The 288358-nt window shown below is 42.1% G+C and overlaps 5 protein-coding genes across 23 annotated transcripts; 4 read left to right on the top strand and 1 right to left on the bottom strand.

Moving 5' to 3' along the window:
* The first annotated feature begins 59833 nt into the window (after positions 1-59833).
* On the top strand, positions 59834-107200 carry fam210b (family with sequence similarity 210 member B). 3 transcript variants are annotated; one of them, XM_033041597.1, is made up of 4 exons: positions 59844-59922; positions 59969-60307; positions 96162-96343; positions 104464-105028. In XM_033041597.1, exons 2-4 carry the CDS (start codon positions 60113-60115, stop codon positions 104678-104680), a joined length of 594 nt encoding a protein of 197 aa, XP_032897488.1. In that variant the 5' UTR covers positions 59844-59922; positions 59969-60112; the 3' UTR covers positions 104681-105028. The 3 variants fall into 3 exon arrangements, with proteins under 3 accessions (XP_032897487.1, XP_032897488.1, XP_032897489.1); XM_033041598.1 differs by having other exon boundaries at positions 59861-59971; positions 60007-60307; XM_033041596.1 differs by having other exon boundaries at positions 59834-60307; positions 104464-107200.
* A 1289-nt stretch (positions 107201-108489) lies between these two features.
* On the bottom strand, positions 108490-128621 carry aurka (aurora kinase A). Of its 13 annotated transcripts, none has more exons than XM_033041592.1 (10): positions 128515-128605; positions 122364-122416; positions 121162-121405; positions 120802-121090; positions 117791-117845; positions 115617-115808; positions 113733-113871; positions 111805-111953; positions 111466-111640; positions 108934-109519 (listed from the first exon to the last, which is right to left on the bottom strand). In XM_033041592.1, the coding sequence occupies exons 4-10, from the start codon at positions 121079-121081 to the stop codon at positions 109331-109333; spliced, it is 1179 nt and encodes a 392-aa protein (XP_032897483.1). In that variant the 5' UTR covers positions 121082-121090; positions 121162-121405; positions 122364-122416; positions 128515-128605; the 3' UTR covers positions 108934-109330. The 13 variants fall into 13 exon arrangements, with proteins under 13 accessions (XP_032897472.1, XP_032897483.1, XP_032897484.1 ...); XM_033041593.1 differs by having other exon boundaries at positions 121162-121435; positions 128515-128604; XM_033041591.1 differs by having other exon boundaries at positions 121162-121435; positions 128547-128603.
* A 7241-nt stretch (positions 128622-135862) lies between these two features.
* On the top strand, positions 135863-177381 carry znfx1 (zinc finger NFX1-type containing 1). Of its 4 annotated transcripts, none has more exons than XM_033041599.1 (15): positions 135863-136188; positions 145248-145368; positions 145485-145514; positions 149638-151527; positions 153118-153249; positions 155591-155739; positions 156436-156576; positions 157428-157548; positions 162364-162605; positions 163671-163810; positions 166551-166705; positions 168352-168497; positions 168924-169034; positions 172108-172203; positions 173088-177381. In XM_033041599.1, the coding sequence occupies exons 2-15, from the start codon at positions 145263-145265 to the stop codon at positions 175521-175523; spliced, it is 5895 nt and encodes a 1964-aa protein (XP_032897490.1). In that variant the 5' UTR covers positions 135863-136188; positions 145248-145262; the 3' UTR covers positions 175524-177381. The 4 variants fall into 4 exon arrangements, with proteins under 4 accessions (XP_032897490.1, XP_032897492.1, XP_032897491.1 ...); XM_033041600.1 differs by lacking the exon at positions 135863-136188 and adding an exon at positions 136219-136785; XM_033041601.1 differs by lacking the exon at positions 145485-145514 and having other exon boundaries at positions 135865-136188.
* A 7718-nt stretch (positions 177382-185099) lies between these two features.
* On the top strand, positions 185100-211667 carry ccndbp1 (cyclin D1 binding protein 1). Its single transcript, XM_033041603.1, has 11 exons — positions 185100-185252; positions 191113-191169; positions 192053-192132; positions 192221-192302; positions 198689-198785; positions 199907-199980; positions 200686-200762; positions 205510-205766; positions 207978-208038; positions 208866-208912; positions 210516-211667. The coding sequence occupies exons 1-11, from the start codon at positions 185147-185149 to the stop codon at positions 210619-210621; spliced, it is 1044 nt and encodes a 347-aa protein (XP_032897494.1). The 5' UTR covers positions 185100-185146; the 3' UTR covers positions 210622-211667.
* A 15509-nt stretch (positions 211668-227176) lies between these two features.
* LOC116986248 (protein-glutamine gamma-glutamyltransferase 2-like) lies at positions 227177-263032 on the top strand. 2 transcript variants are annotated; one of them, XM_033041606.1, is made up of 13 exons: positions 227177-227327; positions 235350-235544; positions 236185-236427; positions 238344-238462; positions 242049-242177; positions 243875-244052; positions 246081-246216; positions 252578-252681; positions 255040-255282; positions 259386-259655; positions 260333-260493; positions 261686-261819; positions 262180-263032. In XM_033041606.1, exons 1-13 carry the CDS (start codon positions 227321-227323, stop codon positions 262325-262327), a joined length of 2067 nt encoding a protein of 688 aa, XP_032897497.1. In that variant the 5' UTR covers positions 227177-227320; the 3' UTR covers positions 262328-263032. The 2 variants fall into 2 exon arrangements, with proteins under 2 accessions (XP_032897497.1, XP_032897496.1); XM_033041605.1 differs by lacking the exon at positions 227177-227327 and adding an exon at positions 232104-232205.
* The last annotated feature ends 25326 nt before the right edge of the window (positions 263033-288358 follow it).

Genomic DNA, 288358 nt, shown 5'->3' on the forward strand with positions numbered 1-288358 from the left:
GGGGATGAGAAAAGATTGTGGAGGTGGGGGGGGGGGGGTTGGAGGGGAGTTAGTCTACCCACCGACTGAAGGGGGATGAGCTGTAAAGTTGTCTGACTCTATGATCTTCTGACTCTATACCTCTGTAACTCCTGGTATTCTTGCTTCCTCCCATATCCTAAAAAAGGTACAAGTTGGTAGATTAAATGGCCAGTGTAAATAGCCACTGATATGTCGAGTGACAGAATCTGGGAAGAATGAATGGGGAATATGTAATAAGGGATTTCTCAAATGGGCACTTGATGTTCAGTGGAGACTTGGTGGATCAAGGGGCCTATTTCCATACTGCGTGAATCTAGAAACATAGAAACATAGAAAATAGGTGCAGGAGGAGGCCAAACGGCCCTTCGAGCCAGCACCGCCATTCATTGTGATTGTGGCTGATCGTCCCCTATCAATAACCCGTGCCTGCCTTCTCCCCATATCCCTTGACTCCACTAGCCCCTAGAGCTCTATCTAACTCTCTCTTAAATCCATCCAGTGACTTGTCCTTCACTGCCCTCTGTGGCAGGGAGGCCAAGTCACTGACCCTTCTGTCGAGACCCTTCTGTCGAGAATGACCTTCCTCAGAAGGTCTATGACTATGAAATTAAAAATGATTTCTCTAATGGTTACGGTTATCTAGTATTACTGATAATTTATTGTATTATTGATTATTGTATATTTATTTGTTGTGCGATTGTGTTGATGTGCCTGTTAGGCTGCAGCAAATAAGAATTACATTGTTCTGCTGCCAAAGCATATGACAACTAATCACTTGCTTTTGACTCATTAACAGGATCCTTAATAATAAAAATAATTGCATTTGCTGGTTTAGCTTATCAGGAGCATTGTGACGAGATGTAAGGGAAAGACAGGTAATTGGAGACCAGAAATGTGGCTGCTGGTGATGGTATTTTTCATTGGTTCACTTGTCAATTTCATTGCAAAACCAGGTTCCATCTATTTCCCATCTATATTTTCAAGGCCTCGTTTATTGCAGAAATACATAAAATGATTCACAGCAGTCAACGCAATTACCGAATGAGGAACTGAACAGTTGGACAAGAGGAATCAGTTATCAGACACAGTTTGTAGTGGTTTTCTCAATGATATGATTATACTGTCACCTGCTCATTGGGTTGAAGAATGGTGGTTTAAAAAAATGAGCATTCAGCAGTATTCATATCTGACCGTCATATCTCAGGTAGGATAGAAAATAAAATATTATTCTTTTTCTTTTTTTTTAATTGCGTTTCTAGTTGAAGTGATGAGATTTATAACAGCAGCAAACTTACCATACTGATTTGATTTCAAATTTACTTTGTTCGTTTGCACATAACATAAAAGCGACCAGGATCACATCAAATACTCATTATTCCTGAGTAAGTCAAATTTAGGTGTCATCTCAAACATACTTCTTCAACTGGTCAGGCAGCTGTGGAGGATTAAAGAGTTAATGTTTCAAATCTATAAACCTATCATTGGAAGGTTAATGACTTGAAACGTTAATTCTCCCTCTTTCTCCATAGGTGCTACCTGACCACTGAATAGTTTCAGCATTTTATATTATTGGTTCAGGTTTCTATCGTCCACAATGTGATACTATCAGTGAGACCAAGCGCAGGCTTGGCGATCATTTCACTGAACACATCTGCTCAGTCCGCCTATACCTACCTGGTCTCCCGGTTGCTAAACACTGTAACTTCCCCTCCCATTCCCACACTGACCTTTCTGCCCTGGGCCTCCTCCATTGTCAGAGTGAGGCCCATCACAAATTGGAGGAACAACACCTCATATTTAGTTTGGGCAGTTTACACCCCAGTGGTATGAATATTGACTTCTCTAACTTCAAGTAACCCTTGCCTTCCCTCTCTCTCCATCCCTCCCCTTTCCAAGTTCTCAAACTAGTCCGATTGTCCTCATTTACATTTTATCTCTGTTTGCTTTTTTGTTACCTTCTCCTAGCTAACAATGATCTATTCTACATTTTCCTTGATCTCCATCCTCGGTCTTGTTTTCACGCCTTTCACTTCCTTATCTCTGTATCTCCCTCTCCCTTGAAATAGTCTGAGGAAGGGTCTCGACCCGAAATGTCACCCATTCCTCCTTTCCAGAGATACTGCCCGTCCCGCTGAGTTACTCCAGCATTTAGTGTCGATCTTCGGTTTAAACCAGCATCTACAGTTCCTTCCTCCAACAATGATACTTCTTAGTCCTGGCTGTTTCTTCGTTTGTAAGTTTTACATCCTTCTATTTGAAATAAAGTTTACAATCAAGAAAAGTACCTCGCATTCCAAACATTATAGCCATCTCCATTATGTGATGATGGTGAGGAAGATTCTTCTCAGAGAATTGTAACATTTGGAATTCTCTACCTGAAAGTTCTCCAAAGATACATTAATTGGAAATGTTCGCGGTGTAGGTTCATAGATACTATCAACAAGCGACAAGGGAGTCAAGGATTTTGGGGAATGAACAGGAAAGCATATTAAGGAACAGCCATGATCTTAATCAATAGTTGAGCATCCTCAATGGGCCAATTTGCCGACTCCTGTTCCTGTTTTCTATGGTTCTTAAGTTCCTCCTTAGTTGGAAACGTCACCGCATTTCATATGTTTTTTCTTAGTATCAAAATTAACAGAAGCTTCTTCACACATATTAAAATGGGAATATTTCCATAGGCCTTCAATCGCACTGATATGACTCACAACTAATGACTCACAAAGACCCAAAGAAAACAACTCAGTTAAATCCCACTTTAATTATACATGATTCAAAGGTTTCCCTCAGTTTTCTCAGAAATGAAACTTGCAGTGGAGCGGAACAAATAATTGTGCAAACATAATAATAGGCATTGATGTCATCCTCTCTCAGTAGCTCAAAATGAACACGGAAGTAGAGCTGTGGATTGTGCTCCACTTTCAAGAATAGATTTAATTGAAGTCAATGAAACTGAATTTCAAAACCAGATGGTGTGTTATTATTTCGCCTGTTTAGCTCTTGTGAACAAAGTTGAAGTCTTCAAGAAATAAGTGTTTTTGTATTAATGGAAGCCACCGGAAACACAATAAAAGATTCTCAGAATTGTACATTTTAAATAGCAACTCAGATGTACAATACAGTATATCACTGGTTTCCTACTGATGGCAAGAAATGTTAAGAATGTGTACATACATAGCTCATCACCTTGCTGGTTTTAATGATTTTGTGATTTGTCTTTCAATCACCAATTTTTAATATTTCCCCAATCACTTCACTTTGGACAACAATACACTTCCATTTGAATACTTTGCAGGGGAAATGAAAAAAAAAATTGTAAGAGTCTTTAGACGTTAATTAATATTTCATCAAATGGAAAGTTTAAATAACTTGAAGAGATTGAATATTTGAAGTGTACACCCTGACAAGAGTGATTGGCCATAGAATATTCGTCAGGCCATGCTGCTAATATAACGCATAATTTGGTGATGTTTAGTTATCTTAGAATCAGCTTCTTCAAAAGAGTACTGTGAGTCAAATTAATGGCCATACTCTGACAGTTAAGTACCGGACATGTTAAATTTCTATACATAACTGTAAGAGCATTTCAAAATTATGGTCACCACACTGTTATGGATTTTTATTGTAAGTGTACCATTTTGTTCTGTAAATTTAATTTGCAGGTTTTGTTTCAAGTTAGTGAGTTTTTTGCCTTAAACACACTTCACGTTTTGCCTTTTGCTGCACTGCAATTCCTTACTGCGGCACTCTATGAAACTGCACCACACATTGTAAATGATAAGAGTAAAGTCAAACATTTGCAAAGTAAGCGTATCTTATCTATCATTGCGTGGGTTGATTAAAGCAAGCCCACAACGCAAGTGAATAGTTTTGCCATCAGCGCAAATATTGGAAGGTAATCCATGGACATTTCTGGACAAAATGTTAAAAACAATAACATGAAGTGTGTTGCCAGAATAAAGTAAAGAATTATTTACTTTAAGATTATTTAAATATTAACCCGGGTGAAAGGAAGTCAGCCACCACACAACAGCATTGCATTTGTCATTGCTTCCTGACTGACATTCTTTAATAGCTCGTTCTCATATGATTTCTACTGCTCATGAGTGGACTCAGACAATTCTTTCCACATAAACTCTTGCTTCTTGTTGTCATTGTGGGTGGCACTGTGGCATAGCTGTACAGTTGCTGCCCTGCACAGTGGCACAGCTGTAGAGTTGCTGCCAGAGATCCTGGTTCGATCCTGACTACGGGTGCTGTCTGTACAGAGTTTGTACGTTCTCCCCATGACCTGTGTGGGTTTTCTCCGGGAGCTCAGATTAGATAGATTAGATATAATTTATTGCCACACAGCCAGGCTGGTGGAAATTTGGGTTGTCTGCAGCGATACAATAATAAAGAACACACAACCACAATAAAACTGTAACACAAACATCCACCACAGCATTTATCACTGTGGTGGAAGGCAAAAAATTTGGCCAGTCCTCCTCCATTTCCCCCCCCCGTGGTCAGGACCAGAGTCCAGTCAGTCCAGGATCGGCTCTTCCTCACCGGAGACCGCGGCTTTAGATTGTTGTAGGGCGCAGGCCGGCGGTCAAGATTTAAAGTCCCCGCCGCAGCCAGAAGCACCGTAGACTGCAGGGCCGGTGGTCGAAGCTCCCCTCCAGGGGTGATGGTAAGTCCATGCCGGCCCCGCGGTAGAAGTTGGCCGCGGGCCGTCAGTGATGGCTTCTTCTTCCCCCGGGTCCCCGACGTGAGATCCCGGGCTGTAGACGCCGCACCAGCTGGAACTCTGCAGACCGCGACTTCAGGCCATGACTTCAGGCTGCCGGCTGCCCCGGGCCAGCGAAACGGAGCGCTCCCCTCCAGCGAGGGCTCACCCGCTCCACGCCGAGAGTCCACGCTGCGCCCGCCGCTGAAGCCCCGGGCGCGTTTCCGGGAAAGGCCGCGTCGATCCTTGATGTTAGGCTACGGGGGAGGCGACCTGCAAAAACTCGCCTCTCCGCGGAGGAGGCGACCGAAGCGGTTTCCCCCTTACCCCCCCACACCACCCCCCACATAAAACACACGAAGAAACATTAAATACAGACTTTAAAACATACAAAAAAAATTTTAAAAGGTTGAAAAACTGACGAGCTGCATGACATGGCTGCTGCCAGAGCAGCGCCCCCTACATGATTCCTCCACACTCCAAATACGTACATATTTGTAGGTTAATTGGCTTGATGTAAAAATTGTTCTGTGTGTGTGTGTGTGTGTGTGTGTGTGTGTGTGTGTGTGTGTGTGTGTGTGTGTGTGTGTGTGTGTGTGTGTGTGTGTGTGTGTGTGTGTGTGTGTTTGTGTGCGGGGATTGCTGGTCGGCACGGACTTCGTGGCCAAAGGATCTGTTTCCGCACTGTATCTCTAAACTAGACCAGTGTAAACATCCATTGTGTTAGATGACTCGACCAACACCTCCACCCACTCCAACGCCTCCAGATATCCAATGATTCAACTGATGACCTTTACACCAGCTAAAATAATGGAAACAGTACAAATGTATAATTTCGTCGCAGTCTGTTACCACGAATATAAGCATTGCAACCTACAATGAGAGCATTATTTAGTGACTTGTCAAGTGAGCAGCATAACCCGACGAACAACTGGACAACATAAGCTATTTGCTGACAAGCAGTTGGAGGTGCAAATAGCCCATTAAAATTCTTACTGGAGTAATAAAATATTTCAGCTGATCATGATGCAGCCCAGGTCACAGAACGAGATTGCTCACTGGTATTGACAGAAATTAATTTGCATAATAATTATGCCCCTCAGACAAATAGTTCAAACTCCCATCAAAACATTTTCCAGCAACATGTATTCCATAAGTGAAACCATTACTCAAGTTTTTTGACCAGTTTCATAACTACTTAAACAACTTGAGGGTCAATCTGATTCAGCATCTCGATCCAAAATGTCAACTATCCCTTTGCCCTTGTAGTTATTTAGTTTAATTTAGGAAGGAACTGCAAATGGAGGAGGTCCAGCACTTAGCAGCATGGTGCGCTGACAACAACCTGGCCCTTAACTCCAAGAAGACCAAGGAGCTCATTGTAGACTTCAGGAAGTCCAGGGGCGGCACGCACACCCCCATCCACATTAACGGACGGAGGTGGAACGTGTTTCTAGCTTCAGGTTCCTGGGAGTCAACATCTCCGATGACCTCTCTTGGACCCACAATACCTCAACTCTGATCAAGAAGGCTCACCAGCGTCTCTTCTTCCTGAGGAGACTGAAGAAGGTCCATCTGTCTCCTCAGATCCTGGTGAACTTCTACCGCTGCACCATCGAGAGCATCCTTACCAACTGCATCACAGTATGGTATGGCAACTGCTCTGTCTCCGACTGGAAGGCATTGCAGAGGGTAGTGAAAGTTGCCCAACGCATCACCGGTTCCTCGCTCCCCTCCATTGAGTCTGTCCAAAGCAAGCGTTGTCTGCGGAGGGCGCTCAGCATCACCAAGGACTGCTCTCACCCCAACCATGGACTGTTTACCCTCCTACCATCCGGAAGGCGCTACAGGTCTCTCCGTTGCCGAACCAGCAGATCCAGGAACAGCTTCTTCCCGGCGGCTGTCACTCTACTCAACAACGTACCTCGGTGACTGCCAATCACCCCCCACCCCCCGGACACTTATTATCACTTATTATTATTTATTCAAATCATTTGCTATGTCGCTCTTCCAGGGAGATGCTAAATGCATTTCGTTGTCTCTGTACTGTACACTGACAATGACAATTAAAATTGAATCTGAATCTGAATCTGAATCTGAGATGCTGATTTAAACCAAAGATAGACATAAAAAGCTGCAGTAACTCAACGGGACAGGCAGTATCTCTGGAGAGAAGGAATGGGTGATGTTTCGGGTTGAGATTCTTCTTCAGTCTCGACAATATGACAGACATCACCAACATCAAATCAAGTTGTTTCATAGAAGCCATCGTATTAATATTGAAATGAGCAGCTGGTTGGATTTGAATAACCCGAAGATAAGCCCAAACTATATTCATCGGCCACGAATTAAAGGAAGATAATCAAGTGAAAGATAAACAAAAGTGATAGAAATCTATCCATGGAATATCATGTATCATGTGCAGAACCCATCCATTCATTTGCCAAGAATGACACTTATGCCCCTGTCCCACTTAGGAAACCTGAACGGAAACCTCTGGAGACTTTGTGCCCCACCCAAGATTTACGTGCGATTCCCGGAGGTTCCCGGAGGTTTTTGTCAGTCTCCCTACCTGCTTCCACTACCTGCAACCTCCGGCAACCACCTGCAACCTCCGGGAACCACACGGACACCTTGGGTGGGGCGTAAAGTCTCCAGAGGTTTCCGTTCAGGTTTCCTACTGTAAGTGGGACAGGGGCATTAGTTTCCAGTTGCCTATCACTGGCACCCTCACATCTCTATCTTTGTTATCTTTCACTATGCCAAGGAAGCCCAGTGTAGGGATCACATTTTTTGTCTTGAGACACTGGAATCCTGGCGACTCAACAATTTCAGATAAACTTTGCAGCCTTTGTTGAAGTTGGTGAGTTCTAGAGTAAGAGAAGGAAAATCTGGGGGTGTTCTGTGGGCTGAGCTGCTTCTGTGGGGAGGAAGTACAATTGATATTCTGAGCTGACAATCTTTAGTGATGGAGGTCATCGACCTGGAGTTGTGGCTTTATATTTTTCACTACAGATACCACCTGACCTGCTGTGGGCTCCCAGCAGTTTCTGTCTTTGTTTCAGATTTTACATTATCTGCAGTGTTTTGTTTTTTCAAAACATGACAGGTCCAATGTAATCCAATTTGATGCACACCACTGACGGGCTTTCCAGGTGTTCTCATTTATTTCAGATTTCTTGTCTCTAATTCCCGGGATGGCGGGACTGACATATGATGAAAGAATGGATCGACTGGGCTTATATTCACTGGAATTTAGGAGGAAGAGAGGGCATCTTATAGAAACATATACAATTCTTAAGGGATTGGACAAACTAAATGCAGGAAAATTGTTCCCGATGTTGGGGGAGTCCAGAACCAGGGGTCACAGTTTAAGAATAGGCCATTTAAGACTGAGATGAGGAAAACATTTTTCACCCAGAGAGTTGTGAATCGGTGGAATTCTTTGCCACAGAAGGCAGTGGAGGCCAATTCACTGGATGCTTTCTAGAGAGAGTTATAAATTGCTCTTATAGCTAACGGAATCAAGGGATATGGGGAGAAAGCAGGAATGGGGTACTGATTTTGGATGATCAGCCATGATCATATTGAATGGGGGTGCTGCTAGCTCAAAGTGTGGAATGGCCTATTCCTGCACCTATTTTCTATGCTTCTTTGTTTAGTATCTATCAGTTCCATTTTCCTGTTTCCTTTCTCCTCCATTCTCTGCCAATTCCCGCCTCTTCCAGACTGATTAGTTGCCAGGAACAAACCGTCCTCACCCCTTTGCATTTGACACTGATCAGTGTCATCCATCTTCTTTTGGTCTTAGCCTATTTCCTTTGTTCTACCCAGCCTGCTCACCATCCCCCAACCCCACCTCAATTGTTTTTTTTTTAAACTTTCCCAGCTCTAACATTTTAGCAACTGTTTCTCCGGTTATGTTGCCTGACTTGCCAAACAGTCCAGCGCTTTCTGTTTTTATTTCAGTCCCATTAACTTCAAACAAACCAAATTTTTGAACCAAGCATTGAACCAATTATTTAAGCAGATGATCAAAGACAAATTCTATCTGGTGGTTTCCATAGTATGGAACACGTTATGCTCTAAGTCCTTTTAAATTTTCAATGAAAATTGTATCCAAGTTGAAAGATGAAATCCAGTTAATATTTGTTCCCCAGCAAAGCATTGCAGTATGCTAAACCTTTGAATTTGCTGAAAAATCCAACTGCTAAAACTATATATTGGATGAGATGTTCCATACCAGATGTCCTCATTCTTTAGGAAACGGGGTTGCCCTCTTCCATTAGAGATGAGGCTCTCACTAGTGTCTCCTCGATATCCCGCAGCTCCGCTCTCGCTCCCCCTCCCCCCATTCGTAAAAGCCTCACCTTCCATCCCATCAGCCATCGCATACAGCATACAATCCTCCAACATTTTTGCCACCTCCAACAGGATCCCACTACTGACAACATCTTCCCATATCCACCCATTTGTGCTTTCCGCAGAGACCGTTCCCTCCGAAATTCCATGGTCAACTCGTCCCTTCCCACCCAAACCACCCACTCCCCAGGTACTTTCCCTTGCAACCGCAGGAGATGCAACACCTGTCCCTTTACCTTCCCTCTACTCCATCCAAGGACCCAAACACTCTTACCAGGTGAGGCAGAGGTTCACTTGCTCCTCCTCCAACCTCATCTACTGTATCCGCTGTTCCAGGTGTCAACTTCTCTACATCGGTGAGACCAAACGCAGGCCCGGCGATCGTTTTGTTGAACAACTCCGCTCAGTCCGTCTTAACCTACCTGATCTCCTGGTGGCTCAGCACTTCAACTCCCCCTCCCATTCCCAATCTGACATTTCTGTCCTGTGCCTCCTCCATTGTCAGAGTGAGGCCCAGCGCTAATTGGAGGAACAGCACCTCATATTTCGCTTGGGTAGACCCCAGCGGTATGAACATTGACTTCTCTAACTTCAGAGAGCCCTTGCTTCCCCTCTCCATCCCCCCCCCCCTCCCCTTCCCAGTTCTCCCACTAGTCTTACTGTCTCCAACTACATTCTATCTTTGACATCAGTCTGAAGAAGGGTCTCATCCCAAAACATCACCCATTCCTTCTCTCCAGAGATGCTGCCTGGCCCATTGAGTTACTCCAGCATTTGTGTCTATCTTCGATTTAATCATTAAAGCATCTGCAGTTCTTTCCTACACATATAAATTTTTTCAATTTTGTTTTGAGGTACCCGCGGAAATAAGCCCTTCAGCCCACCGAGTACGCACCAACCAGTGATCCCCGCACATTAACACTATTCTACACACACACACTAGGGACAATTTACAATTTTCACTTACACCAGCCAATTAACCGACAAACTTGTACGTCTTTGGAGTGTGAGAGGAAACCGGAGCCCCCGGAGAAAACCCACATGGTCACGGAGAGAACGTACAAATTCGGTACAGACAGCACCCATAGTCAGAATCAAATCAGGGTCTCGGGCGTTGTAAACGTTGTAAGGCGGCAACTCTACCTCTGCGCCACCGTACTGCCGAGTGTAAGTATTGTAATGAGCCTTCATGGATTTTTGTTTAAGATTCTGTATGCAACTGACATGTACTTGCAGAGACGCCATTGGCATCAGACACTGTCATTAACACTAGGCTGAGAAAGTAAACAAAAATATTGTTGCATTGCTGATCTACACCATTTAGTAAAGGCTCCAGCTTGCAATAGATTGAAGTCAATGCATGTTTACATGTGCACAAAGACCTCTCTACTGCAGGATAAACCATTGGAAGTTGCTCAGAGAGGAAATCCCATTGCGTGGAAAGAGAGGATAGGGATTGTGGATGGGGAAGGGATGATCAGCCTGGGGTGGAGGAGGTTGAGAATGAAATCAGGCACGGAGACGATAGTAGCACATGCGTGGTGGCCATCATTGGAATAATCCAGGAAGGAAGCGTTAGGAAAAAGTAACAGAGTCCAATCCCACAGAGTATGAACTGTAGGATTGCACGTCTCATGGGTCTGGACATGGCAGTCTGGACAATGATGAGCCCCACTCAGTCTATGCCGCTTGCGAACTCCAAGACTCTGCCGATGATCCAGACAATGACAGGAGCAGGAAATGTCATCAGCCGGAGGAGATGGAGCTTGAAAACTGATGACATTACTGCGACCAATCCACCAGACTACGTTTTTCAGTGAAAGCACATATCGGAATTGAGTCACTATGCTTTCAAGAGCCCATCTGTCTGTTATAATTATAGCTCGTTTTATTTTCCTTTGGTATTGCCAAACCTGTTGGGCCTGCTATATCACCTTGCTACTGACAAACCAGAGAAATAATGTTTAAGAAGGAACTGCAGATGCTGGAAAATTGAAGGTAGACAAAAATGCTGGAGAAACTCAGCGGGTGAGGCAGCATCTATGGAGCAAAGGAAATAGGCAACGTTTCTCCAGCATTTTTGTCAACCAGAGAAAGAATGTGTTTTTCAGAGTCACTTAATTGCCCCCATTGATCTATTTGGTCTCACTAAAGAAACATTTCCTTTGGTCTACCCACCCATCCCTACATTCTGTGCCACCATAACTAACTGGTTTCTCCCTCTCTCTCTGTCTTAGTTCTGACAAAGGGCCCCAGACCTGAAACCTTAACAGTTTCTCTTTCCACAGATGAGTCTTTCCAGCATTTTCTAATTTTACTTCAGATTTCAAGCAGTTTATTTGATTCTTGGGCCCCAGTGTTTTCTTCTTTTACATTCTTGTCCTTAATGTACTTATTAAGTACTTTGGGATTTTCTTTCATCTCATCTTCCGGTGATAATTCATGCCACTCTTTGCCCTTCTAATTTATTTATTAAGTACCTCCTTACAATTTCTGTACCCCTTAAAGGGCTTCCCTATGTTCAGTTCTCCGCAACTGCCACAGGCTTCTATGTATTTTTAATCCAGCCCTTGATATCCATTCCCTTTAACTTTTATAAGGACAAGTTAGTCCTGAACACTTATTATCTCATTTTTAATGACTTACACGTAAAATGTATAACTAAGACTTTGCCTCCATCACAGTGAGGATGTGCTTGTTGAACTTACTGTGGTGGATGTTTAATTTGTGTTTATTGTATGTTTTGTTTTTATTGGTTCTGTGTATGACTGCAGGCAACATAATTTTGTTCAGATCGAAAGGTCTGAATGACAATAAAGGGATCTAAAACTTGCCCACAAATTAGCCGTTCCAAGTCTACTTTTCAAGATCCTGTTCATGATATTCAAATTGGCCCAAGCAGAACAACTTTTAGGCAATCCTCATCCTTTTTAATAACTACCTTGTAATTATAGTGTTATGGTCACTATCTCCAAAATTCTCTATATTTGATGCTTCAACATTTCCATTCCCAAAGATTAGATCCATTACTCTCACTTTTCCAGTACAATTAACTACACACTGTTTCAAATTGGCTTCGGTAAGAATTGTAAATTGTACCTCGTGTGTAGGATAGTGCTAGTGTACGGGATGATCACTGGTCAGCACGGACTCGATGGGCCTAAGTGCCTGTTTCTGCACAGTATCTCTAAATTAAAATAGCTCTTGGATGGCATTCAAGAACATCTTGTCTAATAAAGCGCAGAATACACTCCCTGCAATAGTAGTGAAAGCAGATTCACCAGTTGGTGTGGAAGGGGGATTGGAGAACAAATGAACGGCAATAAAGAGCAGGGGAGTAGGCTGTTAACACAGGTCTCCTGAAGAGTTGGAACAAATTCAAATCCTATACCTTGCTTGGCTTAGCGGTAAGGCTACTGTCGATCCTGTCTAAGGGTGCTTGTCTGTATGGAGTTTGTGCGTTCTCTCCGTGATCAGCATGGGTTTTCTTCAGTTTCCTCCCTCACTCCAAAGATGTAGAGGTTTGTAGGTTAATTGACTTGGTATAAAATGTAAAATTGTCCCTAGCATGTGTAGGGTTGCGTTAATGTGCAGGGAACACTGGTCGGTGCGGACTCAGAGGGCCCATTTCCATACTCTAAACTAAACTAAAGTAAACCTTGCCTTAAACCCATGCTCTCTGGTTATAGACACCTCTACAGAAGAAGTTCCACCCCATCTGAGCCACTCATAATTCAGATACCAAAAAAATCCTTGCTCTTTTCTAACTTCATGGCATTTCCTCGCAAAATTAATGCTCCACAATTATATAATTGTTACAGTATTGTATCTGTTTTAAGAACATTATGTATTTTCCTTCTAAGCACATTTTATATATGTTGTGAGCTTGCGCAATAGCAAAGATAATGTCTCAATTTTACTGATCATTGATATTTAATCATTATACCATGAACAAGCATTTCTTTTGAACGTTATTTTCTCTTGAGGAATGCAAATCTGCCGTTGCACTTTAAGATGTAGAGGTCGGTTGTACAGGAAGGTTGCACAACCAGTAAACGCCAATATACAATAGATTATGTGCTTTCAGTAAAGGTGTCAACACACAATCTCTGACCAATTAGCTCTTTGACAAGAACACTGCCCTCTCTATGGTTTTGCATGGAAAATGCCATTGTTTAGTTTAGAGATGCAGTGCTGAAACAGGCCCTTCGGCCCACCGAGTCCGCACCGAGTCCGCGCCGAGCAGCGATCCCCGTACACTAGCACAATTGTACACGCTAGGGACAATTTACAGTCTTTACCAAAGCCAATTAACCTACAAACCTGTACGTCTTTGGAATGTGGGGGGAAACCGGAGCACCCAGAGAAAACCCACGCGGTCACGGAGAGAATGTACAAAGTCCATACTGACAGTACCTGTAGTCAGGATCGAACCGGCGCTCTGGCACTTCAAGCGCTGTGAGGCAGCAACTCTACCGCTGCTCCACTGTGGCGCACAACGGGAAATGCACAGTCTTTTACCCAGAGTAGGGGAATCAAGAAACAGAGGACATAGGTTTAAGGTGAGGGGGGAGAGATGTAATAGGAACCTGAGGGGCAACTTCTTTTTACACACGGGGTGGTAGGTATATGGAACAAGCTGCCGGGTGAGGTAGTTAACGCAGGTACTATCACAATGTTTAAGAAATATTTAGACAGGTACATGGATAGGTTAGGTTTAGAGGGATAGTGGCCAAACGCAGGCAGGTAGGATGAGTGTCTATAGGGCATGTTAGTTGGCGTGGGAAAGTTAGGCCAAAGGGCCTTTCCACACTGTATGGCTCAATGACTCTCTGACAAAATTATAAACTAGCAATAATAAAGAAAAACATGCATATTGATGTTTATACTAAAATAAGATGAGATTCCAAACAGACTAGAATAAACTGCAAAGTTAGACAGAAGAAAACATTTAAACTAACAAATTATTATTTAGATTAACCCCATTTATTGCAACCATGTAAAAATTATAGCAAAGGACATTTGTTTGGGGGTCTTTATTACAGTTGAAATACTGGTCCTTGGTAATATTTTCCGTTGAACTGAGGACTTTTACCTGAAAGATTCAGTGGTCTATATTTGCCAAAGATGCTGACAGACTGTTTCCAGAACCTTTTGTTTCTGCATTCCAACTGATTGTTTTCAGTGGAAGAGGAGGTGGGTTATACTGTGGGTGTCTGGGAATTATGCGCATGATAATTGACTGTAGGAAATTGTTGTAAAGTCATCATATCCTTGTTGGTACTGTGACCAAGAAACAATGTTATTGGTGTGAAAGGAAGATAAAAAAAAGTACTATAATGTGTCATTCAACAAACTTAAATCATCAATATCAAACTAAAAAATACCCTCTTCGTTAACTTTCTGTTAGTTGGTTCTCTTATAATTGAACTTTCTCCAGTTTAGAACAAAATATAACATTAGATGGAGGCCTATGATTTTAAAGTGTGAAACATTTATGTCATAAATTACACCGAGCAAAAAAATAAGAAATAATTTACGTAGCAGGATATTTTCATGTTGAAGGGAGTCGTTTTTAGTTTTGAAAACTGCTGCATATAAAGGAGTATGTTTGGGTGGGTAATAACGATGAGCTTGATTATCACAACATTCAGCTTAGCAAAATGCCAGACAATGCTGGATGATAAAAATGTATCATGTGTCATACGAAGATAATCCACCCCTTGATTCCACTGGGTCAGCGTTGCCAAGAAAGTGACACATTACCCAGTCCCAGCAGGCTGCTTGAGTACAGACTGCTGAATGTTTAAAGTAACTTTCTGGTTCTGTGGAATGAAATCTACACTTAGAATGAACCTTAGCGAATAAAGAATGGTTACAATGTTGTTTTGTAAGGCAGTATTGATGTTTCCTCATTGCTTATCCACTCCATCAAATAAAGTCTATTGGGTCTTAACTCAAGTGAGAAAGACGTAATGTCAAAAACTTCATTATGTAACCCCAAAATAACTGGCTACAAACAATAAAGTCTGAACTTTCACTCCCAAAATCAGATGATTAAGTTTGTTGGTATTGTTTTCTTTTATTGTCAGGTGTACCAAGACATACCAAGACAGTTTTGTGTGCTATCATGCAAATCAAACTCTATATGGTTGTAACAATTAGTACCAATGAGAAAATAAACAGTGTGCGCAATATACTGTTACAGCTTCAGATCCAATGAGTCCCTTGGGCAATATAAAGAGTGTAGGAGAGAATTTAACAAATAAATCATGAGGGAAAAATGTCATAAACTATCCTTGGCAGAAAGGATTAAGGAGAATCCATAGTCCTTTTTAAAAATATTTTTTTAATTTTATTAGGAGCAAAATTATAGCTAGGGAAGTAAAGGGGGGGGGGGGTAGGGTCTGAGGGACACAAAAGGGAATCTATGTGCAGAGCCAAATTATTATTTTTTTCATCTGTATTCACTAAGGAGAAGAATTTGGGGAGTTCAGGGAGGGATACTGGAGCATGTCAGTATTTGGAACCTGGAAGATATAAGAGTGGGTAGCTCCCCCAGAACCGGATAAGATCTATCCAAGAATGCAATGGAAAGTGATGAAGGAGATTGCCTGAGCCCTGATGGAGGTCTTTTCTTCTTCATTAGCCATAAGAACAGTACCAGAAGATTGGAGAATAACTAAAGTTGTTCCTTTAATTAAGAAGGGCAGTGTAGATAAACCAGAGACCTACAACTGGAGAGCCCAATGCCAATGGTGGGGGGAAATTGAAGAAAATTCTAAAGAACAGTTTGTACAAAGGTTATGGGAGAGTCTAGGACCAGAAGGCACAGCCTTAGAATAAAAGGGTATTTTGTTTAGTTTAGTTTAGTTTATTGTCACATGTACCGAGGTACAGTGAAAAGCTTTTGTTGCATGCTAACCAGTCAGTGGAAAGGCAATATATGATTGCAATCGAGCTGTCCACAGTGTACAGATATAAGATAAAGGGAATAATGTTATTTTTATGGACGTACCTTTAGAATGAGGATGAGGAGGACTTTTTTTAGCCATAGTGTGGTAGATCTGTGGAATTCATTGCCACTTTTTTCAGCTAGAGGGTGATCAGTCATTGAATATTTTAAAAGTGGATATTGATACGTTTTTGATTAGTGAAGGTGTCAAAGATTACAGAGAGAAGGCTGGAGAATGGTAAGGAAAGGGAAAAACAGATCAGCCATGATGCAGACTTGACGGGCCGAGTGCCTAATTCTGTCCCAATATCTTATGATCTTGTAATCTTACACTTGGAAGGGAAGAGCCTGATTATGGATAGTCAGTACATTTCTTTGCAGGGAATATCCACTCTCACTAACTTGAAATCTTTTGAGGAAATAATAAAGGTAATTAATAAAAACTGAGCAGTAGATATATAATAAATGGACTTTATTGAGGCATTAAAAAGGTTACAGTGGGATATCCATCAGCAAGAAGCATTGGCAGATGGAATTTAATCTCGACAAGTGCTGTCAAATACGAGTAGAAGATATACCATAAAAGGTAAGGCACTAAGAATGTTAATAAATGGAGAGCTCCAGGGAACCAGGTCTACAGTTCCCTGAAAGTAGCAATCCAGCTTGATAAGGTGATGGAGAAGCATATGGCATCCTAGTTTTCCTAAGTCAGGACGTTTAGTTTAGTTTTGAGATACAACAGGCCCTTTGTTATTGGGATGTTATGTTGCAATTTAGTTAAAAACACTGGTTAGTATTGTGTGGAGTTCTGGTTGCCACACTGTGGAAAGGTTGTGATTGTGCTGGATAACGTGCAGAATAGATTCAGCATGATGTCGCCTGGAGTGGTGGACTTTACATAAATGGGGAGAGATTGGAGAGGCTGGGCTTGTTTTGAGACTGAGCCTGTACCAAAGGAGGCTGAAGGGTGACCTGATAGAAGAATGCATGTTGTCCTCAGGTAACAAATGGATCCCGTTTTTACAGATGTCTAGAACTTGTTTTGTCCACACGCCACTCGATTTGGAACTGTGCCTCCAAAAGGACAAACTGTTAGAATGGAGGTGAAGGATGGAGATAAAGGATGATACAGCTAATTTGAAAAAACAATTACTAAAAATGGATAGAAAGAGGAACCAGCTCTGGCCTTTGTAGGAATGAACGTATGTACGTTGGACCTTTGAATTTAATAACATAGTGTAAGTTCGCTCAAATATAAATTGTGTTTGTAACCTGCGAATAGTCTGTATAATGTTATGAGAGGTGTAGACAGGTCAGGTAGGCAAAATCTATTTCTCACAGTACATGTATCAAAAGAAAGACAGCATCAGTTCAGGGTGACAGCAAGGAATTTGAAAGGTGATCTGAGAGGTATGTTTTTTTTATACAGGGAGTGGTTGATTACTGGAAGACGGTGCCAGATAAGGTAGTGAGCTCAGATACAATTACTATTTTTAAGAGGCACTAGACCAAGTGGGACCAGTTGGTTCCCTGTCACATGGGGGGCCTTGTCCCCCAACGCAACCCGTTTCCCAACGCAATATTCCACCACTCACACATAGCCCCCATGGGAGGCCTGGTCCCCAAAGCAACCCATTCCCCAACGCAATATTACACCACTCAACCATAGCCGACAACTGCGCAGGTGCTGCTCATTTTGCCTTATGCACCCTCCCTCATTTTTAAACTTTTAATAAAATGCATTTGCACTTGCAAGCTAGCAGAACTCAGTGTACTGTGACTTTAAAACAAATACATTTGCACTTTCAAGAAATGGCAGAAATCAGTGTACTTGGACAGCAACAATGTTGCGAGCAGGACTACAATCCCATTGTGATGTCACAGCTGTAAGCACAGGGAAAAAGCAGTTATTTTTTCCCAAGTTTCTGCACATTTGTGAACATTTTGATAAATAATTACGCAAGAAATAAAGCAGAACATTTTCACACACACACACACACACACACACACACACACACACACACACACACACACACACACACACACACACACACACACACACACACACACACACACACACACACAATTAGGTGAGCCACAAAACATTTATTAAAACCTAATGGTTGATCTACGCCAGACCAGGGACAGAACAGCCAGCTACAACTTGCATGCAGAATAAGGGAAACCCGGTTTGTTCATCTGTTTATACAACTACTTCAATAAACACCCACTGGAAATAATGACTGGAAGATCTGTTCTATTAGGTCTGCATAAGATCATTCCTACTTACCTGTGTAGTAATGGCAACTGAAAAAGAGGACACTGGAAAAGTTGGAAATTTCCATTACATGTAGATTGGCAAAAAGGTCACCATGGACATGTTGGGCCTGTGTTGTACAATGCTATAACTCTAACTCTCCCAGATTCTACCACTCATCTACAAACCAATGCCAAGTCACAGTGGCCAATTTAACTATCCATACATTTTTGGAATGAAGGAGGAAAACGGCGCACACATAGCAAATCCACACGGTCACAGAAGGAATGTGCAAACTCCACACAGACAGTGCCAGAGGTCAGGATTGAACTCTGGTCACTAGAGCTAAGAAGCGGCTGTTCTGTAGCAATGTTACTTCACCACCCATCTAAACAACAATGAGCAATTCATGACACATGTCACCGTTGAATCTGATCGAGTGCATCTCTCACTAGAGTCTCCAAACTTGTCCAGAATAAGTCCAAAATGACCTTATTTGCCAACGGCACCGGGATGACACTGGTCCTCTGAAAGAATTTGGGAACCTTGGAATGGAGTAGTGAAAGGTTAAAGACGTCAATGAGTACTTCTGCCAACTGGTCAGCGCAGGTTCTGAGAACACGGATGGGGACTCCATCCAGTGATTGCCTTCCACTGGTTCACTCCGAGGAAGGCCAATCTAACATCTTTGACAGGGACGTGCAGGAAGGAACTGCAAATGCTGGTTTAAGCCGAAGATAGACACAAAAAGCTGGAGTAACTCAATGGACAAGGCAGCATCTCTGAAGAGAAGGAATGAGTGATATTTCAAGTTGAGACCCTTCCTCAGACTGGTGAAGAAAGGTCTCAAACCGAAAAAAGTCACGGTATGTCGTTGTCACTTGCGGGCGGAGCACCAAGGCAAATTCCTTGTATGTGAATACTTGGCCAATAAACTTATTAATTCATGCTGATGTTCCATTTGATCCTGTTTCTATCTGCCTTGCATTCTGTTTTACAAGCTGCCCTTTCTTCTGACATTAGCACTTAAACTCTTTAAAAGAACAGTTGTTGAGCGAATGACTGCTGGTAACTATAACAGTGACTTGTGCCATTGTCGTCCCATAATACTGTCATTGTTTCGGGGAGTTATCCTCTGATTACAAACAACTGTTATATTTATGGCTGGAAAAGCACAGAATACCCGGGCATTCTTGACTGCAATCTCTATGGAAATAACAACCTTACTTACTAACTTTTTGCCTGCCAACTTCTACTGAACCCATTTATCTCCCAGAGTATCACACATCTGTCTCCAAGTACACAGTCTAAAGGTCCTCACAGTGACACTATTAGCAAAGTCATTGAGTATGACATTGTAGTCACTCATGGTTTAGCTTTACAGGCTGAACATGCATCTTTCTGCTATCTCAAATGGCATTGAGTTGAAATATTCTCTCAACAACTGAATTACATACAGAGGTAAGAGGGATTTAGCTTTTTTATGGACTTTCACTACTAGGTCTGTGAGTTTGAGTCACACTTTGGGCCCGATTCCATAAGTAATGTGGCACTCTTACCTTCCCTCCTTTCAGCATTAATACTTGTATATTCTCAGCATGGCCATTCAGATCAGAAATATGATTAGCTATTAAACACGCTTCCTACACGAGCTCTTCAGCGCGTTGTCCACAGAGCGCAGAGGATTATTGGGACACAGCTACCAGCCTTGGAGGGCATCTACCACACACAGTGCCTCAGTAAGGCCGTCAGCATCCATAAAGACTCCTCACACCCTTGTAATGGACTGTTCGAACTACTTCCCTCCGGCAGACGTTACAAGGCCTTCTACGCCCGAACCTCCAGACTCAGAAACAGCTTCATTCCCAGAGCTATGGCGGCTCTGAACCGGCCCTGCTGAGTGCCCCCATCCCACCTGGACTATCTCCCTCAGATGGTCACGTCGCACATTTTATTTTTATTTTATTTTTTTGACATCAGTTGGAAGGTGCATACCAAATCTCGTTGCACTGATGTGCAATGACAATAAAAGATATTATTATTATTATTATTATTATTATTATTATTATTATTATTATTATTATTATTATTATTATTATTATTATTATTATTATTATTATTATTATTATTATCCCATTGAGAGACGTGAGTGACTCACATCTCTTGGTATAACTTCTAGGCTACCTACAAAGCCAGCTTGTATTTGGGTCATGTTTTTATTCTACATATTCACAAAATAAACTTTACTCATTATAAAAAATATACACAAACAAATTCTGTACAAAACTCTTCTAGTTGGCACAGCGATAGAGTTGCTGTCTTACAGCGCCAGAGACCCGGGTTCGATTCTGCCTACCGGTGCTGTCTATACGGAGTTTGTACTCTCTCCTCAAGACCTGCATGGGTTTTCTCCAGGATCTCCAGTTTCCTCCCACACTCCAAGGAAGTACAGGTTTGTAGGCTAATTGGATTGGTAAAATTACAAATTGTCCTTTGTGTGTCAGATAGTGTTTGTGTGTGGGGATTGCTGGTCGGCATGGACTCGATGGGCCAAAGGGCCTGGTTCCGCGCTGTATCGGTAAACTAAACTAAACTAAACTAGCCTACATTCTCAGTGTAAGGGGCACGATTTGCATCCTTTTCCTCCCCAAGTAGTCCTACGCTGATCAAGCCTCCTGTGGTTATACTTTTATTCTCAATTTTCTCCATCAATTTTAGGTTTACATCAACTTCCTTGACTTGATTTGACTTCAAACCTCAGTAAGTCCAGCTTTAAGTGTGACTGCTGGTATTCCAAAGTGACATCACTTCTTCCTTTGATCACACAATTTATTAACATGCAAAAATGATCCACAATCACCTCTTGCCAAATTCGTTGCATCACTGTCCACAAAGTGCCCAGCATGCTATTGAGATCAAACTGCCTCACATGAATCTTCACTTTACACATCGTTGTCACCGACACCATTTCCTGTCTCCACAGGCTTTGCAGCATAATCATACTTTTGTGTTAAACTGCTTGAATCCATGGAGCCTTACCTTATGACGTGAATGTGTTCTTCAATAACACTTAGTTAGTTATCGAGGTACAGTGAAAAGCTTTTTGTTGTGAGCTATGCAATCAGTGGAAAGACTATATGATTATAATTAAGCCGCCCACAGTATACAGATACAGGATAATGGGAATAAAGTTTAGTCCAGTAAAGTCCGATTAAAGGTAGTCAATCAATCAATCAATCAATATCAGTTTTATTCGTCACTTGCACATAAAGTGAATCAGTCCGTGTGTCTCCAATGAGGTAGATAGTGGCTCCGGACCTTTCTCTAGTTGTTGATAGGATGGTTCAGTTGCTGATAACAACTTAACATGCCTTACATGGATTACACGAAATGGAACGTAGTATAATGAAGCCCTAATTATCTGACTTTATCGACCACAAGAGGATTTGGGGGGAAACATTCATTCTGATGAAACATGTTAACTGCATTAAAATAGTAAGATTAAACGAGAACTTACCAGTTTGAAGTTTGATCTTTATTTTATGAGGAGTAACGTTGAGGGAATACGTGAAGAACCCCGCTAGGACGCATGCGTGTCATTCTTCAAAGCAGCGGTGTGAAATCACAGATAACTGTAATGACTAAACATAGTAAGATTAGAGAAGAGATACCAGTTGAGTATATGATCAAGGGTGGGAGCGGAGGGCACGTATTCCCTCAACGTTACTCCTCATAAAATAAAGATCAAACTTCAAACTGGTAAGTTCTCGTTTAATCTTACTATTTTACTTCGGAGTCACGTGAGTGACTACGTGAAGATTTTAAAGCTCTGTGATTTCATGCCGTGGAAACGAGTCCATGCATCACATCTGCCTTGATTATGGGGAGAATAGTGTTAACATCATTAGATATCAATATGATATTAAAATAACAAAATTTTATTAACACCAAATCATAGCCCCTATTTATGGGGTAAAATCATATTACAGAACTTAAAAGTGTTTCTGCAAATGTTCCAGGTTCAATAACTGGTTTATTATAAAATCGTTGGAACGTTTTTTCCATTGACCATCCTGCAGTCTTGAAGATTTGGTCCATAGGAACATCCAACTGTATTGCTGCTGATGTAGCTGCAGCCCTGGTGGAGTGAGATTTAAAAATGTTAGTATCTACTCCCGCCTTTTTTAGGACCTGTTTTAGCCATCTTTAGATGGTCTGGACTGTCACTTTTTTGTGTGGCTGTTTGTGGCTGATTAACAGTGCCATTTCTTTGCCTCTGATGATTCTTGTATGTTCCATATATAATAGTAAGTGAGTTACTATGCAGAGACGATCATCCGTCGGGTAGGCCCGGAACTCTATTTTTTTCCCTGCTGATCCCTGTCTGTTCTGTTTAATTAATTCATGGATATGAAAAGTCAAATTCCCAGATGAAATAATCAAGTTGTCCAGCCTTAGTTTTTGTAGTGACTGGACCCTTTGTGCCGTGACCAAAGCCATCAGCATGACCGTTTTCATCGTTAGTGTCTGTAGGGACAGAGCTGTAGGTGGAAGCCGGTTCCTCAACATGGTCAATTCAATGCTCACATCCCAAATTTGGGTGTACCTGGTTCTTGGGGGATTAGTATTGAAAATGCCCCTCATGAGTTTGGTTACCAGGGGGTGTGTCCCTACAGAATGCCGCTCTGTTCCTTGCCACAGGTAGTTTGACAGAGCACTTCTGGCGCAGTTGATGGCACTATAGCTGAGGCCCTCATCATAGTGGAGGCTTGCCAGAAATTCCAGAACAGACGGAATGTTGTTTGATCTGTGGTTGAGGTTATTGTCGTGACAGTACTTCTCCCATTTCTTGATGTGCACCAAGTACTGTTTTTTGGTGGACTGTCTGTGGGCCGATGCAATCATATCCATTGTTCGGTCCGTCAGTCCCAGGTGTTGTAGTGGCGCTTTCAAATTCTACAAATTAATAGGTTTGTATGTTTATGACAGGGGTGACTTTCCTGTGTTACCGGATGGACCAGTAAACTTGGTCTATGATGGATGGTGATGCATGGTTCTAATACCATGTCTAGTATCACCGGGAACCATGGTTGAGTAGGCCAATCGGGTACTATCAAAATACCAGACGCAGAGTCTTGTTGTATTTTCCTTAATACCCGACTGATGAGGCAGAAAGGAGGGAATGCATAAATAAACAATTTCCCCCAATGCAGCGAAAATGCATCTGTTGCTGCTGCCCCAGGGTCTGGTTCCCATGAAACATAATTTGATAACTGGTGATTGAGCCTGGATGCGAAAAGATCAATATCTGGTGTTCCATACCGTGCTGTAATTTCAGCAAATACATTTTTATCCAACATCCATTCCGTGTTTTCATTGAATTTGTGTGACCTGGTGTCTGCCACTAAATTTAGTTTACCTGGTAAGTAGGTAGCTGATATCCAAATATTTATCTGGATACACCATTGCCAAATTGTGTTGGCCAGATTGTCACATGATGTCGATTTATTTCCACCCATATGGTTGATATATGCTACCACGGTGGTGTTGTCAATTTGTAGTCTAACATGCTGGTGATTTAACCCAGAACAATATGACTTAAGGCCATGGAATGCACTTAACATTTCCAGGTAGTTTATGCCCAGTGTTTTTAATAATGATGCCCCCTGTGCATTCCATCTCCCTCCACAGCTGGAGATGGAATTGGTAGCTCCCCAACCAAGTGCACTGGCATCAGTTTGTAGTACGATAGACGGGTTGCTGATAATTAGTGGATTGGAACAATACTTGATGTTGTGTTCCCACCATTTTAGTTCCATTATGGCCTCTGTTGGTAGCTTCATTGGTCTGTCAAAATGGCCACCATTAATTTTGAGTGCTCTTATTTTTGCTCTCTGTAAATTTCGATAGTGTAAAGGTCCAAATTGTGTGGCTGGAAATGCAGCCACTATTTTCCCAATTATTCTAGCTACCAGTCTAATGGATGGTTTGGTGATGTCAATGATTTCGCTGCAAGCCTCTTTTAAGGCTGTTACCTTTTCTTTCGGCAAAGTCACTGACATGAGAACTGAGTTAATGGTGAACCCCAGATAATCCATTTTTGTTGAAGGCGTTAATTTAGACTTAACTGGATGGATGATAAAGCCCAGTTCTTCAAACAATTGTTTTGTGGCTGTTACTGCTTGTTCAGTCAATTAGGTAGTGCCCTGTATTGCCAGTGCTGACCCATCCAGTTGAATTTTAAATAACATCTGTGGTCACCTCTTATGGGTACTGTATAGTAAGCATCTTTTAGATCGATGCTTGCCATGTAGTAGCCTTCGGAAATCAATTGCTTAGCAGTAACAAAGGTTTCCATCTTGAAATGAATATATTGTACAAAGGTATTTAAAGTAGTCAAATTGATGATGATGCGGCAACCACCATCTTTCTTGTTTTTTATAAAGATATTGGACACGAATTCCTGTGATTCGTGTTGGGTGTGTTCAATTACTCCTTTTTTATATAGCCACTGTAGTTCAGCATGTGCTTTAGATTTTTCTATACCTGTGAGCACGAACATTCGGTTCGGTACATGCTGTACTGGAGGGTTATGTTTTTGTATAAATTCTATGGTATAACCCTGGATACTGCTTAGAATGTAAGTGTCGGTAGTTATCTTATTCCATGCATCCAAATAATATCGTAATCTCCCACCAACTTTCATGCTCCCTTTAATTCTTAAGGAACCAGACCCACCTACCTCCATAGTTACCAGTGGTAGGTGTGTTATTTCTTCGGCATCCTCCGTGGACGTTGAGGCGCCGTTGTCTGGGTCTGTTGTTGGGTTTGTATTGAAGGTTTGCGCATTTTCCAGGACGGTCGGTCTGGGCCATGGCCTGAAAAATGCCGATGTTGGGTGTTTCTTGTTTTTGCGCTAGCTCCGGTTTGTATTGGCCGACTGGGGGGTCCGTAGGGGTGATATTTTTGGCCGTAGTAGCTTTTGGTTGCTGGTTTTATGAGCCCCAGTGTTTTTGCCTCTTCATCAAGTTCTTTGACTTGTTTTGGTAAATCCCCTCCAAATAGTAGTATTGGCGGTTTGGAGGTTCCAGGTTTACAGAGGCCGGCAAATTTGGGGTCTAAAGCTGGTTGGATAGCACTTTTCCTGATGTTGTTCAACTCATATTGTGAGTTGCAGAGTAAAGCTAGTGCATCTTGGTGGTCTTGGATCATGTTTTGCTCCTTCAATGTGTGGGCAAAAGCTGTAATTCCTGCCGTTAGGACTTTTAGGACTTTCTGAATTTTCAAGTCCCTGGTTCTAATTGATGTCCCCACATGTTTCCAGATGCACTGGTTTACACTGGGAACATTTAGCGACTTGCAGTTCCCTGGAGGTAAATGTCGTGCCATGGTGTCTGATAGTGCCTGTGCCTGCAGTTCGTTAAATGCAATATAGACAATGCTTGCCGCTATTTTCGGCTCCAGGTCTTGGCCAGTTCGGTCTGGTTGGATAAACTGGGACACCATGTCCAGCATGTTTTCTGTCACCCCAGGCAAACTGGGGGTATGTGCACTGCCCTCTTCAGGGTCAGCCCAGAATGGATCCTCCGTGTTCTCCTCTGATAAGGGAGAGACACTGTGCAGCCCCACAAGGGGTACTGCTGTGGGGCTTACTAATTGCCCACTGTGGCTAGCCTCCATCTCCCGGAGCATGCCACTTTGGAGTATTTCCTCCATCAGACGCTCCAACTGGCTCTTATGCTCACGGGCATAGGGCATTCGCGGCTGCTCCTGATCCTGCAGCCGCTCCAACTGGCTCCAATGCTCACGGGCACGGGCCGCTCGCGGCTGCTCCCCATCCTGCAGCCGCTCCAACCGGCCCCGGTGCTCACGGGCACTGGCCGCTCGCGGCTGCTCGTCATCCTGCAGCCGCTCCAACCGGCTCCAATGCTCACGGGCACTGGCCGCTCGCGGCTGCTCATCATCCTGCAGCCGCTCCAACCGGCCCCGGTGCTCACAGGCACTGGCCGCTCGCGGCTGCTCGTCATCCTGCAGCCGCTCCAACCGGCTCCAATGCTCACGGGCACTGGCCGCTCGCGGCTGCTCGTCATCCTGCAGCCGCTCCAACCAGCCCCAGTGCTCACGGGCACTGGCCGCTCGCGGCTGCTCAAAGTCAGACTCATCGGAGTCTGGCATTCGGTCCGTTTTTTGCTTCGCTTTCCCGCCCGGCTTCGCCGGTGCGGGAGCGAAGTCTGGCACAGCTGTTCCCATTTCGGGAGATTGGCGTGCCGTCGGCTGCTGCTGTTGCTGCTGGCTGTCCGCAACTCCGCGGTTCTCCCCCGCCAGCTTTTTCGCAGCCTTCTGTCTCGTGGATCTGTTCATCTTTCCACCTGCAAGGTAAGTGGGAAAATGCAGAGTCTCCTTACCTGCTGTTCCCGGCTTTTAAATTCTGCCGCTAAAGGGGAACGTCCTTCCCCCTGCTGTGACTCGTTGCAATGCGTGTAGCGATATATGTCACGCATGCGTCCTAGCGGGATTCTTCACGTAGTCACTCACTGATGAGGCAGAAAGGAGGGAATGCATAAATAAACCATTTCCCCCCCCCCCACCCAATGCAGCGAAAATGCATCTGTCGCCGCTGCCCCATGGTCTGGTTCCCACGAAACATAGCTTGATAACTGGTGATTAAGCCTGGGTGCGAATAGATCGATATCTGGTGTTCCATATCATGCTGTAATATCAGCAAATACTTTTTATTCAACATCCATTCGGTGTTTTCATTAAATTTGCGTGACCTGGTGTCTGCCACTAAATTTAGTTTATCTGGTAGGTAAGTAGCTGACATCCAAATATCTCTCTGGATACACCACTGCCAAATTGTATTAGCCAGATTGTCACATGATGTCGATTTGTTTCCACCCATGTGGTTGATATATGCTACCACGGTGGTATTGTCAATCTGTAGTCTAACATGCTGGTGATATGACCCAGTACAATATGACTTTAGGCCATAGAATGCACCCAACATTTCCAGGTAGTTTATGCCCAGTGTTAGTAATAATGATGCCTCCTGAGCAGTCCATCTACCGCCACAGCTGGAGATGGAATTGGTGGCACCCCAACCAAGTGCACTGGCATCAGTTTGTAGCACCATAGAAGGGTTGCTGATAATGATTGGATTGAAACAAAGCCAAATGTTATCTATCCACCATTTTAGTTCCATTATAGCTTTGATTGGTAGCTTCATTGGTCTGTCAAAATGACCAGCATTGATTTTGAGTGCTTGTATTTTTGCTCTCTGTAAATTTTGGTAATGTAAAGGTCCAAATTGTGTGGCTGGAAAAGCAGCCACCATTTTGCCAATTACTTTTGCTACCAATCTGATGGACGGTTAATGATGTCAATGAGGTTATTGCAAGCCTCTATTAAGTCTATAGCCTTTCCCTTTGGCAAAGTCTCCGACATGTGAACTGAGTCAATGGTGAACCCCAAATAGTCCATAGAAGTGGAAGGCGTTAATTTAGATTTAACTGGATGGATAATAAACCCCAGTTTTTCAAATAACTGTTTTGTGGCTGTTAGTTTGTTTGGCCAATTTCAAAGTTTTGCCCACAATAAGTATGTCATCTAGATATGCCATGACCATGTGTTTTCGTTTCCGTAGAAACGCTAGGGCTGGTTTCAAAATTTTAGTGAACAGCCTGGGGGCTGATGTTAAACCATTTGGCAGCGCTCTATACTGCCACAGCTGTCCCATCCAGTTGAATTTTAAGTAACATCTGTGGTCACCTCGTATAGGCACTGAATAGTAAGCATTTTTTAATCGATGCTAGCCATGAAGTAACCTTTGGAAATCAATTGTTTAGCAGTAACAAAGGTTTCCATTTTAAAATGAATATATTGTACAAATGTATTCAATTTGGTCAGATCTATGATGATGCGACAACCACCATCTTTTTTGTTTTTGGTAAAGATATTGGACACGAATTCTAGCGGTTCGTATTGGGATTTTTCAATTACCCCTTTTGCGTAAGGCCGCTCCAGTTCAGCATGCGCTTCTGATTTTTCTTTACCGGAAAGTACGAACATTCGGTTCGGTATATGTTGAACTGGAGGGCTGTACTTGTGTATAATTCTATTGTATATCCCTGGATACTGCTTAAAATATAAGTATCGGTAGTTAACATACTCCATGCATCCAGAAAGGAGAGTAATCTCCCCCCAACCTCCATGCTCCCTGCAATTTGTAGGGAACCAGACCCACCTACCTCCATAGTTACCAGTGGCAGGTTTACTTCTTTTTGTAAACCCTTCGTTGATGTTGAGGCGTCGGTGTCTGGGTTTGTGGTTTGATTGATGTTGGAGGTTTGCGTATCTTCCAAGAAGGGCGGTCTGGGCCATGGCCTAAGAAAGACTCATGTTTGGTGTACCGGACCTTCGAGCTTTCACCAGTCGGTCTTGTTCTACTGGTGGGTGCGTAAGGGTGCTGTCTATGGCCGTGTGTTGCAAAGCAGTGCCAGTGCATCCTGTTGGTCCTGCGACATGTCCTTCTCATCCACTGTGCGGGTGAAAGCTGTTATCCCCGCTGTTTAGGAGTTTCCATATACAATTATTTACTACAGGAACATTCAGGGATATACCAGGTGTCAGGTGTCCTCCAGGTTTTGGCCAGTCTGGTCTGGCTGTATGAAGTTGGACACCATGTCCAGTAGATTTTCACGTTCCTGCACCCCCTGCACACTTGATTTCTGTTCTGCAAACCCCTCTTCAGGAACAGCCCAGAACTGACCCCCAGTACTCCCCTCTGACGAGGGAGAAGCACTGTGCAGCCCTACAAGAGGTGCTGCTGTGGGTTTTACATAGAGCCCACAGTGACTCTACTCCATCTCCCGGAGCCTGTCACGTTGGAGCAAATGCTCCACACACCGCTCCATCTGGCTCCAGCGCTCACGGTCGCTGGCCGCCCGCGGCTGCTCAAAGTCGGACTCATCTGAGTCCACGACTTTAATGGTTTTTTGTCTTGCCTTACCGCCCGGCCGCGGAGTGGATCTGGCCGGTGCGGAGGCGACATCGGGCACAGCTGATCCCATTATAGGTGATTCAAGTGCCGCTGGCCGCTGCTAGCCCACCAGCTTTGTCGCAGCCCGTTGGTTTCTCCACCTGTAATCAGCATGGGAAAACACAAAAAGACCGCAGCTCTTACCTGCAGATCCTGGTTTAAATTGTCGCTACGGGGGAACGTCGTTCCACCCCGCCTCCTGCCGTTTAGGACTTGTCAAAAGTCGACGGCCCCATCTGAATAGTCTCCCGCCCGGCCGTGGTGTTCTGGCCGGCGCGGGACCAAACATCGGCACAGCTGATCCCTTACGGGGCTTGTGCCTTCAGCTGCTGCTGGCTCCCTCAACTTCGTGGTCCTCCCCAGCCAGCTTTACTCGCAGCACTTGTGGACACTATTTTGTCCAGTTTCCCCCCCTGTGTAAAAACAGCGCGGGGACAAAAACTACCGCAGAGTAAATCACTTACCTGCAGGTCGCGGTTTCAAACTTACCGCTGCGGGGGAACGCTCCACCCCGCCTGTCGTTTCGCAAGCGTGAAAGCGATATGTCACGCATGCGTCCTGGCGGGGTTCTTCACGTAGTCACTCACGTGACTCCGAAGTAAAATTGAGGTTGTCTCTCATTTCTACTTAGGGCATGGCATTCAGTTGCAAATAACAGCTTAAATCCTTAGTGTGTGATTTAAGCCTCATTTCAATGGAAGTCCTTATAGTCTGCTGCTTTTCATTAATGGCTCTATTCTCCTTTGGACATAATCCACGGAATAATTAGCCTTTAGTGAGATCTGACATATACATAAAAGGTGGCTCAATGAAAAAGATTGTTTCCAGTCCCATTGCCTTTGACTAAGACCCAGGACATATGGAAGAACAACTCATCATCCTGTTCAATAAATAGTTAATTATGCATCAGCAGCTTCTGAATTTAAACATTTTGCAAATAATTTTTCAGTATTGTGGTCTCACTCCTCCTTTCGTTACATCTTAGTACATGGAGGAATACAAGTTCTCAAATCTTTATAAAAGAATGTCTCTGGGAAATAAAGGAATGTAATTCTGGTACATTTTTCTTAAGATTAAGAACACTGGGAATAGTGATTCTATTCAGGAAATAGTAAATATTCAGAAATAACAAATATCAGCTCACGTTTATTTCAAGAGGGGTAGAATTCTAAAACAGGGAAGTAATGCTGAGGCGCTGGTCAGGCCGCATTTGGAGTATTGTGGGCAATTTTGGGCACCATATCTGTGGAAGGATATCTGTGCTGGCCCAGGAGAGGTTTACAAGAATGATCCTAGAAATGAATGGGTTAACATATGATGAACGTTTGACAGCACTGGGCCTGTACTCGCTGGAGTTTAGAAGAATAAGAGGGGACCTCATTGAAACGTGCCGAATAGTTAAAGGCTTGGATAGAGTGGACCGCCTTCCTCACTGTGATGGAAGGCAAAAAAAAGTTTAAATCTTTTCCCTTAGCTGGGGGCCTCAAGCCGGGATCATCTTGACTCTCGTAGCCGGTGGCGTTTAGGCCCTCCACATTGAGGCGATCAGCTCCTGCATTGGAGGGATGTCAGCTCCCCTGCGCCGGCCTCCGTGTCATTGGAGCTTCCTGACTCGCCTCTCCGAGACTGCGAGCTCTTGATAGTAAGTCTGCATGCGCGGTTTGAGCAATCCCAGGCAAGGGATCTGCTCCGATGTAAGTCCACGCCCTGCGATGAGGCCCAAAGTCAGTCCGAGGAGGCCTCCAGCTCCATGGATGTTTGGCTGCAGAGCAACCGGAGATGCAATCTGAAAATTAATCGCAGCTCCGGCAAGGTAAGAAACTGAAACAATGAAACATTTCCCCCGACCCCTCCCCTTCCCCGCACATAAAACAAACCGGAGAACATTTACACAGACTTTTAACACACATTAAAACATTTAAAAAGACAAAAAAACACACAGACTATTGGCGGGGCTGCCAATCGTGCCAAAATGTTGCCAAAAATAAAGGTATCACTTATTTATCCAATGCTTTAAGTGACTCTGTGGTACCAGTATCACCCTGAATGTCTCTGGGATGAAAATGTATCCTCTATAATAGGCACATGTGGTGCAGTTGCACAATGCACAGTGAATCCCACTTCTGCCATTTGAATTTAAGAAGGAGAGGACAGAGCACAGAGCATGTTTTACACATACACCAAGTCAGGACCCTTCCTCAGCCTGATTGTGGTGGTGGGAGTGGAGAAAGCTGGAAGTGGAGGGACAAATGATTTTGCCAATTTTCTGTGGCAATTATTTCATTATAAATGGTGCTACCCTCTGGCAAATTACTATGCTGGATGGTGTGGAGCTGAGGCACATAGATAAATAAAATACATCTTAGTCTAAATTATCTTGTTTTATCCCAGTTGCTGAAAATTATCTAAAGGTCCAACAAATAAGACTATATGTCCATAAGACATTGGAGCAGCATTAGGCTATTCAGAGTCTCCTCTGCCATTAGAACATGGTTGATCTATTTTTCCCTCTCAAGCCCATTCTCCGGCCTTCTCCCCGTAACCTTTAACGCCCCATACAGCCCATCTTGTCTTTGCCCGCCTCACAAACATTTCCATATATCCTCTTCTCCCCACATTCCCATCAACCTACCACCTTCCCCCCCATCCTTTCACTCACCTGCACACCGCCTATGGGCAATTTACAGTAGCCAATTAACTTACCAACATGCACCTCTTTGGGAAGGAAACCCATCCACTTGCGAGAAACCCACAATGTCACAGAGAGAACGCGCAAACTCCACACTAGAGGTCAGGATTGAACCTGGGTCATGGGAGGTAGGAGTTGTCTGGCTGTATCAATGTACCATTACAATATAGAGGAGTGATAAATTATTCAGAGCTCCTATTCCAATGATTATGATGCCTCAGTTGTTCACCAAGTACCAAAGATTCCCAGTTCCTATCTATTCCCAGACTAAATTCTAGAGACTCACAGAAACTGATCCTCTAAATTAGAAACATGGAGAAAGAGAAGTATTTTCATAAAAGCAGTTCATTACTCCCATTGCTTCAATAACCAGCAAGGATAATTATAGGCTGCATCATAAGGCTGGAGTGGTGCCTATGTTTCCATAGCTCGAAGTTTGGATATGGTATATTTAGAATGTTATGTAAAGAACAATTGAAATGGCATAATAAGTAAGTGTGTGACAGAGTCTTGAAGGGCTCTGCAGTTTAAATCAATCAACTCTGACTTTTCAACAATCATGTCTCCCTTAATATAGAACACGATCAGAAAGAAAGCATACATGAATTCTCGCTAAAAGGGGAACAACCACTACATTTTAGTGTAGGAAGGAACTGCAGATGCTGGTTTAAACCGAAAATAAACACAAAATGCTGGAGTAACTCAACGGGTCAGGCAGCATCTCTGCCATTGAAGGGTCTCGACCCGAAACGTCACCCATTCCTACACTCCAGTATGCTTGGTACCGCCGAGGAAAACATCGTGGAGCCGCGGTTCTGCGGAGCGGCCAGCTGCGACGTTGAACTTACATCTCGCCGAGATCACCAGTGTGCGGAGCTCCGTCTGGCGTGGTCTGTTGGCTTGGAAGCCGCAGGCTCCGGTGGGAAGACGGCCGTTCCTGGCACCCCAAGCTGCTGGGGGTTCTCCCGATGCCGGAGTACCATCACCCGGCGAGAACATCGGGCGCCGTGGCGGCGACTGTGGAGGCCTCAATAGGCCCGACTATGGGTGGACAAGAGGATGGGGACTGGACTTTGTGCCTTCACCCACAGTGGGAATCACTGTGGGGGGATGTTTTGGTGTTGAATTTCTTTATGAATACTGTGTTGTATTTTTATTAGTGTGCTGCAAGGACATCAGAATTTCCCCTGAATAAGGGGATTAATAAAGTATTTATCTATCTATCTATCTAATGCAATTTTCAAGCAGGTAAACAGCATGGAACAACTCATGAGAAAAACACAATTGAAACTGCACAGTTCAAGGCACAAGAGAAAGTTTGTGCAGCAGTGTAACCTTTGTACCACAAATATGCATTCTTACTTGATGTAATAAAAAATAAGGTTCAAATCATTTGATGCACAAATATAGATCAATATTCTAATCTGTTGACAGATACAAATACTTGGTAAAATTGTTTGAACATCAGGTTTTATGAACATTTCTAAAATTCCCAAATGGGATAAATTATTAAAATAGATCACTGTGAGTATCAGTGGAGGTTTAAACATCTTGAATAAAGTTTGTTATATGACCCAATGGGAACTGATGTCTAGTCATTTTAACCATGAAAGGGGAACACACCAGACCAAAACACTGTAAGTTTCACATTAGCTCTCTGTCATCTGTTCCACGGTCTATTATTCTTTTAGCATTAAAGAAATACAGACATGAGAAGTGGAGATCAAGACTAATGGAAAACAAGCACAAGACAAATGAGAAGATTGCTGCAGAGGTCATTGCATTGTTGTTCATCAGAATGCTGATGGTTGTGGCCGAAACTCAAACAGTTTCAACACACCAGGCTCTCAGTAAAATAACATCATAAAGGAGTGATATGTATTTTGCTTGAGCAGCTTACAACACAGTGGTATGAATATTGATTTCAAGTAACCCTTGTATCCTCTCTCTCTCCGTCCCTCCCCGACTCTAGTTGTCGAAAGAAAACTGGAGCACTTGGCGGAAACATGGTCACAGGGAGAACATGCAAACTTCACATAGACAGCACCCGAGGTCAGGATTGAACCTGGGTCTCTGGCACGGTATGGCAGCAGCTCCACCAGCTTTGTTAAACAACATAATATTATCCGAAAAAGAATAAAAATATGTTTGTGTATCACAAGGATTAACATCAAATCAACTGGAAAAATCTGTTGATTCTGCATCACCAACGTCCCATGCACGCCAGATTATGGGAGCGTTACTTTACCTGGCACAGATCAGTGGAGGTGATGGGTTGGGATAGGGTGGACTACTGCAGCTGGTGATTTTAGTCAGTGGACCAGATCCAGGATGAGCTAGCCCAATATAGCCTAAACTAATGCAAAATAGGCATTAAAGAAACAAATATAGTGTTACAGCATCTGTCTGAGGTCTAAAAGAAAACTAATTGCTGGAAGAACACTTCAGCCAAGAAGGGAAATTGGCAGACAACCTTTCGGACAGGGACTCTCCTTCAGTCTGAAGGAAAGTCCCAACCCGAAATCTCATCAGTCCATTTTGTTCCACAGATGCTGCCTCCAGTAATTTTGTTCCACTGAGTTCCTCCAGTAATTTGGATTTTGCTCTAGATTCCAGCATCTACAATCTCTTAGAACAACTCACCTCTGTTGAGTTTGAGCATGTTTCCTTTCATATAACTAACAGCCATATTTTAAAAGTATCAATTAAATTATCCCTGAGGTCATGAAATATGGCATATTAATGCTGATTCTTAATTTCATTCTTTCTGCTTGCACCTGCCTCTCTCCAGTATCTTGGCTGAACAGCTATCCATCATCTGTGAGCCTGGATTCTAAGTATTAGTAGTCTATTTAACCGTAGGCACCAAGGTCATGTCTGTGTACACTGGTTGATAACGAGGAGTATAAATCCTGTCATCTTTTTTCTTCTCTATCACTTGCTTGGGGCCATAGGGAAAAATTAAAATCTCTATTCACCTTCCCATCCCCCAATCCACAGCCGCCAGAGCTAAGAACAAGTAACAGTGCAAATCATATTCCAAGACTGGAGGTTTTATGATGTACTTTGTATTATTCCATTTATCGTAAATGTTGATGATCGCAGTTATCATGAGAGCCAACATATTTCATTGTAATAATGTTCAATAAGGTATAATGTAATATTCTAATCACATTTCAATAAAATGAAAGTAATTACAAGGAACAGTGAAGGTTATTTATAAGGGTGTGTTCACTTACGACTTAGTTTAGTTTAGAGATGCAGTGTGGAAACAGGCCCTTAAACCGACCAAGAACCCGCTGACCAACGATCACCCCTGTCTAACCTACACATTAATAACAATTTGCATAAGCCTATTAACCTACAAATCTGCACGTATTTGGAATGTGGGAGGAAACCAGAGCACCTGGAGAAAACTCACGTGGTCGCGAGAGAATGGGCAAACTCCATACAGACAGCACCCGCGGTCAGGATTGAACCCAGGTCTCTAGCGCTATAAGGCAGCGACTCTACCGCAGTGCCAATGACCCGCACCTGGGAGTGATTTTGCCTCATTGCAGATCTATACTGATTGATAGTAAAGTCATTTTCCCAATGCAGCCTTTCTTAATGCCTCTGTAGAATGAGGGAAATGCTGCTCAGTTAAGTTGAGGGTACATAAAAATTAGGTTCCACTTTCACTTTGTACCCACACCAACAGCACACACTGGATCTACAGCAAATAAACCACAAACTGCTGACGAAGCCATCCCAAATCATTTTAAAATTAATAATTAGTTTACAATGAGTGTTCAATGTGGCTTACACTATCTGGTTCCAGTTCCTGCAATCAAAAGTCAAACCTTGCCTATTTATCCAGACTGTTAAAGATTTTGTCTGCATTCTTCCTGCTGTACTATGCTAGCTTATTTTAGATGTGATTTTGCATAGTGTTTGTTGGGTCTCCTCGAACCATTTCTAGATGGAATTCAGAAGATGATTATACTCCTAGAAAGACACAAAATGCTGGAGTAACTCAGCAGGACAGGCAGCATCTCTGGATAGAAAGAATGGGTGGCGTTTTGGGTTGAAACCCTTCATCAGACTTCAGGCTGCCTGTCCCGCTGAGTTACTCCAGCATTTTGTGTTTACTGTATCTTTGGTTTAAACCAGTATCTGCAGTTCCTTCCTACACATGATTATTTCCCTGTATGATCCAGCCTGTGTCAATGTTGGCCTGCCCAACTGGAGTCACAAAGCAAGGTTTCAAGTGCCTCTTACACAGATTTGTTTTTGTTGACTTTTTAAGCATTTGCCTCCCAGTACAAACTTCTTCACAGTAGCATAAACTAAATTTGAGAACTGGTAAATGCCTGCTTTATTTTGCAGCGTGATCACTTGTTATTTAATAAGTTCATAAGCAGAATGAAACAAGGGCCGTCCAACCCATAGTGTCAACTCCACCATTCGATCTACATGCATTTTTCCCCATTCTCCTCCCTTCTCTCCATAACCTTTGACACCCTTACTCAATAACTATTCTGCTACAATGCAGCAATATGGCATCATCTATAATCAGATCAATGATATCACTGGAAAGTGATTGAGTACCTTGGCTTGACTATCCTATTGAAAGGTCATTCCTTCTAATGGGAAATACAAGAGGTCACAAGTATAAGATACTTGCTAATAAATTCAAAAAGGAATTTGAAGGGATGTTTACAAATTGCATAGAAGGTGGAACTCACTACCACATGGACTAGATGGGGTGACTTGCTCTGATTGTTTTTTCACTTAATGAAACTATTGAGCTTTTGATCTCGATGTTTCAATGGTACTTTATAGTTCCATGCACTAAGGTACAGTGAAATTCCATTTTTGCATACAGTTCAGTAAAAGTATTACTATATATAAGAACAATCTTAGTTAAGTATGTGTATAGGAATAGCATGCTGAGACAGTGTACTAAGAATCGCCATGAGAATCGGTGGTGTCACTTTTCATGAATCAAGTCTGAAAGTTGTTATAATTGTAGAGATCTTGACTTGGCCATAAAGACCCATTGTCCTGGCGGCGCTGCAGAGTCAGATTGGTCAAGCAAAGTTGTTGGTGTTCTCCACCGCTGCTCCACTGCTCCGTGCCACTGCAGGCTGCGTTTGGTCCACATACTCGGCCTCTTGGAGTGGCACCTGATCCAAATGAGCCCCAGGCTGCTGCAGGGCGTCCAGCGACCCACTATCTTTCCCCATTCTCCTCGCCTTCTCCCCATAACCTTTGATACCCTTACTAATCAGGAACATTAATTTCCTTTTAACTCTTTAATTATTTTGTTACAATGCAGAATTATGTGGCACCATCTATAATCAGATCAATGATATCACCGGAAAGTGGTTACCATGGGTTGACTATCCAATTGAAAGGTAATTCTCTCTAATGGGAAATGCTAGAGATCACAGGTATGAGATACTTGCTAATAAACCCAAAATGGAATTTGAAGGGAAGTTTACAAAGTGCGTAGAAGGTGGCACATCCAGGTCTGAATCTACGTTGACCTCTGATTGGGATTCAACAAGGGCTTGCTGTATAAACCAGATACAACCCACGACATGCTCAGCCTGGTGGTGAGGAGGAATGTGAAATGCATTGATCTATTGTATTCAATCTGCCATTATGGAATTCAATTTTGTTGCCCTTCAAGTTTTTCTCATCTGTTACATATTTTCTGAAATTCTCCACTCCATTTCTCCATTCTGATTTTGTGCTCTATTTTTTAAAAGCACTTTTATTTATCAATGTCTTTCTGGGAAAGGAACATCAATCATTAGCATTCACTGGCAAAGCTTGTGTGCTGCATTCATGCGTATGCTATCATTACACACGCAAAAACGCTCTTGAAAAGGTCAGTACTTCATTCAACAAGACATTGAAAGATAGAAGACAAATGATATGTGTTCCTGGTCAAATGTCCCTAATTAGAATATTCTTCTGAATCTGAATTCCATGCGGCTGCGTAAATAAAAATAAACACAAGGAAGGAATAGCGTGGAAAGAAAAGGTATTGTTAGTGGAACAAAGCTAATGTGAAAGAGAGAAAGCCACAATGGGAATACTTTGAAAAATACTTTGGAAGAATGATCCAGACTTTACATGAAAACATTTAAACAAGCATCTGGGCCCTAAAAACAATGACATTTTGTAATAATGTTGGTAGGAACCTACACAACAAATGGCCATTTTTCTCTTGAAAGTTTAGTTTAGTTTAGCTTAGTTTAGCTTAGAGATACAGAACCCTTCAGGCCCTTCGGCCCACCGAGTCTGCACCAACCTGCAATCCCCGACAATTTACACTTCCAAGCCAGTTAACCTACAAACCTGTACGTTTTTGGAGTATGGGAGGAAACCGAAGATCTCGGAGCAAACCCAAACGGTCACAGGGAGAACGTACAAACTCCGCATAGACAGCACCTGTAGTCAGGAATTAACCCGGGTCTCCGGCACTGCAAGCATTATAAGGCAGCAACTGTACCGTTGAACCACCTTGCCTCCTTCCAACTAACATAGGTACTTTCTGCACCGACTTTAACTCCTGCTGTCGAAACCCCCACCCATGCACTTATAACCTCCCAGATACAACAATTCCAATGCTTTCTCAGCTGGCATCCCACCTGCTAAACTTGAGTTCATGCAAACAAAAACCCAGTGACCCCTTCTGTCTATCTTGGCTCTCTGTGTAGAGATTAATGGTGGAGAACCCCAACCACTTTACAAAAACCTCATGAATAGAACAGTTCTACATTTGCAGGCATTTTGACCGAGATTAAAATATACGCCAATTGGAAATTCCTGTCTCTTTGCTGAATGCTTTAAGAAATTACAAGTTTGTTCCTTTACACAATATGTACAGCTTTGCAATTATTCTTTAAATTAGGGATCTTTTACATTTTCCTTTGTGGGATAAAAAGCTGCCTATTTATTCTGGAACTGACTTTCACACACAAGATGGGTCACAGGCATTCATCAGTGCTATACATTTACGGTTCTTACAGTGCATTCTTTCTGAGCTGGGATTTATACTGGGCAATCGCTCTAGGCATTTAATGATTTTAGTTAAAAGTAATTTACAGTATTGCATGTGCAACTAATATATTGAACAAAGACATAATTTTATCCAGACACAAAGCAATGTTTCCATTGCAATGTTTTTCATTTTACAGTAATTCAGCACAATCCATCTCAGTATTGTTCATTGTTGTCTAACCTCATCCCTCATTCAGTTAATGTGTCTCACATGCTAATAACCTACAGGCCCAGATGCATGCTCATTAATACAAAGCGTCCTCCATGAAATCAAAAGGGAAATCACGGGAGGAGTAGGACTAACCCTTTGGCAGATGGTTTAAAGGCAGTCAGAAAGAGAGAGCTTGATTTTATAATAAACTTCTTCATTTTCTATCCATGATGGCCACGTCAGATTAGGAGGAAATTATTTGCATGGCAATTGCCTCCAGAATGAATATTATCCATACAAATGCATTGCATGTTTACATACTTGGCTAATAAATTAATTGCAAATTACAATATCTCCTATTTAAAAAGGATAAGAATAATTGTTGGTTATGGATAATAATATAGGAATTGATCTTTACAGCTTCCTCCAAGGCAAAATGAGACGAGCTTTCTTCAATGACATTAGATGAATAATAGATTGTAGGAAGGAACTGCAGATGCTGGCTTACACCAAAGATAGACACAAAATGCTGGAGTAACTCAAAGGGTCAGGCAGCATCTCTGGAGAAAGGGAATAGGTGACGTTTCGAGTCGGGATACTTCTTCAGACTGAGAGTCAGGGAAGAGGGAAACTAGAGGCATGAAAGGTACAGAACAAATCAGAGCTGGCATACAGTGCATGAATAATACCTGGATATTACATCATCAAGGCTGTATGAAATAACAAAAAAAATGGCCACAAATTCCACTCTTAAGCAATACCTTTTGGTCTCTTTCACATAGGATCGTGCAACCCACAAGGAGGAAGGCTATTTAGCCTGTACTGGGTCTTTTAAAGCATTATCCATTCAGTTCCATTCCCCAATCATGCACTGTGGCTCTGCAAATATATTCTTCATGGGTCTATGTCCAATTTTCTTTTTAAGTTAACTACGCAGTTTTATTTAAAGCTATACTATCAGAGAGTGTATTAGAGATAATAAAAACTTGAGGCCTGAAAGTTAGTGTGGATGCCTTTACGAATGCCTTCCGATCCTTACATTCCAATTCTCTAGCATTTGGTGCCTTCCTCTAATAAATAAACAGACTGATTATTTATGTTACTAAGGATGGCTGGCAACAGAGTTTCCTAGATCAATAAATTCAATTGGATTTTTTTTTTGTTTCATTCATTCACAGATCATGTTTCGTTCAAATAAACAGTGTTTACTGTGCAGTCATAGTGGCGTTTGCAAAAGCATTGGTGAGTAGCCCTAAAGTCTGCAGACTGTGTAGTGAAGGTGCTCCCATGGAGCAGATAGACAGAGATTGCCAGAATGCGAACACCAAACAGTCAAAGAGAAAAAGGAAGCCTACACTAAGGAAGAAACAATCTTCCAGATGTACTATTGGACAAAAATTGATCTAGGGAGACAGAGGAACTGAAAGAAATTTGCATTAGGCGAGAAATAGAATTGGGTAGACTGATGGGACTGAAGGCTGATAAATTCCCAGGGCCTAATGTTCTGCATCCCAGGGTACTCAAGGAGGTGGCTCTAGAAATCATGGATGCATTGGTGATCATTTTCCAATGTTCTATAGATTCAGGATCAGTTCCTGTGCTTTGAAAGGTAGCTAATGTTATCTCACTTTTCGAGAGAGAAAACGGGGAATTATAGACCAGTTAGCCTGACATCGGTGGTGGGGAAGATGTTGGAGTCAATTATTAAAGAAGTAATAACGGCACAGTTGGATAGCAGTAAAATGATTGGTCCAAGCAGCATGGATTTATGAAGGGGAAATCCTGCTTGACTAATCTCTGGAATTTTTTAAGGATGTGACAAGTAAAATGGATGAAGGAGAGCCAGTGGATGAAGTGTATCTAGACTTTCAGAAAGCCTTTGGTAAGGTCCCACACAGGAGATTAGTGGGCAAAATTAGAGCACATGGTATTGGGGGTAGGGTATTAACATGGATAAAAAATTGGTTGGCAGACAGGAAACAAATAGTAGGAATAAACGGGTCCCTGTCACATTGGCAGGCAGTGGCGAGTGGAGTGCTGCAAGGCTCAGTGCTGGGGCCGCAACTATTTACAATATATATTAATGATTTAGATGATTGAATTAAAAGTAATATTAGCAAATTTGCAGATGCCACAAAGTTGGGTGGCAGTGTGAACTGCGAAGAGGATGCTAGGAGGTTGCAGAGTGACTTGGACAGGTTGAGTGAGTGGGCAGATGCAGTATAATGTAGATAAATGTGAGGTTATCCACTTTGCTGGCAAGAACAAGGAGGTAGGTTATTATCTCAATTGTGTCCGATTAGGGAAAAGGAAAGTGCAACGAGACCTGGGTGTCCTTGTACACCAGTCACTGAAAATAAGTCTGCAGGTATAGCAGCAGTGAAGAAAGCTAATGGCATGTTGGCCTTCATAACAAGAGGATTTGAGTATAGGAGTAAAGAGGTTCTTCTGCAGTTGTACAGTGCCCTGGTAAAACCAAATCTGGAGTATTGCATGCAGTTTTGGTCTCCTAATTTGAGGAAGGACATCCTTGCTATTGAGGCAGTGCAGTGTAGGTTCGCAAGGTTAATCCTCAGGATGGTGGGACTGTTATATGAGGAAAGATGGGAAAGACTGGGCTTGTATTCACTGGAATTTAGAAGGTTGCGAGGGGATCTTATAGAAATATATAAAAATTATAAAAGGACTGGACAAGCTAGATGCAGAATTTTTTTTCCCCAATGTCGGGGGTCCAGAACCGACGGCCACAGCTTAAGAATAAAGGGGAGGCCATTTAAAACTGAGATGAGAAAACCTTTTTCACCCAAAGAATTGTGAATTTGTGTATTTCTCTGCCACAGAAGCCAATTCACTGGATTAATTTAAAAGAGAGTTAAATATAACTCTGGGGGCTGGCAGAATCAAGGGATATGGGGAGAAAGCAGGCACGGGTTACTGATTGTGGATGATCAGCCATGATCACAATCAATGGCGGTGTTGGCACGTAGGGCCAAATGTCCTCCTCCTGCACCTATTTTCTATGTTTCTATGTTTAGGAAGATTAAATCAGTCAGGGTCTGAGAGGAATATAAGGCGAACAGGAAAGAACTCATGCAGGCAATTAGAAGGGTCTATATTTGCCATGAAATGTCTTTGGCAAGTTGAATTTTAATAAAATAGGCTTTTTATAAAAAACATTACAAAACTAGTGGGTAACAAGGCAGAAGGTAGGACCACTCAAGGATAAAATAGGGGATTTATGCTTGGAGTCAAAGGATGTGGACAAGGTCTGAAACAGATACTTAGAATCTGTGTAGGAAAGAACATCTAATGCTGGTTCAATCTGAAGAAGGATATCAAAGGATGTGGACAAGGTCTGAAACAGATACTTAGAATCTGTGTAGGAAAGAACATCTAATGCTGGTTCAATCTGAAGAAGGATATCAACCCGAAACGTCACCCATTCCTTCAGAGATGCTGCCTGGCTGCCTGAGTTACTTGAGCATTTTGTGTCTAACTTAGAATCTGTATTCACCAAGGAGAATGTCATGGAGCAGAGTGAGATCAATGCAGGGTATGCTAATATGCCAGGACAGTTTGAGATCAAGAAGGAGGTGGTGTTTGAAGGCATTAAGGTGAATTGACACATGGATATGAAAGGAATTGAGGTATATGTATCACATGCTGCACTGCTCTATGTTCTGTGTTCCTCCAAGGTGCATATCAGTCTGATTTGAGCATCTATCACTACACTAACGGATCCCTTATGCATCTTAGAGGGATAATGGAAAACAGCTACTGGTTGTCACTGATCAATTTTCTCTAAGAAATAGGGCAAGAAGAATGGGCCAAAGGGCTTCCTTCTGTTAGAATGACATTATTAGTATTACACTGCAGCAACTTGCCCTTTATTGTCAAGAACATATAGATATGGAGAATTGGGCTTGATTCTTTCAGGTTCTTCATTTGCTTTAATTTAAGATGTTTTCCCATTGACTGTATTCAGCTCACTTTCACTATCTGAAGAAGGGTCTCGATCCATAACATCACCCATTCCTTCTTTCCAGAGATGCTGCCTGTCCCACTGAGTTACTCCAGCTTTTTTATGTCTATCTTCACTTTCAAGTAATATCTGTTCTTTAACGAAATACTTCTGTCAAAAAGCGCATCAATTTGCAGTCTCCATATAGCATAACTACATTGAAACTGGGAATAATACCAACACTTGCACGTTGAAACTTGCATAAGCCTTAAATGTATTTGCATCCACGAGCCACCAATGTTATACTATTGACCAGAGCAATCCATAAACAGATCTGATTGCTTAGTTGTCTACATACCCCTATTCTAACGATGTGATCATAAGTTAATTAGCTGCTGTTCACTACCCTCAGTGCAGTTAAGTTGCAAAATATATTTTTTTAAATTATAGAAATGTTTCTACATAAATGTAAATTGATGGGCATATGAAAGGAAATAAGTGTCAGGGCTACACAGAAGTAAGGAGTAGTAATGGGAAATGGGATTGCTCTGTTCAGAGGGGTCACGGACATGGCCCCTTTCTGTGTTGTAATATGTAACTTCGTAAGTAATTCACATGTGGCACAAAAGGACACAAAATGCAGGAGTAACTTGGCGGGTCGGGCAGCATCCCTGGAGAACATGGATAGGTGATGTTTTGGGTCGAGCCTCTTTCAGAATGAAGAATAAATTTACATGTAGCATCTTAAACAAAAGTGTTAAGTCTGCAAGGTTGCCATTCATTATCATCTCTGAGTTGTAGCCATGAATAAAATTGTATTTTTTTCAGTAGGCCTCTGTGAATGTTTTATTTTAAAGACAAAAACTTCAACCGTACGAATATATGAAAAATTTGGGAAGGTTGGATCTTGAGCACTACCTTGAGTTCAAGTTCAAGTTCAAGTTTATTCAAATTTATTAGTCACATTTAAGAAAAGCACTAGATGACCTCACTCCTCCTCGTCTCGGTATCAAGTTCAGTTCCAAGAATTGCATTCCTCTCATGTTGACTTCTTGGCATCTGATTTACTTTGACCTTCCATTGAAGGTCATTCCATCAGCTGCCCAGGTCCTATCCTCTGCAAATCTTCCTAAACCTTCCTGTCTCAATCCCTTCTTTTGATATTTCTTATAACAACCTATCTCTTTGATCAAACTTTTGATTACAATGGTTCAATAGAACTGTATCGTCAGATGTAGCGAGGGTACAGTGAAATTCCTTTTTGTCATACAGTTTAGTAAAAGTACTATTATACATAAGCACAATCTTAGTTAAGTACAAGTGTATAAGAATAGTACACTGAGCTGCATTCAAGAGTCGACATGTTGAGGCACCATTTTTCAGGATTTAAGTCTGAAGTTATAAATGTAGAGTTCTTGACTTGGCCATAAGTTGTTCCGGTAGTGTTGCAGAGTCAGCCTGGCCAAGTGAAGTTGTTGGGTGTCTTCCACCGTTGCTCAACCTCTCCATACGTCCGATCCACGTGCTCAGCCTCTTGAAGCGGCGTCTGATCCAATCGGGGCTCAAGCACCTCCAGCAACCCACTCCACAATCTCCTTGATCCGGATATATCAACCCGCAAACCGTCATACCTTACTTCACTCGTCACCATTCAGCCTTCGTGTCCCAGGGTTGCCTCCTGCAGCCAACCTCCTAGGTAAGACCCCAATCCGTTTACCGGCACCTTTGTTTCCCCGCATCCGCCATCTTGAATCTCAACATTCAATAGACAATAGGTGCAGGAGTAGGCCGTTCGGCCCTTCGGGCAAGCACCGCCATTCAATCATCCACAATCAGTACCCCGTTCCTGTCTTCTCTCCATATCCCTTAACTCCGCTATCCCTAAGAGCTCTATCTAACTCTCTTGAAAGCATCCAGAGAACCAGCCTCCACCGCCCTCTGAGGCAGAGAATTCCACAAGCTCACAACTCTCTGTGCGAAAAAGTTTTTCTTCATCTCCGTTCTAAATGGCTTACCACTTATTCTTAAACTATGGCCCCGGGTTCTGGACCCCCCCAACATTGGGAACATATTTCCTACGTTGTACAACATTCGTAGTTGACCAGTTCTGGAAATCGGCACTGACCGCCCTCCTCTATTCACCCTCCTCTCTGGCCCTCGGGTACAGACAGGATGTGGCGGCTTCTTCTTGCGGGCACCACCGACTGTTTTGTGGCACACGATCTCCTGACCAATGAAAATTTGTTTGACTAATTCCTCGGAAGTTGGCCTACCACATGAAAATAAATTGCTGTTGTTAATCATTGTTAGATCAAAAATAAAAGTAATAATAATGATGGGTTGATATGAACAACTGGTGTGTGTAGGTTCGTAGGTTACAGGGCAGGTTGAAAATGCCCTCACCTTGTACTGAACAGTAACCAAGGCCAATATTTGTCGGGCTGTGGAGGCCTACCTACTGTTGCCAAGGAATGGTAACATGTGTGTTTACACCCATCATCACCTACGTATTTCAAGCCAGAGGAGGACAGGTCACAGCCCTATCATTGTCTCATAGTCAGCATGGGGTGTTAATGTAAAATTAAATCTGCTTGCGCCTCTGCACAGCACAGAAACTGGTTTGACAGGGAATTATAAATAACAGGAAGAGGAAGTTGGTTATTCTCAGCTGATTCAATGGGATCATCTGATTGATGTGAATTTAAAGATGTTGCCCAACCTCTTGTTTCTGCACAACCTCGCCAATATTGCTAATGTGAACTTCTCAGTTATTAACCCATAGCTTTATTTATTTGTGGAACATGGAAGTAGTTGGCTAAGTCAGATTTTTTTTTTTTTATATGTCGAAACAAGGAACTCCAGATGCTGGTTTACTATGGTGCTATGGTGATTAGGTCCAAATGCAGATGACCCACCAGTGTCTCCTCATGAGCAGCTCGGGTATAAAGAATATAGAAAGACCCAAAATGCTGGAGTAACTCAACGAGTCAGGCAGCATCCCTGGAGAACATGGATAAATTATATTTTGGTTCACCTATCTATGTTGTTCAGGGATGCTGCCTGATCCGCTAAGTTACTCCATTATTTTGCGTCTTTCTATATTCTTTATACCCTAGCTGGTCACACAGAAACACTGGTGGGTCACCTACATTTGAACTTAATCATCGTAGCACCGCAATTGGGTTCCCTCTGTTTTCACCTTCCAATCTACACAGTCAATATATCACCCACATGATTTCTGACCCTGCCACACACTTTATCCCCACTTTATTCTGCATTCCAAAAGGACAGTTCCCTCTACAATGCTCTGGTTCATTGTCCAAATAATAGCAACACAGCTTTTTCTTCCAAAGTCAGACTCCTGAGTCCACGTTGATCACATTAGTTCAATGCCATCCCACTTTCACATGCACTCTTTACATGCCAGGCCAATTTACAGAGGCCAATTAACCCGCACGTCTTTGGGCTAAGGGAGGAAATCAGAGTATCATATGGTCACAGGGAGGATGTCTAAACTCCACACAGAGAGCATCTGAGGTTAGGATCGAACAGCTCTACATGCTGCGCTACAGTGCCATTTCTTTGAGGTGTTGAGCATTTCCAGTTTTCTATTTTTAAAGCAATTTCCGAATGCATGATGATAGAAAGATTAAAATGGTTGAGATTACTATAACTATTGCTGAATTGAGATGAAGTCTCTGAGACCCACGGCCTCCTTTCTCAGCTCTATACGATTCCAGTCAGTGAGGTGATTTCTTCCTGAATTCCATTAACTTCCATAATATTAGATTCTTCAAAACCATGTTTGATCGAATGCTAGTTTGATGAAACCTGACCAAATTCTAACCAAAAAACAATGTGCTGGAGGAACTCAGCTGGTCAGGCAGCATTCGTGGAGGGAAATGGACAGCCAACTCCCTCTTACCTCTGAATTTCAAGAATGGATTAAGATCCTAAATGGTCTGAAGTTAAGTGCTCAGAGTCAAACCAAAACTTCTCATGGAGTGATTATCAGTAACTGATTACTTATTGTCAGTTTACATGCTTGAGAGTAGGTGGATAGGTTAAAACCTGAGCCAACTGGATTCCTCCTCTGGTGGTACATGGATATGTTACATGGGTGAAATATCTCTGGGTAATTTTCTACATTTGTTGGGTTACTGGTAGTGTTATAGATCTATAGGAATAGAAGCACACACTTGGCTAGAAGCACACACTTATTTTAACACTACACCAGTCTATTTTAGGGACCTTTAGCCTTTGGCTAAACTACTGAGCTCATCGATTTCTTCATATCATGTAATGTGAATTGAACTGGCTGAAGACTGGCTTGTGTTAGGAGAAGACTGAGAACAATCTCTCCCTAACTCTCCCAATATTGTACAATGTAGAAATTAAGGTGCTTATTGTTGCTAGTCTTCATGACCTGGACATAACTTCTCTGAGCCCTGCGAAGCCAATGTTATATGATAATATGAACCCTCTGTTTCGCGTGTTTCATACAACTACCTCGTCCTTCACTCTATTCATTGAAGCTTACAGCATTAACTAACAAACAATCTGACCCAAATCCAACACACTATTTGATCCAATCTGAAATACAAATTGAACCAAACTAAATGCACAAATCAACCCAATTCCAATTCCAATTCCAATTTGGCATGTTCCAATCTTTACATTTGCTACCTTAAAGGTGCAATAAAAATGTAGACTTAAATATTAAAAGCAGTTTCAGTTACTTTAATTTAAAGTCATCCAAGTTCTCTGAAATCTTGTTGCTACAGTCGTGCAGTCTACATTTATAACAACATAATAGACGGAAGAAGGTTCTCGACCGGAAACGTCACCTATTCCTTTTCTCCAGAGATACCGCCCAACCCGCTGTTACGCCAGATTTATTGTGTCTATCTTTGTTTTACACCAGCATCTGCAGTTCCTTCCTGCACTTTACAACAGCACAAGATGGTTTAAGAATTTAAGCCTAATTACAACAATAAGCGTCATGTAGCTAAAATATTCTCTATCAGGGTTTCATTTAGTTTGGTATAAATCAAATGTTGAAAACTAAATATTCTTTGTGAATGGGAAGAATGATACTTGTATTTAATATAAAATGGTTCTGCATTACAAATATACATTCACTATTTTGAAATCACAACTTTAGCACTAAAATAGGATTGGAATTCAGGAAACAAGTTCAGTTAGTTAAACAAAGAAATTATAATTGATTTACACGTCACATAAAATTGGCATTACTCCCAGTTATATGCTTTCTCTCTGGTTATTCATGCCAAGATTCATAAGTAAAGTTCACAGCAGTTAGAAATTAATTCATTGTGATGTATGGTATGGAAATAACGCTTCGAAAATAATTGCACTTCACATGAAATCAAAGCCATGCATTGTAAGGGTGAGATGTAAAGGGAGCACACTTTAAAAATAATTAACATGCTAATATATTCATTGAAACATATCAGGTTCATGAGCAATCATGGGAGGAGTGATATCCTCATTGTAAAATTATTTAACACAAAAAATAAAATGCAGTCCTCTTTGGTATGGATGAGGGAATGAATTACAGTTATCTCCAACTAGCATCTATCAAAGTAATGTTTAATTATGTAATTCAATTGCCTGCACAAGCAGAAATTATCCAAATCTGGAGGCCAAAGTCCATCATACAAGGAAATAAGGTCTGCTTGGTCAGCAATAACATCATAATGTGGCATAAAGGCCTCTTTGTACAGTCACAAACTGGAATTTCAAGTGTAATCAATATGTGTACCATTGTGAGAGAATTGACAAAGTTAAAATAAAACCTTATACATTTGGCTGAGTATTCTGTCAATGTTGGCATAGGATTTAAAGAGATTGGGTTCATCAAATCACTCAGTGTTCAATATATGAAGAAACTTTGTTAACTACTAAATGAATTAAAATTAAGACTCTCTTATTCCAATTATACTAAATCAAGTAAAAACAGTATCAGCTACTTGGGCAATTCATGGATTCCAATTTATAACATTAACAATCCTTCTGAAATGTCCTCCTTTCTTTGGTACCTTAACAAATCGTTGATCATGAAAACACTTTACAGCTTTGCAATTTATCTAAAGGGCTGCTTTGCACTTCCATCCCTGACAATTGATATTTTGTGATAAAGAACATGATAAAACAATCAGTTCGATCCTACTTTCCTGTACATAGCCCTTAAAAGTTGGGCAGACTTGGAATACAAATGTATTAACTTAACCAGCTATTATCTAATCACAATTTATATTTAGCTGGACATAGCAAAACCTCCAAGAGTTTAAATCATTATCTAACAAGACTTGACATTGAACTACATGTGAATTTATTAAGGCCAGTAACTAATACTTTGGTTGACAAAATAGTTTTTTTAATGTAATGTCTTAAAAAGAAAGGACATGTAAAGAAGCAATGGCCTTTATGGAAGAAATTCCAGAGATTGAAATGGGTGAGGTGATTAAATTTATGGATGACCAAGAGGCCAGAATTTGTAGAACCTGGATTCATATCCTGTAAGCTTGTGGGGGGTTAAAGATTACATATATTTGGGATACGGGTGTGCAAGGCCATGGGGTGAGTTAAAAATGAGAATGAGAAATGTTAAATGTAAACTTTGCTTCATCAGGAGCGATCACAAAGTGTGGTGAGTAAATGGGCCTTTACACAAGTTATCAGTAGGGTTCTGATAGCCTCTCATTTATAGCAATGCATCAAAGTGTACTGAAAAAGGCAAGACTTGAAGGAAACAGATTCATGGTTCATTATTTCACATCAGGTGATCAGACTCAGAGTTAGATTTGGACAACATTTCAGGGGTCTTAATGAAGGCATGAATATGAGATCCAAACAACAGCTTTGGATCAAATAAGATACCCAATTATGATGGTTCTGTTCAGGTTTAGTCCCCTAGACGTCCCCTTCCTTATTATTCTTGGCAAATTTGGAATCAAAGTATTTGAAATAGTAATGGGAACTATCAGGAATTACATGGAAAGTGAAACTAGGTTTTTGGATGATGACTCTGAACGAAAGCAAGTAGATGAGAAGTAGGAAAGATCAGGAGTAGATCCTTTGGCAACACCAGAGGTGTGGCACCTTAACAATAAGAAGAGGTATTCCAGGGCTACATAGACTGCAACTAACAATGAAACCCAGCTACAGTGGTCCCACCCAGTAGCAGGATGGTAGAAAGGCATTGGAGGGTAATGGTACAGTTAGTAGCAGTCAAAGCAACAGATGAGAAAGACGGGGAGGGACAAACGACTTTTCCAAAGTCATATATTGTTTTAATTGTAATTTGGGTTTATTGTTTTATTATTGTAGCAGGAACCTGAATGGAGAAAATGAAACAGATTCTCTGGGGAAAAAGAATACAAATTTGAGGAGGTGGTGCACATCAATACTTGGTGTCAGGAAAATTGGAGATGAAGTGTCAGTTTTTAGAGACAGATGGGTTTGTCATGGAAGAGTTAATAACAACAGATTGTGTGGGATAGAGAACATTACCTAAAGAGAGAGAAAATGTAACAATATTAAGGGGGATATTGGGACAATTTAGTGGGCTCTGTGTAACGTGAACTACTCTTTTAAGTTCAGTAAATTGCATTTCACAGATACAGGAGATACACGGTAACTTGTTGCACTGCTGCACATCAGGGCACCTTACAATAATGGCTCACAACAAAATATTATACATGGACCACTTTAGATGGCATGGGAGCCACTTCTCAGTAAAAACACAACATTAATGAAGAAGTACGTCACCACGCCCAGTGCACCAGCACAGTCTTCAGACATTGAATAAAAATCCCTAATCCCAGCATAAAACATAGTCTACCATGTGGAAGTGATTCTCGCCCTGCTGTATACCCCAGAGATTTTAACTATCTACAGCAAGCATCTCATGCAAGCAATGGAAATTACCATCAATCATGTCTCTGCAAAAGACTCCAAGTTTATGAAAAACAGGCTACTGTCAGGCCACCATCCCTAGCATTCAGGTTATCAGCTACTCAGCCAGCTCCAACAGAGAGGCTATAATAAGCAAAGCTAGAACCATGTGTGCAGGAAGGAACTGCAGATGCTGGTTTATACCGAAGATAGAGACAAAATGTTGGAGCAACTCAGCAGGTGAGGCATCATATCTGGAGAAGAGGTATTGGTGAAGTTTCGGTGGGAACACTTTGGTTTGGAAGCAGGTAAGGAGTTGGGAGGATGCAGATATGTAAATATAGAACAGTTGTTGAACCATTTACTGTAAGTGGGCTGTTAAAAAAGCATTATAGATTCCCTGGCATTGTAAATTAAGGCACTGAGTACAAAACTAAATAGATATGCTAACCATTGTAAAACCACTGTTTAGACCACAGTTCCTGATTAGTGCCAAAGCTGAACACTGGGCAAAAGTACATGTATGTCAAGGTCATAGAGGAAGTAGTGGCAAGATTTCTGAAAGAGTGGTACTGTACATTATAAAGAGAAACTGAAATGGTTGTTCTTAGCCTGGGGATTATAATTTGTTGCCTGTTCATGATCCTGAGACTTTTGACAGATTAAAAAAGAAGCTACCTACAGTGACGGAGAGCTAGAGATCACAAGGGATGTGCAATTTTACATGAGTTTCAATGATCTGGGATGCATTGCCTGAAGGGATTCAATTCAATTCAATTCAATTCAACTTTAATGTCACAACTTTAATGATACAAACCGATTCAGTACCATCTTTCAAAAGAAAATTGGATGCATACATGAAAGGGGGATTTTTAGAGTTGTGAGGAAAGAGCTAATGAAGATATGATGGACGGAATGCCCTCAATTTGTTCTGCATCATTCTATAATTGTATTATCTGGCTTTCCAGTATGAACAAAGGAATTTCTAAGTCTATTCAGGCACCAAATTTATTCTTTAGAAAACATTTTGCTCTCTGTTTTAAGAAAGCATCGGATGCTACAAAAGGTGAGGGGATCTTGCCAAAAGACACAAAGAAATTCAACTTTGAATGGAGTACAAAAATCTTGTAGATAAGAATGAAGTACAAATATAGTTTTAGGCCAATTCTGGAGAGAATGGCATCTTCCTCATAAAACACATCTGTAATTCATCCCCTGGCCATCTGCTGTCTGTATCGTCAGGGATTCAATGTTTTGCACTCATATGAAACCAGTCACCAAAATGAACACTGCAGCAAAAATGGCATCACTGATGAATAATAACATTGGTATGTGGCAAAATAATTCAATAAGAAAGGCTTTATAAAATAATTCAATATGCAAAGGCTCTAAGACTAAACAAGTTTTAGATGCCTGAATGCAAACTTTATCTTCCCACGCCAATGAAAATGTCCATAATAATTAAATGCATTTCCCTGTACCGATTTATATTCCTGTCAAACCAGATATGTTTTTCCTGTTCATTTTACCTCATCCAGAACAAAGAAGCTTAATTTTAACCCTTGACCTGTGCTTTAGATGTATATTTTCACAGTGAATGTACATCAGGGGTATATTCCATGCACTTCATGAGCCACATTCCTCTCACAGCTCTGCTACTGATCTCCGATACAAGTTAGTGACATTAATTAAATAACATTTAATTTTGTGTACAATTGGTGTACAATTTTGGTCGCCCAATTATAGGAAGGATGTCAACAAAATAGAGAGAGTACAGAGGAGATTTACCAGAATGTTGCCTGGGTTTCAGCAACTAAGTTACAGAGAAAGGTTGAACAAGTTAGGTCTTTATTCTTTGGAGCGCAGAAGGTTAAGGGGGGACTTGATAGAGGTCTTTAAAATGATGAGAGGCATAGACAGAGTTGACGTGGATAAGCTTTTCCCATTGAGAGTAGGGAAGATTCAAACAAGAGGACATGACTTCAGAATTAAGGGTCAGACGTTTAGGGGTAACATGAGGGGGAACTTCTTTACTCAGAGAGTGGTAGCTGTGTGGAATGAGCTTCCAGTGGAAGTGGTGGAGGCAGGTTGGATTTTATCATTTAAAAATAAATTGGATAGATATATGGATGGGAAAGGAATGAAGGGTTATGGTCTGAGTGCAGGTAGATGAGACTAGGGGGAAATAAGTGTTCGGCACGGACTTGTAGGGCCGAGATGGCTTGTTTCCGTGCTGTAATTGTTATATGGTTATAACGTTATATTTCAAATCTAGAATACAAAATTGCCAGAATAAGGAGTAGGCCATTCAGGACTGAGACGAGGAAAAATGTTTTCACCCAGAGAGTTGTGAATTCTCTGCCACAGAAGGAAATGGAGGCCAATTGACTGGATGTTTGCCAAAGAGTATTAGATATACTGTAGCTCTTTGGAATCAAGGGATATGGGGAGAAAGCAGGAACAGGGTACTGATTTTGGATGATCAGCCATGATCATATTGAATGGCGGTGCTGACTCAAAGAGCCGAATGGCCTACTCCTGCACCTATTTTCTAAGTTTCTATGTTTTGAAGTATTGGTGCAACCAGTATTTTGAAACAAATCACTAAAGTTTCAATTTTACACTCCCCTAATCATCCTAGAAAAAATGATTAATTTGCACAAATGTAATCCACATTTCTAAAATGATTTCATTTGTAAGTAAATGGAAGAGATAATCAATGAACAAAAGGCTGATACAATGATGGAGTAAACCACAAAATGAACTTTATTCTTTTGAGATGAATAGGAATGTTCCTTTGATTGCGGAGGGAAAGTTGTATGGCTTATCAATTAAGCTAAAACACACAATGAAATTGATTCAATCTGGACCCATGTTATCCTACAATGCCTAACAGCTTTGATTGCAAGTTTCAACTTCAATAACAGAAGTTTTCAGGCTCAGAAGGAAGCAAACTATTCAAGAGAACATATCTTCTTGGTCATGATGTCAAGGACAGATGCTGAGTTGAGGAAAGATCTGGCGTGCTCCCCTATAATGAAAGGGTTCAGAAAAGTTTGGTAATTTAAAAATATTTCCTACTGTGAAATTATATGATACACTTTATTTCACTGATATTTGTTATGGTCCATTCTCTGCTGAATTTGCCAAGACGTATAAACAGCTCACAATATGGAATGCCTTGTAGTTGAGAATACACATAGGTCATGACTTCAGACTTTGGTGGCATTAAAAGCAGCTATTCTGCTGACTTAATAAAGGTTTATACTTTTTAATTAACAAGCATTATTTGTTATAATTAATATATCAGATTTAGACACTTGTGGGTTTTTATTGAATATATCCAGGACCAATGATCTGTAGGATTTCTGACAATCTGGTTAAGATTTTTAGTTTAATGTATAAAGAATCCAATGTCATAGGTAACATTTTAAAGTAAATCAGAAGACTGCTGAAAATTATGATTCCTGAACTGTGAATAAAAACAGAAAATGCTAGAAATGCTCAGCAGGTCAGACAGCATCTGTAGATGGACAAACAGAATCAATGTTTCTGGTTGAAGGCCCTTCAATGGAACTGGTAAAGGAAGAAAACAGATTAGTTTTAAATTGCAGGGAGAGTGGCGAATATCCTTGATGTGGTGCGACCAGGGTAACCATCATGTTTTATCGGTAGACGTTAGGAAAATAGAGATGCAGTGAAACCTGAATGCCCTTGTGCACCAATTGATGAAAGTACGCATGCAGGCAAATGGCACATTTGACTGCATAGTCAGAGGAATTGAATGCAGGAGGAGGAATGGAGACAAAAGAGTTTGCAAATGCTGAAATCTGGAATAACTGGAGGAACTCAGTAGATTAAGCAGCATCTGTGGTGGCAAAATAATTTTTACATTTTGGATCAAAACCCTGATTTACGATTAGGAGTGGAGAGAGAAGATGGCTGGAAAAAAGGGGAGGAGGAGGATTGGTGGGACAGGGGCAAGGGGGTGACGGTGGGCCAAAAAGGGGTGAAGGAACATAGGTAGATCAAGCCAGGTAAGGAAGAGGGCAGGCTGGAGTTGAGAAACAGAAGCAGGTGGATGATAGATGGAGGTAGACAAACAAAAAGCAGATCGTGTCCGGTAGAGAGAGGGAAGGGGAAAGGTGGAGACAGCTAGATGAGTGATAAACAGCAATACAAAGGTTACTAGGAAAGACCACAACTTGCAAGCTGTGTGCAGTTTTGATCTCCTATCTTGCTCTGGAGGGAAGGTTCACGAGACTGATTCATGCAGGATTGGCATGTGAAGGGAGGATGTGACAAAAGGAATGATATTTGTTAAATTACCAGATGTAGAAGGGACCTCACTGTTACATATAACATCCAGATGTAACTAGACTGACTAAAACAAATATCTCAGATAGTGTGGAAGTCCAGAACCATGATACTGGGTAGGTCACTTAGGACTGATATCAGGAGGAATTTCTTCACCTTCATCTAAAAATTGGATGAAGAATGAAATTCTGTACCATAGGATACCAATTTTTTAAGTATATTGAAGATGGAGTTATATATAGTTCTTATTGGCCACACGTAGATACTGTGCATAGTTTTGGAAGCATGCCAAAAGAGAGTCACAAAGGCACCTGCTAGGATGAGTGAGTTGTCCTCTCAAGAGTGGGTAAAGAAAGTACATCTCAATTCCCTGGAGTTCAGTAACATCTGGAGTGATTTTATATACGATCCTTAGAGAGTACGATGGGTAGATGCTTCCATCAGTGGGATGACCTGAAATGAGGGATGAAGTTATAAGCTCACTCACTTAAAACTGGGTTGGTAACCTGTGAAATTTTCTATCCTGGCAATTTTGTATTCTAGATTTGAGGATTTTTGAAGGAAATTAATACACTTGTGAAACATAAGGAAATTGGAGAACTGGCGAAGAAGAAGAGAAGGGACCTGAAGAAGATTAGCTATGGCAGAGCAGGGTAGAGGGGCTGAATGGCCTATTTCTGCTCCGATTTGCTACACTCATGTTCTGATAGACAAAGAGGTCAAGTAATATGCAGAGAAAGCAGTAACGGTGCTGACTTTGCATGATGATATGAATGATGGAGCAGGTTTTATGGGTTAACCTGCTCTTAATTCCTATGGTTATTTGTTTCTATGATTAGTTGAATAGCTGTGAATGAAGCGATGTGGCCGATATTTTAATGCGGCAATCACAAGGGAGAGAGAGAGGGAGAGAGAATGCAGACAAAGGAACATGAAAAAATTGTGAAACGTACAGGCCAAAATCAGGCTATACCGGTGAAGAGTAAAAAACAGAAACATATTACAGTTTAGATAAACCAGAGAAAATAACGTACTTCTATTTGGTGAATTGAAATAGAAATTAATGAATGCAATATTGATTCCAATCTATGCAGAAGATGAGGTTTGGTTCCACAAGTATACATTTGGACTTGCAGTAACAATGTAGGAGCCACGGACAAAGAGATTAGAGTGGGAGAGGGTTGGGGGATTAAAGTGACAAGCAACGGGAAGCTCAGGATTGCCACTGTGTACTCAATGCAGGTGCTTGGCAAAGCGGTCACCCTATCTGTGCAATTTCCAATTGGAGGAGACCATATCATGAGCAATAAATGCAGTACACAAGACTGGAAGAAATACATAAGAACCAATTGTCAATGTTGAAATAATTGAACATACAGTATATCAGCAAGAAACTCCACTGATGTGTAGGCACAACCTTCATGTTGCTTTAATGTCACTTGTGGCACAGAGGCCTGAACATTGGGATGTGAGCCAGTTGAGAAAGCAGAACATTACAAAGTGAGAGTTGACATCAAGTGAATTCAGGCACGCACCAGTCCTTGTGGCTCAGTACCATCCTGTACACTACAATACACATCTCAAATTGTATAACCAAGTTGTTTAGTTAAAAAACGAATGCCCAGCATTTGTCCCCACAGATTGATTTAATCGTGCCAACATAACATGGGCCTAGAAATGGCAAGTCTTTACTGGGTGGACAACCAAACATGCTTCCTCATTATGTTTTCTTTAAAAAAACTCAACCCCCATTTGGATGACAATAAGATGGATCTGTTTTAGATTTTTAAAGTCATGTTTATTATGTATTTTATCTTCATCTTTGTGGTAGAGGATTCTGAGACGACAACAAGTCCTGTGAAGTATCCGCAATTGTTGCCTTCTATCGGGATGTAGTACAGTCTGCGCTGTGATTGTGGTGCACATAGTGTCACACAGCATGGAAACAGGCCCTTCAGTTCAACGTGCCCATGATGACCAAGATGCACTAGTCCCAGCAGCCCGCATTTGGCCCATTTGGCCCATATTCCTCTAAACCTTTCCAATCCATGTACCTGTCCAAATGTGTTTAAATGTTGATATAGTGCTTGTCTCATCTACCTCCTCTGGTACCTCATCATATACGCACCACCCTCTGCGAAAAAACTTTTGGTCATTGTGCTGAGAGCCAACACGTGCTCTATTTAGGGAGACTACAAATGTTTTGCACATTCCCAGGTTTCACTAGCAATTTGAATGGTGTCAGGCCTAAGTTCTTGTCATGTCTAAGAAGGATAAAACATTTGTTTCAATGACGCTTTGAGGACACTATTGTAGTGTCTCATTTATCCTACTGGAAATCTCTTGCTGTGATGCAGTTTGGCAGTGGGTATTCATTTCAGGAGATAGGTATATAGATGTGTGTTCATGGTCCCATTGAAGTTGGTGAGCTTCAGACCAAGAAGCTCCTTCCATAAGCTAGGGTACTGTTCCATTCACCCCAGCCCAATTGCAGACATTGGATTTTGTCTCTGGAACTGGTGTGTTACAATGCTGAGAACTACATTCTGCACTTTGTATCTTTCCCTTCACTCTACCTATTATAGGAGTTTGGCTTGATTATATTTATGTGTAGTATTATCTGATTTGATTGGATAGCACGCAAAACAAATCTTTTCACTCTACCTCAGTACACGTGACAATAATTAACCTAACCTGTTGATATGAGGGAGGACATCCTCACAGAATGTCCAATCTGCCAATATATTTGAAGAGAAGGGTCTCAACCCGAAACGTCACCTATTCCTTCTCTCCAGAGATGCTGCCTGTCCCACTGAGTTACTCCAGCAGTTTGTGTCTACATTCGATTTAAACTGGCATCTGCAGTTCTTTCCTACACAATATATTTGAAGGGTTTTATGGAGGCAGTAATGGTGATACTTACAATCTGCTTTGAGGTACCTACATAAAGTTATTCATTTGTATGAGTCATACGTTGTGAGCAGGATCATTGTTGATCTGTTGACCCTCAGCACAGTGGCGCAGCTGGTAGAGCCGCTGCCTCACAGCACCTGAGAACTGGGTTTGAACCTAACCCTGGGTGCTGTCTGCGTGGAGTTTGCACGTTCTCCCTGTGACCGCTTGGGTTTTCTCCAGGTACTCTGGTTTCCTCCCACATGCCAAGGATGTGCGGATTTGTGGGTTAATTGACCTCTGTAAAATTGCCCTAGAGTGCAGGGAGTGGTTGAGGAAGTGGGATAACATAGAACTAGTGTAAATCGATGGTAGACGTGAACTGGGTAGGCTGAAGGGTCTGTTTTCATGCTGTATTTCTAAACTAAACTAAACTAAGAAAATACACAAAGCGCTGGAGTAACTCAGGCAGCATCTTTGGATAACATGAATAGCTGACGTTTCGGGTCAGGACCCTTCTTCAGACACCTAAATTTAAGACAAGCTAAACCTATAAGATCTTTGAGCTAAACTAAGGAAGAAGGGTTTCGGCCCGAAACGTCGCCTATTTCCTTCGCTCCATAGATGCTGCTGCACCCGCTGAGTTTCCCCAGCAATTTTGTGTACCTAAGAATCCCACTATGCTTTTCCCCAGTCACCTGCTTTGGTGCACTAGAAACAGTAATGTATATGTCCCATGAGCCGGATTAACTATGCAACCCGAACAGGTGACCTATTGGACGGTGTTAATACCCTTCCTATTCACACGTAAAAAAGTAGCGACAAAGAGGGCGAGGCGGGAAAAAATGTGACAAGATTTCATTCCTGATGACCATTATATATTCCGTGCAAGAGGTCCCTGACCTGTGATGCAGTGTTCTGCAAGAGAACTTTTGTTGCACTTTGCTTTAATCTGGGCCGCGACGGGACCAATTGTCCTTTATTTCCGAGGTAAATATCGCGCTGTTGTATAAACACTGTGTTAATTGCAGCTTTGGCCTCCCTCGCTTCACCTAAAAAGTCGGTCTGGGTAGTAAATAAGCATTTAAAGTGGATCGGATGCACAGAATGTAAATGCAACGGCTGCCTTGTACTTTTGTTACCGACTGTCGGTGCCTTGGTGCGAGGTTTGCAATGAAACATGCCCACGTCAATCAGGAGAGAGGGCAGCCAATGGTGCAGCTGGCTGCGGGCTTCCCTCTTCCCTGTGGGTGGACGGGAGGAGGAGAGAGAGGGAGGGAAGGATGAAGAGGAGGAGGAGGGAAAGAGGGGATGAAGGGACGGGAGGAGAGGGAGGGTGGAAGGGGAGAGAAGAGAGGAAGGGGAGAGAAGAGAGGAGGGTAGAGGGGAGGGTTGGGATAGAGGAGTGAGGTGGAGAGAGAGGGGTGGGGATGGTGGAGAGAGGTGGGAGGGGATGGTGGAGAGAGGGAGGAGAGAAGGGGAGAGAGGGAGGAGAGAGAAGGGAGAGGCGGGACTGGTGTGAAACTGACAACAGCTGAATCACGCGGAGCGGTGGCATTGCACAGAGAGCGCAACAGTGAGCGGCGGCGGCGGTGCACAGATACACACAGACACAGACACACACACACACACACACAGACAGACAGACAGACAACAGTGAGCGGCGAGAGCCCGGTGTCCCGATCACTGGCCGGGACCGGCACTGTTACCGTGTTTGAGCTGAGAACAGAAAGGAACAACTTGTGCGCCTGTCTACAGAGAGGGGGGGAGCGGCGGGCAGCAATGCTCCCACACTTTCTCCTGCAGACCAGGCAGAGCCTGATGTTGCTTAAGTGTTTGGGGAGAGGAGTTCGCGTCCCCTGGATCGACGCAGCTGTCAGGACGGGAGCGTGTCCCACCAGCCGGCGAGCCCACATCCAGCCACCGGGCGCTGCAACACTGCCCGCCCGCATCGGTGCATGCAGAGGACTGTACACGGTGAGAAAAGCGGTGTCGGCTTTGTAATCTTCCCATCATAATCCTTGCAAAGCTCTCGCTAGAATAACTCCGCCGCCTGCCTTTTAGGCAGGGGTCCGCTGGCCACCAGGAATTGATTTTTTTTTTTTTAAAGGTCTTAAACTCTTTGCTGTTTGTTCACCATGTGAACCTCGGGATGGAAAGTTGTTTTGTTTTTTTTGTACAAGCGGCCGGATCGATCTTTGAGCAGAAAGTCAGACATGTGCTTCCAACAATTTCCATATTGCTTCCAGCTCCTCGCCTTCGGGCTGAATTTGGAAATAATGTTAAAGCGACAGAAGGCAAAAGAAAAGGAAAACATATGAATGCGCGGCTGAGTACTCGGGGTGGTATTTATTAGTTGTCAAATGTTGCGCATTAGCTGATCCAAGGTCAATAGGGAGACGGTTGGATTTGTGTTAGCGGGTTGCAAGAAGCGCACAGATAAATCTGAGGACATCTCCCTAATCCCTTCACAGTCCGTCAGTTCAGTAGCCTGAAATATAAAGGGAATGGGAGGTGTGGCTGCTCAGACTTGGCATATTAAGGCGTGGTTTAGTTCACTGTTTTAAAATAGAACCAAACTGTTTACACAGGAGAATAATCCAACAAATCCTCCAAACAATTACAAAAGTAATAGAATATTTTGGAAAACATTTTTTGTATTATATTTTGCATCTTGGATTTCGGATTTTTTAAACTTAAGATCTTCTGAAATCAATATCAGCTGTCGACGACTAAAGGGTATGTAGTGCGACGGCTCATGAAAATCATATTCTTCGGATTAATTCTTTGCAGCAGAAAAATGAAGGGTATTTCCTTGTAAACTACTGATCATGGAAACTTTCCCAGTAGAGTGCTGTGCTATTTAAAAAAAAATTTGAGCAAGTAGTGAAGTATGCTGCTTTGGCATAGAGGTTATCTGAAACATTTAAAATTCCAAAATTTACGGATGATGTAATGGGGAAAGAAAAACGCACCGGATTAAATGGTAATGACCTTAATTACTGAAGAATGGCAGATCAGACATGTGCAAACCAATAAACCTTACTTTTTCCTGTGTAAAAGCTGCAGGGCGAAAACCATGAAGATTATTGAGATTAAAGTATATTACAATTTAGTTTTGTGGAGATAATATGATTCACATTTGAATCACATGAGAATTTATGCTTTTTATTCATTTGATATGATGAGCAATTTGTAGAACTTTTTTTCTTGAGAGAATAATCCATTAATTTAGATGTTAATATTATTCGTTCATCATGTGCTATCAAGTAATATGCAAATTATTGAAATGAAATAGGCTTTCTGTTTTCATAGATGTAATAACAACCATAATATCATAAGTTCATATGTAATTTAAACAGTATCTTGAAAGAGTAATCTAATGCAGTTATAATTCCACATAATATAGTGCACAAGGGACTTCACAATCTGTCATGTTATTACTTAAAGGAAATTCTGAGCTCCACTGATAAGTAATGTAATGAGTTCTTCCTATCTTTCATCCAAGGATGGCTTATTGCTCCTATTTACATTACTTACTCGCTCATTCATCTTGCTGTCCCAGTTTTTCAGTATTTTTTTCCATTGAGAATTAGGAATGAAATAATTTAACCAATGACAGGGAATTCCATATGAAACTTGTGGCCCATGAAATTGACCTCCCTTGTCACATGACAATTATGGTCAGGGACCGAGTTTAAACAGAAACAATTAGTCAGCTGTGGCATGCTGTATCACGGTGACCCAGGTTTTGTAGGATAAAGCAGAGCGGAGTATTCTGGGTCAAATCCTTCTGGAGCTTGGGATGAATTAGGTTCTTTAAAGCCTAATGCCTGCAGGGCTCTGGAGGCTAAATACAGCATGTGCACATTAGCAAAGTGGAAGCTTGGATTACCCCTGCAGACCGCACCACATTGTATTGTGGGAGTGCTGCAGTTGGTGCCATTGTCTTGTAGGGCTGGGGCAGAGTGAAAATTCAAAGCTGGTCCTGTTTTCAGGTCACCATTTGGTCGTGGCCCCCAGCGAGTCATATAACACGGAAACACTAATCCTACAACAATCTTGTTTTATTCTCCCCGCATTGCCATCAACTACCCTGAGATTTTACCGTTTGCCTACACAATAGGGGCAGTTTTCAGAGGCCGATTAGCCTGCCAGGCCACCTGTCTGGAACACCAGGAGGAAGCCCACACAGGAAGAACATGGAAACTCCGCACAGGCAGCACTGGACGACAGGGTGGCACAGTGGCGCCGCAGTAGCGTTGCTGCCTTATAGCGCCAGAGACCCGGTTCAATCCTGACTATGAACTACAATCCTGGTCTATACAGAGTTTGTACGTTCTCCCTGTGACTGCATGGGCTTTCTCTGGTTGCTCCGGTTTCCTCCCAGCCTCCAAAGATGTACAGGTTTGTAGATTAATTGTCTTCTGTAAATGATCCCTCGTGTGTCGGATGGTGCTAGTGTACGGGGTGATTGCTCGTTGGCACAAGCGCGGGGTTGGGGAGGGTGGGGGTGGTGCTGGAGAAGGTGTTTGGAAGCAAGGCCCCAATCATGTGCAGAAGCAGAAACCATAAGTTGCTTGGCTGAATTTGTTTGTTTACAGTTTTATTAAAGGCTGCTGATCCCCACGGCATTACACACTGTAAGGGTAGGAAAACACGTTTTTATAAACAGCGCTGACAGCTGTATAGCGTTTCCTGAAAGGGCCTGCTGAGAAAAGTTGTGTTTTGTTGACTTCAGCTTTTGTAGAAATCAGAGCTGTTAAGTAAATACCTTAATGAGAGGACTCAAAGATAAAACTTTGGAAAATATTTTACAATGTTTAGAATTACTTTGTGAAATTTGCTGTTTAAAAATAATACATTCTTACATCAGAGCTATGTTGATGTCCTGGCTAAGGGGAAAGACCTATTTTCCTCAAATTATAGTTGGAATAATATTCTTGAATCACATTCATTTTTGTTTCTATATATCCAGCTGCCCCTCTTTATGGAGTTGCATTGAAGTGTAAAGTGGATCAGAAGTCCTCGTTCTTATGTGTTCACCCCTCCTTCCCTGTAGTGGAAAAGTGCATTTGTATGTTCCCTTACTATAGCGGGAATGGAACACTGGCTCTAAGCTTGATGTTGGAGCTGTATCTTAAGCTGTGTTCGCCATAACTCAACTGTAGCATTTTGTCAGATTCAGAGGTGATGTGGGTCAGCTCAGAACACTAACCTGAGCTGGTACTCAAGTACTAGGGTGGCACAGTGCTAGAGTTGCTGCCTTACAACACCAGAGACCAGGGTTCACTCCTGACTACGGGTGCTGTCTGTACGGAGTTTGTACGGGTGACCTGCCTGGGTTTTCTCTGGGTGCTCCGGTTTCCTACCACACTCCTAAGACCTACAGGTTTGTAGGCTAATTGGCTTGGTAAAGTTGTAAATTGCCCCGTCAGTGTGTAGGATATGGGTAGTGTATGATGGTCGGTGTGGACTCAGTGAGTCGAAGGGCCTGTTTCTGTGCTGTATCTCTAAACTAAATTATTTTCTTCCAGCCAAGACTTTAAAATCAGTGCCTCATCTGACATTTGGGTAGACCCCACGGCACAGCTCAAAGAAAGGGGAAATTCTCCAAGATTTAATCGGCCTTTCAAATATCGCCAGGAGAGTACACTGGGTTAGCATAATATTGTTTTTTGTCAAAGCTTGTTAGAGGCAAGTTGGCTGTCTGGCTACATTACAGCTGTAACTTTCCATGGTGGGTGGAGTGGGTGGAGGCTTTATTGGCTATAAAGTGCTCTGGGATATCCTGTGAAGTGAACTATATGAATGGAAGTGTTTTACTGTCAGGAAGAAACGTGTGCAGACACCACCGTGAGGATTAAATTGCACTGAAAATCTGTTTCTTGCATAATATAGCTAGAGCAGTTACAACGTTGAGCTGTGTAATAGTACGGCAATTAGCTTTGAGTAAATATGGCAAGGTACACTTGAATTTTATAAAGGTCCACAGCGAGGGGGGATGGCTGGTCCGATTAATTTTTAACTGCATATGAAGTGAATGGACAAAAGCTCGCTTTATGATCTCTGCAGCAATTCTCGTTATTTCTTCACAACCAACCTGCTGGCGAGATCGCAAATCAAATCTGCCTCCTCAGCTGAGTGCAAGAAGCCCTGCAGCATCTTTCTAAAGAGCAGGGTCCTGGCCAGTTTTCATCTCTCAACCAACTTAATTTAAAACCAAATTACAGATTAACTGGCTGTTGTCACGTGGGTCAAGGGATTTTGCTTTTCCGATTACAAAGTAATTGCATTTCAAAAAGATCTAGTGAAGATTGTGAGTGAAAATTCACCAGACACGTTCCCAAAATGGTACATTTGGGGGGGAATTGAGCCAGTCTGACCTCCTATTTTGTAATGTGCAGGTGACTTTGTTGAAAGGTGGAGAATTCTCACTGGAGTTAACAGGGTAGATACAAGAAGGATGTTTCCCCTGGCTGGGGAATCTCAAACTAAGGGATTCGGATTCAAAAGAAGCGGACTATTTAAGAATGAACTGATTTCTGGATATTAAAAGACTCAAGTGATATGGGTTTAAGACAAGAAAATGGCATTGTGCTAGAAGATTAGCAGAGAAGGCTTGAGGGGCTGATTGGCCTTCACCTGCTCTTCATTCTTATGAATGTGTTTGGAAGCCTGAGGACATGAGAGGTGGAGATGCAGGGAACTGTGAAGGCTGGAACTCATAAAGTGCTGGAGGAACTCAGCATATCAGGCAACATCGGTGGAGGAATGGGCAGATGACATTTTTGGTTGGGACCCTTCTTCAGACTGATTGAAGGGGTGGGGGGAGCGAAACCTGGAAAAGAGGTGGGACGGTGCTGAATAAATGCATGCCATTTTTTTCCCTTAAATGTGCATCTTGGACTGGAATATCAGAAAAATGAACTTTCTGCTTGGGATGGGCAAAGTCTGTGGTCTCATGGGAAGTAATCACATTAGTAGAAATGTTTTTTTTTTTTCTGCAAACGGGTCCATTCCAGAGTTGTTGCATGATAACTTTCATCACCACGATTGTTCTTAAAATAATGGAATGATGACGAGTCCATGGGAATGCAGTAAAAAATGTCTAAACTTGGCAATCAAGAAAAAATTACCACTTTTCACGACTGATGAACAAAAAAACTTTGGCTGGGTGGTGAAGATGAAAAGACACACAAGAAGAGGATTTATGCATTCAGCAAGCTCAGCTCCTCACTGTTGTGTGTGTGACCTGATTCATACCACTGGGATCATCTGAAAAGGTCAAGGAATAAGTTTGCGAATGAGCCTGCTTTGGATTTAGACAGAGAGCTGCTTGTTCAGGCCCAGTATTTGGATGAATTGATCTGATGACAGGATTAAGGGTGTTAGAAAACTTGGGCTGGGGTATAGTTTGCAATATGTTGCTACAACTTACATTTCATGACCGTGTCAGTAGTGTTTAATGCATTGGCATGACCAAGCCTTGTCTGCCATTTTTAACAAATGTGTAAATCCATTTTATGATAAATTTCTGCATTAAAGTGAAGGATCATTCTAATTTTTCCCAACAAGGATATAATACCTTAAGAGATTGTGTAGTATCTGCAGTACAAATAAATTATCTGTAAAGGAGATAAATGCTTTTGATCCTGAGACTGCCCTCTGCCATAGATTAAAGACGTACAAAATCATGAGAATAATCGATCGGGTAGATGCACAAAGTCTCTTGACCAGAGTAGGGGATTCGAGAACTGGAGGACATTGGTTTAAGGTGAGGGGGAAAAGATTTAATAGGAACATGAGAGGTAACTTTTTCACACAAAGGGTGGTGGGTGTAATGAACAGGCCGCCGGAGAAGGTAGTTGAGGCAGGTACTATGGCAACATTTAAGAACATTTAGACATGTACAAGGATAGGACAGGTTTAGAGGGATATTGGCCAAATGCAGGCAGGTGGGACATGTTGGTCGGTGTGGACAAGTTGGGCCATAGGGCCTGTTTACATGCTGTATGGCTCTATGACTAAATTATTTGAATAGGAAACTAGGGCTGTATAGGAAAACAAAAGGAGCATTGTCTAGCACTTTGTTTAAGAAGGAACTGCAGATGCTGGAAAATCGAAGGTAGACAAAAATGCTGGAGAAACTCAGTGGGTGAGGCAGCATCTACGGGTGAGACCCGAAACATCGCCCATTTCCTTCGCTCCATGGATGGTGCCTCGCCCCTGAATTTCTCCAGCATTTTTGTCTATCTTTGTCCAGCACTTTCATCCCATTGGCCTAAGGCCGATCATGGTCATTGGTGATGGTACCTTCAGGGCTTTGCTTTTCTCATCATGTATTTTTGTTGCTTGATGTCTCCCTTCCCTTGCTTCTTGCAGCTGTGTCCACAGGGGTCAAGCACGCTGCTTAAACTTGTTTCCAGTTGAGCAACTTCTTCAGATGACTGCACCATTTGATTTTTGGCACATGTAGGAAGCATCGCTGTTTGTCCAGCTAACATTACGTTGTCACGTTCCCACCAGGAGAGGTCTCCACGTTTTTATTTCACTGGATTTTGACGTGTTTGGTGTAAAAGGAGACTATTACATTTGCTATCCACATCTGCTGCTTAAATGTTTTGACCTGTTGGATCACAATATGGAGTCAAACATAGACATCAATGGCATAAATGCATCTATACTAAACTGGTGCTTTGCCCACATATTTCACCAGTCATCTATACTAGGAACAATTTACAGTTAGCCAGCCAACCAACCCACGTGTCTTTGGGATGTGAGTGGAAACTGGAGCACCCAGGAGAAACCTATATAGTCACAGAGAGAACAGGTAAACTGCACTGTAGCTGCACTGGAGATCAGATTGAACTCTGGTCATTGGAGCTACCAGCAAGCAGGTCTGCCAACTGCACCAATGTGCTGCCATTATTATTGCACCTGATGGAAGTCCTCTGCAGTCAACATTTCTGAATGGTATAAGGATACCCTCACACATATCCTGCACACTGCACATCAATCCATCATGGCAAGTTACAGCCACGTATGACTATGGTTCAAGAAGAAATTTTAAAATTCAGATTATAAATTTCCTTCATGCATTTAATACCATTAGTAATTGTTAAGGGAACTGGGGTTTGAGATTTGATACTCCGTTTCATCTCCTAGCCGATTGAACAGTTTAATGTACGCTTAATGATAGCAACACGGGATGTTTGGAAGTGGTGATGGCATAAAGGAACAATGTCAGCAGTTCACAGTACGGTCTGATCATGAGTTCACCGTGAGCATTCTATTTATGGTCCACTTTTTAAAATGATATCTCTGTACAACAATCAATCAGTCAAGGATGACTTGAGAGATACAAAGTTCAAAGCTTTGTTGGACTAGGAGATCGGGCAAACTGATGGCTGGCCTCTTAACATTTGATTGCCAAAATAATAGAATTACCCATTTGCTAAGTAGGCAATGTAAGAAGGACCTCTCTTCACTGTGATTTGATCAGAGGCCCAGAAACATCCAGAGGGAATACAAAATGGATTATTTAATATTAACATCTATTTAAATCATGGATGATGTCAGTAACTGAAGAAACTATTTATGTTGAAGATAGACACAAACCTGGAGTAACTCAGCGGGACAGGCAGCGTCTCTGGAGAGAAGGAATGGTTGATGTTTCGGGTCAAGACTCTTCTTCAGACTGGTTAGGGATAAGGGTGGAAACTATTCATGTTTATTGCTTTAGAGCTATATATACTTAACCAAAGATGAAATTGCACCAGCTAAGGCCATAAAATTGTTGGTCAATGCAGAGTTTTTAAAGAAGGTTGTTCAGGAACTGTATAGGATTGAAAAGCAAAATTAAAATCTGTGCCAACAAGGAATGTTTCTTGTGAACATTGAGACTTAAACATGTAGCATCGCATTTGTCAATGTAAAACTGGGTGTGCATACATTATGAACGTTGTCATAAACCTGCATTTCAAGGAAGCTTTGTGGTAAAATTACTAAAATCTGTTTTGTGAGACTGATCATAATTGGGACTAAACAAACTGCCTGCAGAAGCATTGAAGGTTAGAGCTCTTATGGCAATAAATCATATCAGAGACACTAATCTACAAGGGTTTAAAAAATGCCATGTCACGATTACTGTAGTGATTCAGTATTTGCAAACAACTTACATAGGATAAAGCTACATTGATGAACAAGGTCAGAAATGTACAACTTGGTCTTGTTTTACAATATAAATCACTTTGTTCTGTAATATCCTTGTAACATCTTTCCTCTTTTCGCACCCTCCAACCCATGTTAATTTAATTATCCCAGGAACGTGTGTCGTAAATTTGTATCCAGTGCTTGAACAGAGATTGAGTATACTTATTCCATACCAGAAAACAAATGGCAAAGATGTTTTACAAATTAAGTTCTAACAAAGAGGACCAGGAATTCTTGGGGTGATTGATGTGGGCGGGCTTTTCCCCAGAGAATTTGGTAAACCGCTCACTGATTAGTCTGCGAGGTCGCTTTCCAAAGTGTGTTAGCCTGAAAGTAAGTTCTGCATAGCGACAAGGCCGTCACCACTTGGAGTGGAACCAATCATCATTCTACTGTAAATCAAACTTGGCAACACACCATTAAGTGTTTGCACTTTGTTAATAGTTTGCAACTGTTCCTTGCTCTGCATTTCTGTGGAGAATTTTACCCTGTTAATGCTTGACAAGTGTTTGGTATGCAGGGTGGTGTTTAGCATGAGATTAATGCACTTTCTTATCCCATTCAATGTCAGGATTGGTGGGTCTTGTGTATAAAGAAAGAAATGACAACCTTTCATAGAACACAAAATGCCAGAGTAACTCGGCAGGACAGGCAGCATATTTGAGTCTGAAAAAGACTGATTGTGAAATCTGAAATGTTGCCTATCCATGTCCTCTAGAGATACTGCCTGACCAGCTGAGTTTCTCCAGCACTTTGTGCTCTAAGCATGATTCCAGTGAATGCAATTCCTAATGTCTACCAACCTTTCACACAATCAAGGTATTTAAGCACAACAGACATATTTTTAGTTTATGACCATATTAGACTTTACTTTAGACTTAATATGATTTTGATGAATAAATATTGACCAAAACCCCTGTTTTTATTATTTCAGTAGTAGCATTATATAAATTCCGATTAATTCCACACTTGCAGAATTGTGTGTAGTTTTCGTCCTCTTCCCATAGATAGGATATACTTTCAGCAACAAAGGTTTAGCAGATTGATACCCGAGATGACAAGATTGTATTATGAGGGGAGATTGGGTAGATTATGCTGCTGTTCATGGATTTAGAACATAGAACATAGAAGAGTACAGCACAGGAACGGGCCCTTCGGCCCACAATGTTTGTGTCGAACATGATGCCCAGCTAAACTGATCTCATCTGCCTGCACAGGATCCATATCCCTCTGTCCCCTGCACTTCCACGTGCCTATGAAAACCCTCTTAAAAACAACTTTGGTATCTGGCTCCACCGCCACCCCTGGCAATGCTTTCTAGGCTCCATCAACCTCTGTGTAAAAAACAAAACGCAACGCACATTATATTAAACTTTCCCCCTTTCACCTTATAACTGTGCCTCTAGTGTTGGACATTTCCACCCTGGGAAAAAGGTTCCGACTGTCTACCTTATCTATGCCTCTCATAATTTTATATTGTATCAAGTCTCCCCATAAACTCTGACGTTTGAGGGAAAACAATCCAAGTCTATCCAACCTCTCCCTGTAGCTGAAACCCTCTAATCCAGGCAGCATTCAGGTTAACCTCCTCAACACCCTCTCTAACACCATCATTCCGGTAACGGGGCGACCAGAATTGTGCGCAATACTCCAAATGCGGCCTAACCAAAGTCCTATAGAGCTGTATCAAGACTTCCTGACTTTTATAGTCAATGCCTGTAGCAATGAAGGCAAGTATATCACCTGCCTTCTGTGCCACCCTATCGCCTTTAGTGAGCTATGAACCTTCTGTACCACCCTATCACCTTTAGTGAGCTATGGACTTGGACTGCAAGATCCCTCTGCATATCAATGCTGTCAAGGGTCTAGTGGGTAGATCTCATTGCAATGCACACTCCTTGCACAGCTTGACAGGCTGGATGCAAGGAGATTTTTTTTTGCAGACTTGGGGGTCGGTACCAAAGATTGCGATCTTAGAAAATGGGGTAAAGTAGTTAGGGCCAAATGTAGGTATTGAGATATGGGATCAGCCATGATTGTATTGAATGGGCTGAAAGGGCCCAATGGCCCAGCTACTATTTTTCTGTCTTCTATGTTACAACGGGCTGTTTTTACACCTTACTGAGAGACTGGCTCGGCTTTAGTTTAATGCCTTATCTGAAAGATCTTGCCTGTGACAGTGCAGAATTCCCCGTGGAAAAATTTGCCGAGTTTGTAAGCTTGAATTTCTGAAATGGAATTAAGGCACTCCCCTTTGAGAAATAGACGTTTAGCTCAAAGCTATCAAACTGCTATATAGAAACTAAATGTCTAATGTGGAAAATAAACATTTAGTACTGACTGATCATGGGTTTTTTTTAATTTCAAAGTCAATTTGTAATGAATGAAATGATTCTGAGTTGCTTCTGCCCAGTAAAGAAGTGCACTTGGATTATTTACTCCTGGGTAAAGCAAAGGAATGGCACTGTACTTTCCTGAATGCAGAGGTCAATTTGTGAGTCACTCTGGAGACTAATAGAGGCTGTTAATTGAATAAGCTTGAATGTAGCTACATTACAACACCTAAAAATTTAGTGGATCTATTTGCAGAGATTGGTACGACATACCCTGGAGACTGACTCGTCTTGCATTTAAACGAGAAGCTTTAGATTCCGAACGCAATCTGAATGCAATGACTATAACCGCTTGCCTCATGGCTGTCGTTAGTGCAGGTTCAATGTTTTATGCTGTAGGAATCTCTATGGGTTCCAAACGGAAGAGTGTATGATGGTGCAATCAATAATACCCTGTCACAGCTTAAATATAATGAACAAATAATTTCCAGGAGTTAATGCTTTATCTGATTTTTAAAACTGTTCAATGCAGTGTGTACTATTTTAATAACTGAATAATTCTGCCTTCATAGAACATTTCTAGAATTTAAGACATCTTCCATTGAAAAGTGTTTTTATTTAGTCTGAAGTCTTCATCGTTTACCTTTAATTAAAAGACTAATTAGACTGCCTTTGTGATTCATCTGTTCCATGAGTAATAATCGAATGGAACAGATGAAATCTATGTGTACAATTCACTGTTTGTACCCTTGTTAAATATCTCAGAAACTGCTGAAAGATTGCTTAGTTGATGAAGAAACATCAAGACCAAAAGCAAAATTTGCAACAGGAGTGTCAGTGTCCAGGAATGTCTTGCTCCTCCTTAGAAAATGAGGACTTCATTGAAGTTTCCAAAGTCTTGTACATAGATGGTTGAGAGAAGTGTCTGCTGTACTAAAGGGATGATTGTTTTGAGCATGTACTGAAACTCTGTAAGTTTCAAATCGAGAACAGATTGCAATCTACAGCATAAAACAGGACCTTCAACTCACTGAGTCCACACTGACCATCGATCACCCATTCACACTAGTTCCAAGTTATCGCATCCATTCCTTACATACTGGGTGTAATTTACAGAGTCCAATTAAGGCCTACAAACCCGTACATCTTTAGGATATGGGAAGGTACTGGAGCACCCAGAGGAAACCCACAAGATCACTGAGAATGTGCAAATTCCACACAGACGGCATCCAAGGTGAGGATCGAACCGGGGTCTCAGGCGCTGTGAGGCTGCATGCAGCTCTTCCAGTTGTGCCACTGTGCCGTCCCAAAGATCAGGTTTTCACCTTAAAAGGAATCCTGTTATGGGCCTTTTTTTGCCAAGGAAGGTCACTAAAGGTGACGGTATAAATTGATTCAGAAGACAACATCACTGAATTACTGGAGAAAAGAGGGTTCGCTGAACCTGTTGTTAAACCAATTTAAAATATGCACATCTATAAACTCAGTGAATCACGTTTAGAATTTGTTGTGTTGCTGAGATGAATTGAAATCCCTATTTAATTCCCAAGGAGGTCTGGTGAGTACAGGACAGTATGAGATCTGTTTCGGGTGCCTCGGTTGTATTTAAACGTAGTGCAGCAGCTGATAGATCACCACATTGCAGGTTCCGTCTAGAGTTCCTGTGAGATGAGAACTGCCGAGCCTGCTAACAGATGAGCTGGAGGTGAATGGGTGCCATCTGACTTCAGCGCTCATCTGTGTGGGCGGATGCTTGTTTTAATGTCAGGGGAGCATTTTGCCCTTCTCTTCGGAAGATGGGGTGGGAATGATGTGGGGAATGTGCGTGGGCATTGGAAATGTATGGTAAGTTTCCGCGGTGGTGTGGCAGTGTAAGGCAGGTGTGCGTGTTTCGGGGGCGTGAACGGGGGGGGCGGGGGGGGGGGGAGAGTGTGGCGTGGGGAAGGTGTGACACAACAGATCAGTTCGTCCATCCTGCATTATAACGGAGGTTGCTGGTCAGTCACTGGTAACAATGATGTTGAATGATGGGAGCTGTAAAGCTACTTGGATAAATTATATGCTGGAGTAGGAAACTTATGAACAGTTTTAAAGACACAAATTAAAAACCGTTTGCTCCAGCTGCATTTCTGTGGTGAACGGACTGCACAGCTGTATTTTACCAAAGTCTTTGATGTTGCTTCAGCTTGTGGTTATTGCTAAAACTGCCTGCCTGTCTTTTGGGATTGAGATTGTGATAATGTAACAAAGTGCTTCCTCTCTGACGTATGTGAGTGTTAATCTGTGAAAGTCTTAGTGCTGATTATCTCTGCTTGTTGGTACTATTTTTTTCCAGTTGGTTTAAGAAAGCCCGTACGAGTAAAAAGTAACAATTTTTTTCATCACAAGTATTTTTTTACTCGTGGACATTTTTCACAGTTGAAAAAACGTCACGAGTTACCGGATTTCCCGAGTACCTACCGTTAGCATTACGAGCCACTACGAGACATTCACGAACTCTTACGGACCCTCTACGGACATTCTCCGAGTTCGAATCGGGAAAACTCGGGAATTACCTCGTACAATGGGACAGGCCCTTAGCCGTCAAGCAAACAGTAACTGGAATTCAAGAAGCTACATTACAGTATGTGTAAGGAAAAATAAGACACAGTGTCTTTTTTTGCACACTCAGTCTGAAGAAGGGACCCAATCCAAAATGTTGCCTGTCCCTGTCTCCAGAGGTGCTACCTGACCTGCTGAGTTACTCCAGCACTTTGTCTTTTGTGGTGCACCAGTATCTGTAGTTCCTTGTATTACAGTATATGTGCAAGCAATTTGTTTTTCACTTGATTGCTCATGGGATTCAATGCTGGGACCTTCTGTTATTTGCCATGTATATAAATGACTTGAATTAGAATGACTGTAATCTGATAAGTTGCTGACCACACCAAGATTGGTGGGTTATAGATTGTGAGGGTGGCTGTGTAATGATACACAGGGCCATAGATCCGCTGAAAAGCTGGACGAAACCGTGCAGATAAAACTTAATCCAAACAAGTGTGAGATAATGCATTCTGCGTTGTCTACTACTGACCAGACACATACAGTATCTAGACTTTAGAAACAACAATGGATCGTGTCTGATGAATCTTGTGTTCTTCAAGGATGTTGAAATGGGTTGATGAGGGCAGAGCTGCAGACGTTGACTACCTGGATTTGAAGCAAGGCATTTGAAAGGGTTCTGCTTAGTAGGCTGCTCTAGACAGTCAGATTGCATGGGATCTAGGGAGAGCCAGCCGATAGGATAGAAAATTGGCTTCATGGAAGGATGCAGAAGGTGATGATGTTTATTGGACTGGAATTCTGTGACAACTGGTGTGACCCTGGGAGTGGTGTTGGGCTCAGTGGTGTTTGTGGTTTATATCAACAATTTGGATGAAAGTGTACAAGGCATGATCAGTATGTTTACAGATGACACTAAAGTGGGTAGTATTGTAGATAGTGAAGATGGCCATCAACAATTATAGCAGGATCTTGTTCAGTTGGGCAAGTGGTCTGAGGAATGGTTATTACGATACGATACAATAAAACTTTATTCATCCCCGGAGGCAAATTGGTCTGCCAACAGTCACAACACACAACAAGGTACACAAAAAAGTTGAAATTAAAATCAAATTTAAAGTGAAAAAAAAGAAAACGACAAGTGGCTGTTGGCTGGCCGCCGTGTGCACAGCGCCTTAACCCGAACAAACAAACGAGTGCAGGCTTATCTCCTGGACAGAGGATACTAAAACTAGAGTGCCCCACCCCCCTCCCACACACCGTGTCCCCCTTCTCCCACCGTTCCTCATGGCGGCCCCCCCCACGCCGAGTCCTCCATTGGGTAGATAAGTGTGAGGTGTTGTATTTTGGGAAGTCAAACCAGGCCAGGACCTTCACAGTGAATGAAAGGGCTCAGGGGAGTGTTCTAGGAGTGCAGGCACATCGTTATTTGAAAGCCTTTTTTATCTTCAATTTCTTAGTAGCTGTAACGTTGTATTCTGCACTCCATTTATTGCCTTCTTGCACCATCCATACTAGTAATTTTTGGTATGATTTGCCTGGATAGCACGCAAATCAAAGATGTTTAGTTTATTGTCATGTGTACCAAGTTAGAGTGAAAAGCTTTTGTTGCGTGCTTTTCACTGAACTTTGGCACAAATGACAATATTAAACCAATACCAATTATTCTTTGCATATTCCCATCAACCGATACTATTACCTATACCCAGAAGGTAAATTACAAAGGCCAATTAATCCACCTACCTGCATGTTTAGTTTAGAGATACAATGCTGAATCAGGCCCTTCGGCCTACAGAGTCTGCACCAACCAATGATTCCAGTACACTAGTACTATCCTACACACAAGGGACAAATTACAATTCACCAGTCTCTACGTCTATGGAGTGTGGGAGGAAACCGGGAACACCCAGAGAAAACCCACGTGGTCACGGGGAGAACGTACAAACTCCATACAGACAACACCCATAGTCAGGATCAAAACCGTGTCTCTGGTGCTATAAGGCAGCAAATCTATCGCTGCACCACCATGTGCACATCTTTGGGATGAGGGAGGAAATTAAATATCCATGCAGTCAAAGGAAGAATATGCAAATGCCACATGCATAACAGCATTGGAGGTGAGGATTGAATCCAGATCTCTGGAACTGTGCCACCTTGCTGATATTTCCCACCCCGCGGCATGCAGGAGAAAAGCTCACATAATAATTCTGAAGCTTCAAAGGAACTTTCATGTTGCTGCCACCCTCTCCTTCCTTCCTAATCTGCCTTGCTCAAAATTTGTAAGTTTGGATCAAAGCTAGAATTGCATTAAACAGTCAAACTTAAAAGTTTTAAGCACCAGGCAAGCTGTGTTTAGTTCTACAGTGGGGCTGAGACCAGACTTTGGACTGATGCTGACCAGATCTCAGTTTGTTCTGATAACAGGCTCAGTACCTCCTTGCACTATCAGTTCTGGAGTCTTTGAAAATGCTAATTGGTTCAAGCATGTACTGTTCGGAAGGTAACAAATAGGGTGTGGAGACAAATGCAAGGAGCTGGGCTATGGAGGGGGATGTTTACAGGAGCTGTGCGATATGAGAGTGGTGTGTGGTCGGGTTCACAGCTGCAGTGGAATGGATACAGAGCTCGTGAACGCCCTTGTTTTCTCTTCCTCACCAATATTACATTCCAATGTGATTGCTAAAACATATGTAAATCCTTCAAGGACAGGGTTGTTTTAATCATGTTACAGCAAACTAGTGTTTATTTTAAGAATTGCATATTTTTAAAGATTGTCCATCAAGTAACAATAACAACTTCCACTATACGTAAATAAACGTTCTTAATCTATGGCTCTACCTATGTCATTGATTTTCCAGGCCTGTCTTTCCAGTGGTCACTTTACCGAAATTCTGGAGGCTTCTTAATCGTGCATTTTGCAGCCCTGATCATCCAGAACAGTTCCCAAACTAGATGTGATAGGATAGGATGCTCTACGGTGCATCTATAGAAGTTAGTAAGAGTCGTTTGAGACATGCCGAACTTCCTTAGTCTTTGGAATTGGTGTGATTCCTTAGCAGCAACTTCAGTACGAATGGCCCTGGATAAATTGGTGTTTAAATTTTTGCCTAGGAACTGATGCTCTTGGCCATCTCCAACTTGGCACCATTGATGCTACCTGAGGTCAACAACTGGCTCCCTGTCTTGCTGCCATTGAGGGAGAGATTGTTGTCTTCCACCATGTTACTAAGCTCTCTGTGTCCTCTCTGTACTCCTTGTTTGAGATTCAACCCACTACAGTGTAAACCTCTAAATGGAGTTAATGTTGAATGTTCCCATGTAGTCATGAGTATATAGGGTGTATAATAAGTTGCCGAGAATGCATCCTTGTGGGACCTTAGCACACTAGTGTTGAGAATTATTGTGCAGGGAATTGGTCTATGGGTCAGGAAGTCAACGTTCTAGTGGCTAACTATGCAGGTGTGTGAAGAAGCGTTTGGTTGGGATTAGGGTGGTGAGGGGGGAATCTATTGTTAATAACATAGGTATGGCGTAGGTGTCCTTGTTATGTAGCTCTTCCAGGGATGAGTACAGGACCAGGGAGATGACGTCTGCCGTGGACTTTTTCCAATGATAGTCAAATTGCAGTGGATCAAGACTGTCTGGGAGGATGTAGTTAATGTGAGCCATGACCAGCCTCTTGATACAATTCAAGATGCTGAATATCCTGGCCATTGGGCGGTAGTCATTAAGGCATGCTGTGTTACTTGTCTTTGGCACTGGTTTGACAGTGGCCTTCTAAGAACTGGCGGGAATCTTAGAATGGAGTAGGGAGAGTTTACAGATGACTGTGAGTACTCTTGCCAGATGGCCTTTGCAGGTCCTTGGGATGTGATCCATCCAGGCCAGTTGTTTTCTGCCTGTTCACTCTTAGGAAGGCTGATCTGACATCTGCGATGGTTACCATAGGTACATGAACACCCGAGGCTGACAAGGTGGATGATGTAATTCGACCAATCTTCGGTTCAAAGTGAATATAGGATACTCGTCAAGGATGTGGTGTTGCCAGTGATACTGCCTGACTTTGTAGCCCATTTTAGCGTGCAAGCTTTGCCACAATTGCTGGGTGTGCAGTTGATTATTCCGTGATTCTAGCCTGGTCCAGAATTCCCTCTTGGCATCCTTGATGGCTTTGTGAAACTTGCAAATAGATTTAATGTACTGCTCAGGGTTATTTGTCTTGAACCCTCCATACCAGGACCACCTGGGGAATGGGCCTAACGATGCATCTGTGGCTTCAGGTTGAGGAAAACGTATATTGTCTTCTTTGACATCCATTCCTCTACACACTTACTAATGAAGTCTGTGACGGCAGTGGCATATTTATTTAGGTTGAAGATGCTCCTTTAAAATCTAACAAGGACACTTATTAAACATTGGGTAAGTGTACTTGTGTCTGTTTTTGACACATTTTTTCTTAACATTTGTGTGAAGCACTTAGAAGTTTTTATCATGTAGTTAGCCATCAACATGACAACCACTGCTCCCTCTGGGTATCTTAGTATTCCTGTTTAGAGGTTGATTGTGAACACATTGTACTAGCAAAGTTCACTTCAGATGTCAACACGCTTCCTTGCAGAGTATTAGCCAGCACAATACTTTTGTATAAACCTACCGCTCCCATAATCATGAGTTATGCTTCCAAAGGAGTGGTCAGCCTAATCGTAAAAGATTTGCTTAAGGTGATTTACAACCTACTGTTATTTGTATGATTGCTGTGGGTGTGACCAGTATTTAACCAGTTCTCTAGCATCTATGGTGTTTGGTTCCTGCTTTTCAGTTATGTACTGCACCAATGGACTTATTCACACAGTAATTTGGCTGAATAATCCATTTTTTGACAACATGACATAATATGTGGGGGTGGGGTGTGGGATAACAAAAGGAGGAGCTGGGTGCTTTGTAACTTTGCCTGCGCCGTAGGTGGCTGCTATTTGTATATACATTTGGTATGCAAGCAAAGAATTTCACTGTGCCTAGTCATATGTGACAATAAAGTATTCCATTCCATTATATTTTAAAGCACCAAATGATGATTATAAAAGAAGCTGACAAATAAAACCTTTTAAGCTTTCTCTGTCGTTCAGAACAATCACAGCTGATGCCGTATTCCCACTCTATACCCACATCCTTTCATGCCGAGATAACTACCTATATTTTAAATATTCAGTGACATGAGCTCTACCCTGTTCAGTGGTACAGAATTCCATAATTTCGCCACCCTCAGTGAATTTTTATTTAACGAATGCAAAGTCCTTTAGCCAAGCAGTTGCCTCTTGATCTGCTGTATGAAGGGTGACAAGTCCTCCTTTGAGTCTTTGTTGAGGGCATGCTTCAATGATGTGTTGCATTGTTTGCTGCTCTCCACAAGCACACCGTGGGGTTGGGCTGCTGCCCCATTTGTGAAGGCTGGCCAAGCAGGGGCCATGTCCAGTCCTGAATCTATTCAGCGTCGTCCACTGCTTCCTTGGGAGATTGGTGCCAGGGACCGGTAGGGTGGGGTCTGACACCAGATGTTTATTTGGGACGTCCTTGGACTCCCATTCCCTTTTCCAAGCTGATTGGATGGTGAATAAAGTCCTCACTTTATTCACCCTCAGTGAATAAAGTCCGCCTATAACTGGCCTAAATGCCTCTCCCTGTCTCAGTAGCAATCCGAAACCCAAAGTGCATTTTACATTTATACTCCTAAGATTAAAGAAAATAGCAGATTATTTAATACAATTCCAATACCTACAATGAGTTTTGTTTTTTCTCCCTCCACCCTGTTCCTTTCCCCATCTCCATGTCATCTTTAATCCCAGAGTCCCACATTTCTCTACTATTCCCCCTTCTTTCCCCTCCCTCCTTTCCTCTTCCATCCATATCCCTCCCTGCAGTGTTACATTTAATTTCTACTGTTGTGTTTGACTGACACTGTTTTTGCCACCTTTTCTCCATTAACCGTTGTCACTAGGTTAGCTGTCTTCATGTTTTTTGGTAATCTTGCAAACTTCAATGATACTTTATTGTCACATGTGCCGAGGTACAATTAAATTCCTTTTTTGCTTACAATTCAGTAAATAATCTTACAACACATAGGCACAATCATACAAGTACAATATACAAAATCAATTACACTGACGCAGTACCATGTTCAAACTTAATGTTCACTCCCTTTCTTCTGTGATTGCTTGATTATTTCCCCCCATATCTGTTTTACGTCCAGTGAATGGCCCTGTGATCGCTTCTGTAGTTCCCATGTAGCAACTGAGGTTCGATGTTGTGTGAGTTTGATCTTCCCACTTTTCAGCCCTCATTACTGCCATACCACCTGCTGCAACCTCCCATCTGACCCTTCCTCCCAGTGTGTGCCATCAGCTCCCTGGCACATGTGTTGAAATCACAGTGCAAACCGCGTGTCGTCATTGTCGTGCCTGCAGCGTAGTCTCTAAAGCTTCAGACTTCCACCGCAGCTGCTTGTCATGTACCACCAATCATTACTCTGCCTGTTGCCAGGCTCTCTCACATGATCAGCTTATTGTCCAACCATGGCCATTTCGTGCAAGAGATTATTAACCTCCTGGTCAATATTAACACAAATGTACAAAGTTCCTTATTTATTTAGTGATTGTGCCAGCCATTTGCATCATGCCTCCTGAGAGCTTCTTTAGCAGCTAATATACAACAGTTGCATTTTCATCCGTGGTATCCTGACACCACAGACATTATGGGGAGAAGGCAGGAGAATGGGGTTAGGAGGGAGAGATAGATCCGCCATGATTAAATGGTGGAGTAGACTTGATGGGCCGAATGGCCTAATTCCACTCCTATTCCTTATGACGTAATGACACTGCCGTTAGCAGTTTCTCACTAACACTCAAATAAACCTATGAATCTTTTCAATAAATGATCACAAAGTCAAGGAAGCAGCCTCCTCTATGGACGATCCTGCCTCTAGATTTGTCCTAACTCGTGCTTTGAAAGTTAATAGGTTGCAAATGTTCTGCACCATCACTTTAACACACAAATCTCTTGTCGATCGACCATCAGGGATCCAGTTCAGGCAGCATTAAGTCTGTGGATCCCCTTCAATCCAGCACCACCTTTGCCTCTCTGCGTACCCGAAATGTCTGACTGCGAATAGAACGCACTCTCAAAGTTCCATTCAAATGTCAACATTTATTTGAGTGCAGAATGATTATGCACAAATTTGCTCATGCTGCTCAAGCATTTCTGAGCCTTGCCCCTGTACAGGTGACCAACCCACCAGCAGTTCCTTAGCACGATGTATCAAATGCAGTTCACAACCTGCTATTGTATTCCATATTCTCTCCCTCTATGTCTAGACATTGTGCTGTTGTGTGGCAACAAGTATCTGGTTTGTTTACTTGGAACTAGCTCTGGCATCTGTGGTATCTGGTTTTTCTTCTTTGAATAAAGTGCTCTGTCTTCAAACATGCATTTTGCCAGCAATTATATTCACAAAGTCAGTTTTGTTTTGTTTGGTAATGTGACACTACTGTCTTGATGTAATCAGCACAACTTCAGCACATTGAAAGAAGTGTACTGATGTATGTTGTTGCTTCATAGTCTGTTCCTTCTCCTCCCCCAAATCCCGTACCCTGCCTTTCCAGCTTGTTTCCAATACTGCCATCATCAGCTTTGTTTCTTGCCCTGTTTGCCGTTCACAAAAATGCAGGGTCAGGCTCGGGTAAAATTTGTTGAATCCTGTAGCACAGACAGTAGCCATTATGCCGTTGTGACTGTTCAACAAGAGCTTTCTCCTGTGGGGAGATGCCACCTTAATGCCACCATGAAATCACAATTTTATTCTGCCAGTCTCGATTTGTTATAATTGCAGACAATGACAATGAGCACATTTAGAACAGGCCAAAGCTTGCGTGCACAGTGGCGCAGCGGTAGAGGTTCTGCCTTACAGCACTAGAGACCCGGGTTCGATCCTGACTGCAGGTGCTCTCTGTATGGCGTTTGTACGTTCTCCCTGTAACCGTGTGGGTTTTCTCCCGGTGCTCCAGTCTCCTCCCACGCTGCAAAGTTTGCAGGTTAATTGGCTTCGGTAAAAATTGTAAATTGTCCGTAGTGTGTAGGATAGAACTAGTGTACGGTGTGATTGCTGGTTGGCGTGGACTAGGTGAACTGAAGGGCCTGTTTCCACGCTGTATCTCTTGAGGTCTAGGTGAAATCTAAAAACAACTAATTTTCATATATGCTAATCTTTTCTGAAATTGTGACAAGATATGTCCAGCATTGTTTCCCACCAAACTGGGGTGCTGTAACATTGGTGAGCTCAGCAAATGAAGGAGTCATTGCTTGGCTCTAGAGAGGCATGAGCACATTTCTGCAAGTGTAGGTAGCCAGTATGCATGCAAACTTGGTAAACCTAACTTGATAACATGGAGGAGTCTTATTGATCTCCAGCTGAGAGTCTTCATGGTGCGGCCAATTTTGAAAGGCAAGTGCATGTCGAAGAATTTACCTCCATGAGTTTTCAATTTGAGTTTGCCAAAATAGTTTAGCTGTTTTTTTCCGTTACATTTTGATGATTCTGTGTTACCAGTATATCTGTTCCATGTGGTTTGTTTGAAGGCGGTGAGAGTAGATAAGGATAGTTGCTGCTTTCCAGTGCAAGAGTGCAACAAGATAAGAGAACAAGCAGCTGATAATGTTAACTCTAAATCAATATGGTATCTTGTTGCTTCAACACGGCCTCTGAGAGTGATGTGAGCGAGCATAATTGACGAGGAAGGCTAGAAGTTGCATTAAACTAATTTCAAGGAAACTGCATGAAATTGTACTTCGACCCGATGGCATCACATAAAGTAATACATTACAAAATTTTTGGAAGAGATTAATCTTATTCATTGCTATTTTCCTACTACAGAATTATAATGCATGTCTGCTGAAGATATGAACATTCTAGCTTTTTAAAATTCAGCGTTTGTAAGATAAAACCTATGGGGGGGAAATAAAATGCTTCCGTGTGAGGTCATATTTGACCTCTGACCCTAAACACACATTGTCAGCATTACAAAAATGTCACTTGATAAACTTTAAAAATATATGAATCCTATATACAGTACAAAACAATATGCCTGTAATGCTTTCAGAATTAGAAGAGATGTATTGCACAATTTTTCTTTTTTGGGGGTCACACGTGACTAAGAATGGGCCTGAAGAGACTGTGCACTTCCAACATTCTGTCTCCATACCCTGAAAATTGTTCATTTATAATTGGTGTCAAAGATCCCAACTCGAAGCGTCGCCTATCTATATCTTCCAGCCATGGTGCCCACTGAATTACTCCAGCACATTGTTTGACCAACATCTGCAATTCCTTGTGTCTACATTTTACTGCTCCACTGCGAAATCTTCTTGAGGTATTATGACTTTGAAGACGTTCTCTTCCTTTATCTACCTATCAGTTGCCAGACCGTGTCCTGTTCCACCTCTTTTCCATCTTCTCCCCACTAAAGCTAGTCTGAAGAAGGGTCCCGACTCATAACAACACCTATCCAGAGATGCCGCCTGATCCGCTGAGTCATTCTAGTACTTTTGATAAACAGCGTCAGCAGTTCCTTGTGTCGACTTTAAAGATTCTGGAAGTCTGCTTAGTTTGGAGACTGGGGAAAAGAGTGAGACAAATTTCCATGTGTGCCTAGCTAATGGGAAACAAAATCCAGGACATTTTGGGATTCTAGATAATCTGTGAGGTTTTTTTTTCATGAGATGTTTGGGTAATGAGAAACCAAACTCTTAAAATATGAAGGCTATCAAAGTCCAACATATGAAGAGCCGAAAGCTGTGAATAAGTTAATTATTATTTATTTTACTTGCTGTAAATCTGTGCAACACAAGCAGCAGTTAGTGCTGTTTTCTCAATTACTGCGACTTGGATTAAAACTGTTGTCCTTGTGCAGTTTGCTAGTTCTCCCTGTGACCATGTGAGGTTCCACCAACTGGCATGGTTTACTCCCACACTCTGATCTGATAGTAAATTAACAGTTTTATACCAAAATCCCCGTTTAGAGTAAGTAAATGGCTGATGAACTGATGGGAAAAAGAAAAGTCTGATGAGATTGTTCCGCTGGAAGTTAGCATAAACCTGATAAGATGATTAGCCTTCTCCTGCGCTTTTTGCAATAAAATAATCTTTAAAAGTTATTTATTAATAATTTGGTATTGAACACCTATCTATTCCAGTTCGCTTCCTCAAGAATTCTTAAAATATTAAATCTTTAATGATTTTTTTGACTAGCAAATGCAATAAATCGCTTTTCTTTAAATGTACATATTTAGAGCCATGGTGGGTCAAACGGCCTCCTGGCAGAGTTACTCCATGATTCTGTGATATCGAGGATCTGGTCAAGAAATCGCCATCTGCAATTTCTATTGCCTGTGCCTGTCCTGGTGCAGAGGATGGTGTTCAGTTTGAATAACGTGCCTGTTCATTTGATTATGAATACCTTTTCAAGGTAGATTATATACCAGCTTTACGGCGGCGAACAGTGCTTGCTGCCTTTTGTGGAGGTGAGACTCGGATGCCATGCCAATTCTCGGATTACATGGAGGTAATGAAACCCTTTGTTTAATCCTGCTCTATCCCATCAGCAGGCGGATTGCTGTGTCCACCTGCTTCTGGCAGGTGGAGGCCTGAGGGGTGACTTTGGCCTAGTAGCTATTGTCATGGTAACCTATCTGGATATTGAGTGGAAGACACATGGGCAGCTGAAGCACCTGCTGTCCATTGCTAATGGTGCTGGCACCACTTCTTAACCCCAGTGTAAATTGGCAAGAGAGGCAAAACACATTCTTTAGCAATAATAGTTACCAGTCATCTTTTAAATCCCACGCTTTAGATGTTAGTATAGTTTAGAGATACAGCGCGGAAACAGCCCCTTCGGCCCACCGGGTCCGTGCCGACCAGCGATCCCCGCACATTAACATTATCCTACACATACTAGGGACAATATTTTTACACATAAGCCAAGCCAATTAATCTACGAACCTCTGTGTCTTTGGAAGAAATGTTGTCATTTCCATCATTGGTAATCTGCGTCATTCTTGGTGCTACTAAATATTTTTGTTAGCATTAACAATATAGTAAAGATATATTTAAGGTGGTGACAATTATTTGAAAGTTCAAGGAATTGACACAAGGAGTCTGAGACTTGGTTGTTGAATGGTGTGGCAGACCTGAGGAGCCTGGTGGTCTATTAATGCTTCTATTTTCTTGTGGTAACGGGTTCTTGTGTGGGGGCACGTAGTATAAGGCATCCACATCTCAGACTTCGTATGTGTGTGACGGGCCAGTTTGCATTCTGTACTGTGAACTTTAGCTACCCCTCCAATGATTATTTTTATGCATGAATCAAGTTACTGATTGCTCACCAATCTTTACTGACTCCCATTCCACCAAAGACTTCAACAATAAAGGAGTGGGATGAGGCACCCTGGCCTCCAAAGCCTGCTCCAACTTTCAATATCACCATGGCTGGTCTACCCTAGACTTGAGTTTGACATTTGTGTTCAAATCTTACCGTGGCCTCTTCTTCCTCCCCCTTTAACTTCTGCTAACCCTACCACATTCTGTTCTTGCAACCTTTAACCTTTTGAGCATTGCTTTCCCTGCCTCTGCTGTTGGTCGGGTGTGTTTTCAGACATGCCAAGATCCTAGTTTAAAAATACTCTGCATTTTCTTTCAAACTGTTGACTATGTTCCCTTATTGACCATGTCTTTGATTATCTCCGCTCAAGATATCCTCTAGTTTTGGTATTACTTTGAATTGATATTTTCTCTTGTGAAGAACCTATTGGGTCATGAAAATTGTTCACATTGAACATACTTTTATAAATGCACATTGTGCTTTGTAAGGTCAGTCGGACACAAGTGTTGATTTGTGCCAGCTCTTTTTGATTTGTTATTCACTGTCGATGAATAATTAAGCTTAATGCACATAGGAAATCTATATTTTGGCCCAATGCATGAAACCGATACTCTGGAAAGTTGATGATGAGAGCTGGCTCCAATTACTTGGATGTGCAAAATGGATAATTAACTCCTTGCACCAAGCACCCTGATCTAGCAATTCAATAAGGAAATGCATCTTTAACACAGTGTGCAACTTAATTAAAGTTAAACATGGATCTATGAAATGATCAATGTTTGCCAGCATGGACTACAGATCATGGTAGGATGAATCGCAAGGGCCTGTCAGATTTAATGCGGCTGCACATGGAGTTCACTGGACTCAACAGCAATGGTGTTAGTCACTGTGCAACATGTATTTGAACTCATGCCACAACATTGGAGGATGGGTTCACTGCAGTTAGGAAACTGGATGATGGAAGGAAGAAGTTCTGCTCCAGCTTTTCTTGCAGATTTAAATTGTTGGGAAATATCCCACAGAGGTTAACAATGGATTGTGCTCCATGAGATTAATTCCCCAGCAGTTTCTGCATGACGATCCTTACTTTGAGAGGGCCCTGACCATATGAATCTTGCTTTTCGGGTCTTGAATTTTCGTCGCTTTTCGCGGCCTGAATTTTCGTCCCTTTTCTCGTCCTGAATTTGTGTCGTTTTTGCATCCTGAAATTTCGTCGCTTTTTGCGTCCTGAATTTTAGTCCCTTTTAGACCCTGCTTCCCAACCAGCTGCTCCCATTCCTGGTGGTGGAGAAACAGGCCCCCGGCGACTATGTTCTTGCTGTTGTGATCCAAATGCACCTGACTACTGTGAGGAACATTGTTTAAAATGCCACATGTCAGCATCCTGTATTCTGAATTAAGCAATGCTGCTCAATCCGGAGAGTTTTGACTGGAGATATTCTAGTGTATTTGCTTAGTAGATGCTCACACACACACCAATGTAAACTTGTTTCAATGGTTGAAAAGCAAAAAAAACTGCAGATGCTGGAAATCCCAAATAAAAACTATTTCCAGCACTTTTTGTGGATTGGGCGGCATCTGTGGAGAGAAACAGACAATGGTTTCAAGCCAATGATCTATCTGTATAACCTGATAACAGAATATCAACCTGAAACATGAATTCTGTCTGCTGCTGGGACAGATCTCCTGAGTGTTAACAATAATTTTGTGTTTTTTATTTTATTTTAAGTTTTGGTTGAGGAATTAAAATCGATTTAGAAATCGGCAAGACCTTTCTATTTAGATTATTTCTATTGCTGGTGCTACACACATTATATAATAGTAACAGCCTCCGCTTCTCTACCAAAATTCAGTCCCTTGTGACTTAATAGAGTCTAACAGCATGGAAACTGGCCCTTCGGCCCAAGTTGCCCACACCGACCAACATGTCCCATCCACACTAGTCCCTCCTACCCCTAATTCTCCAAAGCTATCCTATCCATGCATCTGTCTGAATATTTCTTAAATGTCACGATAGCACCTGCCTCAACTACCTGGTCCGGCAACTCGTTCCACACACCCACTACCATTTTTCTAAATAAAATGTTACTCCCTCGGGTTCCTATTAAATTTTCCCTGCCAACTTTAAACCTATATCCTCTGGTTCTCGATTCACGTACTCTTGATTTAGAGACTATGCGTTTACCCGATCTATTACACTCATGATTTGTACACCTCTATAAGATCACCCTTCATCCTCCTGCGCTCCAAGGAGTAGATCCTTGTCTGCTCAACCTCTCCCTATAGCTCAGACCCTTGAGTCCTGACTGATTTGGATGTGGTGTACAATGTGCAGCCACTATTGTTAGTTCTACTGACTAGTATTTTTTTTGGTTTATTACTGTCAAATGCACTGTGTAACAAAACTTTGTTTTGGATACTATCCAGGCAAATCATACCATGCACGATGAGTACAATCAAACCATAAGTACAATAGGTAGTGCAAAAGGGAAATCGGAGTGTGGAATGCAGTGCACATACAGATGCATTACGAAGCACTCAGCTCTTTGAATAATGACAATCTATCTTTCAACATTACCTATGGGGAAGACAGAATTTGGTTGATACCTCATCTGAAAGAGGGCACCTCCAATTGGGCAGCATTCCCTCGGGACTGAATTCAAAACCGTTTGGCTGTCCTTCATAGCCAAATAGAGAACAAAATCTTCTAGTGGACCAAGTTCAGTTTGGCCATTCTTCTTCATCAAAATCTGGTCAAGGCAGTTGTTAACATAGTACGGGGCATTTTCCGAAATCTGATTTTTGTCCTAATGGAGGAAATCCAAATGCGCATGACATCCCAGCAAGAACAGAGGTCTCTTGTTTGTTAATGATTCAGCTTGTTCTGCTCTACTGCTCCACAGACTGGCTGCAGGGTCGCTACTGCAGGCAGCTAATAACTCTGCTCTCAGACATAGAGTTACATCAGCTCTAAGAGAGTATTTGTCAATCTCGCTGGGGCTACTTCTGGCCATCGGAGTATTCCCTTGTTGAACAGATTGTGAGGTGCTTGCACGAAGTAAAATAAAGGGGAATAACTATAAGGGTGCATGGATTTTATTGTCTTCCCATCCTGGGTATTATGACATCCTCCGGGACATGGAAGTTGGGCGTCAAATGTAACAGGGATTCCTGAAGCTATAATGTTAAGATAATAGAGATATATGGTTCAAAAACAAAAAGTTACAGTTAACTTTAAAAATGGATACTCTGCATAATACTTGGTGTAGTTTAGAGATACAGTGTGGAAACAGGCCCTTCGGCCCACTGAAGGCCCTTCGGCCCAGACCAGTGATCCCTGCACACTATCTCACACAGACACACTACAGACAATTTTACAATTTAAACTTATACCAGCCAATTAACCTACACACCTGTACGTCTTTGGAGTGTGGGAGGAAATCGAAAATCTCGGAGAAAACCGACCCGGTCACGGGGAGAACGTACAAATTCCGTTCAGACAGCACCCGTAGTCGGGATCGAACCTGGGTCTCGGGCGCTTTAAGGCAGCAATTCTCCCGCTGCGCCACCGTGCCGCCCTTGTTCCAGTTCTAGACCTTCTGTCCCCAGATATCCCGAGATAGTCTCTACACTATATGTACACTCCGAGACATCTTTGGATGTTTGTGGGAGGGGGCATATTTTGGCATGGGTGAGCAAGTATGGCTTTCATTCACATTTTTTCTGCTGGTGTTATGAATACAGGAAATGTGGGAAATATTAAGTAAATGAGGTGAGACTTGTGGAGGGAGAAACGTTTTGTCAAAGAACTTTCAATAATATTTCCTTATGTTTGCTGCAAATTTCCAAATTCCTGTGTCGTATTTTTTTCATTTTGTGAATTGGTTTTGGCTCTGCGATAGGGAATGCAAGACCACATTATGGATCACCCATATTTGAATTTACATTCTAATTGGGTGGGTCGTTTTGTGGGACCTGTGGAGTATTACCAACTCATTGCCTCATTTATTCTGTCTGTCGACACTCTCACCAGAAGTTGAAGCACACTGCTACTGTGTGGAAGTTAAAGCAATCCTAACCGTTACCAGTCTCCTGTGGTTTAAAGCCTTGCCAACACCTGGTGAATGAGTACAGTGAAATTTGTTGATTACATTGCTTTATTACAAATATAATTTACATCCACGCAATTAAAATCTCAGAACGATGTTCTTATAGATGATGGGTTTTGTAATATACCTTTGGTCTGTTAACGAGGCAGTCGCCCCCTCTCAAACCTCCAAGCCTACGGTATTGATTGAATTAATACAGTACAGAGAAACCATTAATGCAAAGCAGTCTGAGTTGCCTAGAACAAAAAGCAGAACATTGGACAAATTCAGCAGGTCAGGCAGCAGCAGTGGTGACAAAACGTGGGTCGAAGTTTCAGGTCAACATGTTGCATCACTCCTTCTGAACTCTTCCAGTGTTTTATTTTGTTTTTGTTCTGGATTCCAGCATCTGTGGAAGATAGACACAATATGCTAGAGTAACTCAGCGGGACAGGCACCATCTCTGAAGAAAAGGAATGGGTGACGAGGTCCTTCTTTAGACTTATTTTTGGCTGTTGAGTCTATTTTGGTTGTTGAGTTTTTGAGTTGTCTTGAGTTGAAATGTAAGCTTTTGCAGCAACGGGGATCCTTCAGGCTGTGCTTTGGTAAGTCTGTACAACGTTGTACTGCAGAGCGTGAAGGATGGATCTAAATCAAATGTGTCCGCTTTGACCTGGCTGGCTGTTCACAGGAAAGGATATCCTGGATAAGATGCAGTCTTGCTGTACATTCATGGTGGGACCAGCAATAGATGTTGCCGCATGCAGGGCCAAACTTCATGTGAAGTCCAACATAGCATCTTGAGCCTGCACATACAATCAGATCAGCCAGAATCTCATTGAATACAACAATTCCTCCCGATTCAGAGACAGTTTCTTTCCAGCTGCTATCAGGTAACTGAATCATCCTACCAACAGCTGGAAAGCAGTCCCAAACTACTATCTACCTCATTAGAGACCCTTGAACTATCTTTAATCAGACTTTACTGGCTTTATCTTGCACTAAACATTATTCGCGTTATTCCCTTTATCATGTATCCACACTGTGGATGGCTCGATTGTAATCTTGTATTGTCTTTCCGATGACTGGTTAGCACGCAACAAAAGCTTTTTACTGTACCTCGGTACACGTGACAATAAACTAATTTCAAACTTAATTGTACATTCCCTTCTACCCCAGATAACCTCCCGCTCCATTGCTTATCAAGAATCTATTTCTACCTTCAAAATAAGTGACTCCGCTTCTACTGCTCTTCGATGAAGAGATTTCTAAAACTTCTCGACCCTCTGAAACGATAACAAACATCACTCAGCCCTGTCTTAAACAGGCAATCCCTTGTATATAAATAGTAACTCCACATCCTGGATTCTCCCACAAGAGTAAACATCCTTTCTATATCCACCCTATTAAAACACCACAGGATCCAGTATATGGTGTTCATTGTGCTGGAGTTATGTTGGTGTTTCACTCTGCAGCCCTCCTGAACTGGAGATGAGAAAAAGGTTCAGGGTATTTTTATAAACGCTATAATTGAATCTCTTATAATAGGCTGTTAAATGCTTAATTTAAATACAAATATTTAAAACATTTGCAACGGTTATTACATGATACCCTGGGAAGTGAAGCTCTGCTCTCAGCCTTGCCTTTCTTGATAGAGTATGAGAGTGTACTGGGGCAGGACCCCAGCAATGTGCCTTCTGCAGACTTGCTGTGTTTTGCCAAGTTCGAGTTTGGCCCAGGATGATCAGACCTCCCCCTGTATCTGGTCCGTACAAGAAGTGGTGGAAGTGATGAAGCCATGTCCAATCAAACCCACCAATTGTCCATACTTTTGAGGTTCATTCCCGGTCAGCAAGTTTATATAATAATGGTTCTGCATTGTGTGTTGCCTCTGTGGTCAGTTCCATTCACTTTGTGGAATTTTGGAAGCTGGGTACTTTGTGCAGTTGCTATTATTTAGCACCAGTGACCAAGCACGAATTTCCACATAAATTTGCCTTGCATTTTTAACTGTACCCATATCATTTTTTCCCCTATAATTTAAAAGTGTGCCTGTACAATCCTTAAAGCAGTGGTCCAGGAATCAGCTACGTTGACAATGCAGCGGAATTGCACCGAGGGCTGTTTAGTTCTTTACATTAAGCACTGCATTAGTCTGGACTATAATTTCAATGGAACTGAAGGATCTTTTCAAATACAAGCTGCCTCATCACTTAAAGTTGAAAAGCAAAGCAGGATCTGTGGTGTGACAAGTAAGCAGCGGACATCTCACCCAGAAGCTTTGCAATTAAGTAGATTGTTGGAAATCAAGGAGCAAGCAGACTAATCAATGATCTAACAGTTAATTCAATTAAACAGTAATATTCCTCAGTCTGGCATTGGAGGAAAAGCCTAGATTTTGTACGACTGGTTCTTTTAAGGGACTCTGCTCATTGCGCATATTATATCCAACATTAGGAAGACCGTGCAGTGGCAGAATTGTAGTCCTTTTTATCAATGGCATTTCAAACACAATTATATTCTGAATTTCCACCTTCAAGTGTTTATAACTTCAGAATTTCAAAATTAATTCTGCTTCAAGCTCTGCAATAGAAAGTGTCCCAAGCTGCACCTCCATGATCAATGTATCCTTCTTTGCATTTGGCAGAACATGTGGGAGTAGAAAGCAAACAGCTTTTCAGTTAGAAAATTGACACTGCTTTGAAGAGAGTAAATATCAGGATTAGCAAAATCCTCAATTCTCCTGTTTCCTTATGACACATGGGAGGCCATTCAGCCCATCCTGGATCCAACATTTCTAGGAGTGCACACATTCACTGTAATTCTCGCACATCCATCGCCTTTTCACTGTTTCTTCAGTCGCCCATCAAGCTAAAAATTTGCAGTGGTCAATTAACCTCAATCAGTGGTCAATTCCAGCGTGTCTTTGGGATGTGAAAGGGAACTGAAGCACCCAGGGAAACGCGTGTACACCACTCCTATCTGCCTGTTTGTGTACACCACTCCTATCTGCCTGTTTGTGTACACCACTCCTATCTGCCTGTTTGTGTACACCACTCCTATCTGCGTACTAAAGCAGTTTTCACATAGTCTCATAAATTCATTCAGTAATTTCTCAAGAGTTGAATGAAAGTTTGCTGCAACCATTCCTGCTGGCAAAATTGCAGTGACTCTTTAATCTCCTGTACAAATTAACCCAACTGATGTAAGAGTTAAAGCTGCAACTCTTAAAGTACTATAAAAAACATCAGCATCTATTGCACCAGCGCATGCAACAAAATGCATTATGTGAAGGAAGGAACTGGAGGTGCTGGTTTCCCTGCTAGTTGGCCTCTCTGAAGGAGAGAATGAGCGCCCACTGAACCTCTGTGATAAAGAATCTTCACAATCATACATTTTTGTTCTGAAATTATCACTGTAAATTGCAGAAATGTTGTGTTTGCAGGGGCTCTGCCAGCACTGGACATCTTCCCCTACTAGCCAAAGTCAACGTGTTAATCCTACTCATTTAAAGACTGTCTTCCAGTCTTTCGGTAATTGTTTTGGGGCAGTGGATGCCAAGCTCTTGTGGATTTGAAAAGTTAAATTGGTGTAACTCTCTGGGTCATTCACACAGGCAATTTTACACCATGGAGATGTTAGAACCCCGCGTGATGATTCCTTTCCCCTGCCCTCTTCCAGTAATGGAGTTGCTATCACCCACTGCTTTTTCTGAAAGGCAGCTAACTTCTCGGGCTATTTGTAGTGTATGCTTTACTACTTTCATTTGATCATCATTTGAGTGTGGAATCAATCTACGTGCTCATTCAATACCCGAGGCTGGTGAGTTCAGATTGAATCAGTATTGTGCATTCACTGTATTAACCCAGTCTAATAGAAATTGTTCAGCATATTGTGTATCACCCTAGGTTTGCACGTGACCTGATTTCATTACTCTCACAAATCTAAGTTCTACTTTACATTTGTGGTGTTCATTTTCTTTATCGGCCGTTAAATCACTTGCTTTCTCTGTGTTTGTTTATTGCCAGTGCAGGAGAAGATACATGCTCCAAATAGTCTCCTTATTTGTACAAGATTCCATGCACACTGTTTATTTTCAATAGCTGCTTTATCGTGAGCCTTGACAGTGATTGATGTGTGGCGTACCTACTTGTGACCTGTTGTGGCATTACTAGTTAGGAACAGCTTTGTATAGTTTGGTTAGAACTTCCCTGCTGTCAATTGTACATTTCCTACGTAAAAACATGTACTGATGGTGTGAGCCTAGTTTTTTGAATCTGCCAGTGGTCTGACACTTCTGCTGTTCATTGCCCATGTTTAATTCTGGAATGAATTGGGACATTTGATACATTGAAAGTACAATGCTATGTAAGTTGGTTAAAGTCCTGGTTTCTGATTTTTTAAATGATTCACAAACACCACATTTAAAAGCAAATGTAGTGGGCTTGCAAAATTACTGCAGGTGGTTGCTTAGTTGTATTATAAGGACCTGCTTTTCAAGCTGAAAAATAAAAGTTGCCTGCCTTTAAAAACACAATTTCTTTGATTCTAACGCTAGGGAAAATATTTAAATATATGTAATTTTTCTTCAGCAGCAGTTTTGTCTCTGAAGCGTTTAAGATCTTCTGACAGATCTACAATTACAAAGTACTCGGGAGACTGCCGTTGAAGGAAGGGGAACAGTGAGACATTTCAAATATTAGAAAAAGCAGGCCAACTTATTCAGAGGGTAGGTCGGGGAACATCCCTCAAGGAACAGACACCTTCCTGGCTGACCGCCAGTTATTCCCATTTGTCAGCTCACTGCCTGTCTAGTTTACTATCAGGAACTGGTCCGTGAAAGTTTCAAATTGTGCAACTGATCAGTTAGCGCCTACAAAACAGAATTACACTTATTAAATGGGTCTTGCTGGTTACGTTCTCAAAACTTGCGCAGGACAACTGGCCGGAATCTTTGTGGACATCTGCAACCTTACATTACTGAGGTTTGAGGTTCTCGATTGCTTTAAAAGGGCACAAATAATACTGGCACCCAAGAAAAGTAAGGTGATATTCCTCAATGACTACTGACTGATGGCACTAATGTTCATGGTGATGAAGTGCTTTGAGAGTTTGATTATGGCGTATATCAACTCTTACCTCAGCAAGAACCTGGACCGCCTACAATTCCACGATTGCTTACCACCTCAATAGATCAATGGGGATGCGATCTCTCTGGCTCTCCACTCTACACGACCACTCTGACAATAAAAGCACATACTATACATCAGGTTGGTGTTCATAGACTACAGCTCGGTGTTCAACACCATTATCCCCTCCAAATGTGTCGACAAGCTCAGGGAACTGGGTCTTTGCGCATCCCTTTGCATTTGGATCCTCAACTTCCTCATCAACAGAACACAACGGTATGAATTGGCAACAGCCCTTACTGCTCGATAACCATCAGCAGGGGCACCTCAAGACTGCGTGCTCAGTCACCTTCTCTGCTCACTCTGTACCCATGACTGTGTAGCTGAACACAGTTCCACCTCCATCCTTAAATTCCTTGAAGACCCCTCTGTTAAATGAATTACAGATAACAATGAGTCAGAGTACAGAAGGGAGATCGATCGTCTGATTGAATGGTGCCAAAACAACAACCTTGCTTTCAACCTCAGTAAAACCAAGGAACTGATTGTTGAGGAAGACCGAGGATTCACAAACCTGTCTTCTTTGATGGGACGGTGGTGGAGAGAGTTCAAGTTCCTGGATGTGTATATATCTGCCGATCTGTTCTAGACTCAGCACATCGACGCAATCATAAAGAAAGCTCATCAATGACCCTGCTTGCTTCGAAGATTTGAAATGTTGATGAATATTGTCTTGAACGTCTAAAAATATACAGTAGAGAGCATATTGATTGGTTACATCACAGCCTGGTTTGACAGCTCAAACGCCCCGGAACAAAGAAGATTACTAAAAGTGATGAACACAGCCCAGTCCATCATGGGTGCAGACCTCGCCACCATCAAAGAGGTGCACAGGAGGCGCTGCAGACTGGTGAAGGGTCTTGACCTGAAACTCCATTCCTTCTCTCCAGAGATGCTACCTGTCCTGCTGAGTTACTCCAGCTTTTTGTGCCTTTCTTCAGTTTAAACCAGCATCTGCAGTTCCTTCCTATACTCTTGAGATTGAGGTTGACTTCTGTTTTGAGGATTCTGAGGTGGTGATGAAATCTCGGTGTGAACCACAGACTGCGCTGTAGATGGGGTGAGTGGGTGGGTAGTTTGTGTGGTGGTGCACTCCTACAGCGGGCCTCTGTGCTGCTTATGAGTGTCCTCAAGATTCTCAAAAGCATCCCCGATATTCATTTCACTCCAAGGGGCAAGATGTGGTACTGCGGTTTGAGTTGGTGTACAGGCAAATTAGGAAGACAAGACCAAAAGAAAGTTGTGTATGAAGTGACTCGTTCCCAAACCTTTGACTGTCTGATCAGCTCTTCAAACAGATCCACTCACTTGTCAGTACATGTAAACCCAAGTATACCAGTATTAATACCAGTATTGAGATGTGTGGCCAGCCAGCCTATGTCCATACATGGAAGAGGCAAGTCACCAGGTTTGCAGCAGGTTCTTTCTCAGGACCAGCTCAAAATGGTTCCTTCAATGGGGATAAATTACCCTCCTAGGTGCTACCATCTCTTTCTACTTCCCATGTGTTGTAACAATACAGAAGGAGGCCATTCAGCCCAGATCAGCCCCACAGGAGTGCAATCCCATTTGTCATAATTGAGCCCGAGCTCCAGGAGCAGTGAAGCAGCAGCAGCATTATCTGTGGCACTTCTCTGCCACTCATTACGCGTCATATTTCCCCCTATCTTCCTTATAAATTTTTCTCTCGCCTTTTTGACCAATTACTAAAACCGCACCAACGGAGCAGACCCCTAGCTAGTATCCTCAGGACCACTGAGATAGAGGCTTTTGACCAATTGAATTATTATTTTCACATGGACAGTATCTGCATAAGGTTTATTTCTGTTTCTGTACAGACATTAATAATGTGTGAACCATTTGGAAATCAGTATCTGATTCCACATGTTTTTCTTGCCCACACAAGATGTCAACATACTTTATGCTTATGTAACCACTGCTTAAATTATCTCAAGGAATCTAATTTAATTCATTCAGAGATGTTTCTTTCTCATTCTGTTCCTACAATAATCTTCTTCCTCACTCTGTCCCTCCCCCAGACAGCTAGCAAAAATGGGCCGACAGAGAACGAAGCCAGGAGATCGGAGGATGGTGAGGATAAAAAGCTCAACAAATCCCAGCAGCTGAAACAAGTCTTCAAAGAATACGGAGCTGTGGGAGTGGTGTTTCACACTGGGATATCACTGACTTCACTTGGAATCTTCTATCTGGCTGTTTCAAGGTGAGTCTGGCAAAAGACCCTCATATTCTGAAAGAGTTAAAATTATATACATGGAATTCCTTCCTGTGGCCCAATTCAGTGTTGGCATCAAGCGCCCAACTACACTAACCCTACACTGATCTCATTTTATTTTCCACCCCTCTCCCCATTTCCCATTTATTTCCTCCACCCCGCTACACTATCAACAAGTTACATCGGCCAACACGTCTTTGGGACGTAGGAATACAGAAGAACCGGGGGGAACTCACTCAGTCACAGAGAGAACACCCAAGCTCCATACTAACAGCACCAGATGTCAGGATTGGACCTAGATCATTGGACCTATGAGGCTGGAGCTCCACCAGCTACACCACTGTGCTGCCCTTAATAGTATGTGTCAGATGGGTGGTCCTGTTGTCCACCACAGTTAACATATCAGAACTGTGTGAGGATATGGGGGGTTTTCTTCTCTGCGCACTACATGTTGGTTTACTATATAAAACAAATTAAAATCTCTTCTGTCCTGATGTGCTTAATGACTCTGGTTAAAAGCTTCAGTTTAAAGTTTAGCTTATAAATTGCCACTTTGTGCTTAAGCCGTACAGCAATTAAGGGAACTGGGATTTGGGGAGTTGATATCAGATGCATGTGATGTCCTATTTAATATATCACTCTAATATCCACATTATAGCAACAGAAGATGTATATGAGTTGTGGTGGCGCAATGGAATAGTCTATTGTGAGCTTCATGGAACTGTGAGGTAGCGACTATCTGCTGCACCACTATGGAATAAATTTTGGAAATGCCCAGTGTGATAACTTTCCAAATATTCCCCTTTGCTGCCGTCTCCTAATGAGCACTGATTCAGTCGGGCATTTTTATGCCAAATGGCTTGGGTAATCATATAGAAACTCTAGCCTGTTAAATGCCGTGTGTGTTGGAACTGAAACTGAGCCTCCCCTCATCCTCATGTTGAAATGGCAGGAGACATTAGCCAGTTATCCCCAGCTGTGTTTAGCTAACGTAGCCTAGGTGAGTGTCTTGTTTCAGCAAGTATTGTATTGTATCACAAGTTGCTGACAGCATCAGCATACTTAAAACGCACACGTAAGGAAAAGCCGGCAGCTGGTTCAGGTTTGTTGCAGAGACTGGAACTGTTATTTGGAGGGGTGGGATGTGGAGTGATGAGTAGATACTTGGGGCAGGGTGGGGTGAGATTCAGTCGGTGAGTAGGGGTTTGCACAGTCGGAGAAGCTGTTGGGGTGAGGTTCAGAGAGATAACCCAGTGAGAATAAGAATTTGTTGGAGAGGCAATGTAGAGTTTGTGGTCCAGGATCTGTCAGATGTGACAGAGAGATGAAGTAATTTGCGTCAATGAGGTATATGGGGGAGAGGGAATGCCACATTATTTCCAAATGTCAACAGGGGCTTGAGACAGAGTGGCGATGAAAATGCAAGGGTTTGGACATGGTGGGATGAAGGAAAAGAGAAAATATACATAAACATACTATTAAGAGCAGCACAGTGATCCAGCTGGTAGCATCCTGGGTTCAATCCAGACCTTTGGTGTTGTCAGTGTGGTGTTTGCATTCTCCCTGACAGCGTGGGTTTCCTCACGATCCTTGTTTCCCCAGGAAGACTACGCATATCTCTGACTCCTTGCAGCAGATCTAGTTAGGTTGGGTCCTTTATTGCCAAAGCATGCATGATCAGTTTAATGAAGGGCTGCCTCATCGGCCAAGGCTTTGTGTCAGCCATGTATGTACAACAATTGTACACAAGTGACTTCAAAGTTTGTATCTTGATCCATTGACGTCACTGCGCATTCTTGATGATCATCGTTTGTGCTTGCCATACTCAAGGAGACTGAACACAAAAAATCTGGAAGTGAGTTACTGACAGAGCAAAAACGCAAAGGCTTCCAGTGATCACTCTTTGACTAAATTTGATTGTGTAGCACATAGAAACATTGCATCAAATGGTAGTTTTATTTTAGCCCAAATATTTATCTTCATGTCTTGACCAGTGTTCTATTAATTGAATCTATGACTCTATAATTAACGTTATAAAATCAGTGGATAGCAGGATATTCATTTAATTAAGTTGCATGGTAGCCTGTGAACGAAGTTAGCTGCCATGTTCGACTACAGAATATAATTGTGATTTCAAAACTAGTGCATCGTTCGTAACCATTTGTGGAATAAATGTTCTTGAAGATAACACAAAGCTGGAGTAACTCAGCGGGACAGGCAGCATCTCTAGAGAGAAGGAATGGTTGACATTTCAGGTCGAGACCCTTCTTCAGATGAGCAGGGTTTAAAATATTTTTATTTGTATTTAAAATACTAGTACTTTCTTCCTCTAATAAAATCTTATAAATGTACTAAATGGATTAACACAGTGCAGATGTAAAACTAGCTTTAAACAGTTTTTAAATGCAGTACTAGTTTTAAAACACAGATGTAAAAATCTATGTATAGACAATATGTGCAGGAGTAGGCCATTCGAGCCAGCACCGCCATTCAATGTGACCATGGCTGATCATCCCCAATCAGTACCCCGTTCCTGCCTTCTCATCATATCCCCTGACTCCGCTATTTTTAAGAGCCCTATCTAGCTCTCTCTTGAAAGCATCCAGAGAACCTGCCTCCACCTGAGGCTGAGAATTCCACACACTCACCACTCTCTGTGAGGGTCTAATGATGGGAGGGTTGTTGAATAGGTGAAAATATTAGTTGCTATTCAAAGGAATCCGAGGAATACAAATCTATTTTCCATCCCAATTCTATCAGCACAATTTTGCTGAGCTGATTTCCAGGAATTTAGTAGCCATTTGGTGGCCATTTTCAGAAGGGTTAGATAATAATACTGCATATTTTAATTCTAATTCAATGTTGTAACAGGATAGAATTCGTTTCCTTCATTAATCGTACGTTATGTCTTGCAGCATAATTTATTCAGAGCAGTTAGTTCATCAATTCAGAATTTCACTATTTTTTGCATTTTAGACTTGTCAAGACAGTTTTAACTTTGATATGATAATATCTTCCTTGGAATGCCTTGGTTGTTTTGCTACATTCTATTCACTCCTGCTAAATCAAATGTCTGTCTGTTCTGGTAGGAAGGCATGTGGACTGCATCACAAGATATGTGAAACTCTACACATATTGCTAGTTTGGAAGAAGCCTGATTTTAATCATGATGGGAGGATCTATATTGCTCTAGGCAATAGTGGTGATAACTGCACAAGAAACTAAAACTTCGGCACATTTTATCTGGTATTTTTTACAGACTTTAGCTCTCAATATATTAAAGATAATTTAATTGGGACACTGGTTGCTTATATTCAGCTTCTTTCTGCTTGAAGACATTTCTGTCAATTCTCTGCTTTGTTCTCAATCTGTTCCCAGCCACCAAAGGGGTGGTGCTTGGGAATCTTTGCCAACTGCTATGGAAAGAATAACAAAGATTGCTTCCCCTTCATTTCCAACCCAATTCACACTGGTTTGAGTGGGTTAAAGATTATAAGCTAAATAATCATAAGGTCGAGTCATTGCGACTCATAGCCTGGGGCTTCTGAACCTCATGCTACCCTAAGTCCATGATTTCTTTTTAAGCTCTTTAACAGTGACTGCATCTCATCAGAGCTGGAATAAAAGATGCTTGTGACAATGTTGCTGAAAAAATGAGCATTTTCCAGCAGTTATTCTACCAGATTGTTAGACTATTGAGCTGTGATTTAATTTATTGAATCCATTCTCTTCTTTTCTCCCATTCTATCCAAAAATTAAACAAACTTACACTTCCTTGAACAGGTGTTTCAGAGCACAGGGCGGCAGGGGTGGAGTTGTTGCCTTACAAAGCCAGGGACCCGAATTCAATCCTGACTACAGGTTCTGTCTGTACGGAGTTTGTACGTTCTCCCTGTGACCCGCCTGGGTTTTCTCCGGGTGCACTGATTTCCTCCCACACTCCAAAGATGTACAGGTTTGTGGGCTAATTGGCTTGGTAAAATTGTAAATTGTCCCTAGTGTGTAGGATAGTGCTGGTGTACAGGGATCACTGGTCGGCGCGAAGTTTAGGAGAATCCTCTTTGACATGCCGAATCTCCGTAATCTTCTCAGGAATTTGAGTCGCTGATGTGCCTTCTTTACAATTGCATCGATGTGCTGGGTCCAGGAATGATCTTCTGATATATGCATGTTCAGGAATTTGAAGTTATTGACCCTTTCCAGCATCGTCCCGTTGATATAAACAGGATTGTGGGTCCTCATCCTTCCCCTACCAAAGTCCACAATCAGTTCCTTGGTCTTACTGATGTTGAGAGCCAGGTTGTTGTACTGGCACCATTTGGTCAGTCGGTCGATCTCACTTCTATACTCTGACTCGTCCCCATCTGTGATTCGTCCAACCACAGTGGTGTTATGGAGGTAATGGCATTCCAGCCCTGCCATAGTTGCTAAACATCCGTCTTATCCTCCAGCTTAGAGCAGAAGTCCCTTTTGGCCTTTTTGACGGCCTTACCAAGGTCGTATCTGGACTTCTTATAGACCTCTCCATCGCCAGACCTGAATCCCCGGGATCTGGTCTTCAGAAGAATGCGGATCTCATGGTTCATCCAAGGCTCTATATTCTGCTCAAAATGTCAGGAATAATATAAAATATCACTATAATGGATATTATAATTAACATCAGTGAGAACCATTTGAATTGAAAGTGTCTTTGATCATGACTGTATACTTTTAATTGTATTCATGTTACTGCCTACATCCATATCAAAGCATGCAGTGTGTGCCCCTTAAGTCTAAAGTGCCAACTCTAAATAAGCTATTAATTTAAGAGCAACCAAGTCACCAATAGGTAATTCTGCTTGTTTCCATACCACAGATTGGATATAACGCAATTCTGATCGGCTACCAGAAAACTACTGTCAAGCTACTTTTGAAATTGATCAGCAGAAAAAAAGCTGTCTTGCTGAAACAAAAAGTTAAAGGGAGAAAATGTTTCAGTTTAACCTCCCCATAGTATTCGGACACCATTATCTCTTAGAGCACAACTGCTACTTTACAATACAATACAATTTATTTGTCATTTGGACCCCGTTGAGGTCCAAACGAAATGTCGTATCTGCAGCCATAAATTACAAAACGAAAAAGACCCGAGACACAGTTTACACAAACATCCATCACAGCGCTGTGATGGAAGGCAAAAAAACTTATCTCTCCACTGCACCCCCCCCCCCCCCCCCCCCCCCCCCCCGATGTCAGAGTCAAAGTCAAAGTCAAAGCCCCCGGCGGGCGATGGTGATTGTCCCACGGCCATTAAAGCCACGCCGGGTGATGCAAGGCCGCACACCGGGTCTAGTTGTTGGAGCCCCGGCGGGCGCTCGCAAAGTCCCGCGGCCATTCCAAGCCGCGCGGGGCGGTGATGTAAGGCCCCGCTCCAGGTGCTCTTCAACCCCGCAACTCGGGCGGGAGAAGTCGCCGTTACGGAAGCCCCGAAAAGCGGTCTCCCAGCAGGGACCCGCGCTCCCGGTGTTGCCGTCCGCCAGACCCGCAGTTGCAGCCTCCGAATCTCTGGGGGTCGGGCCGCAGCAGCGCTCCACCACAGCTCCACCCGCTCCGGACTCGGCCAGCTCCGCGACGGTGAGTAGTCCGCAGCTCCGCAACTGGAGCCCCAGGTCATTCCTGTTGGAGGCCGCTCCACGTTGCAGCCCCAACGACAACAGAGTCCCGACAAAGAAAAGGTCGGGTCTCCCGTGCAGGGGAAAGATTTTAAAGTTCCCCCCCCCCCCCCCCCCCCCCCCCCCACCCATACCCCGACAAAAAACATTTAATAAAAACTACATAGAAACGAGACAAAAATAATAAAAAGACAGACGGACTGCAGAGGCCGCTGCTGACGAAAATCGCGCCGCCCACACGCATGAAACTGACGAGCAATCTACACTGGCAATTACACTTGTGCAATGATACTCGATAAACAATGTAACACACAGCCTTTAGTACTTTTTGCTTCCAGTAACAAAAATACACATAGCTATTAAAAATACTTTTTATTCGTGAAAACCCAGTGGGGTTATAAACTGTCATTACGAGTCTGAAATGCTCTTGCCCACTAATCCCCATTTGCCATTGACACAATTGTTTTCCAGCATGATTTTCTATAACACAAAGTTCCTTAAGAACACAACTATCGCATTGTAGCAGAACTCCCTGTGCTACAATCACAGTACAAATTATATCATGTGTTTTATAACATATTGTGTTTGAATATTGTGGCAAGTAAATCTGAGCTGGTTTCGTTAACTTGGGAGCACTGTTCTTTCTCATGTTTATTTCAATCTAACTTCCTTTCCTGGGACTTCATCGGCAGAATCTTTTCACATTAATTAACTTAGCTTTCATTGTTCCATTCCCACTCTAGCTTGGTCAACAAATTAAAACTGTCTTTTAGTTGCAAATCATCCTTTATGTGAATAAAAGCAGCTGACACAAAGTTCCCTGAGTCGGAAAGACCATAGAACCAACTGCGTAGTAAATTTAACTGAGGAAGAGAAAAATAGCAGGCTCTGGTTAAAGTTTTGTTGTGCATTTTAACAGGGCAGTGTCTGATCTGGAGTCGTGCGTTGACACAGAGTGGTTGAAATGAGAAATGTTCTATTACTACTTGAATACAAAACTGATAAACATAAAATAAGTGAGTTAGGTATATAATAAGCACTATAACTTAGAAATGTTATATTTGGTAGAGGGAGATTGTGCAACAGGGATCTACTGCAAATCGGTAGTGAAACGTGACATTGTACTTATAGTCTAAGCATTTAGATGAAAGAAATCCGAGACATTTTATCGCTTATCAATATAAAGTGATAAGTTTAGATTGGTTTAATCCTTGTTTTGAGTTACATATTTGAAGGAATCCAAATTCACCCATTTACATCTATAATGTAATTGCCTACATTGCCTTACTGAGGAAATAAAGCCCAATTTGTATTTGAGGTTTTGAGGAGGGTAAAATGTAAAAAGTACCAAATCATAGAAATGAGGACTGAAACACTGCACTAGTCAAGTATCTTCACTTTTTGCAAATAGGGAGGTCTGCCAGTAACATTTAACATTTTAAGTGCTTACAAGTACTGCATTAATTACTGTCATGGAACAATCTGTAATTTTATTAGCTTTTAAATTTTCCTGTTACATTCCAATTATTAAGGCCTAAGAAAAGGTTCACAAATCTGGATAATAAATATGTATATAAAAGATCAGTACATCAAAATAGATTGTGTGCAGCAGCACATCTTTCTTTCTATTCCCCTGCCCATCAACCAGTTCCTTTCCCATGTTCCATCTACTCGTTTCCTTCCCTTTCAATTCCAAATCCCCCCCCCCTCCCCCTTACAACACTATCCCTCCCAATGGTTCTACATTTCACGCTCCATCTTCCTCATCTGCACTTTCGTCTCCCCTTCACCTCCAGACTTGTGTTACAATCTCCACCCACTTGCCAATGACCCCATCTCATCTGCAATCAACTATCACGTGCAAGCTCTAACATTGCCCTTTCCTCTCCTTGCTTTTTCCAGCTTTCTCCCCTCCACTATATCAGCCTGATGGAAGGTCCTGACCCAAAACGTAATCTGTCTTGAGCAGCATTTTGTGATCAAAATTAATTAAATTAGCTCCAAGTTTAATAAAAGCATGTGCCTTTTACAATGGAGATGAGGAGGAATTTATTTAGCCAGAGGGTGGTGAATCTGTGGAGTTCATCGCTCCAAACAAGACATTGAGCATATTTAAAGCTGAGATTGATAAGTTCTTGATTAGTAGGTTCATATAAGGTTATGGGGAGAGGGCAGAAGAATAGGAAGGGGGGGAAAATAGGTCAGCCATGATTGAATGGCAGAGGAGACTTGATGGGCTGAATGGCCTAATTCTGCTCTTATGGTCTGTCAGAATCCTTTAAAGATTTCTAATCATAAGACAAGACACTGGAAATGTTGCAAGTGTCAGAGACACCGTCTCTCCACAGATGCTGTCTGCCTTTCTGTGTAATAAGCAGTTTTTATTCTATATCATTTAATTATCCTGCTGCGTTACATAATGTATTGTTATTTGATAAATGTTTTTTTTTTCCCCAGTGGTGTGGATGTAACTACAATCCTTTACAAAATGGGATTTAATGAAACAGTGGTGCAGTCCAGGATGGCAGCTGGAACCAGTACCTTTGTAATAGCCTACGCCGTCCACAAGGTCTTTGCCCCAGTACGAATGAGCATTACCTTGGTTTCGGTGCCACTATTAGTGAGGTACTTTCGCAAGATGGGACTTTTTAAAACTTCTCCTTCCAAACCATGAAGAACTACCGAGGAATCCCGTTTAAGACACAAGGATAGATGTGAAGTATGAGTATAGTACAGTGGAAACCTATCCTGTGGTCACCCTCCCAGCCTCAGGCATGTTCACTGCTTGAAATTTATTGGCATTAAATGCTGAAATTGTCTTAACTTGAGCACCATGCAGGGAACAGCAGCTGCTGGGTAAAATTAATCCTGGTGACAAATTCCATGTGGCTAACCTGCAATTTATGGTGCTTGTGACTATATTTACAAGTTACACAAGGTACCATAACGATGTCAAAAGGACAATCTGAATGGAGGGAACAGAATTGCTTGCTTTACCATGATTCTTGAAGACTAAAAGGAAACTGCAACAAGTTTAATTCTTCGCCAATGCCAGGTAGTATCCAGCAATGTGATAATACAGTTGGGCTGCAGGTTACATCACTGATTAAATCTTGAAGTACTTAAAGTGAAGCACCACTTCAAAGGATACACATGTACCCTTCAAAGCCATTAAAATTGAATTCCTTGATCTATGGATTCCTGACAGATGATGCTTTTGCTGCAATTTCTCAGAGGACAGAAGGTTAACTTGAGTTATTGTTTAAGTCCAGTGATCTCAAGTAGTCATGTAATTGTGTTAACATGTAATATTACATGTGTTGACCTATCGTGCAGAAATGTGAGATAATTACTTTGATCACAAATTGTCAACTTATTAGTTTGGAAAAGTTAGTACATGCAAGTTTTTGACCCACATGGTCAAATGTCTTTATTGTGCATGTTTTTAAATCCACTTACTGCATTGGTTTTTTCATAAACATTTCCATTGATATAGGAAAGTGACTGATATGACACCAAAGTTCTTTTAATATTAGCATATCAAAAAGATAAAACAAACAAATCTGCAAGCCTTATTGAGCCATTTCTGATAAGTAAGAAGTATGGTTAAATTACTGGATGATCAGCCAATGATCTGGACATCATACCAGAAGCATGAACCAAAATCAGACAGGGAATTTAGAGTAAATCTGGAATTTAAAATAATTGTTAAAGCTCAATCTTGTTCACCAATGCTCAAGGAAAACACCATCCTTACCTGATCTGGCCTAAATGCAACTCCAAAACCACCCATGTGGTTGATTTGTTAAACTGCCTCAATTTAGTGGCAATTAGGGATGGACAATAAATGCAACATCCAGATCCCATGACAAAAACATTAGTAATATTAAACACCAATTCCTATTCTTGCAGTCTCCAGTCCTTCAACCAAAGTACATTGACCTTTTTGGAAAATAGACTACCAAGCAAAACTTGAGTCAGCCTTCACATTTAACTGCTGCCGACACTAATCCAGAGGGCAGCACAGTTGCTGCCTCAATGCCAGAGGCCTGTGCTCAATTCTGACCTCAGGTGCTGTCTGTATGGAGTTTGCATGTTCTCCCTGTAAATGCACAAATTTCCTCCCACATCCCAAAGACATGCTGGCTTGTAAGTTAATTTGCCTTAAATTATCCTTAATGTGTAGTGAATGGATGAGAAGGTGGGTTAACAGAACTAGTGTAAATGGCGATTGATGATCAGTGGACTCTGGGCTGAAGGGCTGCACCACTAAACATTAAAACAGAATTAGCAAAAAATAACCATTTCATCCATCAGATTCACCAACTTGGGTGATGGCTAACTGTCAATTCCAAACTACTTTACCTGGCTATTTTAAACAACCAACACAAATCCTCAAGTTGCGAATGGTCATACCGGAAGTGTTCTGGCTTCAAGCTTTAGTGGGAGCTAATAAAGGCACATTAAATGGCTGAAGTATCATGGAAACTATAACACTTAAGAGTACAGTGGGCAGTTTAAGATTTCTTTGCATCTCAAAAAATAGAATAGTCAACCATAAACCTGCCTTCATTTCAAATATATATATTTTCCCTTCCTGTCTTCTCCAGGATCAGAACTGATGGTCCATTCGTTCAGATTTCTTTTATCATTGCCACTGACAAAGAATAATTTTCAGACAGCACCATAACTAAAACAACCATGGCATTTGTATTAAGGGATTATAAGTCAAGCACATTAATAATTGCGAGTCTGAAACAGCATGTTGTACGAGCAATAATCTCAGAGTAATTAAATAATGGCATAACAGCACCTAAAGAGCTCGTGAAACACTCTAGGATTTCACTATGCCTTTTAAATAAATCTGGTGTTTGGACTTTAAAATTAAAGTAGCTGACCTTGACAGTTCAATAATATTGGCAAGGCAAATACTTAAGCAATGGTCAAATCAAGTTTGTTGTACAATGTTTTTATTTATATCCACTTTGGTGAATTGGCATCCTATCAAACTTTGCTGTTTGTATTGTTTACACAAAATCAAAAGCAAAAAGAAATCATTTGTTACTAAAGCTTTATTTTCAAAAGTTGACTGGTTTGAAATACAAATGAAACTACCTGTACAGTAAATTTATATTGTGAACGGTATAAATTTGAAAGTGTGGTATCTGTAAATAAAAGTTCTCTTTTATTGAAATAGTGTTTGGCTATAATTTTGATATTGATTTCCTTCATGTTGAACAAAGATTTTGCTGTAGATTAAATGCAAAAGGCAGGTTTTAGACCAATTTATAGACCACAGACCCTCATTTACATTTTTAGTGCAATGTCAATATTGCTTTAAGATTCAATTTATGATTCATGTACCTTTTCATGAAATTAGGAAATGGATTACATTTCACCAAGTGAAAGCCAATGAGTTTTAATTTGACAATAGATTTATGTTTACTAGACCAAGTGCAGACCCACTGGGTCTGTTCCCCCAACGTGTGGTTGCAGGGGGATGGCATGCGGCGTCACACACTAACTACCCCCCCCGCACACACACTAACTTCCCCCTTTGGCGCCTCGAGACAGAAAGGGGGGGAGAGACAGAAAGGGGGGGAGAGACAGAAAGGGGGGGAGAGACAGAAAGGGGGGGAGAGACAGAAAGGGGGGGAGAGACAGAAAGGGGGGGAGAGACAGAAAGAGACAGAAAGGGGGGGAGAGACAGAAAGGGGGGGAGAGACAGAAAGGGGGGGAGAGACAGAAAGGGGGGGAGAGACAGAAAGGGGGGGAGAGACAGAAAGGGGGGGAGAGACAGAAAGGGGGGGGAGAGACAGAAAGGGGGGGGAGAGACAGAAAGGGGGGGAGAGACAGAAAGGGGGGGGAGAGACAGAAAGGGGGGGGAGAGACAGAAAGGGGGGGAGAGACAGAAAGGGGGGGGAGAGACAGAAAGGGGGGGGAGAGACAGAAAGGGGGGGGAGAGACAGAAAGGGGGGGAGAGACAGAAAGGGGGGGAGAGACAGAAAGGGGGGGAGAGACAGAAAGGGGGGGAGAGACAGAAAGGGGGGGAGAGACAGAAAGGGGGGGAGAGACAGAAAGGGGGGGAGAGACAGAAAGGGGGGTGGAGGAGAGTGGGTGAGTGAGAGGAGAGGGGGGGGGGGGGAAGGGAAGGACACATACATACACACAAGCGTATATAGATTAAGTACCCAGCCTGGATGTGCAAAGATAGACACATGCTGGAGTAACTCATTTTCACAGGCAGCATCTCACTCGAAGGAATAGGTGAGATTTTTACCCTTCTTCACACTCTAGCCGAAACCAGCTCCTGTCTACAGTTTGTTCCATTTTATTTAACATTGTTCACAATGTTTGGATGCCAGTTAAACTGCATATCTCACATATTCCAGGTTTTCCCATTTAAGGCACACATACAAAACAAGTCAGTAAAGGCATCCAAACAGGAACGGAGTCTTAAATATGCATATGGGAGAAATGAAAAAAGGTAAAGAAAGTATTTCAAAAAGTCAAATCTTTATTTTACAGCTATGATAATATCTAGACGTTCATTGTACACATTACTAAAATAAGCTTCTACTTGGATCAAGAAATCACAGGAAAATTAAAATTAGTCATGCATTCTTGAAACTGCAATCTGTTGATAGATCAAATGTTGCCATTTACATAGTTCAACGTGCAATTGTTTCACTATGCACAAGGTGTTCAGCTTAAAAGAATCCATGTTTAACAAATCCAAATAAGATCATCGTTTTTGAGCATGGTATTTGTGCAACCCAAGAAATTAACATAAACTAAACAATCCATAAAAACTGACTTCAGGCTACAAGCAAAATAAATTAGTGGGCAAAGGGAGACTGAAACATACAAACTCAACATACATCAGTACAGATTTCCCCCATTTTAACCACCAGTCTTAAGTCAGAATTCAACCCTGCAATCATTTTATTAAACTCAACAGGCTTAACAAACCAGAACTGATGCAATCATACACACCTTTTGAACAGCAATGTCGTTTTGGAGATTCAAGATCACAATTTGGAGTTATTACAGTCACGTGTACAGATATTTACAGTAAACAGAATGCCATATAAAGCATCACAGTAGGGTTGAAAGGAATTCTACTTAATCCCACATTTCCTTTTTACATTATAACGGGCAAATTAAGAAATTCACCAATTCTTTTCAAGCCCGAGTTTGTCTGTGGAAATAGTAACGGTAATTTCCAAGTTTCCCAAACCAGACTAAATAGTGGCTGCAGCAGTACGAAAAAGTAATTGCACTGCAAAGTCTCATTCAGTGTCTTTACCATTACCTTTCTGGTTTAAGGATTGGGATTAGATGAAGACAAAGAGGTTTTTTTCTGGGTGCTTGGTTTAGTGGAATTTTGAACCACCCATGAATGTTCAAGTACACCTTTCAGTGGCAGCCGTTGATTGGGGTTGTGCTTAAGCAATCTACTAATGAGATCCTTTGCACCCTCTGATATGACGGATGAAAATTTAAGGTCGACCTGAAAAATTAATGTTAACCACAATTAGCAATCATTGAAAACCAAAAACAAAATTACTGTAGCATTGAGGAATTTCAAATGCTGCCCAGTAAAAACATTTAACCAAAAATTCGTCCTTTAACACCTTCCAGTTAAAAATTGTTATTTCCATCTGCCATTGAGGCTTGGATATGGAAAGACATCGCAAATAGCATTGGAGTACAGGCACACCTATTTATGTAATAGGTGATAATGTACAGTTAAGTGGGTCTGAAGGTGCCACAGTGACGAGGGCTCTGCCTGGGCCAGCTTTGGGGTTATGGCTGTGCCTTGAAAAAAGAACAAGCAATGTTCACTGGCACCATGGAGGAGTTCTGGGACGTGGGGGGTTGATTGTATCCTAGATCAGGATAATACAGCAATTAGATATTTGATAGTCACCTTGGACTCTGGGAGGTGGCAGTTGAGCAGCAGAGTGGGCAAACCAATGGGAGGAGGCGGAGGACGAAATGATTGCCGACAGGAAGTAACAGCGGCTGGTGAGGGAACCCCATTGTGAACGAGTGCATCTGTAGGTGGCAGTGGCCTGAAAGTGCTATCAGCCAGGGGCTACAACATGAGCTGCAACAGCCAAGATAGCTAGACAGCACAGCAGCGGGTGAAGGGTTTGCTGGCGCAGACCAACACTGTCAGCACCTAGTTTTAAAATGATTCTGACTTGCACTAGGGTGTGCTAGAGTGTCTACTACCCAAACGTAATTCCAGATAGCAAATAAAGTCAATTTTCCTAGTTCAGAAATATACAAACATTTACCAATTACAGAGCTGCCAGGTTTTGCCAGAGCATTTCAGTATTCCAGTACCTGAAAATCAGTATTGTTAGGCGGTGCCATTTTTCTGAAAAAAATGTTTTTTTATGTGCCGTCATACCCATGTAAGAGTACAATGCATAACTTTTCTACCAATTGATATGTCTTCTACACACCTTACTTGACAGTGCATTCATTGCTGTATCTTTGTATACTGCTGTTTTAACGGCTGCTTCCTGCTTTTAGCACCAGATGATGATGTAGAAGTCATTTTGGAAGCCTCAGTCTCCCTCCCCTGCTCCCTCTATCTCTCCCTCCCCCACATTTCTTTTTTTTCTCCCTCTTATTCCCTTCCTCCCTCTCCATCCTCTCTCCCTTGAGCCCACCCACCTTTCTGTAAAATCAAGGCCAAACCCAATGTAACTGCAATCCCACTGGTAACCTTTCACCACTAGGCTTATCCAGAATTCTACCACTGCCTGAAAAATAATCAAAGGCTCAACTTCCACTGAGAAAGAGAATTCCAAAGACTCATTGTTATACGAGAATTTTCCTGAACAGTCCGTGACCCATAGCGCAATGTGTAAAGCCCATAGCGCTCCAGCTGGTAGCCATAGCCCTGTAGCAAACAGCTCTTTGTTTAAATTCCCATGCGTTAAACTGACAACGCTGTTTAAACCTGGAAAGGGACAGGCAGCTACTCTGGAAAGCAGGAATGGGTGACGTTTCTGGTCGAGGCCCTTCTTCAGACTGAACTGAACTCCGTATTTAAAATCCGTATAACACAAAATCATACATCCGTATTCTAATCGCATTTCTGTACAAAATACGGAAAATCCGTACTACTTGGCAGCTCTGCAATTAGCTAGAGCTCAAAGTTTCAGATTCAATACTTGAACTGGAAAGGAGCGCACAACCACATTGAAGTAATGGTGAATATTAGGATATGGATCAAGTGAACTGCAACACTTAAGTGAAATCAAGGAACAATATGGTAGGTAAACTGAAATTCCATAATTAAGAATCATAATCTTTAATTGGAAATTAAGCCACTTATGCTACTCAGATCACAAAATTCCCATCTGAAAACTGAACAGGAACTTTAAGCAATTAGAGGACAAACTGGTCCCTGCAAAAGAGTTTGCCCCATTTACTTACTTTAGATATTCTCTTAAAGGTATCTTGGCGATCAGCTGCTTCAAATGGAGGACGGCCTACTAAAAATTCATAACACAGAACACCAAGGCTCCAAAGGTCAACATTCTCATCGTGCATTTTTCCCTCGATCATCTCTGGTGGCAGGTAGTCCAACGTGCCACATAGTGTTGCTCTCCTAAAAGTAGCATATGTATATTTTAATATATTTCATGCATCAATAATTTTCAGGCAGTTTTTCATACCACAGGTTTCAAAGTATGTAACTAATTATGGCAAAAACAAGATAAGCAAATGTAATATCCCTCATTTGCATCATATGATTATGAAAAAATATAGCACCTGGATGCAGGAGCATGCACAGACCATCCAAAATCAGCAATCTTTAATTCTCCATTTGCCCCAAGCAGTAGATTTTCCGGCTTAATATCTCTGTGAATCACTTTCTTTGAGTGGCAATATACAAGTGCATCAGCCAGCTCAGACATATACTGCAAAGAAAATCAGTGTTATTTTCAGAAAAACAAGTTAGTAACTCAGCAATACAGAAATAACCACAAACATTTATGTGGTAATTTGAAAAAAAATCAAGAACAAGGAAAAAGTCATTTGGTTAACTACGACTAAAGTTTAATCTTTTGGTGCAAGTTGGTGAGGCCAATTTAAAACCAAACTCTGCTGGACAGATAAATCCAAAACAGGTGGTAAAGAGACAGCACATGGAGTGTAAACAATAAGCAGGGCATCTAATGCATGATTTTGGCTAAAAAAGCTCTACTTTCCTTCAATGGAAACAACCAGCATTTCCTTTATTGGAGTTCCCCCAAAGGAGACGATTCCCAGCTTCAACAATCTACCTATAACTTTCTCAATCCTAGAATCATTTCAATAAATCCTGTTACCTCAAAAGCTTTCATATCCTTGAAGAATGCCAACCAGATATGGACAAACCAGATTACAGGCAAGTTTCTAATTTCCTCAATTTTGCATTCTAAACCCTACACCGGATTTTGTGTCAAGGGGATTTATGACTGTCCATGCACCTTTTGATATCAGCGTCCTTTGTACCACATTATTCTTCCTACCGAAATGTATCCCTTTGCATTAGTGCTCATTAAGCCTGCCATTTAAAAACCATCCCACGAGCTAATGCCCTTTCGGTCTATCATTATACTCTAGTTCTCATTTGTATACTGTAAACTGTCCATTGTGCACCTAAAGCTATTAATGTACACAACCAGAAAAAGCAAGTTCAATGGTGATTTTGAGAATCATCCACCTTCCTCCACTCAAACTAAACATTGGTCATAATTGTGTAAATGTTGAAAGATTGAAAGTGTCCAAAGGAGTGTGGAAGTCCCCATCCAAAGATCACCAAACGTTAACATACAGATATGCAAATGGTATATTGGCCTCTACTACAAGTGGATTTTATTGCAAGATTAAAGATGCCGTACAATTATACAAGGCCCTGTGACATCGCACTGGATGCATAAGCAAGTAAGCTCACCATTGTACACAATGAAGATTTGCTACAGATGGATTGCTGTGACAATTTATACAATCTGTGGGATAGCAGTCTGTTATAAGAGATCAAGTTGTCTTGGCCTTTGGAACATTGATAACTTCATTCAAAATTCAATGGGTCCTTGAAAGATACCAGAAGGATATTTACATTGGCAGACTCTAGAAGTTAGGGCCATTCTGAAAAATGGATAGGACATACAAGAAAGAAATAGGGTGAAAGGGGTCGACAAATCTTTATAATTCTCACTCAGGGGAACAAATCTTAAGAGATTAAATGATTGTTCGAAACACTCATCTCTGACTAACGAAAATAAAGGATATGGGATATCTGAAAGCTGTGGATATTGAAGCACAACATATCAGGACAGTGAAGCAAACACTACCATTAACTGGTGACTATGTGTATTACAGCAAGTTTCAATTTGTGCCATGACTGTTGCAGTTAAAAGCACAAAAAAAGACATGTGCCACAGAACTAACATTTACTGAACAAAAGAACAAACCATCAAAATGCAGGTCAGCCAGTCAGTGCCAACCACAAACCAGCTATGCAAAAGGTCAGGGACTATGATATTCCTAAGTGGATGCTATTTTAGCCAACGTGTAGAATAATCAAGTCAAAAACATTGGATACTGGAAAAATGCAAAACACGAAAACACAACCAGGCTTGGGTATATTTTGAAAGCAAGCACCAAAGCATTCATCCCAAAATACAGAATAAGGACAAATAGTCATCTCATACTGTAGCACTTCGCCCATCATCAAACTTCCCACATTTCTGCAGCTCTTTGTAAAGTTCACCACGAGGAGCATACTCCAATATCAAATAAACCCTGGAGGCATCATGGAAGTACCCAAATAGCCTCAAGATATTGGTATGTCTGTGGAAAGAAAAGAAAAGGTTATCCATTCAAAGAGATAGATACAATAGCAATGTTTAAGAGCTACTTAAACAGATATGAACAGGCAGGGCTAGAGGGATACAGGCCATGTGCAGATCAATGAGATCAGTTAGATTGGCATCATCATTAGCACAGCCATTCACATACTGTCCAGTTCTGAGGAAAAACATGCCCAGCTTCCAAAGTATATTAGTATTTGCACAGCAATTCTTAACACTTTTTGAATGGGTAATTTAGTTTAGAAATATAGTATTGTGAAACATTGCTACCAAATTGCAGGTACCCATTAAACAAATAGATGAACCTGGGTATCATGAGAACTGACATTCGCTAAAATAATAATTGTGTTACATTTCATGGATTTCCCCATAACATAATTCTACCAATGTATGCAGAGACTAATTTTCTCTCAACTCTAAGGAATTGATCAAAAGTTTGTAGTTATTGCTGATCAATCTGTAGATGCGATCAGTACAATTGCTTTAAACCATCAATCTCCCAGGTATACCAATACCTATAGCAGTGATCATGGCATTCTAAAGCAAATACTAACCAGTATTACCGATAATGCCCCAAAGCTTCAAGACAGAATCTGATACATCTAAACCAAGACAATAGCATGTAATCAAGCAGACTGTTTAACATTAGAACATGTTGGTTGCGCTGCATTTTCTTTACTTCCCACTGCTTATTGTGAACACATTTAAAAAGAGGCAAAACTCTAGCAATTAATAGTTTAGCCAAATGAAGAAACAACTTTAAAGAGGGACACACTAGTCTTACCAACTGACTCTTACTGTATGCTGGATTTCATTATCGAATTGCAAACCAATGAAACATGAACATCCAGGTAATTCAAGGGTATCTTCGTCCTTCACCAATTAACTGCTAACGGTCTGATCTCTAGCAATTAATATTGGGCCTCCATATCTGAGGAATGATGTGCTGGGGTTGGAGAGGGTCCAGAGGTTTACAAGAATGATCCTAAGGATGATTGCATTAACACAGTGTTTGTTGGGTTTGGGCTTATACTTGCTGGAGTTTAGAAAAATGAGGGTGATCGTAATGAAATCTACCTTTTAATGAAAGGCCAAGATCGCATGAATGTGATGGGGATGTTTCCAGTAGTGGGAGTGTCTAGGACCACACGGTCCAACTTCAGAATAAAAAGTCCCACCTTCAGAATGGAGATGGAGGAATTTCTTAAGCCAGAGGGAGGTGAATCCATTGCTACAGATGACAATGCAGGCCAAGTCATTGTTTATTTTTTAAAGCAGAGTTTGATAGGTTCTTGATTAGTAAGGACATCAATAGTAATGGAGAGAAAGCAGGAGAATGGGATTGAGGCAAAATAGATCAGCCATGATCAAATGGCAGACCAGACTTAATAGGCTGAATGAGACAGACTCATTAACAGGAGCTGTTTGAGTATTAGGAAGTTAAATTAGAACCAATATGATTATTAACAGTGACAAAGAGGAAGAAATTCACGTGCTTCAAGTATTTTTACCTGATTACTGTTTAATTCCTCTCTCTCCCCCCCCCCCACAAAACATTCAGGAGAACCCGGGATCAAATTTGAAAACAATCAAAATACAAATTGAATATTTTTCATCCAATTGTAGAGGCATGTCACCAATCTTTCTACAAGGGCAAGAAGTTCATAAATAGGTTTGTCAGTTCACTTTTATATTTTTTTAAATCGTGCATCTTCGGAACTGTACCTGAGATGTGACTGAATTTCAACTTCCCTTCTGAGTTGGTGTTCCACTCCAGCTTTCTCAAGTTGAGATTTGAATAGTACTTTTAATGCCAAGATAAATCTGGTCTGTCGTTCACGGGCCAAGTACACATTTCCAAATTTACCTTTTCCCAATGGACGGCCAATTTCGAAATCATCCAAACACCACTGTTTTCTGAAAACAACAATTTGATCATGCATTAGAATGATGCAACATTGTTTCAAATTATTTTACTGAACACTAGTTTTATTATTTTAGCAAATGGACGCCCAATCCATTGAGTATCCACATTCCAGGGGGTTTCCAAGTATTAAAAGAAAAACCCATGGGATAATTCAATAAAAGCATCCACATCCTCATTAACAGGATTATGCTTTTGTAGAATTTTCTAACTTGTATGAATAGTCCATTTTAAACACCCGTTCAAAGGCTGAAGAATTATTAAATCATGTGCAACATCGGAACATGGATTTCACTGATTTGTACAGTTCACCGATAACTTAATCCAAGGACACCAAATATTTATTCTCCTTTTAACGTAGTTAAAAATCGATTGGTCAAAACAAACGTTATTCCATTAGGTTATAAAAATTTACTGCAGCTTTCAATTTTAAGAAAGTAACATTAAGCCTCAGTTTTAAAGACAATTTCAACAAGATCAAGAATCTTTCCTCAAATACTTTGATGCCTAACTGTACACAAGCTTTTTATCATTTGAAAATCACAACCAAAATTAATACAACTGCAAATTACTTTCAAATGAATGCATGGGATTTGGTGTACCTTTAAAGACAATTCATTCACAGAAGCTTTGAAGTTTGACAAAAATAAAATCACCAACCAAAGCCTGCTTAACAATCTATCACTCACTGGTTTCAAGTCAGTGAACACATTGCCATATGTCAAAAAGTTCCAATCTTGGGGGGGAGGAAATGGCCTGTCATTGTCAAACAGTGGTTGGGGAAAAAAGCGGGCAAAATGATTGCCCACTTCCCCCCCAACCCGTTTGACAATAGAGTTGCAGCCTGACAGCACCAGAGACTCGGGTTTGATCTGGATTACATTTTGGACTAAAAGCATCAACCATTTATTTAGATGCTGCACTAGTTGCTGAGTTTTTCCTGCATTTTCTGGGGGTTTTTTAATGTACTAGATAATAAGAGTAAATCAAAACAGTGCCAAACATTTGCTTGGCCACTGGAATATTGTCCAGCATTGGAATATCTGGAATATCGTTCAATCCTACACTTTGGGAAAGATAAGTAGCTGAAGAGGGTTGCTAAATTATTCCAAGGAGAGACCTTTAGTTATGCAAATAGACTGGAGTCACAGTTCTCCTTTCAATGAGAGATGCCTGGTATGACAGGTCATTAAAATCAAATGTATAAACAGGAGAGAACACATGATCCTATTATTGAGGGTGGTCAGGAACAAAAGACCAGAAAGGGTGAGGAAATTATACTCAATAAAGGGCTTGGATCTACATGCATGTCCAGAGGAGAAGGCAGATGGAACTGGAGGAAAGAGCTGGATAAGTGTTTGCAGGAGTTGCATTGGCAAAGAGAAAGATGACCCAAAAATAATTAGTTTAGACTGGATGATTCTGCAATAGCAAATGGTTTTGGCAAAGGTGAATCAAACATAAGGCAGTTGATCCAGATCCAGCACACAAAGGCTGAACTATTTACTTACCACAAACATTCAAGTCTACACCCCTGAGAAACAAAGTGGAAAGGAGGATCATTACTATAGTAAAACCTACGGCAAGAATGATTTTTGGAAACGGAAAAGCATTAATGGCATCTAAGGCAATAATAATTTTTAATGCCTTGGCCTTGCAAAAATTATGTTGTGGCTGTGACTCAGTTTTGGCTATAAAATGTTGTGGAGTACCAAGGCTAAAATGGTAAGAACCCAAGTGCATATGTAAAATGACATTGGCAGAGAAGGAATTGAAGGATGGAGCAGGTAACATTCTTTCACCATCCCTGGTTATTCAGGAAATATGACATGACACGATTTTACCAGGTGGGGAGACAAATAGAGTGAAATCACTTGACAAAGCCAGTAGCCATGAATGAAAGTAGAAGAGTTTATTTGCAGAAAAACAATCAATAGAGGGCATAGACTATTGAAACATTACATTTATAACTCACTTTTTCTTTTCATGAGTGCTCTGGTCATCCACTGTTTTATTTTCTGCTGTTTTTCCTAATTAAAGAGAAAATATGCCAATGAGAGTTTGTTGTTCATACAAGTAACTCACAAATGTCCCAAGGGACAGAGCGTTTAGATTCTTTGCTCTCATAACTGCTTATCAAAATTGTCAAGCATTTTTGGTCTCCCACTTTGAGGGAGGCCATTATTGTTATTGAGGGAGTGCAGAATAGGTTTACCAGGTTAATACCCAGAATGGCAAGACTGACGTATGATGAAAGGAGGAGTCAACTGGGCTTCTATTTGCTGGAATTAGAAGGATGAAACGGGATCTTATAGAAACATACACTTCTTAGAGGATTGGATAGGGTAGATGCAGGAAAAATGTTCCTGATGTTGGGAGAGTGCAGAACCAGGGGTCACAGTTTAAGAATAAGGGGTAGGCCATTTAGGACTGAGACGAGGAAAAACATTTTCACCCAGAGTGATGAATCTGTGGAATTCTGCCACTTTAGGCAGTGGAGGCCAATTCATTGGATGTTTAAGAGTTAGATTCAGCTCTTAGGGATGAGGGAATCAAGGGATATGGGGGGGGGGGGGGGGGGGGGGGGGGGGGAAGCCAGATCAGGGTACTGATTTTGGATGACCAGCCATGATCATATTGAAAGGCAGTGCTGGCTCGCAGGACTACTCCTGCACCTATTTTCTGTGTTTCAATGATCAATCAGGAGTTCTAACATTGTGGCTACAGCAAGCATTAATTCAAACAAGAATGAGTCTTCAGAGTACATTTACTAAAGCATATTGGAAGCAGTAATCAAATTTAAAAATACAGCTTTGTAAACAAAAGTTGCCATCTACCAACATGATCATGAGACGTTTCCGTATGCATCAGCCGAACACAAGACAATGGATTATGTTAATTGGCCTATATCAAACCAGAAATCTTCATCATAAGTTATTTCATACCATTGAGAGAGATGAAAGAAATGTCCAGACCAGACTAACTTTGGTACTTGGCACATCAAATGTCAAGCAAAATATGAGGTGCTGTTCCTCCAATTTGCAGTGGGCCTTATTCTGGCCATGGAGGTGGCCCAGGACAGAAAGGTCAGATTTGGAATGGGAGGGGGAGTTGAACTGCTGAGCCACCGGGCGATCAGGTTGATTATTGCGAACCGAGTGGAGGTGTTGTGCAAAGCGATCGCCAAGCCTGCGTTTGGTCTCACCAAGGTTGATCAAATGCTGAATAATCCAACCACATTTTTGTTTGCAAGTGGAAAGAAATAATAGAAATTGCATCATGTAAAAAGAGTTGAGATACTGTATTGTAATTTTGCTGCATGTCATTGTGGTATATATCATGTCTTGATTGGTGAATATGTTTAGTTTGTGACTTTATTTGAAGCAGAAATATGTGATTTCTTCATTGAGCATAATTCTGACTGGTAACTATGCACTTCGTCTGAGCACATTATCGAACGCGTAAAAGCAAGCAATCTTAAATGACCACCTAAACTGTTATCTGGTAACCAAAAATGCTGCCTAGGTTGCCCGGCTAGCATCAGAGAAAAAAAGTGAGAGCCCTGGACGCTGGTTGGTAATGGGATGAAACTCCCTTGGAGACAGCGGCTGATTGGAGAAATATAGGCCAAAGCGGATTTTAAGGGACGCTGGTTGGTGATTGGACGCAACCCCCTTAGAGACAGCAGCTGATTGACCACCAAATAATCAGGCACAAAAAATTGAATAGGAAGAAAAAAAATTGGAATTCAGATTTAAAACTGAAGAATATCATGCCTGGGGACAACTGATTTTTACTATCTGTAGTACTAAATTTTCCAGCAGATTCTCTAATACAGCTGACTTGGCAAAGCAGGTATGAGACAGGAAAAAAATGAAAAAAGAAGAAGAGAGATGGGGTCCAGGGGGCATTGCCCCTGGCGGAATTTATGCAGATTTTTTTTGATAATTATACCTCGAAATGACTGTTTTCTTGCCCGTTTACCCTTAATTTCTTGCAGGGTCTTCCCCACTCACGCAAAACCCCTCACTGCTCACACTCGGAGAACCCCCCCCCCCTTACCTTACTCACAGGGACCCCCTCACTGCTCACTCACAGGAAACCCGTCACCATTGCTCACTCACAGGGAACTCCCTCACCTTTGCTCACTCACAGGGAAGGCCCCTTACCTTTACTCACACTCACAGGGGCCCCCCTCCTCTCACCAGGGTTCACACTCCCTCTTCTGGTTTTAAAACACTTATTGACACTATCAAGGGCCCGGCCTTTCCCCGTCCAGTGCCCTCTCCCGCTCCACCAGACCTCGGCTTGTCGCGCCTCTGGACGTCTCCCTCCTCCAATTACCGAACTCTATCCTCAGTCTCCCCCCCCACCCACCTCCTCTGACCGACGCCTCCCTCCAATCATCGTGCTCAATCATGCCCCCCACCCCCTAACTGCCTGCTGACCGATGTTTCCCTCGTCCAATCGGTGCTCTCGATCATCGGTCCCACGGTCTCGCAGAAAGTAATGTATAGATTTCAGAGATTTAAACTTATTTTCTTTTTAACGAACTTCAAATCTGCAGAGAAATCTCATGCCTGTAAAGACATGGCAGCAAAACTGGCCAAGCACAAAGGAGACCATTCTGTCCCATCTACTAATTGCACAATTCTTTGTATCTTTTGTCCACCAGTTAAAGATCAGCAAGACTTGAACCACAGACTTTAAAAAGAATACAGGTTTTCTATTGCTAGATCAACTGAAAATGCATTCATTTCACTCAAATAATTGGACAAATTTGCTACATGCACATGCTAAAAAATGGTCACATACATCAATTTGAGAGAACACAGAACAGAATGAAGAACATTTTAGAGCACAGATAATTATTTAGCTGTAAAGATTATAAAATGCTCAGCTTCATTAATATCCAAAGATTCATTTATAATTAAACATTGAGCATCTTATGCTACTTTTAACCGAATTTTGCACAAGAATACTTACCATCATTTGGCACTTCAGCAGGCTGTGGTGTGGTTGGATTTCTAGCAGGTTCGCCAATTTGCTGAACATCTTTTTTGCAAGCCTGCTTCGAAAGTGGAGGCACTGGCATTGCCTGTTTTACTTGACCAGAAGGCACTTGACTCTTAGTCGGAACCAAATTATCAGACAGAACCCGCAATTGGAGAGGCTGACGTTGTTGGCCTACATTGCAAGTAGTTGCCATGCTTCTTGGACGAGGTGGATTCTGCGAAATTCGCTGAGGTTTCATAACACGATCCATGGCTGCCACCTTTCAAAATAATCATTTTCAGACAACAGAAGTAATTTTTTGCACAAGTAAATGCAACAAGCCTTACTCACCAAATATAATTCCCTCTGTTTAAATGCACTGGCCAAAAATAAATTACGCTGCAAATGCTGGCTACCAATAAAGCCCCTGTCTCACTGTACGAGGTAATTCACGAGTTCTCCCGAGTTTTCCCCTGATTCGAACTCAGAGAAGGTCCGTAGCGGGTCCGCAGGAGTTCATGGATGTCTCTTAGCGGCTCGTAATGCTAACGGTAGGTACTCGGGACATCCGGTAACCCGTGACGTTTTTTCATCCCTGTAAAAAATGTCCACGAGTACAAAAATACTCGTGATGAAAAAAATGTTACTTTTTACTCGTAGTTAGACCATGACAAGCCGCTACGAGACATCCACGAACACCTACAGACATTCTCGGAGTTCGAATCGGGGGGAAAACTCCGGAGAACTGGTGAAATACCTCGTACAGTGGGACAGGGGCTTAAGACAAATTGTGGAGTAATTCAGCAGTATCTCTGGAGAACATGGAGAGGTGACATTTTAGGTCAAGATCATACTTCAGAATCAGATTCAGAGTAAGGGTCATGACCCAAAACATCATCTGTCCATGTTCTCCAGAAACGCCACTAGACCTGCCAAGTTACTCCAGCAATGTGTCCTCATTTATGTCATGTTCTGGAAATCCCCCAAAATTAGATTCTCCACATATCTGCTTTTACTCAACTATTATTTGAATCAAAGACATCAAATTTCAGTCCAAATTTTCAAGTGTACAAAATTGGCATTCAGCATCCCACATTGCAGATGTCAGCCAACACCAGGGAGATGCCCAAAAATGACCATTACTGCACCCCAAAAGGCAAATTGGAAAATTCTTGAGAAGAGACTCATTAACAGATCATATGTTAAGGTTATAAAGAGAACTGTTGCCTGATCTGCTAGAGGAACTCAAGAGGTCAAGCAGCATCTCTGGAGGGAAATGGGCAGCCAACATCTCAGGTTGAAGGGCCTCGACCTGAAACGTCACCCATTCCTTCTTTCAAGAGATGTTGCCTGTCCTGCTGAGTTTCTCCAGATTTTTGTGTCTATCTCAGGTTGAAAATCTTCAATTGGACCTCACCAGATATGCTCCAGATTCCAGCATTTAAAATCTTGTGTCTTTAAATCATCAAGTTAACCTTTCAACTGAAGTGTCAGGGCACTTGGATACAAGAATATTGTCCTGTACCGATTTATAAATATGGTGCCCAAAATACCTTTCCAGCTGCAATGTGGCCTGTTGGTTTCTTCTCCATTTCTAACCAAAATCCTGCAAAAAGAAAGAAACAAATATGCAGCTTTCCCCAACACATACATCTGTTTCTATTGGTATAACCAATTGCAAGCCCAAGACACAGATTTAGTTCCCCAAATATGCCAAGTTCTCAGCAATAGAAACACTGAAATATGGAATTTGCAAAAACAATTGGAAAGAGTCAAAACAAGAATACACTTACAATAGGTGCAGGAGTAGGTCATTTGGCCCTTCGAGCCAGCACCGCCATTCAATGTGATCATGGCTGATCATCCCCAATAAGTACCCTGTTCCTGCCTTCTCCCCATATCCTCGGACTCCACTATTTTTAAGAGCCCTATCTAGCTCTCTTGAAAGCATCCAGAGAACCTGTCTCCACCACCCTCTGAGGTTTGTGGAACTAGTAAATTGAAGTATGTTCTACTAAACTCATCCAACAACATGCATATATTCATACACCTGGAACACAATAATAATGCAAATCACTTTCAGTTTAAAAAAAGAACTTTGTCAACCTCTTAAAAGCAGGAACCAGCAAGAACAAGGAGTGTTCACACAGCAATATGAAACACAGATTGCAATGCAGGCCATCTAGTCACCAAATCATTTTCCAATGTGCAGTGCATTTTGCTCGCTAATCTGATTAAAGCATTTAAAGATCATAAAATAAATAAAAATGCAATTTCCATTGGATGTGCAAATCTGTAGATTTACAACAGGTCAAAATAAATGACAGACCATAAGCCATAGAAGCAGAATTAGGCCATTCAGCCTGTCGAATCTGCTTCACCATTCAATCATGACTGATCTGTTTTGCCCCTCAACCCCATTCTCGTCTTCTCCCCATAACTATTGATGTCCTAACTAATCAAGAACCTAGCCACCTCTGCTTTAAAAATACACTGTGCGTGCCTCCTTTGTAATCTATAGCAGTGGTTCCCAACCGTTTTTAGTTCATGGCCCCCTTGGGCTCTTTAATTTTTCTGAACCCCCCCCGGACATTATTAGCGGAAAAAAGTGCCCCCCCCTTCATTGAACCTGTGGCCCCCTAAATCCCCAAATTTTTCTGTGGCCCCCTAAATGCCCAAATTTTTCTGTGGCCCCCCCTGAAATTTGCCATATGGCCCCAGGTTGGGAATCACTGATCTATAGCAATGAATTGCACATATTCACCACCCTCTGTCTAAAGAAAATTCCTCCTCATTTCCTGTCTAAAGGTATGTCTCTTTTTTCTGAGACTGTGCCGTCTGGTCCGGGACTCTTCCACTGCTGTAGACATCTTCTTAACATCCAATCTGTCTAGTCCTTTCATTATTCAGTAGGTTTCAATTAAATCCACCTTATCCTTCTAAACTCCAGCAAGTACAGGTCCAGTGCCGTAAAAGACTCAACAAACATTAACCAAAATCATCCCTGGGATCATTCTAGTGAACCTCCTCAAGACCCTGTTGAATGCCAGCACAAGTGACCACAATATGGTCGAATTCCATATTCAAATAGAAGGGGAGCAGGTTGAAACTCAGGCTAGGGTGCTTAGTCTAAATAAGGGGGATTATGAAGGTATGAGGACTGAGCTGATCAAAGTTGACTGGGATAGCAGACTCAAGGATAAGACGGTACATGAGCAGTGGTGTACGTTTAAGGATCTACTGTATAACCTTCAAGAAAAATTTATTCCTATGAAGAAAAAAAGGGGTAAGGGTAAGAACAGTCAGCCATGGCTCAGTAAAACTATAAAGGATAGTATTCGGCTGAAGGCAAGGGCATATAAGGTAGCCAGAGATAGTGGGAGGGTAGAGGATTGGGAAGCATTTAAAGGTCAGCAAAAAGTAACTAAGAGATTAATTAAGACGGGAAAATAGACTATGAAAGGAATTTAGCGAACAACATAAAAACTAATAGTAAGAGTTTTTATAGCTATATAAAAAGAAAAAGGGTGGCTAAGGTGAACGTTGGTCCATTGGAGGGTGAGACTGGAGAGTTGTTGGTGGGGAACATGGAAATGGCAAAGGCATTAAACGAGTATTTTGTATCAGTCTTCACCATAGAAGACACAAAAAATATTCCAACGCTGGATAAACAGGAGGCGGTAGGAATGGAGGAGCTAAATACTATTAAGATCACCAAGGAGGTGGTATTAGGGAAATTAATGAGACTGAAGGAGGATAAATCCCCTGGGCCTGATGGATTACATCCAAGGGTCTTGAGGGAGATAGCAGTGGGGATTGTGGATGCATTGGTGATAATTTTCCAAAACTCCCTGGAGGCAGGAACGGTCCCAGTGGATTGGAAAATGGCCAATGTAACACCTATATTTAAAAAAGGAAGTAAACAGAAGGCGGGTAACTATAGACCGGTTAGTCTAACATCGGTGGTGGGTAAAATGTTAGAGACAATTATTATATAAACACTAACGGGGCACTTGGATAAACATGACTTCATCAGACAGAACCAGCATGGTTTTGTGAAGGGGAAATTGTGTTTAACGAATCTGCTCGAATTCTTTGAGGAAGTAACAACCCGGGTGGATAAAGGGGAACCAGTGGATGTGGTATACTTGGACTTCCAAAAGGCTTTTGACAAGGTGCCACATAAGAGACTATTGCTAAAAATAAAAAATTATGGGATTGGGGGTAATATATTAGCATGGGTAGAGGATTGGCTAACAAATAGGAAGCAGAGAGTGGGGATAAATGGTTCATACTCGGGATGGCAACCGGTAACTAGCGGGGTTCCGCAAGGGTCGGTGCTGGGACCCCAGTTGTTCACAATTTATATAAATGATTTGGAGGAGGGAACCAAGTGTAATATATCAAAATTTGCGGACGATACGAAAGTGGGAGGGAAAGTAGGGGATGAGGAGGATAGGAAGAGTCTGCAAAAGGATATAGATAAGCTAGGTGAGTGGGCAACAACTTGGCAGATGAAATTTAATACTAATAAATGTGAAGTCATTCACTTTGGGGAAAAAAATGATAGGGCAAGTTATTTTCTAAATGAGGAGGAGCTGCGTTGTAATGCAACGCAAAGGGATCTAGGGGTATTAGTACATGAATCACTAAGAGTCAGTATGCAGGTGCAGCAAGCAATCAGGAAGGCCAATGGAGTTTTGGCCTTTATTGCTAGGGGGATTGAGTATAAAAACACGGAGGTCTTGCTGCAGCTGTACACGGTATTAGTGAGACCACATTTGGAATACTGTGTACAGTTCTGGGGTCCATACTTAAGAAAGGATGTACTAGCCCTGGAGGCAGTGCAGCGAAGGTTTACAAGATTAATTCCTGCAATGAGGGGATTGACATATGAGGAAAGGTTAAGTAAGCTGGGACTCTACTCTTTGGAGTTTAGAAGAATGAGAGGCGATCTCATTGAAACGTATAAGATCGTGAGGGGCCTTGATCGGGTGGATGCACCGAGGATGTTCCCAATGATCGGGGAGGCTAGAACTAGGGGACATAGTTGCAGAGTGAGGGGGGGCTCTTTTAAAACTGAGATGAGGAAGAACTTCTTCACCCAGAGGGTGGTTAGTTTGTGGAATTCACTGCCCCAGGGAGCAGTGGAAGCAGAAACGTTAAATATATTTAAGTCAAAAATAGATGTTTTTTTAGCTGCCAAGGGGATAAGGGGCTACGGGGAGAAGGCAGGGATATGGACCTAGGTATGGTTAGTATAGTAAGACCTGAGTGATCTCCTGGACAAGTGTCGATCGCCTGGATTGGGGTCGGAGAGGAATTTCCCGGATTTTTTTCCCGAATTGGACCTGGGTTTTTATCCGGTTTTTTGCCTCCCCCAGGAGATCACGCGGTTCTTGGGGTGGAGAGGGGTGATAGCGGTATAAAGGGGAGGGTAGTGTCTTGTGTTCTGTGTCTTGTGTCTACTGTTTGTGGGTAAGTGTGTCTGTTTAGTGTTCAGCCATGAGTGAATGGCGGTGCGGGCTCGACGGACCTGGTGGTCTACTCTCGCACCTACTTTCTATGATTCTATAAGCCTCCAGAGAACCTGCCTCCACCGCCTTCTGAATCCTGCAGTAGCACTCTCGAGTCCTTTGATTTCTGAATTCCCTCCCTATTTCCAGAACAGTCTATGCCTTTATTCCTTCTTCTAAATTGCAAGCCAGTGAGAAAAGGCCCCCTTTATTCCCACTCACAGCTTCTGCCAGTTCACCAATTTTCTGCCCATGATAGTACCTTGCCTCTAATATCATGAGCTCCTATCTTGTTTAACAGCCTCGCATGTGGCACCTTAAAGGCCTCCTGAAAATCCAAGTAAACAACATCCACTAACTCCCTTGTCTATCCTGTTTGCTTCTTCCTCAAAAGATACCAACATATTTGACAAACAAAATGTCCCCTTAAAACCATTCTGACTTCAGCCTATTTTATCATGTGCTTCCAAGTACCTTGAAATCTTATCCTTAATAATGAGCTGTAAAATCTTACTAACCACTGACGTCAGACAAATCAGCCTATAATTTCCTTTCTTTTGCCTCGCTCCTTTTGAGACTGTAGTTACATTCAATTTTTCAATCCTCTGGAGCAGTGATTCCCAACCTGGGGCCATAATGGCAAATTTCAGGGGGGCTACAGAAACATTTTGGTATTTAGGGGGCCACCAGCTCAATGAAGGGGCCACAGAGCTACCACCCTGTTGCCTCCTAAATTTCAGTTCTAATAAATTTAAATCTATGCAGTTGAAATATATTTTTAATGTATGATTATAAATGGGTGTTTTATTGAATCCACAAAATATTTTTGATGGTTGCGGAATATAATAAAAGAGAATATATGTGCAATTAATAGACCCTGATATTTTTATGGAAGATATTATAATATTGAAGTACTTTTTTTCCGCTAATAATGTCAGGGGGGGGGGGGGGGGGGCACAGAAAAATTAAAAGATCCCAAGGGAGCCATGAGCTAAAAAAGTTGGGAACCACTGCTCTGGAGCATTCCTGACTAGTGATTATTGAAGGATCACTGCTAGTGCCTCCACAACCTCTACAACTACCTTTCAGAATTCTGGGATGTAGCCCACCTGGTCCAGGTGACTTATCCACCTTCAGACCTTTCAGCTTCCCAAGCATCTTCTCCTCAGTAATATTGACTGTACTCTCTTCTGCCCCTCAACTCTTGAATTTTTGCAATGTCGCTGTCATAATGTCGCAATGTCTTCCATAATAAACACCAAACAAAACAGGTATTCAGTTCACCCGCTAGTTTTTGCACAATCCGAAGGCATTGTCACTTTCTTGGAACTGGTTTTAACAGAATTGAAGAGGCAATTACTTTTACATTAATCTTTTAAAGATTTAAACTACTATATCATAACTCAGTGTTGATTAATGTGCCTAAATAACCGATCACACATTGGTGACATGTCATGGAAACTGAGGTCAAAATTTGTCAACCACTGGACCAGTGACATGTACGTTTAAATTAAAACGCGCCAAGGAATACGGGGCAATTAAAATGCACCTAACTTCTTCAGCGGGACCCTGAAATCCAGCTTCACTGAAGCACTAGGAGTGCTGCCACTAGCTTAACATATTACACTTCCGCAGTTATAAATGTCGATAGACTGAAGCAGCACAAACGAACGCCAAGGAAAATCGCAAACAAACATGGGTGGGGATATTGACAGAATCCAGAACTTGCATCCAAGAGATAGTCACCACTTAACTTGAAGGGTTCAGCCCATTGAGTATCGAATTAACGAGATCGAGTTAGACTGCGACTCGGCGTCTATAGCCGCCCTGTGGGGCCTATGGGACTAGAGGCCATCGCTGTGGCCTACAAACTAGAGGCCGGGTCCCGGAGACGCCGGCGGGACCAGGCCGCAGGGGAAACACCTGGTAGAGGGAGAGCCGGACTCCCTGCCACCCTGCCCGGGCAGCCAAACTCACCGACCGAGGCTGTGGTGGTGGGGGGCGGGGGGGGGGGAGAGAATAGAGGCCTTGGCCCAATTCACCGGCACCTTCCTCCGGGGAAATAGCAGTGGCGGCCCCCGGGACCAAACTAGACACCCGCAGGCGCAGCACACACCGTGTGTAGGGAGAGCCGAAAGCCCTCGCACTGGGGCAGCCGACAGCCCAACTCACCGACGGCCCAACTCACCGACGGCCCAACTCACCGACGGCCCAACTCACCGACGGCCCAACTCACCGACGGCCACACCCGACCCGACTGTGCGCTTCCGCTCCGACTGTCGTTTAAATTCAAATCCGCCGCTCTTTAACCCGCCTCGCGCTCCCATTGGACGGTGCAGCCGCCAAGCCCGACCGCTATTGGCTGAGCTGCAAAGAGCGGACATACGCATGCACGCACCGCCGTATGTAAATGAGGGTGCTACCCCACGTGACGCGTGTAGGTCTCTCACTGCAACAAGGCCAGTAATTACTCTAGTATCTTGGTTCTTGGTTTCTTGGTCCTCCAAAATATTCCAAATGGAATTTAAACTGGAGGTGGTTGAGGGAGGACTCAAGCCAGAAAGGGTTATTGGGAAGAAAGAGCTACTTTAAATTTAGTTGCATCTGTTTGGGTAACTAGTAGGGTGGAGATTATTCCATGCTTTAATTGTGCGGGGGAAGAACGAATTGCTGTATACATCTGTGTTCAAAAGGGAACTGCAGATGCTGGAATATCGAAGGTACACAAAATTGCTGGGGAAACTCAGCGGGTGCAGCAGCATCTATGGAGCGAAGGAAATAGGCGACGTTTCGGGCCGAAACCCTTCTTCAGACTGATGGGGGGTGGGGAAAGAAAGAAGGAAAAAGGGCTCCTCCTCCTCCTCCCTTTTTCCTTCTTTCTTTCCCCACTCCCCATCAGTCTGAAGAAGGGTTTCGGCCCGAAACGTCGCCTATTTCCTTCGCTCCATAGATGCTGCTGCACCCGCTGAGTTTCCCCAGCAATTTTGTGTACCTTCTGCTGTATACATCTGTCTTTGTAGCTGGGATCACAAATTGGATTGAATGCCCTCGTCTGCTCCTAAATGGTATATTTGGTAATTACATTAGAAAATAGGTGTAGGAGATTATCCATTCAGTTTGATCATAGCTAATCATCCAGAATCAGTACTCTGTTCCTGCTCCCCCCCCCCCCCCCCATATCCCTTGATTTCATTCGCCCTAAGAGCTGTATCTAACTCTTGAAAACATCCAGTGAATTGACTTCCACCGCCTTCTGTGGCAGAGAATTCCACAGATTCACAACTCACTGGGTGAAAATGTTTTTCCTCATCTCAGTCCTAAATGGCCCACCCCTTATTCTTAAACTGTGACCCCCTGGTTCTGGACTCCCCCAATATCGGGAACATTTTTCCCGCATTTAGCCTTTCCAATTCCTTAAGAATGTTATATGTTTCTATAAGATTCCCTCACATCCTTCTAAATTCCAGTGTCTATAAATCCAGTTGATCCATTCTGCCATCATATATCAGTCCCGCCAACCTGGGAATTAACCTGGTGAACCTACGCTGCACTCCCTCAAATTAGGAGTTCAAAACTACACAATACTCCAGGTGCGGTCTCACCAGGGCCTTGTACAACTAAAGAAGGTCGCGACCCGAAACGTCACCCATTCCTTCTCTCCAGAGATGCTGCCTGTCCCACTGAACTCCAGCTTATTGTGCCTATTTGCAGTAGAACCTCCTTGCTCCTATCCTATTACTCAAATCCTCTCGCTATGAAGGCTTTCTTCACTGCCTGCGGAGAGGCCATTAGGACTGTAAACTCCTATCTCTCCAGGGACTAACTTTACTGTACCATTTTACTGTTGTGTGGTGTCTTTTTTAAATTGCTGTTTTTTTCCTTTTTCTTCCCACCCTCCCACAAATATGTAATATGTGATTCTGTTCCATTCTGGTTGTAGTTTGTTTGTTTTTTGCACGATTTGCGAGCATTGCCACTTTTCATTTCACTGCACATCTCGTATGTGTATGTGACGAATAAACTTGACTTGACTTGCTGTACATTCATGCTTACTTTCAATAACTGATGTACAAGGACATTCAGGTCTTGTTGCACCTCCCCTTTTCCTAATCTGACATTTCAATATAATAATCTGCCTTCTTGTTCTTGCCACCAAAGTGGATAACGTCACATGTATCCACATTATACTGCATCTGCCATGCATCTGTCCGCTCGCCCAACCTATCCAAGTCACTCTGCAGCCTCATAGCATCCTCCTCGCAGCTTACACTGCTAGCCCCAGTTTTGTGTCATCTGCAAATGGAGACATTGGAGTCGTAGGTAGACACAAAATGCTGGAATAACCCAGCAGGTCAGGAGAGAAATAATAGGTGACATTTCGGGCCGTGACCTTTCTTCAGACTGAGAGTCAGGGAAAAGGGAAACAAGAGATATAGAGATATCTCATATAGAGAGAGATGCAGAATAAATGGATGAAAGATATGGAAAAAAAGTAACGATGATAGAGGAAACAGGCAATTGTTGGCTGTGGGTAGGATAAAAAAATGAGTTACAGCCAATTAAACTCACCAGGACGACAGTGAAACTCGTACAATGACTAGGTTGGGGAGGGACAGAGAGTGAGAGAGATAGAGAGAGATAGAGGATACAAAAGTTACTTGACGTAGAGAAATTAATATTCATCTCCAGGGGTGCTGTCTGTCCAGCTGAGTTATCCCAGCTTTTTGTGTCTATTTTCCGTGTAAACCTGCGTCTGCCTTTCCTTCTTGCACCAGTGTAGCAATAGAAAATAACAAAAATGTAAAATAAAAGCGATAAATGAAAATAAATAAACAGAATAGAAAACAGCAAAATATTGTTATTTTGTTTCCTGCACCAAAAAAAATGGAGCATGTATATTATGCCAGCCAAGATGGCAATAGGTTTTAAAGCTGCTCCACGAGTTTTCCTGTTAGTGCATTGCCCGAGTTTCAAACAATGGCCACTTTTCACACAGAAAAGAAACGAAACTGCAGGCAGGAAGTACAGACAGTTGAAGCAAGGAGGCTGTAAATCAACTCTCGTTAAAGGCCAACCTACCTCTGCTTCAGTTTGAATGAGCTGTACTCTTAGTCACAGGATATGAGAAATGCTGGTAACTCACAGCATTTCATGACCTTAAATGTTAGTTGATTCTCTTTCGGCTGATGCTGCCCAAATTGCTGGAGGTTTTCAGCATTTTTTGTTTGTGTGTCCATTTAATGAACTGCTACCTGTCCCGCTGAGTTACTCCAGCATTGTGGGTCTATCTTTAGTGTTATCGCGCTTTCCTCAATCGTTAAATGTTTATCTTTTCCTCTTTTAATACAATAATGGATTTTGATGCATTTATTTTTGTCTGGAAGGACAGCTAATCTACCCATTCCTTTCTCCAAAATGCCTCCCTTCAGAAAATTCTCCAATAGAAACTTTCTTAGCAAGATTTAGCCCGGGCTTTGGTTTTAAAGTCTTAAAGGAAGATAACAGCATACACACGTTCCAAAAAAAACTTTGATAACAGCAGGAGCTAATTCAAACAAATGCTTGTGAGGCAAGGGACACCTTTTGTACAAAATACAAAATTCATTCTATTTATGTATCTTTGAGGTCCCAGAGGAAATTCTTGAAATATTTGACCATACTCCCACAGAATGTATCGTTGTGCTGACACTGCAACGTGGATATAGATGCGGCAACACGAGAGCTAGAGCGTGGATTGCAGTTATGACAACAGAGATGTCTAAATCTACCAGAGATATCAAGGCATAAAAGTGTGTTCAGTTCCTGAAAGTTGCCATGGAGATGGGCATTCTCTGTCTAAAAATGTGCGATAGGGCCAAGAACTTTGGCCTTCCCGATATTTAGTTAGAGGAATTTTAGCCTTAATCCTGAGCAAAATTTTCAAAAGTATAAACATTTAAAGACAGGACAGGGGTAAGATTAACTGGATGCCAAGCTTGTACATATGGAAAGTGATATTGTATTTAAGGATGATGTTTACTAAGACATAGCATGTTTATGAGAAATAGGATGACATGTCCTTGGGCAACATTATGTTGGATCCATCAGGTAAGTCTTTGCTGATAATTCCCTCGCTGAGAAAGTAAGAATTAAAGGGTGCTCTTTTGAAAAGGAGGCGAGGAGGAACTTCTTTAGTCAGAGGGTAGTTCGTCTGTGGTACTCATTGCCACAGAGGGCTGTGGAGGCCAAGGCAGTGGATATTTTTAAGGCAGCGATAGACAAATTCTTGATTAGAACGGGTGTCAAGGGTTATGGGGAGAAGGCAGGAAAATGGGATTAAGTGGCAGAGATCAGGCATGATTAAATGGCGGAGTAGACTCGATGGGCTGAATGGCCTAATTCTACTCCTAGAACATTGGAACTTGTAATTATTAAATCAGCCAAATGCAAATCCCTTCCCCATTTCCTCCACCACAACGGGATGACAGAAATGGAATTTAATACTGTGAAATATTAGGTATCGCATTTTAGGAAGTAACATAGGAAAGTCCTACACAGAGAATGATAGGGCTCTAGGGAGTGTTGTAGAGCAGAGGGATCCATGATTGCAGTTGCATGGTTCCTTGACGGGTCGAATGGCAGGTAGATAGGGTGGTCAAAAATGTGCTTTTGGCACATTGGCCTTCATCAGAATATTGAGTATAGAAGTTGGGAGGTCATGTTGCAGTTAGATAAGAGATTGGTGAGGTTGCATTTAGAGTATTTTATTCATTTCTGGGCACCCTGTTATAGGAAAGATGTCAAGCTGGAAGTGGTAGAGAGAAGAACTAAGAGGATGTTGCCAGGACTAGAGGGTATGAGGTACAGGGAGAGGTTGAGTTGGCTGGGACTCTATTCCTTGGAGTAGTATCTTTGCTTGGAGCCCTGCACACAGACTGCGTATCCAGCCCCCCGGTGTAACACTCACAGACTCTGCTACTAGAAGGCAGACTATTAAATCAATCCGGAGTTTAACACTGTCACTACACAGACTGCTAACCAGAAGACAAGTTATTGAGTCAGGGTGGAGTTTCAGTACATGGAACTCTGTTACCGGAATCCCACTGTAGGGATACCAGCAGAGAGGGGTAAACAAACACACGAGGAATCATCTCACTGGGGAGCGTGAGGTAACTCACAGAGCATCTATGATCTTTGTCACAGAGAGCGGAGAGAGAATGGGAGGGAGGAAGGAAGAGGGAGCAGGGAGAGAAGGAGGGCGAGAGAGAGAGAGAGAGAGGGAAGGGGAGAGAGAGGAGCAAGCCGACAGGAGGAGAGGGAGAGAGAGGAAGGAGAGGGCGGGGAGAAAGGGGGAGAGAGGGAGGGAAGATGAGAGAGAGGAGGGAGAGAGGAAGGGGGAGAAAGGGCGGAAAGGAGAGAGGGCGACAGAGATGGGGAAAGAGAGAGGTGTGAGAAGGGGAGGTAGACAGGAGATGGAGGGAAGAACGGACAATAGGAAGAGGCGAATGTGGACACTGCGAGTCAGAGGGGAGTGGAGTGAGGTCATGGAAGGAAAGAGTGGGGAGGAGAAGGGTGGAAGAGCGAGGGAAAGGACGGGGTCAGAACGAGAGATAGCAACAGAGAGGGCAGAGGGAGAGATCGGGGAAGGAGAGAAAGAGAACTGCGGGGACAAGCGGGTCAGAACACGAGGCCGTGAGAGGAGAGAGGGGGCGGGTGGGTCGGGGAGAGGTGGGCAGACAGAGAGACTGAAATGAAACAGGGAGAGATAAAGTAGCGAGCGAGCGAGAAAGAGAGAGGGGACAATGTGGGGTTATACACTAGAGCGAGAGGAGAGACCAAAAAAATAACGATTTGTGTGTTATTTGGTAAAATAATAGCAATATGAAGACGCCATGACCAAAGCAAAGATACTAGAGCGGAGACGGAAGCCGGTTACGGAAATGGCGCTAAAGATTACCCATGACATACTACGGCTTCGTCGAGAGGCCTATCTTGCTCCGCTCTATGATCTTTGGATGTAAGTGACAAAAGCCAGCAATGAATTGGAGAAAGAAAAGGTGCAAGATAAGCAAAGAAAAGGAAGAGTAAAATGTAAAACGAGGGATATGGGTGGAAAGGAACAGGTTGATGGGAGAGAGGGGGGATAAAGGGGAAATGTGGAACCCTGAGATGAGAGATGAAATATTCCAGTTGCCTTCTTAAATGGTTGTTTCACCTGCATATTTGCTTTCAGAGAATGATGCACAGGGGCACCGAGATCCTTTTGTGCATCAACAATTCCAAACCCATTATCATTCAAATAATACTCTGATTTGCTTAATAAGCAGATAACTTCAGATTTAACCACATTATACTGCATCTGCCAGGTATTTAACAATTTACTCAAACCATCCAATTCAGTTCAAAGCCTCTCTGCATCCTTCCCACAACTGCCAAACACATCTAGTTTTGTTCAGTTTCGAGATACAATATGGAAATAGGCCCTTCAGCCCACTGAGTCCACTTTGAGCCTTTCACACTGGTTCTATGTTATATCACTTTCCTACCAATTGCTACACTCTAGAGGCAATTTACAGAGGCCAATTAACTTACAGACCTGGGATGTGGTAGGAAACAGGAGCACCTGTAGGAAAGCCACGTGTCATAGAGAGAATCTGCAAAATTCCACGCAGATATAACCCAAGGTCAACATCGAACCCGTGTCTCTAGTGAGGAGGGCAGCAACTCTACCAGCTGTGCTACTCTGCACTTTGTGTTTCAAACTTACAAACACTGCAATTGCTTCCCTCACCCAAATTATTGACCTATATTGTGAATAGTGGGGACACGAGCCCTGGTTCCTGTAGTAGCCCACATCACTGCCTGTCTCTCGAAGAAAGTTCCATTTATATCTACTCTTTCCTGGCTATCCAATTTTCAATCCATGCAAGTATACCATCCCCAGTCCCATGGTTTGATTTTGCATTGTAATCTCTAAGTGTAGTACTATATCAAAACATTCTGATAATTCGTATACACCATATCCATTGATTCTCCTTTATCTCGTCTCCTGGTTACATCCTCGGAAAAGGTCCTGCAGGTTTGAGAAGCACCGTTTCCCTTCTTAAAGCCAATATATTCATTTCCTGGGCCTGGTTGCTGGTCATTAAATCATTACTGTTTATGTTTCCAATTATGGGAAAACGACTGCTGCATTTCCTACAGCATAACGGGAATGTAACTTCAAAAACAATTTAAGGTAGACAAAAATGCTGGAGCAACTCAGCGGGTGAGGCAGCATCTATGGAGCAAAGGAAGTCGGGTCGAGACCTGCATATTTTGTAATCATAGATGCCATGCAATGTCAATGCAGATCTTGTACTGATGTTACAAAAACATACACAAGGTATATCCAAGGATTTACATGCTTATTTGCAATTAAAATATTTATTTCTAAATAGGCTGACGACACTCTTCGTTGACTTTAATTGGCAGCTACTCTTTTAAGGCGATCCTGCATTTTCCTTTACCAAGATGAAGCTTACGGCTGCCGTCAGCCTCTGCAGAGAGGGGATCCGCCTTTAGCAAGACGGCCGCCCTGTGATTTCAGCCGATCACGCGATTGTTTTTAAACCTCATCACGACCCTGTTTCTTCGAGCCAGGAACCAAATCGAGGAATGAAAACCGAAAGTGACGAGGGTAGAGGTGGGGGGTGGTGTTGGTGAACGAGTGTCGCTTTATAAAGGAGGGCGAGCCTGCAGATGATCAGACGCAACCCGGCGCACAGGCAGGCGGTAGACGGAGAGATCTGTTTTGTCTTCACTGACATTTTGATTGTTTTGGTTTATTGCTGTCGCCATCGCCAGGCGGGGGAAGGAGTGAGGAGGGCAGTAACAACGCAAGGTGAGACCTACAACAGCACAGTAACCATCAGACCGGTGGAGACTGTAGCACGGAGGGGCACGGCTGGAATGTTGGTGAACATAACGTTAGTAACAATGTAGCGACTGCAGGAGGAATAGATACATTCCTCCTTCCATCGGCCGCCGCCAGATCTCGAGTCCAGACACAGATTATTCATCTCAGCCCCGTCTACTGTGAACAAAGTCCCTGCAGGAAGTAAACTGCGCAAACACAATCAGGAAGTATTTTTTTGTTGTTTAAGTGCAGTGAAAGGCTGTTTAACACCAGGCAAATTTCTGCAAAGATCCCCCCACCCCCCCCACACCTCTTCCACAAAGGAGGTGGCCGCTTTGTGTTATAATCTGTTATACGTGATGGCCTGATTCAGGAGTCGGCCCGGCTTGTTATGTGCCTTCTGTGGATAGTTCATGTCCGCTGAAGCTGATGTCATAAAGTGGGTGGAGATTGGTGACCCATTTCTATTTCCCAAATGCTGACCTATTATCAAGTGCTTCGGTATTTTAATCTAATTTTCCGAAATGCTGTCTTGAGCAAAAACGAACATTGTGTTGACTTGATTCAGCAAACGGGAAGGAGGTATGTATAGCTGGAGACCGGGGGAATGTACGACAATTCTTCTCGTCATCAAATATTTTTAAATTAAAGAGGCCTGAGAAAAAATAACATTACCCATATATTTGTTACAGTTTTAAACAAGGGGAGCATCTTCACATAATCATCTGTCATTTAGCGCCTCCCTGTTGATATTCAATGTTGGTCTTTGTCCTAACTTTCTGAATAAATTGGCTGTAAACCGCCTGAACCGATGCCGCCCTTACGTGAGTCCGGAAATGTAAGCCTGCTTACTGTACCGGGGGTGTGAATTTACCGGTAATTCCGCGTTTGCTTTCGAAACTCGACTGGTTTAAACAACCATTTCCCAGCATTTATGACTCAGTGATTTTGCTTTGATGACAATATAACTTGAAACAAGCGACCAGTTGAAAGTCATGCAGTTTGTTTACTGTCATTGCTGCATGATGGGTGGAGACCAATCTTAAAGCTGCAGCGATGCATTGGCTGGTATATTTTCTTTGACTTCAGTTGGAGGTAGTTTACCTGTTGGGAATAGGTGGATAATGTTGTTCTATGCAGCTAATCCATAACCGCCGTTGTCACTTTGGTCAAATCAAATATTTTGGCCCAGGTCTGCATTGAGACCGATGTGACAATTATGTCATTGCATCGAGCCTATCACGTTACCTTGGAAGTTTTGTTTTCTCGCTCGGCCATATAATATCCCAGTGGGATACAGCTTCCTATCAAAACTATGAATATGTGATATGAGAGCTAGCGCCATTTTCTGAAGCCTTGTAAAGCAATAACCCGGAGATGTATCCGAGTCGATTGTTGTGACCTTTATATTTGTCTTTATCTTTTGTTCCCACTGTCAAGGTCGAATCGTCCCTGTCGACATTACGTGTTAGGAATTCTGTTTCATAGTTGAAGTGGACTGACCACCTTCCAGGGAACTCAGTAAATCCAATGTTTAAATCCATTTTAATTTAAGCTTAACAGTGCAGTGATGCAAAAGTTTTCAGTTTGTCGGTACATTGGTTTGACCCCGCCTTTCTGCTGGGCTCGCAAATTTTATTGTGCAGCTGAAGGGAAGTGCTGAAAATAGGACTGATATTTCACTGGCGCTTCAGAGCACAACCTGGTACCGACCATCAGCAGATCTAACGAGCTGCAAGAAAGCTGGCTATACCGCCCTCTGGTGCTGCTGCTGACCCCGACTGGTAATAGAGTGGTGGGGAAATTATAGTACACTCCATAATGTTTGGGACATTTGCCCCATTACCGGGAACTTCCGTACGCGCCCGAGTAGTGTTATTTGTAACATAGTTGTTTGTAATTTAATGTCTGAATAGTATGGTGGGTGTGTCACCACGGTTTTTTTTTGGTTTTTGTATCGTGCTGGTATTTAAATAAATAAATAAATCATTGATAAATTTAAAAAAATAATGTTTGGGACAGACCCATCATTTATTTATTTGCCTCTGTACTCCACAATTTGAGATTTGTAATAGAAAGAAAAATCACATGTGGTTAAAATGCACATTGTCGGATTTTATTAAAGGCCATTTTTCTACATTTTGGTTTCACCATGTAGAAATTACAGTAGTGTTTATACATGGTCCCCCAATTTCAGGGCACCACAATGTTTGGGACACAGCATGTTTAGTATTTTGGCGCATATCCTTTGCGTGCAATGACTGCTTGAAGTCTTCGATTCATGGACATCACCAGTTGCTGGGTGTCTTCTCTGGTGATGCTCTGCCAGGCCTGTATTACAGCCATCTTTAGCTTATGCTTGTTATGGGGGCTAGTCTCCTTCAGTTTTCTCTTCAGCATATAAAAGGCATGCTCAATTTGGGTTCAGATCGGGTGATTGACTTGGCCACTCAAGAATTGACCATTTTTTAGCTTTGAAAATTCCTTTGTTGCTTTAGCAGTATGTTTGTGATCATTGTCGCTGTAGAATGAACAGGCGGCCAATGAGTTTTGAGGCATTTATTTGAACTTGAGCAGATGGGATGTGTCTATACACTTCAGAAGTCATTATGCTACTACCATCAGCAGTTTTATCATCAATGAAGATAAGTGAGCCAGTACCTTCAGCAGCCTTATGCCCAGGCCATAACACTCCCCACCACTGTGTTTCACAAATGAGATGGTATGCTTTGGATCTTGGGCAGTTCCTTCACTCCTCCATACTTTGCTCTTGCTGTCACTCTGATATGTTAATCTTCATCTCATCTGTCCACAAGATCTTTTTTCCAGAACTGTGGTTACTCTTTTAAGTACTTCTTCGCAAACTGTAACCTGGCCATCCTATTTTTGCAGCTAACCAGTGGTTTGCATCTTGCAGTGTAGCCTCTGTATTTCTGTTCATGAAGTCTTCCCGGACAGTGGTCATTGACAAATCCACACCCGAATCCTGAAGAGTTTTTCTGATCTGTTGGACAGGTGTTTGGGGGTTTTTCTTTATTACAGAGAGAATTCTTCTGTCATCAGCTGTGGAGGTCTTCCTTGGCCTGTCAGTTCCTTTGCAATTAGTAAGCTCACCCGTGCTCTCTTTCTTCTTAATGATGTTCCAAACAGTTGATATTTGTAAGCCTAAGGTTTGGCTGATGTCTCTCTAACAGTTTTATTCTTGTTTCTCAATCTCATAATGGTTTCTTTAACTTTCATTAGCACAACTTTGGATCTCGTTGATAAACAGCAATAAAGGATTCCAAAGGTGATGGAAAGACTGGAGGAAAGACTAGGTGCTGAGAGCTCTCTTATACCTGCATTAAGGAGGCAATTAAACACACATGAGCAATTACACACACCTGTGAAGCCATGTGTCCCAAACATTATGGTGCCCTGAAATGGGGGAACTATGTATAAACACAGCTGTAATTGCTGCCTGGTGAAACCAAAAGTATCAAAATACCCTTTAATGAAATCTGACAATGTGCACTTTAACCACATATGATTTCTTGTATTACAAATCTCAAACTGTGGAGTACACAGGCAAATAAATAAAGGATGGGTCTTTGTCCCAAACATTATGGAGGGCACTGTATATTACTTAATTTCACCAGTTATCTCCATGGCTTAGAATTCCTTTGGTTCCAACAACACACCAAAGACTCACAAGAGTCGAATTACTGTGAGTTTCGTGATATGGAGGATAAACAATGATGAATTTTGCATAAACAATCAGGTTTCATATTTCTTAGTGCTTGAGAGGAGGCCTATCAATTTCAGGAATGAACGTAAAATTTAATTAGATTCTTCCGGGGTGCCAAATTCATCACTTGAACCACATTGCATTGAATTTAAAGGAAGCTAAATATAAATCTGCCGGTTTGTGGCCCATCCCAAGTTCCTCAAGCACTTTTGCATTTTTTTAGAGCAGTTCTCAATGTTTGGGACAGCTTGTAAAATTATCTGTTATCTAAATACCTCAATCTGTTATCAAAATTATCTTGCCAGTTAAATACTTTATTGATTTATATAAATTATCTGTCATCTAAATATCCGGATCTGTTATCTGAATTATCTTGCCAGTTAACAACAAAGTATAGGTAGACACAGAGTACTGGAGTAACTCAGCGGGATTGACAGCATCTCTGGGGCGAAGGAATGGGTGATATTTTGGGTCGTGACCCTTGAAACGTTACCCTTTCCTTCTCTCCAGAGATGTTGCCTGTCCCACTGAGTTAGTCCAGCATTTTATGTCTACCTTCGATTTAAACCAACACCTGCAATTCTTTCCTAAACGACAAAGTATAGATCTGCCATCAATAAGCTTGCTATTAAAGAGACAAACTACCCTTCCACTTTTAATATTGAGCTCAACAACTAGATTGTATGAATATTTATTAACCAATGAAAGAAGATAAATATGAAGTCATAGTGTTGATACAGTGTGGAAACAGGCCCTTCGGCCCAACTTGCCCACACCGGCTAACATGTTCCAGCTACACTAGTCCCATCTGCCTGTGCTTGGTCCATATCCCTCCAAACCTGTCCTATCTATGTACCTGTCTAACTGTTTCTTAAACGTTGGGATAGTCCCAGCCTCAAAGACCTCGTCTGGCAGCTTGTTCCATACACCCACCACCCTTTGTGTGAAAAAGTTACCCCTCAGATTCATATTAAATCTTTTCCCCCTCACCTTGGTCCTCTGGTCCTCGATTCCCCTACTCTGGACAAGAGACTCTGCATCTACCCAATCTATTCCTCACATGATTTTGTATATTCCTCTCATGATTTTGTAACACGCCAAAAATGTGAATAAATTGTGCAGTAGGTATGTTGCAATTTTTATTTTGAAATTTTATTTTTTATTGTGGTGAGCTCTCTTGTCTAGTTTTGTATCACATGACAAAAATACAACATGTTTTTTTAAATCAATTATGATGTTATGCAAGAGGTATAGGAGCTCAGACATAAGACAGAGAAGATTTATGTTCTGTTTAACAAAGGTATCCAACATATTTGAGGATGGATTTGGGTGTTACAGTGAAATGTGCTTATTTGCAATTGGAATCATATTTTTCCTTTTTAAAGATCTTAGTTTGGTATAATGGAAAATTTTTAACAAATATTTCTTGCCTTGTCAGGATTCATTTCCACAGCAACATCACGACACTTTCACTGACACAGTTAATTTGAGATTTTTATTTATTGACATTTAATGCTTTGGTAATTTTAGTTTTTACAAATTCATAGGAAAACTTGATAACGGAATTAAAACTGAATAAGTTGCATCATTTTAAATCCACCATGTACAATATGAGCATGTCATCTGTTAAGATTTTAAGCAGGCCAATGTATTTGTGAAACATATCAAGTAGACCGACAGATTCAGATTTGAGATCTCTGTATTTAGTTAGCTATTCCCATTCAGGACAAAATTACAGCTGTTGCAAAAGCACATTATTGCAAATGATGGAAGTCTGAAGGAAAAATAAAAAAATGCTGGAAACACTTAACAGGTCAGTCAGCAACCTTGTAGACAGAAACAGACTTACTATTTAAATATAACCTAAATTATATAGATTGTTACTGATGTACTACTTGCCCACAGAAGGCATTATGTGGAAAGAAAAATTCCCATTTGTGTGACAAGTCAAGATACAATTTTGTTTGAGAATAATCTTTTGCACCTAAGTAACCACCAACTCTTGGCCATGTTTGATATACCAGATGACTGCTATGGGACAGAACCTGTAGTGTAAAAGATTGGGGTGGGGGGAAGAAAATATTAACTGCATCAATTGTGCAAACGATTATCATTAAAAAAACCCAATGAAAATGAACAATGAAGCATATTATTTTCCCATTATAATCTGTAACAAGGCTGGGACATTTGGCTTGTTAAACTGCCTGAGACGCACTGTTACAGCACAGCAAGAAGCCAAAGTTGTCCTTTGTTATTCTGTGTGTCTTTGAAATTGTCCTGTAAATGTGTCAACATATAGTATTTGTGTACACCTTTCTGTCCTGTTAGATATAGAAATTGAATGGTAATTAATGTTCAGTGGCTTATATAGTGCTCTGTGTACACTTTAGGGCTAATGCTTTGTTGAAAGTGAAACTGCGTTAACTTAGAAAAATTTAATTTTGTCTGTAATGTAAGAATTAAGTAAAAACTGAAAGTTTGATGCTCTTGTGTTGTATTAACTCGATCTGCACAAAAGAGTTGTATGATATGTTCAGTATTACTGATGTGATTAGAGAAGAGTGCTCTTTGAAGGAATTTTGTTTGAATTGTTTAACACAACACTCACACCATTTCTAGCTTGCAGGAAATAAAACCGTTTTTAAAAATAATATTTTGATTTTTTAATATTCTTCTTCTTCTTTTGAATCCATCTTGTTACAAATGTTGACCTCGCTGTCATCATTCGTCCTGAAAAGGACACAAGCTTCCAGCGACAATCAGTGGGAGCCATCACTTGTCGCAATAGATGATGGTGGTAGCAGAATTAGCTCAGATGCTTCCAGATTCCAGCCCCGCTTCTGCTATGGGGCCATTTTTTTAATGTTCATTATGGAGATTAGGGCAAGAATGTGGTGGACAAATCCATCATTACTCTTATCTATCAAATCCTCTCGTGTATCATAAAATTATTTTTTTTAAATCTCAATCTGCTCAAATGGGAGCTGGGCATACACTGGCAAATATAAAGTATCCAGGGAAGGCCAGCCAGATGCATTGTACAGCTGCTATGATGAGACACTAAAGTAAGTTTGGAAGGCTACTTTGCAATCCTTGAAAGGCCATCCCTTCATGAATGGGAAAACGTTGGGCTTTCTATATTTTTGCATTTAATCTTAACAGCTCTGCGAGTTCCATACATATCCAAGTGACACTGTCAGATTCTAACTTTCCTTAAACTTAAGTAAAAGCTATTAGCTAATAATTTATTACTGAAACTTGCTGTCCATCCATCAGAGAATACTTTTGCACTTTTTCAGTGAGGCTTGTGCATATGATACGATTCAATATGATATGATGGAACTTTATTTATCCCAGGAGGGAAATTGATCTGCCAACAATCATAAAACACAATATATGAAATTAAAGTGATAAATACCATGCAGGTATATTTGTCTTTTACATTCTGAAGGGTTTTCTGTATGATGTGCGTGAATGACCATTTTATATTTTTGTTATTGCAAACTGACATATTGATAATATGGATGTGAAATAACACACTTTTGTTAACTGGTATCACATTATCTTATTTGAACAACTGCCTGATGTTCTAGGAAATGTTCCCATTAATGTGAAAGTAACTTGATCCTTAATGAGGAAATAATTCTCGTAGGTCTAATTGTATTGTGCACACACAGTATTTCTCTGAGGCAGAGGGATTGTATGCTGCCAACAGAATTATGAGGAATTTATTTTTTAAACTGAATCATATGTAAGAGTATATTAAAGAACCATACTTGGATTCATGACAACATACCAATCTTTTCTAAATTAAATATTTGTAAATACTGTTGGAAAAAGGAAGGACATTCTTGCCATAGAGGGAGTACAGAGAAGGTTCACCAGACTGATTCCTGGGATATCAGGACTTTCATATGAAGAAAGACTGGATAGACTCGGCTTGCACTCGCTAGAATTTAGAAGATTGAGGGGGATCTTATAGAAACTTACAAAATTCTTAAGGGGTTGGACAGGCTAGATGCAGGAAGATTGTTCCTGATGTTGGGGAAGTCCAGAACAAGGGGTCACAGTTTAAGGATAAAGGGGAAATCTTTTAGGACCGAGATGAGAATAACATTTTTTACACAGAGAGTGGTGAATCTCTGGAATTCTCTGCCACAGAATGTAGATGAGGCCAGTTCATTGGCTGTATTTAAGAGGGAGTTAGATGTGGCTAAAGAGATCAGGGGGTATGGAGAGAAGGCAGGTACAGGATACTGAGTTGGATGATCAGCCATGATCATATGGAATGGCGGTGCAGGCTTGAAGGGCCGAATGGCCTACTCCTGCACCTATTTTCTATGTTTCTATACCCCCAGCAATGAGAGATTCTCAAATCTCAATTTAAAAAAAAAACCCTGATTAAACCTAAAGACTTGGAACCAATCATTGAAATATCACATTGCTAGGTATTTTCTAAGAAATTATGAATTTTATTATTCAACAAAAACTGTCCTCATGTGGTCCCCACTGTTTTCACTGTTAGGATGGTTAACATATGAAGTAACAGACCATATAATGTGGGAATGCCCAAGAAACAGTTCCTGGGGAATGCAGTCAGAGGGCATTGTTAGACTGTGAGGCTTGGATTGAGAGGAACTGTTGGGTAGGACATAAAGTGCTGGAGTAACTCAGCAGGTCAGGCAACATCTCTGGAGTACATGGATAGGTGACGTTTCGTGTCGAGAATCTCAGCCTACTCGAGCACTTTGTGTCCTTTTGTGTATTAACCAGCATCTGCAATTCTTTGTTTCAACATTAGGGTAGGATTCCAGTTATCCAGTAACATCCTTTGATATCCGTTGGAACCTGGGGCATGCAATTTGGAGAGGGATCTAACTTTGCATTTGGCTTAGTTTAGTTTAGAGATACAGCATGGAAACAGGCCCTTTGGCCCACCGAGTCCGCGCCGACCAGCGATCCCCAGATACTGCACTATTCTATTCACTTGGGACAATTTACAATTTTGCCAAAACCAAATTAATCTACAAACCTGTACATTTTTGGAATGTGAGAGGAAACCGGAGCAGGCGGGGAAAATTCATACGGTTACGGGGATAACATGCAAACTCCATACAGACAGCCCCCACAGTCAGGATAGAACCCGGAACTCTAGCGCCGTAAGGCAGCAACTCAACTGCTGCTCCATTGTGCCGCCCATTCTGGTGCTCTTTTACCAATTGCAACTTGTAATCTGTCTTTTCCGAAACGCAAGTTCTTACATCAGGTCTTAAAAATTTCCATTTGTTTTTGCTTAAGTTAAATTATGCCTTTTCAGACCAAGCTATTTCAAATGGATTTTGGACTCAGGTGGAACGACCGTGATGTTGAAAAGGACAAACCATTCAGGGAAGCAGCCGCAGCAGAACACCCAAGACGAAACCCTAGGAGGGGGGATGGTGAGAGATATTTTTTTGAAGATTGTAGAAATATCTAGAAATCTATATCTTGGATTTAGTTTTCTTTATCTTTACAATATCATTTTCTTCCTCCTCTCCTTCATGTCTTTCTGAAGTATTCACGATTTACCAAAGTAGGAAGGCAGGTAAGTGAACTGTGTCCAAGCTGTGATGATTGCTGCTTGAAGTTGGATTGGTACAGAGACGGGGAATGGGAGAATTATCTTGGGAATGGTAGAAGACTTCAAGGAAAGAGCAGGACAGTGGGATTAGATTGGGGATATAGGCCAGTGAAATCAGGTAAGGCAGTGATCCTGCTGCCATGGTTGAAGAGGAATTAACCAAGGGCACAGTGATCACATCTGCTCTATTCCACGGTTTGGAGTGCAGTCACATGAGGAGTGATTGAGCCTGGATCTAAGCCGAAAGAAAAGTGTGCTTGAGAGGGTCACTAATGAGGGACTGTTTCCATTGCATGGAGGGTTAGGAGCTACAGTGAGAGCATGCAGGTTTAGTATTAGCTGAGTTGAAGAGTAATTTCTTCACTGAGAAGAAAGTCTCCAGAATTCTCCATGCTGAATGGTCAAGAATGCTTTGCATGCTATATTCATGACTTAGATGTGGGACATGAAGGAAATTAAGGATTATTTCAATTGAACATAAGAAAGTGGACTAGATACAGAATCTGCCAGGATCGCATGGAGTGGAGGAACAGGTATGGGATGCTGACTGGTCTATACTTGGAACTAGTTCAGGTGAAGCTGCTTCTGAATTATGTGGTGCAACTTATCCTCTGATTCATAAGATCATAAGACACAGGAGCAGAATTAGCCCACTCGGCCCATCGAGTCTGCTATGCCATTTGATCATGGCTGAACAATTTTTCCATCTCAACCCCATTCTCTGGTCTTTCCCTTGTAATCTTTGACATCCTTACTAATCACAAGCCTATCAATCTCTGCTTTAAAAATACACAATGACTCAGCCATCACCACTATCTATGGCAATGAATTCCACAGAGTCATCACCCTCTGGTTAAAGTAATGCCTCCTCATATCCATTCATAATTTACCTATTTTTATTCTGAGGCTGTGGCCTCTGGTCCTAGATGCTCCTACTACTGGAAATATCCTCTCCACATTCACTCTATCAGGGCCTTTCATTATTCAGTAGGTTTCACTGATGTTCCTCCCTTCATCCTTGTAAACTCTAGCGAGTACAGGACCAGTCATCAAATGCACCTTATACAGTGCCCTACATGATGTTTGGGACAAAGACCCATCATTTATTTATTTGCCTCTGTAATCCACAATTTGAGATTTGTAATAGAAAAAAAATCACATGTGGTTAAAGTGCACATTGTCAGATTTTAATATTCCAAACTGTTCCAAACAGTTGATTTTGGTAAGCCTAAGGTTTGGCTGATGTCTCTAACAATTTTATTCTTGTTTTGATAGTCTCATAATGGCTTCTTTGATTTTCATTGGCACAACTTTTGGCCTCATGTTGATAAACAGCAATAAAAGTTTATAAAGGTGATGGAAAGACTGGAGGAAAGACTAGGTGCTGAGCAATTAAACACACCTGAGCAATTACAAATGCCTGTGAAGCCATATGTCCCAAACTATGTATAAACACTGCTGTAATTTCTATATGGTGAAACCAAAATGTATAAAAATGGCCTTTAATAAAATATGACAATGTGCACTTTAACCACATGTGATATTTTTTTTTTCTAATACAAATCTCAAATTCTGTAGTACAGATGCAAATAAAGAAACAATGTTTTTTTGTCCCAAACATTATGGAGGGCACTGTACATTAACCCTGGGATCATTCTCGTACACCTCCTCTGGACCCTCTAAAATGCCAGTACATCCTGGAGCAAGTAAACAAAAACCTTAGACATAATGCCCCTTCTGGTAGCACCAGGAACTAGCTCTATCAGAATACTGCAGCACAATGTTAACTTGCAAACTACATTTCAAAAGCACAGGTTTCAGTTAAATACTGTTGTGCTACATTTCTTGAATTTGGCACAAATTGACTTTCTGTCAAAAATAACCAGTGAGTCAGTTATTGACCGTTTCTTTATTCATATGAGGAAGGTTTTATATTTATTCCTCTTACAGCCAATCAGTCTTAACCTGTTTATAGCTTAAAATAACTTTTTAATAATTTCTCTTTTTTTTGCATTATCCTCTCATGCTTGTGCTTCTCATTCTTTCACTGTTGACTTTTCTTTCCTAAAGTTTGAATTAGATTGGTGTGTTTGATTCAGAATGCAGCATAAGTTTGAGCTTGGATTTGTGAAACTATCCATTAAAATGTCTTTCTTGTTACATTATCACAATATGATTGATAGCAATTGGACAGCGATAGCCCAAGTAAAGAGGAAAACCTAGTCGAGAAGTCCCAGAAGGCTCAAGGTTACTAATGTAATGGATCTAATGGAAAGCAGAAGATTGAATTTCGTTCCTATATCACATGATCTTTGGAAACTTTAAAATTTCAGATGGCTTTAACAGATCATTTCTGATCTAGACAGTTGCCTTGACACTTATTTGCAAATTTCCTCCCTCTAGATTCACGTCTAGTAGCAGCGTTAGGTGCTCAGGCAGACAATGTAGACTTGAACAATATTCTAGGATTGGACCATGGAATTGAGTCGAGCCAGTAATGGAGTGGCTGTTTGGTGGTTTAGTTTAGAGATATGGTGTGTAAACAGGCTCTTCGGCCCACGGAGACCACACTGACCATCAAGCACCCGTACACTAGTTCTGAGTTCCATGTTCTCCCACTTTTCCATCCTGCACACTAGGGGCAATTTACAGAAGCCAACACACAAAACCGCGCGTTTTTGGAATGTGGGAGGAAACTGGAGCACCCGGACAAAACCCAGAGGGAGAAGATGCAAACTCCATACAAACAGCCCTCGTAGTCAGGATCGAACCTAGGTCTAACGCTGTACCAGTGTGCAGTCTGCAGCTCTGGGAGCAAAGAAGTTCTCATTGTTTCTTGATCAACTTGCACCAAAACAAATTCACTTGCCATTTCTAACAAAAGCAAAAAATGCTGAAAGATCTCAGCAGATCAGGCAGCATCTGGAAAGAACAACAGTCAACACTGAGGGTCTGTTGCCCTTTGCCCAAACAGTTTGTTTTTATTTCCAATTTGCAGCATCTGCTTTAAAAAAAAAAAAAATCATTCTTATTTCATTCATTACTTTTTGTAGGACCATGTTTTGCACAGAAAGGTTCCTGTGCATGCTGACTCAATAACACTCAGCCTACTTTCAAAGGAGCTCATTGGCTGTGAAACATTCCCAACAAAGTGAAAGATCAAACACAAATGTTTACATTTTACTTGGTCACTCAGCGATTTTGTCTCTCAATGCCATTATCTAATAGTGGCATTACTCTAGAAGGGGCATACAGTTGTTAAATGTACAGTCAATAAACAAAAAAAGCTGTAGATTCGGAAACTGCAGTGTAATCAGTTGGGTAATTTGACCCGTTTTAATTGAGGAATGTAAAATTTGTTTGAAACTACCAACTATCCTGCAATTAATAATGCATATACTCTCAGAGCCCAGTTCTAATTTGGTGCTTGAATATTATCTTTCTTGGATTCTTTGGATGTGATTTGAATCCAAGAAAGATGATATTCTTCAGTACCAAATAAAGTTCTTCAGAATTAAAGGACATTCTTTTAGGAAGGAGATGAGGAGAAATTTCTTGTCAGAGGGTGGTGAATGTGTGGAATTCTTTGCCACAGAAGGCTGTGGAGGATAGTCAGTGGATATTTTTAAGGCAGAGATAGATAGATTCTCGATTAGTGCAGGTGTCAGAGGTTATGAGGAGAAGGCAGGAGAATGGGATTAGGAGGGAGAGATAGATCAGTCATGGTTGAATGGCGGAGTAGACTTGATGGGCTGAATGGCTTAATTCTACTCCTATCCCTCATGACCTTGATCTAACATTGAGATACAAATTTAGAAGTGGGCTCTGATAGTATATGCATTCATAGTTGCAGTTTCAAATAAATTTTATTTTCCCCAGTTACAAATATTTTTCAAAATTTGCATTATGCGCTGGCCTTCTCAAACTGTCTGGAGTTAGTCCTGAGTAACAAATAATTACACAATGAATTTGGGAACATTCTTTAAATTTTCAGTAAATAAGAAAGATAAGAGCCTTTAGAAAAGCAGATAGCAATACACAATTTGACCATGAAATTAAAGAATATTTTTCTTGTCCATATCTTTAGCCTCTGCAGAACGTGCTTTACCACAAGGACAGCACTATAATAGGAACCAGAGAAATGCTACAGGAGCACCAGACCGGAGAGGTGGATCACATCCAAGGAGAGCACTTTCAACTCCAAGGCCAGGGGAACTGCTACCGACCAGAGAGTTTGAAGGAAGGTACCAAGAAAGTAACTTTAATCCCAATCCGAGGCATACTAGCAAGAGGCAAAATGCTGGCAGAGCGAATCAAAGCGCAATTGATAGAGTCCCCGGAGCTCAGGGCAATCGCCCAGGTCCGCAGCAGGGTAAAAGGGATCAGCATCATGAACGTAGACAAGAACCATGGAGAAGGAACGACCTCCCCGAAGGAGGAAGAGGAAGGCAGGCAGAAATGCAAGATAATCCACGCTTTCAGAGAAGATCTCATGATGAGCACATGAAGGACAAGGAACACTATGTGAGAAAGATGGGTTATAAAACATTGGAGAATCTTTTGGATAAAGAGTCATCTGAAATTGTTATAACATTAGCTTGCAGCCCTGGCATGATCGACCTATTAAACCAACAATTAAATATAGGTTTCATCCAACTTATTTGTAAAGTTTTGTGCAAGGCTTGCAAGTCTAAGACTGACCGTCAAAGCATTCAGCATCTTCTCGGTGTGGTAAAGGACTCTCAGTTTCTGAAGGTTCACTTGCCTCACTATGTGGTTCAGATGAGTATAGATTCAGTGCCTTCCCGGAGGGGGCAGTACCCTGAATATATTGAAAAAATTCTATTCTTGCTTCAGGAGTTAATAAGCATCTTCCCTGCCAGTTCAGTTCAAGAGGTGTCTATGGTAATCTTGGTACTGGAGCCCACAGTGAATAATCTAAGGGCTGCTGGTGTTTCCATTAGTGAAGAGATTGAAAATAACATGGAAAAGATCAAAAATATAATTCAACACCTGCAGAAGAGAAAGCGAGAAGGAACACTCAAAACTGACACCCTCATGATGCTAGACAATAAAGAAATGAACCCTGAAGACAACTACAGAACAATGACAATATACCCTACGTACAATGAGGTGCATCTTGACGAGAGGCCATTTCTGCGACCTAATCTTATTACTGAAAAGTATGCGAATGCTGAGGTGTACCTTGACACCCATTTCCGTCTTCTAAGAGAAGACTTTGTGAGACCTTTGCGAGAAGGCATCTTAGATTTGCTTCATAATTATGATGTCAAGGGCCTCAGGAGGAAGAAATTTGATGACATCAGGGTATATTTGAACACACGCATCTTGGTTCCCCTCTGCTCGGCTAGCGGTGTTGGATATAAAGTTCAGTTTGACACGCAGCCCTTGAAGTGTATCCGGTGGGAGAACTCAAAGCGTCTGCTCTACGGCTCACTTGTGTGTTTGTCCAAAGACAACTTTGAGACCTTGCTCTTTGCAACGGTGTCAGATAGAGATCCGAAGAAACTCAAGGAAGGCATCGTTTATCTGTCCTTTAATGCACGAAGCCGACCATTGCTTGCTGAGGTAGAACCCTCAGATTGTTTCTTGATGGTGGAAACAACAGCCTATTTTGAAGCTTACCGTCATGTTCTCGAAGGACTGCAGGAGATACAAGCAGAAGATGTTCCCTTCCAGAAATATATTGTCAATTGTGACACGGATATCCAGGCCCCGAAATACTTGAATTTCCATAGTCGCTATGATCTTGAGCCACTAATGAAGGAAAAATCCAAACGCTCTGAAACGACTGGAGACCTCTTTGAATTTTTGCACAAAAAGACCAAAATCAATGTACTTGATAATGCATCATGGCCTTCAAAGGAAGAGCTCAACTTGGATGAATCACAGATGCAAGCAATGGAGATGGCACTGACTAAGGAACTGGCCATCATACAAGGCCCGCCTGGAACAGGTATGCTCTGCAAGCCACATTTTATTTCTGAATTTAGTGTGTTGCATGCTGTAAAATATATATTTGTTCATGTTCTTTCTTTCCCTTCCAAACTTCCCACCCACCTCCTGTTTTGTGTTCTGTGCCTGAACCTTCCTGTGAGTTTAATCTGAGCCATGGGCTTGTGTTGTGTACATAGCTCTTGCAAAATACTAGTTCATAGATGGTTACAGGAGATGAGCACAGTTCTGCTGAATGCCCATTGTACTGTCTCTTCTGAGCTTCCCATTGTGCAAAAGGAAAATGATTGTCCAGAGTTAAGTAGAGAGGAGGAAGAGTAGCCTGATGGCTACAACTGTGGGCCTGCGATCTGGTTTAGTTTAGTTTGGAGATACTGAGCGGAAACAGGGCCTTTGGCCCACCGAGTCCGCGCCGACCAGCGATCTCTGCACACTAATACTATCCCACACACGCTAGGGACAATTTACAATTATACCATGCCAATTAACCTCCAGACCTGTACTACTTTGGAGTGTGGGAGGAAACCTGAGATCCTGGAGAAAAACCCACGCAGGTCAAAGGGAGAAAGTACAAACTCCATACAGATAAGCACCCGTAGTCACGATCGAAACCGAGTCTGTCGCTGTAAGGCAGCAACTCTACCACTACACCACCATGCCACCCTGATCAATGAGTTCAAACTATTCCCTCTTTTAGTTCAATATATTGTTCATTTAAAATGTCTTCTTATTGGCCAGTTCCTCAGAATCAAGAAGCCTCGGGACACTTTGCACAGATCACTAGGTTTCTAGGGAGCATTATTTGGGTATCGTTAGTTAAGTGATGACTTCAATTCTCAAAGCAAATCTTGTTGCTTGATTCAGATTGCACAACATCTTCTGGCTGACCACAGGTTTTCCCATCCTTTGAACACCCGACCGATGTTCAACCCATACGCACAGATGAGTGTTTGGGAGACTGGCGGGATCGATTTGCCCGCTGCTACAAGGCACTGGCATCCTCTGCCGTGTGGGAACTTAGTTTGCCACTGCATTTCCAACTGCTGTTGTTGTTATGATCGGTTCACGGAAACTGAACTCTGCCGTAACCCAGGGAGGATCAGTGCTGAGTGCACCTGCAGTGGAATAAAGCACAATCATTAGTTTCCAAGTACTGTTTTAATTGGAAAACTGACTGAAGGAATCAGATATCCCAGATCTAACCAAGGTTTCCTTTACATTACAAAAATAAACTTATATTCAGTCTTGTAATGCATGCTTATGCCCCTGTCCCACTTAGGAAACCGGAACGGAAACCTCTGGAGACTTTGCGTCCCACCCAAGGTTTCCGTGCGATTCCAGGAGGTTGCAGGTGGTTGCCGGAGGTTGCAGGCAGTGGAAGCAGACTGACAAAAACCTCCGGGAACCGCATGGATACCTTGGGTGGGGTGCAAAGTCTCCAGAGGTTTCCGTTCAGGTTTCCTAAGTGGGACAGGGACATTATTGTTTTACAATATGGAAAATGCTTCTGGAAGATTTATGGTAAATAGAAGTCATTCATCAGTTAGTAGTTTTCTTAAAACTTTGAGTAATACCAATTCATCCTTTACAGGAAAAACCTATGTAGGGTTAAAAATTGTGCAAGCTCTCCTGCACAATGAGGAAACGTGGCAAGCATATTCACAGAAGTCTCCAGTCTTGGTGGTATGCTACACCAACCATGCACTTGACCAGTTTCTTGAAGGTAAGATTCTGGTGTTTGTCAGCTTGAAATACGTTTTCAAATTATACTGCTTCTGAATATGGTATAAAGTTGTCTCTGTACTGTACTAGCTGTAAATCTTGTGACCTGGCTGCCATTGCAGAATTGAATGGCTGCTGCCAGTGACATAGAAAATTGAGTTGTGAGGTTACAGCCCATTTGTCAAATCACAGTTGTATAGGACTCTGAATTAAGGGCAGAACCTAACAGCTTCGGCCCAAGTGACTACTTCAGTTGACATGTCATACCCATTACATGAACCACTGCCACAGTAATTTTGTCTAATAATGCAAATCACATACTCACAATACCAATTCACTGTTCTGTAACATTATTTGAAATGTCCAAATGATACAAACTGTGTTCAGAGATTTTTACCCCAACCATCCAGTAATCACACAAACTTTCTGTTCTGTTTTCTTTTCCCATCTCTGAAAATCTTTGCTTGGGAATACTGCCATACGATGCAATATTTTTATGTACAACAGGATAGAATTTTTAAGAAAACCCCAATTACTAAATCTAATTGGATACTTCCAGATATTTGATCTGGGTCCACTGTGATTTAAAAAAAAAAACCCTGCTGATTCAGGTCTTTCTGGAGGGTGACTTAGCAGCAGGATCCACAATGTCAAAGGCTGCAGGCAAGCCTGGAAAGTGAGGATGAATAATTAACAATGTTTCATAAACATTCACAGAAGTGCTATCTCAGTAGTGTTTATATTGATGTACAATTTTAAGTTGAAGTGAGTTCACAATAGATCAATTAATTGGCAACTCTATTACCCAATTCCTGCAGATGCAAGGAATTAATGGCCAACTGTCAGATGTGCAGAAGGCCCAGTAGAGACAACAAAAAAACCCCAGATTTGACAGCAGGTGATAAAATCTGGTGAGAATGATCAATAAGGGCCTAAGTCAGTTTACCTTGACAATGGACTGAACACGAACTAAGCTCTGGACCACTGTGATAGCTGGCCAACTTGTGTACATTTCTACTCCCTGTACCGTAGCAAGGAGATAGTTATCAGAAAACCAGTGCAGTGTAGGTTAACTGTATTGATTTCTGGCATCAGGCAGTTGAGGAGAGATTGAATAAGATTAGTGTTTACTTGCTCAAGATCAGAAGAATGAGAGTTGACTTCATTGAGCCAAATAAGGTGTTGAAGGCAATGGACAGAATGTAGGATCATGGAGTTGTGGTAAAGTGCAGAAGGGAGTCAATGGCCCAGTCTGCATCTTCTGTTTTGTGGAGCAGTCCAATTAGATCCATCCCCTAACTCTCTCCCATTTCCCGTAGTTATTTTTTTCTTTCAAGTTCTTTTTTGAAAACTATTGTTGACTCTGGTTGCATCGCCATAGCAACCATTATGATATCTCCCAAAGATGTGGAAGAATAATGCTGGGAAAAAAAGGAAAATAGTGGAAATACTCAACAGCATCTGTCAAAGGCAACAATTATTATGAAGTTGATGCCAATTAAACATTAGCTGCATATCTCCATGTCTATGTAAACAAGGGCACTTTTCAAATTACATCAACTCTGACATTAACCTCTCCTACCACCAGAAGAGTTATGTTTGGAGTATCATAAGATTCTCTCTCTTTCTATTTGTAACTAAATGATTTGTTTCTGAGAGGGAATCTGTGAGAATGAATCACCACATACTTGTACGTGGTTCTTTCTGACCTCCATGGTTCATAGGTAAAATTGGCAGGACCACATGATAGACCTCCACTGTCACCATTTTCACCTCTTGGTTTTTCAGGTACAACTGTCACCTTACCTCTGATCTCTGTGATGGGCCTATGCATGCCTTTGAACACATACATAGCACTTGGACCAAATAAACCAAAGAAAATAAATCCCCATCATGTACTCAATCCACCTCAATTGCATCACCAATCAGTTAAACTTAATCGCGGTGTTTAAAGTCTGGATTTCAAACCTTTTCTCAAACATTAGCACTTCGAGTGCAACATCAATATTCCACTCACTCCAAAGTGAATATATCCTTCCTGAAATGGGATATTCAGAATGGAATGCAATTCATTTATAAAGAGTAACATAATTCCCTCTCTCTCGGGTTTGTTTATTTTGCATGGTATTTCCAAGGCTAATCCAACAGAATTACGCTAATAACAACACTAACAGCACTAATAAAGTACTGGATGCCACAGAATGTGAACCCAGAATGTTAGAAAGTTCTTCCAGAGAATGTGGGATGATTGTACATGGGTAGTAGACAAAGACCCCACCATTGTCCTCTCGGGCTGAAAGAGGAGAACCTTGGCCAAATAAACTTGCTTTTGTTTTGTTCAGGTATCTATGGATTTCTGCATACTGGTCTGGTCAGGGTGGGTGGAAGGAGTAACAGCGAACTACTGAAAAGATTCACCCTGAAGGAACTGAGGAATACCAGGGATTTCAGAAAAAAACTTCCTCAGCACCTGCGAGGGGCATATTTTGAAGTAAGATTGCAATATGTATTTGGGTTCTTAGTTAGTCGCTGGTAACTGATATTGATTGTTAATTAGTGTGTGCTACTGGGAAAATCAAAATTTAGAGGTTTTTCACTAACTTCCCTGAGATTTTCAATTGATATGCCCCCCTGTCTCTACATTAATCTTCATCTTCAACACACTGTCCCAGTAATCAAAGCATTGGTATTTGGTCTGTAACTTGCCTTATGTTCTTCTTCTTGTTGCGTACGGCGTGCACAGCCTAAAGTTGTAGGACAACTTGTTCTATTTGATCTTATTTGATTGTGCACACCAGGTTGATTGCATTCGTCGAAACAGTGAAGGTTGCAATCTCCCACCCCCATCAATAGGATACATGGAGCATGTAGGAGGAGAGAAAGAGAGAGAGAGAGTTTAGGGGTGGAGTAACTAAAATGAGATTGTCGGAGAGAGTTTCACTTTTCTTTCTTCACTCTCTTGCACTGTCTTTCTCCCTTCTCTATCTTTTGTTTTTCCTTCCCTTTGCTCTAACCCCTTTTCCATTTCTCTCTTGTCCATTCCATCTTCCCACCACTGTTAAGCTATGGCTATCTTGTATTTTAGTTGTGCATCTTCCCTGGCCAATAAAGCAGCACTGAAATCCCATGTCTTGAAATGAATATTAGCAACATTTGCATGAAGTAAATTATCTATAAATTATTACAGGTAACGAATCAGATGAGAGAATCTGAGCAAAAAATTTGCACCGCAGCAAGACATTTGGAGTGCACAACACAAGGAGTTCTTCATGAACAGTATTTGGAAAAATTCATAGCAGGACACTGGAACAGCATGCAGAGTGGACTGGTATGTACAGTACTGTATATCCTAGCTATTCTACTATTTTTCTCCATTTACAATCTTGTGAAGGTGTGGTTCCATAAATCCCAGTATGCTTTATCATTTTGAACAAATGATTATTCATCATATGGGTCAAAGGTGGTGAATCTGTGGAATCCATTGCCACAGAAGGCTGGAGCCCGAGTCAATGGATATTTTTAAAGCAGAGATAGATAGATTCTTGATTAGTACGGGTGTAAGGGGTTATGGGGAGAAGGCAGGAGAATGGGGTTAAGAGAGAAAGACAGATCAGCCATGATTGAATGGCGGCGTAGACCTGATGTGCCGAATGGCCTCATTCTGCTCCTATCACTTATAAACATGAATGTAGTAAGCATATTTCCTGACAGTCATAAAATGGCATCAAGGATGGGTATCATGGCATATGGGTTTTTCTTGAGCATCCATTTCAATGAAAGCATAACTTCTATAATGCTCTATTGAACATTTCACCAAAACCTGGCTATTTTTGAATATGGTCTCAGTGGGTTGTCTCTATACATTCTGTACTTAATCTGGGATTGTATTTATGTATGGCAATAATTTTATTGAACAGTATATGAAAAAAGAATTTGACTCTACCTTGGTACATATGACATTAAAGAACCACTGAACCATTGAACCATTCACATTCCCTTTACACGTGGCTCGCGCATGAAGGGCATTATGCTTAAAACAATGATTGTTTCTCTGATTTGCTGATAGTTTCCAGCATTTAGTTTTTAACCATACACTTTAATTTAATTTTATGTTTTTAACCATAGTCTTTACTTTCATGGTTAATATTGCTGGTTTTACTGAATGTTTTAATTTTGCAGATTTTTGATCATATGCTATTACCTAGAGGAAGGCATTCAATAATCTTAGAGTGGCTGGGCCTTGGCTTCATGGGTGTGAGCGAAATTCCAGGGACATCACCTCTAAACACGGAACATGCAGGTAATAAGTTGTCCTGATTTTATTAATGCAACTCTTTGATTGTAACATAAAATTAATAATTTTTTCCATTACCTTCACACCCAGTTTGCTCGTTACAATACATTTAACCACTTAATATGATCCTAGTTTTAGTTTAAATCGAAGATAGACACATATTGCTGGAGTAACTCAACGGGACAGGCAGCATCTATGGAGAGAAGGAATGGGTGATGTTTTGGGTCACGTCCCTTCTTCAGACAGGTTAGGGATAAGGGAAATGAGAGATATAGACGATGATGTAGAGAGATAATGAACAATGAATGAAAGATATGCAAAAAAAGTAACAATGATAAAGGAAACAGGCCATTGTTAGCTGTTGGGTGAAAATGAGAAGCTGTTGCAACTTTGGTGGGGGAGGGATAGAGAGAGAGTGAATGCTGTGGCTACCTGAAGTTAGAAAAAATGAATATACCGTACCACAGGGCTGTAAGGTGCCCAAGCAAAATATGAGATGCTGTTCCTCACTCTGACAATAGAGGAGACCTAGGATAGAAAAGTCTGTGTGGGAATGGGAATTTAAATGTTTTGCAACCGGGAGACCAGGCAAGTTCAGGCGGACCGAGTGAAGGTGTTCAGCGAAACGATCGCACAGTCTACATTTGGTCTCACCGATGTATACAATTCCACATCTTGAACAACAGATACAGTAGATGAGGTGGGAGGAGGTACAAGTTAATCTCTGCCTAACCTGAAAGGAATGTTGGGGTCCCTTGACAGAGTCAAGGGAGGAGGTATAGGGACAGGTGTTGCATCTTCTGTGGTTGCAGGGGAAGGTACCTGGGGAGGTGGTGGTTTTGGTAGGAAGGGATGAGTTAACCAGGGAGTTGCGGAGGGAACAGTCTCTCAGGAAGGCAGAAAGGGGTGGAGATGGAAAAATATGGCTAGTGGTGTCGTGGTTTTCAATACTCAAATTAATTCAGGCCACGCGGAGAATTCTTCAAGAAGTTTAAACTTTTATTTGCAAACAAAAGTTGGATCCCCCCCATGTCATCAGTCCACGTGGAACTCTGAGTCACAAACAAAGGATCATCTCTTTTTATACAATTTTCAACTCTGCATGCCCCACCCCTGTTACATTTCCATATCCAATCATTTTCCGACATTCCCTCATCAGCCAATCACTTGGTACCACTTATCTCCTCCTTCCCAGTACATTTCCATATTTGCAACTGATGTAGGTAGTCACATGACTTCCCCTTGTGGCCCCTCAACTGCCATGTGCTCTTAAATTCTTTGTTCAGTCGTTTTATTCCAAGAAAGTGATATCCAAGAAAAGTGGACAATTCCCAGAACCCACTTCTCAAAATATAAGAGATACAGTGGTCACTCAATTTATATAAACAAGACATTGTTCCCATTAAACTCTATACGTCTTGGGGAAGAATGTTACCTCTTAAACTACTAAACTAAACACAGGGGTCTAATGTTTATAATCCTAATTAAAGCACAATATATTTCCCAGATGATCTCATTATAATTCACATAGTTAAACTAACATTACCTTGTATTATAAACCTTAAAAGTATGAATTTGCTCTATCTTTGCAAACACACACCTCCTGTCTCCAAGCACACAGGGATCGTATAAATGTCACATTTGACAAATGACAATTGCTTCTTGGCTAGCTCACACACCCTCCCCCTTTCTTGTTATCTCTAGAGGTTGACATTCCAACCTCATCTTTGGGCCTCTTTTTATGGCTTTGCTTTCACACTGACAGCATTACTCAAAAGAATGTTTACACCTGCAGACCACTGACTTATCTCAGATCAAAACAAAGTTACTTTCTCAGATACATATATATAAAAATAAAAGATACAACCTGCTCAAATGTATCACCTCTTATCTCAACATATGTGTAATTAAATGTATCAAACTTAATACTGAATCCATTATTATTCCAGCCTTGTGGTCTTGGATGTATAACCAGTCCATAAATCCTGAGTCATGTCATTACAACACTTCACAAGAATGAGACATCGAGAAAGAGCAAATGACCTGTGACCAAATGGCCTGAGAGGCCCACTGCCTAATCAGACTTTTTAAGACATAACTTCTTTTCAATACAAGATTATATAAAATACATTTAATATAATATATACTATAGTGGTAGGGTCCCGTTGAAGGCGGCGGACATTTTTGAGGTTTATGTGTTGTATGTGATGGCTGATGGGGTGAAAGGTGAATGGCAGATGCGACATAGATGGAGGAATTTTGAGTATGGGATAGAGTCTTTGCAGGAAGCAGGGTGGGAAGAAGTGTAATCGAGATAGTTGTGGGAGTCGGTGGGTTTGTAATACACGTCAGTCGATAGTTTAGTTTAGCTTCGAGATACAGTGTGGAAACGGGCCCTTCGGCCCACTGAATCTGTACTGACCAGCGATCCCTGCACATCAACACTATCCTACACGCACTAGGGACAATTTACACTTATACCTAGCCAATTAACTTCCAAAGCTGTACGTCTTTGGAGTGCGGAAGGAAATCAAAAATTTCAGAAAAAACCTAGGCAATCATGGGTAGAACGTACATGCTCCGTACAGACAGCACCCGTAATCAGGATCGCACCCGGGCTTCCGGCGCTGTAAGGCAGCAACTCTTCCCTCTGTGCCACCGTGCTGCCCGCTTAATGATAAAACCATTTAACATGTACATACAAATTGACTACTGGAATATATCACTCGGTGAAGCAGAATGTTATGGGTGTACTGTCATTGCACCCATGGGGAAAAAGGAGGAATGGGGCACTGCTTTTAGATGATCAGCCACTATCATATTAAATGGCGGTGCTGGCACGAAAGGCCTACTTCTGCACCTATTTTTCTATGTTTCTAACCTATAGAGTTGTGATCACTGTTCCTAAAATACTCTTCCACTGATACACTAGTCCCTGACCAGCCCCTTTTCCCAGTACAAGTCCAGTATGGTCCCTCCTCGAGTTAGACTATTCACATATTATTTCAGGAAATCCTCTGGGATATACCTAACAAATTCTCTTGCATCCAACCCTTTGGCATTGAGTAAGTTTCAGTCATAATTAGGGAAGTTAATGTTCTCCATAAAGTGCCACATAAAAAGATTACTGCATCAGATAGGAGTGCACAGTTAGTGATTATATATTGGCATAGATAGGGGAGTGGCTGGTTGACAGAAAATAGACCAAGGGTAACTGGGCCAGCTGTGCCCAAGAAAGCCCAACCTGCAGTTAGCCATCCGTACATGCATGCTATTTGTTGTTTTGTTTTGTGCACTGGGGTATCCAGAACCCCTTGTACTATAACTATAATACAAGCCTAGATAAAATGGACGTGGAATGGATGTTTCCAGTAATGGGAAAGACCAGAAACAGAGAGCACAGCGTCAGAATAAAAGGACATACCTTTAGAGTGAAGATGAGGAGGAATTTCTTTAGCCAGAGAGTGGAGAATCTGTGGAATTCATTGCCATAGATGGTTGTGGATGCCAAGCCATTCGGTATTTTTAAAGCAGAGATGGATAGGTTCTTGATGAGTAAGGGCATCAATACTGTAGTTACGGGGAGAAGATGGGAGAATGAGGTTGAGGGAGAAAATTAGATCAGCCACGATCGAATGGCAAAGCAGACTCTATGGGTTGTATGACCTAATTCTGCTCCAAAGTCTTATGGTCTAACATTTTGTAGTCTTGCTCCATTTATATAAAACTTGCTTTATTATTCTTGATTCCAAACTAGATAGTGTCACGTTATCTGACATTATATGTGATTTGCCCACCTGCTCCACTCATTTGACCTTTCGCCCTTGGCTGGCTCCTTCTCATAACTTGCTTGCCACATGTCTTTGTAACATCAGCAAATGTGGCTATTGTATACATGGCCCTTCATTTTTTTAAATTATTAATATAGATTAGAATTAGCTGAGGATCCAGAATGATCCCTGTGGCAGGCAATGATATACTGAGTAGCAATCTGAAAATGACCCAGTTACCCTTATTCTATTTTCTGCCAGTCAGCCACTCCCCTGTCTATGCCAACATATTATTACTAACTGTGCACTCCTATCTTGTGCAGTAATCACTTTATGTGGCACTTTATTGAATGCCTTCTGGGAAACCAAATATATTGCATCGACTGGATCCTCTTTATTCATTGTTTTTTTTTCACCCTGAGGGAAATCTAGAATATATTGTCAAAAATGATTTCTCCATTATAACATTAGATTGACTGCTTGATTATTATCGATGCCAGTGAATTAATTTACTGCCTTCTCAAGGAAAGAAGTCCTGTTACCACACAATGGTGTTTGGATGGTGAGATGTCTCAGGATTGATGCAAGGAAAACATTCTTCAGAGGGAGATAGACACAAAATGCTAGAGTAACTCAGCGGGACAGGCAGCATCACTGGTGAGAAGGAATGGGTGACGTTTTGGGTCGAGACTCTTCTTCAGACCCTTCTCCAGAGATGCTGTTTGGCCCACTGAGTTACTTCAGCATTTTGTGTCTATCTTTGGTTTAAACCGGCATCTGCAGTTCCTTCCTACACATTCTTCAGAGGAATCTAAGTGCAGAATTTCCAATTCTCTACTGCAGAGGGATGCAGGAGATTAGTCTTTCATTACATTCAAGCTGGAGATAGATGTATGTATGGCCTCAGCATTAAAATTAAATAACTTGAGTTTGATAGAAACTGGGAGATGAGATACACTGGGAAATTTTTCATTGACTGGGAGAGCAGACTCTATATTCTGTTCCTATTCCTTGCCTTCTAAAATGTAATTGAACCAAGGTTTGTGTGCAGATGGACAGGAGGATGAAGATGAGGATGAAGGTGAGGAGGAGGAAGAAGATGAGTTGATTCATATCCCCGAGGAAGCAGAACTCATTCAGGCGGAGAGAGTGATTGATGGCAACGAGCTGAAAATGAGGAACAGGAAGAAAGAAGATGCTGATATTGCTGAATTGGCAAATACATTGCTAGCAATGAATCTTAACAATAAGGGAAATCAGGGAGCACAACCCATGAATGATGAAGGCTGGATCGTAAGTCTAAAAGTTCAGAAAGTGATCTTTTCACTAAGTTACAAAGGATTGAAATTACTAATGCTAATGTCATCAGCAAGCAATATATAATATTTCTGTGTAAATTCAACAGAGTACAAATTGTGAACCAGTTTAGTTTCGAGATACAGCAAGAGAAACAGCTCCTTTGGCCCATCAAGTCCACGTCGATCACCTGTTCACACTATGTTATCCCACTTTCTCATCCACTCCCTACACACTATGGGCATTTTACAGAGGCCATTTAACCTACAAAACCGCATGTCTGGGATCTGGGAGGAAGCAGCAACACCCGGAGGAAGCACACATGGTTACAGGGAGTACGCGCAGCCTCCACGAAGACAGCACCCTAGGTCAGGATCAAACCTGGGTCTCTGGTGCTGTGAGGCAGCAGCTCTACCAGCTGCGCCAGTGTGCCACCCTAATTCAGCAGAGTACAAATTGTAAACCAGTGTTGGTCAGAAAAGTCTGGACTTGTGGAGGGGAAATTTTGGGAATATCGTAGACTAATTTGACACAGAAACAGGCCTTTCAGCGCAACTTGTCCATTCTGACCCAGATGCTCCGTCTAAGGTAGTCCCGTTAACCTGCGATTGGCCCACATCCATAAGTCATGAGACCAGCACATATAAGGGTGACAGGGTGGCACGTCAGTAGAGTTGCTACCTTACAGCACCAGAGGCCCAGGTTTGAGCTTGACTATGGGTGCTGTCTATACGGAGTTTGTATGTTCTCCCCGAGACCTACGCGAGTTTTCTATGGGTGCTCCAGTTCCCTCCCACACTCCAAAGACAAACAGGTTTGTAGGCTCAATGGCCTGGTAAGATTGTAAATTGTCCCTAGTGTGTAGGACAGTATTCATGTGCAGGGATTGCTGGTCGGCATGGACTCGGTGGGCCGAAGGGCCTGTTTCCACGTTCTATCTCTAAACGAAACTAAACGTGAACCACTCTTATGTATTCCCAAATGTTGCTTTATATTTCAAAATAATTTCTTCATGTGGCTCTTCAGTCCTGCTCTTAGCACAGTGTTCTTGCTTTTAAACAGCAACCACGCGAACAGAAGAAGAAAATGAAAAAGAAGGCAAAGGGGGAATTGCAGAAGAGCGGCATTATGACTGCAGCGGAGCAGAAAAAAATCACCAATATCTGGCTGCTTCCTCTCAAGGATAGATGGCGTCTTTACAGGTGAGAGGATGCACATTGTCCTCGACATCAATATTTTGTGTCCCATTCAAAAACCAATAAACTGCAGAAAATCTGAATTAAAAGCAGTAAATGCTGTAAATTCAGCAGTTGAGACATCATCTCATATTCATTTCACTTGCACTTATGTGCAATGTGACAAATAAACCGTATTGTATTGTATTGTATCTGCAGAGAGCGAGTACTATTATTTTGAGTAGATGATCTGATGAAATGTCACTTACCTGAAGTGTTAAATTTTTTCCCCTTTCTGTAGATGCTGCCTGAGTATTGTCAGAATTTTCTGTTTGCACTTCATGTGTCCAGCTTGAAACACAATTTGTGTGTTTCTGTGTGTGTGTGTGTGTGTGTGCGCGCACGCATGTGCATGTTTGTTTTTGCTGTTAATTAATTCCATGGTGCTTTTGAAAACAACTCTTTCTGCCACTTCTCTGAAGAAATGGTGCAATGCTGCCCATCGTGTTCTGTTGTCAACAAAGTGGATGCACTGGGACTATTGTCACAGTGGGTCGCCAAAGATTGCTTCACTTGTGGACTCTTGATACAAAGAATCCCAAAGAGACTTGTCAGGGTGGATGTGGAAAGTATGGTTCCCTTTCTGGGAGAATCTAGTACTAGGAGTCGCTGTTTTAAATTGGACAACATCTTCTGAGAATTGTGAATCTTTGGAACTCATATCCACAAAAGTTTCGTGAAAGCAGAGACCTTGAACATTTTCAAAGCAGAGGTAGATAGATTCTTGATAAACAAGAGGCTGTAGTTTGCCATGAGTAGGCACGAGTGCGGGGTTGAGGTTAGTCAGACTAGCAAGGACTTTATTAAGTGGTGAAATGCATCAGAGAGACTGAGTGCCTCCTCCTTTATATATGAAGCAGTGTGCCCATGGGGCTGTGAGGTTAGGGGAAGGAAGGATCAGTCCAGTGACATGAGCCAGGAGGATTGAGATGAGGGACGAAAGATCAGGCCTCAGGTGTTGATCCTGTGAGGACATGGTCACTGAAGAAATTTTGTGGATGATTTGGGAGATGAGGGCATGATTGGTATGGCTTGTATGAGGGAACATTTATGCCTTGGGTCCGTGAGGAATAAAATTGTGGAAGGAAAAGTATCTCCCGAATTGAGAGGATTGTGGAGAGGAACTCAAGATTAACAGTGACAGCAAACTAAGTGGTGTTGGTGAGTGGGTTGCAGAAGGATGCAAGGGATTTGTCCAGCATAGTACTGATTCAAAGTTGTCCCTGGAATAGGAAATTCTGGTTCAGAGTAACATAACATCAGTTCTCCTGCTATGCAAGGAATTGGCTGTTTAAATTTCCAACATGGCACAGAACAACAGGAATTGTTGCTATTCATGCTTCACTGTTGGAGACGGGGAGGGGAAAGTCCTTAGTGGAGTTCACTTTTCAATTGCATGATAATTAAAATCTTCATTGGGCAATTGAAGGTTTATATGTTTTCGTTTTAAACAAAAGCACTTAATCGTGAGCTTAATGCATTTGGTTTAATGCCCCCTCAAAAAAAACTGATGGATAGATAGCCAGTAAGGTTATGTGATTTGAGAAATGGATAGGTTTGAGGTTCAGATTTGTGGTTCGGAACATGAACCTACATTTGCCAAACATGATACAAAAACCCTATATGATATTTTTGACACTTGTAGTTCTCTTAAGATGATGTTAATCAGCCAACTTGGTAGAAATGAATGCACTGAAATTATGTGGTTCCTGAAAAATATTTGTTCTTTTAAATTTAGACCATCTTTAGAGGCAGATACCACTCATGAGGGGGTCATATTCCCAACCTTTGACAATACACCCTTTCCTGTTACAAAGTCTTGGAAAAACTTAGGCGGACTGCTCGCTGTAGTGTGCATTATCATAGAGTACATATAAAACTTTGAAACGTGTAACATTCTTGCAGGGTTTGACAAAGTAGATGTGAGATTGATGATTCGACACGATTGGGTATTTTAGCAAAGGTCGGAACTCTAAATTAAAGGGGCAGCCAGATCTGATATGAGTAGATATTTGTTCATTTCAAGAGATTTGAACCTGTAGAATCCTCCATCAAATAGAACTGTGGAGGCTCAGTCACTAAGTACAATCAAGATGGAGATTGATGTACTTTTAGGTATTCAGGGAATTAAGGGATATGGACTTAGTGCTGAAAGTAGTGTGGAGATATGGAGCATCAGGAAGATCTATGAGCCCCATGCTTCTTTCTGACTCAAGGACCCTATGCAGTCCCTCTCCAATAACACTACAATCTGCCTGGTAGATCTTGTAGTCACCCTCCACTTGTCCTGCTGAGTTCTTCCAGCAGTTTGATTTTTGTTCGGGTTTAGAACTTTCCCTTTTTCCCATTCCCGTCACATTTGTATACATAGAGCGACCTCACTCCTGGATGATCCTGGACAGAAGGACGTGCGGACTTCTATGGTGCCACATGATGAAAACCTGTTCCCCACTTGTCTTTACAAAAACAAGAGACCCAGCTGACTTTTCTGTTGTTCAAGCCAGTTGCTGCCATTCCCTGGGATCGCTGGGTCTTGAGTTTGATAATAGCTATTAGGCACCCCCTAGTGGAAGAAGAGTGTCTTGCAGTGGCCCAGGCCAGAATCCTTGCACAGAAGGGAGTGGTGCGGTTATGAATTTTTTCCCATAATGTCTTTATACCATTGATTACTTCAGCAATTAACTAGTATACTGTTTTGACATTCTAGGTTGTGGTTGTCCATGTATCAGATGGATATACGACGGCGGATAATTCAAGATGAGCAGCTCTATCAAGCAGCAGCGGACAGGCTGACAGAGTTGAGGCTGCAAGAAGACCTCTGGGTTCTAAAGGAAGCTAAAGTAGTCGGAATGACAACTACAGGTTTGATCTCTTTGAATCCATTAAATATTTGAATCCATGGTACTGTGCAATTATTCAGATTTGTTTTAACCACAGGGACTGAAGAGGATTCCCTGTGACTTAGGTGTGAAAGAAATATAAACTAGTTTTAAATGTGATTTAGTAACACACATTGCACAAATAAAACTTACTTTGCTCCTAACAAGGAATTTAAAGCTTGAAGAAAAGAAACAAAGAGCTATGCTAGTTTACCAAGGAAAGACACAAAATGCTGGAGTAACTCAGCAGGTCAGGCAACATCCCTGGAGAACATTGATACGTGATGTTTTCATCCAAAACATTTTGATCCAAAACGTCACCCATTCATGTTCTTCAGGGATGCTGCCTAACCCGTTGAGTTACTCCTGCATTTTGTGTCTTACCAATTTATGGGTTGAGATTGGGTGGCAAGGTGGTGCAGCTCACAGTCACTTGCTTACAGCGGAAGAATCCAAGGTTTAATTTTGGCTTTGGGTGTGGTCTGTGTGGAATTGTCCATTTTCTCTGTGACTATGTGGGATTCCCTTTGGTGCTCTGGTTTCCTCCCACATCTACAGACCATTGACTAATAGCAGTCAAATAATTATTAATTTGGACACATTAATAGTGTCCAATTAATTTTTTAAGGGCCTGTCCCACTTTCACGGCCTAATTCAAGACCTTTTTTACTCGTGGACATTTTTCATCATGCTGGAAGAAACGCTCCGACCTACATGATGCCACGAGTACCTACGACCTACCTACGACCTCGTGACGACCATGCTACGAGTATGTGTCAAGGGCAAACTCGGCAGAGGTCGTGAATTAGGTCGTAAAAGTGGGATAGGCCCCTTTAGATTACTAGTGTGTAGTGACTGATAGAATCTGGGAGTAGTTGATGGGAATTTGTGGAGAATAAAATGGGATTAGTGTAGAGCAGTGGGTTGCTGATTGTCAGCATGGATTTGGTGGGATGAAGGGCCTGTTTATCACACTATGACTGAGTTCTCCAAAATGTTGCAGAAATGACAATATCCAGCCATGTCTTCTCCTTCTATCTGATTGCCCATTGTGGATTTAATTATCCCCATTCCTTTGCCACCACTGATGATTACTTATTGCCCACCTGCTGCCGACTTTTACAGATAATAGGTTAGCTTAGATGGGACATCTTGGTTGCCAAATACGAGTTGGGCCGAAGGGCTGTTTCGATGTTGTATGACTGTATAATGACAGAAGATGCAGTGGATTTTCCTGTTGTCAATTCAAGTAGATGCCACCACCTTGGTACCAATGAAACCTTTTAACGCGCCCTCATTGTTATCAAACTTCTACATTTGGCTGAAAGCGACAAAAACATGAGCATATCTGCTCTGTGGGTTTTGCAAGGCCTCAAGCAGCAGTCTGTTATTGTGTCATGTTGATCAACCGTATAGAGAATTTGCGCTAATAGTTCCTGCTGGAAGTTGATAACAGCAGCCTTTGCTATCCGTTGGCCTCTACAGCTCACATTAAAATTCCTGAATATCTTGAATTTGTTATGTTAAGTAAATTTTATTCAATCTCTTAAAATAGACTAGAGCCAGACAACATGCAAATGATAGGGCTTCATAACCTCAAGCATTTAACTAAATTATTCATTCAAACAGGTGCAGCTAAATACAGGAAAGTTCTACAGGAAGTACAGCCCCGCATTGTGGTGGTAGAGGAAGCAGCGGAGGTTCTGGAAGCTCATTTAATAACAACACTCAGCAATGCCTGCCAACATCTCATTTTGATCGGAGACCATCAGCAGGTTGTTCCTCCTTTTGTTATTGTTGCATATGTTGTCCCCTCCTTTTTGTCATTTCAGCGGTTGCACATTTGATTTATTTAGGTTGTGTAAAATTTACTTGAGCCTTGCAATCGAGGCTAAATTAAAATTAATAGAACCACAAACTGGAATGACCACCACTTCAGCCAGAAGTTGGTACCTTTTATTTCCAGCATAACGTGTTGTGCAATATTGTGGATTGTCAGCACAAAGGAGCCTATACCGAACAAATAGTAAGCCCATTCACGAATACCTTTTCTGTTTAAAACATCACATGATTGAATGAAAAATTCAACGTAATAATCATATTGGCCATTCATATTTGGATTATATGAATTATCTTGTATTTTATGTGCCTTTTTATCTTCAGTTTTATCTTCAGTTATTAACACAGTGCTTTCTTGACAGCTTCGTCCAAGTGCAACAGTGTATGATCTGGCCAGAAACTTTCACTTGGAAGTTTCCTTATTTGAGCGACTCGTAAAAGTGAACGTTCCATTCGTACGGCTAGATTACCAGGTGAGGGCAGGAGGAATCATGACAAACAGTTTCATAGTTTCTGGAACACATTTCTATGCTATGCCCTGTTTACCTTCTAATTGCTTCACGTACCCACATGTTAACTTTTAGTGATTCATGAATAAGGCCACCCAGGTCCATCTTTTAGTCTCCTAACATTTTAAAAGTACTTCAATTTTCTCTTTTAATAAGGCAGTACAAATATAAACAAGTCTGGCAAGAGTTGACCCAAAAATGTAGTAGTGTCGTAATAGGACACATTGTACCAAACATCAATTTTAAAGTGAGTAAGTTCAGTGGACAGGACATGCAGGGGCAAGACAGGGTGCAAAGAAGTGTTTAAGAAGGAACTGCAGATGCTAGAAAATCGAAGGTACACAAAAAAGCTGGAGAAACTCAGCGGGTGCAGCAGCATCTATGGAGCGAAGAGTGCAAAGAAGATCTGATAGACAAAACAGTATTTACTTTAATACAAGAAGCCTGACAGGTTAGGCAGATGATGTCAATGAATTGATTGGTACATGGGACTGGGATAATGGAGCCATAACAGAAACTTGATTGAGATAGGGACAGGAATGGTGCTTAATAGTCTAGGATACAGATGTAACAGGGACAATGGAGGAGGAGGAGGTAAGAGAAGAGGTGGTGTTGCATTTTTGAGTCGAGAGAAAATCATGGTGGTACTTATACAGAATGTTCTTGGGGTATCGTCCAATGTGGCTATATGGGTGAAACCTAGAGATGAAAACGAGATTAACACTTTGCTGGGATTGTAACCCTAGCCACTTCACCACCCACAATAATCATAGATAATTAGAGTAGCAAATATGTAGGGAGATCGCAGATAGCTGCACAGTAGCACAGCGGTAGAGTTGTTGCCTTATAGCGCTTGTAGCGCCAGAGATCCGGGTTCGATCCTGACTATGGGGGAGTAGTGGAGTTTGTACGTTCTCCCCATGACCTGCATGGGTTTTCTCTGAGATCTTCGGTTTCCTCCCACACTCCAAAGATGTACAGGTTTGTAGGTTAATTGGCTTGGTATAAGCGTAAACTGTCTCTAGTGTGCGTAGGATATGGAGGGATTGCTAGTGGGCCGAAGGGCCTGTTTCCGCACTGTATCTCTAAACTAAAAATGAAATAATAGGGATGTAAGAGTAAGTGATTTCAACTTCTCTCGTATTCACTCGGATTGCCATAGTGCAAAGGGGTTGGATGGGGTGGAAATTGTTTATTGGTTCCCGGATTGTTTTCTCAAACAATATGTAGAATGCGAGATGTTGCATTTTGGTAATAGAAATCAGGGTGGGACATAAATGGTAAATTGTAGGGATCTGGGAAGTGTGGTAGAACAGAGAGACACGAGGGGATTGATAGCAACACAGATAGATGGGTTGAAGAAGAAGTCACTTAGTCATTTGGCATGCTTGCCTTCATCAATCAGTGCATTGAGTACAGGTTGGGAGATTATGTTGCAGTTGTACAAGTTGTTGATGAGACCACATTTGGAGCATTGTCGCAGTTCTAGTCACCCAGCTACAGGAAGGAAGAAAGGGTGCTTAAAATATTCAGAAGGATGTTACCGGGACTGGAAGTCTTGAGTTATAAGGAAAGGCTGGAGAGTTGGATATTCCCTGAAGCCTTGGCTACATCTTATTTATGGAGGTATATAAAATCATGAGAGGAAATGATGTTCACAGTCTTTTTCCCAGGATAGAGCAGTCGTAGCTTTACTGTGAAAGGGAAAGATTTAAAAGGGACCAGAGGGACAATTGTTTCCACACAGATTGTAGGGGTTATATGGAACAAGCTGCCAGAGGAAGTTGTAGAGGCAGCTTGCTAAAATACATTTTGACAGATATATGGGATATGGGCCAAACACAGGCTGACAGGACTAGCTCAGATAGACATCTTGGTTGGCATGGACGAGGTGGGATGAAGGGTCTGTTTCTATGAGGTGTAACTGACTCTTGTCACCATTTTCCTTTCAAACCTACTTCCATATTAATATAGGTGTTTGTGTTGAACTAAACTTCACCCTCACAAATGATTTCCATCTGGGGGGAGGGATATAAGGAGCAGAAATTGAAATAAATGCAGCTTTTAAATGTTTTTGTTGCTTGTTGATTTGGTTTCCAAATCTGTGTCACACATTTCAGTCTAATGCTACAGCAATAGTCAGCAATAGCACAGCTCTGTAACAGAACCAAAGACCAACAACACCATTGGAAGTGCATTACATTCCTGTGGCAGCTTGAGCCTAACGTGCACCGATGATTGTTTTTCCAATTTACAACCATAAGTGGAATGATTTAGACATGTATATAAAGTAAGATTTTTATTTCTTGCATGCATCCAACATAGCTAATGTTTTGCACTCCACCCCTCACTTTGTGCACCTTGGCTGTGTACCTCTTGGATTACTATCTCACCAATATTAAAGACATCCACATGCCATTCTCCTTGGTACTGATCCCCAAAATTCCTTGTCCACCTTATATCAGATGCAATTACTGCCTTACTGCTATCCCTAAATCTATATCCCTATACCTTTAACCAACCAAAGTCATCTCGCCCATGACACTAACTATTCCCTCCCTTTGACACACGTCCTGTGTAAATGGTAATGCATATTTTCCCTTCCTGTTGTGAGGTTTGACATAAGTATGAAGGAAACAGTATAGGAGAGGTGAAAGGTTGGCCTATGAAGAAAGTTTGGACAGGTTAGGCTTCTAATCATACAAGTATGAAGGGGGATTTGATTGAAACTTACAACATATCAGAACATATCCTGCCCTCATTTTTGGCCTCAAAAACATTTCTAATTCTCATCATTAAATTGATTAGCGTACATTTGCTGGTCTCATCCCACAACCCTTTTTATTTTGGAACAGCAGATTTAAAATTTGCTACTCTCCGCTCCTCTGGCAGCAACCCTGTATAGAAAGAGACTGGAAGAACACTAATTCAAGTGACAATCAGATCAGCAGAACAGGCCTGAGAGAGCAAGGTGGCCTGTTCTTGCTCCTACATTGTGTGTGTATTCATATATAATGCTAATCTTTTTTTTATCCAGCATCGCATGAGACCAGAAATTGCTGAGCTTTTAACTCCTCACATCTATGAACAGTTGGAGAATCACCCATCTGTAATGGATTATGAAAACATTAAGGTATGAACCTATAATATGTTTTTAGATTTTTAATAATGGGAAATTAAATTAGTAGCATTTATTGTCTTTGTACCCTGGTCATTGCAATGATTTAATTATTCGCTGACAAAATGCTATTACAAAAGCTTTTGTCAGGCTCTTCTCTCAGTCACTTGAATATCAAAAGTATAGATTTAAAATAAAATCTCAAATTTGACAAGATCAAGTCCTAGATTTGATGGTGCCATCCACACACTAAATTGTCATCCTGACAAACATAAGACAAACAAAGTTCCAAATGAAATTCCCAAGAAGTAGCTGGCACACCATTTTTCAGCTGCTGACACCAACAAATATTAAACAAATAGAGTAATTGGTATAACCTCTAGTAAATTGTGATGCTGTAGACCTACACATATAGCCAGAACAGTTTCATTTAATTTAAAGAACTGCTTCTTGAATACTGGATGATAATGAAATAACCTAATCCTCTAACTTTGAGGGAGGTCAGGCTTCTGCAAAATGTTCCTTGGAAAAATGTTCATGATTCTCTCAAAAGTTTCCATCATCTTCCAGTAAATAATCTTCTTGCCTATCCAAAACAGTGGCACAAGAGACAGCAAATGCTGGAATCTTGAGCAAAAAACTAAGAACAGAAGGAACTCAATGGGTCAGGCAGAATCTGTAGGGAATAGACAGACAAGATTTTGGGTCAGAACACTTCTTCGGATCCGACCCAAAACATTGGTCTGTCCATTCCTTCCTTAGAGGCTGCCTGACCTGCTGTGCCTCTAGCACATTTTTGTTGGCGTCTCTGTCTATCTCAGTTCAAGTTAAGTACAGAATACTTCATTTTTGTTGCGTTATTTTTAAAACCTCTCTCTCCCTCCACAATTTCTCCACAGGGAATTTCATCAAATCTGTTCTTTGTAGAACATAATTTCCCTGAAGAGGAAATCCGGGAAGGGAAAAGCCATCAAAACCAGCATGAAGCTGCCTTTGTTGTAGCTCTGTGTCATTACCTCATCTGTCAAGACTACCAGCCTTCTCAGATCACTATCCTCACCACGTATACAGGGCAGCTCTTCTGTCTACGCAAGATGATGCCTTCTGAAAAATTTGTTGGTGTGAAGGTACATGTAGTCGACAAATATCAGGGAGAGGAGAATGACATTATCCTGCTCTCTCTAGTGAGAAGCAATGAATCAGGCAAAGTTGGATTTTTGCAAATAGCAAACAGAGTCTGTGTGGCACTCTCAAGAGCCAAGAAAGGTCTTTACTGCATTGGAAACATGAACATTCTGGCAAACGTTCCCCTTTGGAGCAAGATTATGCATACCTTGCATGCGAAAGGTAACATTGGACGGTCATTGTTGCTCACTTGCCAGAACCACCCAAAAACGACGACCTTTGTATCCAACAAGGAGGATTTCAGCAAAGTGCCCGAGGGAGGTTGCAGCCTTCCATGCGAGTACAGGCTGGATTGCGGCCATGTCTGCACAAGAGCATGCCATCCATACGACATCGATCACAAGAAATTTAACTGCTTGAAACCATGTCAGAAAGTAATTTGCGGTGCTGGGCACAGATGTACAAAATCATGCTATGAGAAGTGTGGCAAGTGTCAGGTAAAAGTGGATAAAATCATTCCGAAGTGTAAACATATGCAAAAGGTGCCTTGTTCCACGGAGCCAGAAAAGTTTGCCTGTAAAGAACCTTGTTCAAAAATACTGTACTGTGGCCATAAATGCACAGCGACTTGTGGGGATGAATGTGCAAAGTGCAGCAAGGAAATCTCTATCACCTTAAAATGTGGTCATAAGCAACAAGTGGAATGTTATATGAAAGAGGCTGTAAGGCTAGGGAATTGTGTTCCCTGCAGACAAAAATGCAACGCGCGCCTGGACTGTAATCATGACTGTCCTGGATCTTGCCATCTTTGCAATGAGGGTCGCTTCCATGAGAGTTGCAAACAGCCATGCAAGCGTGTGCTGATCTGCTCACATGAGTGTTTGGAGCCCTGCACAAACCAGTGCCCTCCGTGTAAGCGGAACTGTGAAAACCTATGCAAGCACAGTAAATGCAGGAGGAAGTGTGGAGAGCTGTGCACTCCGTGTGTGGAGCCTTGTGAGTGGGCATGTGAGCATTACAGATGTCAAAAGCTGTGCTCAGAGCCATGCAACAGAGAACCGTGTAATGAGCCCTGCAAGAAATTGTTGAAGTGTCGGCATCCTTGTGTCGGACTCTGTGGTGAACCATGCCCGAATAAATGCCGTGTGTGTCACCATGCTGACCTCACTGACATTTTCTTTGGAACTGAGGATGAACCTGAGGCCAGGTTTGTTCAGCTAGAAGACTGTAAACACGTTTTTGAAGTGACTGGTTTTGACCAATACATGAATTTGAACGATGAAGACAATAGTACAGTTATAAAGCTGAATGACTGTCCAAGGTGCCGAACACCCATCAGGAAGAGTCTTCGATATGGAGCAATGATAAAAAAGAGCCTCGGCGAAATTGAGAAAGTGAAGAAGCTTGTTCAGGGAGATGCAGAAAAAAAGAAGCAATCTGTAAAAAAATTAGTGTCTCTCTTGTACACGCAATCCATTATAGCCGAACAGTTTCCAGATATGCATGATAACTTGTTATTCTCGTTGCATTCATCTGCACCTCCAATAACTCTGTACAATTTGACTGTCATTGAAAATAAAATTGCATTTCTGTGCAGGCTGGCTGAACTTAAAAGTCAAGAAATTAAATTAAATTTATCCATGAAGGGAAAGTTTAATACAAAGTTGTCTGAGTGTTTGAAATGGATAAACAAACAGCGTGGGAGATTTACAGAGCAGGAGCTTAATGACCTGCAAAGAGAAATTCAAAGGCTTACGTTCCTTGTCGACCTTTATATTCGGTGTAATAAGGCATCAAGCAAACAACTGGACCCTTCAACAGAACAGACTGTCGCACGTGTGCAGAAAATCCTCGAAGGCACAAAGAAATTCACTGAGGAGGATGAAAAGTTTGTAGAAGAGAACATGGAAAAATTGAAGGTGGCTCTGCCTGACAATGGCCTTGGTATATCTGAAAATGAGAGAGTAATGATAGTCAAGGCAATGGGCCTTCGTCAAGGCCATTGGTACAAGTGTCCAAATGGACACGTCTATGTCATCACAGAATGTGGAGGTGCCATGGAAAAAGTTAAATGCCCAGATTGTGATGCAACAATTGGAGGTACCAACCATGCTTTGGAGGATAGCAACGAGGTGGCTTCAGAAATGGATGGAGCTCAATTTGCAGTCTGGTCAGATACTGCTAACATGTTAAATTACGAAGAACTCTGAGACTTTTTCAGATAATGAACAAGGGCGGTCATTCATTCCTATGCATAAGATCTTGTACTGTTTACATTCATGTTTAGGTTGCTTTAGCTGAATATGATGATCCTGTTGCAACACATGGACATCAAGCTTTTTTTTGAGGGGCGGTGCCCTCTGTTTCATCCTTTGCAAATGCAAGGCAAAATGAATAAGGCTGAATTACGCTGGGTTATCTTGTGATTTATCTTAAAACGATTGTTTACTTTAGAGCAATTGAAGATCAGTCATGTATTTAAAATGCTTTAATCCAAAATTAATTTGGGTTATGCATGTGTTGTAGTCAATGCTCTTTGTAAACCCCAAGACAAGTGAGGTATGGGTGCACCTCTATTATGAGTTGCCCATTCATATTATTCTCTAATTATATAGTTTGCTTCTACTTGTCATTAAAATGGGGGCATTTGTTGTTTTTTCACTGGAAGGTAATCTACTGTTTTATTTGCAAAAGTGCACATTTGGAACCATCTATAAAGAAAGGGACATGGTTTGTTTAGTTGATTTTATACTTTACAAATTAATGTCACTGTCCCTCTGACTGATGTAAAACTGCAACCATCAACTAAAGGGATCGGAGAGCACTCAGGAAATTTCTATCTAAATATGGGTATAATCTTAAGTAAGCTTGGGGCTTTAGGAATAGCCTGGGGAAACCAAGTCAGGAGAAGCCATGCTCCTGCCTTCTAGTGGGACATTTGTCTTAGGTACTGTAGGCCAAACTAGGTGCGTACCTCCTCTTCCCCTAGACCCAAATGCATCAGAGAAATTAGATATCAAGGAAACAATGTGGTTTTGTTGTGAGTCCTCAACAACAAAAGATTTATTTTCATCTAAATTTTAATATTTTTTGGGCAAGTTTCATCCTGATGTGAAGACCCCTCTCTAATCTTAAATTTGTCATATAAACCATTTCCACACAGAAGATGCTCTTACACAATTTCATGAATTAATTTATCAAAAGAACAAAAATTGAGTACGTTAGGTGGGTCCAAGCTTTGTGGAAGGTATTGGTTATTTTAGTCCAAATAACAGATCCCAATTTCTACAAACCTTTCTTAAGAGCACACTCTCTAAGTCCATCTAGGGTGGAGGAAGGCCAAAGATCTCGATACATTGCAGAGCTGCTGAAAACCTCACACTTGCCCTAGCTTCATATGCTGAGGTTTGAGGTGGGTGCATTGTGACGTATGATCGAGGAGTAATAGCCCAAGGTTATATCAATTAAAAATAAACAATGTTACATTTATAAGCAGTAAGCACTAATCCAGCAGATGAAGTAATTATGAATCTCCGTAAGAACTGCACTACCCAACGTTAGGCACATTAAATGGGAACTGGACAAACAATGGGCAATAAGCATAGATGGACCGTAGTGCGAGCACACCCTGGGCTACACAGCCAGGGTTTTAACATAGTTTGTTGACCATGGAGTATGGTTTCCTTCAAAACAATGTCTGTCATTTCAACTAATGGTAAATCTCTCCGCAAAGATATGTTCAAGCAAAAATGTAAGAAGATAATTATCTACTATCAATATTATCCTTGTTCCCAGAGAAAGTGAAGAATTTGCTTTGTTCCTATTATAGTGTGGTTGTATGAATGATTTCTTATCACTTTTCTGTGGTTTTAATAGAAGGTCATTTAGGCTTCTGCAGGCTTATGTTTTGCGATAGATGATTTTGTAAGAAACAAAGCTGTTTGTCACATTAAATAAAGCATTAACTACAGCATTGTCTGCAACAAATATTGAACGGAATTTGAATAGATTATCCTTCAAATGTAACTAAATACAACATCCGTAATAAAACTCTCGAAATAAGTGAAACAAAATGTTAAATTGACATTGGGTTTGCAGTGCGCTGTAAGAAATACTTAACATGCGATAAATTAAGGAAACATTATATATTGCATTGTGCTTCAGAATATGGAACAAACCCCTTTATGACTGAAAGACAGGTATCCTGTTCCATGTTTGCCAATATTTATTTGATTCAGTTTGGTTGTGAGATTTTGACCAAGATGAAATTTAGCACAATTACCACTCTTATAGCACAAATCATCAAAGATGCAACAATAATGAGTTGTAATTATGTGGAAGATAGACACAAAAAGCTGGAGTAACCAAATGGGTCAGACAGCATCTCTGGAGAATAGGAAGAGCACGTTTCAGGTCAAGACCCTTCTTCAGACTGAGATTTGAAGTAAAGGGAAATGATATATAGACGGTGATATAGAGAGATATAGAACAAATGAATGAAAGATATGCAAAAAAAGTAATGATGATAAAGGAAACAAGCCATTGTTAGCTGTGGGCTAGGTGAAAACAAGTTATAGACAATGAGACTCAACAAGACGACTTTGAACCTAGTACAACGAATTAGGGCGGGGGAAGGATAGAGAGAGAGGGGATGCCAGTGTTACTTGAAGTTAGAGGTGTGGGGGGTGGGGTGGGGGGGCATGGCATCGGCGCTCCAAGACCCCGTAGACAGGCGCCCCCCCGGAGCCAATCACCCCCCACAAGGAAAATTAAAGAATTTATGGAGGCAATCAATCGTCCCCACATTCGTGGGGGGCAAGGGATAGGGGTTGGGGGGTGCGGGCAGTGTGCACTTGATGTGTGGGGGGGGGGGGTTGCGGGCAGCTTTGGGGGACAGAGCCTCTCCCTCTCCCTCGATGGCGGCACGCAGCATTCTGCTCCAAGCTTCTGCTGCCGTTACCGTAGGCAACCTCTCCTTCAAGCTGTTTCTGCCATTACCGTTGGCAACGTCCCATTGTGATGTAATTGTTGCACTCGGCAGCCTATGTAAATGAGATGTCATTGTGATTGGTGGACTGTGAGATGGAATTGTGACATCACTGGAAGCTGCTGGAAGACTATCTCTCAGAAGCCGTTATTATTCTTAAAGTAGGCTTTTTTTCAACTTTAATCATCTATAACGTGAAATATAGCATCAAATCTGAAGGAAACCTGATTATCGCGACGACTGGAAAATGTGAGTAAGATTCTGTAAAAAATGTCAGCGCTACCGAAGATACAAAAACACACACACACACATACAAGATGAGACTTTTATAAGTATATAGATTATCAAACAAATGGTGAATAGCTTGCTGAACGGAGCATCTTAAAATATAGTTAAGATTACCTTGTAAAGCAGATCTGTCTCACAGAACCAGAGATAAGGGTTCGATCCAGATCTTGGGTGTTGGCTGTGTGGAGTGTCTCTCTCTGACAGTGTGAGAATCCCTCAGGTAACATAGAAAATAGGTGCAGGAGGAGGCCATTCGGCCCTTCGAGCCAGCACCGCCATTCATTGTGATCATGGCTGATCGTCCCCTATCAATAACCCGTGCCTGCCTTCTCCCCATATCCCTTGACTCCACTAGCACCTAGAGCTCTATCTAACTCTTTCTTAAATCCATCCAGTGATTTGGCCTCCACTGCCCTCTGTGGCAGGGAATTCCATAAATTAGGTACTCTGGTTTTCATCAATTCAATCAAAAACCGTAATAAACTGGAACATATGATCTTGGTGCAAGAGTTCGAGAGTGATTAAATGACACCCATGCTCGAGGTATTTAAGGTAGATAGGCCCAATCTTTTCTGCAAAGATTACGAAGTGACCCTTAATACAGCAGAAGATGATGAATGGTATATTTTAACCTCACGGCCATTTCTCACACAACTCAATGTTGGTAGAAGACAGCAGAATTATCTGAGATTAAAAACCTTCAGGGTGTGTAACACAATGAGGTGAAATCATTGTCGAGGATACTCCAGGCAAAAATGGAAAAGATGGTTTTTGGTGTTCGATATAACTTGTGCGATCAGGGTGATATCCCGATTGAAAACATAAAACCCTTGCATACTGTAGTTGAAGTGTTCAGAAGGTTCATCAACATAATGTTAAGTTTAAAACAAATGTGGCTTTGTGTTGAAGGAAGTGATTGATTTAGCCTGACAAATCTGTTGGAATTATTTGAGGAAATAAAGAGCTGGATAGACAAACTGGAATCAGTGGGATGTTGTTTACTTGGATTTTCAGAAGGTCAGTGTTGGGACCGTTATTTTTCACGTATATTCATGATTAAGACTGAAGTTGGGCCCTTGAAGACAGAAACAGGTGAATTTATTATGGGGGACAAGGAAATGGCAGACGAGTTGAACAGGTACTTTGGATCTGTCTTCACTGATGGGACTGAAAGCTGATAAATTCCCAGGGCCTAATGGTCTGCATCACAGGGTACTTAAGGATGTGGCTCTAGAAATCATGGATGCATTGGTGATCATTTTCCAATGTTCTATAGATTCAGGATTAGTTCCTGTGGATTGGAGGGCAGCTAATGTTATCCCGCTTTTTAAGAAAGATGGGAGAGAGAAAACGGTATTATAGACCAATTAGCCTGACATCGGTGATGGGGAAGATGCTGGAGTCAATTATAAAAGATGAAATAGAGGCACATTTGGATAGCAGTAACGAGATAGTAGTGTACCTGGACTTTCAGAATGCCTTTGATAAGGTCCCACAGGAGATTAGTGGGCAAAATTAGAGCACATGGTATTGGGGGCATGGTACTGACATGGATAGAAAATTGGTTGGCAGACAGGAAACAAAGAGTAGGGATTAACAGGTCCCTTTCAGAATGGCAGGCAGTAACTAGTGGGGTACCGCAAGGCTCGGTGCTGGGACCACAGCTATTTACAATATATATTAATGATTTAGATGAAGGGATTAAACGTAACATAAGCAAATTTGCAGATGACACAAAGCTGGGTGGCAGTGTGAACTGTGAGGAGGATGCATGGTGACTTGGACAGGCTGGGTGAGTGGGCAGATATATGGCAGATGCAGTTTAATGTGGATAAATGTGAGATTGTCCACTTTGTTGGCAAGAACAGGAAGGCAGATTATTATCTGAATAGTGTCGTTGGGAAAAGGGAAAGTACAAAGAGATCTGGGTGTCCTTGTTCATCAGTCACTAAAAGTAAGCATGCAGGTACTGCAGGCAGTGAAGAAAGCTCATTAACCTCATCCTTCAAAGGTTTCAAAGGTCTTTTATTGTCACGTGTACCAATTAAGGTACAGTGATATTTGTATTACCAGACAGCCACACTAAAAAAACGCAACAAGGCACACAACTACATAAAAATTAACATAAACATCCACCACAGCGGATTCCCCACATTCCTCACTGTGATAGAAGGCAATAAAGTCTAATCTTCCCTCATTTTTTTCCCGTGGTGAGGGCAGTCGAACCACCCGAAGTCGGGGTGAGTGAAGTTCTGCGTCGGGGCTGTTAAAGCTCCCGCATTGGGGCGATCGAAGCCCCTGCATCGGGGTGGTCGAAGCTCCTGCGGCTTGGAGCTCCCAAAGTCGGTCTCTAACCAGAGACCGCTGCTCTCTGTGCTCGGCCCTGCCACCCGGCTGGAGCCATACTGCTCACGTGAGGAGCTGCCAACGGCGGGTGGAGGGGGGGTCTATAAATAGTGGGAGCGGGAGAGAGGCGACGATTAGTCGAGGCGCGGATTAGGTGTGAGGAGGGAGGTTTTGTTAAGTTGAGGTGGGGTTAAGGTGTGAGGTTTATTTGAGGGGAGAGGTTTAATGAGGTACGGTTTAGGCGAGGTTTAGGTGTGAGGAGGAGTTTGGTAGTGAGGTATCGTCGAGGTGAGGGGATTAGATGAGGTGTAGGAGTGGAGGTGAGGGAAAGTGAGCATGGGTGAGAAGTGGAAGCCTGAGCTCAGGAAGGGAGACTGAGGTGCTACTGAAGGAGACGAGACCACTGCCTTCCGTGGCATAGAATTCCACAAATTCACAATTCTGGGTGAATTTTTTTTTCTCATCTCAGTGCTAGGCAAAGAGGCATTTCAAGTAACATAATTTTTGTAAAGATTTTTTTAACTGTATGAGGCCATTTATTGAAACATAAGATTATTAAGGGTTTGGACACACTAGAGGCAGGAAACATGTTTCCAATGCTGGGAGAGTCCAGAACCAGGGGCCACAATTAAAGAATAAGGGGTAGGCTATTTAGAACGGAGATGAGGAAATACTTTTTCACTCAGAGAGTTCTGAATAGACAATAGGTGCAAGGATAGGCCATTCGGCCCTTCAAGCCAGCACCGCCATTCAATGTGATCATGGCTGATCATCAACAATCTGTACCCTGTTCCTGCCTTCTCCCCATATCCCCTGACTCCACTAACTTCAAGAGTGGATTGGCAGTGGAGGCCAATTCTCTGGAGGCTTTCAAGAGAGAGATAGATAGAGCTCGTAAAGATAGCAGTCAATGGATATGGGGAGAAGGCAGGAATGGTGTACTGATTGTGGATGATCATAGACATTCACATTTCCTTTTAACCTCTCATTTCTGAAGTCTGAGGTTCCCACCAGCTTTAAAAGGGCATCAATAATACCGGTGCCCAAGAAGAGCAAGATGATGTGCCTTAATGATTATCGACCAGTGGCACTAACGTCTGTGGCTTTGAGAGGCTGATCATGGCGCAAATCAACTCGTACCTCGCCAAAACCTGGACCCACTGCAGTTCGCATACCGCCACAACAGAGCAACGGTGGATGTGTCTCACTGGCTCTCCACTCCGCTCTAGACCACTTGGACAACAAAAACCTCATATGTCAGGCTGTTATTCATTGACTACAGCTCGGCATTTAATACCATCATCCCCTCCAAGCTAGTTACCAAGCTCTCAGATCTGGGTCTCCGTGCATCCCTCTGCAATTGGATCCTCGACTTCCTCATTCACAGACCACAGTCTGTCCGTATTGGAGGAAATGTGTCATCCTCGATAACAATCAGCACGGGAGCACCTCAAGGTGAGTACAGCCCTCTGCTGTACTCACTCTATACTCATGACTGCGTAGCCGGACATAGTGCGAACTTCATCATCAAGTTTGCCGACGACACCACTGTTGTGGGACGTATCACATGGGGACGAGTCAGAGTATTGAAGTGAGATCGACCGATTGACCAAATGGTGCCAGCACAATAACCTGGCCCTCAACACCAGCAAAACCAAGGAACTGATTGTGGACTTTGGAAGGGGTAGGATGGGGACCCTCAGTCCCGTTTATATCAACGGGTCGATGGTGGAAATGGTCAAGAACTTCAAATTCCTGGGGGTGCATATTTCCGAAGATCTCTCCTGGTCTTAGAACACTGATGCAATTATAAAGAAAGCACATCAGCGCCTCTTCTTCCTGAGAAGATTACGGAGAGTCGGTATGTCAAGGAGGACTCTCTCGAACTTCTACAGGTGCACAGTAGCGAACATGCTGACCGGTTGCATCGTGGCTTGGTTCAGCAACTTGAGCGCCCAGGAGCGGAAAAGGCTGCAAAAAGTTGTAAACACTGCCCAGTCCATCGTCGGCTCTGACCTCCATACCATCGAGGGGATCTATTGCAGTCGCTGCCTCAAAAAGGCTGCTAACATCATCAAGGATCCACACCATCCTGACCACTCACTCATCTCCCCGCTGCCTTCAGGTAGAAGGTACAGGAGCCTGAAATTTGCACCATCCAGGTTCAGGAAAAGCTGCTTCCCCACAGACATCAGGCTATTAAACTCAACTCAAACAAAACTCTGAACTTTAATAGCCCATTGCACTTTATCTGATTATTTATGTGTGTATATATATATTGAATAGTATATGATCACACTGATCTGTTCTGTATTTATTTATGCCTACTATATTCTGTTGTGCTGAAGCAAAGCAAGAATGTCATTGTCCTATCTGGGACACATGACAATAAACTCTCTTGACTTGACGAGAAATGTCTATTGTCTATTTCATGAAATATATATATTTTGGAGGTTATTTTACTGCTTATGTGTTAGAAAAATTCTGAGCTTTTGTTATGTAAACGAACAGCAGAACGCTTGAGAATCACTTTCAATTTATTGAAAATGCAGGAGCTTCAGAACCCCCACTGGAGCTCTGCCCCTGGACCCCGCCGGGGCCTAGCCAGCCCAAATATCCTAGAGGAGCTCCTCTAGTATCTTTGAGCCAGCCTGTCGTGGAACAAACCCATTAAAGAAGATAACAGTGTCAAGTCGTCAAGTTTATTCGTCACATACACATACGAGATGTGCAGGGAAATGAAAAATGGCAATGCTCGCGGACTGTGCAAAAAGACAAACAAACTACAAACAGAATGGAACAGAATCACATATTCTTTTACATATTAAATATTGTGGGCATGAGGAAAAAGGGAAAAAACCAATTTAAAAAAAAAGCAGTAGAGTGGTCCCTATGAGATAGGAGTTTACCTCGTTGCTGGTTGCGAACAGGCCCCCATAACAGTTCAAGCTTCAGGGCATGTTTGGGGGATTGGAAAGGCCCTGGAATGAAGGGTGCTGAAGTGTGATCTGGAGGTGAGGTATATGTTGACATTTTTCTCAACTACTACACCAGACAATGCTGAACCCGTCATTGCATCATTATGGGCTTATGTTGCAGGTCCACCTTACTTAACACCACACTGCCATTTGTACCCCTTAGATCTACTTTTCGCTTGTTTGTAATTGATTAAACAGAGTGTGTGTGCATCGTGCCGCCCATTCCCCCGGCTCCGCCCCCACCAGTAGCCCCGGCTCCGCCCCCACCAGTAGCCCCGGCTCCGCCCCCACCAGTAGCCCCGGCTCCGCCCCCACCAGTAGCCCCGGCTCCGCCCCCACCAGTAGCCCCGGCTCAGCCCCCACCAGTAGCCCCGGCTCCGCCCCCACCAGTAGCCCCGGCTCCCCCCCCACCAGTAGCCCCGGCTCCGCCCCCCCCCAGTAGCCCCGGCTCCGCCCCCACCAGTAGCCCCGGCTCCGCCCCCACCAGTAGCCCCGGCTCCGCCCCCACCAGTAGCCCCGGCTCCGCCCCCACCAGTAGCCCCGGCTCCGCCCCCACCAGTAGCCCCGGCTCCGCCCCCCCCAGTAGCCCCGGCTCCGCCCCCACCAGTAGCCCCGGCTCCGCCCCCACCAGTAGCCCCGGCTCCGCCCCCACCAGTAGCCCCGGCTCCGCCCCCACCAGTAGCCCCGGCTCCGCCCCCACCAGTAGCCCCGGCTCCCCCCCCACCAGTAGCCCCGGCTCCGCCCCCACCAGTAGCCCCGGCTCCGCCCCCACCAGTAGCCCCGGCTCCGCCCCCCACCAGTAGCCCCGGCTCCGCCCCCACCAGTAGCCCCGGCTCCGCCCCCACCAGTAGCCCCGGCTCCGCCCCCGCCAGTAGCCCCGGCTCCGCCCCCCACCAGTAGCCCCGGCTCCGCCCCCGCCAGTAGCCCCGGCTCCGCCCCCGCCAGTAGCCCCGGCTCCGCCCCCGCCAGTAGCCCCGGCTCCGCCCCCACCAGTAGCCCCGGCTCCGCCCCCGCCAGTAGCCCCGGCTCCGCCCCCACCAGTAGCCCCGGCTCCGCCCCCACCAGTAGCCCCGGCTCCCCCCCCACCAGTCGCCCCGGCTCCGCCCCCACCAGTAGCCCCGGCTCCGACCCCACCAGTAGCCCCGGCTCCGACCCCACCAGTAGCCCCGGCTCCGCCCCCACCAGTAGCCCCGGCTCCCCGCTCCAAGTTGCTGCGGCCGACGGGGAGGACAAGATGGAGGAGCAGCAAGTGGCGGAGGCCTCGCACTGCGCGGATGACTTGCGGCTACCGCTGCGGAATCTGGTGCAGGGACTGCGGGAAGTGGCGTCGCAGCTGCGAGGTGAGTCCTGGTCTAGTGGCGGCTCTCGCCCATCAGGAGGGGCCGGGGCCGGGGCCGGGGACAGGTGATGACTGGTGATGGCCGGTGATGGCCGCCGCCGCCGCCCCCGCTGCTGCATGAAGGGGGTTGTTGGTGTGGGTCTCTACCCGGAATAGACACTCCTGCTCCAGGCTCCCGGTGAGGTGAAGCCTACGACCCCACGGTGCCGGGGACTCCATAAACTCCTTCAGCCTGAGGATCGTGCTGAACTATCCCGGCCATCGGCTTTAACACCACCGTTAGATTAGTTTTCTACACTGAAATCTAATGTACGGCTGTCAAGTTGACTGCGTAAAATATCTTTGTTGTATTTGTTGTAAACAGTCAGTGTTGTAAGCTGACTGTGCCATGCCAAAGCTTTCCTGGCCGGCCTGTCATCATTCCACTGTCCGTAACCTGAACCTATTGAAAATTGTGCTGGTGAATGTTTAAATCCAACTCTGAACAATCATAGAAACACAGAAACATAGAAATCAGGTGCAGGAGTAGGCCATTCGGCCCTTCGAGCCTGCACCGCCATTCAATATGATCATGGCTGATCATCCAACTCAGTATCCCGTACCTGCCTTCTCTCCATACCCTCTGATCCCCTTAGCCACAAGGGCCACATCTAACTCCCTCTTAAATATAGCCAATGAACTGGCCTCGACTACCCTCTGTGGCAGAGAGTTCCAGAGATTCACCACACTCTGTGTGAAAAAAGTTCTTGTCATCTCGGTTTTAAAGGATTTCCCCCTTATCCTTAAGCTGTGACTCCTTGTCCTGGACTTCCCCAACATCGGGAGCAATCTTCCTGCATGTAGCCTGTCCAACCCCTTAAGAATTTTATAAGTTTCTATAAGATCCCCTCTCAATCTCCTAAATTCTAGAGAGTATAAACCAAGTCTATCCAGTCTTTCTTCATAAGACAGTCCTGACATCCCAGGAATCAGTCAGGCAATAATGTCCTTCCTCAGATTTGGAGACCAAAACTGTACGCAATACTCCAGGTGTGGTCTCACCAAGACCCTGTACAACTGCAGTAGAACCTCCCTGCTCCTATACTCAAATCCTTTTGCTATGAAAGCTAACATACCATTCGCTTTCTTCACTGCCTGCTGCACCTGCATGCCTACTTTCAATGACTGGTGTACCATGACACCCAGGTCTCGCTGCATCTCCCCTTTTCCTAGTCGGCCACCATTTAGATAATAGTCTGCTTTCCTGTTTTTGCCACCAAAATGGATAACCTCACATTTATCCACATTATACTGCATCTGCCAAACATTTGCCCACTCACCCAGCCTATCCAAGTCACCTTGCAGTCTCCTAGCATCCTCCGCACAGCTAACACTGCCCCCCAGCTTAGTGTCATCCGCAAACTTGGAGATATTGCCTTCAATTCCCTCATCCAGATCATTAATATATATTGTAAATAGCTGGTCTCCCAGCACTGAGCCTTGCGGTACCCCACTAGTCACTGCCTGCCATTGTGAAAAGGACCCGTTTACTCCTACTCTTTGCTTCCTGTTTGCCAGCCAGTTCTCTATCCACATCAATACTGAACCCCCAATGCCGTGTGCTTTAAGTTTGTATACTAATCTCTTATGTGGGACCTTGTCGAAAGCCTTCTGGAAGTCCAGATACACCACATCCACTGGTTCTCCCCTATCCACGCTACTAGTTACATCCTCGAAAAATTCTATAAGATTCGTCAGACATGATTTACCTTTTGTAAATCCATGCTGACTTTGTCCAATGATTTCACCACTTTCCAAATGTGCTGCTATCCCATCTTTAATAACTGACTCTAGCAGTTTCCCCACTACCGATGTTAGACTAACTGGTCTGTAATTCCCCGTTTTCTCTCTCCCTCCCTTCTTAAAAAGTGGGGTTACGTTTGCTACCCGCCAATCCTCAGGAACTACTCCAGAATCTAAAGAGTATTGACAATCCTGTGTCAATTATTTATCTTTTGTTACTGATGTTGGAATGCTTAACCTTTTTAATGCTTAATCATGTAGCCAGATTCATAAGTGACTTTTGGCACCACAACAGCCTTACAGCCTTTCGAGAGATTCTCCAATTGGTACATTTGCTCCACTATTGGCAGCTGAGATATCTGGCTGCTAACGTTTAAGATTCCCGACTTAAACACCTGTCTCTGCATTTTCCCTCAAGGTGCTGCTTAAAGCATTATTTTGATTCAGCATTTGGTCACCTGCACTGTTTTGGGGAAGCTTCAGGAGAATTAAACAACATGGCCCCTCAAGCCGACTCTGCCATAGATTCAGATTCGGATTTACATAATAAGACACAGTGCTGGAGTAACTCGGCAGGTCAGCAAGCAACTCTGGAAGACAGGTGACATTTGGGTCAAGCCTTCAGACTGATTGTGGTGTGGAGTGACAATAGACAATAGGTGCAGGAGTAGGCCATAGGCCCTTTGAGCCAGCACCGCCATTCAACGTGATCATGGCTGATCATCCCCAATCAGTACCCCGTTCCTGCCTTCTCCCCATATCCCCTGACTCCGCTATCTTTAAGAGCCCTATCTAGCGCTCTCTTGAAAGTATCCAGAGAACTGGCCTCCACTGCCCTCTGGTCAGAGAATTTCACAGACTTACAACTCTCTGTGAGAAAAAGTGTTTCCTCATCTCCGTTCTAAACGGCTTACCCCTTATTCTTAAACTGTGGCCCTTGGTTGACACCATTTAGATAGTATTCTGCCTTCCTGTTTTTGCTACCAAAGTGCATAACCTCACATTTATCCACATTAAACTGCATCTGCACCAACCTGTCCAAGTCACCCTGCATTCTCATAGCATCCTCCTTACAGTTCACACTGCCACCCAGCTTTGTGTCATCTGCAAATTTGCTAATGTTACTTTGAATCCCTTAATCTAAATCATTGATGTATATTGTAAATAACTGCGGTCTTAGCACCGAACCTTGCGGTACCCCACTAGTCACTGCCTGCCATTCTGAAAGGGACCCGCTAATCCCTACTCTTTGTTTCCTGTCTGCCAACTAATTTTCTATCAGCACTCTACCCCCAATACCATGTGCCATAATTTTTCCCACTAATCTATGTGGGACCTTATCAAATGCTTTCTGAAAGTCCAGGTACACTACATCCACTGGCTCTCCGCTGTCCATTTTCTTAGTTACATCCTCAAAAATTTCCAGAAGATTAGTCAAGCATGATTTCCACTTCGTAAATCCATGCTGACTCAGACCGATCATGTTACTGCTATCCAAATGTGCCGCTTTTTCATCTTTTATAATTGACTCCAGCATCTTCCCCACCGCCGATGTCAGGCTAACTGGTCTATAATTCCCTGTTTTCTCTCCCCTGCCTTTCTTAAAAAGTGGGATAACATTAGCTACCCTCCAATCCACAGGAACTGATCCTGAATCTATAGAACATTTGAAAATTATCACCAATGCGTCTACGATTTCTATAGCCACTTCCTTAAGTACCCTGGGCTGCAGACCATCAGGCCCTAGGGATTTATCAGCCTTCAGTCCCATCAGTTTACCCAACACCATTTCCTGTCTTATGTGGATTTCCTTCAGTTCCTCCGTAACCCCAGAACCTCTGGCCACTAGTGCACCAGGAAGATTGTTTGTGTCCTCCTTAGTGAAGACGGATTCGAAGTACCTGTTCAACTCATCTACCATTTCCTTGTTCCCCATAATAAATTCACCTTTTTCAGTCTTCAAGGGTTCAACTTTGGTCTTAACTATTTTTTTCCTCTTCACATACCTAAAGAAGCTTTTACTATCCTCCTTTATATTCTTGGCTAGCTTACTTTCATACCTCATCTTTTCTCCCTGTATTGCATTTTTAGTTATCTTCTGTTGCTCTTTAAACATTATCCAATCCTCTTGCTTCCCGCTCATCTTTGCTACGTTGTACTTCTCTTTTATTTTTATACTGTCCCTGACGTCCCTTGTCAGCCACGGTCACCCCTTATGCCCCTTACTCCCCTTGGAATCTTTCTTCCTCTTTGGAATGAACTGATCCTGCATCTTCTGTATTATTCCCAGAAATACCTGCCATTGTTGTTCCACTGCCATCCCTGCTAGGGTATCTTTCCAGTCAACTTTGGCCAGCTCCTCTCTCATGGCTCCATAGTCCCCCTTATTCAATTGTGGAAAGAAAGTTGGAAGAGAGGAGGGGCAGGGCAAAGCCTGGCAAATGATAGATGGGTGAGTTATAGCGTCACAGCATGGAAACCGGCCCTTCCGCCCAACTTGCCTCAGCTAACCAAGAAGACCCATCTACTCTGGTCCTATCGGCCCGCGTTTGGCTCATATTTCTCTAAACCTTTGCAATCCATGTACCTGTCCAAATGTACATGTACTGCCCAAACAAACATACACAAACAGGTGGGAGACCATGTTGAGGGATGGATTTGTGAGTTGCTGCAGTGCTGCTGCTGGTGACTGTCCTTGACACCAGCTGAAATCTTGCCCCGTTAAACCCAGGGAGAATACATTCTAGTTTGCATGTGATGTTCATTTTGCGAATCTTATCTGGGGACATGTCATTCGAGATAGGATCAAGTTAAATCTGTTAATATCATCTTTATTATTATGAATAACAAAACAAGGTTTAAAATACCTCTCCAGACGATCTATTCCTGTGGGGCAACCTACCTCTGCCCCGGCATCATTAACCGCATGAAAACTCGGTTCACGGCCGCATTTCCGACGTGAGCTCGTAGTCATATAGTACAAGAATGGGTTCTAAGGCTCACTTGCCCATGACAACCGATATGCCCCATCTATGCTAGTCCCACCTGCCCATGTTTGGCCCATATCCCGCGAAACCTTTTCTATCCATGTTCCTGTCCAAATGTCCTTTAAATGTTGTTATACCCGCTTCAACTACTTGCTTTGGCAGCTCACTCAATACACCCACCACCCTCTTTGTGGAAAAACCTGCTCAGTTTCCTATTAAATCTTTCCCCTCTCACCCTAAACCTATGTCCTCTGGTTCATGATTCCCCTACTCTGAGTAAAGGATGCTCTGCATTCACCCTATCTATTCCCCAGGAGTTAATTTTTGCCTTAAAACGCAGATCTAACAAATTTATGATGTCATATTTGGTGATTTGAGATGATTTCTTGTTCATAATGATACATATATGCAACTTTCCTATTTTAAAAGCTATTTATAAAACAGAATTACAAGATTGCACACTTGATTTTAAGTTTCTGATTAACTGGCTTCCATCATTTGGAATAGGAGTCTTGTTGGTCACAGTGTCTTAGTGAATTACATGGGGTAAACTTTGGCTGTTTATCCATGAGTATCCAGTGCTAAGAGGATTGACGGGTTAGTTATGTGTGTGATTAGTCGTGGTAATAGACGTGCGAGATGATATGGGTGATATTTAGGCAATTGAGGAATGTCAATTGCATTGAGGAATGCAAACAGTATAGAACAGCAACTTCAGAGATAAAAAATTGGAGGGATGGATGATGTTGAGTGAGTCACAAGATGCCCACCTTTTGACTGGTTTATGCATGGGTCAGGATCTAAGATTCATCTCTTACAACCAGCATTTTGCTGAACTTAAACCAAACATTAACAACATTAACAATTGCTCCTTTTGTGTTCTAAGTATGGAGATGGGCAGTGCAAGTGCCACAAAAAGCCAGTGTGGGATACAAGAGTAAGATGAGGAAGAGACAATGAGTTGAGGTATGAGCTCTTGGCCCCATGACAGAAATTGAATAGCTTGGTATGAATGGCTTTTAACGTGTTGCATTGTCATTTCTATTTTGTGAATCTAAAGTAGCATATTAATACAATCTTTTCTCTTTACAGAGGGAGAATCGTGGACATTGGAAGATTTTGACTTGCAATTCTTCTGGAAAACTCTAGGTCTGGTATTTACTGCATTTCATTGTCTCTGCACTGCATTTCGTTGTCTCTGTACTGTACACTGACAATGACAATTAAAGTTGAATCTGAATCTGATCTGAATCTGAATCTTAATATAAAATTGCAGAATTGTGAATGGTATAAAGTATCTATGTAACTTTCAGTGTTCTCCACAGATACGATAAGTCTAAACATGGTGGAGGATACATTTTGAAGTTGCCTATTCATACACCAAAAAGGGGGTTTGAGTTTTTGAGTAAGGTATATTTTTATGTGTATTACCAGCACAGAAAAGATAACAAGATAACAAGTGAAAGGTGTAGTGGAAATTAGTTTGCTTATCTGTTCTTACAAACTTTTTGTTGATTTGAAACATTATGAAGAGTTTCCATTCTCAGTATTTGTGCTCAGCTCAAATTTGTAAGTCAATTGTGGTGAGTCAATTGACTTTGACTAAATTGCGCAGTGGATTCAACATTACACAGAACTATCCAGATCCTAAATATTTTATAGCAATGTAAAGTTTAATTTTAAATACGAGGATTTAATTTTTGAAAAGATAGCATTCAATGGACTGCAAGCAGATTGCTATTTAAATCATGTTATGATTCACAAAGTCTTAGAAATTTTATTATGGCATTTTTCCCCACACTTTAACTGTACCTACTTTCTAAAAGCAAGTAAAATATAGTGAGATACTTATTGTGAATGGGGATGTATTTTTGTGGAGGATATTTGCATGAAAAGTAGTGATGTTTCTGCTTCAATAATAAATTGTTTGAAATGTTTTAGGTAATTACCTCCCTTTTTTCATTTGATGTGTTGATACTACAAGATGTAGTTTCACAAAACATCGTGTGACCCTGATCTCTTTTTCTTCCAGGTGAGTGTTTCAAAGCAGTATCTCAGGAAGCCACAAAGCTAAGTTTGGCTTTTTCAAAGCCACCTCTGCCATCTGTACAAGTAAGTGCATAGGTTAAGATTCAGATTATGATCTCTGCAATCGCTGAGGTACACCCAAATTGTACTTACTGGTGTTTTTTTGTGCCAGGACTGCCAGAAGCTCACTGCTGAAATTCAGAAGAGCATCCTTAATGTAGCCAGTGTGTATTACTGGTTACCAAAGAGTCAAGGCAAGTGGTACTGACAAGACTCCAAATATATGCATTTAAATGTTACCAATGCACTAATGAATATATGCAGGAGGCAGAAATATGCCCAGTGTTTTATATTTGTAATTTTTAGTTGATATGATTTGAGCAACTGTTCTGTTGCTCAGTGTAAAAATTGTAAAGGCTCAAAATTATAGAGCGTTGCTTTTGTTAATATATATCGTGTCCTGGTAGGATGGAGTCCTCATCTACAGAATATTAAGCATGGAAATCTCACAACATCTCTCTTATGCAAATTGAGTTCACACAGTCTAATTTTATTCCAAGTACAGTTCTTTTCACAGATGTTCCATAAGACCCAATTGGTGCTTTTTTTTGTTGTCTCAGAACCACACAGAAATCAATTTGCTTGAGTTTCCAAATCAAGATGCCTTGCTATCAGATTATAAATGCTTAAAACATCCAGAACCCCTGGGCCAAGGTTGATGAGATAAGGGCCTTTCAAGTCTTCTTGAGGTAGGTAGATAGATAGATAGATAGATAGATGGATAGATGGATAGATGGATAGATGGATAGATGGATAGATAGATAGATAGATAGATAGATAGATAGATAGATAGATAGATAGATAGATAAATACTTTATTAATCCCCTTATTCAGGGGAAATTCTGATGTCCTTGCAGCACACTAGTAAAAATACAACACAGTATTCATAAAGAAATTCAACACCAAAACATCCCCCCACAGTGATTCCCACTGTGGGGGAAGGCACAAAGTCCAGTCCCCATCCTGTTGTCCACCCATAGTCGGGCCTATTGAGGCCTCCACAGTCGCCGCCACGGCGCCCGATGTTCTCGCCGGGTGATGGTACTCCGGCGTCGGGAGAACCCCCAGCAGCTTGGGGTGCCAGGAACGGCCGCCTTCCCACCGGAGCCTGCAGCTTCCAAGCCAACAGACCACGCCAGACGGAGCTCCGCACACTGGTGATCTCGGCGAGATGTAAGTTCAAACGTCGCAGCTGGCCGCTCCGCAGTACCGCGGCTCCACGATGTTTTCCTCGGCGGTACCAAGCATACTGGAGTCCCAGCGCGGCGACCCAGGAAAGGCATCGCCCGCTCCGCAATAGCGCTCCAGCGCTGCACTGCCGCCAAAGCCGATGTTCTGCGCCGCCGCCGCCAACGCCGACGTTCTGCGCCGCCGCCAAAGCCGATGTTCTGGCCAGGTCCCCTCAGGGAAACGTCGCTCCAGGACCCGCTGGTAGGCCGCGAGGACAGGTTGCAATTGTATTGCAACCTGACGTATTGCAATAGTATAATCAATCAATCCTTGTTTTGGTTTATCATAGGCTTATGAGAGGATCATTCCGTAGTCTGATAACAGTGGGAAAGAAGCTGTTCCTGATTTTGGTGGTACATACTTTCAAACCTTTGTGTTTTCTGCACAATGGAAGAGGAGGGAAGAGGGGATGATTAGGGTGCACATTGCCTTTAATTATGTTAGCTACTTTCCCACTGTAGTGTGAAGGGTAGATGGTGTTGGTGCGCTTTCTTGTCTGCAGCTTCAATGTGGTTGGTCCAGGCCCAATTGTCGGCGATATTTACATTTAAGAATCTGAAATTCGCAACCAACTTCACTTCGGCAACATTAATACCGACTGGGGCATGTACACATGTCCAGAATAGCTAACTCTTTCATGTTGCTGACATTGAAGGAGAGGTTGTTGTCATGTCACATTTTACTAAATATTAAAAGCCATGTTTTTGCTTGCCTATTATTAATCTCCCAAAATCTTAGCATGGTATTCATGGTTTTCGAACCTCGACCTTAATCCAGCTGGGTTGGCATCCAAATAATTTCTTAGTACATTTACTTTGTAATTTATTTTGAGGCAACTGTGAAGAATATAGTGATAAAGAATAATATTCATTTAAAATGGGTGAAGACTGTCTAGGCATTAATGCAAAGAAAGATAGTGAAATTAATACCAAAGGAACCAGCAGGTGGCTTTTCGGAGGCCAAAAGTGTGAAAATGTGGAATGGATGTCAAAACAAAACACCAATTAACGGCATACTATAAAGTAAGTGTATATGGAACAATAGATGGTTGACGTTCCATTTTCAGAAACTGAATTGATACATTTCCTCGAAGATGAATTACCGCAAATAATTGTTTACTTATTAGCAATTTTGTTGAAAGTTGTGCATTTAGCGTAATAATGTAACCATTAATTTGTGTTTTATAACCATCCATGAAGTGAATAGTATTTGCAGTCATATTCTTGTCACTGTCAAAAATTGCAACAGTACAGACTGATACGGTGATGCCTAGGGTGATAGGAGTGGATATTGGAAAGACAGTGTCCTCCATAATGTTTGGGGCAAAGACCCATCATTCATTTATTTGCCTCTGTACTCCACAATTTGAGATTTGTAATAGAAAAAATCACATGTGGATAAAGTACACATTGTCAGATTTTGTTAAAGGGTATTTTTATACATTTTGGTTTCACCATGTAGAAATTACAGCAGTGTTTACACATAGTCCCCCCCCCCCCCCATTTCAGGGCACCATAATGCTTGGGACACAGCAATGTGATGTAAATGAAAGTAGTCATGTTTAGTATTTTGTTGCATGCAATGACTGCTTGAAGTCTGCGATTCATGGACATCACCAGTTTAGTTTAGAGATACACCGAGGAAACAGGTCCTTCGCCCCACCGGGTCCGCGCCGACCAGCGATCCCCTCACATTAACACCATCCTATACCCACTAGGGACAATTTTTATATTTACCAAGCCAATTAACCTACAAACCTGTACGTCTTTGGAGTGTGGGAGGAAAACGAAGATCTCGGATAAAACCCGCGCAGGTCACGTGGAGAATGTACAGACAGCACCTGTTGTTGCTGGGTGTCTTCTCTGGTGCTGCTCTGCCTGGCCTGTATTGCATCCATCTTTAGCCTATACAATACAATACAATACAATTTTATTGTCATTTGAGCCTCAGTGAGGCTCAAACGAAATTCTGTTTCCACAGCCATACAAACAAAGACAATTCCTAGACATACACACAATTTAGTTCACACAAACATCCATCACAGTGAACCCACTGTGATGGAAGGCAAAGTCTTTTCTCTCCCCTGTTCTCCATGTCTCTCCCGATGTCCAAGCCCCAGGCGGGCGATGCTAAGTCCCACGGCCATTTTAGGCCGTGCCGGGCGATTTACGGCCCCGCTCCCGGTCTAAAAGTCTCGAAGTTGGAGCCCCCGGCGGGCGCTGTAATGTCCCACGGCCATGAAGCCGTGCCGGGCGATGTATGACCCCGCTCCGGGTCATTCCAACCCCGCGACACGGGCTGAAGAAGTCGCGTTGCGGGAGCTCCGGGAAGCGGTCTCTCTCTCCCCCCGGACCCGCGAGCTCCCGATGTCCCAGCCCACCGGACCTGCGACTGCGTTGCTGGAGCCTCCGAGCCCCAGGAGTCGAGTCGCAGCAGCGAGTCACCACCGCTCTCCACGTTCCGAGACCGGCCAGATGGTGAGTAGTCCGCAGCCTCCCGAGCCCCCGGGTCGTTCAGGTTGAAGGCCGCTCCACGGTGCTAGGCCCCAACGACAACGGAGACCCGACAGGGAAAAGGTCGGGTCTCCCAGACAGGGAAGAGATTTAAATTGTTTCCCCCTGCCCCCCCCCCCCGCCCCCCACATATACACATTTAAAACCAGTATTAAAAAACACCAAACACTACATTTAACTAGACAAAAATGTTGGGGCTAGTCCCCTTCAATTTTCTCTTCAGCATATAAAAGGCATGCTCAATTGGATTCAGATCGGGTGATTGACTTGGCCACTCGAGAATTGCCATTTTTCCGCTTTGAAAACCTCCTTTTTGCTTTAGCAGTATGTTTGGGATCATTGTCTTGCTGCAGAATGAACCGCCTGCCAATGAGTTTTGAGGCATTTGCTTGAACTTGGTTCAAACAAAACTAGATAGGATGTGTCTATGCACTTCAGAATTCATTATGCTTCTACCATCAGCAGTTGTATCATCAATGAAGATAAGTGAGCCAGTACCTTCAGCAGCCATACATGCCCAGGCCATAACACCCCCACCACTGTGTTTCACAAATGCGGTGGTATGCTTTGGATCTTGAGCCTTCTCTCCTCCATAGTTTGCACTTGCCATCACTCTGATATAAGTTAATCTTATACCACCAGGGACTCCACACGATTGGCAGCCTCGCCAACAGTCTGTCTGTTTTTCGTCTGATTTTTGTTATTTTTAGTGTGTTTTAAAGTTTGTGTAAATGTTCTCAGATTTTTTTATGTGGGGGAGGAGGTAGGGGGAACTTTTTTTTTTCTTTCAATCTCTTACCCTGCTGGAGATGCGATTGTTTTCTGGGTTGTATCTCCGGTCACTCTGCGGCCTAACATCGTGGAGCTGGAGGCCTTGCTCGGGACTGACTTGGAGCCCCACCGCAGGGGCGTGGACTTACCATCGGAGTTGAACCCTTGCCTGTGATCGCTGCAACCACAGCCTGCAAATTTTACCATCGAGAGCTCGCAGTCTTGGGTAGAGACCAGAGATATCAGGAGCTCCAACGTCACAGAAAGTTTCGACCAGCCCCGACCCGGGGTCCGATCACCGGAGCGGGGGAGCTGAGATTCCCCCCCGATGCAGGAACTTGATCGCGCCAACAAGTTGGGCCTGACCGCCAGCTACGGGAGTGCAGATCATTCCGTCAACAGAGGGCTCGAGGCCCCCGACTGTGGGAGAGCTAAGGGAAGAGATTTGTACTTTTTTTTGCCTTGGATCATAGTGAAGAATGTGGAGCAGTCACTGCAGTGGATGTTTATGTTAAAATGTGTTTTGTGTGTTCTGTTGCTTTTTATTTGTATGACTGAGTTGGCAAATGAAATTCCTCATATGTTGCAAAACATACTTGGCTAATAAAGTATTATTGTATTGTATCTTCGTCTAATCTGTCCACAATACCTTTTTTCAGAACTGTGGTTGCTCTTTTAATTACTTCTTGACAAACTGTAACCTGGCCATCCTATTTTTGCGGCTAACCAGTGGTTTGCATCTTGCAGTGTAGCCTCAGTATTTCTGTTCATGAAGCCTTCTCCAGACAGTGGTCATTAATAAATCCACACCTGATCTGTCGGACAGGTTTGGGGATTTTTCTTTATTATAGAGAGAATTCTTTTGTTGCCAGCTCTGGAGGTCTTCCTTGGCCTGTCAGTCTCTTTGCGATTAGTAAGCTCTTTCTTCTTACTGATGTTCCAAACTGTTGATTTTGGTAAGCCTAAGATTTGGCTGATGTCTCTTAACAATTGTATTCTTGTTTCCCAGTCTCATAATGGTTTATTTGACTTTCAATGGCACATCTTTGGTCCTCATGTTGGTAAACAGCAATAAAAGTTTCAAAGGTGATGGAAAGACTGGAGGAAAGGTTAGGTGCTGAACGCTCTCTTATACCTGCATTAAGGCAACTGCCAGCGACTATCATAGTCATAGCAGGTCGCCGAAAAACGGGTGACAACCTACGACAACACCTACGTCAGGAGAAGTTGAGCTCCGCTCATTGGCGTCAAACCCACTGTCGCCAAAAAATTTTCAACATGTTGAAAATTTGGCAGCAACCAGAAAGACGCTACGACTACTCCCGGCGAACATGTGGTGACAAACTAGTCGCCTGTAGTTGCCTAAAAAATCGCCAAAGTGGGACAGGCCCATAATAGACAATGGAAACAGTTTTTTTTTCTTTCTTGGATGGTTTTTTACCAAGACGGTTTTATTTTTGCTGGTCAATTTCCAAAATAACTTTTAAGTGATTCCAGTTCTTAATCAAAATCGTGTCACAACCAATTTGGCCTGTAAACAAAGAACTGCAGATGTTGGTTTATAAAAATAAAAACAACAAAGTACTGGAGTAACTTAGCGCATCAGGCAGCATGGAGAACATGTGTAGATGACATTTCGGACCGGGACCTACCTTCTGACTGATTGTAGAGTGTGGGAAGAAAGCTGGAAGAGGGGGGCAGGACAAAGCCTGGCAGGGTTTTAAAAAAAAATGTAGTAGAATGGAGGGGCAGGATAAACTGGGAAAAAGATTCTGGCTGTCTACCCTATCTATGCCTCACATAATTTCATATACTTGTATTAGGTCTCCCCGCAACTTCTGGTGTTCCAGAGAAAAGAATTCAAGTCTGTCCAACATCTCCCTGTAGTTAATACCCCCTAATTCAGGCATCTTTCTAATAAACGTTGTTGTTTTATAGCAGAACTAGCTGTACTTGAAATCTTTAGTATGATTTGTGTTATTTAGCTAAAATACAGAATGGATCGAAAATAATCAATCAAGGGTAAATTTCGATGTTTAATAATTGGATTTCTTTTTTAACCTCAGGCTTGACTTTACGTCGATTAGTTCGAAATGCCACCAAGGACGTAGTGGAGGGAGTTATTCAACTATTGAATGTGATACTGAGCACACCACTTCAAAGGTTCTAATATTTAAATCTAATTTAAATCTATGCATTTGTGTTGAAAATTTGAAGGTGTGAAAAACAAACTTTCATTGGTGTTTAAAATTGTAAAAACAGTCTTTTTTTAAATCCACTACTTTCTAATGAAAACAACAAATGTTATGAATAAACAATTGGGTAAGGCAGCATCCGTGGGATGAGAAATTGAATTAATGTGTGAGGATAAAGGCATTTAGACTGGAAAAGAGGGAAAACAATTACATTTAAATTGCGGCAATGACGGTACAAAGGATCGATGCACTGATGGTGACAGTTAATGACAAAAGAGTGTAAAATGCTGGGCTGCGGGTCATGACAGCCAGACAGGCTGCGCTACTGATAGGGAGCCTGAGCCAGCATCGTAGGTGGATGTGTAAATGACTAGTTTTGACACAGAAAGTGAGTTACGATGTTGTACAATTCTGGTTCTTGACCATTTTCACTTCCCTTCTCATTCCCATACCAACCTTTCTGTCCTGGGCCGTGTGCATTGCTGGGAGTAAGACCACACTCGATCTTGAGGAAAACCACCTCTGAAGAAAGGTCTCGACCCGAAATGTCACCTATTCCTTTTTTCCAGAGGTTCTGCCTGACCAGCTGAGTTACTTCTGCTTTTTGTGTCTATCACATCTAGGGTATGGACATTGAACTCTCCAATTTTAGGTAACAACCCCCAAAATCTCCCTTTATTTTTTCCCTCTTCTCCCTGTGCCCATCTGAATGCGCACCCATTTCTCCCATAATTCTGCCCCCCTTCCATCCATGCCTTTCCACCGAGAGCGAGGGCAGCCACTTGAAAAATGTGATTGTATTGTTCTCTTTCTTATTTCTTATTTTGATTTGTATTTTGAATCTTAGTTTTTAGTAAGTGGTTTCAAGTAATCAGTTTGAAGGGGTCAAGGAAAGAGCGTTCACGTCACGGCCCTGTTTTTACCAATCTTTCCCCCACCACGCTTTGTACTGATGTGTATATGAGGGAATTTTCTTTGTGAAGTAGAATAATAAAATTGCTAACAATTTGGGTACAATGTAGTTTCTAATAGTGTTCAATATTAAATTGCACCTATGCCTGATTTGTAAGTGTAGTTTGTTTTTTTCAGTTTGTCCCAGGACCAACTGACATCCACGGGTGGAGTCTGGGAAGCGTGTGACAGGTTTTCCAAGATACCAAAAGGTAATGCAGATTTCAAATTGCAAACCAAAGTGTTTCTCCATCAGAAGGCCAATGGAAAATGGTGATCTGGAAAACAAGCAAAAGACCTTTTGATGTATTGGACACTATTCATCATATTAGTTTCAGGGAAACTTCGGTAAAGCTCAACATTTCACATCTCTCGTGTTCATCTATCACACTTTCTAATTATCCATGTCTCTGCAAAGATTTAATTGTTATCGTATGCAAGCGACAAAGTACGGTACAGATATTTTTCCAAGGCTGTCAACCTATTTGAATGGAAATTTGTTTGGAGTTTAACTTAATGCTTGACTTTTAAATATATCCTTTGTTCCTTGGACATTTGATTACATCAGATACAGGTCCATGTCATAATAGATGTATTTAGCATTTTATGTTGTTTTTTGTTATGCTAATATTTTACTCTTATTTGTGTTTAAGTTTGAAACCCTTGCGTATTATATTGCAAACATTATACAACATGTCACTTGATTGTGTAGATTGTTTGGTTTTTAAGACATTAGGCACAAGTTCTCCTAAAATGTAATTTTGAATATTGTTTATAGAGAGTCATGTGTATCTTCATGTTATTTTTACGTACACATGGCCCTGTAAAAAATAGCATTTAGATTGTGATACTTGTCAGGTTTGCCTAGTTTAATTGAACCTGTCTGACACACTAATCTGTTTTGAACTTCCCCACAGATAATCATGCAGCTGTTCTATCCCTGATGTCCACTTACTCTGCTATTGTCGAAGATGCTTTGGAAGAAATGAAACAGGTGCAGTCTAATAGCATAAATTTAATAAATTATTTTGATGAGTGTGCATTCCTGAAGGATATTGCAGATAGGGAAGGAATATTCAGATTTGCTCTCTGATATGGGAAAATTGAATTACCTGGAAAATTAGGTGTTTTCATTTGAGCATTGCACAGTACAGTAGAATATAGTCAATTTAAAAATGAAAAAATGTTGAAACATGTATTTGAGTGGAAAAGAGCATCTACTGAGTAAAAACTTAAAGGTGGTGAATGGACTATTCAAGATGAGGATTGTATTTATAGGATTTGGAGTTGAGGAAGAAGCAATGCGTAGATTAGATTAGATTAGATTAGATTAGATTAGATTAAATTTGAATGTGAAGGAGTTGAACAAGTGTAGGAATACTGTGCATGGATTTGTTGCTTTGATACAACATAAATGCTTTTTTGGACCAATGTTTCCATGTTATAAATTCCATATATGAATAAAAATGATTTAAAAATTATACTTCATAGAATATGAATGATAAGATTATATAATTTCACAACATAACAAGAGGACATTTGGCCCAACCTATCCACACTGACAGTGTTACCCAATACCTTGTCCATCGCTCTCTATGCCCAAGTTATTCAAGTGTTTATCTATATGCTTCTTAAATGCTGCCAGTGACCCAGCTTCAACCTCTCTCAGGCAGTGCCTTACAGCTACTTCCCTTGCTCTGGATGAAGAATGACCCCTCATAACTTCTGAGTCTCCTTCCCCTTTACCTTAATCCCGTGTCTTCTAGTTTTATTTATCTCTGATATAGGGGAATGGTTCCTGTATTCTTCTCTATCTATATCCCTTGTAATTTTCTACATCTCAATTGTGTCTCTTTTTAAATTCCTCTGCTCTAGGGAGAAAATTCCCAAACTTGTCCCGTCACTCCTCATAACTGAATTAGTTCATCCCAGGCAACATCCTGATGAATCTGTTTTGCATTGTTTCCAGCGCTATCACATCGTTGCTATAGCTTGGTGACCAGAACTGCACACAGTAGTCCATCTGAGGTCTGACCAAGGTTATATAAAGTTGGAGCATTACCTCCCTACTTCTGCAATCAACGCTGACTAATGAAAACACAAGATAATGCAGATGCTGGAATCTTGAGTAAAATAAAACAAAGTGCTGGAGGAACTCAGCGGGTCAGGCAGCATCTTGGAGGGAATGGTCAAATGACATTTCTGATCGGGACCCTTTGTCCAAACTGATTGGAGCACGGGAACGAAAGGTGGGGGGAGGGTGCCTGACTAATGAAGGCCAGTATCTTGTATGTCTTCCTAAATGTTTTTTCTATCTGTGTTGCCAACTTCAACTTGCACGAACTCTGAGGTCCCTCTTTGTCAATACGCCCAGTCATGGTGCATGTCCTAGCCTCAAAGTACATTACCTCACTTTTGCCTGTATTAAAGCAATCTGCCATTTTCAGCCCATCTTACCAAAACATCAATACCTTCGACAATGTGAACAACTTTACCCATCTTCATATCATATGCGGGCCTAGCGATCGTGCCTCCCACATCTTCCTTCCATACTATTAACAGTAAATAACCATTTGCTGTCCTCCAGTCATCTGGGACCACACTTGTATCCAGTGAAGTTTTCAAAATCTCAGCCAGAGCACCAGCAATTTCTTCCCCTGCATCCCATAGCAGCCTGGAATAAGTCCCATTCCGTGCTAGGTTTTCACCCACCTTTAAACCCGCCTAGGCATCAAGTACCCCTTCTTTATTGATGGAGACATGCACACGACTTTCATCTAACTCTTTGTTTAATTATCCAATTAGAAAGTCTGTTTCCTTTGAGACTACTGTTGAAAAGTATTTATTTAGGAGCTCGTGCATACTTTCTGGCTGCAAAAACAGATTGCTCCTTTTGTCCTTAAAGGGCCTTACTTTTTCCATTTGATCAACCACCTGTAAAGAGTTGTTGAATGGTTCCACTATCATTTTTGTGACCATTTCTAATATTTATCCAATTCTGTATTGAACTTGTTCTGCCATCATTTCAGACTGTGTACATTCTTATTTACAACAACCTGATATTTATAGATCTTTTCCCAATTGTCTTAAATTTGAGTGTGTTACTGAGCCTTCTGCTGCAGAAAATAGATTTTCTGTGTTTAATGTTTCCAAACAGCCACAACTCTCAACATGTTTACATACGTTTATTAAGCTATTCTGTTCCAAAGGGAACAATTTTGTACATGACACTGAAGTCTCAAATTCTTAGTACAATTGTGGTAATTTTTTGCACCATTCATGGTTTTGTCCTTGTTCCTAATGTGCAATATTGGGAATTGTATACCTTGTCTTATTCCTTCCCTTTGTATTCTACACTTTTATTTCTAAAAGGGTGTACCTTCTATTTTGTTTTACTTTAATTTATTCTACCATCTTTAAAACTTTTGAACAGGCATTCTCACATTTCTCTATCCAGTCACCATTTAAATTTATGCCATTAAGCTTATTTTGTTCCATTAGCACACCCAGCACAGTTTTTGGTAACATGTAAAATAATGTTCCTATTGCTCAGTCTATGACCTGCTGGTCAAATGTTTCCCTCTGTAATTTTCTCCGTAATTGAGTTGTAAATTTCAGCAAAGGCTGAAGTTCCAATACGCTTTTTAAAATTTTTTGTGAAATTTTATTTAAAATTATTAAAAAAATTATTTACAATCTGATTTTGAAACATTGATTTCCTTGAGTTACAGGATTAGGGAGCGCCCTCATATAGTTTATTATAGCTTCTTATTTCTGTTGCTCATCCAATAATGTCACTTCTAAGAGTTTAGGAGAATTGTTGACATTTGCGACCTCTGGAGTGGAGCTAATTAGTTGCTTTAGGTTTCAACAAAAGTCTATGGCACACAAATCATATGTGATGTTGAGCTGAATGTTTTTTCTTCTGTGAACTACCATCATGTCAAGAAAGAAGCTCTAAAGAGTAGATCTCTGACCTTCTTATTTTGAACACTTGGTGGCAGCAAGGATTACTCTTTAGAGGTTACCATGGCACTTAAAAGTAGGAACCGGTGTAGACATTTTAAGATTACTGTGTTGATTGCGAGCACTGCTAATCCTCCTGAGCGCCATTTTCTAGTATTATCTCTAACCTTTAGTTTTCCAGACATTAAATTAAATTCAGTCTTTAAAAGAAAAATCTATGTTTTCATTCATTTAAATTCTGGAGAATTAAGGGCAATTTAGTTTGTACACTAAAAAAACTGTACAGTATCAATAAAGTTGAACAAAACCTAAGAATTTGATGTACAGCATTGCTGATCAGCATATAGCAACATTTAATGAAAACAAAATAATTATGAGATACATTACAAAAGAACGTAATTTCTGAAGTTCATTAATCATAGGAGCAGAATTAGGCCATTCAGCCCATCAAGTCTACTCCAATCATGACTGATTTACCTTTCCCTCTCAACCCCAGTCTCCTGCCTTCTTCCATAACCCTTGACCCTTTACTAATCAAGAATCTGTCAATCTCCACCTTAAAAAAATACCTAATGACTTGGCTTCCACAGTCGTCTATGGCAATGAACTCCACAGATTTACCTCCTTCTGACTAAAGAAATTCCATCTCATCTCCTTTCTAAAGGTACGTCCTTTTATTCTGAGTTTGTGCCCTCTGCTCCTTGACTCTCCAACTAGTGGAAACATCCTCTCCACATCCACTCTATCCAGGCCTTTCACTATTTGGTAAGAATGTAACCTAGGTAATATCATGCTCCAATTATGGATCTCTTTTCAAATCAGATGCAAAAAACGTTCTGTTCATCTGGTTATATTGACACCAGAAACATTACAGCCAATACGGAGCTTGACTAATCTTATGGTCTAGGTTAAAGTAAAATTGGTATGCATATAACCCAACAGTAAATACTCTTAGTAATTGTAAAATAGGATCCAGCTAAGTGGTGCTTTAGATGTTCCAATGGTTACATAGTCTTTTATTAGACTGAGATACAAGAAATCCAGATCAGAAAGAAGAAAAAAGAGTTCCAACCCAAAACATTGCCTGCCCCATTCCCTCCATAGATTCTGCCCAGCCCGCGGACATCCTCCAGCAATTTGTTTGTTGAAATTATTAGATTAATCTAGTTTCCGTGAGTTAAGGGATAGCTTCCAATTAAGATGGAATCCAATGATGTGTGTATGGGGAGGTTACATGGTTTTGCAGCAGTTATTTGAATCTCAGAATGTAGGGAGGTTAGCCGGACTTTCTTTGTAAGTAATCAGGAGGGGAGGGAGTTGTGACCTAGACACAAAAGGACCCTGACCAGAGGTGTTGTCCATCCATTTCTCTCCACAGATGTTGCCTGACATGTTGAGTTCCTCCAGCAGTTTATGTTTAGCTTAAGATTCCAGCATCCGGAGTTCCATATGTCTATAATTCTAAATTGTCTGTTTGCTGATTATGAAATTAACTTAATGATTCGTATTTAACATATCTGAGTAGTGCCCTTCGACCACCTGGTGAAAAAGATCCAACTCTCAAATTCATTCTAGCATCATTGCTGCCTGTGTATTGAATCGTGCAATCTTCAATTAGATAATGAGCATTTGACCATGTTTCTGCGGTAAATGCATCAATCAACAATATCTGACCGAGAATGAAATTGAAAGAAATTAATTTTGTAACAGCTAATCTACTCCGAAGATTTGAATGTATCTGTGCTGTAGAAATAATCGTGATGTGTAATTGGCAGGCTCAACATGCAGATAATGCAGATCCATTCAGTAACATTTTTGAAGATGACGATTCCTACTTGCGAGAAAATCGGGACACTTACTGGTCAGAAGAAGACAAACAGGTCATAGCTCCTTGTTTGGGACTACTGAAAGCAGCCAAAGCATGTTTGAAAAAAGTCTCCGAAGCTGTTAAAAATCATGGAAAGGTAGACACGTTGCAAAACATAACACAGTTGGATGATCTGGGTGATGTCACCAATGAAATTAGCCCCAGGTAAGATTTTAATTGCTGATTACAAAATTCTTGCAAATATTGTTTTGTGATGTCCTGGCATGTAGACACAGGTGACAAACAAATAATGAAATACAAAGTCGAGTCTGTCAACATTTTGAGCCTGACCGAACATGATTAATTCTTAAATCCTTACATTGGCTCCCTGTATGTCAGAGAATTGATTTTAAAATCCTGCTGCTCACCTATAAATCACTACATGGTTTAGGGCCAAAGTATAGCACTGACATGCTTCCACTATATAAGCCTTCTAGACCGCTAAGATCTTCTGAAACCAATCTGCTAGTGATTCCCAGAGTAAATACAAAACATGGAAAAGCAGGATTTAGTTACTATGCATCAAATAGCTGGAATAAACTTCCTGAAGATTTAAGACTTGCCTCAACTTTGACCACTTTTAAAACAAGACTGAAAACTTTTATGTTTACTTTAGCTTTCAGCTAAATCTTAACTACATTGCACTTTTAACTTTTGCACTTTTTATAATGCATTTTTAATTTTGCTTTTCTTTTCTTTTAGTTCTTCTATTTTATTTCATTTTATTATTTCATTTATTGTATGACATGTTTTTATGTGAAGCACTTTGAGTCTGCCTCGTGTATGAAATGTGCTATATAAATAAAGTTGCCTTGCCTTGCCTTGCCTTAATATGATCTTAGTTTTAGTTTAGTTTAGTTAGAGATACAGCGCAGAAATAGGCCCTTCGGCCTACTGAGTCCATGCTGACCAGCGATCCCTGTACACTACCACTATCCTACACACACTAGGGACAATTTACAATTTTACCAAGCCAATTAACCTACAAACCTGTACGTCTTTGGAGTGTGGGAGGAAACTGGAGCTCCCAAAGAAAACTCAGGGAGAATGTACAAACTTCATACAGACGGCACCCGTAGTCAGCATCGAACCCGGGTCTGTGGGGCTTATAAGGCAGCAACTCCACCATTGCGCCACCATGCCATCACTTCCATCACAATGGAAAATTGCCTTTTGTGTATTGGTGAGTGGCAAAATCTCAGACGTGATTGATGGGAATATGGGCAAAATAAAATGGATTCCATGTGGTTTATGATCAGCTTGGATTCAGTAAGCTGAAGGTCCTGTTTCTGTGCTGTATTCGGTTATTTTTGGGCCTCAAAAGAAAATATCTTAAATTTTTCCTGCCATCTTTTTATCACCAAAATGGTAAATCTGTGTGGAGATGCTGACTGAAGAGAACATCTTTCCTCTATCCTATTTAAACCAACCTATTCAAATTCTCCAACATTGATTTCTCAATATTAGGTAACAATCCATCCTTTTTTTCACCCCTTCTCTTTCTGGTGCCCCACCGTGGTGTGCACCCACTAACTCATCTCTCCCCCCCCCCCATTCCCCTCTCCTCTGTCCCCTTTCCCTGCCTTCATATTTCACCTTTTCTTATCTGACGCCCTTTTGTCTTCTTTTCATCTCTAGCCTTTGTCTACTCACCTGCCAATTAAAACTTTCCCTTCACCTGCACCCGCCTATCATTTCCCAGGCTTTGTTCCACCACCACCTTTCCCCCCAAATTTCTCCCCCGACTACCATGAATCTAAAGAAGTGTCCCAAGCCAAAACATCTGCCTCCAGAGATGTTGCCTAACCTGCTACTAAGTCACTCCAGCACTTTAATTTTTTTAATTGTAAACCAACATCATGTCTTTCAAACCAGCCGTACTTTTGTGTGTCATGATCAAATTTCCAAGTAGTCTTTATTTAAAAAATGACTATCCTAGTTTCTGCAATTTAGTCTTACAGCTGAAATTCCTTACCCCAGGAACTGATAGTTTTTTTTTCCTGCATCTTCCAAGATATTACCGTCCTTACTGAAGTTGGCTGACCAAAATTAGATGCACTGCAGTTGTGGCCTAACCAGTCTTTCACATGGCATTATGAACATTTATGATTATCATCTGCTTATAAATGGACTTCTTTGCTTGATATTTCATTTGAAAGGTAGATGCATGTAACATAAGCCCTGTATTCAAACTTTATCTCAGTGTTAGCAATTACCACTGGTTCAGACAGTGATAAAATTATACATTTTAATCTTCCGAATACATATTTCTGCTTAGACATTCACCCAACTATCATCATTTTTATTGGTGTTTAAACAATATACTGTGTTGAGTTAATTTGAAAATAGTGTTGATAAAGTTTTCTCTTTTTATAGTGTTGATGAATTGGTCTTAAGTCTTTATCCTCCAATGAATTATATCACTGTTCAAATGAATGTGAGTAGCACTCTTCATCTTGAAATATGTTGATTCTGATGTACATTGATTTCATGTATGTAATGTTTACAGGAATACAACAATAAATTAGGCAATGTGTTATGTGTCTGGATGTCATCCCATTTATCTTAATTAGCATGGGTGAGTGTGTGTGTTTGTTATAGGTGCTGTTTCATCTCTGTTGTCTGCATCTTTAATCTAGAATTAGACCAAGGGGGACCCGTTGGGTCTCGTCCCCTCAACGCACGATTCGATTGCGGGGGGCTGCGGCGTCACACACACACATGGGGGGGGGGGGGGAGAGAGCGAGGTGGAGGGGGAGGGGAGGGGGACGGGACCCAACGGGTCACCCTTGGTCTAGTTATAATATAAAACTCTGATCTTGGATGTGGATGTATTTATTTGCTTGTGGATTTTGAAGTTAATGAGCTTAATGAGCATTGACATCACAATGGCTCAGCTCCTCGTGGAGAGCTGCACAGTTTTCAACGCGATGCCTGCTGGGCACTTTTTTCCAGGAGTGACGTCACCACCCTAAAAAGAAAATTATGGGGACAAAGGCTGTTAACGCCATTTCATCTGCTTCTTTTAAACTGAGTACATGGATCATTGTTTTCTAAAAGAAAAAGTTCTGATTTTTAAATCTTTCTGATAAACAAAAGGAATTAATTAAAACTCATAATCTCATCTCTGCTATTCAATCATCACCCATTGTCTTCTAGATTAACTAATGAACGTTTTTTTGCTATAGGAAATGTTACATTTATATATGATTGTCTTACGGATCAATGGGAAGCTTAAATTTTGTAATTTTATTTTTGTATTAGGCTGTGAAGGTTGCTTCTGTGTTGAAAAAATCACTGGAAATAACCAAGTGAGTCAAATATTTGTTGAGGGAATTGTACCTCTAGTATTCCCATTTTCAGTTCATTTTTCTTAAATGATGTGATGTCACTAATTTGATTCATCTCCGTGGATTTGCGCAGACTTTGAAATTCGGTTTAAAATTAAAATCTGTCTAAATCTCCGCTATAAATGACTTTCTGCGAGACTGAGTGCGTGGAAATCCGCTGAGTCAATTGTAGCGGAAAGCATGTACGCGGGTGCGGACCGACTGTCTTTGCATGCGCACCTCTCTGGCTAGCGCTCAGCTCCGCACACGTAGAGTAGCGGATTTCCTATGTCCCTAGGCCCTACCGTACTGGGGTTGGGGTGGGGAGCACAGAGTTACGTACGCAACGCTCACAATGTAACTGTACGGCCTTGGTACGTACGTGCGTACTCCATCCAGCCAAATTCCGTGGATCCGACAGTACAAAATGTATAAATATGTAATTTTCAGCGAGTCATCCATTAAGTAATTAATCAGAAATGAAGGTAAGTGAGCTCATATTAGAAGCACATGTTGCGCAAAAAGGGAGTTTGTATCAAGACTTGGAAGCCCTATGAAAGATAATGGGAATACATCGCATCCATCTAGTACATGACTTGTTACAGTTTTAAAATATAAGACTGTTTCATTTGAAAAACAAAAGCATTCAAGTGTATGTCATACACTACAATGTTCTTCCCGTGTAAAGGATACTTCTCTCTAATTAGAGTAAACAAGCAAGGAACACAGGCGTGCCGTCTGGGTAGGCAAGGTAGGCACTGCCTACCCTGACTAAAATTATAAAATGGTAATTATTAAATATAAATAGTAAAGGCACGGGAGAATTATGCCTACCTAAGAGATCGATCTAGGAACATTTCCTTTTTCATATTGGATCAGACTCTTTTCCGTTGCAAGATGTGCTTGAAGAGAAACATTTAAAAAAAAAACAATGCAGAGAAGAAATACATCAGTCACTATAAATTATATGGTCTCATACCATTTTCTTCCCCAGTTAATATGGTTTCTAAATGCATTGGTTGGATTGCATAATACTTAAGGGATAGAGTTCTTCATAGCGTGGGAAGTACTTTTTAATTTGGATATTAAATTCTTGCAGCAACAATTCACACACCTATACTCACAAGAACATGTAGAACCTGTTCATCTAATAAAGGTTGACACACACACACACGCCCTTTTCATCCCAATTTAAAACTGACTTTTATAAGGCAAAACTGTTGAGGGAGGGTGGAGATTTTAATTGAGCAGCAGTTTTAATTTGACAAAGGAGGTTGTAATGTGGTTATTGGTAAATGAGTATTATTTGGCATTGCCAATTATGTTAAAATTACATTTAATCAAATTTATAATTGATTTTTAAACTTGGAAGGTGTGGGCACTTTGTACACAATGGACACTTTTCAGTATTTTGTAGTACCACAGTTTCATGAGCTAGGTAGACACAAAATGCTGGAGTAACTCGGCGGGACAGGCAGCATCTCTGGAGCCATGGAATGGGTGACGTTGGGTCAAGACCCTTCTTCAGAGCTAATTCTCATGTTTCTCAGAGTTTTGTGAGCTAATTCTCTTTTCTTTGGCATAGATCCAGTCACGTGTGCCTCGAATCAGAGAGCAACTGGTTGCAGTTCTTAAGCGGAGCAATTGATCACAATATGGACAAAGTGAAAGATTTAACACATGGTTCTTAGCTTGTAAAAGGAGTTTACCGTTACCTGTCACTTACAGAGAACAATAATGGACTGAAAAAGCATATGTTTGTTCTATTCAGGAAACTCAACCGGTAAATAAACACTGTGGTCAATACTTTAATTGTCGATATGACTGTGTTTGTATGCCTGTGATCTATCTCCAGGGTAACCAAAGCATCTTAATTTAAAAATTGTCTGAATATTGATTCTTTAAATGCACTCTGATCTAGCATTGTTGTATATTGGCATGAATTCTGTTCTGAAGAAGAAAGAGTGCCTTTTGTTCTTTGAAAATTGCAGTAATATTTTAACATCAAATCCAGATTTATTTTAGTTTTTGAGATAGGTTTTATCTTTCCATCAGAAATGCACAAAAGTCTTCTGTGTCTAATAAGATTTACTATGTATTACTTTAGTCTAAATTAGTCCAGTTTCCATAAGATGCATGATCACAGCATAGAATATATTTAGTTTAGTTTTGAGACACTGCATGGAAATAGGCTCTTCAGCCCACCAAGGCCCTACCAACCATCAATCACCTGTTCATACTTGTTCTATGTTATTTAACTTGCATTCACTCGCTACACATGAGGGGCAATTTGCAGAGGCCAATTAACCTAACATCCCACAAGTCTCTGGAATGTGAGGAAACCCACACGGCCACAATGACAACATGAAAACTCCACACAGACAGCATCAGGGGTCAGCATTGTACCTGGGTCTGTGGTGGTGTGATGCAGCAGTGCTACCAGCTGCACCACTGCACCACCTACATCTTATCTACTGGGGTAAATTATGGAATTTAATTCATGGGCAGAAGGATAACATTTAAGACAGTCAGAAAGTTTGCTGTGAAATTAAGTCTTCCATATAGACTAAAGAAAATGTACATTTTTTATGAGCTTTATTAAAGTTTATTCTGTTCTTGATTATCAAATTGTATTATTGTTTTTTTAACATCTTGTTCTTGTCCTGTCGAAATTCACAGTTTGGAATTTTGAACAAAGGTTTGACTGATTTGAAATTAAAGACCATATTGCACAATGCCTCCAATTTCTGAATTCTGAATCTTGGGGAAAAGGCAGGAACGGGGTACTGAGTGTGATTGATCAGCCATGATCACAGTGAATTGTCTACCCCTGCACCTATTGTCTATTGAGCAGCTAATTGAAACTCCTTTCCTGAGATAAATGTAATTCTACAAATAATCACAAAGTTCATCGCCAACCTGGCCTAAACAGACCCCTATTGGCACAAATCCAACCTCGTATGTTTACAGCTTCCACTGTTGGCTTGTTGACTGTATATAAGCTGAACATAGAACAGTGCAGCACAGGAAGAGGCCTTTCACAATGTCCACACACAGCATGATGCCAGATAAATGAATCTCCTCTGCCTGTACATCTACATTTCCTGCAACAACCAGGTTCAGGAATAGTTACTTCCCCTCAGCCATCAGGCTATTAAACCTGGCTCGGACAAAACTCTGATTATTACCAACCACTTTCTGTTATTTGCACTATCAGTTTATTTATTCATGTGTGTATATATTTATATCATGGTATATGGACACATTTATCTGTTTTGTAGTAAATGCCTACTATTTTCTGTGTGCTTAAGCAAAGCAAGAATTTCATTGTCCTATACAGGGACACATGACAATAAACTCACTTGAACTTGAACTTGATATCTCTTTCATATTAAAACTCTTTGTTTTGTTTGTGGCTGTGTGTGTGTCAATCCCTATTTTCTTCCAAACGCTAGGCCACAGCCTTCCCATTTTCACACATCCTACTCACATTTTTCCTGTCGAGGCGATAAACATTCTCGTCGCATTCACACCTATATTTCCTAACTTTTATTTGTTTAAAGTTGAAAAAACAGCCCACTCATCCATTTCCGGAACGAGTGATGTTACAATGTACTCTCCAGTGCTCCAACGGAACTTTGCAGATTTTCAAATGACTCTGGGAGAGAGGGGCGCTCCAGCCCTCCAACGACAACTCGCAAAGCAGGACGGGCCACTCCGGCTGGGAGGGGCGCTCCAACGCTCCAACGCCACTATGCACATTTCCAAACACTTAAATTTCAAAAACAACTTTGCCATTGGTCTGTCTTCCACGCTGCAACTTCGCCATTTGTCACTCTTCCAACCGCTCTTCCACAACGTTCTTCAAGCCCTCTCCCAAAACAGTCAGGTGAAGATCGAGTTCAGTTCTTTAAAAAAGAATTGCCGATTTATTGACATTTATTTTTTATAAATCGCCGCTTTTACATTTATTGAAATTGCCGAATGTTTTGATTAATCGGGATTTCACAATTTAATTAGACTGCTGCTTGCAAAAAAAAATTGTAATTTCATTCATTAGCTTTTATTTTACAACAGTTGCCTTTATTTAAAAAAGACTTGCCAATTGCATTTACTGACATTTACTTTTTTTTTAAATTGCCGCTTTTACATTTTTTTGAAATTGCTGATTGTATTAATTAATTGGGATTTCATACTTTAATTAGACTGCTGCTTGCAAAAAAAATTTCCCATTTCATTTATTTCCATTTACAACAGTTGCCTTTTTAAACTTAAAAAAAACCGTTTACTGGTCCGGGTCCCATGTGAACCGAAAAAATCTCTACCGGAATATGTAAACATTTTACCATTAGCGTGTCGGGAGAGGAGGAGAAGGGGGGAGATCAATCCAACCCGAGACGGACCCGAGAGCTCGTTCTTCACTCGCAGCGCATGGAACACAACGTATGTTTTTTTCAGATTTGTGAATCTCGGCAGGGAATCAGATCAACCTCAGATGAGGGACCACTGTGTTCCCAGGAACTCGTTCAGGAGTTCAGACTCAATGGATCCGATAGTGCACTTTTAACTCCCTTCGAGGTCAGATTCAGATTCAACTTTAATTGTCATTGTCAGGACAGAAGGGCACAAGAGACGCCACAAGAAATAACTCAATGTCTCAGAGATAATCCAGAGACAGATCGGGAGAGAAGGGAACAGGAGACACAGCAAGAAAGTGCTCAATGCCACAAAGATAATTGAGAGAGAGAGAGAGAGAGAGAGAGCAGGGAGCAAGTGATGCAGCAAAAAATAACTCAATGTCTCACAGATAAGTGAGCAGGAGAGAAGAGGACGAGACGAGGGGCGACAATATACCTGAACACGAATACCCCCATGGTACATCCATTCGCCCACCATCTATTTCCAGATTCTGAAGGGCCAGCTGACAACTCTCCGATTGCCCCATGGCTCCGCGGTGATACAATTTGCTGATAATCTCCTCCTGGTCAGCATAGGCCCCAGAGAGAACAATGAGGACACGAAGGTACTGTTAAAGGCGCTCCACTACTAGGGGTACATACTACCCAAAAGGAAAGTTGTCCAGGGGCAGTCGCAAGTTAGGTTCCTGGGCATACTGCTCAGTGCAAATGAAAGAGCCTTGACATCCACGCGGATTGACACCATCATTGCCCCTGCGGCCGCCTGTACTCCTAAACAGATGTGAGCGTTTCTGTGCCTGGTGAACATTTGTCGTCAATGGATTCCCAACATCGCACTTTACACCAAACTACTCTCCCCCTTGGCCTCCGCCAAGGCACCACGCCAGTTCACCCTTTGTGCAGAACAGGTCGCCGCATTCTGTGCACTGCACCAGCGGTGGGACGACCTCTGTACGATCGACCTTTCCAGCTCTATGTTACTATCTTGGATGACTGTGCATCTGCAGTTCTCACGCAATGCCACGGGGACATCTGGCATCCTGTCGCTTCATACACAGTGAAATTGGACCCTGTGGCTCTAGGATTTCCTCCCTGCTCCCAGATTTTCCCCGGACTTCACGCTACCATCAGTGCAGCAGCCAACATCACTCTCCATCAGCACGTCCAGGTTTACACCCAGCATTTCAATACGGCGCTCCTCACCAGCGGACAAACAAGGTACGACACGCAGGCCTGACTGGGACACTACGTGGTCGCCCTCTTGTCTAATCCCCGCCTTACCTTCCACAATTGCACCACCATCAACCTGTCTGCCTTCCTCACTTCTCCACCGGATCATCAGGTGAGGCCGCCGCATGATTGCCTACGGCATAATCAACTGTTTTTTTTTTTTTGTTTTTTTTTTAATTTTATTTTATTAGAAGTAAGTACAGTCATATGGCACCAAAGTGCCTAATATATATTTTCATAATACATTTTATGTACAACTTCTTTTTTTTTTTTTTTTTGTTACACTGAAAAAAGATTAGAATAAGAAAAAGAAGTTAGATAGTAAAGGATAGAAAGATGTGAAATATATAGTGTGTGAAAAAAGAAAACGAGTAAATGAAGAAAGTTGAGAGAGAGAATAGAGAAGAGAAAAGAAAAGAAAAGAAAAAAAGAGGAGATCATTATTTATAGTCTTGACCAACCCTCGTCCAGTCCTGAAACAGTTATTTTTTACAATTGTGTTGCACCATATGATTCCAAAAAAACGACGAATGGAGACCAACTCGTTATGAATTGGTCTGATTTATCCATTAGGAGGAATCGCATTTCCTCAAGATGAGCGGTGTCCAACATACTTGCAATCCACATTTTTAGCGTTGGTATTGATGTACCCTTCCAAAATTTAAGAATTAATTTTTTTGCTATTATTAAACCATAGGCATAATCAACTGTTGACCAGCACATGCGAGGACTTGCTGGACGCCTCCCTCCCGGAGGCCAATGCCACATGGTTCATGGGTGGCACATCTCTTTTTGCGGACACCGGGCATCGACAATCCGGATATGCCATTGTCAAAGATACGACCCCAGTCATTGAGGCTGCCGCTTTCCAGTCACTCCTCTCTGCACAACAGGCAGAGCACTTCGCCCTCACCCGAGCATGCATCCGCGGCAAGGCCCGCCAGTTGAATATCTACACTGATTCCCGATGCGCTTTTGGCGTTCCCCATGATTTCGGAGTGCTGTGGCAGCATCGCGGTTTCCTCACCTCCTCTGGCACCCCCATTAAGAATGCTGTTTTCAACCGCAACTTGTTGCTGGCCCTCACTCTTCCCGCCCACCTGGCAATAATTAAATGCAGTGGCCATACTGGTGCCTGTGATCTGGTCTCCCAGAGCAATGGATGGGTTCCAACCAAATTATAATCAGACGCTAATGCCTCCATTTTCACGCATTCCACACATTTTTCCCGTCACGGCGATAAACATCCTTCCGTCGCATTCCTACCTACATTTCCAAACTTTTTAATCGTTTAAAGTTGTAAAAACAGCTTGAAAACTCACCCATTTCGGAAAAAAAACCGAGTGACGTCACAATGCAATCGCAAGGCTGGATGGGCCACTGTGGGAGGGAGGGGCACTCCAGCGTTCGCGATGGTGGCGGCTGCTGGCGCCCGAAGCCCAACGGGAAGGGTGGTGCTGGAGCTGGAGTGAGGGCCGAGCCCGTGGCTTGGGATGGGGTCATAACCGGGGCCGAAAAAGAAGCCGTCGCTGGAACCTAGGACGAGCCTGGGTCCGTGGTCAGGGACGAGCCCGGAGATGAAGTCGGAACCTGCACTATAGCCCAGGCTGCGGTCGAGCTGACAGCTGCAGTCTACAGCCAGGGCCGGGCCAAGTACAAGAACCAGGCCGAGTTCCAGTCCCTGGCGCTGCTCTACCACCTGGGTAGATCCTGGGGCAGGGAATGGGAGTGAGGGGTGGAGGATGAGGGAAATGAGGAGGAGGGCGATGGGATGGGGAGTTGGGTGGTAGAGGGAGATGAGGGGGTGTGGAGGGAGATGGGGAGGGCTGGAGGAGGGAGATGCCCCTCCCTATCTACCCACCCTCTCTACCCCCCTCCCTCTCTCTCTCCATCCTCCCTCCCGCAATTCTACCCCCCTCCCTCTCCCTCTACCCCCTCCCTCTCTTTCTCTATCTCCCTCTCTGCCTCTCTCCCTCTCTACCCCCTCCCTCTACCCTCCCTCTCTACTCCCCTGCCCTCCCTCTCCCCCTCCCTCTACCCCCTCCCTCTCCTCTTCCCCAACCCCCTCCTTCTCTACCCCCCCTCAATCTCTGCCCCCTCTCTCTCTACCCTTCTCCCTCTCTACCCCCCTCCCTCTCACCCCTCTCTCTCGACCCCCATACCACTCTAGGGATTGAAGAGGGAGGGTGAAGAAGGAGTGCTGGGGGATGAGGAGAAATGAGCCGCGCCTGCACAGATGGGGGTTGTGCATGAGTGGTGCAATATTGCATTGGGGGAAAGGCTTGCATTGGGGGAACGGGTGAGTGGTGGAATCTTGTGTTGGGGAGTAGGCCCAATGAGTCTGCACTTGTTCTAGTTATGTTATAAAAGGAGGGAATGTAGAGGTGGATGGTGCACACGGTAGATTGTATGTTGCGCGTGGTGAGCCTGCTTACATAAAATTGCTCGCTGATTAAAAACAGGTTTGGCAGAACTGCAAAGGGTTTTGTGGCTAAAAAGGGAAGTGGCCCAATACCAAGTAGTACTGCAGAGAAAAACAAGTGTTCTAGACACGACAAGAACCGGTGCAGAAATGTGCTGATTATGGGATTAGCTGGATCCGTGACTACTCATGTATGAATATACTGCCCATGCACAGAATAATTGAGTGAGACCACAAGGGACTACAAGTATAGAAACATAGAAATTAGGTGCAGGAGTAGGCCATTCGGCCCTTCGAGCCTGCACCGCCATTCAATATGATCATGGCTGATCATCCAACTCAGTATCCCGTACCTGCCTTCTCTCCATACCCTCTGATCCCCTTAGCCACAAGGGCCACATCTAACTCCCTCTTAAATATAGCCAATGAACTGGCCTCGACTACCCTCTGTGGCAGAGAGTTCCAGAGATTCACCACTCTCTGTGTGAAAAAAGTTCTTCTCATCTCGGTTTTAAAGGATTTCCCCCTTATTCTTAAGCTGTGACCCCTTGTCCTGGACTCCCCCAACATCGGGAGCAATCTTCCTGCATCTAGCCTGTCCAACCCCTTAAGAATTTTATAAGTTTCTATAAGATCCCCTCTCAATCTCCTAAATTCTAGAGAGTATAAACCAAGTCTATCCAGTCTTTCTTCATAAGACAGTCCTGACATCCCAGGAATCAGTCTGGTGAACCTCCTCTGCACTCCCTCTAGGGCAATAATGTCCTTCCTCAGATTTGGAGACCAAAACTGTACGCAATACTCCAGGTGTGGTCTCACCAAGACCCTGTACAACTGCAGTAGAACCTCCCTGCTCCTATACTCAAATCCTTTTGCTATGAAAGCTAACATACCATTCGCTTTCTTCACTGCCTGCTGCACCTGCATGCCTACTTTCAATGACTGGTGTACCATGACACCCAGGTCTCGCTGCATCTCCCCTTTTCCTAGTCGGCCACCATTTAGATAATAGTCTGCTTTCCTGTTTTTGCCACCAAAATGGATAACCTCACATTTATCCACATTATACTGCATCTGCCAAACATTTGCCCACTCACCCAGCCTATCCAAGTCACCTTGCAGTCTCCTAGCATCCTCCTCACAGCTAACACTGCCCCCCAGCTTAGTGTCATCCGCAAACTTGGAGATATTGCCTTCAATTCCCTCATCCAGATCATTAATATATATTGTAAATAGCTGGGGTCCCAGCACTGAGCCTTGCGGTACCCCACTAGTCACTGCCTGCCATTGTGAAAAGGACCCGTTTACTCCTACTCTTTGCTTCCTGTTTGCCAGCCAGTTCTCTATCCACATCAATACTGAACCCCCAATTACATACTTGGGGTTGCTCTCCCACTCCCGCATGCGTAATAAAGAAGAATTGTTGTATAGTAAAACTGACTAATGTGTTTTGTTTGATAGCGCGGATAGAACTTTAACACATTCACAACTACCAAATTCGGCTCTACTTCCATGCAAATTTGCATATGTCACCACCATTGTGGACAAGATCACAAGCAATGAGAAGCCAGAATACAGAAAGGAGAGAGAGAGAGCGAGCTTAGTAACATAGTGTTAAGACAACAACCTCTCGTTCAATGTCAGTACTCAAGGAACCTGTCATTGACTTAAGGAATTGGGTGGAATATATGACTCAGTACTTATCAATGGTGTAGAAGGGGAGATAGTTGGGTTTCAAATTTGTAGGTGTAATTTTCACCACTCGTATGTACTGGTCCAAACAGATTAATGCTATGGCCAAGAAAGCACTACAATGCTTCTACTTCCTCAGAATACTAAGAAAATTTGACACTCCCCCAATGACGCTTACCAATTTCCGCTGGTGCACTGGAAAGGCATCCTATTGGGATACATCACAGCTTGGTATGGCAACAGCTCTGCCCCAGACTGCAAGAAATTGCAGAGAGTTGTGAACACAGCCCAGTACATCATGCAAACCAGCCTCCCTTTCCAAAATTAACTCCATCTACACTTCATGATGCATTGGGAAAGTAGCCAGCATCATCAAGGACATTCACGCACACTCTGGTCATTCTTCTTTCTCTCCGCTCCCGTCGGGCAGAAGATATGAAAAATAACAAACATATTCCACCAGTTTCAGGAACAGCTTCTTGTCTGTTGTTAAAGGCCATTGAATGGACCTCCCATAGGGTAAGGATGAAGTCCTGATCTTCCCATCTATCTCGTTGCAGCCCTTGCACTTTTTTGTATCGGCACATTCTCTAGCTGTAACTTCATATTCTACACTCTGCTTTTCTTTTTTTGCATTAGCAGATGTACTCGTGTGTGGTAATGATCTACCTGCATAGCACGGAAAACAGCATCTTTCACTATCTCAGTCGATGTGACAATAATAAAATAAACATACCAATATCTCCAATTCTATGTTTTGACTTTAATATATTAAGCATTGTTATTTTCTGAACTTATTTCTAATTTTATTTGCCATTTGCTTAAATCTCTTGCATTTCGATGTCTTTGTTAATCACAAATGCCTTATAATCCAGTCAATCTAGCAAATTTGAGGGGGTTACCCATCACTAATTGCAAAATAATTTATTCTATTGCAGTACATTCCAGTATGATCCTCTAAACACCATACTAAAAGTCCTAAAAAAGCTTAGCATGGGAAAGTGGTGTAATTTGCATAATATGCAAATTAGCTTCCGTAAGAGAAAATTCATATTTCATAATTTATTTCATAAATTCAGGAACATGGCAACTTGTCTAACTGGTAGCAGTGGTACTCCACAGTTCAGTCCAGAAATATCTCTTCATTAGCATTCAAACAACTTTCTTTAATAGCCTTTGAATGTATTCCAATTATCTTCACGATAATTTTAGCCTTCAAGAAATTGTCATCAAATCTTATTAAAATATTTCGGCTCTCGAGAAGACTACTAGAGGGTTATAGAGCATTTGAAGGCTTTTTGAAGGCTGGTATGGCTGCATAACCTGTCATAGTAATTTCAATACTATTAAGCATTCAAATGCATTAAAGTACTCTGCTTTGTAGGTATGAAGGGAATATGAATATTGTGTATTTAAGAAAGGGTTTAAGAATTACCCGATTGAACCCTAACCTAACCCTAACCCTAACATGAGTATTATCTCTATTTTCAAATGAACAACATATAGCCATGGCTGAGTGTGTTTTCTGCAAGAAAAGTTTAAAAGATGGCCAGGATACTGCAATACTACGAGAAAAAGGGAGCGAGAGTATCAACAAGGCCAGTGAGCAGCAAGGAAGTAGTATAAGAACGCATAAAGATCAGCGAGTGTACACAGAATGCAGACGGGTTTTCACTCATCCACGGATGATTGCAAAGGCACAGGAAAAAGTAACTGACGAGGATCAGCGCTCACCATGTGTCCTTCAGTCAGAATCTCCAACATTCCATTTCAACAGGCACTGCTTATTTTGCAGTGAATTAGCTAATTACAATGAGAAAAAACATAATGGCATGGATGTCTATGCAGTAGGAACTACATCATTCCAAAATACATTCATTTGAATAAAGGAAAGATGAATGGTCTACGTTAGTTGCAGGCAGAATTGCATATGCTCAGGATCTGATTGCAATTGATGCAGTGTCATCAAAGCTTTAATGTAAACTTCAGGACTGGAAAACAAATTCCTCAGCAACATTCTTCGAAACTTGGTAATGTTGCAAAGGCTTGGGAGATGGAAAGAAGTAGAAAGACATGAAGCATTCCTGTTGGTTGCAAAGTACTTGGAGGAAAATGATGATGAACAAATTGCAATAACAGAATTGATTGAGAAAATGGAGACCTGTCTTAAAGGTGCAGAGGTTGCAGCTTACGACTTCACACATATGAAAATTAAGCTGGTGGAACATTTCAATTACAACATCATAATCACCGACCTGAATGGGAAGCCAAATGTTGCTTCAGCAGCAAATATTCTCCATGACTTTTACCAGGAGCAGAAAAAAGAGGATCCCGATTACTTCTTGCTTTATCCAATTTTTCATGCTTGCTTTCTTATGACTTTATGTTTAGATGCATTTTTTTGTATCAGACACACGGATGCAAAGTTATCAGACAGTTTTTATTTTCTCTGATTGAAAAAACTAATTCATGCAAGTTAAACATAATATTAACATGCGAATATGTTCATCATTTTCACAGATCATGAAAACATCATTTTGGATACTTGAATTGCTGCTTATATTACAAATAACACAATGAATGTGGAATTTTCTCTAATGGCGGAAGCTAATTTGCATATTATGCAAATTACACCACTTCCCCATGCTAGGATGTTTTAGGACTTTTAGTGTGGTGTTTAGGGGACCATACTGTAATTCACTGCAGTAAAATAAATTATTTTGCAATTAGCGGTTGGTGAAGGTACTAGTTTGACTGGACTATTACCACCCCCTTTTACCCAACTTCATCGTCATTCGGTCTCCCTTCTTTGGATGTCTGACCTTTATGTTTTGTCCTCCCCTGCATGTCATCTATCTATCTATCTTCTATCTATTAATATGTAAAACTCTCGCCCCATCCGTCCGACATCCGTCCGGCTGCCTTTCTGCCTTTCGATTCGTTCCCGCCGTGCGATGTCACAATGCCCGATGCTCGCAGATGTTCAATCGCAATGCCCGACGCTCGCAGACGTCCAATCGGAATGGATCCATTTACATGTACGGCTTCCGGCCGCATTTCTTCCTTTGATTCCCTGCAACTCCGAAACCAGACGCAGATTCGCTGACATCTTTTCCATTTCGGTAGAGATTTCACTTTTCTTTCTAAGTATCCGCACCTCATTACATTTCATCGTGTTGAAGTACACGTTTTTAATCAAATCCTTCCCCCCCCCACCAAAATTTCAAAACTAAACTGGCTTCTCACCCACAGAAGCTGCACCAGCCCCAGCCCCTGCTGAACGTTCCATCGTGTGATGTCACAATGCCCAATGTTCACATATGTCCAATCGGAATGGATTCATTTACATATGCCTATGCAGGAGCACCAGCCAATGGTGAATGTTCCATCGTGTGATGTCACAATGCCCAATGCTCAAAGACATCGTTGCCATAGAGGGAGTACAGAGAAGGTTCACCAGACTGATTCCTGGGATGTCAGGACTTTCATATGAAGAAAGACTGGATAGACTCGCCTTGTACTCGCTAGATTTTAGAAGATTAAGGGGGTATCTTATAGGAACGTATAGAATTCTTAAGGGGTTGGACGGGCTAGATGGAGAAAGATTGTTCCGGATGTTGGGGAAGACCAGAACAAGGGATCAAAGTTTAAGGATAAGGGGGAAAGCTGAATCGCCGACATCTTTTCCATTTCGGTAGAGATTTCACTTTTCTTTCTAAGTATCCGCTCCTCATTACATTTCGTCGTGTTTAAGTGCACGTTTTTAATCAAATCCTTCTCCCCACCCCCCCCCCCCAATATTTCAAAAATAAACTGGCTTCTAACCCATAGAAGCAGCACCAGCCCCAGCCCCTGGTGAACGTTCCATCGTGTGATGTCACAATGCCCGAAGCTCACAGATGTCCAATCGGAATGGATTCATTTACATATGCCTTTGCAGGAGCCCCAGCCCATGGTGAACGTTCCATTGTGTGATGTCACAATGCCCAATGTTCAAATACATTATTGCCATAGAGGGAGTACAGAAAAGGTTCACCAGACTGATTCCTGGGATGTCAGGACTTTCATATGACGAAAGACTGGATAGACTCGGCTTGTACATGCTAGAATTTAGAAGATTGAGGGGGTATCTTATAGAAATGTACAAAATTCTTAAGGGGTTGGACAGGCTAGATGCAGGAAGATTATTCCAGATGTTGGGGAAGTCCAGAACAAGGGGAAAAACATTTTTCACACAGGGAGTGGTGAATCTCTGGAATTCACTGGCACAGAAGGTAGTTGAGGCCTGTTCATTGGCTGTATTTAAGAGGGAGTTAGATGTGGCCCTTGTGGCTAAAAGGATCAAGGGGTATGGAGAGAAGGCAGGTACAGGATACTGAGTTGGATGATCAGCCACGATCATATTGAAGGGTGGTGCAGGCTCGAAGGGCCGAATGGCCTACTCCTGCACTTAATTTCAATGGTTCTATGTTTCCCTCTCCTCACCCCTCTCCCCCACCCCCTTCCCTCTCTACACCACCCCCTTCTCTCTCTCCACCCGCCCCCTTCCTCCTAGCCCTCTGTCCCTCTTCCATCACTCCCCCTACCCCTCTCCACCTCCCTCCCCACTCTTCCACCTCTCCCCCTTCCCCCTCCACTCTCGCTCCCCACTCTTTCCCCTCTCTCCCCCACCCCTCTCCCCCTCCCTCCCTCCTCCCCTACCTCCCCATCCTCCCCCTCCCCCACATCTCTCTCCCCATCCCCCTCTCTCACCCCCTACCCCGCTCTCCTTTCCCTCCCAAATCTGTCCCGTTTCCTCCACCTCCTCTCCCATCCCTTCCCTCTTCACATCCCCCCTCCCCCCACCTGTGTGTTTGGGGGGTAGTTAATGTGAGTTTGATGCCGCAGCCCCCCCTCCCCCCCCCCCCGCAAAACGCCATTGGGGAAACAGACCCAACGGGTCTGCACTTGGTCTAGTTAATATATAAAACTCTCGTGCCATCCGACCGGCTGCCGTCCGGCTGCCTTTCTGCCTTTTGATTCGTTGACGGCTGCTCCTTCCTATCAGCTTCCAACACACTTCGAAAAACAAAGTTGCAAGACAGGAACACTCTGAACTTTTCACTGCTGCAGCAGGCAGGGGAGGTGCAATTGGATTTTTTTTTAATCCACTGCTGAGGGAGGCAGGGGAGTGCTGGAATCTTACATTTGGGAACGACTTCAGTTCCATTGGAGGAGACGGGTGCATGGTGGAATATTGGGTTGGGGGATCACACCATTGGGGGGGTCTGCACTTGGTCTAGTATACTATTAAAACTCTCGTGCCATCTGACCGGCTGCCGTCCGGCTGCTTTTCTGCCTTTTGATTCGTTGACGGCTGCTCCTTCCTATCAGCTTCCAACACACTTCGAAACAAAGTTGCAAGACAGGAACACTCTGAACTTTTCACTGCTGCAGCAGGCAGGGGAGGTGCAATAGGGGGATTGGGGGATCACACCATTGGGGGAGCAGACCCAACGGGTCTGCACTTGGTCTAGTTCAGTAATAAAAGTGTGAGCTCCAAATTAATCTCTGCTGCATGGAGTGTCAGATGAAGAATTTGCCGAGACTATCCATAGAAAAAGGCTGGGCAAATTTAAAAGAGAGTTAGATAGAGCTCTAGGGGCTAGCGGAATAAAGGGATATGGAGAGAAGGCAGGCATGGGTTACTGATTGTGAATGATCAGCCATGATCACAATGAATGGCGGTGCTGGCTCGAAGGGGCAGGTGGCCTCCTCCTGCACCTATTTTCTGTGTTTCTATGATCTTGCTTCGAAAATTTTTGTTACTCTGCCCTCCCCTTCAAGCTGCGGTCTCTGGACAACAGGTCTTGAGCATGTATGAACTCCATTCAAGCAATCTCATCAGGTCTGTATCAGCCTTGTGTTTATCTTGGTGCCATTCAATAAATGACTCCTACAAATATATTATACCACATGTTATAAACTGCATGTGTATATTCACACAACCAATCATGCTAACAAGCTGCCCACCCTTTGTATTATCTTTGTCCTGCTGGGTTGTGCGAGCCTCAGAGTTATTAGTTCACTGTAATTGAGAAAATGTCACTTTCCTTGATGTTCGGCCATAATCACATATGATTGATGGAACAAACTCTAGGTTTATCAGCAATCTGAAGAATTTATGAATGGATTTCACTCCATCAATCCAGATGTGGAGAAATCCAGATGTGATGAAGCAGCGTGTGGGAAGGAACTGCAGATGCTGGTTTACACTGAGTAACTCAGCAGGACATGCAGCATCGCTGGAGAGAAGGAATGGGTGATATTTTGGGTCAAGACTCTTCTTCAGACTGAATGATGATGAAGCCATGATTGCTATTCATCTTCTCTCAGTACACAGACTGCCCTTAGAAGTTCATGAAAGAGCCCTTTACTCTTCATGACATCCAGGGATATTAAGGATGATTAATTGTTATGTAAGAGGTCCTCAAAAGTACCTTAGGCACCCAAGCCTTTTAATCTTAGTTTGGTTTAATGCACACACTGCAGGCCAGGCCACATAACCTTTACTGATGTGCTGCCACCCCTCTCAGGTACTAATAAACTGGGTATGTTGTTATTATTCAACAGTTTCTTTGGATTGAGGATAATTTGCTTCAATTCAAGTTTTATCCATTCTAAGGTGTCTCATGAGGCCAACATGGTAACCACAGATTCTTCTACTAATAGAAGAGCTGGGTGAGTAGGTTGTGAAGTTCTCCACTCCATCTGCATATGCTCCATTTCATGGGTCACAGATTGCCAGGAGTCAGTGAAGATGATACATTTCTTCAGGAAGTCTTTGGGTATGTCAATCTACCTGGTAATCTCATGAAGGTCTCAGAATAAATTGATTCAGAAATCCCCTGGTGGGCAAACAAAGAGTATGTTCTGCCCAATGCTGCTGATTGTAAATAGGATCTCAATGTTATAGATATTAGCCTGTGAAATTGGTTTCCTTGTCTTTCCAGTGAATTTCGACTGAGGCCACATCTGTGCAACCACATGAAGACCCACAGAATTTTTTTGCTTGGATACAAATTGGACATTGAATTAAATACATGATCAGAAAGTTGTGTGTGCTCAACTGTTGCACTATGCACGGGTGAGAAGTCCATTGGAGTTGAAAAACTGAGAACTCATTTTGATGCTTGCATCCTAGAGGCTTAATTGACAGAAAGTCACAGAGCTGCCATACGGCATGGAAATGGACCCTTTGGCTCCTGTTCCTGGCATTGTCCATGTTGTCATTCTCGGCTAGTTCCATCTGTCTATATTTGGCCCATATTCCTCTAAATCATTCCTATTTATAAATCTACCCCAAAATGTTTTGAAATATATAATTTCATCCACTTTGATCATTTCCATTGACAATTCCCAGTCCTGAAAACCTGCCAGTGCCTCAGCCTGTATTGTATCTGGGCCACACATGAAGTGCAAGACTATGCTTCTGGTGGAACCAGAGGCAAAATTAAACAGAATTGGTGCCTTTCACAACCAGTAGAACCACCATCTAGTGGGCCGGAGGTCTCGTTCTTTGATGACCATCTGACAAAGCATTTGAGAAAATGTTGCACGAGATTGTGCCTGTACACTCTGTCAACCTGCAATCTTGACTGCTTTTCTCCTTTGTTCCCTGCAGTCTAACTGCAGCTTCATCCCCATTACCTTACTGCTTATAATGCTGATGGTTTACTTTTGTGAAGCTAAATTCAGTGTAGGTATGACACCAGCCACCTGCTGCTACTTGTGTCGACAATTGAGACTCTGTAAACAGGCTTGTCACTCTCACCAAACTATTCCCCAGAGGAACTGAGAAATCAACTGTGAACTCTGAATCATTGTTAAGGATAATCACAGTGTTCGAGTGGTTTTGCAGGACTCTCTCTGGATGAATAGTTGACTTTGTGGCTAAATTCTCACTTGGCTTTGTTTGGATCCTAAATTATTCATTCTACTTTATACAGTCTCAAGGCCCAAATCCAGAGAGCAGTAGTTGACAGAGCATGTTATTCTCATGTTAAGAATGTTCCAGCAATTTGCCAGTAAGTCTTCAACTCACTCATGTCCTTTGCTTTGAAATAAAGCTCCTGAGGTGTTCGTACACAAATAATGATTTGTTTTTCTGACAATACTTTGCAATCTTTATGGGGATGTTAATCTGAAAAAAAAAAACACCTGCGCCATGCAAGATCCAGCAGCTGAGAAAGTTCTTACAGACTTCATTATTTTTCTTTAATTATCTCCATTGGGGGATAACTCAATCTAGTCTCTGCTTCGCTGACAATAACTTCCTGTTACCTGGAAACCTGTACAAGAGGCTTTAAGGTTAACTGCCAAAATATCATGAAAGGAGCCTCATTTAAAATTCACAGTATCTGGCCCGTATCATTGGATCATGTTACCTGGATGTTGTTAAACCAGCATTCAACCAGAACCAATCAGCCACGATAAGTTGCTGGCAAGTTTCCAGCATTTGAATTCCTATTTCAAACTTCCTTGTGGCATTGGTGAGAGGGACTACAATATCTTCCAACGTGTTCTAATAGCAAAATCTGCAGAAGGGTGAAGTACAAGAACTCCAAAGATCCAGTCAAAAGCTTTGTGATGGCAGGTGAGTTTAATTTTAGAATTTCATCCAGGGGTTGTGGTAAATCCATGCTTTCCATGGTTTCATGATCAGGCAGCCATGTCGTTCAGTCTGGTTGTTAATCCCAAAACCTAATCAGACAGTTTAAAACAATCCTGCTCATTGACTTTGGTGAAGCAAGTCTGAAGAAGGGTTTCGGCCCGAAACGTCGCCTATTTCCTTCGCTCCATAGATGCTGCTGCACCCGCTGAGTTTCCCCAGCAATTTTGTGTACCTTCTGAAAGAAATCTTAAGATATTTTCTTTTCATGACAAATTTCTCTCAACCGTTCCGCAGTAACAACTTGAGAACCTGGCTTATACCTTCTGCTTGAATGTACATGCTTGATGTTTCTTTGTCTGTGATTGCAATGGAGATATTACCTCTTTCAAAACAAAAATCACAAATGTCACAGTGGCTCTGCAGGTGGTGACCCAGGTAGATGCTGACATAGAATGCATTCAGAAAGTATTCAGACCCCTTCACGTTGCACATTTTGTTATGTTACAGCCTTATTCTAAAATGGATTAAAAACATTTTTTGTCATCAATCTACATACAATATCCCATATTTAAAAAAAAACAAAAGCAGGTGTTTAGAAATGTTTGCAAAGTAATCAAAAAGAAATAACTGAAATATCACATTTACATAAGTATTCAGTCCCTTTACTCAGTACTTTGTTGAGGCACCTTTGGCAGCAATTGCAGCTTCAAGTCTTCCTGGGTATGACGCTACGAGCTTGGCACACCTGTATTTGGGTAATTTCTCCCATTCTTCTCTGCAGATCCTCTCAAGCTCTGTCAGGTTGGATGGGGAGTGTCGATGCACAACTATTTTCAGGTCCCACCAGAGATGTTCGATCGGGCTCTGGCTGGGCCATTCAAGGACATTCACAGACTTGTCACAAAGCCACTCCTGCGTTGTCTTGGCTGTGTGTTTAGGGTCGTTGTCCTGTTGGAAGGTGAACCTCCGCTCCAGTCTGAGGTCCAGAACACGCTGGAGCAGGTTTTCATCAAGGATCTATCTGCACTTTGTTCCGTTCATCTTTCCCTCGATCCTGACTAGTCTCGCAGTTTCTGCCGCTGAAAAACATCTGCACAGCATGATGCTGCCACCACCATGCTTCACCATAGTATGGTATTGACCAGGTGATGAGCGGTGCATGGTTTCCTCCAGACATTCAGGCCAAAGAGTTCAATCTTGGTTTCATCAGACCAGAGAATCTCCTTTAGGTGCCTTTTGGCAAACTCCAAGCAAGCTGTCATGTGCCTTTTACTGAGGAGTGGCTTCTGTCTGGCCACTCTACCATAAAAGCCCGATTGGTGGAGTGTTGTAGATATAGTTGCCCTTCTGGAAGGTTCCCCCATCCCCCACAGAGGAACTGTCAGAGTGACCATCGGGTTCTTGGTCACCTCCCTGACCAAGGCCCTTCTCGCCCAATTGCTCAGTTTGGCCGGACAGCCAGCTCTATGAAGAGTCCTGGTGGTTTCAAAGTTCTTCCATTTAAGAATGACAGAAGCCACTGTGCTCTTCGGGATCTGCAAAGCTGTAGAAATTATTTTATACCCTTCTCCAGATCTGTGTCTCGACACAATCCTGTCTTAGAGGTCTAAGGACAATTCTATCGTCTTCATGGCTTGGTTTTTGCTCTGACATGCATTGTCAACAGTGGGACCTTATATAGACAGGTGCGTGCCTTTCCAAATCATGTCCAATCAATTTAATTTACCAGTGGTGGACTCCAATCAAGTTGTAGAACATAAGGATAATTAATGGAAATAGGATGAACATCAGCTCAATTTTGAGTGTCATAGCAAAGGGTCTGAATACTTATGTAAATGCAATATTTCGTTATTTATTTTTAATTACTTAGCAAAAATTTCTAAACACCTGTTTTCACTTCTTCATTCTGGGGTATTGTGTGTAGATTGATGATAAAACGTTTTTTTAATCTATTTTAAAATAAGGTTGTAACGTTACAAAATGTGAAAAAAGTGAAGGGGTCTGAATACTTTCTGAATGCACTGTATGTGTGGAGTTTGCATGCTCTTGTGATTGCGCAGGTTTTCACCAGACGCTCTGTTACCCCCCACATCCCAAAGACAGTTGGGTTTTAAGGCAAATAGGCTGCTGTGAATTACACCAAGTGCAGGTGGCTGGCTGGGGAATTAGGGGGCGAGGAGTGGGAAGCTTTAATGGGCAGGAACAGGAGACTGATTTGAGGAAAGTAAGTGGGGGGATAACCCTGAGAGCTGACGCATAGTTGATGGGCCAAATGTCCCCCATCCTTGTCATAAGGAAATATTTAAAATAAATGGAAATAAATTAAAAAGCAATTTCTTGAAGCAAATTTACATTGTTGCTGTTTGTAAACTGAGTTGTTTTCTGTAGAAATGATTCAAGGATACTTGAGATACATCACTCCCTGACGAGCTCAATGCGTTTTACGCACGCTTTGACAGGGAGAATACTGATGTGCCTTCCCGATCCCCCATTCGATGCGATGGCATTTCAGTCTCAGTCACAGAGGCCGATGTCAGGAAATCCTTCAGAGGGGTGAACCCCCGAAAAGCACCTGGTCCTGATGGTATACCCGGTCGTGTTCTAAAAACCTGTGCGGACCAACTGGCGGGAGTTTTTACGGACATTTTCAACCTCTCACTTCTGAGGTCTGAGGTCCCCACCTGCTTTAAAAGGGCATCAATTGTACCGGTGCCCAAGAAGAGTAAGGTGACATGCCTCAATGACTATCGACCAGTGGCACTAACGCCGGTGGTGATGAAGTGCTTTGAGAGGTTGATCATGGAGCAAATCAACTCCTACATCGACAAAAACCTGGACCCACTGCAGTTCGCGTACCGCCACAACAGATCAACAGTGGATGCGATCTCGCTGGCCCTCCACTCCGCACTGGACCACTTGGACAACAAAAACTCATATGTCAGGCTGTTATTCATTGATTACAGCTCGGCATTTAACACAATCATCCCCTCCAAACTGGTTACCAAACTCGCAGAACTGGGTCTCTGCGCATCCCTCTGCAACTGGATCCTTGACTTCCTCGTCCACAGACCACAGTCTGTTCGTATTGGTGGAAATGTGTCAGCCTCAATAACAATCAGCACGGGAGCACCTCAAGGCTGCGTGCTCAGCCCCCTGCTGTACTCACTCTATACCCATGACTGCGTAGCGAACCACAGTGCGAACTCCATCATCAAGTTCGCTGACGACACCACTATTGTGGGGCGTATCACTGATGGGGATGAGTCAGAGTACAGAAGAGAGATCGAGCAACTGTCCATATGGTGCCAGCGCAATAACCTGGCCCTCAACACCAGCAAAACCAAGGAACTGATTGTGGACTTTGGAAGGAGTAGGAGGGGGACCCACAGCCCCATTTATATCAACGGGTCGATGGTTGAAAGGGTCAAGAGCTTCAAATTCCTGGGCGTGCACATCTCTGAAGATCTTTCCTGGTCCGAGAACACTAATGCAATCATCAAAAAAGCACATCAGCGCCTCTACTTCCTGAGAGGATTACGGAGAGTCGGATTGTCAAGGAAGACTCTCTCTAACTTCTACAGGTGCACAGTCGAGAGCATGCTGACCGGTTGCATCGTGGCTTGGTTCGGCAACTTGAGCGCCCTGGAAAGGAAAAGACTACAAAAAGTAGTAAACACTGCCCAGTCCATCATCGGCACTGACCTTCCTTCCATCGAGGGGATTTATCGCAGTCGCTGCCTCAAAAAGGCTGGCAGTATCATGAAAGACCCACACCATCCTGGCCACACACTCATCTCCCTGCTACCTTCAGGTAGAAGGTACAGGAGCCTGAAGACTGCAACAACCAGGTTCAGGAATAGTTACTTCCCCTCAGCCATCAGGCTATTAAACCTGGCTCGGACAAAACTCTGACTATTACCAACCACTTTCTGTTATTTGCACTATCAGTTTATTTATTCATGTGTGTATATATTTATATCATGGTATATGGACACATTTATCTGTTTTGTAGTAAATGCCTACTATTTTCTGTGTGCTTAAGCAAAGCAAGAATTTCATTGTCCTATACAGGGACACATGACAATAAACTCACTTGAACTTGAACTTGAACTTGAACTTGAGGATATAGCTTGGTTTCAGAGAGGGTTACAGATGTGGAACATCGTTTTAGGTATTCTCCTCTTGCCAGCTCAGAAATCAGTTTAGAAACGGCTTCAATCAAAACAAAAGCTGTGGTTATCAACTGCTGGTGTTAATTCACTGCTTTGGCATGACAAACTGCATGAGAAGATGACATGTTTCGGTGTTTTCATTTAAATAAGGCATATACCAAAAAAGAAAACCCAGCAAAACTGTCTACGGTAAGAAAAATAACTTTCTAATATATTTGCAACTCTTGAGTGTTCACGTTGCTTTGTTTGAGGAATTGATTGAACTGTTCCTTGTAATGTGGCGGGCACTATTCCTTAAAGTGAAAGTTGTTGATATGTTGGATAAGAAATGTTTTGTGGTTAAAGGGTACATTGTCTTTGTTGGATTTATCTGGTAGGGCAGAAAATGGTTTTAATCAATTTCGCCATTGTGATTTGTGAAAGAAATGCTATGCTTTGCTTTGACACAAAGTAAATAATTCCATTGACTTTGTGAATAAAAAAAACTCAATTATTTAAAAAAGGAGCACGCCTTTAATGATCACGTGGTGTGTGGAGCAAATAAAGTGAAGCACAAATCATATGCAAATTTTGATCGCATGTCAGTTATTCCATTTCAGTCATTATCATTTTACTTCAAGGTGTGTGCACAAGTGTGTTTGCGAGAAACAAAGAAAGGCAGCCTACACTTCATACAGCATGGCAAGCAGTGAGTGAAAATGCAGGATTACTTGTTTGCTTTCATTTGCTTTCATTTTTACTTCTTAAGTTTTGATCAGATATGAACAACATACACCCAAAATGAAAGAACTGCAGATGCAGGTTTAAACCGAAGATAGGCACAAAAAGCTGGAGTAACTCAGCGGGACAGGCAGCATCGCTGGAGAGAAAGAATGGGTGACATTTTGGGTCGAGGAGGAAGAGTCTCCAGCTTTTTGTGTCTGTCTCCGACTAAAATGAAGGAGCAGTGTTTGGAGGATTCAGAGCTGCTGCAGGTCAGCCTTGTCTGGTAGTTGGTTTGGTCTTTTGTACTCTTCTGTACTCACTTTCTGTTAAGGGCATGACCCTTAACAGAAAGTGATTTACAGAAGGATCTTGGGGGTCATTCCATAGCTTCCTGAAAGTGGCAACAATAGTAGATAAAGTGATAAAGAAGATATATGGTATGCCTGCCTTCATCAATCGGGGCAATGAATGTAAGAGTCAGGAAATCATGTTGGACATTTATAGGACTTTGGTTAGTCCGTATTTGGAGAATCGCATGCAGTTCTGCATTACGGGAGGATGTGGTGGCTTTGCAGAGTGTATAGTCGAGGTTTACCAGAATGCTGCCTGAATTAGAGACTATTAGCCATAAGGACAAACTTGGATTGCTTACTCTGGAACGTCAGAAGTTGAGGAGAGACCTGACAGATACATATATAAAATTATGAGTGGCATAAATAGGACGGGTAGTCAGAACCTTTCTCCTAGGGTCCTCCAGTCCTGACGTCGGACTTCCATCACCCCGGCGAGCGGTCCTGAACATCGGGCCGCCCGTAGCGGCTTCAGCAGGGGGTTCGGGAGCCCCCCGACCACGGGAGGACAACAGAGAAGGATGACTGAATTTTGGAGCCTTCCCTCACAGTGGGAATTTGACCCCGCTGTGTGGGGATGTCTGTGTTAAAGACTTTCACGTTCTGTGCTCTTTATTATTCGTATGGCTGTATGGCGACCACACATTTCACTGTACCAATTGGTACATGTGACAAATAAATGTATCTTGTATCTTGTATCTTGTATCGTGGAACTGTCAAAGACTAGAGGACATAGCTTGACAGTGAGAGAGAGAGAAAGTTTAAAGGAGATGTGTGGGGGATTTTCTTTACACATAAAGTGGTTGGTGTTTGAAACCTAGTGCCAGGGATGGTCATTTAGGCAGGCAAGGATAGGCACATGGATATGCACGGATATGAATCACATGCAGGGAGCAGATATTAGTTTAACTTGGCATCATGTTCGGCACAGATGTTGTGGGCCGAAGGACCTGTTTCTGTGCTGTACTGTTCTTTGTTATGCCACATATGTAACTGGAAAAAATGTGAACAAGTAAGCACTGAGGTCCATGGTACAGGTTGAAACAATTTATCTGTCAGCAATGCCTCTGCAAATTAGCAATCATTTTGCAAAACACCAAATATCAGCAGTTGACTGGAGCTCTGCACGCTACTCTCAATAAGCTATCAATTTATTTGAGTACCACTGATAATCTGCACACAGGGTGACTGACCAAGACTAGAAATTGGTTCAAAAGGTTATAGAGTTAATATAAAAGAGTGATACTGCGATAAAAGATCAGCCTTGATCTCATTGATCTTGTGAGGGGCCAAGTAAGCTACATTTGCTTTAATTTCTTTTGTCTATGTGAGTCCTGGTTTAAGTTTTTGCTGCTTTGACCAAAGTAGCTTCCCCTGGAGCTGGAAAGCGTTGGCACACGTTGTTCAAACTCCTCATTGTGTCTCACTGCACTTGTACATATGACGATAAACATGACTTTACTTGTCTCCTTTCTGACACAGCAATTGTACCCTCCATCTACGGCAATAGTGTTTACATCGCAGCTATGAATGTTATTGCAACATCCACATGATTACAGTATTCAGGTTCTGTGAGTGCAGCACTGTTGATATTACTTATTTCACATTAAAACATTTACTATTCGCAAAGCAAAGCCACATTCCCACACTTTTGTCTTGATAGTTTTCCACTTATCTTCCTTTAGGTTAACAATTTTCTTTCCCTATCAACTGGTACTTTGATTTCTTTTTATCCTTATTCCTGAACCATCTGACATCGTACTTTTTGCTTGCGTAATATACCCGAGGATTTTTTCAAGTGATTGACCCAACCTTAATCCTTCCCATGAAATGGAACTTGAAATTGTTTTTTTTAAATTGGACATACAGTCACTTGCCAAGAGAAGTGGAATCCAGAACCAGAGAACATAGGTTCAAGGTGAGGAGGAGGAGGGGGGGAGGGGGGTTTAATAGGAACCTGAAGGGTAACCTTTTCACACACAGGATGGTGGGTATATGGAACGATCTACCAGAGGAGGTAGTTGAGGCAGGCAGTATTACAATGTTAACGAAACATATGGACAGGTACATTGGTACCATAGGACAGGTTTAACGGATGGGGGCAAATGCAGGCAGGTGGGACTAGTGTAGATGGGACATGTTGGTCAGTGTGGGCAAGTTGAGCTGAAGTGCCTGTTTCCACACTGTATGACTCTATGACTAAGAAGCAAATTCTATAAGCAATTGTGGTAATTTCTGATAGAGATGGTCTGTATATTTTTTAATAATTGTGTAACATTCATATTCTTAGTTACTTTAAAATTAGGTCATTAAAGCATATTACTGCAAATATATGTTAATTGTTCAAAGCTCTGAGATTCAAAACAAAATATTTTATGACACTTTTTGTTGTGGAAAGAATATATTCTAGAAGTCAAATGACGAATTAATTCAGAGGCAAAAAACTGTCTTATGGAATGATATTGGTATATTAAATATTTAATTTGTTTATATGGAAGTCCACACTTTTCTCTCAATGTAACAAGTCCCATTAAATACTTGATTATGATGAAATTATTGTATTGTGTTGCACATTTAGCTGCTATATATTTATATCTAATTACCATTATAGGCAAATGAGATATCAGCTTCAAACGGGAGGATTAATAGGTGAACAGAGCATTACCTAGCAACACCAGCTCTGCAGCATTCAGCATTGGCTGATCTTCACCATTTGTGTTTGCTCAACTCAAAGCTGCAGGAACTCAAAGCTTAACCCATCTTTTTCTTTCCTTAAGCTGACTTTGGTGCCGGACGTATCGTGAGTTATGTTGACTTTCATTGTGAGAAGAACAACCGAAAGCACAGAACTACCGAGATCAGTACCAAGCGACTAATAATCCGGCGAGGCCAGACTTTCCACATCACCATCCATTTCAATAAAAATCAGTATGATCCAGATAATGACAGAATTATACTTGTGGCTCAGACAGGTAATCCATTTGCATTGAGTCAAGGAAATGTAAATGATTAGTTTTGGGCACAACGATTGTTAGTTTTGACGTTGGTCTTATTGTTTTCCTGATTTAGTAACACATTGTGTTTAGACTCTTATAACACCCTCCCTTTGAATGGTTTGCTGAAAGCATTAATGTCTGGCATGTGAAATGTAAAAAAATTGTATTAAAAGGACACAATGGCTGATTCATTTTGTGGGATTTGAATATTCACCCATATATCAGACAGGAAATATTGTTGATACTGTAGGTGCAGCATCAGTTCTAAGACATGAATTAATTATATAGCCTCATTACTCCAACAGCGAGGAATTATTGGACAGCTAATTTTTTTAAAGCCATTGTTACTAACAGAATGTTAATGGACTCTGTGCTTAGTCACTTGTTTGTCGTGTGCAGAATAACGACTCCTGAAATCTAAAGATGGAAAGTAGAACTCGTAAATACGTACTCTCAATATAGTGAGCAAGAAGCCATTTTGGCAGAGTATTGATTGATTATATATGTTTATTTATTTGTTTTGGGAATCTGGACGCCATGGGCATTTGTTGCATTTAATGTTTGCCTTCAATTGATCTGCTGACAAATTAATCTTGTAAAATTCCTTTTACTTTAGGGCCAGAGCCGTCAGAAACTTCTGGAACCAAGATACTGTTTCCACTGACAGACTCCATAAATAAAAGGCGATGGAGTGCAGTTTCCTCATCATTTTCCAGGGGCAAATTGTCCCTCGAAATGTCTTCATCACCGAATGCAAAAATTGGTCATCACATTTTAATTCTGCAGAAGCTGTCTTTGAGCCAGACTGAGAACTGTCATCTTGGGGAGTTTGTGGTGCTTTTCAACCCATGGTGCCCAGGTAGCCCTTCTTTTAATAATAGATTACAATGTTTTCTGCAGTCAGTGGAATAGAACCAGGCACCAAGTGAAACATTTACTTTAAAGTAGGATTGCCTTCACAGGTCATGTCATCAGAACAAGAAAATCCCATCCTGATAATACTGGCGTTATGGTCTCTGGACCAGGGTTCTGCATTCAGAGTTAGTTTCTTGATCTTAGTAGAGGAAATGAGACCTACATGGTATATAAATATATTTAAAACAAATGTGGGAGACCACATATGATAGTTGTGGCTTGGTTACAAGGCAATTGGCTGCCTGGATATTTTCTATCTTCCTTACAAAGCCTTGCTTTTTATGCTCAAAAACCATTGGAATATCTTCTTCATTCTCCGCAGTCTTGGGTTATGCTAACTTTCATCATTTCACAAATATTTTGTAAATCAAACCAAAGTTATGTACCCAAGTCTATACAAACTAAAAAAAAAAATAATTGATGTGGTCTCCTGCACACCAGCGGGACTAATCGTAGACTCTGGAACCGTTGCCTTTAGATGGTGGGTGAAAGTTTAAATGGAGCCTGTGGTCAGTGTATGAGTGTGGCATTGTTGGTGGATGGTCTTTGGTGGGGAAGGAGTGGTTGTTGTCCTGGAGGTCTGGGGCTGTAAGGAGGAAACTTGCAGCAGTGTATTATCACCAAGGATTGGGGCAAGGTGGATGTGAATTGGCAGCAAAACAATCTGGTGTGGCAATGGATTGAGATCAAGGCTTCCATCAAGGGGTGTTGTGGGTTTGAATGTGCCTTGAGAATTAGATGGATCATGGATTTGGAGCGTCAGGCACCTGTACTCAGGGTGTTGGGATTCCATAATAGGCAGAGGGGTAAGAACATAGCTATGTTTGGAATTTACTTACAGAGATCCCAGTTCAGCACTGGTAGTTGTTCTGGCAGTATTGTTGGCAAATGTCATCCCTTGCGTGAAAAACACAGAGATCATGTTAGAAGAGCAGGTTGAGTAGCGAAACTTGCGACTTTTCAATTTAAAATGTTTCATGCATTTGACGATGAGAGCCCACAGGTAGCCCTGGTGATGAAAGAGCAAGAAGCCAACCGACCAGGTACCAACACATCAGGTACCAACCTAAATTCTACTCTCATTCACCTTGCAATGTGGCTTTTCCTTGCATCCAACCCATTATCTATCTGACCTTTCTGTCCTGGGCCTCCTCCATTGTCAGAGTGAGGCCCAGCGCAAATTGGAGGAACAACACCTCATATTTCACTTGGGTAGTTTACACCCCAGAATTATGAACATTGACTTCTCTAACTTCAGGTAGCCCTTGCTTTCTCTCTCCATCCCCTCCCCCTTCCCAGTTCTCCCACTAGTCTTACTGTCTCCGCCTACATTCTTTCTTTGTCCTGCCCCCTCCCCTGACATCAGTCTGAAGAAGTCTCTCGACCCGAAACATCGCCAATTCCTTCTCTCCATAGATGCTGCCTCACCCCCTGAGTTACTCCAGCATTTTGTGTCTACCATTAATCCCCTTGATATTTTAACTCCTGAAACCTAGCTACTTGCTAGAATAGCAGATATAAATAGCTTTTCTCTACTAACTGCGCAGAAAAAAATTGAACTAAGTTCTTAATGGAATTAACGGTAGACAAAAATGCTGGAGAAATTCAGCGGGTGAGACAGCATCTATGGAGCGAAGGAAATGGGCAACGTTTCAGGTCGAGACCAAAATTATTTAGTATCCAAATGTGGAGAGCAACTTGTAAGCTATTTCAATCTCTGCAAAGTGGCTGCTCAAAGTGTTATGAATGGAGTGGCTGCGAAGCTCTCTGGTGTGTAAGAGGTTGAGAAGATGGTACTAACGTTCACAAATTCACCATCGATTCAGCTGTTACAGTGTCTGTTTTTTATTTCTTTTTTAGAGGATGAAGTCTATCTGAATGATGAAGAAAAGCTGAAGGAGTATGTGCTGAATGAACAAGGAATTGTCTTTACTGGTTGCACTGATTATATTCAAGGCGTGCCTTGGAATTTTGGACAGGTGCTGTAACGCTGGGGGAAATATTCTGTTGAACTTTCTTTGCACGCTATCTTTCACTGCACTAATTCCAATAAACAATGAATTTCAATGATATTCCATAGGGCAGCTAAGACTGGTTGTACTTTACAGTGAAACTAATTGTGGATTAGGCATTTTCTTGGAATCAAGCAAATATTTTATGCAAAACACCACCATATCACTCCTGGTGTCAGATTACAATGCCCATTCCAATTAATGTCCTCCCTTGTCTCAGTCACAAAGTAAAATTCCATCAGTTTTACACGGATCTCTGTGAGGTAACCAAAGCACAGGGTGACTATTTCATTCGGTGTTTCCAATTGTACCCAGGAACAAGGAAGTAAAAGAGGTCATGAATAGAGATGTGTGCCATGTGCTGTTGTGCCAGGAACTTGATGCAAACATCTCCCCTGCCCTGTACTGGGCTAGAACCATGGTGCAGGTTACCTGGTTTGAACCCGTGCACCCTCCCCCCCCCTCCTCTTTCTGGTGCTCTTGTAGCAATCAAACACCCATATCTTGGTGTGCAGAAGCTGTCTGTGTGGGCTGATGTGAACTATTTGCCAGACAGTTTCCCCTCTCCACTGTTGCTATCCAACAGAATGGCACCTGGCAAACTGAGTAGCCAATGCAGAAAGAATAAAACATTATTTTTAGCTAATGTTTTCTAACACTTTACTGAGTGCTCAGTTAGAACTGGAATGTACAAATAAGAAAAGTTGAATGTCACAGAAAATCTTTAATGAAAATAAAATTATAATTACTTAATATTGATTTTGAAATAGCTACGCAAACTATAATCTGCCCACATTTCAGTGTTGATGGATCAGAAACTTTGCGAAGCACTATTAATGACTTATTATGATCTTATAAATATCAGGATCTCAGGCAGAGCATAATATTTTTAAGGATGTGTTAAAGTCATATTACTGGGCAATATTTGAAATGCTTCCTCTTCTAGATAATTTCCATTGATGTTGTTAAAATGTCTCTAACATAATGCTGGGATGCACTGAATTACTGATAGCTTCTTGTCTGTTTTGTTGCGTAATAGCAGTGGATGCCATTAAAACTCAGTATCATTATAACCACAACATTTAAGCAATTAAGATAGTTTCTGCATGCATTGAACACTGAACAACACAGCACAGGAACAGACCCTTCAGCCCACAATGTCTGTGCTCAACATGGCACCAACTTAAACTAATTTCCTCTGCCAGCATATGATCCATATCCTTCCATTCTCTGCATATTTGTATACCTATCTAAAATCATTTTAGATGTCATTCTTCTACCTGCTCCCACCACCATCCTTGGCAGCATGTTTTAGACTTCCCACCACTCTTTGTGTAACAAAACAAAATCTCTTAAAAATGCTGCCCTTCTCACCTTGAATCGATGCCCAAAGGTTTTTGACACTTCCACCGTGGTTAAATGGGTCTCACTGTCTACCATATCTATGCCTTTCATAATTTCATATACTTCTATCTGTTCTCCCCATAATCTCCAATGCTGCATAGAAAACAATCCAAGTTTATCCAGCCTCTCCTTATAGCTAATACCCTATTCTGTGAGCACCCTGGGAAACCTCTTCAGCAACCTTTCCAATCTTCCTGTAATGTGGCAACCAGAACTGTACACAATACTCCAAATACGGCCTAACCCAAAGTTTTATAAAGCTACAATGTGACTTCCTGACTCTTATAGTCAATGCTCCAGCTGACGAAGGCAAACATACCTTGTGATCTTCTTTACCACTTTATTTACTTATGTTACCTCTTTCTGGGAGTTATGGACTTGGATCCCAAGATCCTGCTGTACATCAATTCTGTTAAGGGTCTTGTCATGAACTGTTTACTTTCCCTTTACATTTGACCTTGCAGCATCGCACTTGGCTAGATCAATTTCAGTCATTCCATCATCCATGTTTTTGGTTTGAAGTCAGTGTTTTTTGTTTTGTAGACAAAAATGAACTGGTACATATATCAATTTAAAAAAAAGAAGCTATATTTAATCAACAATTTTCCATCAATATACCACCACTTTTGGTGTGTGATCAACTAATTTAATGAACTAATAATTGAAGAATATAAAATCAGCACATGTTAAAAATTAAATATCTTAAAATAACAAAACACTAAGAAATTTACCAGACTTTCTTTGCTAGAAGATTCCAAATTTTGTCCAAGTTGTCGTCAAAGGCAATCTCCCAACTCTGGCCCTTACTGTCAATGCCCATGATGAAATACTGATGTTGATTTTCAAAGACTTTGATATAAAAATTCACAGGACGTTATTGCCTGCTGTACATTGAACAATTATTGAGCTTCTACTATACCACCAAAAGCTGCTTCAGGGCCTAACCACCTAATTTGATTAATACATTTTTTTTCCTTTCATAAACTTTTTGTAATAAAATGGATAATGTAAGATTGAATAGCATAAAAAATGACCATACCAAAATTTCATTTTTAACTTAAGACGATCATAACATCACAAAAAAGCACTGTCTGAATCTGATCTACATCCCAATGTATCCTTTGCAGCCGTCTACAGTCTGCACTCCACCAATTCTGCTGTCATCTGTAAACTTACTAACCAGCCTAAATACATTTACTTCCAAATCACTATATGTATGTATCTAATGTGGTGTCAAGGATTATGCTGAGTTCAGCGGTAGTGTGAACTTTCGTGATAGGTTTTATTTATAGTGAGTAGAAATTCCAGGACGACATAGAAGTGCTGTCCCTTAATGTCAGGGCATATACGTAGAGGTACTTTTGATCTCGGGCTTGTCCTGGCAGCTCAGTCCTGGTCTCGAAGGAGGAGGTGTGATGATCTTGGGCTTCTCCCTGCCCTTGACACAAAAGAAGGCAATGGCGGTCTCAGGCTTACCCAGGTGGCTCAGATTTGGACTTGAAGAGGCAGCCCTGGCAGTCTCAGGCTTAACCTGGCAGCTCACTCTTTGCCTCTGTGTGCAGGCACAGTCCCTTGTTGTGTGTGAACAGATAAGAGGCACTGCAGCCTCATGCTTGCCCCAGTCGTTCAGACCTGGTGATTGTGGAGGCACTGACTGTCTAGGACTTCTTCCCAGCTGCTCAGTCTTGACCACACGGTGGCACTGGTTATCTTAGGTTAGCCCAGTGGCTCAGTCTTCCTCAAACCTGCAACAGGGAATGAAGTTAGCAGCGAGGCGCCCCACATCCTTTCTCCTCCTTTCTTGTTTCTCCTTCTTTCTCCTTTCTCCTTCTTTCTCCTCTATTCTTCTTTCTCCTCTATTCTTCTTTCTCCCCTGATTATTCTTCTCCTCATTCACTGGAATGTCTGGGTTTTATCAGGCGTAAGCTGATGTTCTAATTGGACCCAGCTGTTATTAATGATGCTGAGAAATGGCCTTTCCTGACCTGTGAGCCAGAGGTTGGGATCAGAGCGAGAAGGCGCTGTCACATTCTGTGCGTGCGTGTGTTCCTGTAGTTTTGTGTTATCCAGAGGCTCACAAGTGACAGAATTCACATCATTTGATTGGTTCCTACAAAATTGATTCACATAATAATCTGTTTCCTTTTAGTTTGAAGAAGATATATTGGATATCTGTCTTAAATTATTAGACAACAGCCCTAAGCATCTGAAGAATCCAGCAAAGGATTACATGCGTAGATTTGATCCTGTTTATATTTGCAGGACTGTGTCCGCCATGGTAAGAGCAAGAATGTTAAAAGATTGTAAATTTGTTGGTTGGTTATGCTTTAATTATGATTTGTCAACAAGTCTGGGCCTCTTCTTGTGTACTTTTAAATTTCATTTTAAGCCCATATTGCTTTTAACACCACAGTTGCATTATGCACAAAATGTATTTTCTTTGAAGATGAAGATGTGAAGATTAAAATATAGCATAGTCTTAAACACGTTTCTCTTGTAAATTACTTAAATCATTAATGTTAATTAAAAATGTAATAAAGATTAAACAATCTAGTTTTAATCAATGAAAGTTGGTGACCTCATTGGATTGAATGAGGCTGTATTAGATACCCAGTTATGATGCTAAAGCATATCTGGCTTCTATGGTATAGTTTACTGTAAATATTTGTAAATTCACATCACATTAACAAAATACATGGCTGTTAATGTGAAGAACAATGACCTAGAGGGCAACAGACAGAGTGCTGGGCGGAGTGAGGGGTAATGTTGTGTGTGTGTCTCGTTTACAATGGGCTGGAGAACATAAAGAGTCCAAAAGCAAGTTGAGTAAAATGCAAAGAAACTGGTGGAAACACAACATCTATACTGAACTCTGCCATTGAGGAGATTCCGAGGCAGTCAGAGAAGAAGATTTAAGAATGCGTTCAAAAACTCATTGAAGAAATTCAAGTTCCCCACTGATTTTGAGGAAGGCCAATCTCAATCTTGAATTCACTTAATAACCAAACATTCATGATATCCTGAGGAAGAGACTTCCAAAGATTTACACGGTTCTTGCTGGGCTGACTCATGATACATAACAAATCAGCACAAAGGTACAGCAAACCATTAGGAATGTGAATAGTAAATGGTTTGTTATTGTAAAGAGATTAGAATGTAAATTTCAGGAAACTTTGGCAAAATTGTGCAGGTCTTTAGTGAGACCACACCTCAAGAACTGTGCAATTTTGAACATTTAATATCTGAGTAAAGATGTATTATCTATTAAATTAATCTACCTTAGATTCTTGAGATTAACCTTGTTGAGTAAAATTGGCCCATAGCCATTGAATTTTGGATGACCGAGAGATGGCCCCATTGAGACATCAAGGATTCTGAGAGGGATTGGTGGTGTAGATATTGAAAGGCCAATTCCTCAGACTCAATGTTCTGGAGCAATGGAGCATAGCTCAGCTGGGCAGGGGACTTTGAGGATTGAGATGAAGAAGCATCCCTTTATTCATGGCATTGAAAATCTTTGAACCTCTCAGTCAGAGAATTATCGTTGAGAAAATTGAAGACTGAGATTGAGGTGCTTTTGTACTAAAATAGTTGACTGAAATAGGGACTTGTGGCACTGGAACAATTATGATCATGCTGAACAGTAGTGCATGTTTATGACCTACTCCTATTATTTATTAAGATTTTATGGCCTTGAGTTCTTTCATATCCCTTGTGATTTTCCTGGTTGATTGTAACTGTGGAATTATTTATCATGAAAACAGATAAAGCGATCTTAAAGCACACTGAGCAACTAAAGTGCTCTTTGGTGGAATTATTTTTAGAAAAGCTGACAAAGGTCAACGCAACGGGAAAATGGGAGATGCTTGCAATAGCTCAATTCATAAAATGGTTAGAACTTATGCAATAGACTTTACTGTCCATTGTTGTATTTGTCAACTTTGCAAGACTGTCAACACTATAATACCCTTACAGGTGAATTGTAATGATGACAATGGAATACTTTTTGGCAAATGGGATGATCCTTATACCGATGGAGTCTATCCAGGGAAATGGAATGGAAGTGTTGCCATTCTTCGTCAGTGGAACAACAATAATCATCAACCAGTTTGCTATGGACAGTGTTGGGTGTTTGCAGCTGTGGCCTGCACAGGTACTGAGCTTCAATTATTACACAATTATAAAGTATTTTCCTGGATATTTGGAGTGCATTTTCATGATATGTGAATTCTATGTAGAAAATATTTAAAAATAAATTGAAACGTTGTTATTTCTATGCTTTTATATTCTATGAGAAATATTTATTTATTTATTGCATTTTACAAGGCATTTAGTTGCAATTGACAAGGTAAATCACAAGCATTTTACTTGTGCTTGTGATTTACCTTGTCAATTGCAACTAACATTTGCTTGTATTTGGCATTTTGTCCCAGTTTTTTTGTTGTTGTTGCCATTTTCTCTTCTTTCATAGCAATAACTACATTGCTCATATCTGCATAAGGTTGTCTATGTAAACTATGCTTGCTTTGTGTGTTCTGGACCTTTAACGGGCAAAATATATAGACTGATGCACACGGAGACACCGAGAGCTTTTCAAGGTCCATCTCTAGAACATCCTACTCTCACTCTGACTGCTGTCTGTTCAAGTGCTGCCCAATGTAAGCTTGTGGAACAGCAGCTGATCTTCCCTTTCAACACATTGTAATGCTCAGGATGCTACATTGAATTTAACAATTTCAGATAAGCACCATTTCCTGTTTGCTTCAGTGATGATGCAGTGTCATCCAGCTGTAACTTTAATTCATTTTCTCTTGAAGATAGACACAAAATACTGGAGTAACTCAGTGGGACAGGCAGCATCTCTGGAGAGAAGGAATGGGTGATGTTTCGGGTTGAGACCCTGCTTCAGACTGATGACCCAAAACATCACCTATTCCTTCTCCAGAGATGCTGCCTGTCCTGCTGATTTACTCCTGCATTTTGTGTCTATCCTCAATTTAAACCAGCATCTGCAGTTTCTTCCTACTTGTTTTCCCTCATTCAGCATCTGCTGACTGATCTGCTGGATGTTTCCAGCATTCTGTCTTGTCTCAGATAGTCAGTAATTACTTTGTTCTGATTGTCTTGGTTCCAACATCTTTTGTTTGTTTTGGTTCTCTGACTGTTAGCACTGTTGGTCAAGAAAAAAAACGTACATTTCACCAATCTTTCCACCACCACGCACAAGAAGCACAAGACAGACACCATTGTATGCAGATGCCGAGATGTGTGTTCAGCTCTAGCTGAACAACTTCTAATCTGGTGTGTACACTGAATAAGAAGAAGCACGAAAATTAATGTTTCTGGACAACCTTGTCTTTTTCCTGCAACATAGAATATATTCGTCATCTTAGTTTTCCAGTTCTGATGAAGGATGATTGAGCTGAATTGTTAACTCTGTTTGGCTCTTCACAAATCTCCAGCACTTTTTGTTATTGTTTAGGATTGGCTTGTCGTTTGGTTTGATAAATATTTAAGCTTGGCTCCCTTTTATTCCTGTTTTGTGTGTTTAAACATATTTTCATATTGTTCTGGAAGTTATGTTAAACACAGTTGGATGCTAAAGATAAATTTTCCAACCTACCTTCAGCTCTCAGAAGATCCTTAACCTCTAATAAAGTCCATTGCAGAGAGTTCAGACTGATCAACATGAAGCACAGAGCTTATACAAAATGTGTGTCATTTGTTCAAGGAACCTTTGCATCTCTGCAAACTTGGATAAACATTCAAGGAGCTGATGGCCTTACAATGGAAATCATTGTTCAAAATTAATACATTACAGACTGGAGTCTACATCTACAATGGACATCAGAAAAAATGCAGTCAATATGATCTAATTGAATTTTAGCAGTTTTAATATACTTCAGACTGGCCAACTCCTATTCTAACTATTGCAAAACCTAGCCAACAATCATATGTGTCAGCACATTCCACATTCACCATATTTTCTGTGCAGAGTTTTGCTGCATTAAATCAGCGTCAACGTTTCTGAAGAGAGAAACATAACCCTGAATCATAAAAAGTTTTTGTAAGATTTATCTCGAAATATAATTCCAAATTACTGACTACTTTGCCTTTCAGAGGATTCCTGGTCTATAATGGTTGTCATTTGAAATACTTTACTCATATTTGTTCTTCTTAGTTTTGAGGTGTTTAGGAATTCCTACCCGTGTGGTTACAAACTTTGAGTCTGCTCATGACACCAATGGGAATTTAACAATTGATAATGAATACGATGATGAAGGGATGGATCTGGAAAGATCAACGGATAGCATTTGGTGAGTTACAAGTGAACATAATTTTTCAATGTATCATGCTCTTCAATGTGTATCGGTTTGGAAATTGGATTTCCACTATTTAATTTGTGCTGAAATATTGCGCCAAATTGTGCTCCCTTCAAAAATTGTCCAACCTCATTAAGATGACTAATACCCCAAAAAGAATCACGTAAACATAATGTGTACCTTTGCCAATGTCCAATGAATTCATGGAATGTTAGTGTGGCTACAATTACTGCCCACCAGTAGTTAGGGAGTGCCATCCACGATAAAAGATGCACCTCTCTTGGCAGCACAGTGAATTAGGGCTGTTGCGGTGGGGAGAGAGAAGCCTTAGGGGAGTGGTGGACAGAGGTGCAGCTCCAGTTAAATGTGGTAGGAGGGAGTCGCTGCATACTGAAGGGCAGGACACCCACCAGGACCAAAGTAAGAAGATCTGGCCAGGACACGTTTCCTCCAGAGGTGAATAACCCCACACAATGGTGCATAACCAAATAACATTGATGACCCTTCAATGCCAAGGTGATCTACACATTACCCATATCAAAGCGGTCTTAAAAATGAACACTTACACATAAATGTAGATACACACATGAAAGGTGTTTTTGCATCCACACCTATTGTGTGTCTACCCTTATCTAAATCACCCTCCACTCTCACTCCACCATCGACATTCTATTCCCCTGATCCCCCACGCAGGTATGAACCGTACAGTTGCATGGCTGTAAAAACGTTATCTTTCATCTCGTCAATTTGGGCTAAACCATTGAGGAACAATGCGTAGAGAGGGATCCCTCTTAATGCAGCAACTCGTTAAACAGAGTGGAATGAACCAGAGGTCCATGTTAGTTGTTACAGTGTGCTCTGACCCCCTCCTTATTTTATATTATTTAAATCACTTCACTGACAATTTGACTGATGCAACGCGTCTCCTTCACCCACCCATTAAACTTTGATGGCACCATCATTCTGGTCTTTTGCCGTAAATCTGTGAAACTGGTTCCTTTTTAGTGAATTCATTTATTGCATTCTCAAGGGTGTTGAAATCTTGCACAAGGCCTGGTGTGGGGCCTCGCCAATGTGGTGGTTTGTTGCAAAGTTGGTGTGATGGAAGGGCTGGGAACAGAGTATCTATGCATCTCTATCGTGCAAGAGCAATGGTTTTCAAACTGGGGTGTGGGGAGTCAGTCTACCCCATGGCAGAAGGGGGAGGAGTTGTACAGTTTGATCGCCACAAGGAAAAAGGATCTCATGTGGCGTTCTTTGTTGCATCTTGGTGGAACCAGTCAGTTGCTGAAAGTGCTCCTCAGGTTGACCAGTGTTTCATGGAGGGGGTTAGCTGTATTGTCCAAGATGTTCCACAGTTTGAGGAGCATCCTCCCCTCCAAGACCATCTCCAGCGAATCCAACTCCACCTACAAGATGGAGCCAGCCTTCCTGATGCGCGTTAATTTTGTTGCCATCCACGGCCTTCACCCTGCTGTCCCAGCACATGAAAGTGAAGAAGATGGCACTGGCCATCTTGATGCATCCCTTCATAAAATCTCCCATTCATCTGTCACTATGGTTTCTTGGACAGTACATTCACCCACACCTAATCATCCCAGATTGCTCATGCAACTGGTCCTGGCCACAGTCTTATGGTGGTTCATTTGCACCAAGAGCGTCTTGTGGATCATCAAATACATTTGCAGGAAGTGAAAGGGAACAGTCTTCCATCGGGTGGAGTGCAGCAATGTAAGGAACATCATGATGTAGATCTAGAGCATTGAAACCCACATGGTTATCTAACAGGAAAGATAGATACCAGCGTATGTAATTTTACAGACAAATGTCATTTTTTCTCCATTTATGTATTGTTTGATTTTACTTTATATTAAATATCATTAATCTTGCAAAGTTCCAATATGTTCTCATCTTTGGTACAAACATCAGTGTGCAAAGATAACTTGCAAGAGTATGTCACTTGTTGCTCTTTTTGCTAACACCATGATGCCTCACCTTGTAAATGTTTTAATGACATTTATTTCATATCAATACATATCAAACAAGGCCAGGGTTACCAATAGATGGTGTTTAACGCTATTCCATTAAAAGTTATTGCCTCACTGCTGTGAACTATGGAAATAACTTGACCAATGTCATAACTTCCATTTTATTCCAACAACAACTGTATATGGCCTCTAGTTCAAAAATGTGAGTCCTGTCTTATGATTTTTTTTTCATGCATGATCGACTCGTGTTCGTAACTGGTAATCTCCTATAACAGTGGGGGAAATGTGGCAAATTGGATGGAGAAAAATAATGTTTTATTTATATTACCCATTCTCTAGGATCCACCCCACCACCAATACTTAATAATAATAATAATAAATTTTATTTATGGGCGCCTTTCAAGACTCTCAAGGGCACCTTACAAAATTTAGTAAACAGAATACAAAACATGTAAGCGGAATGAAACAAAACAAAAAATAACGACAAAAAATAAAAAATAAATAGTAAAGGCATCAACAATACACAATTCAAAGAGAGAGCAGCGGCAGCTAATCGCGCCAGCGTTCACTCTCCCTTCCGGCAGCCATCTTGGAAACGGAACAATAAGGATCTTTAAAATAGAAACATACCCCAACAGTGGTTACCATTATGGGGGAAGGCACAATGTCCAGTCCCCATCCCCAGTTCACCCATAGTCGGGCCAATTGAGGCCTCCACAGTTGCCTCTACGGAGGCCCGATGTTCCAGGCCGTTCTCGCCGGGAGATGGTGCTCCGGCGTCGGGAGAGTCCTCTCAGCGGCTAGGGACACCTGGAACGGCCGCTTCCTTACCGGAGACCGCAGTTTCCGAAGCCGACAAGGCCGCGACGGTTGGAGCTCCACCACTGGTGATCTCATCGAGAGATCTCAGGCTCCAGATGTTGAAGTCAGCGCCGCCGCCCGCAGCTGCCCGCTCCGCAGACCCGCAGCTCCGCGATGTTTTTATCGGCGGTCTTCAGCTCACTAGAGCCCCAGCACGGCGACCCAGGCAAGGCATCGCCCGCTCCGCTCCGCGATAGCGCTCCAGCGCTGTGCCGCCACCGAAGCCGAGGTGCTGGGTGGTCCCCTCGGGAAAACGCCGCTCCAGGCCCGCTGGTAGGTCGACGGTGCAGCCCGGAGAAAAGCTGCCTCTCCGACCAGGTAGGGACCAAGAAAGTAGTTTCCCCCTTCCCCCCCCCTCCCCCCACATAAAAAAGTCTAGACCTCCTAAAAACAAACACTGAAACTCACTAAAAATTAAAGAAAAGAGTGAAAAAGACGGACAGCTGCTAGCTAGCAGCCGTGCCCCAAGATGGCGCCCCCTTCGACTTATGAGATTGAAAGAGACCACCAAATGCAAGAACGTTCACCCTCTCTCCTTATGTCTAATTTGACAATCCAACTAAACCTTTCCAGGTAAAGTTATCATGGCTCATACTCAACGTATTTTTAACTATTTGTTAAACCGAGCACTCTTCCATTTTACTAGGAACATTTTGCACTCGTGCTGTTCTTTTTAATTTCATATTTTGCTTAACCTAGCACATATAAAGGAGATCTGGCCTATCCACAAAAATTGAACCTATGATAATTAATAGATGTAAGCCTTTCTGAAGTGCATCATCTTGCCCATTTTGTTGCTATCAAGCCCTTAAATTAGTCATCTGATGTCTTCTTCGTCAGTAAAAGAAAGGTCTCTGTTTTGTTCAATGTTCAGCTTTTTTTTAATCCCAGCCTGGTTCACATAAATTCACATAAGCACTTCAAAACGAGTTTCACATAAACAGCTACCCTGGCATTATCATTTCCAGTAAATTACTAAACAGGTTCTGACTTGACAAAGGCAGGTCTATAATCACCTATTTGTATTTTTCTAGTAGTCAGTTGAATTAAATTGCCAAAATCCGATGGGCATGTTTAAACAAACATTTTATTGAGTGCTTGCATAATCCAGCTGCTTCATAAATCCAATCAATCATGTCTTGACTCTGTGAATAATTGCTCCTCCATTCCACTCAAGTTACAAATCATCATAAATGTTAATTTTAAAGTCATGTTGGTTCCTTGAAGTATATTGGGATATAAGGACAAGAGACTGTACTACTAGAATCTTGAGCACAAATACAAACTGCTTGAGAAACTCAGCAGGCCAGGCAGAATCTGTGGAGAAAATTGAGTAGGGGATGTTTCCAGTTTGTTCCCTTCTTCAGGCTGATGGAGAGTTCCTGATATGAAACTTGTCTGTCCATTTCTCTCCATAGATGCTGCCTGACCCACTAAGTTCCTTCAGCAGTTCATGTTTTACAGGGTTATGAGACAGTCAAATTTATGTCGGGTTTTAAAAAGACAGCTGCCTGACCCCTTGAATGTTTTATGGAGACACAAGGAACTGTAGGTGCTGGAATATTCCGTAGAACAGAAGGAGCTGGAGTAAGTCAATGTCAGGCAGTATCGCTGGAGGACATCTCTGGCATTCTGAAGAAGGGTCTCAACCTGAAATGTCGCCTATCCATGTCCTCCAGAAATGATGCCTGACCTGTTAACTTACTCCAGCACAGCGTTCTATGCTTCAATGTGTGTTGACTATGAATTAAATTATTATTTCTGTAGTTTTGGTTAGGAAATCAGTCCGAATGATTATTCAGATTGGAAACAGCAACACTACAATTATCAGTTAATTTTTTGGGCCTTGGTGCTTTAGTTACTTAATTTTTAGTTACTTAAGTTTTTCTACTTTGTGCACTTTGAAATGGACAGTAGGTCCTATGATTTAAAATGGACCTTGTGTAAAACCTACTCATGGTTTTTTCATTACTGAGTGTATGTAGATTTTAAATGTTAGACCATCAATGCTTCTCCCTACCCATTGCATAGCAATCCAACCAATAATGGTCAACAACGTTGAGCAGTTGAAGGTGTTCATGCTTCTGACAGCTGGTGCAGGCATTCACAGACCCGGCAACTTGGGTTCAACTCCAAATTCTGGTGCCGTCTGTGTAGAGTTTGCATGTATTCCCAGTGATCACTTGGGCTTCTCCCAGGTGCTCTGGTTTCATCCCACACCCCAAAGGTCACAAGATGAATTGGCTATTATAAATTGCCCCTGGTGTTACTTGATGATAGGAGAATCCTGGGGATAAGGGTTTCATGGGCCAGTGTGGGAGAATGGGCCAGTGTGGGAGAATGGGCCAGTGTGGGAGAATGGGCCAGTGTGGGAGAATGGGCCAGTGTGGGAGAATGGGCCAGTGTGGGAGAATGGGCCAGTGTGGGAGAATGGGCCAGTGTGGGAGAATGGGCCAGTGTGGGAGAATGGGCCAGTGGGGGAGAATGGGCCAGTGTAGGAGAATGGGCCAGTGTGGGAGAATGGGCCAGTGTGGGAGAATGGGCCAGTGTGGGAGAATGGGCCAGTGTGGGAGAATGGGCCAGTGTGGGAGAATGGGCCACTGAGATTCAAATGGGAGATTTGAATTGTGTGATGGCTCTGAAAGATGCTAACGTTTGTAAGGGCCAAATGTTCAGTTCGGTTCAGTTTAGTTTATTGTCATGTGTACCGAGGTACAGTGAAAATCTTTTGTTGCGTGCTAACCAGTCATCATGAAATATATGACTGATGGATGGGATTGCTATACAACACTCAGGCTCTCACAGATGATTATTAGTGCACTATGTTGGAGTTAATAATGACATCAATGAGAGAGGAGATGTGACGCTTGTCACTTGGTTTGCATTAAGGTTTAGTATTTATGAGGCTCTCGATGAAGAATGGATTGTTATCATGAAGGCCATTATAGTCCTAGTGGACAATGCTTCCCTCCCCCACTCTGCTGATAATATTGAGCTGGGATGACTTGCTCCTAGTCCAGTAGGCATGCCACATGCTCCTATGAATCTGAGTCTTCACATTGTTTTTCCTCTCACACCAGCTGCCTGCAGTCGACAAGGTTTTACATCACATAACACTTTATAAACAGTGTGATCTGCAGGATTGATGCAGACAATGGCCCTTCATTTTGAGGAGACCAATGGCTTTTGACCCTCCCAACATTTGGAAAGGTTCAGAGATGTTGATATGTATCATGACCTGAAATATATTCCATCTAGTTTTTAATTGCCATAGAGTCACTGTGCCATACTGTAATGAAATAGGCCTTTCAGCTCAACTTGTCTATGCTGACTGTGGTACCTATTGGAGCTAGACCCATTTGAAAGTTCATAAATTTCATGTTGTAAATATGTCAAAAATTGATCAGCCCACGTTCTATTTAGTTTGAAATTTGATTTTTTTTTTAATGGAATTTAATTATTTGAGAATCTGTTTACTCTGCATATGTCTGCTCCTACACTTTTAGGAATTTTCATGTCTGGATAGAATCTTGGATGGCTCGATTTGATTTGAGACGTGGCAATGATGGTTGGCAGGTACTCGATCCAACACCACAAGAGAAAAGTGAAGGTAAGCAAACAATAGATAACTAGACCAAGTGCAGACCCGTTGGGTCTGTTCCCCCAACGTGCGGTTGTGGGGGGGGAGGCGGCATGCAGCGTCACACACACTAACTATCCCCCGTCACCCCCCCCCCCCCCCGCACTCACGCTAATTACCCCCCTTGATATTATACTAATATTATTAATTTGCTCCTTTTACCCCATAACCACCCTTTGGAATGAATTCTGTTTTTAATTTGTGTCTCTGTGATGTCTTTATTACTTATTTTATTCTGATTATATGTTTTTATTTCTATTAACCTATGTAAGGTGTCCTTGAGATGTCTGAAAGGCGCCCATTAAATAAAATTTATTATTATTATTATTATCTACTGACGCATAGCCCCCAACTTGCAGTCACATCTAGAGAGGGGGGGGGGGGGGGGGGGTGGTAGAGAGTGAGGGCAGAGAGAGAAGGGGCAGAGACAGAGAAAGAGGATGAGAGTGAGGGGGGAGGGAGAGGGGGGGGAGGGGAGAGGGGGGGGGGGGGGGAAGGGGGGGGGAGGGGGGGGGGGGGGGGGGGAGAGAGAGGGGGGAGAGGAGAGGAGGAGGGGGGGAGGAGAGAGGGGGGAAGAGAGGGGGTGGGAAGGAAAGGGGAGGGGGGAAGGGAGAGGGGGGGAAGAGAGGAGGGGGGGAGGGGGAGGGGGGGAGAGGAGGGGGGGGAAGAGGAGAGGGGGGGAGAGGAGAGGGGGGGAAGAGGACGAGGGGGGGAGAGGAGAGGGGGGGAAGAGGAGAGGGGGGGAGGGAGAGAGGGGGGGAAGAGGAGAGGGGGGGGAAGAGGAGGGGGGGGGGGAGAGGAGAGGGGGGGGAGAGGAGGGGGGGAGGGGAGGGGAAGGGGAAGAGGAGAGGGGGAAAGAGGGAGAGGGGGGGGAAGAGGAGAGGGGGGGGAAGAGGAGAGGGGGGAAGAGGAGAGGGGAGAGGGAGGGGAAGAGGACGAGGAGAGGGAGAGGGAAGAGGAGGGGGGGGAAGAGGAGGGGGGGAAGAGGAGAGGGGGGAAGAGGAGAGGAGAGGGAGGGGAAGAGGAGCAGGAGAGGGCGGGAAGAGGAGGGGGGGGAAGAGGAGAGGGGGGGAAGAGGAGAGGGGGGAAAAGTGGAGAGGGGGGGGAGAGGGGGGGGGGCGAGGAGAGGGGGGGAGGAGAGCGGGGGGGAGAGGGGGGGGGGAGAGGAGGGAGAGGGAGAGGGGGGAGAGGCGAGGGGAGGAGAGGAGAGGGGAGGGGGGGAGAGAGAGGGGAGGGGGAGAGAGGGAGGGGGGGGGAGAGGAGGGGGGGGAGAGAGGAGGGGGGGGAGAGAGAGGAGGGGGGGTGAGAGAGAGGAGGGGGGGTGAGAGAGAGGAGGGGGGGAGAGAGAGGAGGGGGGGAGAGAGAGGAGGGGGGGAGAGAGAGGAGGGGGGGAGAGAGAGGAGGGGGGGAGAGAGAGGAGGGGGGGAGAGAGGGGGGGGGAGAGAGGGGGGGGGGAGAGGGGAGAGAGGAGGGGGGGGGGGAGAGGGGAGAGAGGAGGGGGGGGGGGAAGAGGGGGAGAGAGGAGGGGGGGGAGAGGGGAGAGAGGAGGGGGGGGGGGGGAGAGAGGAGAGAGAACCCAAACCCCCCACACAACCATTTGCAGGCAGTGCTTTTTTCCTTCAAACTAACCATAACCATATTTTCATTTTCAAACCAAATTAAGGATACTTACTCACAGCTGTGTAGACATTTGTTCAGTCATTCAGAGCTCAGACCTCCATGTTGTAGAGACTAATTGAGGCACACCACTTCCTGGTTTTATAGTCCCTCCCCCATCCCACCAGCAGGAGCAGCAGAGAGAATGGGGAATTTTGTAAAATCATTAATATCTCTTTCATATTTCATCAACGGGAAAAATCCTCAGCACACATGCGGCGGAGGGGAGCTCTGAGCGAGGTGGCCAAAAATGACGGCCGTAGGTGGCGGCGTTCTCTCGGAAATCGCAGCACAGATTGCCATCACCGGTCAAGAACAGAGTTTTAGTAATATAGATAAGGTCTAATTTGCACATTTAATATTTGAATAACAAGTGTAGGTTGTGAGATAGTGAGAATTTAATCAATGGTCATATTTTGAACGAGCAGGAAATATCTGATTGTCATTTGAATTTCTGACTCCTAATAGATACATTTCTGTGCAAAAGTATGTAATTATTAACATATCCAAATCTTTTAATTTTGCTATTGCCCTGAATAAGAAAGTCAGAGAAAAATATCCAGAGATATGATTGAAATAAAATATCACCCCAATTGCTGAAGAGTAAACATGCTGTTAGGTTCAAATCACATTTAGATTTCTTTAGAGAGACGTTGTCATTTCTTTTGGTAGGAGTGTACTGCTGTGGCCCAGCGCCAGTCAAAGCGATCAAGGAGGGAGAGATTGATATGCGCTATGACGTTCCCTTTATATTTGCTGAAGTGAATGCAGATTGTGTGACTTGGATGTGTCCTGAAAAAGGAAAAAGGGTAAAGATTGACTCTGACACCAAACACGTTGGTCAAAAGATCAGCACCAAGTGTGTTGGCAGTGACGAGCGTGAAGATATCACAGACAATTATAAGCATCCAGAAGGTACATTTATTATTATTATTGATTATCATTGACAATTGCACTTCGATAAATGGTAATGTCTTCTGGCGGCACGGTAGCACAGCGCTAGAGTTGCTGACTTACAACTCCAGGGACCCGGGTTCGATCCTGACTACGGGTGCTCTCTGCATGGAGGTTGTACAGGAAGTACAATCACTGTGACCTGCGTTGGTTTTCTCGAGGAGCACCAGTTTCCTCCCACACTCCAAAGACGTACAGGTTTGTAGGTTAATTAGCTTGGTAAAATTGTAAATTGTCCCTAGTGCGTGTAAGATAGTGTTGGTGTGCGGAGATCGCTGGTCGGTGCGGACTTGGTCGGCCGAAGGGCCTGTTTCCGCACTGTATCTCTAAACTAAACTAAACTCTGACAAATTGAATGAAATTACATAACTAGGCCGAAGTCTGCATGGTTTTGTGAAGGGAAGATCTTGCCTGCGTATCTGCTGGAGTTCTTTGAGGAAGTTAATAGCAGGACAGAGGGGAGGCTGTAGATGTTGTTTACCTAGATTTTCAGAAGATCTTTAATAAGGTGCTGCATGTCAGGCTGCTAGGGAAGATGAGAGTCCATGGTATTAAACGGAAGAGACTAGCATGGATAACAGGTTGGCTGGACGGCAGAAGGCAGAGTTGCAATAAAAGGTGCTTTTTCAGGTTGGCTGCCAGTGAATAGTGGAGCTCCACGAGGGTCGAGGTTGGAGCCACTTCTCTTCATGTTGTATATTAATGTTTTGGATAAGGGGATTGACGGCTTTGTAGCCGAGATTGCAGATGATGCTAAGATAGGTGGAGGGGCAGGCAGTGTAGAGGAAGCAAGAACTCTGCTGAAGGACCTGGACAGGTTAGAAGAGTGGGCAGAGAAGTGGCAGATGAAATCCTGTATAGCAGAATCATGCATTTTGGTAATAAGAATAAAGGCTTAGATTATTTTCTAAATGGAGAGAGAATCCAGAAATCGGAGGTGCAAAGGGTCTTGGGAGTGCTGGTGCAGGACTCCCAAAATGTTCATTTGCAAGTCGAATCGATAGAAAGGATGGCAAATTCAATTCAATTAATCAAGAGGACTGGAATACAAAAACAGAGATGCAATGCTGAGGCTCTATAAGGCGCTGTTCAGGCAGCATTTGGAATACTGTGAACAAATGGGGGCGAATGGGAACAAATGGGATCTGTAGGGGGCGCTGCTCTGTGCAGCAGCCATGTCATGCAGCTCGTCAGTTTTTCAACCTTTTTTTATTTTTTTAGTATGTTTTAAAGTCTGTATTTAATGTTTCTTTGTGTGTTTTATGTGGGGGGTGGTGTGGGGGGGTGAGGGGGAAACCGCTTTGGTCGCCTCCTCCACGGAGAGGCGAGTTTTTCCAGGTCGCCTCCCCCGTGGCCTAACATCAAGGATCGACGCGGCCTTTCCCGGAGACGCGCCCGGGGCTTCAGCGGCGGGCGCAGCGTGGACTCTCGGCGTGGAGCGGGTGAGCCCTCGCTGGGGCTCGCTGGAGGGGAGCGCTCCGTTTCGCTGACCCGGGGCAGCCGGCAGCCTGAAGTCGCAGCCTGAAGCCGCGGTCTGCAGAGCTCCAGCTGGTGCGGCGTCTACAGCCCGGGATCTCACGTTGGGGACCCGGGGGAAGAAGAAGCCATCACTGCCGGCCCGCGGCCGACTTCTACCGCGGGGCCGGCATGGACTTACCACCATCCCTGGAGGGGAGCCTCGACCGCCGGCCCTGCAGTCTACGGTGCTTCTGGCTGCGGTGGGGACTTTAAATCTTGACCGCCGGCCTGCGGCCTACAACAACTTAAAGCCGCGGTCTCCGGTGAGGAAGAGCCGATCCTGGACTGACTCTGGACTCTGGTCCTGACCACGGGGGGGAAATGGAGGAGGACTGGCCAAATTTTGTGCCTTCCACCACAGTGATGAATGCTGTGGTGGATGTTTGTGTTACAGTTTTATTGTGGTTGTGTGCTCTTTATTATTGTATCGCTGCAGACAACCCAAATTTCCACCAGCCTGGCTGTGTGGCAATAAATTATATCTAATCTAATCTAATCTAAATTTGGACCCCAGATCTGAGGAAGGAAATGCTGGCTCTGGAGAGGGTTCAGTGGAAGCTTGCAAGAATGATTCCAGGAATGAGTGAGTTAGCACATGATGAGCAAGCACATGATGAGCATTTGACAGCACTGGACCTCTACTCGCTGGAGTTTACAAGGTTGAGGGGGGACCTCATTTGAAATCTACAGCATAATGAAAGCCATAGATAAAGTGGATGTGGAAAGGATGTTTCCACTGGTGGGAGAGTCTAGGACCAGAGGTCATAGTCTCAGAATTAAAGGACACTCTTTTAGAAAGGAGATGAGGAGGAACTTCTTTAGTCAGAGGGTAGTTAATCTGTGGGACTCATTGCCACAGAGGGCTGTGGAGGCCAAGTTAGTGGATATTTTTAAGTCCGAGATAGACAAATTCTTGATTAGAACATGTCAAGGTTACGGGGAGAAGGCAGGAAAATGGGATTAGGAGGCAGAGATCAGCCATGATTTAATGGTGGAGTGGACTCGATGGGCCGAATGGCCTAATTCTACTCCTATAACATGAACTTGGAATCCTGTGGAATATTTTACAGAATATTTGCAAGGACATGCAGATCAGCATCAGTGTCTTCTCCCAGGCCAACGTCCCTGGTTCTAAAGCTAAGTTACACTCTATCGACTGTGTTGGGCAGGCCATATCACTTGGATGCTCAAGGGTGGTGAATCTGTGCAATTCTTTGCCACAGAAGGCTGTGGAGGCCAAGTCAGTGGATATTTGTTTTAAGGCATAGATAGCTAGATTCTTAATTAGTACATGTGTCAGAGGTAATGGGGAGAAGGCAGGCGAATGGGGTTAGGAGGGAGAGAAAGATAAGCTATTATTGAAGGCGGAGTAGACTTGATGGGCTGAATGGCCTAATACTGCTCCTATCACATGATCTTATGATCAACACTATTCCTCCACCAAAGGATCACATAACTTGATGGGCAGAAGGAAAGATACCAAGATATGATGAAAGCCTCCTTAAAGAAATGCAACATTGCCACTAACTTTGGGGATCTCTGGCCCATATCCGCTTAAGGCGAAGAAGGACATTTTGGGGATGCTATTACGAATCAAGAGATATTACATAAACTGTGATAGGAACAAATCACCTCGGATCCAACCATTATCCACCTTGTCGGTGTCCACCTGTTCCCACATTGGCCTCATTAGTCACCTTTGATTCCACAAAATCAGAGGAGATGTAAATAACTTCAATCCTAAGGGGCTGCCTAAGAGGAGGAGAAAAAGGTGTTCCCACAATGCTCTTGGAACTGCCGATGTAATTCTAAGGCAGTATCGTATGGTAGTTGGAGAGGAAACTGAAGCTATTAATGTTCCCTTGCATCCGCTGCCCTTGTTTATCTTGCCGGGAGGAGTTGTGGGTTAGGGAGGTACTGTTTGATATCTGCATCTCAGTCAGCGAGGAACTGCAGTGCAAGTGGTAGATTGCCAACAGTGCCACCACTGTGCTCCAGTGTAGAAGAGGTGAGAATGAATGTTAGGATGGTGCATGAGATTCTAACATGTGTGCTGCTTTGCCTCCGGTGACATGTCGAAACAAAGAACTGCAGATGCTGGTTTATATCAAACAAAGTGCTGGAGTAACTCAACGAGTCTGGGTTACGTTTTGGGTTGCGACCTTTCTTCAGACTAAATGTTGGTGGTGGGAAGGGGGGGAGAGGTGAGAAGCTGGTCTATTCTCACCACCACTCTTCACCTCCTCCCTCCCTCTCACCTGCCCCCCTCACTCCCTAATTTGAAGAAGGGTCCCGTCCCGAACCATTACCCATCCTTTTTCTCCAGAGATGCTGCCTGACCCGCTGAGTTACTCCAGCACTTTGTGCCAGGTAATGTATGGCAACTTCTGCCTGATTGTCATCCTACAGTTTCCACTGTTGTATCTGATCCCTTGTGGTACTATTGATCACTTATTATTAATTAGTGTTGATAACCCAAGTTCTATGTCATAGATTAGAATAGAATTTGTCTATATCATACCAACACAAACACATTTGTTTTTAAGGCTCTTTTCTGGAAAGATATGCCTTTAAAACGGCCGATAAAAGAAGGCTCCCTCAGAAGCCAAAGAAACAACTTGAAGTGTATTTGAAGGCTGATGGTCCAAATTACAATGGAGCCAATGTTAAAGTGTCTGCTATCATTTCCAACAAGAATTCAATGACAACAAATTGTACACTCAAATTTTGTGCAATGAAAAAGAAATACAATAGCCGCTCTAAACGGAAATTTATAAAGAAGTATCAGGAAGAGATCACCATCCGTCCTGGTGAAGGTAAGAATGCAGTTACGATGTATTGACTTTACACCAAAAAAGTTATTACCTACAATTGTAATAGATTATTAATCAAGGTTAGGTTACATTTTCCTAGAGAGATACATTGTGGAAACGGGCCCTTCAGCCCAACTTGCCCACACCGGCCAACACGTCCCAGCTACACTAGTCCCAACTGCCCGCGTTGGGTCCATATCTCTCCAAACTTGTCCCATCAATGTACCTGTCTAACTGTTTCATAAATGTTGGGATAGTCCCTGCCTCAACTACCTCCTCTGGCAGCTTGTTCCATACACCCAGCATCCCCTTGTAAAATTCAGTGTCAGTATATGTAAGAAGAAACTGCAGATGTTGGTTTAACAATATATCTGATTGTAATGCTTGGCATACCAAGTTGTATAAATGAGCAAGCTGCTGAAATAAATGTGTACACTAATAATGGACAAAACTTTGCTCGTTAAATCATCATAACTTGTTAATCAATATGATGGACAACGTAAGTATTATAAAATATTTAGTGTTTCAATGATTCCTTTTCCAACATAAACATTGGAACAAGTTTCTATAAATTAAATAGAATTTGTTCATTGAAAACAGACAAATCATTTGCTTCTTCTAGGAATGTGATATGGTTAAATTTAAGAACAAATTATTTAATACGTGCATTGATATTCCAGATACAACAGTGGAACTGGAACTAACCTATGCAGAGTATGGGGAGTCTCTTGACAAGTATAATCTGATCCGGCTGACTGCTCTTATAATTGATGGAAAGACAAAAGAAAGTGCATTCACCCTAAAGGATATCTCCTTGATCAATCCTAATATAAAAATCCAGGTATTGACAAGAAAGTTTAAGTATAACAACTGTTTGGACTGACATTAAGTTTTTCCCCACATTAAGTTTTTCTCCTTTCCTTTTAAGTCTACATTCAATAATTCGAGCAAAAACGGGTAAGTCAGTTTCATGTTGGTATGAATGAATATTCTCTTATTGAGGGAAATGCAATTTTGCAACCTGATCAAAAATGAAATTGTGGTCCCACTATCAAGCTGAGAATTGTGAACATTGTACTTTAACAGAAAGAAAGAGGTGTGAGCTTGCAGCTTGTGGACAAGGCTTGGTGTAGTTGTGGCCACAAGATTCAAGATTCAAGAGAGTTTATTGTCATGTGTCCCAGATAGGATAATTACATTCTTGCTTTGCTTCAGCACAACAGAATATAGTAGGCATAAATAAATCCAGAAAAGATCAGTGTGACCATATACCATTGAATATATACATATACATAAATAAACAAATAAATAGATAAAGCTATTAATGTTCAGAGTTTTGTTTGAGTTGAGTTTAATAGCCTGATGGCTGTGGGGAGCAGCTATTCCTGAACCTGGATGTTGCAGATTTCAGGCTCCTGTATCTTCTACCTGAAGGCAGCGTGGAGATGAGTGTGTGGCCAGGATGGTTTGGATCCTTGATGATGCTGTCAGCCTTTTTGAGGCAGCGACTGCGATAGATCCCCTCGATGGTAGGGAGGTCAGAGCCGATGATGGACTGGGCAGTTTACAACTTTTTGCAGTCTTTTCTGCTCCTGGGCGCTCAAGTTGCTGAACCAAGCCATGATGCAACCGGTCAGCGTGCTCTCTACTGTGCACCTGTAGATGTTCGAGAGAGGCCTCCTTGACATACTGACTCTCCGTAATCTTCTCAGGAAGTAGAGGTGCTGATGTGCTTTCTTTATAATTGCATCAGTGTTCTCAGACCAGGAGCGATCTTCAGAGATATGCACGCCCAGGAATTTGAAGCTCTTGACCCTCTCCACCATCGACCCGTTGATATAAACGACAGGGCTCAATGGGCTAAAATATCTCCTGTAAATGTGGGTATTGAAATAAAATAATTAATTGTGTGATAGTTATTTGATTTCTTCCCATTTCCAGGCGCATGCTCAGGAGCAGTTCTGAGTGGAGGAATTTGGAGTATAAATGACCTGATATTGTGGATATTCTTAAGAAGTTACTTGTTTCTGCAGGTATTGGGAACAACTGTAATGTCCAAGAAGCTGACTGTCCGAATCAATTTTGAGAACCTTCTACCTGTGGAACTGAACAATGGTGTCTTCACACTAGAGGGAGCAGGTCTGATCGATGGTCAGATGGAAATCGGGTAAGCAAGAATATCGAAAATGAACAGCACAGGTCGGACAAATAAACATGCCTTTGGTGCTCAATATGTATGCAATAAGTTGATTGTAAGAACACCATAAACATTGAACAAGTTGGGACCAAAACTCCATTTAACATTTTTCAGCCTGGAAATTTATAGTTCCTGTAACTAGATTATATAATTAAGATAGATGATATAATTAAGGATAAGCAAATGAATGAAAAGTATTCAGTGCAGCTGGTAATTAGACAAGGAGGAAGATTCCAGGGATGATTCATTGGAAAATTATTTTGGAAAGAGAAGTGTGTATACGAATTAAATTATAATTTCTTTTTTTCCCCTAATTTTACCTCTTTTCAGGATTGGGAAGATAAATCCAGGAGAAGTGATTGCAAAGGATATCTCATTTATTCCCAGCAAAAGGGGGCTGAAGAAATTAACTGTTGATTTTGACTGTGATAAACTGAAGGATGTAAAAGGATACCTAAATATTGATGTTCAAGAATGAGCAATATCATCCAAAAAGCTCCTGCTTCACTTATTACATGCAATATGAATTTGTTGAGGCATACGTTTAGTCACTTATTACATGCAATATGGATTTGTTGAGGCATACTTTTAGAATGTTAGATATTCATATTTTTTTTATATTGAAATTCAAGTTGTATTGCTTTTAGCTGGCACATTTGAGTTTTCTATTCATTGCAAGTTCATTATTTGTGTGGATTGTTGTAGGTTAGATTGTATGCAGACACACCTGTCTGCATAATAAATCATTTATGCTGGATTGTATTTCTTATTGTGTTCAAATTGTGCTTACACTAGTAATGACAAGATAATTACCATTGTGATATAAGAGGCACAAAACATCTGCTGGAAACTGTCCAACAAATTAAAATATTGAGCATTTAAAATTTGAAAGTGATTCCATTTATAATTTAGTTCACTTTAATTGGCAATGAAGAGGAACTAATTGCTCTTGCTTCATTTAGATGTGACCCATTTGTTGGTCAGTTACCGACAGTTGTTTGCAGAGCCTATGATGCTTTTGAAATTGGGGTACGTGCATCGATGACTACGTAGGAGTCTGCGCTGAATATTTTGTGTTATTTGCTAACAGCTATGTGGGGAATAAAAGTAAATACAATAAGTTAGCTGCTGGGTTAACTGGTGTTGTGTGCAGATTTTGCAAATAAATCATTTTACAAAAGTTGTGGTGAGCATTTTTTTTTGGTTGCTTAGTAACTCAGTCATCTTTTAATTTGGAGATTCTAAACTACCAATCTGGAATTTCACAATATATCTGTTACCACTACTCAAACAATGCTTCCTCCTTCATTTATATTAACTGTGGACATGCAGGGCAACTGCACAACAGACAAACATCAATGTTTGTTTAATCATTGAATTGTAATATCTATTTTATGAATTCATTGGAATCAAAGTACTCAATACAGTGAAATTAATTGTGGCATTACTTACATTTCTACTTTATTTTTTTCAAGATATGAGAAAATCCACCATTGATCGACCACAGAGGGCAGTGGAGGCCAAGTCACTGGATGGATTTAAGAGAGAGTTAGATAGCTCCAGGGGCTAGTGGAGTCAAGGGATATGGGGAGAAGGCAGGCATGGGTTATTGATAGGGGATGATCAGCCATGATCACAATGAATGGCGGTGCTGGCTCGAAGGGCCGAATGGCCTCCTCCTGCACCTATTTTCTATGTTACCATGATGGATCTTAGTGAATACAAGTGAAATGCACAGGACCTTTTGAATACTTATATTGGTTATGGCTATTCTGGCTAACATTACTATTGGTGTAAACATTATTATTGGTGGGATTTATGAAAGGTAAATCATGTCTGACGAATCTTATAGAATTTTTCGAGGGTATAACTAGTAGAGTGGATAAGGGAGAACCAGTGGATGTGTTATATCTGGACTTTCAGAAGACTTTCGACAAGGCCCCACATAAGAGATTAGTATGCAAACTTAAAGCACACGGTATTGGTTGTTCAGTATTGATGTGGATAGAGAACTGGCTGGAGACAGGAAGCCAAGATTAGGAGTAAACGGGTCCTTTTCAGAATGGCAGGCAGTGACGAGTGGGGTACCGCAAGGCTCAGTGCTGGGACCCCAGCTATTTACAATATATATTAATGATTTGGATGAGGGAATTGAATGCGACATCTCCAAGTTTGCAGATGACATGAAGCTGGGGGCAGTGTTAGCTGTGAGGAGAATGCTAGGAGGCTGCAAGGTGACTTGGATAGGTTGGGTGAGTGGGCAAATGCATGGCAGATGCAGTATAATGTGGATAAATGTGAGGTTATCCACTTTGGTGGCAAGAACAGGAAAGTAGATTATTATCTGAATGGTGGCCGATTAGGAAAAGGGAGGATGAAAGGAGACCTGGGTGTCATGGTACACCAGTCATTGAAAGTAGGCATGCAGGTGCAGCAGGCAGTGAAGAAAGCGAATAGTATGTTAGCATTCATAGCAAAAGGATTTGAGTATAGGAGCAGGGAGGTTCTACTGCAGTTGTACAGGGCCTTGGAGAGACCACACCTGGAGTATTGTGTACAGTTTTGGTCTCCTAATCTGAGGAAAGACATTCTTGCCATAGAGGGAGTACAGAGAAGGTTCACCAGACTGATTACTGGGATGGCAGGACTTTCATATGAAGATAGACTGGATAGACTCGGCTTGTACTCGCTAGAAGATTGAGGATCTTATAGAAACTTACAAAATTCTTAAGGGGTTGGACAGGCTAGATGCAGGAAGATTGTTCCCAATATTGGGGAAGTCCAGAACAAGGGGTCACAGTTTAAGGATAAGGGGGAAGTCTTTTAGGACCGAGATGAGAATATTTTTTTTCACACAGAGAGTGGTGAATCTATGGAATTCTCTGCCACAGGAAGTAGTTGAGGCCAGTTCATTGGCTATATTTAAGAGGCAATTAGATGTGGCCCTTGTGGCTAAAGGGATCAGGGGGTATGGAGAGAAGGCAGGTACAGGATACTGAGTTGGATGATCAGCCATCCTCATATTGATTGGCGGTGCAGGCTCGAAGGGCCGAATAGCCTACTCCTGCACCTATTTTCTATGTTTCTAAAACGCACATTTTGTGAAGCTAGTTTTCTTAGGTTCTACTCATTGTCTTAACTGCTGTTTTCAAAGAGTACATTGTGAAAAAAAATTACAACAGAACATGCTGAAAATCTATTGCAGGTCAGGCAGCGTCCGTGGAGAGAGAAATAGAGTTAACATTTCAAATCAATTTATTTTCATCAAGAATCTTTACAGCTGAGTATATCCAGCATTTGCTGCTTTTATTTCAGTTTTCCAGCATCTGTAGTTTTTCATTATTCATTGTTGTGAATGGACATTGAATGCATTCTCCAAGTGAGGTCTCATTCAGCACACACATTGTAGAGGGATTCTGTTGAACAAATAAACTCAAAATTAACTGTATAATTATATGATTTCTTAAGGCATCTTTCTAGTTGAAGTTGTAGGAAGTAGAAACTGCTCTAGTGCGATAGGTGGGATGGGTTGTCCCCAAATTACTTGCTATAATCAACAGCATTGCTAGATAATACTTTTAAACAGGTTTTGTATAATATTTCTCTGTTTCCATTGACTGTTCTTCGAAGTTATGGTCAGGTCAAGTGTTTTATTGTCATATGTCCCGGATGTGACAATGAAATTCTTACTTGCTGCAGCACAACAGAATATGTGTATATGTAAACACAGTACATTAACGGGGGAAGAGAAAAAAAAGAAAAAGTTCAATAAATAACAAATGTAGTGCAATAATAATATAGTCTGTTAGGCTATTAGAAGTCACATGAAAATCATAAATGATAGCATTAGACCATTTGGCCCCTAAAGTCTACTCCGCCATTCAATCATGGCTGATCTATCTCTCCCCCTAACCCCATTCTCCTGCCTTCTCCCTATAACCTCTGACGTCCATAATAATCAAGAATCTATCTATCTCTGCCTTAAATATATCCACTGACTTTGCCTCCACAACCTTCTGTGGCAAAGAATTCCACATTCACCATCCCGTCTAAAGAAATTCCTCCTCATCTCCCTGCTTGATGCTATGACCTCTAGTCCTAGACTCTCCCATTAGGGAAAAATCCTATCGCTATATAATCTAACCTGAGTAAGATACAGTATCTGCTGCATCACACGTCATCTATAATGTTTTGGGTGGTACAGTTCAGCCTAATGTTTGTCATCTCTTTGTGCTGGTTCAGGCAAAGCTAATGCGGAACCCACTACAAATGCTCCATTATTTTCCTTCTTCCATTTGTGAAGGAGCAATTGAAGCAGACGTTTTATACGTCCATCCTGTCAATTATTTCCCTTATCCAAATAAATAGGTGTGGTCACTTCTCATTGTTCTAGAATTATTTGTGGAAAGAAGATACCAGGTGCACTACACCTTCAGTGTGCCGACGCAGCCTTGGCTAACTGGAAAGGAATGTTCAAAGACTAAGATCTCAAAACAAACACATAGTCATAAATTCATAAGATAAAGGAGCAGAATAAAGCCATTCGGCCCACCAAGTCTACTCCACCATTCAATCATGGCTCATCTATTTCTCCCTCCCAACCCCATTCTCCTGCCTTATCCCCATAACCCGTGTCACCTGGACTCATCAAGAATCTATCGATCTCTGCTTTAAAAATATCCATTGACTTGATAGCCTTCTGTGGCAAAGAATTCAACAGATTCACAACCATAGATTCATGGCCCATGGAACAGCAGTGATCCATTCCCTCCTGTGTGTTTCAGAGGTCCTATCAGTTTCCTGAAACAGCTACTGTACTCTGAGCTCCATCATGGAAACAAATTGGCAGGAGGTTCGTGAAAGGACTTTAATTACATTCTTCAAGTCTCCATGAAAAAAGTTCCATCCCCTCAAATTGTTTAGAATAGTTGGCCTGTTGTCAAACCAGTGTTGTCAAAATCAGGTCAATGTATGTGACAAGATCTGCATGTTGTACCCCGGACCAGATACCTCCTCCCATCCCCTCACCTCTACCAATCCTCCAGAATTGAATTAAATAGCGACGGAGATTAGTAAAACTGCCACACCAGCACATTTGTTCAGTTAGATTCAAAAGCTTTTTAATATTTGTTTAAAAGATGGTCAAGCTTCATTGGTCTAGATATGTTAGGCAAGACTTCTGAATGCTCTAAATTATGTATCATGAATAGGTGGCCAGACAAAAGCCGGGACCTATTGAAGGGAACATCATTGAAGGGTGGCACAGTGGCGCCAGGGGAGAGTTGCTGCCTTACAGCACTTGCAGAGCCGGGCTCCTGGGTTCGATCCCACCTACTATGCGTGCTGTCTGTATGGAGTTTGTATGTTCTCCCCGTGACCGTCTGAGTTTTCTTTGAGATCTTCAGTTTCCTCCCACACTCCAAAGATCTATAGGTATGTAGGTTAATTTGGCTTGGTGTATGTGTAAATTGTACCTAGTGTCTGCAGGTTAATGTGCGGGGATCGCTGGGCTAAATTAAACTAAACTAAACATAATGACTGTCCCTAAGTAGACTCCTTAGTTGTGGGAGCAAGGAGCACTGCAGCATGTATGACCATTTTCCTGCAATGTCATCTATCTTTAACATGATAGCTTTACCTTCTTATCCCCATGCTTTCAAATATATTGACATTCTTTGAGTCATTGCCGATCCTATGATATGATGTTATATGGACGAATGGCAAAATGTTCACCTGTGCGAATGTCAGCACCAAGTAAAGGCATAATTTCCTATACAATACCAATAAGCGAGTTTGGTATTCTAAAAACACAAGAATCTTAGGATTTGTCAAAGGTCATTCGCGAAAAAAAAAGCGAACAGGGTGCCAGGTAGCGGGAGAGCGGTGTATAACAGCAAGAGAGAGTGGGCAGATGTGAGTGGGAGAGAGGGAGAGACTGGATCGGTGGAGAGACGGTGAAAGGTGGGGGAGAGAGAAGGGGGGTTTGTGTTTTGCTCACAGATGTGTTTAGTTTAACATTCAGCGGGGAGTGCTGGGGTTTGCACGTTGGTTGCAGAGGCGGGCAATGTCTCCCGGTCCCTCCCCCCAGTCCGGGGCAGGGGGATGGGAGGGGGTGCAGGGATTGTCCAAGCGCCGGGGAGTTATTGTGGTGACGGGGTGTCCGGGACCTGCAGTGAAGCCGCGATAGCGAGTCCCTCTCTCCCCATCCCTCTTCCCATCCCTCTCCCCATATCTCTCCCCATCCCTCTTCCCATCCCTCTCCCCATATCTCTCCCCATCTTTCTCCCCGCCACCTCTCCCTCGATCCCCCAGTCCATACCTTCCCCCACCCCCCCTTCCTCTCCCTCTAACCCCCCCTTCTCACTCCCCAGGAACTCGATGTAAACCACCACTGGCCCCGTTTTCTTAACCACATCGGCAATTAAGTTGTATTTGAGGTGGGGGTCTTGGGGGGGGGGGGGGAGCTGAGCGACCTGGGGAGGGGGAGGGAGAGGCCGAGGTCGCAACCTAGTCCTTGTCCTGGGTCCCGCTCCTCTCCCACCCCACGGGCCAGGAGTAGCAGCACCGCCACCCCCAGACATGCCCGCACACAGGCATTGCTCAGTAGGAAGGAACTGCAGATGCTGGTTTACATCGAAGGTAGACACAACGTGCTGGAGTTACTCAGCGAGTCAGACAGCATCTCTGGAGAAAAGGAATAGGTGACGTTTTGGGTCGAGACTCTTCTCCAGGGTTGTTGCCTGGCTCACTGAGTTATTGCAGCATTTTGTGTGCATCCCCATTGATGACTGGTGTTCGGCTTTCGCTGGCATGGAGGGGGTTAACCGACAGCCACTGGATAAGGCGAGAGGTGCAGCTGACGGTTCCCCTGAAGTTGGAGCAGAGTTGAGCTGCACTTAGCGCTGGCTGTAGGGCGGGGCGGCCGGTGTCCCATCAACCCGGACATCTCCGGCCGCCCCTGGACAGTGATGGGCACTCGGGAGGGGACTGGGACGGCACTGAGATCACCCGTTCGCACTTGTCTACATTATCTAACTCCAGTAGCAATTCAACAACGCTTGCAGCGCCGGAGACCCGGGTGTGATCCTGACCACGGATGAAATGTATTTATGGCAGTTATTCAAGAAACAATGAATTGTTTTATGAAAAAGATAAAACCAAAACCACGGAAAAAGAATCATCTTCCCTGGCTAAATAGTGAAATATGGTCACTGATGAAATTGCGAGACCATACCCTTAAGATATCCCTGAAGACAAAAGCAGCACATAATAGACAAATATTTACCTCACTCAGAAATGGATTGAGTCATATATGGTACAGAGAAAACAATGTGTTAGAGTGCACAACAGTAAATCTGCAACTTCTAAAATCCCTTTTGGTGTACCTCAAGGTTCAATCTTGGGACCGCTATTATTCAGTCTGTACATTAATGATCTACCAAGTAGCTGTACATCAAATGTAACTTGCCAGATGTATGCTGACGATGCAGTTGTGTATGTACATGCCAAAAACAAACATCAAGCTGCACAAGACCTATCAGCTGCTATGATTAATGTGTCAAACTGGTTGCAGTTTTCTGATCTACATCTTAATGTATCAAAGACTGTCTGTATGTTTTTCTCCAAAAAGGCAAGTACTGATGGAGATCCTGATGTGTTTGTACATGGAACAAAACTTAAAATTGTACATGAGTTTAAATATTTAGGAATCGTGATCGATTCACAGCTCTGCTTCAAACAACAGGTGAAAAGAACAGTAAATTTAATAACATTTAATTTGTCCAACTTTAGATATATTAGAAATAATTTAACTATTGATTCAGCCAAACTATATTTTAATGCAATGATTGTGCCATACATGACCTACTGTATAACAACTTGGCCACTGGCATGTAAGTCCACACTAAAGCCTGTTGAAATTGCTTATAAACAAGCCCTAAAAACTCTTGACAAAAAGCCCAGAATGTACCATCACTGTAACATCCTGAAGAAATTTGATCGGCTGAGCTGGGAAAACGTAATAAAATATTCGGACTCGATTTTGGTTTACAAAATCTTCCGTGGACTAGCCCCACCTCCGTTAAAGGGCTTCATAAAGAAAAACACAAATAGGTCGACAAGAGCAGCCTCCAGGGGTGATTGTATAGTCCCGTTTAGGAAAAGTGTCTTTGGGCAGTCAGTATTTTCATATCGAGCGTCGCAGACCTGGAACGCGATACCATGCGTCATACGGGATCTGCCAACCCTTACCTCATTTACCAAACATCTAAAAACATGGTTACTGCAAAATCAAATTGCAATCATAATCTACCTTAAAATTATCCCATGGTACACTTTTTTTTTTTTTTTATTTTTATAAATATTTTATTTTATTAGAAGTAAGTACAGTCATATGGCACCAAAGTGCCTAATATATATTTTCATAATACATTTTATGTACAACTTCTTTTTTTTTTTTTGTTACATTGAAAAAAGATTAGAATAAGAAAAAGAAGTTAGATAGTAAAGGATAGAAAGATGTGAAATATATAATGTGTGAAAAAAGAAAACGAGTAGATGAAGAAAGTTGAGAGAGAGAATAGAGAAAATAAAATAAAATAAAAAAGAAAAGGAGATCATTATTTATAATCTTGACCAACCCTCGTCCAGTCCTGAAACAGTTATTTTTTTACAATTGTGTTGCACCATATGATTCCAAAAAAACGACGAATGGAGACCAACTCGTTATGAATTGGTCTGATTTATCCATTAGGAGGAATCGCATTTCCTCAAGATGAGCGGTGTCCAACATACTTGCAATCCACATTATTAAGCGTTGGTATTGATGTACCCTTCCAAAATTTAAGAATTAATTTTTTTGCTATTATTAAACCATAGTTAAGGAATAGATTTTGAGATGTGTTCAATTTATTCCCATCTTCCATTACGCCAAATATAATCATTTCAGTATTAGGTTCCATTCTTGTCTTGAACAATTTTGTAAATATTTCAAAATTATAATTCCAAAATCTATAAAGTTTTATGCAGGAAACTAAGGAGTGTGTTATAGTTGCCTTTTGGGCTAGACATTTATCACAAGTGGCGGATATATTTGGATAAAATTTGTTCAATCTTGTTTTTGAATAATATAATCTATGTACAATTTTAAATTGAATTAGATTATGTCTTACATTAATTGAACATTTGTGAATATATATCAGGTATTTTTCCCATTTAACCTTCGTGATTTTTATCATTAGTTCCCGTTCCCACTCTTCTCTAAGTACCTCTGTTGATGGTAGGTCTATATTTAGAATACTATTATATAAATATGATATTAATTTTTGTGAGTCAGCTTCAATATTCATTGCTTCTTCCAATAAGTCAGGAGTTACTTTTTGATATCCTTGTATATATTTTTTCACGAAATCGCAAATCTGAAGATATTTAAAATATTGATTGTTTTTCAATTTAAATTTTAATTGTAGTTGTTGGAATGATAATAGGTTTCCCATTTCGTACATATCCCCGATCCTTCTAATTCCGAGACTTTCCCATTGGTTATATGTCTTATCAATAAGAGATGGTTTAAATAAAGGGTACTCTTTTATTGCTACTTTTTTATTTTATTGTTTGTTTTGTTTTGTTTTTGTCTTTTGTTTTGTCTTTTTTCTTATTGAATGATTGTGTTGTGATGTGTTTACCTTGTTTACCAGAGGGACTAAAGATGGAAATTAGCTACTGGCTACAATCTTGCGTATTACATGTAAATGTTTATTAATATGCACTGTCCCCTAAATAAATAAATTACAATTACAATTACAAGCGCAGCTCTGCATACACGCAGCGACTCTGATGTTTATCGCGAATGACCTATGACCTAGGCATGCACAGTCGGAATACCAAACTCACTTATTACATTCACATGCATTCTATTTTATTACATTAATGTCCAAAAGAAGTAAGCAATTAACGATGTGAGCAATGTGCGACTACTGGCCTATCTTGTGACTGTTTGGCTCAGCCTACTTGTTCACTCATGCCTCATAAATGGAAGCGAGATGGTGACCTTTCTATTCCTATAGGGAAGTGCCATAATCTGCATCTCTGGATATTGTTTTTATGTAGTTTAAATTTCCTCTGATGTTTGCTGCGGTTCTAAGTGATCATTGTTTCACTGGGCTCTGGAATTACACCCATTGATCGTCAGGGCATTGACATCAAAATGGCTGCCAGATGCTGAAGCCATTGAGCGAGGTGGAGTGCATCGCCAGAGATTTTCTGACATTATCACAAGTGACATTATCACACAAGTGACATGAGAATGGAAACTCTCAGACATCATGTGGCAAGCTTGATTTACCACAAACATCCTTTTTAGTTGAATGCCCCCTTGTATCTGGATCTTGTGCTCAAAGTGACTGCAGTAGACATGAGAATGGAAACTCTCAGACATCATGTGGCAAGCTTGATTTACCACAAACATCCTTTTTAGATGCATGCCCCCTGGCATCTGGATCTTCTGCTCAAAGTTGTGCAAAACCTCGTCAACATTCATGTACAATGTTCAGTTTTTTAAAATCATGCCTAAATCACCCGATGTATGTTCTTGTTTAAAGTTGCAAGTTCCAAATGAGGAACAAACCTACACACGATTAAATCTTCCATGCTTGGCCTTTGTTAATCTCAGGCTAAATTTGCTTGATCTGCACAGGAATGTACACAAGCATTCTTCATTCGCTTTTGTCACCCTGCTATAGGAATGAGGCTATTACGCTGGAAAGAATGCAGAAAAGATCTACCAAGCTATTGCCAGGAGTTGGGAGATTGAATCATAGGAAAAGATTGGGCATGCACCTGCTGGACTATATTCCCGCTACTGTGAGAATGTGGAACACTACGCTGAAGTGAGATTCACCGGGTGGCGCCGTACAATGGTAGCCTCGCCAACAGCCTGTCTCTTCCTTTTCTTTCTTTGTTGTTTTTAGTATGTTGTTAAATCTATGTTTTAGTGTATCTTTAGCTTTGCATTATCGGGGGGGGGGGGGGGTGGGGTTTCAGGGAAACTTTCTAAAATCACTTTCCTCGACGGATATGCAATTTTTTTCCGTACCGTATCTCCGTCCACACTTCAGCCTAACATCGAGGAGCTGGCGGTCTCTTGCTGGAGATCGACTTTGGGAGCTCCAACTGCACGAGCCTGCGGACTTAACATGTTGGTTAGGGACCAACTACGGGAGCTCCAACCACTGGAGCTTCAACCGCCCCGATGCGGGTGCTTCGATCACCGGCTGCAGGAGCTTCGATTGCCCCGAATGCGGATGGTTCGACTGCCCCGACCGCGGGAGAATAAGGAGGAAAGAAGATAAGACTTTATTGCCTTCCATCACAGTGAGGAATGTGGTGGAGCCGCTGTGGTAGTTGTTTATGTTCATTTTTATGTTTCTGTGTGTCTTGTTGCTTTTTTCTGGTATGACTGTAAGGTAAATCAAATGTCACTGTATCTTAAATGGCACACGTGACAATAAGAATCATTGAACCATTGAAAACAAAAACATCAGATGCAGTGCAATGTTAGACAGGACAGCAATCTTCCATCAGCCACCCAAAAGGAAAGTCTCACATTAGTGTGATTTGCAATGTTGCTGTAAAGCCATTAAAAATACATCTCAGGCCGACTCCAGGCTCAAACTGGAGGATGAAGAGAAGGAAGGAACTTTTCTAACCTCCACATCTATCATCGTAAACTTGGGTAGCCCTGTGCGACAACATCACTTGAGGTAAATTAATTAAATGAATAAAATCTCAGCCTGAAACAATTTCCTGGCTGAGATATTTCGTTTTTTGCATATTGAATAAATGTTCGAGAATGTTGGTTAGGATGCCAGAAAGGTTTTCCTGCAGCTTTTAGAATGGAGCACACATTAAGGGCAGATGGGATGCATGGTTAAGAACTAGGTCAAAAGATAGCGGTTTTTGACACGTGGCACTTCATTAGTTTGTCATTGAATTGGCAGCCTAGATTATTTGCACAAGTGTAGATTGGATGTGTAACCTCATTATTCAAAGATATGCGTATTTATACTGGCTGTTGGGTGAATTATGTAATTACAGTTCAATTACACGGTGTGTGCTAATCTGAGTGTCGATCAATAAAGCATGCACTTCTCCACCTCTGCCTACCTTCCTAGTAATTGCCAATCTTTTAACTCACTGCAAACATGTGACTGGTGTTGGAGTATTCGCTCAGACCAATTACATCAGTTTACACAGTATTCATGCTAACATAGCGCCTATGGGAATTCAAACAAACTGACCCAGGGCACTCAAATCATGATCGCTCCTGCACATCAGCACACAGAAAGCTTTCTTAATTGGAATAAAAACAATGCACCCAGTGGCACAGCAGTGGAGTTGCTGACTTAAAGTGCCGGAGTCCCGAGTTCGATCCTGACCACGGGTGCTGTCTGTATGATGTTTGTACGTTTTCCCTGTGACTGTTAATCCCGGCTAAATTGGACCAGCTAGGACTTCAAAATGGGGTTAAGTTTCAGGGTTGCAGGGAGATTTGGTCAAATTGGAATTGCTCTCTGCAGAGCTGGGACAGGCTGCGAGAGGTGCCAGGGAGTCTGGGATTTAGATATAATTTGCCCTGTCAATCTGGTACTAAATGCATAGAATGGATTGGATGGCTGCAAACCAGACATACACCTAGTAAATGGTTTGTAAATAATGTTGCAGAGTCTGACTCTGCTAAGTGTTGATTGGATAGGATGTTGAGCCTTGTCTGAGATTTCTGTTAATCAGAGAAAATGTTTCCAAGACGACTTCATCTCGAAGTCCGTTGTGAATACAATGTATTGAACTGTTGTATCATTGGGTTAGGGAAAGTGCCTGTTATGTATGGGGTTAATCAATATCTGTAATTGGATGATTAAGAGACAACCCCCGTGTGGTTTGGCCCTCGTGTTCGCGGGGCATATAAAAGTCGGTGGTCACGAGGCTCAGCGTCGTTCTTCTGAAGGAGCGCTCAGGACCGCATACCCCTATGGAGTGACTCTGTCTGCGCGAGACCTAGAGGGCTTGAATAGATAGATGCAAGGATTAAACCCGCGGTGGGATAGATACAATGTGTGATCTGTGATGCGCTTTTGGTAAAATAAAATTTAATTGATTCAAGTGCTTGATTCAGTGTATTTATTGAAACTAGACTGGGGGGAAGCTTGGAAATGAGCAATTATCATTGGGGGCTCGTCTGGGATCTCAAAAGACCCCCACACACAAGTTTGCAATCAAGAGTGTTGAGCTGTTTCGATCGCGGATGCAGAAATTGACGTCGCTTGTGAAAGGGTTGAAACGAGATCATTAGAACAGAGTCTAGCAAGCACGGGGGATTGGTTAGCATGCCTTTGGGTTGGAGGCCCATAAAACCAGGCTAGGGTTGGAGGCCCTGGTGGGGTTGGTTGAAGGCCCGGTCCTTGGTTAGAGGCCTAAATTGGTCGTAGTTGGGCAGACTGCAGCTGCCTTTAATGAGAGCCTAGCGAGCTTCACCGGGTGAGGGGTGGCCCAAGGGTAGACCTGGTATCCGAATTAGGTGGGGTATTCAAGACAGTCATATCGTCGAATGGATCGCTGCCGGGATCGTAAATTGAAAAGGTGCGCTTCGATAAACGGCATTGATAATTCACAGCGTGAAGCGGCAAAGCGCTGGATCCTCGGTACTTAGCAGAAGGTTTGACTGTGTGTAGATATCTGTCCTGTGTGACTGATGAGGAATCTCGAAATGGTACCGAGCTTGGATAAACTGGGTATAGATTGGCCGGAATACTCTAGTTTGTTGAAGAAAATTTAAATTAGGCAATTTTAGCTGATTCGAGAGCCTGCATAGTAATAAGGTACGCACTAAAAATTAGGAGATCGAGTTATAGTTCAAATGTTCAAAACTTGCTGTGAAATTCTGAAGTTCTGCGTAAAGTGGGATTAGAATTCCTGTATATAGAACTTCGAAGTTGGTGCATGTCCGTGATCGATTCCGAATAGCGGCTGATCAATAGTGAGTAGTAACCCTCTGGTTGATTGTTGATTAGTACCTAATAGCGAAGTGTACCTGGGAGACCAGAGCCTCCCTACTTGAGGAAAAGTAATCCGAATAGCGAAGGGTACCCCTAATTCTGTCGATCTTAGAGAGGAGGGATAGCGGTCCCCTTTATAAAAGTCCAGTCTTAGCAGAGGGATAGTAACATTCGGGAGGAAAAGTAATCATTTAAGGGAATAGTACCCCTCAGAAAAGAGTAAACTAAGAAGGGGAAAATCTTCGGTAACAGTGGGAGAGGCTCACTGTGTGATACACGTGTGATGCGGCATCGAGATCGAGTGTTCGTGAATTGTGCACTAGTGCTATAAATAATTTTGAAGTTTGTAAAAATAGTTTTCTGTATCATCCGGATTTTGTATATATTCTCTATATGTAAATAAATTTAGAGTAATTAAAAGTTAAGATTTAGAATGTGTTTAATAGCCCGCAGACCGTCATTGTGTTGCTGCTTGTGCGAGTGTTTACATATTTAAAACTTGAAGCGAGGGTGTGTTTAAGTTAGATATTCGTAGTGTTTAAATTAGATACTCGTATTTGGTTAAGATTGTTTTGAGTTTATTTGTTTGTGTCACCTTCAAGTTAATTAAAAAAGGACACTGTTGTGTGAGAAGCTGCTGCGTGAGACGCTGCGAGTGGGAGTTAGACCATTTGTTTAAAATTTGGAATTGAATGCAACGATTGTGATTTAACCAATAAGAGAGTTGGGAGAGACTGAATAGAAGCGAGTGGTTTGAATAATTAAACAGGAGTCATTGGGAGATAGTCTGGAGCGGGTGTGAATCGGAAATATTGTTACCTATTGTGAGAGAGAGATTCCATTGACCTTGGAGTCTAGGAGAGTAGTGGGAGAAAGAGGTGTTAGTCTCTGGAACCTTTATTTTGCAATTTGTGTTTTGTCCATTGTTCTGAGATGGGGAATGTTTCTGAGAAGGATCGATCACACAGATTGGACAGCCCGATAAGGGTAATTTGCAGGGAGCTTCCAAATGAAGCAGGGAGACTGAGGGGATTATCAGGGAAATTAAACACACTTTTAAAAGATAAGCTTTGGCCGTTGGGTGGAGTAAAGTCTTTGATCGGGATAAACTATGTAGAACGAATTATTAGAGATTATGGGAATAGTGAAGATGCAAACGAGTTAATTCAGATGTGGAAAGCATTCTTCACTAGGAGGGAAATAAATAAATAAATAGTGTTACTGTCCACCCCAAGAATGGCGGCTTGTAAATTGGGGATAGGAGAAGATAATATACCTGATCCTTCTCTGGACATTTCAGAGCGGGGATGAGGGAAATGAATAAACCAACAGCAAGAGCAGGAGAGAGTGTCGTCTTTCAAAAAGGAGACTGCTGAGATGATAATTAAATCGGGTACCCCTTAAATTTGCACCCCTTGAAGGAAGGTAAACGGCTGCCACAGAGCACGGTAAGTCCTTTATAGAGCGCAGGAGGGAGGGAGAGAAGGGGAGAGAAGAAGAGAGAGAAAGGGAGAGAGAAGGGGAGGGAAGGGGAGAGAAGGGAGGGGTGGGGGAGAAGGAGTGGAGACAGTTTTAAGAAGTTTAATAAAGTTAGCGGGCATTTTACCTTCCGGCGGATCTTCTAGGTCCTGAAAACCAATGATCCTACAGGATCTTTGCTGAAAACTCCAACGAGCCAATCAAAATGGCCGGTCAGTGAAGGAGAGTGCCTTTGACTGCCTGTAAGTAAACAGCGACCCCACGCCACTGGCTTCGACCAAACGGCAACCTATTTTTAGTCGAGGCCGGTTTTGATTTTGTTGAAATAATCGCAGGAATATAGAAGAAGCCTCGACTACGTGGAAACCACTTTCCACCATTAGGGAGAGTGACCAAAATCTCAGGGAACCTCACGGAAACCTTGGGTGGGGGGCATTACTGTGCAGGAGAAATGGGAGTGGGGAAAAGAAAATATTGCACTAATGTATTGCTGAGTTTTGTGCCTGCAGGACAGGGTGTCAACAAGAGACTATCTGTGGAGTGAGATAAAAGAATACATAGACCCCTAAGAAAGGGAGGAAGACAGCGGAAGGTAATGTAGCTCCCCAGAAAAAGGTGACCAGTAGGAAGAATTGACACTGTCCTGCCCCTTTAAGACACTTGGGAAGGCCAGCAATCCCCACTCCCTAGCAACAGACACCATCATTAGAAAGGAGGAAGAAAGGACTTCCCCTCGTGCCTAACTCTCGATCACCTAGCTACTGGAAGGAGAATAAAGGACACTTTAAACATCTTTGAAGGGAATAACATCAATACCTTATAATGACAGACCTCACTCTAAAGGATTGATTTCAAATAAAATATGTCTCTATGGGTTTGGGGCAGAACACCTGAATTGCGTCCAAATTATGGGGTTTAGAAACAAATTTATAAATTTTGGATTCGGTCTCAAAATTGGGTGTTAATGAATTGGAGGGACTTGGTGGGTCGAAGGCCTGTTTCCATGCCACAAGTGTGGTGAAGGCATGAACTTAAATGATCAGACATTTCATATTTTACCTTTGGTAATTATTTTGTTCCACCCCATCTTCCTCACTTTTAACCAATGCTTATTGTTTTGTATTTTGCAATGTCACATTTCGTAAAGTGGAAGTTAGAAAAGATTGTGAAAAGTAACAAAACTGTTACAGTAGATAAAATTATGCCAGGTCCTTTGATAATTGAAATTAGAACTTGATAAGAAAATGTTTTTATTTGCAAGCACTAAGTAGTTGCGCAGAGGCTTTGGTTCATATAATTGCAGTAATTCTGGATTATTACTTAAGGTGTTGGAGAGAACTATTTTCTTTTGAAATAAATAATTATGCAATTTAATTTTCTCTGTGGTCGAGTTAAGTAATCATCAGCTGAAATAATTTAATAAGATCATGCTCCATGTTTAGTAGTTCATGCAATCTGGCAAACTGGCAAAGCACGCAATGGGCTGAATATCCTCTTTCTGTCCAATATCATTCTTATGCATAAGTGGGTGAGTGGAATCTCATCATGCTTTATATTATTTGGTTTCCGGACCTGGCTGTGATTGGCAAGACTAGCATTTGTTGCCTATTACTAATTGCACGTGATGAAATGATAGTGATCCATTGCAGTCTTTTGAAGCTCTGCATCTTGTTTCTGAAAGCGCTTTGACAGTACATTGTGCATAGCAAATTTCAGAATTTGGTGCCAGCAATGCTGAAGGACCAGTGATATATTTCCATCAGGATGGTGAGTGACTGTGAGAGGAAGCTGGAGGATACGGTGTTCCGAACATGCTGGACATCTGCATTAAAAACAGAAAATGCTGGAAACACTCAACAGGCCAGGTAGCATCTGTGGAAAGAGAAACAGAGGTTGCATTTCAGGTCAGAGACCCTTTGTTGTGTGTTCCCATATACCTGTTGCCCATGTTCTTTTTGATGGTGAAGATGTGGAAGGTGGAAGTAGACTGGGTTAGCAACTGTAGTGCATTTTGGAGATTGGATGTACTACTGCCACTCTGTTTCATCGGTGGAGGGAATGAATGTTTAATGCAGTTGCCAATTCTCTTGGCTAATTGTTCTGGATGATGTCAAACGTCTTGAGAATTGTAGGCGCTGTAATCATCCAGGTGAGTGGAGACTGTTCTATTATGTCCCCAATGGTGGAAAGGCCTTGTCACCAGTGGGTCACTTGCCCTCTTTATGAAGCAACGTTTCCTTGTCTTGGGCACTTTTTGATTATGCTTATTTGTGTATTTACAAGTATACAACCTCACGTTTGTAGGCACGTGTTGTACTTTATTCGTAAACTGTGACGTCATCTCCTTTTTTAGTTTAGTTTGATACAGCGCAGAAACAGGCTCTTCGACCCACCGAGTCCATGCCGACCAGCGATCCTTGCACACTACCACGAGACTACCCTACCCACACACTCAGGACAATTTACAATTTTACACAAGCCAATTAACCTACAAACCTGCACGTCTTTGGAGTCTGGGAGGCAACTGGTGCACCCAGAGAAAACCCACGCAGGTTATGGGGTGAATATATTAACTCCGTACAGATAGCTCCTGTAGTCAGGGTGGAACCTGGTGAGGGGGGAGGGACTCCACTCAGCGGCCACTGGCTGCGGCACAACACAGCACCTCCCGACTCCACACAACGGCTTACCCGAATCCACTCTTGCGGACTCACTCAGCACAGCTTGTTTACTCAGCCCTGCATCCGGGAGTTATTCTCCAGTGGATGCCGGAAGGGGCGTTACCTTCATGGTGACTGACAGGCGAGAAGACCAATCTGCTGATCTCACGAATTTTTAAACCTTCATAACTTTTCTCCTATTTCACCGACCTTGGTGGCTTGGCGGAGAGGAGTACGGTGAGTAGGGTGGCGAAAAAAATCCTAGTGATATAGGGTAGCGTTTTTGCGCAAATGTAATTACAACGCAGACCAGAAGTGGTCAAGATGAGAGTTTTAGTAATAGTATAGATAGATGGGTGGTTGATTGGCCATGTAGACATGGTGGGTCAAAGGGCATGTTTCCAAACCATATCTTTGGCAGTATTCTTTGTAAATGCAATACACTCACCAGCAATACCATGCTCTCTTCACTGGTCTCAAACAGGCTGACTAGAATGGGAAGACAAAATAGTGACTGACTAACAGAGTGGACAGGAAAAAATATTTGCTCTGCAAGAGAGACAGATAATCAAGAGGTAAGTACCAGAGTGGTGATGGAGAAAAGCTGATCCATGTAGCAAATTGTTATGATCTGTAGTAAAAGGAGAAATGGGGGCAGATTTTTTGGTAACTTTTAAATACTGAATTGGATACCTACTTGGAAAAGAAAGATTTCCACAGATATAAAAAACACAAGAAGATTCCATTGGAGATAGGGTAAGGCACAACAAGTTCCTTATGTTCTAGAAATGATCTGGGTGTGACAAGGTAATAGTGGCTTAAATTATCTCTATTTTTAGACAATAAGTTTGATGATTTAATTTGGTCTATAATACAATAGATGCAAAATCTTTGAGACTTGTTTGCAACATTTTGCCAGTGTTCACCTGGGGCACAGTGTAAATAAAATCATGAATAAATATAGGTGTTTCCCATTTAATGTAGAAATGAAAACCTCTATTGTACCATAGCAGATTAGAATGGGGATGATGAGCATTGTTGCAGTTCTATTTTCACCACGTTGTTACAGAAATATTCATGAAGCTATCTCTTGTTTTTCTACACCTTAGACATCAGAAACTGAGCCTACCTAATCTCCCCTCATATGACTGACCCGCTATTCCAAGAACTAGTCTGATATACCTTAGCTGAACTTCCTTCCTAGCAGATTTAGTTCAGGAGACAAAATTATAGGCAAATTCCAGGGCGTTATCTCATCATTTATAATTTGGGTAAAACAGCCCTCACTCAGAAAACAAATATTGCGCAACTGTGAAGTGTTGCACTTTGGGAGGTTGAATGTAGGAAAGAGTATACAGTTGATGGATGGCAAGACCCTTAACACATTGATGTGCGGCAGGAACTTGGAGCAAGTTCATAGCTTAGTAAATATGCCAACACAAGTAAATAGGGTGGTAAAGAAGGCGCATGGTATGCATGCCATCATTGCTATGGGCATTAAATATAAGAGCCAGGAAGTCATGATGCAACTCTATTGGACTATGGTTAAGTCGCATTTGGAATATTGCATGCAGTTCTGGTTGCTTTATTACAGTAAAGATTTGGAGGCTTTGGAGAAGTTGCAGAGGAGGTTAACCAGAATGCTGCCTTGATTAGAGTACTTTAGATGCTGGGAGAGTTTGAATAGACTTGGACTGTTTTCTCTGGAACGTTGGAGGTTGAGGGGAGACTTGATCAAAATACAAAAAATGATGAGAGGCATTGATAGAGTAGACAGTCAGAACCATTTTTCCAGGGTGGAAATGTCCAACACTAGATGGCATAACTAAAAGGTGAGAGAGGGAAAATTTAATGGAGATTTGTAGGGTGAGTTTTATTTCACACAGAGAGTGGTGGGAGCCTGGAACACATTGCCAGTGATGGTGGTGGAGTCAGGTATGATAGTGGCATTTAAGAGGCTTTTAGATAGGCATATGGATCTGCAGGGAATGGAGGGTTTATGGATCATATACAGACAGATGAGATCAATTTAACTGGGCATCATGTTTGGCACAAACATTGTGGGCCAAAGAGCCCGTTCCTGCACTGCACTGTTCAACGTTCTATGCTCTATGTGAAATCTTTGCTTTCGGAAGGATTTATTCAATTTATGTTGCCAACTCTACTTGTGGTTTAGTAAACCTTTTCCAAGTTCTGATGAAGGTTGACTGACCTGAAACATCAGCCCTGTTTCTCTTCCCATATATGAGCAGGATTTCCAGCAGTTTTTGGTTTTTATTTCAGATGCACAGCATCTACATTAAAAAAAAAATTTCCTCAATACAGCTTTGTTGGTTGAGAGACCTGCATTCAAATTCTCCGACAATGCTTTCAAGAGAGAGCTAGATAGGGCTCTTAAAAATAGCGGAGTCAGGGGATATGGGGAGAAGGCAGGAACGGGGTACTGATTGGGGATGATCAGCCATGATCACATTGAATGGCGGTGCTGGCTCGAGGGGCCAAATGGACTACTCCTGCACCTATTGTCTATTGTCTATTCTCTACAGCAGATTGTTTGTTGCTCCAGATTCCATCGTCTGCATGGGTGTGTCTTCTGTCTGTTTAACCTGATTGATGTCAGCTGGCAGTATCATCAAAGACCCACACCATCCTGGCCACACACTCATCTCCCTGCTACCTTCAGGTAGAAGGTACAGGAGCCTGAAGACTGCAACAACCAGGTTCAGGAATAGCTACTTCCCCACAGCCATCAGGCTATTAAACCTGGCTCGGACAAAACTCTGATTATTAATAACCACTTTCTGTTATTTGCACTTTACCAGTTTATTTATTAATGTGTGTATATATTTATATCATGGTATATGGACACATTTATCTGTTTTGTAGTAAATGCCTACTATTTTCTGTGTGCTTAAGCAAAGCAAGAATTTCATTGTCCAATACAGGGACACGTGACAATAAACTCACTTGAACTTGAACTTGATGTCTATAGGGCAGGGTGTCTATAATTTTGCAAATATCCCGTGAAAACAGGTTTGCACCTGAATTGATAAGTTACATGCAAAGCAGAGTCAGTTGATATTTTGACAGGTATGAGGTGTCAGATGTCTGTGGAGTGGGTGTGTAACTTATTGTGTGTGGAAGCTTATATTTAACCGGGATTGGACTGATTCCAGGAAAGTGACAAAAGTTAAAATATTCAAATTTATTTGCCTAAAGCAATTCACGCATAAAATTTCTTCACCCTGTAACTTATCATTATTTTGAAATTACACAAAAAAATTCAGATTCAGCAGATCCAGTCATGCCCCTCCCGCAACATAGAAACATAGAAACATAGAAATTAGGTGCAGGAGTAGGCCATTCGGCCCTTCGAGCCTGCACCGCCATTCAATATGATCATGGCTGATCATCCAACTCAGTATCCCGTACCTGCCTTCTCTCCATACCCTCTGATCCCCTTAGCCACAAGGGCCACATCTAACTCCCTCTTAAATATAGCCAATGAACTGGCCTCGACTACCCTCTGTGGCAGGGAGTTCCAGAGATTCACCACTCTCTGTGTGAATGCTTACACAATGGCCATAACATCATAGTCCCAAGAATCAATCCATGCTCCGTGTTCATCTGCTTTCTCCACAATACTCCTTGCATTGAAATAAAAAATACTTTAGTTCATCAGCATCATGATATTCCTTCACCTCTCGTTTCCTGCCATTCCTTTGAGACTTACTGGTCCTGACCTCCATCTTCCCATCGCTCCTTACTATTACAGACCAACTACTCTGGTTCCGACCCCCCCCTCTCCTCTCTAGTTTAAACCCTCCCGAGTAACACTAGCGAACCTCCTGGCAAGGATACTGGTCCCGCTCCTGTTCAGATGCACTTGTCCCTTTTGTACATGTCACCTTTCACCTCAAATAGATCCCAATGAACTAAAAATCTGAATCCCTACTCCCTGCACCAACTCATGAGCCATGTTTTCGTCTGTCCTATCTTTCTATTTCTACTCTCCCTAGCATGTGACACTGGGAGTATTCCAGAGATTACTATGCTTTCAGTTCTGCATTTTAATCTTCTGCCTCTAGCTTCTATCATGCTTTTGTTGGGCTTGTTGTAATAATGCAGGAGCCACAGATTAAAAGGTAAAAGTGAGAGTGGGATGAAGAATTAAAGTAATGAAACCAATAAACCTATACCAAATCGAATAAAGTGTTTCCACATTGGTGCCCATTGAATTAGTTTTACCAGGTGTCCTAGATGTCACATCCAATCAAATGCTACCCGCCTTGATATCAAAGGTAGTTGTTCTCAACTCATCTCTCGAATTCAGTTCTGTGGATGAAGATTTTGATCACGCCTGGAGCAGAATAGTTCTGGCCAAATCAAACCTGGTCATTAGTGAGCAGGTTATCATCAGTAAATACCATTAAGCAGTGTTACTGATGCTTGCCATCAGTTTGCTAATTTTTGAGAGTAGAACTGTTTGGGCAGTAATTAGCTAGAATGTATTTGTCCTGCGTTTTGTGGCCTGGATATAGTTGGGAAATGTTCCATGTTGATGGATAGGTGGCAATTTTGTAAATGTATTGTAGGGTGCATTAGGGTCTGGGACTACATCTTCTTTTCTAATGTGTAGGAAAGAACTGCAGATGCTGGTTTAAATTGAAGGTAGACACAAAATGCCAAAGTATCTCAGAGGGTCAGGCAGCATCTCTGGAGAGAAGGGATGGGTGATGTTTCAGGTTGAGACCTTTGTTCAGTCTGAAGAAGGCTCTCGACCCGAAACGTCACCCATTCCTTCTCTCTAGAGATGCTGCCTATCCCGCTGAGTTACTCCAGCATTTTGTGTCCATCTTCTTTTCTAATGTCAGGATGTGACCTGGTCCCAGATTCTTGCTCCATTGAGTGCTCTCACTCATTTTATTTGATATTACATGAAATTAACTGAATTGTCTCAAATCATCCACCTATATTTTGTTGAAGTCAAAAGCACAATTTGTACTACTTCGCCATAAGAACACCAAGGCATCAAGGAGGAAACAAAATACAAATGCAGCATCTCAGCAATCCATTAAGACTAGTTTTTAACCCATAAACTGAAGGGCTAAAGTTCCTTCTAGGGATCCAACCGAGCCTGCACTGACCAGCAATCCCCGCACATTAACACTATCCTACACATACTAGGGACAATTTACATTTATACCAAACCAATTAACCTACAAACCTGTGCGTCTTTGGAGTGTCAGAGGAATCTGAAAATCGAGGAGAAAACCCACGCAGTCACAGGGGCGAACGTACAAACTCCATACTGACAGCACCCTTAATCGGGATCGTACTCGGGTCTCCGACACTAAGCACCGCAAGGCAGAAACTCTACTGCTGTGCCACCGTGCTGTGATCTATATTAAGAGAAAAAGAACAATTGTCATTTAAATATCTTAATATAGAATTATGAGAGGCATTGATAGGACAGACAGCCAGACGTTGCAAATGGCACTTTACCAACTGGTATCATAGACAGTGAATATGGTTATCAAAAATTACAGTAGGCTCTTGATCAGCTGTGCAAATGGGCATAGGAATAGCTAATGGAGTTCAATGCAGATAAGTGTGATGTGTTACATTTGGGGAAATCAAACCAAGGCAGGACCTTCACGGTGAATGGTAGGATCCAGACGAGTTTTTCGAACAGGGGGATCAAGGATTTAAGGTACATAGTTCCCTGAAAGTGACATCACAGATAGGGTGGTAAAAGAGGCTTTTGGTGAATTGGCCTTCATCAGTCAGGGTATTGAGTTGTACAAGATGATGGTGAGACTACATTTGAAGTACCTTGTTTAGTTTTAGTTAACTTTTGGTTAACTTTTTAAAAAGGATGCCATTAAACTGGAAAGAGTGCTGAGAAGATTTATAAGGATGTTGCCAGGACTAGAATGGCTGAGCTATAGGGAGAGGTTTGAAAGACTAGGACTTTATTCTTTGTGAGTGGAGAGGTGCAAGATTTAATAGGAAGCTGAGGGGGCAACATTTTCACTCAGGGGTTGGGGAGTATATGGAATAAGCTGCCAAGGGAGATAGTTAAGGCAGGTACCATAACAGCATTTAAAAGACACTTGGACAGTTGCATGGATAGGAAAGGTTAAGGGGGATATGGGGCAAATGCAGGCAAATGGGACTAGCTTAGATGGAGCAAATTGGTTAGCATGGATGAGTTGGGCCGATTAACCTGCTCCCATGCTGTATGACGATGACTCCAACCGTTTTTTCAAGGGTGGAAATGTCAAAGACTAGAGGGAATGGCTTTGTGAGAGAGGCAAAGTTTAAAGGGAAGTTTTTTTACACATAGAATGTTGGGTACCTGGAACGCATTGCCGAGGGTGATGCTGGAGACAGGCATGATAGATCTAGACTGAGGTTTGGAACTTTTGTGCAGCAGGGCTCTATTTTAATAAACTAAAGGCAAATGGCACACATATTAAAACCAGGCTAGTTACATGAGTATTATTTTCAAACCAGCACCTCTCCACATGAAATACAGATGCAAAACCAAGAGGAAAGTTGCATAACTGGTTTTCTAGGTTACAGCAGCCACCTTGTGATGAGATGCATAATTTATTCTTGAGTCACAATGTGATTAATCCTATTGCCAAAAGATGGGTGGTACCTTGGCTTCAGAAGACCAGATTTGGTTCCGTGAGTTCTGCGAAAAATAAATTTGCACACATTGCAGAAACTGTTTAGGCCTGTTTATTCTTTTTTTTTATTTTTTACTTTTTTAAAAACATTTTTTAATTAGAAGTAGACATATTATAAAGTATAGTTACATATTATAGTAAAAAGACTTTTCATATACATCAGTCATACATTATTAAAATGTTCAATTATCAATTACTTCTGCTTCTAATGTTTTTATTTTTTATAGAAAGAGAGAGAAAAAGAGGGTAGAAAGTTACAAATTATAAAAAAACAGAAAAACAGAGGAGGTGGAATGGGTTACCTGTAATACGTCAATGGAGATAGGTTCGTAGATTATAAAGTATAGCTTTTCATCTGATCCTGAGTTCAAGTTTCAGTTGGGTCCTCGTGCTGTGCCAATCTATCCCTTCAGATAGTTAATGAATGGAGCCCAGATTTTATCGAAAATATCTTGTTTGTCCATTAAGACAAGTCTAATTCTTTCTAAGTATAGGGTCTCCGACATTTCCAAAATTTTAATATTAATTTTTTCCTGATTATTATACTGTAGTCGAGGAAATTTATTTGGTATGTTGTGAGTGTTAAACTTTGTTCTGATATTCCAAGTATTATTAATTTTGTGTTTGGGTCCAGTTTTGTATTAATAACTTCTGAAGTTATTTCAAAAATATCAGTCCAGAAATGTTTAAGTTTTATACAGTTTGCAAACGTATGTGTTAAATTAGCCTCTAGATGTAGACATTTATCACAAATAGGAGAGATTTGTGGGAAGATTCTATTTAGTTTTATTTTAGTGTAGTCTATGTAAGACCTTGAATTGTATTAAAGTATGTCTGGCATTTAATGAACATTGATGTATTTGTTGTAAACTTTCGTCCCACATATCTTTCGTTATAGGGTGACCTATTTCACTTTCCCATTTGTATCTATATGGTTCGGTCGGTGGTACCTCGTTGTTTAGTAGGGTGTTATAAATATAGGCTATTAGTTTTTCAGTATTAGGATGCTTGTTCAAACATTCATCAAGAATTTCTGATTCCCTACTCCTGTAGACTTGTGTATTAGATTTAACATAATCTCTAATTTGTAGATATCTGAAGAAATTATTTGAGTGCAGTCCATAATTCTGTTGTAACTCTTGAAATGAAAGAAAAGTGCCTTTCCCATAAAGATGTCCAATATTTTTGATTCCATAATTTTTCCATTGTGTGAAACCTTTGTCCATAAAGGATGATTTGAATGAAGGATTATTTACAATGGGAAGGCATAGTGGTATATTATTCAATTTTAAATCTTTTTTTATTTGTTTCCAAATTCGTATTCCGCTATGTATTATGGGGTTTTCTTTATAGGTTTTTTTAATGCAGTTTTGTGGGGGCAAATATGATCGGACCTATTTCAAAAGGTAGACAGTCTTCCTTTTCCATCATTAACCAATCTGGTTGTCGATCCATTTCTTCCAGCCAGAAATTCATGTTTTTAATATGGACTGCCCAAAAATAAAATAAGAAATTTGGCAAAGCCAAACCTCCATTTATCTTTGACTTACATAAATGTTTTTTACTTATTCTATGATTCTTATAATCCCAGACAAAACTTGTAACAATGGAGTCGACTTTT

This window comes from Amblyraja radiata, chromosome 23, assembly GCF_010909765.2.
Source record: "Amblyraja radiata isolate CabotCenter1 chromosome 23, sAmbRad1.1.pri, whole genome shotgun sequence".
NCBI classification, from domain to species: Eukaryota; Metazoa; Chordata; class Chondrichthyes; order Rajiformes; family Rajidae; genus Amblyraja; species Amblyraja radiata.

Bases quoted from the DNA above. Each gene is read 5' to 3' on its own strand.
- fam210b (XM_033041596.1), top strand. From the start codon at position 60,113: ATGCTCCCACACTTTCTCCTGCAGACCAGGCAGAGCCTGATGTTGCTT. The intron at 60,308-96,161 runs GTGAGAAAAGCG...TCCCTCCCCCAG, and splicing joins CATGCAGAGGACTGTACACG to ACAGCTAGCAAAAATGGGCC. The intron at 96,344-104,463 runs GTGAGTCTGGCA...TTTTTTCCCCAG, and splicing joins TTCTATCTGGCTGTTTCAAG to TGGTGTGGATGTAACTACAA.
- aurka (XM_033041581.1), bottom strand. From the start codon at position 122,856: ATGAATATATGCATGTTGTTGGATGAGTTTAGTAGAACATACTTCAAT. The intron at 115,809-117,790 runs GTGAGTTATAAA...TGTTGTTTTCAG, and splicing joins AGCACTCATGAAAAGAAAAA to AAAACAGTGGTGTTTGGATG. The intron at 109,520-111,465 runs GTAAGTAAATGG...TTAATTTTTCAG, and splicing joins CCTTTAAGAGAATATCTAAA to GTCGACCTTAAATTTTCATC.
- znfx1 (XM_033041599.1), top strand. From the start codon at position 145,263: ATGGATTTTGGACTCAGGTGGAACGACCGTGATGTTGAAAAGGACAAA. The intron at 155,740-156,435 runs GTAAGATTGCAA...AAATTATTACAG, and splicing joins TGCGAGGGGCATATTTTGAA to GTAACGAATCAGATGAGAGA. The intron at 169,035-172,107 runs GTGAGGGCAGGA...TTTTTTATCCAG, and splicing joins TCGTACGGCTAGATTACCAG to CATCGCATGAGACCAGAAAT.
- ccndbp1 (XM_033041603.1), top strand. From the start codon at position 185,147: ATGGAGGAGCAGCAAGTGGCGGAGGCCTCGCACTGCGCGGATGACTTG. The intron at 191,170-192,052 runs GTCTGGTATTTA...TTTTTCTTCCAG, and splicing joins ATTCTTCTGGAAAACTCTAG to GTGAGTGTTTCAAAGCAGTA. The intron at 198,786-199,906 runs GTTCTAATATTT...TGTTTTTTTCAG, and splicing joins CTGAGCACACCACTTCAAAG to TTTGTCCCAGGACCAACTGA.
- LOC116986248 (XM_033041605.1), top strand. The intron at 252,682-255,039 runs GTAAGCAAACAA...TTCTTTTGGTAG, and splicing joins ACCACAAGAGAAAAGTGAAG to GAGTGTACTGCTGTGGCCCA. The intron at 255,283-259,385 runs GTACATTTATTA...TTTGTTTTTAAG, and splicing joins CAATTATAAGCATCCAGAAG to GCTCTTTTCTGGAAAGATAT.